This window comes from Hippopotamus amphibius, chromosome 6, assembly GCF_030028045.1.
Source record: "Hippopotamus amphibius kiboko isolate mHipAmp2 chromosome 6, mHipAmp2.hap2, whole genome shotgun sequence".
In the NCBI taxonomy this organism is placed as follows: domain Eukaryota; kingdom Metazoa; phylum Chordata; class Mammalia; order Artiodactyla; family Hippopotamidae; genus Hippopotamus; species Hippopotamus amphibius.
Genome location: NC_080191.1, coordinates 105,228,343 through 105,516,700, shown reverse-complemented (window position 1 = coordinate 105,516,700; position 288,358 = coordinate 105,228,343). Strand labels below are relative to the sequence as shown.

The 288,358-nt window shown below is 39.1% G+C and overlaps 1 protein-coding gene, 1 long non-coding RNA gene and 1 other non-coding gene across 6 annotated transcripts; 2 read left to right on the top strand and 1 right to left on the bottom strand.

Annotated features, from left to right (window-relative positions):
• Positions 1–39,412: 39,412 nt before the first annotated feature.
• LOC130856265 (U6 spliceosomal RNA) lies at positions 39,413–39,519 on the top strand. Its single transcript, XR_009054543.1, has one exon. It is a non-coding gene; the product is annotated as a U6 spliceosomal RNA (small nuclear RNA).
• A 104,601-nt stretch (positions 39,520–144,120) lies between these two features.
• Positions 144,121–160,180, bottom strand: LOC130855932 (uncharacterized). Its single transcript, XR_009054395.1, has 3 exons — positions 160,039–160,180; positions 146,190–146,252; positions 144,121–144,191 (listed from the first exon to the last, which is right to left on the bottom strand). It is a non-coding gene; the product is annotated as an uncharacterized LOC130855932 (long non-coding RNA).
• A 20,258-nt stretch (positions 160,181–180,438) lies between these two features.
• SATB1 (SATB homeobox 1) lies at positions 180,439–259,061 on the top strand. 4 transcript variants are annotated; one of them, XM_057739513.1, is made up of 13 exons: positions 180,439–182,114; positions 183,831–183,921; positions 184,777–185,011; positions 188,708–188,884; positions 189,657–189,783; positions 190,544–190,667; positions 208,761–208,872; positions 211,477–211,931; positions 219,720–219,932; positions 227,812–227,967; positions 254,567–254,770; positions 255,355–255,450; positions 257,145–259,061. In XM_057739513.1, the coding sequence occupies exons 3-13, from the start codon at positions 184,801–184,803 to the stop codon at positions 257,646–257,648; spliced, it is 2,379 nt and encodes a 792-aa protein (XP_057595496.1). In that variant the 5' UTR covers positions 180,439–182,114; positions 183,831–183,921; positions 184,777–184,800; the 3' UTR covers positions 257,649–259,061. The 4 variants fall into 4 exon arrangements, with proteins under 4 accessions (XP_057595496.1, XP_057595494.1, XP_057595497.1 ...); XM_057739511.1 differs by lacking the exon at positions 183,831–183,921; XM_057739514.1 differs by lacking the exons at positions 183,831–183,921; positions 255,355–255,450.
• The last annotated feature ends 29,297 nt before the right edge of the window (positions 259,062–288,358 follow it).

The following is a 288,358-nucleotide window of genomic DNA, read 5'->3' as shown; positions in this document are numbered from 1 at the left end:
AAATCTCATTTCCCCTGCCAACAAGAAACATTAAGTGGACCAAGTGATATTAGAATGTAAAACTCAGAAGGAGAATTCTCTGCAAGCTGGATCATTCTGTGTAGATAGGATTATTCTTTGGGGAAAATGCTTGGCCTGGAGCCACTGAGGGAGCTTGACAAGGCTCCTCAATGCCATGTGTGTAAGCAGGAGTTTATATGACCAAAATGAAAACAGGGAGAGATTTATGAAGGAGTGTGATGTCACAGAAGGGTTCCAAAGATTTGATGGAAGAAGATTTTGTTCAGGGTGATAGAGAGGAGTAAGTGTGTGTTGGAGGGTGGAGCTTTTTATAGGCTGAATTTATGCAAAAGGGTATGAAGTTTCTCTTCCTAGAACTAAGAGAACCCTATCCTTTTCCCCAAGTAGCTTTCTGTTCAAGCCCAAGCTTGTTAGAAGAGTGTTATCTAGGGGTCCTGACTCACTGATGTGCTGTACGATTTAGGGTGTGTTGCAAGTAATTTGCTATTAATGCCACTTAGAGTATGGCAATGTGAGGTTGGTTCATTGTTTAAATACATATATACTAGAGCAGATTCAAAGTCATTGTAAGAATTAAGTCTAGATACAACTACATCTAAGGCTTGGGATTAAAGACAGCATAGGACATGACCAAAAGAATACACAACTTTAGCCTAGACCTCTTACTCTGTACATCACATCAGGAAAAGGTTAGGAACTTTTCACCTAGTTCTAGTAGATGCTATACACATTCTTGAAGGTCCCCATCTTTAATTTATCCTTAAGAGAAACTGATTCTTTTCCTACTTAAGGGGTACAGTTGGTCATACCTTGAACAATCCTAGAGGTATCACTATATCAAAAGCCAGTCCAATAATTAATACCAATAAGGACTGAATATAAAGCATAGAAAAAATTAATAGCTGTACCTGTGATAGGTAAACTCCACAAAGTTTCAAAAGTTGACTTCTCATTCACACAAAAGCCCAAGGCTGGAATTCAGCTGGCCTTCCCCTCTGTATTCAGAGTTCTAGGTTCCTTCCAACTTGGGGCCCCACTGTCTTCAATACAAGGTTCTACAGAAGGGGAAAGAGAAAGCGAAAAAGGCACACCCATCCTTAACCACATCAGCCAGAAGTGACACTATCATTTCCATTTCTATTCCATTCATAAGAACCAGTCACGTGGCCACAACTAAATGCAAAGTGGCCTGGGAAATACAGACTCTGTCCAGAAAACAATCAGAGACAACTCTACACTGTGGATGGAGAACACAAGGATCTGTGAGCCTCTCCCCATTGCTGCCATTTAGGAAAAGAAGTCTCTGAATGCTAAAGAAGGTGAGGAAGCTGGACACTCCTTTTCTTAGCTTTCCTGAAAATCATAGGGCAATAGTAAAGTTTGAATCAATCACACAGACCCCATCAGCATTCTGAATCTGGAATTGGCAGATCAAGGAAGAAGAAACAAGGGAATTATTTCTGGCCACAGTAGCAGTGGCAGCAGCTAGAGTCCATCACTGACGATGTCAGAGGGGGAAGCTGTGGCAGCCCTCACTCAGCTGTGCATTCACAATGCTGGGTCACAGGAACTATTTGGGCTGTGCTTCTGACTGCATGGAAGCCCTTAGTATGTGCCTGCTGGAAAAACATAGCTATCTCACCTTCTCAGAAATTCTATGAGCTGCCCAATTTTCTACCAAGAAATTCCTTTTCTGCTTACATCAGTAAGAGTCAGTTTCTGTTGCTTGCAGCTCAGAATCCTGACTGACATAATAATACATGATGCTATTCTGGGTGGAACGGTGTGGGGAGATGGAACATTAAAATAATGATATTGGTTTTATTAGGCCCCTCTTCAGATGCCAGCAAGTGAACATCCAATTAAAAGAAGCTCCAAAAACATTTCAAGAAGTTGGCAGCTCATTGTTGGAGCAAGTGCCAAGTATTCCAAGGTGATTATATTGAGGGAGATGGTGTTGCTTGGATAGACATATAAAAGGGAACACATGGTGATAATTTTTTAAATCATACATGGCACATAATGATGGAAAGTTTATCCTGCACAAATGAGGCATATTAGATTAATGGTTTATGAGCGCTCAGCAAATGTAATCAGTATATGTACATATGGCTTTATAAATGTTCAGATTTATATATTATTGCCTTTTCCTATTTTATATGTATTGCCTTTACAAATAACTAAGGCTACGTGTCTGCAAAAAGTACCAAGCACTCACAGAATGTTCCTCAATCTTTTTCATTTTTAGCTAGTGTGTAATAAATAATCCATCTGCTGACAATGAGATAAAGTGTCATCTCTTCCTTGAAGACCCCTTCCTTCCTTGCTTCCTTGCTTCTTTCCTTCCTTCCTTCCTTTCTTTCCTTCCTTTACTTTTTTTTTTTTTTTTGACTTAAAACATCACTCACATACCGATCTTTTCCTAAGAGTTAAAATGGTCAGGAGGTCCAAAGTTTTATTTGAAATTCATCCCCACCCTTACCCAGTATGTGACCTTGGGCAAGTCATTTATCTATTCTGACTTCAGATGCCCCCTCTAAAGAGAAAAAGATAAAGGACAAGTTCACGGGAAGGGTACATAGTTAGATGCAGGTTATTATCAAGATTTCACTTTGTTTTGTTTGAAGCTTGTGCAAGTACTGCTTACATACTTTAAATAATTAATTAACCAACTGCATAACTAAATCAAACTGAGCCACACAAAGACCAATTATAAGAATGTATAATGAACTAAGCATCCTGATTTATCAAATTCTGTGTACCCGAGCCCTCCCTACGTAAGAAACCAATGCAAAATGTTGTCAGGTAACCAAGTTAAATAAATGACCCGTCCTCTTGGGAAAACTGAAGAATCATTGGCTTAGAAAGTGAATTCACTAAACAGAGTTCCCATGTCTACTATTTACAGTAGATGTACATTGAGAGAGTCCATTTTCTATCCCAGATCTAAAGAGATCAATGGAGCACAAAGGTAGTGACTACAAATGCGTCTGCTCAGTTCAGAAACGCATCACCCATTGTAAAACAAATGTTATTTAGAGGCTTCAATTTACTATCTGGAACAGAAATAGAATGGATGGTGTTAATTGAAGTGTCTGAGTTGTCATTTTATGAATATTTCAGTTCCATTATAAATTACTCACTTGTTCAGATATGTCAGCTTTCTTCCCCCCACTCTTCCAACCCTAGAGCATCTCTAGTCTAGTAAATAATTAAAGGGTTATCAGAAAAAGTCAAAAGGAATTTGACATGAGAATATCTCATGATGGATAGTGTTAAAGGGAGGCACAAATAACGTGTCTCTTAATTAGCTACTGCTAGAGGAGTCACCTGCCAGGGCCTGTCAGTGAACACTCGGTCTCAGCCCGCTCCCCACTTGTGATGCCATTACACTCAGAGCCACCATCTCAATTCTCATGTGATGGAAGGCTTGGTTTGGAAGGCCACTTGCTTCAACTGTGTGGACCTCTGGCTTCTACCCTCCTAGGTCTTCAAGACTTGGTCCAAAGACCATGCCACTTATGAAAATGTGTAGCTATTAACCCTGCTAATCCCAATTTGCCACTCCAGTCCTGCCCTGAGGCCTGCTGAGCTAAAACAAGCCAGCAAAAAACTAAATAATGATTATTCCAGATGTCAACAAAGGTGGCAAAAAACAAAGGAGAACAATGACGGGAAAAATTCAGCCCAATGGAAAAGAACCCTGAGAGAAAAACCAACCAGTGATGGCTGAGAGAACTCAACGGGAAGCTCTTTTTTGGTCACAATTGAGAACATTCATAAATGAGTGCTCCTAAAATAAAATTTTAAAATAAAAGTTTAAAAAAAGCATTCAAATAAATAAAGTAAAAATATGTTCTTAATAAATAAATCTGCATTAATAAAAGCAAAAGGCTGGAAAGAATACTGTGTCAGCTCTGATATACAACTGTTATACCGCAGACAGCTTGAATTATTTTGCTTAAGATATTTCTTAATAAGATGTCCTTTGGTCTCATTCTGGTGCCGTAGGAAAATAGCTTAAGCAAGAGTTGTACATATATTAGTATAAGCCAATGGTTTCTCATATCATTTAAGAGCAACATGTTTGTACATTGTTCAGGATTTGGATGTTATTACAGTACTTCTAATGGCAATTTCAGTTTTCTCTTTAACTTTTTTCTTTTTATCTTGTATTTAAAGTTCTACTTTTCCCTTTTTTCCTCCAGTCATATGTTTCTTTCAAGCTGTATTGAGATTCTATTGACGTACAACATATGTAAGTTTAAGGTGTACCATGTGATGATTTGATACACCTATATGTTGCAAAATGATTAGGACAGTAAGGTTAGTTAGACGTGCCCGCCCGCTCCCCCCGCCCCGGCTCCTCCTCCTCTTCTTGCCGCGGTAGTTGGACTCAGCATCCCTGTGCGGTGCACGCTGCATGGCTTTTGCACGGAGACCCCAGCGGGCTCTGGCAAGAGGGTGGCAGCTGCTGCCCGAGAAGTGGTCGCGGACCAGGTAGTTGAAGTATTCTTGATGACACCAAGGAAAATCGGTCACAATTTGAAAAGATAAGCAAAAATTTGATTTCCAAACACTACAGGAAAAGAAGTAAAAATGCATCTAGTGCGAATTTTTGTGAATGAAAAAAATAATAAGTTTAGTTAATACCTCCATCCTCTCACATAATTACCATTGTGTATATGTGGTGATAACATTTAAAATCTACTCTCTTAACTTTCAAGTATACAATACAGTATTGTTCATTAGAGTCCCCATGCTGTACATTAGATGCCCAGGGCTCATTCGTCTTGCAGCTGGGAGCTTGTACCCTTTAACAAACATCTCCCCATTTCCCCCACCCCTCCACTCCTGGCAACCACCACTCTACTCCCTGTTTAGACGACTCCACGTATAAGTGAAAACATACAGTGTCTGTCTTTCTCTGTCTGGCTCATTTCACCTGGTATGATGCCTTCACGTTCCATCCACGTTGTTGCAAAAGGCAGGACTCCCTTCTTTTCCATGGCTGAGTAATATTTTGTTGTATATATATACACATATCAGTTTCTTTATCCATTCATCTGTTGATGGACACAGACTACTTTCCATTCTCTTGTGGGATTCAGTGACTGAGAAAGGATCAACTCAGTCTGACAAGAAGTTTGAGTAACAAGGGGAATCTGAGTTGGCACCAACACCCCAGTGCAAATAGATTAAAAAGCAACCATATCTACCCACGTGGACTCACCCAGGGCTGCTCCTTGTCTGTCTGTGACGTCCTAGAAGTCAAGTTCCATGGAGGCTTTAACACACTCTCCTCTCTGCAGTCACATTCCCTTTCAAAGGCTGTTATCAAGCACAGAGCAAAGAGCATTAATGCTCTTTTCCCCTGTGCTTGGTCCAATTAGACAGTATTGCTCCAAACAGTAAATGCTCATAAAAATAAGAAACATATTAGATAGGAAGGTTATTATTGCCCTGTGGCCTGGAAATTGGATTGGTTCACATATGTTTCCAGTAGAATCTTTAATTAAGAAGCCTTTCCTATCAATGTGCTTTAGCAATTACCTGTATTGATGATGGGCCATTATTTTCCTGGCGAGGTAATAGAGAATCTCACTGGGGTGTCTTAACAAGTCACTTCTAGGATACTTTCTGCCTTTTGAATTTTTTTTCTGTGACAGATTTACCTAAATGACTTGGTACTTATCAACTCCTTTGTTAAATAAGAATGAATTGGAGCATATACTTGAAAAATATTTAAGGATAAATATAGTTGGGCTAAAGACTTGTAGGCCTTAAGAACTCAGTGGAGTCATTCATTCATTCAACCATTTAGCAGAAAAATACTGAGGGGCCTAATAAGCATCAGTCATGGTGCTTAGATGTTGTTTTTTTGTTGTTTGTTTTATAAATTTATTTATTTATTTATTTATTTATTTATTGGCTGCATTGGGTCTTCGTTGGTGCACACGGGCTTTCTCTACTTGCAGAGAGTGGGGGCTACTCTTCATTATGATGCACGGGCTCCTCATTGCAGTGGCTTCTCTTGTCGTGGAGTTTGGGCTCTAGGCTCGTAGACTTCAGTAGTTGCAGCACATGGGCTCAATAGTTGTGGCACACAGGCTTAGTTGCTCTATGGCATGTGGGATCTTCCTGGGGCAGGGCTCGAACCCGTGCCCCCTGCATTGGCAGACAGATTCTTAACCATTGCACCACCTAGGAAGTCCCTGGATGTTGCTGATGATAAGATGGGTTGTCTGCCAATGTTGGACTTCAAAGTTAAGGTGGCAGATATGTGCCTGCTTGCATGGGACCCAGCTTGAGACTAAAAAATAATAATAATATTAAAAACTCATTTTTAGTAGATGCGCTAAGCAGTTTAGGGTCTGGCTGTGTCACCATGGCAATAGAAAAGGGGCCAGGCATGTACAGGTGACGTCTGCCAAGCAGCCTGAAGTACAGGAGCTTTTGCTGTCCCTCAGGAGTAGCCATAGGACTAAGGGTGTGCACATGCTACCAAATCAGCAAGAGAGGACCACTGTGCTCTGACTATGCCGAGACAGAGAGAAGAACCCAGAGCCTACCAGGGGCAGCCTTCAGCAGTAGATGCCAGCAGGATGGAACCAGGTCATTATCCCAGAAAAAGCATCAGATACCCAAACACAGGCCAAAGAATCTATTTCCTCACCACCATGAGAAGGCAGTAAGTCTCTGTCCCACAACCACCTGTTCTGTTGTGGGTAAGATGGTTTGGGGTTCTGAGGATTGGAGGAGAGTTTGTAAAAACACCATCTCCATTAGACCAGGTTACTTGGCAAAAATGTCCAGGGTAGGGATTAAAGATAACCCCCCCCCAAACTGATATTTGGTAGATGGGGGCTCATGAGAAAGATCTCATAAGTAACAGGGAAATGTTAAAAGCTGCGTTTCCTTTGCACTCAAGATGAAAGTCAGTCTGAGTGTTTTTGTGACCCAGCTTCCTTTGCCTTTTGTACCCCCAGCAGTTGTAAAAGCAAATATCATTTGCCTTGAAAATGGGTAGGTACAGGAAAGCAGGATGTCCCATACCCAGTGCTTTGGGGACAGCCAAATAGGGGAATCTCTCTCTGCTTAAATTCCAAACCTCTTCCACAATTTATTTACATTATTTTTCATTTTTATAATTTGCACACCTTTCGAAGTTTGCTGCCTAGTGAAGAACTGAATAAACATGTTTTAAAATATTGTCTCTTGCCCCATTCACACCAGCACCCATGGGACTGTAGAATTTTTTCTTCTGACATTTGAAGGCATTAAAACAGCTCCAGGGCTGAAGGAAACATTTTCCTTGTAATGTTTGAAAAGTTTAGTTACCAAGGAGACAGAGGCCATAGAGACCAGGTAAGAAAGCTTCTGCAGTATACTCACTTGGTTATTCAGTAAAGGGGCAGGAAAGCAAGGGATGATTGGAGGAAGAAACAGAGTTTCCCAGCATTTTATTCCTAGAGTCTCTTTTCTTCTGTAATTAGAGGAAACCCAAACTTCAGAAATGGTCATGTTTTTTGAGAAGATTGCAATTTAGTCTCTATACCACCTTGACTCACTATCACCAGGTTGAAATGCAAGCATTATCCTCAGAAGAGCTACTTTCCAGAGAAGAAGGGGTCTAAGAGTAGCAAGTTTTATATGATGACAGGATAAATGACAGCCACCCAACAAGACACTTTACTTTTAAGGAAGGACATGAAAATTATCTCTCTGTAGTGGAGCTAGGAAAGATGTGAAGAGCTAGGAAAGACATGAAGAAAATACAATTCTGACATAGAAAGAAAAAGAGGTTGAGGAGTGGGTGGAACAAAAATACCAGAATAGTTCAAGTTTTTCTAAGTACATCCATCAAATCTTGCTTGTACGTACTGAGTGGCTTCTGCTTGCTCACGTTCTTTTCATTCTACCATCAAAGAGTTGGTTAGAGTATGTGAAGGTGCAGGAAATCCCCCTAGAAAGCACCCCACGCTGCTCCTAGCTGACTTCTTTTTGGTATTGGAGAAAAAAGAGGGTTGCAAAGAGCTGAGAGAAGATTCACCGTCAGGCAACATTCTCAATTAGCCTAAAGCTTACACATACTTTACTATGGGATGAACAAGACTGGATCTTTTATCTAATGAATTCTAAACTGCGGTAATGAAGTAGATAGAATTTTGCATATTCTAACAGGCTGTTTTCTGTATCAACCATTAACAGAGCCATACTGCTTCACCCTGTACAACTGAACTTAACACATCAAGTTTTGAAGGCAGAAGAGACTCCTCATCTTATCTGGCCTGCCTGAAATCTACTCTCTCAACACAGTGAGTACTTTAAATTCAAGAAAACCAAAATGCCAAACTCACAAGAAAGGAGAATTCTACCTCCTGGCCACAGATTCATCTAACCAGAAGCCAGAAATTGTTGTTTTCATAACATATAAACTTTTGTCCATTTCTTTTCTTTGGACTCCAGTTTTCTTAGATGGTTAGCAAAGAATCGTTTTAATAACTGGATCATGAAGAGATTTGAGGTCACGCAACTATACTTATCAGAGGAAAATGAATTATACAATTTGAACAAAACTTACTGAATACTAGTTTCAGTCCCTTTTTAAGATAAAAATTTCGGCCACAATTCATAGGCATGCCATTACCTTTTTTTTTTTTTTTGCCACAACATGCAGCATGTGGGATCTCAGTTCCCAGACCAGGGAGAGACCCTGTGTCCCCTGCATTGGGAGTGTGGAGTCTTAATCACTGGACAGCCAGGGAAGTCCCAGAATGCCATTATTTTTTAAATCAAACAGTTAAGCAGTAGAACCTGTGGTTGATATAATATATATTTTCTTGCCTGTGTTGTCCTCATAATTATTTAGTTAATTAGAGTTCCAAAAGACATGGGTTTTGGGGTTCCGAGGGTACAGTTGGTTTTCTTGAAAATCTGTGCTCACGAGGGAATTGTGAGTACAGTCGACACAAGGAAATCCTTGGATTTTTTCTACCAAGAATTAATGAAGCAGCAATAAGGAAATAAGTTTATAGTCATAGTAGACACAAAAAAAATCAATTAAGTAATGAGTAATTGATAAATATATATAAAAAACAATGCAGTTTTGCACCATGTTATTTTAGCTATTATATTGCAAGGTTGTTTTGAAAAATTTTGAATGTACTAATTTTTTTAAGAATTTTATCCTATATCATTAGCCTACAAACATGTCAATATGCTTTTCCGTGAGACAAATAAGTTACTAATGACATTTTCAGAAAGATCTAGGATATGAAAACAACCATGTTTATTCCAATTCCCATAGGGAAAGAGCCACAGGAAGAAGGTAAAATGACCCATAAAAGGCCGTGAAAAGACTAAAACAATGACATTATTTTATACTTTGCATTAGGAATTAATATGGAGTAATATTTTTCCAATAGAATAATTCCAGAAGGATGCTATTCAAGCAAAAGTTTGGGTTAAGTGGGTACCTGAAACAATTTTAATATTTTAACATCTGAGCTTCTGACTCTCCTGAAGGTTCTGTGGTCATCAGAATTTAGGCTTTTTTGCCCAAGATGCTGGCCCAATATCAGGGCTCCCATAACAAGTCAGGATTCCTTTTTACACAACATTCCATTTCCCTCATATAGATCAGAATTTTTCAATTAAACTCCTATTTAATTTTTCTCTTCCCTTTAGAATACTAAATGGGATATTGTTTTCTGATTCTTCTTAATTGTTCTCCTTTTTCTGATCCAAATCAATTGAAACATCATAACAGCTTCAAAATTAATTACACAATTTCCCCTCTGCTCAGATAGATATGTACACATCTCAGAGTGTGATGACTGCATTCACATTACTAATTACTCACGAAGGCCTTTGATGACTGTGTGTCTGCACTGGCCCAAGTGAAATAGCCCACCTTTAGTTACGAGTTGCTTTGTTTGGAAAAAAAAAAAAAAGCGTGATGGAAAGGTTTTGACAATTTGGGTTTTCTGTGACTGAACAGAATCTATGCAGCTTTTTACCTTACTGGCTCAATTTGTGCTTTTTTATTTATTTTTCTTTAACTCTACTTTCTCTACTTTGCATAAAGAGAAGCCAAACATTTAACTCTAGAGAGCAACTTTTGTCTGGAAGGGAGAGCTAAACAATTTCCATCCAATCAGAGAGGTAAGATCTACCTTTCAATAGCCCTAAAAATCTATAATAAGGGAAAACTAGAGTCACTAGAAATTACTCCAAAAACCCCTCTTCAAATTGTTTCACTACCCCGCCCCCCAAATAGGAAGTGCAAAATCCATGAAAAATGAACTTTAAAGAGAAAACATTTTGCAGCACTTGGATCAATTTGAAACTTTTTGCTGATTTGTTTGAGTGAGAGAGAATGTGGTTATCTAATAAACAAAGGAGAAAGAATATTTTGAGAACTGTTTTAGAGACAAGTCATCCTTTTTCATTGCCCCTAAAGTAAGTATCACAGGACTGCCTCAGAAGGCTGGACAGCTTGTACCCTACAGAAGACCAATGGGAACTATATATAGAGGTCTATACACACAAGTCACCCTGTGGGGTTGTGTATATGGTGCCCAAATATTTGTCCAAATGAGGTTTGGGGGAGTTTTTTAATCATTTTTTTCATAAGGACTTTATTATTTTATGAGTCAAAAATTAACCCCCCCCCAGGGGAAAAATTATTTGTAGCGCCCATACTATCAAGTTCCAGGTACTCTATAAATATTTGTTGAGAGAATAAATGATTGAGCTACTATAGCTTTGATTTTCCTTTTTTTAGCCTTTTCTCCTACTCTTGCAAACGTTTTCTAACAAAGCACCTGAACATAAAATGTAGTGAGAAAAAGTAATAAAATCAGAAGACATTTTTGCAATATGTGATGTAAAAAGACTCCTCTTCATTTTGAAATCTGAATTCTTTCTCAATTGAAAGTCCTTTTTTGTGTGGAGGGGAACAAGAGTCCCTGGCAAACTAGAACACATGGTATTGATCAGTTGTTGACTAATTATAAATTTAGTTAAGTCCCAAAGAACTCCCAAGCCAACTGGAAGGACTATTTTAGTCTTTGAACAAATTCCTACCCCACTATGCTCAAACCAGAAGCTCTATAATGTTCCTCTGGTGCTATCAGCTCATTAAGACATTTTCTAATAACTGGGACATCATTTCCCAATTCCAATCAAGAAGATACTTTAATTGTAAATATGCTTCAGAAAAGCAACATGAATTTACATTTATACTTCCAATAGCTGATATTTGATTGTTCCCTAAGAATCTTGCATAAAAAATAAGAGGGAGAGAAAATAAGGCCATAGGTGCCTATATGAGGAGATGGATGAAAAGAAGGAAAGAGAAGTTTCACAAAAAAATGAGTCTGGAACATTAAAAATAGCCTTCTTTGCAGACTGTATTTTTCCTACATTCAGTCTTTGTATCAAAGAACAAACTGAAACCTGAAATAAGGCCATACACACACCAAGAAAAAATAAAATAAACAAGTTTAATTAGAAATGAACCATTGGTATTCTACCTCTGCCAAGTATTTGGGTGGTTTCCCATAGTACACAGCTGTATCATTGCTATGAAATTGCTAAGTGTAGAAGGAAAGCACCATTATCCATCCCACAATTACACACTCCTTTACAATTCTCCCCAAAATGGGTACAAATATCTTTTGGGTGTAATGACCTTCTCATTCTTCATCAGTCCTATAATTCTTCAGCCTCCAAAATAAACATTTGTACTCACTCCTGAAACTTACTGATCAGCCAAGGAAAAGAATTAATTAAAACTAGTCCAATAGATTGTCAGTAAACAATATGGTTCATAAGCCTGGGATAGAAAATCTATTCATAACAATGGATGGCTAAGTCATAAAAACTTTGTTTTTGTTGTTGTCATTGCCTTAAACTTGTATTTTGGACGATGATTGAGGAAACTCAATAAAACAAAGAGTAATTGAAAGCTTTCACCAACTCAGAAGGACTTTCCAGTTTCACCTCTACATATTTTACATGACTTTGTTATAGTTCATGCTTCAAATAACAGGGTTTCAATATCTTAAGAACCCATGATGGGAACAGATACCCTAATATGAGTGTCTCCTGATTTCTTCTTCTTCAAAGTGTGGACTATGAACCAAGAACTTCTGTGTACTTGGAAGCTTGTTGAAAATGCAGATTCCCTGGGCCACACCCCATTGTTGATCAATCTAAGTTTTATCGAGCAGAATAAAGAACAGCTAAAATCAAAGTTGTGCCCAAAAGGAAGTGGAAAAGGAGCAGCTGTTGGGGGAAAGAATATGCAAAGGCCATGGTGGAAAGTTTCCAACTCGGAAGCCCTTCAGGGTCTCTCATGGTCCTAAAGCAGAGTTCTAAGCTAGGGTCATGGCTTCTTCTGTTTGGTTTAGCTGTTTGTTTTGTTTGTTTGTTTGTTTGTTTGTTTTTAACTCTTTATTTTGTATTGGACTATAGTTGATTAGCAATGTTGTATTAGTTTCAGATGTCCAGTAAAGTGATTCGGTTACACATATACATGTATCTATTCTTTTTCAAATTCTTTTCCCATATAGGTTGTTAAATAATATTGAGCAGAATTCCCTGTGCTGTACAGTAAGTCCTTGTGTGGAGTTCCCCAGTGATGTCCAGTGGTTAGGACTCCGTAGTTTCACTGCCGAGGATGCAGGTTCAATCCCTGGTCATGGAACTAACATACCACAAGCTGAGCTGTGTGGCCAAAAAAAAAAAGAAAAGTTTGTTTTTATTTAGATACCTTGACCTACCCCAGCTAGACTTTTGACCCCAGGAGGCAAATGATGAAGGCCACAGAAGAAATCCAAAAACCTTTAGTGTGGCCAGCTTCAGAGAAACCTATCACAGGAATAGAAGGAAGGTGAGTTCCCAGGAAGAAAAAAGAAAAAAATTTAAGTGCTAAGATGGAAGCAAAAAGGATTTTCATTAGAAGATTCATGTTGCATAATAGGTGCTCAATGAATAGTCTCTAATATTCCATTTTCCAGCAATAACATCACACTTCCTGAAAGAAAAGAGGCTAAAAAAAAATAAATTTCCATCTATTAAGTGTCTACTATGTTCTAAACACTGTACCGGATATTTTTCATTCTTTTTAAAAATTCTATTTATTTATAAAAGTGCCTACATTGACTGTTCTTGCCTGTATGAACTCCAGTGTACCGCCTGCTGTATTCCTTTGACCAGAATGGGGCAGGTCAGCCCCTCTGTGGGGTACCTGGCGTGCCTGCCCCCGCGGCTTTGTCCTGATCACTGCAGCTACATCTTTCATGTTTATATAATTTCTTATCCGTAACACTCTCCACTTCTAGTGCTAATCATGTGTATTAAAATAAAATAGCAAATATGCTGAGAGAACACACTACAAAATGATACTTGTAATATCAAGCACTTTCCAAAGTGTATAATATTTGCATTAGGTCATCAAATATATTCCCTACTGTGGAAGAGAGCTTTTGTTCTCTGCTTTCCCCTAACATGCTTCATCTTTCACAAGTGAAAATATCCTTATCTCTACTAAGCCATTCTTACGTAATCTTCTCCTTGCATCTGTTACTATTCATAGGGGAAAATAATATCACTCTATATGAACAGAGATAAATCCTAAGCAAAATACAGTGCAACTGCGTTTGTCCGGATCAGTGGTCCCTTTAAACATGCGGGTGCAAGCCTACAAATTCCTTCATTGTTTACAGGTCCAAAACTAGGATTCCTTCTAGAATCTGGATGCTCAAAATTGCAAATTAAAAGGCATGCTCTGAGTCTAGCTGGATGTCTTCCACCATGCTACTTTAAAGAATATATTAAAGAGAAGGGAAAGGCAGGTGGTACATTTTTAACTGGCAGCTGAACATTTGCTTGGCTTAAAGCCAAATGAAATAACATAATCCTAACTGACTGGTACACTTTTCCCTGATCCCTTTAAATTCCTCTTTCTCAAATTCTTTGTGACATTTAAATATCCTTAGAATTAATCAATGTTATAAAACAATGAGATGGTTATGAATGAAGACAGCAGCAATAATCCTAATAAGATGGCGACCTCTTCCTGGGTGTTTAGGACGTTCTCTGACTTTACATGAATCATCACCTATTCTCACGAAAACTCTGGAAGAGATATAATATTACTCCCACTGTATAGATGAAGAAACTGAGGCTGAGCGACATAAAATGACTTGCCCAAGATCCCAGAGATAACTAAAGGGAAGACAAGATTGGAACTCAATGTTGTCTGTCTGTCTGTTTTGCTCCAAAGCCGATGTTCTCTTTACCTTGGTCCCCAAGAATCATGTTATCTACAGCCCCTTTCCTTATTTCTATATCTCTATAGAGCTCTACCTCAAACTTTGCCAGGTTTTCTTGCTGGGAAGAAACGCCCATGAGAATACCACTGGGGAATGACTATTTCCCACTCCGCCGGGCACAGGCAGGCTCCCACGTGGTTGGTGTTGTCAGTGTTAAATAATAACAGTTCAAACCCACTAATGATCAAGCAGGAAGTGCCTCCCTTTTTATACTTTTTAAGGACTTCATAAGGTTCTTTTCTGTTCATTGTTTAATCACAAATTTCAGTTATTGCTATTTACATGCTCTTTTTCAACTTTTGAATACAGACTTATTTCTATTTTGCCAAGCGTTCGGAAACACCAAATTAGAAACAAGCCTATTGTCTTCCACACAATTTCTGCACTGTGAAGAATGAAAAACGCCACCAGAGTGCCTGTGAGCCTAAGAGGGGAAGAGAAAGAAAAGGAAAGAATCCATGTTACGTTGTCTAAAGAACTTAGACAACGTAGATCAAGTGCTTCGAAGGTCCACAGCCGCTCTTTCCATGTCGGAAAACATCCCCCATGCCACCTGAACCGTGCTAACAGACAAACCAAGGTAGAAAATCCAGGGGAGGCAAGGGGGTCATTGAATGACATAAAACTGGCAGGCTTTTGTGCAGGGGTAAGTGAGTGACTTGCTCTTTAAAGGAATAAACAGATGTCTTCACTCAGTCTCCAGCAGTGAGATTAAAATACAAAACTTTCACCTTTCCCTGGAGAATTAAGAGGACGATAAGTACATGAAGTCTGAGCTTGGTGTTGTCACTATTTTATGCTAAACCATCTGTACAAACACTGTCACAGCAAGCATTGGACAGGCCTTCTGCCTGAAGACATTTGAACCGGAAGTTCACCTCCAGGGAGTTGAATTCTTATTTTTTTTAATTTTTATTTTTTAATTGAGGTATAGTTGATATACAATGTTTTAGGTGTACAACAAAGTGATTCAGGTTTCCATATGCCTATATAGCTATTATTTTTAGACTCTTTTTCCATTATAGGTTATTATTACAAGGTATTGAATATAGTTTGCTGTGCTGTACAGTAGGTCCTTGTTATTTATCTATTTTATATACAGTAGTGTGTCTGTTAATCCCAAATTCCAAATTTGTCCCTCTCCCTGAAGTTGAATTCTTGAACCGTCACCCAAACTAAGAAATGTATGTCCTGGACTTCCTAGGTGGCGCAGTGGTAAAGAATCCACCTGCTAATGCAGGGGACACGGGTTCGAGCCCTGCCCTGGGAAGATTCCACATGCCACGGAGCAGCTAAGCCTGAGTGCCACAACTATTGAGCCTGTGTTCTAGAGCCCATGAGCCATAACTATTGAGCCCATGTGCCATAGCTATTGAAGCCCACGTGCCTAGGGTCCGTGCTCCACATGTGCAGCAATGAAGACCCAACCCAGCCAATAAATAAATAAAATAAATATATAAATTTATTTTAAAAAAATGTATGTCCTTCTCACAAAACCTTTCTGACGTTCTGGGAAATTCAAACATGAGGATGACAGAGAATTTCCTGGTGGTACAGTGGATAGGACTCTGCACTTTCACCGTGGAAGGCCTGGGTTCAATCCCTGCTTGAGGAACTAAGATCCTGCAAGCCACCTGGCAAAAAAAAAAAAAAAAAAAAAAAAATTATTTAGTCCCAATAGCTACTAATTATACAAACGTTGCTACTGTTTACAATGAGTTAGGTACTCAGGGTATGAGAAGCCTTAAAAGAAAGCCTGAGGAAGTCCAACAGAAAGAATTGAATACATATTGCCAAAGGGGATTCCGTTTATTTCTGAGGATGCCTTCGAGCTCTTAAATTTAGCAATATCCAAGGAGTAAATGGATCATTAGATGAATAAGAAGGGAGTAGAAGATATGAATCAGAAGCTTACAACCTTCCAGGCCCTCTGACAGATTTGATTTGGCTTATACAATGCTTCTTAACATTTTATATATATTTTTCCCACAGTTAAAAGATAGAAAATTCAAGCTAACATGCAGATTAGACTTCCTTTAAATAACAGAAGATCTGGAAAAGTGAGCACACGAATCCACAGGGCAGTAAGCAGCTGGGCTGAGAACAGGTTGTTGCTCACCTCCCCCCCCCCCCCCCACCCCGTTGTAGAAAGGGCCCCTGTTCTTCAGTTTTTCACAGCTCCCTGCAACCAGCACCAACCTGGTTGATTTATTTCCAAGATCTGTCTGGCTCCTGTGAGCATTTAAGCATTTAGAACCTTTGTTGCTAGCATTAGTGAGGGAATACGAGTGGTGTGTGTCAGAGAACTCTTCGACTTAAAGATTTTAGGATATTTATTTGTAAATGAACACAGTGATTGACTAAAAAGTTCCCATATTCAGAGTTAAACGACATGGCTTTGATTCTACTTCTACCCTTAATTAGCTGAGTGCTCTGCAGCAAATTATTTTAACCTCTTGGACTTGGATTTCTTTATTGGTAAAACAAAGGTATTGTGTTACCTTCAGGGTCCCTTGCAGGTCTAGAAGACTGTGTCTCTTATGTGGCTAAACCATAAGAACCAGGGGTCAACTTGGGGCCTAAGTCACCTCTTACTATCCTAAGGACACCTCGTACATGCTGAGAGAAAAATGATTTTAACTTCCCCTGAATAGTAAAATTCTAAGGAAAAGGAGTACAGAAGTCATAGTTCCTTTAGAATACCACCGAAAAATGGAGATGTAATTCGCTCCTATCCAATCTCCTTGAAGAGAGAATTTAATATACAAATAATAACAATTCTGTATGACAGAGATCCACCTATTAGGGGCTGAATTGTCCCCACCCCACCCCCAAAAAAAGATATAAGTCCAACCCCCCGTGTCTCAGAATGATCTAATTTGGAAATTGGGTATGTACAGAGGTAATTAAGTTAAAGTGAGGTCTAGTGGGCCCTAATCCAATATGACTGGTGTCCTTATAAAAAAAAGGGGAAATTTGGACACAGGCAGACACACAGATGTAAAGAAACAGATGTATAGAAACATGGAGAACACCATCTACAGGCCGAGGAATGTCCAAAGCTGTTAGAAGCTAAGAGAGAGACATTGAACAAATTCTCTCTCACAGCCCTCAGAAGGAACCAACCCTGCCTTGAGCTTGGATTTTCAGCTTCCAGGACTATCAGACAGTAAATTTCCATGTAAGCCATCCAGTTTGTGGAACAGGCATACCTCAGAGATATTGCAGTTCAGTTCCAGACCACTGCAATAAAGCGAGTCACACAAATTTTTTGTTTCCCAGTGCATATAAGAGTTATGTTTACACTATACTGTAGTCTAAGTTTGCAATAGCATTATATCTAAAAAAAAATTTACATACCTTAATTAAAAAATTTTTATTGCTAAAAATGCTAACCCTCATCTGAGCCTTCAGTGAGTCATAATCTTTTTGCAATAGTAACATCAAAGATTCACTGATCACAGATCCTCATCAAAAATATAATAACAAAAGAGTTTAAAATATTATGAGAGAGTGACACAGAGATACAAAGTGATAAAATGCTGTTGGAAAAATGACACCAATAGACTTGCTCAACATAGGGTTGCCACAAACTTTCGATTTAAAAAAACATGCAATATCTGCAAAGAGAAATAAAGTGAATCACAATGAAACGAGGTATGCTTGTACTTTGTTATAGTAGCCCTAACAAACTAATATACCACTTTATAGCCATTTATCCCCAGCTGACAAGGGACATAGCTGTTCCTGGAGGGAAAAAAAGACCCAGAAAAAAACAAAAAGAAAAGAAATAGCATCCTTGTGACCTCTGCAGGAACATAATGCAGACCATCTTGGCTTTTCCAATTGTTTATCTCCATGTTATGAACAAGGGCTGGCATGTACTGGTTCTTACTAACTCTTGTGAATCTTGTAACATCTTAAACTGGACCCAAGACCAGCTACATAATCTGCAGGACCCAGAGCAAAATGAAGATGCAGGGTCTTTAGTCAGAAACATATTAAAAATTTCAGGATGGTGGTAGGAAGGCATTGAACCACGCATGGAGCACGATGTGATACACGAGTTGCATACCCAGGAAGCCGGTCCTAACTGGCTCCCTTCAGACATTTGAGAAAGCCACGAGCATCTTCACTCCCCTTTCTTTGCTGGGTAATTCTGGAATGTATCTTGCCTCTTTGTAGAGCATTTTTGACTTACCCATGGTTGATTAAGTCCAAGTTTTCTAGCAAACTATCATCTCTTTCCACAAATGCATTTATTTGCCGAATGTGCTGAATCCATTCAATGTCCCAGATACTGTGCTAGCACCTAAAAAAGTCACATGGGACCTAGTCTGAAATCGTGTATAATTTAGGGCAGAAATAACTGCAACGTAAGGAAGTGTGTGATTAGTAAGATAAAGGAAACGTAAGAATGCACTCTAGACATTCAAAGAGGAAGGGTTTACTTCCAGATAGGTTGATCTTAGGAGAGGCAATATGGGGTGGACCCTTAAAAGAATGGATTGGATTTTGTTAGGCATTTATGAAGACAATCCAGGTGGAACTGGTATACACAAAAACACAGAGATGGTACACAAAGAAATACATTTGAGGAATATGGGCATTTTGGTGTAAGTGGAAACATTGTGGAGCCATCTGGGGGTAAACCCAGAAAAATAGGGTAGGAGTAGATCAGGATGCCTTTTCCTGTCTAGGTGGCGAAAGCTGAATAATTAAACTTCACATTAATTTTATGTCTGACAATAGATGACACCATGCTTGCAGACGTATGTAAATCTATCCTACCAAATATTGTTAAACGTTAGTAACTATCTTATTCCCATGGGAAGAAACTTCATAAAAAACCTTGCGCCCTCCTAAAACAGAGGAAATCCCACCATCTTTGGGTTCTTCTGAGAAGCTGATACCCACCTTTATATCAGGACATGTCATGCTAGGTTGCAGTTATTTGGTTACGAGTCCATCTTCCCCACCAGACTATGAGTTCCTCAAATTCAGAGCCTTGTAATCCTTTCTACTCCTACATCTGGCAAAAAGCCGAGTACGTGGTAAGTGTTTAGTAAATATTTGTTAAATGACTAAACAGGGATTGCTGCTATATGGAGTCGCCTCCATCTAAACAGTCCCCTTCTATCTGCCCATAAGTGAAGGGTATTAAATAAGAAATTGGAATGAAAAAGGCTCTCATCCAGCTCTAGCTCTGAACAATAGCTAATTGTTCTACTTTCAGGTATATTCTGTTTCCCATACCCGTGATGCTTTGCCTTCTGGTCTGGTTCATCATCCTTCAGTGTCCTTGGCCTCCTGGTACCTGGTTGCTGGGTTACATGGTATCATTGTTTTCCTCCACTTGGCAATGGCCAGTCACCCCTATGGAGATGAAGATGAGGGACTCCAGGTATGTTTAGCTAGATCAAGGGCAGCCTTAGTGTGAATGTAACATCCTTTTCCTGTACAAAATGACCCCCTGATGTTCAGTTCAAGATTCAACTTTGGAAAGCCGTGAGCTTGAAAGGTAATATGCTACAGAGACGATCTGATCTCACCCTACTGCCTCAGGAGTTCCACTGCTGGGTAACTCTAAAAAGTCATTTTAATGTGTCCTCCTGCCATCCTTGTTTGTGGTGTCTTTTTATTTATTTTTTCTGAGAGAGCATTTGATGGCACTTTCACCTCAGAGCTCGCTTCAGGTGTGGAAGTAGGGAGAAAATTCCTCCGCTGGATGGCTTTGTTGTTTGGTTTTTGAATGGAAGGCTCTGTAACATAGAGTGTTAACCGTCTATTTTGATGAAAACTGCCTGCAACACAGGCTGGTCGGTAGGGGATTTTTAGATGGTGTCATGATGTGAGACACTTACCGTGACATCCGGGGACCCAGCGGTGTTCCCACAGCTGCATCCTGGGCCTTACTCCACTTACAAGGAACAATTTTAAATCACTTTGATTTTAAAGCAATTTGAAATCAGGGTGCACATCAGAACACAGTTTTATCATTTTAAAAAATGTGTACGGTGTAGCCCCTGAGTTCAGCAGTCGAGGGAGGAAAAGATACATCTTTGGAAAGATAGTGGAATAGACTTGAAATGAAGAGGGAAGTCTCCGGCTCGCTGGTTCTGGAGCCTAGCAAGGAGCTTACCTTACCTTCCAGGGTTCAGCATCCTCATCAGTAGAACAAGACAATAAAAAATGGCCACCTCACAGACAGTTCAACAAAACAGCACTCCTAACAAATGACTTGATGCTAAGCACGTATTAATTACTCAAATTATTATCATAATTAGCATTGGCTGTAGAGTCTGGCATCTTAAGGGGTTTGAATTCAATCGTATGCCTTGGGCATAACTTCTCTTTGCCTCAGTTTCCGCATCTATCAAATTGGATAGAACATCCTTTTAGGACTGGTGTGAGTACGAAATGAGTGGATATCTACGTAAAGCATTTGGCAGAGTGTCTGGCATGTAGGAAGCACTCAATAAATGTAAATTATTGTTATTATTACTGTTGCTGCTAAGGTCCTTCGAAGGGAAGGGTCAGTGTTCTCTGGGAAAAGGAAGGTAGCCCATTGTTGCCATTTTGAGGATTTTTCTGAAGACCAGGAAGCAAAGAGCTGACAACAGAGGTACAAAACTCCAAAAAATGTTATATTCCTTAAAAAAAAAAAAAAAAAGAAAAACTTTATCTTGAAACAATTTCACATTTATAGAAGATTTGCAAATATAGAGTTGCCATATATACCTTCCACCCAGCTTCCCCTAATGTTAGCATTTACATAACTATGGTACAATGATCTAAAGTAAGAAATTAACACCGGTACAATACCATTAACCACATTACAGACTTTATGCCGATTTCACCAGTTTTCCACTAATGTCCTTTTTTCCTTTCCAAGGTCCAATCCCAGATCTACATTGTACTAAACATTGTGTCTCCTTTGGATTGTCCCTAGATTTCAGTTTGTCTGATACTTTCTCATGATTGACTGGGATGATGAAATTTAGGGAAGGATACCACAGAGGTGGGGTGCCTCCACGGTGCATCAGATCAGAAGGCGCCTGATATCAAAATGCTTTGTTACTGGTGATGCAGTAGCTAGGTGCAGCCCTCACTCAAGGGGAGAAAAAATAATTCCCACCTTGTGGAGGGTGATGTATCAAAGAATTCATGGGCATATAATGACAACCAGCACAGTAATTAATACCTACTTTGAGGAGAAGTAATTTGTAGTGATGCTAAAGTTTCTTCTTAAACTTTTGCCCACTAAATTTTAGCGTTCATCAGTATATCTTGCCTGCAGCAACTTTTACTATAATGTTCTAATGGTAATTTTCTATGTCCCTCATTCTGTCTATATTAATTGGAATTTCTCTGAAAAGAAGTGACCTATCTTATTTATTTATATAAGCATGAATTCACCAGTGTGTATTTTATCCTCTGGGCTATAATTCAGTACTATTTTTTTTTCTCAAATTGTTATAGCATTTGTCATTGGGAAATTTTTTAAGTTGCTGGTTCCTTTCAACGTTCCTTTCCTCACTTTCCTACTTTTTGAAACCACAAGATGCTCTGGTCTCATATTTTTCCCTGCCCTCAGCCTTTTCTTCAAGGAGACCTGATTCCTTCTATTGGAAAATGGTATTTAGAAACCAAGTTCTGGGTACTAAATAGGGTGTCACTGCTACGAGGCCTGCTCAGGTGATAAACACATGTATACTAACCAATGAATACCCATACACACGTATATGCATCCAAATTTATTTTCATAACTATATACATATTAAAATAAACATAAGTTCGTACTGATATCCTTGAATCTCATCTAGAACCACAGAGTTCATTCCAGCCTCCCCCCTGATAATTTATAAACTTCTTTCTGGCAATGAGAAAACTGGCATTTGTTTTCTACAATATATGTATTTATTTGTTCAATCCTAGTTTCAGAATTGCTAAACCACACCCCTTTGAGAAACAAATTTGTCAACTAGAGTAAATAGTTTATGCACAGGGCTTCCTAGGTGGCTCGGTGGTTGAGAATCCGCCTGCCAATGCAGGGGACACGGGTTCGATCCCTGCTCCAGGAAGATCCCACATGCCGCGGAGCAACTAAACCCGTGCGCCACAACAATTGAGCCTGCACTTTAGAGCCCGTGAGCCACAACTATTGAGCTCATGCGCCGCAACTACTGAAGCCCATGCGCCTAGAGCCCATGATCCGCAACAAGAGAAGCCATGGCAATGAGGAGCCCGCACACCATGACAAAGAGTAGCCCCCACCACCGCAACTAAAGAATGCCCACGCACAGTAAAAAAAGACCCAACACAGCCAATAAAATAAATAAATTAATTTAAAAAAAATAGTTTATGCACAGCTTTGGTCTTCAGGCTTGTAGCATCTAGTTAAAACATTGTTTTTCAAAGTTACGTAGGTCAACTCCTTTCTTTCCCCATCACTTTTAGTAATTATATCATGTATTTATTTTTCACAGTCTGTATTCTTTCTTGACTTCCTGGCTATTTTATTCAATTTGCGTAAGTAAAACTTGTTCTTTATGATGTCCATTTATATGAATTTTGACAAATGCATAGAATCATATATCTACCATGATGATACCTTTCAAAACATCACTCCCCGCCACTGATCTCCTTTGGGTCAACCCCTCCCCCACTTCCCCACCACTGATCTGCTTTCTGTTTCTATAATCTTTCCTTTTCCAGAATGTCATGTAATAGAATCACACAACAGGTAGACTCTTACATCTGGCTTCTTTCATTTAAGAAAATGCATTTAAAATTTGCTCATGCTGTTGCATGAATTAATAGTTGGCTCCTTTTTATTGCTAAGTAGTATGACATTTTATGGGGGCACACAGCTTGTCTATCCATTCTCCTGTTGCAGGACATCTGGGGTGTTTCCAGTTTTCAGTAATTATATATAAAGTTTTTATAAATGTTCACATATATGTTTTCGTGTGATTATAAGTTTTCAGTTCACTTGATGAAATACCTGAAAGTAGGATTGCTAAATCATTTGGCACATGCATGTTTAACTTTATAAGAAGCTGCCAAACTGCTTTCCAAAGAGACTGTACCATTTTGCACTCCACTGGAACTAGAGAGCCCATTGCACTGCATCCTTATCTGCATTTGGTTTTCTTTTGTTTTGTTTTATCTAGTTTAATGTAATGGTATCCCATTATGATCTTAATTTGCATGTCCTTAAAAACTAACTTTGATATTGAACATGTTACCATATGCTTATTTGCCTTCTATGTATCCCCTTTGATAAAGAGTCAGTTCAGATTTTGCCTATTTTTTAAATGGGTTGTTCATTTTTGTATTGTTGAGTTATAAGATTTTTTATATATTCTGGTTGTAAGTGTATTTATTTATTAATTTATTTGTTTATTTATTTATTGTCTGTGTTGGGTCTTCATTGCTGCACGTGGGCTTTCTCTAGTTGCAGCAAGCAGGGGCTACTGTTCGCTGCAGTGTGAGGGCTTCTTATTGTGGTGGCTTCTCTTGTTGTGGCTCATCGGCTCTAGAGTGCAGGCTCAGTAATTGTGGTGCACGGGCTTAGCTGCTCAGCACCATGTGGGATCTTCCCAGACCAGGGATCGAACCCATGTCCCCTGCATTGACAGGCAGATTCTTAACCACTGCACCACCAGGGAAGTCCCCAGCTGTAAATGTCTTATAAAATACGTATTTTTCAAATGTTTTACCCCGTTCTCTGGCCTTTCTTTCCATTCTGTTACCAAATGCAAGTTCATGTGCCTGACGCACACTGAGGTCAAACAAACTGAAACATTGGGGTTTGGAGCTGAGAGAGGTGTATTGCAGGGCCAAGCAAGGAGAACAGGTGGCTTGTGCTCAAAAAACCCCCAAGCTCCCCAACTGTTTCCAGGGAAAAGTTTTTATAGGCAAAATTTGGGGTGACAGCCTCAGAGTGCATGACTTTCTTCTGATTGGTTGGTGATGAGATAACAGGGCCGTGTTCCAGGAATCTTGTGCTCAGCCTGAAGTTACCAACCTGCACCTGAGTGGGTGCCTTTGTTCTGCAGGAAGAACTCAAAGATAGCATTATGTATTTTCCTTGAAGAGGAAACAGAACCCTGCCCCATGGCTGCAGTGTTGCTTCTTGACTGCTCCTCCTCTGTTTCTTTCTTTCTTTTTCTTTTATTAATTAATTTATTTATTTATTGGCTGCATTGGGTCTTCATTGCTGCATGCAGGCTTTCTCTAGTTGCAGTGAAGGGGGGGCTACTTTGCATTGCATTATGCGGGCTTCTCAGTGCAGTGGCTTCTCTTGTCGTGGAGCATGGGCTCTAGGCTTGCAGGCTTCAGTAGTTGTGGCACATGGGCTCAGCAGTTGTGGCTCATAGGCTCTAGAGTGCAGGTTCAGTAGCTGTGGCACAGGGTTTAGTTGCTCCATGGCATGTGAGATCTTCCCAAATCAAGGATCAAGCTCATGTCCCCTGCATTGGCAGGTGGAGTCTTAACCCCTGTGCCACCAGGGAAGTCACTGCTCCTCCTCTGTTTCTGCAATTCCCTCACTTCCCTGATTAGTAACTGTTTGAATCTGCTCTTTGGTATTCAGGAGGGTTTAGGAGCCTGAAACCTTTATCCTGCAAATAAGAAACCAGGGACTTTGTACTCAGGAGAGCCCCACAGGGTCCTGCTCGATTTTAGTAACAGGGTCATTCACAGAGTAAAAGTTTGTAATTTTGATAAAGTTCAATTTGTCAAATTTTTTAGATTGTGCTTTTGATTTCTTCACTAAAAAACTCTCTGCCAAACCTAAGGTCACATCAGTTTTCTTCTAGCAGTTTCATGGTTTTATATCTTACATTTAAGTCAATGATCCATTTTTGAATTGTTTTTGTATAATGTTGGAAGTATGTGTCAAGCTTCCTTTTACTTTATTTTTGCATGTGAATATCAAGTTTTTTCCTCACCATTTGTTGAAAACAAGATGGTCTTCTCTCCATTAAATTGCCTTTGCATATTTGTATAAAAATGTGTTGACTATATTTATGTGATTATATCTCTGAGAGTCCTATTTAGTTTTCTGGGATGGTGTGTGTCTTTTTGCCAATAGCACACTCTCTGTGACACATCCGAGTCTGGTTCTGATGACTGCCTTGTCACTTCAGAGTGTTTTAACTTGCCTTTGCATGTGTCTTGTAATTTTTGTTGAAAGTTGCTCATCTAGCATAGAACAGTAAATACCGAGGTAAATATTCTTTCTGCTTGGAGACGAGCCCAGCTTTCCTTCTGTGAGGCATTTAGTGTTAGAGGTTTGTGTGACCTATTCAGGAACTTCATTCTTGCTGTGGTTATTCTCATCCCACCTCAGGCTCCATTACCTTCTCTTCAGGCTGGGGCTGGCAGCCAGAGGTTATTTTCTCAGTGTCCACTTCCTTCTTGGATTTGGGTCTGCCCTCAAAGAAAATCTGACTCTTGCAGCTCCCCCACATTTAACCTGGTGTTGAAGGGTGGAAGATAGAGGGCATTTTCTGATGCTCTGATTAATCCTTAATTCCAGGCAGACCCAGTGTCCCTCACTCTGGTGGGGGTGGGGAGAAAAGAGGCTTTACAAAGTCCCCTGCCCCTCCCCCAACTGTCCGCTGGACCCAGAGTGCATACATGCCCCTCTCCCAGAGGTAGAGGGGTTTTTCTCTTCTCTTCCTTCAGTTGCCAGGAGTGCTCACCAGCACAGTAAGGCACCACTTGCGGCTGCTGTGCCTGAGATTAAGGCTTTTGTTCTTTAGGGAGATGGTTCTGGGGAAAGTTTCTGCTGTGGGTGCTCCTCCCCTCTCTCAGACAATCCCACAAAAGAAGCTTTGAACAACAGAGCAATGGAAACATTGCAAAGGTTTTCAGTAGAGGACTAACGACAAGATCAAGTTCACATTTTAGAAACACACGGAGACTGGTTTGGAGTGGGGCAGGATGTGAAAAGGCCAGTTACAAAACTCTTGAAATAGTACAATATAGCAAGGTAAGAGGAAAATCAATTATCTCTAGAGCTGGTATCAAACTTTCTCTTAGGGAGGGAACTGTCTCTGTTTAGGAAAACCCCTTGACAAGTCATTTAGTTGTAAAAAGATAGACCTTCAGAAAAGAAGAATAAAACAAAAGCTCAGCTGAATTTCTCTATGGAATAAAATGAAGGAAATTTGAACTCATTTTGCTGAAATTGACAAGAATGGGAAAGAGAGGCAGGAAAGCAGATCAACACAGTGATTACAGAGCACCTTGTAAGTAACTGAGAAAAGTGAAATAGCTGGGAGAGGGGATTGTCTAAATCAGGGGTCCCCAACCCCTGGGCCGCAGGTGGGTACCAGTCCACGGCCTGTTAGGAACCGGGCCACACAGCAGGAGGTGAGCAGTGGGCGAGCAAGGGAAGCTTCATCTTCTTCTCTCCATCACTGGCATTACCACCTGAATCCCTAGTGCCAAAAAGTTGGGGACCGCTGATCTAAATGACATTTGTGTGTAAGGATTTCTAAAATGCTAACATAAAGTGATTGGTTTCTGTGATGTAAATGCTTTCTATTGTCCTGAATCTTCAATAAAGTCAGCCAATATACAATAAAGGGAGTGTTCTAGGGAATTGTGATTGGGGTGGGGTATGGGGAGTCTAGGTGGAGCCTGCTTGTATTAAGTGCCTAACAAGGGTGGTCAAGAAGGAGTGCCAGAGAAGCACCTAAAATAGCAGATTCAGGGAAAGTAAGAATTCCACACCTGACACAAGCACAAAAGTTGAAGCTTCCAAAAGTAGGCTCTGGACTTTTCACATACCAAAGATTTGGGTATTTGAGACAGGGTGATCTCAGCTAACCCTTCAGCTCATAGCCAGACATGCATTCCCATGGCCAGGAGTAGGGTAACACTCAGGGATGGAGTATATAAGCAGTGCATCTGTTGTGTATATTATCTAATTTAAAATATTTCTTAAAACATATATATTTATTATGTATATATACTTTCATAAAGGCACAGCAAACTGAGTGTGTCAAAAGAAGCTGCTTTGGTCTCCAACTTCTACTATCAAGAGAAAACAACAGTTAGGTCAATGTATTCAAACCACTTGGAATTATTTAAGAAAGTCATTGTGTAACTGCAAAAGAGAAAATACAGTTGAGGTTACTGTCAGAGAACGCTACTGTGGGAGAAGATAATATATAATTATGAATTATGTTTAAAATGGCATCAGTCTACTCCAGAAGGAAAATTGGGCATTTTCGCGAGGACCTGGATGAAAGCAGAGGTGGGCAATGGGAAAATCCGGGTGGACTGGAATGATGGCGATGCTTGGAACCACTGCTCCCAATATGAGTCTTACAAAGACACTTAAGTCCTACTGCACGTAACATATCGCTTGCAAAAGGCAAATTGGGCATAAAATGCCAATTATTTTGCACCTGAGACACAAAAGCAAGACATATTACAAACAAGTGTATTTTGGGAGATTCTTTCAAAACAGTTAATCACTAACTTTGGCTCCTAGTCTGTTGTATGAACTTCAGTACCAAACAAGAGGCAGTTGGAGTTGCTGTCAACAACAGAAGCACTGCATAAGAAAGTCAAAATTTTAAAAGAAAACCTCCTGTACATTTGTATTGTAGGAATATATCTTATAAACAAGAGAGAAAATGTCACTAAAAACTCAAGGTATTATTCTTGGAAATATTCACGTTCACATTGTCTTGTTTTTTGTGTTTTTTTTTTTCTTTTTGTCTCTAAAATATCTCATGCCCTTTACTGAAACTAACATAGAGAATTATACTCCCCTGAATTCCCTTGAATTTGGTCTGCAATAGGGATACAACACCGGTATCAATCCAAGTACATTGGAAAGTGAGCGTTTTTTAAATTAATCCTGATTGACAATATTCTTTAGTGTCTGTGTTGATTTGGTTCCCTCAGAAGCAAACCCTGACATGAGGGCTTGAGTGCAAGAAGCATATTTGCAGCATGATCCCAGGAAACTCCAGTAAGGGAATGGGGAAGTGAGATAAAAAGGAGGTAGAAGCCAATAAAGCGTGCATTATCAAGGAGATAATCACTGTGGACATGATTATCTGTCCACAGGAAGTCCCCATGCTCCTGGAGAGCCCTGGGAGCTAGCATAGAGCACACATCAGGGTTATCCCAAATGAGGGGTCCGGGAGGTCAGATGTACCTCTGCCAGCTCCGTGTGTGTGTGTGTGTGTGTGTGTGTGTGTGTGTGTGTGTGTGTGTGTGTTGAGAGATGCCTCTAGGGACTTTACCTGCAATTTGCCCTGTGGCTGGGCCACCCATCCTCCAGGGACCAGAAGGGCCCTTTGGAGAGAGTTGAAAGTGCTTGCCTAAGCAGCTTTGGGAGCTCACGGAGGTAAATACTGAGAGGATGTATGTAGGGCACCCACAGCACCCATGATGTCGCTCGAGCATCACTCACAAATGAATCACGGAAGTGTGGAATGACGTGGAGGTCCAAATAATAAGGCATCAAGTCCTTTCTACAGGTGGTTCTGATGCCGTCTACCTGGTATAGGCCTCCATGCTTTTGTAGCAAGCACCTTATATCCTTTTAGGAAGGGAGAAAAGGAAGACATAAATGTATTGCTGGTGTTCCCAGCTGAGCCCACATGAAATTCATGCAGTTGTGTCAGGAAATGAGGGAAGGAGAGTGTGGAATGGTAGTGACGTCTGATACAATGTGCAGCAGAAATGAGAAGTTGCAGAAACAAAGTTGATATTGTGGAGTCTGCCTCCAGCCTGGCCCGAAGGACTCATGCCCTGTTTGGCAGTTATATGGGAAATGGTGCCACCGTGGGAAGGGGAGGCTTCTTGGCTTTTCTGGCAAGAGCACGGCGTGGTCCTGAGGCTGTGAGGACTGCTGGGAAGCGATCACTTTGACAGGCAGGCTTGCAGAGCTGAGATCTGGGGGCAATCCCCTCAGTGCAAGCATCGGTAATCTGGAAGAGGGGACCAAGCACCAGCCTCTGTGACCAGAGCGAGGCACCCCTCCGAAACGGCTTCACGGGTGACATGCCACCGAGGGGGTAGATTTTAACATGTGAGAGTGTAATAGGGAAGAACCTTTTGTAGTCTCTTACAAGTTCATCACAAAAGGGATGTTGTCTACAAGCTTAAATTATACATAATGGCCCACCTCTGGGAACCCTGCTTCCCAGGTAATGAGCATTAAGCTAAAACACCTTTGTTTACTCACAGGAAACATCCTGACCAGGCCCACCTGTGAATGACTGCAGGGAGGAAGAAATGAACACATTCCCTCTGGAGGCTGATGGGAACCAGGAAGTGTTTGATTTTATTTGCTCCCCTATTAGTATAAAAGGTGCCTGAATTCTAACTCAGGTAAGACGGTTCTTTGGGGGAAGGAGCCCACCACCTTCTTGGTTAGCTGGCTTTCTGAATAAAGTTGTTATTCCTTGCCCCAATAACTCATCTCTTGATTATTGGCATATTGTGTGGCAAGCTGTGTGAGCTTAAGACTCTTAACAGGAGAAATATTCATGGACACCAGAGATACTGTCAACCACTCTTGGAAATAACTAGAGAAGCCTTGGAGAGGTGGTGGCATTACACTGGAGCTGGGTAGAGAAATGGGCAGGGCACCACCATGGAGTGAGGAACAGACAAGGCTCAGGTGTTGGTTGTGGGCTGTGGTGGGACTTCACGATGGGTCAGAGTTGGAGTGAAGTTCATGGATGAGAGAATGAGAGTGAGAAACCCAGTGGGGCTCTGGAATGGCTGTGGAGCAAGGATTTACTCCTTCAACAGATGTTGATTGAACTTTTAATACTTGTCAGACATTATTCCACACACTGGGGATACATCCCAAGAGATAGAAAGTTCTTGTTCTTGCAGAGCTTACAGTTTAACACAGCAATAGTACTATATGTGCATGCTACTGGGCAACTTTTTCTACAGTTTGAAAACACCTTTTTATTATCAAACAATACTTATCTTTTAAAGTTATTCTCTTAGAATCAGGAAATGGGAATGGGGATTTTGCATGTAGGAATGCTTAAGGATGAAAGTTTTTGTGTCAAAATTTAAGATACACGTCTCCATTCGTCTAAGCTGTTCTTGGTAATGGAATTCTTCGGCATGTGATACAACGCTGCCCAATGTAACTTAAAGAGGAGTGTGCTAAAGAGCTTCTGAAAAATAAGTTTTCCTCTTGACAAAAAGACACTGAAGGAAAAATGTCCACTCTTCTGTCACTACATATGGTTGTGTGAGAACATGGAGTCTAGGACCACAGAGACCATCTTATTTCTATGAGGAAACAAACTGAAGGGAAATGCCAAGAAGCTGTGGATGGAGAATGGACAGAGAGAAAGAACCTGGGTCATTAGCATCATCTTTGGGCCACTGATTTAATATATTCTGGAACTGCTCTTATTTTGGAGCGTATAAATTCTTCTCACTGTTTAATCCACATTTAATGGCATATTCTGTTACTTGCAGCCAAACGCATGCTATCTGGTGGACCCAGTAAATTTACCAAAGAGTCAGTCATCTTTTAACATTGGTACCTAATGTTCAAAACTGCCCTGGCTTATATCACTGAAAACAGGTGTTGTTTTTTGACCTGAAGTAAATTCTGTTTATATCAATGTATTCCATAGACTGATTTTACTTGCTCTGTTCTCATTCCTCTTGAAATAGAAGCCTTACAGTTTTTTCCATAGAGCTAAAAAAGTATAGGTTGGATACACAAAATATGCCAACTGGTATGCTTTGAATACTGCAGAAAAAAATAGTACTCAAGCCCAACCATTATAGTAAACAGCTATCAGAATTCCCTGTGGGGAATTTGCCTTTTGTAGTAATTTGTTTAGTATTCAGGATGCATCATCCTTCATCATACACTTTTAAGGTACAGAGAATACCCTTTACATGTATCTGCCATGCCTCTCCTACATGGTTGCCCCACCAGCCCCTTACTCCACAGGAAAAAAAATATCTGCCAGAATCACTTAATATAGGAAGCATCACGAGGCAGTAAGAAAACTTCCAATTGTACCCTGACATAACCTCTTTTACACTGTCTTTATATTCTCACAAATCAAAACAGGTGAACACTTAACACCCCCTTTGGAAAGTTATATTTAAAAAAAAAAGAAAAGAAAGAACCAGTTTCTCTCACTGTCAGATCTTCTGTTATATCATGAAGACCTTTCAAGACTTCTCCAATATAAACTATGTCAGGAGAAATCTCAAAATATATCATATGATCTGAATTGCAGATGACAAATGGCCTGGGTTTCCCATCATTCCAATGTTGTCAATTTGGCCTTCCTCCTCATTGACTCAGGACAGACAGTGGGACTCCAGACTCAGGCCTGCATTAAGTATCACATCCAGTAAATGAATTTATTTCCTTTACCAATATCATTGCATCAGGGAGACTTGGGGGAAACACTGGCTTGGAAGAACATTCCTGGTAGCTGCAAGTAGTTCCATTTCCTTCCTGTAGTCCCAATAAAGATGAAAGAAAGAAGAAGAAAGAAAGAAAGAAAGAAAGAAAGAAAGAAAGAAAGAAAGAAAGAAAGAAAGAAAGAAAGAAAGAAAGAAAGAAAGAAAAAGAAAGAAAGAGAAAAAAAGAAAAGGAGGGAGGGAGAAAGATACAATGAAGACAGGAATACGACATCATCCGTTTTAGAATTCCCCTCCACATTTCACACCAATTCACCACATGATAAAAATCCAACACTTACTCAAAAGAGTGGGACAGTGTGGCGCCAACAAGCCCTCCACTTCCACCTGCACACCTTTCTCAGAACCACAAAGTTCACAGATGATACCCAGGGAGTTGTCTCTGATACCGGGTGCCAGCCCCCCTGACCCAATTTATTCCCTTCCTGAAAGCTTCCTTCCTCAGATGTGGCAATCACACCTCCTCACCTTCCTCCTCCAAGAGCTTTGTAACTTTCCCGATTTCTTTTCCCCTGCTTAAATCATCCAAAACCTGCTACCGCGTCATAGTACCTCGTGGAAGAACAGATGCAGTCGGGTGCACCTGGGGACAGATGCGGTCTGGACTCCGGGCCCCCATCAATTATCACCCCCCTTACACTCACCCTCCCCTCTGTCACATTACCACCTGTGCTTCGTGCGTTCCTGAGATTCCTTGGGAAAAAAATGCAGTGAGTGGCATTCGGGAAGCTCTCTGATTCCGGCATTGTGTAGAGTCCTCTCTTCTATCCCTCTCTTTCAACGTGCTAATTGTAAATGCAGATACAAAGAAATGCCTCCAGAAAGCACAGGCTTCAAGCTCAACTCAGACAAAGGTGTAGTTGCTGCCAGGACTCAAACACTCTCGGATTTCAGTCTGAGGCACGCCTTGGAAATGACTGCAGGCTCACAATTCCCCTAGTCTTCAAGGGCAGAATTGGCCCAAGCAGGAGGCCACCACTCTGTCTGAGGACCACCCAGCCGTGTGAGGTTTTCCAATATATTACAATTATTGAAACACCTGTGCGAAATAACCTGCTCCAGGATGAAGTGGTCCGGAATCTCTGAAATTACTCATTTCTTAACTAGGTGGGCTTATTGATTGCATCTTTCGATCTGCAGGAGAAAAAGGAGGCAAAGCCAGGTTCAGAACGTCTTGGAGTTTTTTTTCTCACCTGCATTGCAAGGCATGATACATCTGCCTTGAAACTCTTCTTCTCCTGAGATGCTGGTGAAAACCCACCCAGATTTAAATGGCACTAAAAAGGCAACCGTAGACAGCCTGAAGAAGCCAGTCCAGGGATGAGAAGGTGCAGTTTATTTGGATTGAGATCAGAGTGAAAGAATTTCCTACTAACATCAGATGCTTTGGGGAAAGATAATTTAGGGAGGAACCATGCAGGAATGACAGAAATGCCGTTTTAAGTGAATAAATTCCCTCCTGCTTCTCAAGATGTACTGAGTGCCCGTGTCATATGCTTCGTTTATTTTAAAGCAGCTGGTCACTTAAATCGAAAATCACACAGATGGATGAAAAGTTCTCACAGGATTAGGAAATGTCTTTAAAAGATCCATGGCCACATGGGCTCTGTGGCCATCAGCAAGGCTAGGACTTCAGCCTCTTTGCCCACGAGCTCACAGACTCCTATGGTCCAAGCAGATGCCTGGCTCTAGCAGTGTTTTTGCTTCCTTCAAATGCAATTTCTTCTTTGATCAGGGTTTCTTTCCTAAATAGTAGGGCTCAGTTCAGGTATGGGCAGGTGATACAGGAACTGATGGAGAGAAGCTATACCCAGGTTCTAAGGAAATTCAATTCTTGTTTAATCTCTGAAAGTTCTTGAAGCACGAAAAGGCGCTAGATCCACTTCACCCCAGGGTTCTTCCTGCAAGGACTCTGATATGGTTCTGAGACCAGCTAGAGTTGCACCCACACTTGAACTTCTTAAGCATCCCTGGTGTTAGAATCAGACCAGACCAAGCCAGACGGAGCCCGTAAAGGCAACCCTTGACTCATTGCCATGTCAACACAACCTAGAAAAATACAAGTGGATGCCATTAATGCTTTAGAAATCTTCTCTCAAGCAACCTCTAACGTTTCATCAGAGCTCATGTGTTCCAAGAAATATGCTAAGGCATTTTATATAAAATATCTCGTTTATTCCTCACAGCAAGTTGGCAGAAGCCACTATTGGTTTCCCCATTTTATAAATGAAGAAGCTGAAATATAGGGTGTGTAATTTTCCCAAGGTCACAGAGCTAGTAAATACTAGAACCAGAAGTGGTCCAACACATTCTAACTCCAAAGCCTTTACTCTTTTAACTACTACATGATTCACCTGAAAGAAAAATAGTCACCTGTTTAACCATATGAAAAATATTAGCAATGTAAAGGAGAATAACAGTGAGAGAATCGTTTCTTTCTCAGACTAGAAAATATTTGCAATAATCCGATCTGAGCAGGCCTGGGGGCTGGGGTTGGGCTCTCACTGCTGCCAAGGCTATATATAGGTATGAATTTTCTGGAAGGCAATTTGGCAATAATATCAAATGATTGGGGATTTCACCTACTACTCCAAATCAACAAATTTATTCCCAAGGATTTATCTTAAGGCCACAGTCCAGACAAGCGGGAAAAGATGAAAACACAAACGATTTCATCATAGCATTGTTTGCAATGGAATGAGAAATAACCACAATGTTCAGTAATAGGGAATTGGCTAAACAAACTCTGGTATATCTATATATTGGAACACTTGCAGTTACCCAAACCTGTGATTTAAATGTGTATTAAATGGTATGGAAATGTGTTGAAGGTATATGGTTAAATAGATACAAAGCTATAGGCATAATAAAATCTCATTTTTTGGAAAGTTAACACACACGCACTGGGAGCTTTCATGAAAAGCATTTCTTATTCCCATTATTTTAACTTTGATTATCTTTGGCTTGTGGAATTGTGTGTAAGTTTTTATTTTTCATTTTCTGTGGATTAATAATATATTATTTGTGTAATCAAAACTTTCTAAAAAAAAGCTATTAGTTGTGATAATGAGATTAAATTGATCATATAGATCAGCAAATCTCAACCGCATTGTATAGGCAGATAAAGATGTGAGATCAGTTATGAAATGTCAACATTTTCTCATTACACGTAGTACTGAACTAACATTAGTAGGTTCTTTGTGAATTCAGAATTATCCCTTTAATAATGACCACTTTACTCCCTTGGGTTCCACATGAGTAGAGGTACAAGGAAGGGGTTAGAATTCCCACTACCCTGGGGACCCGAATACCATCCACAGCTGATGTGATCCAATGGGTAGCCATTTCCACCTGACAAACTGACAGCGTCTGGCCTTGGCCAGGGTGGTGGTCACAGTCTGGCTAACGACCATTCGTCCTGTGGCCCCTGCAGAAAACAGGAGTTGAGAGCAAAAGCCACAGACTACTCAGATTATTTCCAAACTATAATGTTGAAAGTCTAACACTGTCCAAAATATTTCATACTTAATATCAAATCACACCATACCCACAAATTAGAGGATTCTGACCATAACCCTCTTCCTCGTTTTGCCTCTTTCTTCATCCACTCTTACAAGGATGCATGTCCAAGTTTTGGGGGCATCAACCAGCCTTCCTCTGTTCCACCTGCTTAGGCTCCAGTTTCCGCCATTCTTCTCAAAAAAATGTACAGTTTGGCCAGAGGAGTCCGAAAGAAATTACTCAGCTGAATATTTTGCCAATGTGGCAAAGATCAAAGCACATGCTCGATGAAAGATAGGTTGCTGGATTCAAAAACAAGCACTATGTGGCTTTAAACCATCCTGCAACCCACACACTTTTGCTGTTGTTTATTGCTTCATCCAACAAATGTGTTAACTGATAGTCAAAAGCACACTCTTTGACAAGATTGAATATGCTGACAATACGAGAGCCCAAGTGAGTAATTGTTTCCACCACTTACAATAGGATTAAGCATTTATCAGATAAGGAAAATACTGCCATTGAGTTGGGAGCAGGGGTGATGGTTCAAATATAAAATATTTGGAATATGTTTCCCTATCTGATAAACATCTCAACCTATTTCTTTGCTATTATATCAATTTTATCTCTGCAGAAGTCACAGGATTCTGCTTTTAAACACCATGCAGATATATTTACCTTTGTTTGCGTACAAATAACTATACACGTATATGTGTACTGTGTACGTATTTGAGTGCATATAAGAGTACATTTCATAACATGCTATAATTCACACCAAAGTTAATCCTGAAGTGATTTTGCATAGCAAACCATGTTTTAATCACTTCACTAAAAATATCTAGTGAGCACTTTGTATGTGCAAGTTCTTGCACTAAGTGCTAGCAAGGGATACAAAAATGAATAATAAGTTCAATATACGTGCTCTCAAGGAGCTTACCATTTTTCAGGTAGTTGGAAAGACAAGTAAACAAACAACTATTAGGTAAACTTAGCCAAGTGGCAATCACAGAGGTGTAAAGAAAGTATTATAGATATTTCAAACATTATGTATAGATACACATGTAAAGGTGGGTATTGATCAAGGATTGTCCAACTTTTTCCATAAAGAGCCAGATAGTAAGTAAATTAAGTTTTGTGGGCCATAGTCACTGCCACTGCTATTGGACTCTGTCACTGTAGCTAAAAGTATCCATAAGCAACACGCAAATCAATGGGTGTGGCTGCTTTCCAATAAGACTTTATTTATGGGGACTTCGCTGGTGGCGAAGTGCTTAAAAATCCGCCTGCCAATGCAGGTAACTTGGGTTCAAGCCCTGGTCTGGGGAGATCCCACATGCTGTGCAGCAACTAAACCCATGAGCCACAACTACTGAGCCTGTGCTCTAAAGCCTGAGAGCCACAACCATTGAGCACATGTGCCACAACTACTGAAGCTTGCTCGGCTAGAGCCTGTGCTCCACAACAAGAGAAGCCACTGCAATGAGAAGCCCACACAAGGCAATGAAGAGTAGCACCCACTCTCTGCAAGTAGAGAAAGCCCATGCACAGCAACAAATAAATAAACAAATAAACAAATAAATTAAATAAATAAAAATAAATTTATAAAAAATCTTCATAAAAAAAGACTTTATGCACATTGAAATTTGAATTTCATATAATCATCACATTCTTGCAAAATATTCTTTTTCTTTTTACTGCCTTGTTCAACCTTTTTAAAATATGGCAACCATTCTTAGTTCATATGCTATGAAAAGAGGAGATGTGCTAGGTATAGTTTTCTGCTTCCTGATGTAGATAGAGACATAGCTAAAGAAATGGAGATCACAACCAACTAGGATGTGAAAGAAAGAATTCTGGAAAAAGCTTCATGGAGAACATAGCTCTCAATGTGTACCATGAAGAAGGGGGATGTCTGGAAGAGATGGTAGTGAATGCCAAAAACTTGGCCTCTGTGTACCAGTGCTGAATCAAATCTTGGAGACAAAGTTTTGGGTGAAGTAGAAAAGAATAGCTTTATTGATTTGCCAGGCAAAGGGGGCAGCAGGCTTATTCCCTCAAAAACTCTGTGTTCCAACCCAGGGGGGATTTAGTGAGGATTTTTAAAGCAGTGGTTCAAGAGCAGGATTGCTGATAAGGATCAGGGTGTGTGCAGCTTCTGCAGTCCTTTAATCTGGCCTCAGTGGGTCTCCTGATGAACTTCTGTTGTTCTGGAGGTTATCAAACTGTGACCTTCTCTCTGGAATGAAGAATGCTTCACCAAGCAGTTAACATCTTCCATTTGTTGGGAGTGTTAATTCTGCAGAAGAGCTCAAAGTTGTGGTTCTGTGTATCCCTTGCGGTGGAATCAGGACCCTGCCCCAAGGCTGCACTATTGTTTCTTGGCTGCTCCTCCGTTGTCTCTGCATCCCCTCCCTTCCCTGATCAACAACTGTTTGAACCTGCCCTTTGGAACTCAGGGAAGGTCATGGAGGCTGAAGTCTATTTCCTATAAACAAGAAGTGGGGGACAGAAAGGCTTCTGTGCCCAGGAGCCCCACAGGGTCCTCCTGGGTTTCAGGAGGAGGATGGGCAAGGTAATGATAAATGGGAGAGCAAAAGTAACTGAGGTCAGTACAATGCCAGGCTAAGGAGTTTGATGGTGGCATGGAGGAATCCATAGCTAAGGAACAGGTCTTGAAAAGTCAGGAACATATTTTAAATCAGGGTTTTCCACTTACAGCCCATCTTCTCTAAGCTGCAGGCCATCAATATCCTACCATGAAAAACTGAGATAACTTCAGATCGGTGTGGGGTGTGGAGCATTACCTCCCAGCAATATATTTTTGGATGCTATGAAAATCTGGGCTCAGATGGCTGTGTTCATCCTATATGTCTTGGCAGAGAACAGCTTAAGGACCTCTCTACCAACAACTTCCAAACTCAAAAGTTTAATGTCTCATGTTAGTCAAACCCCCTGCATAACTGACTTCTGAACTTCGTTCTTGCCTTACTTCTTTATCTGCCTGTAAAATGTAAGTCTGGATCTCAGAAGGATGTTTGGACTTCACGTGCAGTTTGAGAATCAGTAGCCTACAGAGCACCGCTATCCAATAGAACATTCTGCAATGAGGAAATTGTCCTATATCTGTGCTGTCCACTATGGGAGCCACTAGCCCATTTGGCTAGTGAATACTTGGAATGTGTCTAGTGTGACTGAGGAACTATTATAAATGTTAAATTTATTTTATTTTGATTTGAGTAACCATATGTGGGTAGTGGTTACCCTATAGGACAGTGCAGGTATAGGTGATAATTGCAGCTAGGGAGTGTGTGAAACATTCAGTGGGTAACAATCATCAGAAAATCTACACACAGTAAATTCTGGAGAGGGTGCGGAGAAAAGGGACCCTCCTGCACTGCTGGTGGGAATGTAAATTGGTACAGCCACTATGGAGAACAGTATGGAGGCTCCTTAAAAAACTAAAAATACAACTACCATATGATCCAGTCATCCCACTCCTGGGCATATACCCAGAGAAAACTATACTTTGAAAAGACACATGCAGCCCGATGTTCATTGAGGCACGATTTACAATAGCCAGGTCATAGAAGCAACCTAAATGTCCATCAGCAGATGAATGGATAAAAAAGATGTGGTACATATATACAATGGAATATTACTCACCCATAAAAAGGAATGAAATTGGGACATCTGTAGAGACATGGATGGACCTAGAGACTGTCATACAGAATGAAGTAAGTCAGAAAAAGAAAAACAAATATCATATATTAACACATACATGCAGAATCCAGAAAAATGGTACAGATCCTCTGGTGTGCAAAGCAGAAATAGAGACACAGATGTGGATAACAAACATATGGACACCAAGGAAGGAAAGCGGTGGCAGGGGGAGGAGGTGGGGAATGGGAGGTCAAGATTGCCTGAGATACATTACTAATAAAAAAAAAAATACCAAATTGTACACTTTAAATATATGCAGTCTATTGTATGTCAATTATATCTCAATAAAAGTTCTTATATATATATGCAGTTTATTGTATGTCAGTTGTATCTCAGTAAAAGTCCTTAAAAAAATAAAAAGAGTGCTCGCTTCGGCAGCACATATACTAAAATTGGAACCATACAGAGAAGATTAGCATGGCCCCTGCGCAAGGATGACACGCAAATTCGTGAAGCGTTCCATATTTTTCTGATTGTCCAATAAACTTATAGAACGGCAAAAAAATAAAAATAAAAATAAAATAAAAAGAAAAAAATTTAAAAACAAACAAACAAAAAACAATTCAGTGGGTAACATGAAGAACACATCCAGAATCCCAGAAAGAGGTGGAATTTTAGGGTGGGAGGAGACAGAAGAGCCATTAAAGGGAGCACAAAAGGAAGTAGTAGAAAAACTACTAAACTCCCAAAAAATAGCTTAAGAAAATGTAAGGAGCAAAAAAGTTTTAGCAGAGAAGAGTGGTCATCAGTTTCAGCAGAGGTGTAACAAACATGAGGAAACACAAAGACAAAGACATTTTCACAGACTATGGATGTTAGGTGACCACTAAGGATTTTCTGATACCTACAGGAGTGTGACTGGGACAGGATCAAATTGCAATGGGTTTAAGAATGAGTGGTGGGAGTTTAGGATTAGGAGATTCTAACTATTTTATAGAATGGATGAACAATAAGGTCCTACTGTATATAGCACAGGGAACTATGTTCAATATCTTGTGATAAACCATAATGGAAAAGAATATGAAAAAGAATGTGTGTGTGTATATACATATATGTATGTATATGTATAACTGAATCACCTTGCTGTACAGCAGAAATTAACACAGCATTGTAAAAAATACTTCAGTAAAATAAATTTTTTAAAAAAGAATGAACTGGTGACTAAAATTAAAATAATAACAATAACAGCAACAACAACCAAGGCGTCAGGCACCAGAACTATTTTAGAAAGAAAATAAACAAAAAGACATTCTTCTCACAATGGTGTGTGGCTTGACTCAGAGTGATTGGAAAGACCAAACTGGGAAAGACACTGAAATGACTGTATTTCCTGAATCCCAGGATGCCTTCGATTCTAAGGGGCTCCATCAATATAATAGCTTTCTTCAGAGAGGACAGGAGAAACCACCACTTAATACACACATACCAATTCTAATAGCCAGACTTCTAGGCTCAAGAGAATGTAGTATACACAAAGGTAAAAGGTTTATCTTTAAAATGTATTACTTTTTTCTACTGGAAGAAGACACTTCAGCTCTGTGGATAGACTCCAGTCGATATTATCCCAGATTCTCAGAGAATTCTGGCTAAACATTCTTGGCCAAATGGTAACCAGAGTGGGAAATGTATGAAAGTTACCACCAGAGATTATGATATTAGGACAAGAACAGGGATGAGCAGAGAGATAGGTGGACTTGGATTCCAAAGAGAGTAGAGACAGTGTTACTCTGTCACGGGCCTCAATTAAAAAGATGGGACCAGCCTAAGAATCAAAAGCACCCTGAGCATATGCGCCTGGGAGAGACCACAAGCTTAGGTGAACTCCAGCTTCAGGTAAAGCCACTCTTTTAAAAAAAACTCATTTTATTTATTTTACTTATTTATTTTTTGGCTGCTTTGGGTCTTTGTTGCTGCACGCAGGCTTTCTCTAGTTGTGGCGAGCAGGAGCTACTCTTCATTGTGATGCACGGGCTTCTCATTGCAGTGGCTTGTCTTCTTGCAGAGCATGGGCTCCAGGTGCTGGGGCTTCAACAGTTGCAGCGCTCAGGCTCAGTAGTTGTGGTGCATGGGCTTTGTTGCTCCGCAGCATGCAGGATCTTCCTGGACCAGGGATCGAACCCGTGTCCCCCTGCATTGGCAGGAGGATTCTTAACCACTGCGCCACCAGGGAAGTCCCAGGTAAAGCCACTTTCGAGCTCTGGGGTCACAGGGTCTTCACCGGAAGTGCTGCCAACATCGTTTGGTAGTCAGAGGAGACATGAGCACTTTCAACTCTCCCATCACCATCCCACTCTTGCCATGGCTGGGCTTCCAGTCTAGAGGCCAAGAATGAGCCTTTTCCTTTACCTCCATCTGTGCAATTGACATCATCATGGCAGCCAGCTCACCTCCTCTGCCTTTATATACACACTGAGAAATAGTTACTTTTATTAAAGAGCATCGAATCCTAGAACTAGAAAAGACATCATAAATTGCAAACTAGTGGATATAGGATGGATAAACAACAAGGTCCTACCGTAGAGCACAGTAAACTGTATTCAATATCCTGTGATAAACCATAATGGAAAAGACTATGAAAAAGAACGTACATATACATATAGCTGAATTGCTTTGCTGTACAGCAGAAATTAACACAACATCGTAAATCAACTGTACTTCAATTTTAAAAAGTTTTTTAAAAAAACAAAGAAAGAAAAGACATCATAAACCACTCTCAATTCAATATTGTCTTCAAACAGGTATTTGTTTTTCCTGTCCCCAAGAGATGATTATTTATTTTCTTCTTGCAGATCCCTAGGGACAGAGATGTGACATTCTGCCTTGTTTGTTTGTTGCATTTCATCCAGATGTTGCTTCTCCTGAACAGAGACCTGTACATTTGTGGCAAAATGCACCAACTTCGATGCCGGAGCTTTTGTTTCAATGTGGGCTATATTTGAATAAACACGTCTGGGTCACTAAGTTCCTCCCAACAAATGTCTTAACATCTTCCCGTTTCTTTCTCCCATTTGTTCAATTCATTTCAAAAATAATAATTGTTGTTCTTTGCCCTTTGGTCCAGTTTGTTACTCCGTCTTGTATTTTTTTTTAATTAGGGAAATTTAGTGCAACATGTTATGCCGCTGATTCTAAATGTCGACAGTAAAGCTCTCCAAACTCATGATTTCTGTGACAAATGTAACTATGTCTCATTGCCGAGTCACAGAGGCACAAGCATTAACATTTTATGCTATATGACAAAATACTGCACTTTTGGAAAGGGCCGGAATTAATGTTACTATGACAACTCCAAATTTCTGACTTTTAGGCGTGTAAAATTTCAAGGATACGTTGCATTACAACACAGGGTTGTTTATAAAATTTCGCCTGAGCACTCAGATATTTATTACAAGTCTTCACTGAGCCCCATAGGAAGCAACCCCCCCACTGCCCCCGCTTACAATACACATCAGTGAAATAGATGGGAGTGTATATGTGGTTGCGAAATATTATGAAATCAATTAAAATCTTATTTCTTTTCGTAGCGGCTATACTTATAAACACATACATACAGTATGCAGCCGCGGATAAAAATACAAATAACACATAAAGAGAAAACATATAAAACCTCATAAATATACAGTATCCTGCCTTATCAATATTCATTTATGCATATCTCGGCACTCACGCATTAATAAAAGCACATATATTGGATTTGAATGTGTGAGGAATGGGTAGGGAAGCTGTAACTGAGATCTTCAAGCTCTCCTCTTCATGGAGAAGGATTACATTATCTCTCTCAGCCTATTATGTTTTCTGAAATTTCCAAATGTATGTTTTGGCCTCTTCAACTTTAGTCTTTTGCATTTAAGTAATGAGAAAGTTAAGTACCATAAGTGGATCACTCAAGGGCATTACAAAGAATGTTTTGATCTGTTTAAAGCCTTTCGTTTCAGAGCAAAGGCCTGGTTTACTGTGACCTTAGTGAATTCAAACCATTTTGTTTCACTAACAAGTGAAGCATATATTTCAATAGAATTAATGTATATCTAGCCTCTCAAAAAACTCCATTTCAGGGGCCAGGGATGGGGGGAGCTTCTTTCTAAACCCCCTCAGACATTTTTAAGAAAGCATCTCACACACTGCTATACATAAAATAGATAAACAACAAGGACCTACTGTATAGCACAGGGACCTATACTCAGTATCTTGTAATCACCTATAATGGAAAAGGATCTATAGATGTATACGTATATACATGTGTATAACTAAATTATGTTGCTGTGCACTTGAAACCAACACAACATTGTAAAGTAACTATATTTCAATTTAAAAAAAAAGAAAGCATCTCAAGCATAATGCCAATTGATAAAAACTGGAGAAGTATGTGGGCCTGCCGCTCTATTTTATTTCTGTTAATAATCAGTGGTGCAAATACAGTTTTCTTCAGAAACTCAAAGAGCTGAGACCTTTTGTGAGAGATCTGTGATTTTTCTCAACTGAGGCTCACCTGTTTCCCCATGGGATACAGGGCACAGGGCCCTGCTCTCTTTTTATTTGGTAACTTAAAGCTGAGGCCAAACCCACCTCTGAGAGGAGCTTATTTACTGTTTTCTGGGCCTTCATGTCCCTTAGGCATCTTCCTTTTCTATGGCTTTTGTTGTTCCTTTGGCAATGGTCCTACTAAAGGCCAGTTGTTTTATGGAAGCAGGGTGGATAATTAGCAAGTTAATTCATTAGCGTTATCCTCCTATTATTGGACCAATCATCTGTGTAAGCAAGATGTCCTTAGTTTATAAAAGACATTTGTGCCCATGAGTGAATAACTGAGAACCTGTTTTTCTAGAAAGAGTTTAGAAAGACATTTCACACGGAGTTCCTTTGTGTTCTTACTGAAAACAACTGGAAGAATGTAACAGGGGCCCGAGGCAGCTTCGGGACCAGGAGCCACGAGGTCTACCACAAGACGTATAATCAAGTCTCAGAAATGGAGCCTTGATTTAATAATAGCTCGCATTTATTGAGTTCTTACTGAAAGCAAGGTGCTATTGGAAGTACTTTTCAGTTCCATGCTTCAATCCTCACAAAAATCCCATAAGAATAAGGCAATGACACAACAGACTGAGGGACTTGTTCATGTTCACACAACGAGAAAGCAACAGAGCCAGGATTTGAATCCAGGCCGCCTGGCTCCAGACCATGCTCACCCGTTTTTCTTGACTTAATTTTATCCGACCTCTGAAGGAGAGTCAGCGTTTTGGGCGTACAGTTTTGGACCCTCTCGAGGCACCTCTCTTACCATCTGCGTCTGAGGATGTGATAGGTTTCCTATAAGTGGAAGCTTCAAAGCAGTTCCTCTCTATTCAGACGATTTGCCTCTTGCCTGTCTGATATCCAAATGTGTCATTGCCCTTAAGTCAGTGAGAGAAGGAAAGACCAAACTTATACTTTAATTGTTCAGTTTTCTCTTTATTATTGTATAGGCTTTTTTTCTTATTATTAAAGTAATAATGTCTTATTACTGAAAATGTTTTAAACACCGAAACAATCACTCTTAATAGATATGCCCTGCTCATGACCACGCCTGGTAGGAATGCCATAGTAATTAGCCCTTTAACAGATTTTTCATGTATATTTTCCATATTTTTGGTCACAATGTATATAGTAATTGCTCATAATATTTGATGCCATTGCACTAATATGCCAAAGACTAAGTTTCATATGCATCTTGCTTATTTACTTTATATCATAAATCTCATGCCATTTATTTATTACCAGGTCAGTGGCTTTCTGATATTTGATCATGTGTAATATCTAATGTGTTTACAGGTAAACATTTGTGTTTTCCACTTTTAACTATTATAGATAACACTGAAATGAACATCTTTGTGTGTTTCAGATTATTTCTAACACGGATAAGGTACACTTCCAGATGTGGGATTACTATGGCAATGACCTTACGCTTTAAAAGGCTCTTTCTGGTGGTTATTGCTAAATTGCTTGCTAGAATCTACTATGCAGTTCTCACAAGAAGCCTGAAACATTTAGTGAAGCTACCGTTGTTTGGGGAGGTTAAGTCAAGAGATGTGTCAGCCCTGTGACCAAATTAAACCATCAGAAAGCTCCGTGTTCGAAACTCATGAACGCCAGCTCCTCAGAATGGCCGTCCCAAAGTCATATGTCAAGAAGATGGCCTTGGCTTTGACTGAGGGCCATCAAGGCCACATCTGTGTGGGCAAAACCAGTGCCAGAAACTTTGTTTCCGGAGTTGGTCATGATCCCTTAAATAAGAGTAAGCAAACTTTGTTCTGTCTCATTCACTGGCACACATCTGTCTTTTCCCTTTTTTCAAAAAATATATAGCTCCATTTTGCCTGGGCAGTCAAGAAACCTAAAACTTAAGTAAATGTCCTATGGTAGCCTATAAGTACAAACTTTTCATGAGCAAAATATTCGCCCACCATTCTGCCCCAATCTGGCATTCCAATCACACCTCCTATTATTGCTGTAAGCAAACTCTCTGCCCTGGACAATTTAAGTCCCACATTTTGATGACTCTTCCCTTGTCTTCAACATCCTCATTACATGCACAGTGGCCTTATTGAAACACCTTATTTGAGTCGTACGTGTTATTCTGTTTTCTTTACTTGCCTTTTATGTCCAACTTGGTGACTGGGACATAGGCCCCCACAGGGTCTCTCTCTCTCCTGTCCTCATCCTGAAGGAATTCTTAGAGGAGAGGGTTTCATATCATAGGTTTATGTAGTAGTCTCTATGGGATCTATTGTGTATTCCCCAGGGAAATATAGTGAGATTAGAAGAATCCATTATTACCCCCTGATAAACTTTAAGGACTTGAAGTACTATCATAGTAACCTCTAATAAAGGCAGAGTCACCTAAGCTTGGAAGTCATTCTCCTGCACAATAGAAAATAAACTGCTAAACATAAACTGCTAAACAGACCCTGCTCTCATTGTTAGGACTACCGCCTAATGTAAGATCTCAGCTAGAATCTCCTGAGTGGTTCGCAAAACACAGATGTTGACTCAGTGCCCGTTATGTATACCAAACCTCTCTCTGAGAAAAGGGGACACTTCTGAAAACCCCCTTTCAGTTTGGTTAGGGTTTAGAAATTTCATTCTGTACCCCTGCCCCAGGGACCCTTTCTCGGCAGCACTACTTCAACCAAAATAAGTATGTTTTGTAGAAGCATCTTTGGAGAGCGCTTGTGTTCTTTGGAAAGCCGTTCTTTTTCAACATGGAAGCTCAACAAATGAGCTCATGACCCTTGGTAGCCCCTGATTATTCCCACTCAAGTTTCCAGAATTACTTGAGAAGTGTTCAGTAGGTGAACCCCTCCCTTTGTAAAGTCAGCATTTGATTTGTATGCCTCAGTCAGGAGTAGAGTCGTAAAATGTGACTGAACAAGGCACTTGAGGAAAGAAATTCAGGGTCAATGTTCACGTTAACCTGGCAAAGGAATCATTTCACTGAGGAAAGCCACCAGGTGATGAGTAGGTGGGAGGCAATTCAATTTTCTGTCTGGAGAAGTCTTCAGCTCTCAGGAGGGTGAGGGAAGGAAAACAAACTTGTTGATCCAAGAGGCTCTTTAAATCTCTCCTGTCTTGAGTGTGGAAATGCCCAAAACTAGCCATTGAGATAAGATAAGCCAGCTTCAAAACAGGCAGTGATAGCTTCCCCTAACTCCATCCCAAACCTGCAGCAGAGAAAATGCAGACAGCATCCTCCAGCTCCTAGAGACTGGGAAGGAACTAATGGAGCCATATATTCAGCACATTGACTGGTCCATTGATTTTTTTTCCCCATTTTTAAGCACCCTTTTCTTTGGTCCTGTGCTAGAGATGTTTTAAGGACTTAAACAAGACTTATGCCAATGGCCCCCAGGGAGCCAACAAAGTAACTTTCTCTGTTGTCACAAGTGCAGCTGCACAGGTGAATCCTCTCCAGAAGAAACTGCAGAATTTGGGATCCAAAAAAGCTACTCAACCTATCAAATTAAGAACCCCAACTGGGAGAGGAGGTAAGGAAAACCTAAGTGGTCAGCCTAGACGGTTGGGCTAAGAGGTTATGAAGAAAGAGAGTTGCTCAGGTCGCCCTGCTAATAAAAGTTGAAGGATTCTTATCTCAGCCTCAGGGGACCAATCCCAGAAGTTCTGGCACCACAAATTCCTTAATCCATTAGTATCCAAACTCTACTGTGTTTGAGAATCAACTGCAACATTGTTTAAGGTGCAGATCCTTGGACCTACTCTCATCAAGCCTGATTCAGTAGGAAAAGCGCGTCGTGCGTCGTAAGAAGCAGATTCCTAAGGGAAGGGGATCTTTGGATTCAACTTCTCCAACTCTGCAAACAAGTTGAGAGAAAAACTTTGGCGACTGCTGTAGATTAACTGAAAAGGTATAAAATGGATGTCATTAAATATTTGGAAGGTTGATAATTACCCCTTAATTGTTGGCCATTCATCCTCCTACACACAGTACTCTAGAGAGCCTCTGGCCAACCCTTGAGTAACAGAAATACACAAAGATTGGTATTAATTAGAAACTTTTGATTGCAAGTATCAGAAACTGACTTACTGATCTAAGTCAACCCAAGCAAACCAATGAGGCTACAATGGTGTCCCATGGAGTTTGATGACCTGAGATGTGGAACCAGAAATTCATTAACACTGTGCCTCTCTCCTTTCTGCTAATCTCTCTCTCTTTCTCCCTCTCCCCTCACCCCCTCAAACATTCCTTACTTGCTTTTCCACATACAAGGCAGGACATGGGTTCCCCAAGCAACCCAGTTAACACATGAGAGCTCTACACACTGAGACTAAATTGCAATTCTAACTTGGGGTTGGTTGCTACCTATAGTACAATCAGTATGGATCCAAAATCATCTAGAGGTCAGAAGCCCACAGGAAGAGTGGAGAGTAATCTTGAATAGGGAGTGTTCATGAATTTAAAGTTTCCATCATACTCTTTCTGGGCTTTCCATTTATCTCAAATCCTCACACTCCAGATAGAGATATCTCATAACTAATCATACAGAATGTAGGCTTTATAGCAAGAAACCAATGGTTCACACATGATCCTTCCTTAGAAGGAAAATAAAATATATGGACAGGAGTTAGTCTCAGCCCTGGGTCCACTCAAGGCATAATTGTCAAATGGATGAAAAGTAACTGATTCCTTTTATCTTCCCTTTCCAGGTCTTTATACTCCACCCATGTCTACATGCTCCCCATCCTCTTCAGTAGAGTAACATTATTTAATCATTTGCACCCAAAGTGCGTGGGTTAAGTTGATCTGTTCCTTACTCCAGGGGGAAAGATAAACACAATAAGCTTAAAAACACCCATTTGAATGACAGAACATTAATTTCATTTACCCTGAAGGGATCTCTTTCCTGGAGAACTGGGCATGTGAGTTAGTCCTTATGATAGGATTTTGCTGCCTCTCACATTTGAGCAATAGATCAAATCAAAATGGACAGACTATAATCAGGAGTCCTGATCTCAAAAGCAGATGTATTCTCAGAGATATCTTTTGGCACTTCATGACCTATTTGCCTGTATCAGGAGAATTTTCTGTTTTTAAATATTTAAACAGGGTGAAAGAGTTCATTTCAGCCTCAGCGACAGGCAAACCCCAAGGTACCCTTCTGCAGCTTGAACAGAATTTTCTTTCTGAAAAAAATTCATCCTCCAAAGGTTGAAGGTGGAGGTGTGTGCATGCATGGGGGGAGGGGGAGGGTTAGGTGGAGTTTGATCACAACTTAGCAAACGCTGACATTCTTTACAAATTCCATCATCTAGTGCTTGAGGGCATTTTCACCCACCCAGGTGTTCTCTACTGGCAGCTAGTTGGAGGGGTGTGTGTGTGTGTCTGTGTGTCTGTGTGTCTGTGTGTGTGTGTGTGTATGTAGGTTTTAATCAAGACACAAACTTCTTCACTTGAAATTTTATTTCTTTCTGGATTTAATTTGTGCATTTGGAGAAAGAATTACAAATAAGCATCTGGTCTCTTGAAGACAGACACTCACCAAGCCACCCATCAGACATCCGAGCCAGTTTCAAATGTGTCTCCCTGTGAGTCCAACAAGTACAACCTTACACTTTCGGCCAAGGTGTGGCTCTTCTTTAAGAGGGGAAGAGCTCATGCCAGTAAAATCTAATAGGACAGGAAGCAGCAATTTGTTTCCACTCCTCAGTCTACCCTTTAGGAACTCACACTTGGGGGTCAGGGGAGGATACGGTCCCTCTACACTGGGCCACCTGCTGGTTATGTAGAGAACAACAGCCAGAGGTATAGATCCTGGGTGACACAATGAAACTTAGGGTGGGGGGGACACTCTTGGGAAGTGTGTGGTAGTGATCCTGTGACACCCCTGAAGGGATGTAAGCAATTGCACAACGGAGCTTGCTTCTGCTGCTGTTTGTCTTCTGTAACACCTCTTCAGGGAAATGGTATTATTGTAGTGATTCAGAGAGGAATGGAGAGCCAGAAAAAATGAGTCAGAATGGCCATCATCAAAAAATCTTCAAGCAATAAATGCTGGAAAGGGTGTGGAGAAAAGGGAAACTTCCCACACTGTTGGTGGAAATATAAATTGATACAGCCATGATGGAGAACAGTATGGAGGTTCCTTAAAAAACTAAGAATAGAACTACCATATGATCTAGCCATCCCACTCCTGGGCATAAACCTGGAGAAAACCGTAATTTGAAAAGACACATTCACCCCAATGTTCATTGCAGCACTATTTACAGTAGCCAGGACATGGAAGCAACCTAAATGTCCATCAACAGAGGAATGGATAAAGAAGATGTGGTACATATACCCAATGGAATACCACTCAGCCATAAAAAAGAATGAAGTAATGCCATTTGCAGCAACATGGATGGACCTAGAGATTGTCATACTGAGTGAAATAAGTCAGACGGAGAAAGACAAACATAGGATATCGCTTATAGGTGAAATCTAAAAAAAGGGTACAAATGCACTTACCTACAAAACAGATATAGAGTTACAGATCTAGAAAACAAACTTACGGATACCAGGGGGTAAGGATGGGGTGGGGGAGGGATAAATTGGGAGTTTGGGATTGACATAGACACACGACTGTATATAAAATAGATGACTAATAAGGACCTACTGTATAGCACAGGGAACTCTACTCAATACTCTGTAATGGCCTATATGGGAAAAGAATCTAAAAAAGAGTGGATATATGTATATGTATAACTGATTCACCTTGCTGCACCCCTGAAACTAACACAACATTATAAATCAACTATACTCCAATAAAAGTTAAAAATAAAAAAAAATAAAATATAGCAGTTAGGCCAGCAAAAAAAAAAAAAAAAAGTCAATCCTCACTCCACTTGTGGCTGGCCACATAACCCAGAACAAGTTATTCAGCCTTTTGAGCCTCTGAAAAATGAGAATAATGGTACCTACCTCACATGGTTGTTGCCAGAATTCAATGAGATAATACATGATGCACAGAGTGTCTGACACAAAGAACGTGCTCCAAATGTTTACGTGGATAACAAGCAAACACACTGCTATCACAGTTGGGGAAACTCTCACTGTTTCTGCTTTGAAATGAGAGCCATGCTTTTCTTGGGTGGTCAAAGACCCGAGGACAGAGTTGCCTTTTGAGAAAAGAGGAAGAATCTTTATAGAAGTGCTGTGAAGTCAGTGTATTCTTTTACCATGGTCAAATAGTCAAGTAGAAGTGACATTTAGCTTGTCTCCACTCACAAGGAAGAGGTCCACTGGGCATTGAAGTGGATTCTGAAAAGTCCCTTCCTTCTCTGTCTTCATTGTGCCATATTTGACCAAACTAGGTGCCACGAAGCCTTAGGAGTTATTAGTCAGAGCAAACAGACATACTGACCAGTTCCAGCAGCTTAATTTGACCTCCATTCACATGAAAGTTGGGAGCTTTTGGTGACGGTCACATGACCATTCCATTTATCTCATTTAATCCTCACAACAAACATATGAGGTGAGTACCATTCTCATACACGCAGAGAGATTCCTTCTAAATCCCAGCTCACCCAAATCCAGTGACAGAAAACTCTCTTTCCCATTTCCTGTCTGTGTTCTTCCTTTCTTTTTATTCTAAAATCAAGTGACTCCTTCTTAAGTACGGATCTTCTGCGTAAATCTTAGAGTGTTGCCCATACCACAGACCCTCTGCCTCTGCCAAAATACCGTGGACAATCTGTTGTGGGGGAAAAAATTATAGAAAAAGGCTATCCAAACCCAATACACTTCAATTTTGAGTGATTTTTTTTCTGGGCAGTAACTCAATAGGAAAGACCTAAATAAAATAGAATTATGTAGAGGATGAAATCTCACATTATTCATGGAAAACACCAGATACTCAGCTAGATGCTTTTCTTTCCATGTCTCAGGCTAACTCACTGGAAGAAGGACTTAGAAAGGTGGATTCAATGCACAGAAAGGGCCACAGTCCCAGGTTATGCAGTAAGACTATTACTTCCCTTATTTATTCAGAATACAGGTGAGATGGCATGGAAATTAGAGTTAAGGAATCCAAAGAATACCCAACTGTAGGGATGTCCATACTTTAAGTTTAATGACAGAAGGTATGTTTTTGACCTTCTTCCATCATGTTATGCAGGATAAGGTAACAGGAGTCTGGAAAAGGCTGATGGTTTTCCATCTCTTCTAAGGTGTTCGCTGTATTTTGTTGATTGTATTGTATTTTGAGAGGTGCTACATGAGCAGGAATTATGTTTAATATCGTAGGATCTTATCACTGTGCCATCCTTCACCATTGGAAAATTCCTTTTAAGTGGGTTGTTCGGTTTGAACTTCCCAACAATAAAATGAATTCCACAGATTATTATTAGAATTCGAATTTGACAAATGAGGTTCCAAGAGATTAAGTGACTTGCTCAAGTACATTCTGCTAGTAAATATTCAGGCCAAGATAAAAAGATGGTGTTGCTGGGAGCTTAAATGGGATGCCAAGGAGACTTTGGAAATTGCTCCCCTGCAAATCTTTTAGAAACAAGGTGTTTTCTTTTCTGAATAAAGCATTTTGATAGGCAGTCCTGATGAGAGGTTAGGAAAGAGACCAGAAGACCGCTGCTAAGTATCCTGCTAGCCCTGTAATCGGGTCAGTTTCTTGCTCTCTAAATGGAAGGGCAGGGAGGATAATAATTAAGCTTAGGCCTCCGTGCTTCCTTTCTTTTGAGCTCTTCAGCCAGACAGGAAGGAACCACCCCTCTGCAGGGTATGGCTCTCCTTTCAAGTCCCTTAACTCTCTAGACTTTGATTTGGGGGGAAAGACAAATGTCTTTAGGAAACCTCAGGAATTTGCACCCCGAAACGTGTAGTCAGGGCTGCTTTTTATAGAGCCGGATGTCATCATTTTAGAAAACTTTCCGAACAAATCAAGTTGCTGCTCTTCTGCATAAAATTGAAGTTAAGGCACCGTCAAAGTCTCTAGTCAGCAACATCTGCAAGTTTAGCGGGAGAGTCTGAAGGCAGAGCACGAACAGACATGTGAACACTCCCTCCCTCTGTCCCCGCCTCCTCCCAGCCTCCCACCTGCAATAGACTGTAGTCATATCTCCCAGAGGAAATATGCTATTACTGATAATATGATCACTGAAACACTGGGAGTGGTTAGATACCGAGCTCTAGCAGTGGGTTAATAAAAGGCCTAATGAAGAACAAAAAATCCTGCCAGTCGCTGTAAAAAAATATTGCCCTCGGGAAATTATAAATCAGACACCATAGTGTGAAGTTAAAAATATACATATATATATATACACATTGCACTGGCTCGCTGTTAAATGCAGGAGTGGGCAGGCTGGTGACGAAACAAATATGTCACTGGCTGCCCTTGAAGTTCCAGTCCACCTCATATGGTGCAGTTAAACGCCTCTGCAGCGCAAAGCCAAAACCACACTTACTCAGCCTTGTCAGATCACGGGGCACCGTGCAGCAGAAACAGGATGCCTGGTCCACAAATTAGTGCTAATTCCCAGAGGCTCACTCGCCTTTTCTCTTTTTCTTTTTCTCGATTTTTCACTTGTTTGTTTACCTAATTCCACCACATTCATCTCAATAGACTTTAAATGCTGCCTCTGGATAGAGACCTGTGTTTAGGGTTTTCTTAATAGGTCCACCCTGAGCTTGTCTAGAAAGAACCCAGTGGAAATTCGTTTTATAGTCAGATGGCATTAAGAACTCAGTGCAATCTGACCAATAGAGGAAATATGAGAAACAAACCAAGGTAGCAGCCCTGACTAGCAGCCTACCCTACCTTCCACCTAAACTGTCAGGGATCTAGGAAAGGGGTCGCCCTTTCTAAGGCTGGGAACACTCACAGAGCTTGCCTCACGAGCCTGGCGGCAGCCTGATGAGAACCCTCTAAGCAGCTGCAGCTCTAACTCTTGGCTTTGTCCCTTCTCTGGGTCACTCTTGCTCATGACCTTCTTCTTACCCTCTGCCAGTTCTTCCCCCCAGGGGCAACGTCTGCCGGCTTTTCACCTGGTTGATTGGATGCCAACTGTTGACACACAGAGATAGGCACATCTAGAGAGGACTCAGGGGGCCAAGCAGGGCTGTGGGGTCAACACCAAGGAGGAGCCCTCCACTTGCCCCTCCCCAGTTCCACACATCTACCCGCCAAAGCTGGTTATCTCTCCCTGGAAGAAGTGCGGAGACACTGAAATGTGTCAAGAACTCCTTTCCATTTTTCAGGGTGTGAGGACAAATGGGAACATCTAGGATACCCCTCTTCTTCTTTCAGGAATTCCAAAAAGGCGATTCCAGAAACATGAGAAAGCTCTATTAAAGAAACCTCCAGCTCCCTTAAGGAATGGAAAGGCAAACCTCCAGCAGATAATACAGGGCAATAACTCAAATGTGAGGAACATCTGGACCTTCATCCTAAATCCTCTTTCCTGAAATTTACATTTTCCTGGAGATTGCTGAAACATTAGAGCAGTAGCTACCATTGCCCTGGTTGCAGAGGGTCCTTTGTCCCTAAATATGGATTCATATTTCTTTTTTTTTTAACTGAGAAGAGGTGAGGATATGTAAACCAAACTTTCCCAAGGATTCAGGAATGGGATAAAAAAAAAAAAAAACCAGGAAAATAGACATTAAAAGGAATATACACTTTAATAATCTGATTCATAGATTACAGCTTTATAAAGCTGTCTGATGGAGCATTGGTTTCCAAATGCCACAGCAGATCTCTGATGGGGTTTTCATTGGTGCACAGTGCAGCAAAACGCAAAAGAACAAAATGCAGTGGAGCTTTCATACGACATATTAAAAATATATATAGGATATATAATATCACATGCTATATAATATATATGGTAAATTATACTTATTTTATTTATTCTGAGATTGTGTCTTCCCTCTTCTTATTTCATAAATAGTCCTCTTTTAATAGCAGATTTTACTTGCTTTTTTGGTGTCCTTATTTGGTAAAATAAAAAGTTGTCATTCTGTGTCTCACTTTTTAAATTTTACTGGTCCTGGAAATCCAAAAATTTGGAATCCACCACAACAAAGTGGTACCTCCTTGCCTTGCTCTCTGTCTGCCTTAACACAACAGAGGCTACCTTTCCCCCATCACTGTAGAACCAGTCACCCAAACATAACCAGAGGTCTTAAACTACAGGCCCAAGGCAACAAAGTTCTCCCTCAAAATGTAGGAATTGCCTTTCACTCCAGCCTCAAAGTACCAACCTCAAATTTTTATTCTGAGGTCCTTCCTCTTTGCATCCAGCTTGGAGGGAGAATTGGTTCCTAAAGGGTCCTGCTAAGGTGATGTCTACCACATGTAGACAAAAATGAGACCAGTGGCTCTCTTGTGTTTGCATTACTCCCATCTTGAGCCAAGCCAAAAACCCACTTTTCCTTCCATATATGTTAAGCAATGGTATTGTATGTATTTGGTCATACACATTACCAAAGAGGGAGCTTTGTCATGGTGCCAGATGTGTGGCCACTAGACTTATTTTTCAATAAAGTCCTTGACAAAATTTAGTTCTTTAGTCATTTTAGTTCATGAATTCCAAATTCTAAAAGGTATTACTCAAAACCGACTGAACAACCCAACCAAGCTGAATTAACTAACACTCGACTTAGTAAGTTATGCTTAAATAGCTCTTAGTCACATGCAAAATAAAGGCTATGAAAAGGTATGTTGTTCACTCCTAATTTCTAAGTATTAAAGAAATGACAAGTATCCAAAGGAGATCCTTGATGGGCAATCAGCGGACCACAAGCCATCCTTTCATAATCAGCACTTTTTGCAACCCTAAGCTACAGATGAACGAGCCATGCCTATGGACCACAATGTTGGCTTGATAGATTCTTTCTGGGTTTATTTTCTGGGCTTTGTGATTCCTGAGTTTTTAGTTTAGTTATTTTTTCACATGTTCCTGCTGCGCTGGGAGATCTTAAAGAAGAGCCTCAGTCTACAGTTGAATTAGGAATACTGAGCGATATCATAGGATAAGCTTCAAGTCCACATCTGGATTTGGAGTTAGGGATGAGATGGAGCAGAGGTTGTGCCAGGATGTGGTTTCCCAAAGAAAAAGGCATCCTGGGAATAGAGAGAAAAGATGAAGGACCTCCCAATGGAAGGTTTTTCCTCTTGGCCAATTTTAGAGAAGTGGGGCCTTAGTTTACTGAAGATAGCACCAAATGCTGTTAGGTAGTCAAAAAGATAAGGATAGAAAAATCAGTCTTTGAAATTGGTCCATGAAGCTTCCTGGTGGTCTTAGCCAAAACAACTGTGGTGGAGCGGCAAGGGTGGGAGCCATTCTGGGTTTTGTTAAAGAGTGAATTCAATGAAAATGTGGAAGTAGCTTTTGCAGACCAATCTTGGGAAGCCAACCTATGAAAATGTATAGGGAAATGGGGCAGTAGCAGGAGGAGTGACAGGGCAGAGGACATGTAGAGAATGGAGATAAGATGACATGTTTGTATTATGGGAAAAATCATTTAGAAAGAGAAAGATTGATGATGTAAGAGGCAGAGAGAACGGCCAAATGAGCAAAGATCTTAACAAAGGGAGAAAGGATGATCTCAGGAGTATGTACGGAGGTACCAACACTTGAAAGAAGGGATATGCACTTCATTTTAATAGTAAGAAAGAAGAGGGTAAGCACTGCTGCAGATGGATTTGAACCACCCATTTTGGTGATTGAAAAAACAACAGAGTTCTCTGTCCTATGGTTTCTACTTTCATAATGACACTAAGTTATAAGTTGAAATAAGAGGGAAAGAAGTGAGAGTAGGATAGATTTTTTAAAATGGCGTTGACTTTTTTTTTAATGCAGAATTGTTGAACAGTGAGTATTAAGAAGCCATTTGAGGTATTGACATCTTGATTTTTTTTTCCCTCAGCTATGTTGTATTCCTTCATGTGTAGCTATGTTGTATTCCTTCATGTACAGATATGGAAAAGGCAAGAAAAGTTGAACCAAAGCTGGAAGTTTACAAAACTTATACAACAGAGGGAGATAGGACAAAAGCATTGGGATATTTGTAAGGCAGAACTTTGCATCACAGGTCTAACCTAGAAATGAAGGGAAGTGATAGCAGACATGCACTCAAGGATTTTGAATAAGCAATGAGATCAATGGATTGAGTGTCATGGAGTGGAAAACACCAGAATAATGAGACACTGTGGTCAAAGAAAGAGATGTATGTATCTGAGATCTTGGAGTGGATGGAAAGGACAAGGTCACTTCAAAGAGAACAAAAGGAACTGAAAAACCAAGTTCCCAAGAATGATGAAAGGAGTATAGAAGTATAGAAGGAAATGAAGATCCTGAGACTAAAATTTAATTTAATGAAAGACAAGAAGGCTAGGAGGAAGTCTGTAAACAATGAGAAGATGATGACCTATCTAGACCTGAGCCTCAAAGCTACGGGGGTTGCAGAGGAAGGAGGGGACCCCTGGTCTAAAAGCAGCCTGGTACGGTGGAGGACAATTATGTCTTCTGGTCCTGATACACAGGAAGAAACCTCTCCAAGAAAGAGGGCTGCTAAGGAGTGAAGTCTTCAGAGCACAGTCAGATGTCAATCCAAGCGGTGAAGTGGACATTTATCAGAGAGTGTGGGTCTCTAGGGTGGGTCTTCTCTCACGGGGAGAGTGTCAGGATTTGCAGGTGAGGAGAGAATAATGTGTGGAGCCAGTTGTCCAGTGATGCGAGTTCAAAGAATAGGGAAGCAGAAGAGGACAAGCAGAATTGTGAGGTGTGATGCAGTGCTCCCAGGTTCTGCTTTTTCTATGAACATAGCTACAATTATGAGCATTATTGAGTATCTGCAATGAGATATGCATTATACATGCATTATCTCATTTAAACTTCATAATGATCTATAAGCGAGTTGCCTCATTGCCCATTTTACAAAGGATGAAAGAAATTAGGACTTGGATAGGCCATGTAACTTGCCCCCAAACACACAGTTTTAAAAGAATGTTACAGATCGTTTAACATTTAGTAACAGATGCATTACTGAAGAAGTTGATCATCATTTGAATTTTTGTTAATCAAGCCACAGTTGTAATGCACTAAAAGAGTTTGGATTTCTGGGAATACTCTTAACGAGTCCTTTGTCAATGCAAAAATAACTTCCCCAAATGGATGCCTCCTCGGGAATAGGTTGACCAATCCCAATTTTCTTGAAGCAAGATAATTTTTATTAAAAGGTGGTGATACATAGTATTCTAGATCAGAAATGATCAAAGCATTTTACAGACAATAGTGGCCTCTCTGATTTAAAAAATAAAAATGACCCAATAAGGTCAGTGGCAAAAGCAAGCATTACGCCAAGGCATTATGACTCTACTCACTATAAAACATGGCAAATCCTTACTCATTAGCAGAGCTTAATTTTCCAAGGGATGTATTTCAAATGAGGATGTGCTATAAGTAGAAAACAATACATACGGGTTCATTAGTCTTGCTCTTTTAAAGATAAATGCTGTATGTGGGATAAATGCTGTGAGCAAAAAATTATAAGCAGGTTCCCATATGCTAGATATCTATTTCCACAGCTCCAATCATCATGGTTTCTGGGCACTTTGACAGATAGATGAGGCTAATTCAGGCAACGCAGTACATTCAGAAGAGTAGGTGAAAATCCTCTTTCTCCTTAGCTCCTGCCTCAAAAAACAATAATTCATCAGAAAGTGAGAAGAAGAAAAGATTTTCTGGAATGGAAACCTAAGAGAAAAGCCACACAGAAGGGGCAAGTTTCAACCTTTTGGTTACAAGCAATATGTAGATCAAGATGTTTAGGAACGCATCCTAAGTAAATAGTCTTAAGTGGGGAAAATGTTGTATGCTAATCATCATAGCCTTACATAAGGAAAAAATTCAAAAGTAAGTAAGAAAGAAAAATGTTCGAAAGTAGGAGATATTGTCAAGTAATTCATAGTGTCTGTTTCTCTGAATATTATGTAACTGTTAAAGTGTTCATAAAACTGTAAAATTATTTGGGAAAATTCTTATGTGACAAAAGTAGTAATCTGTTCAACGTAATATGTCAAATGTTAAATAAAGAATATGATTACAACTGTGAAAACGAAAAACACAAAACATAGAAAAAAGTTGGGTTTAGGTATTGAGAAGAATAGTCATTTCTTTTTGTTCTTTTAACTTTTCTGCATTTTCAAATTTCTATTAAATAAAATGTCTTATTTTAAAATATAAATGATAATGTCATGGTCTGGTGGTTTAATAGCTGGAAATTCTACCAGTGATCATTACACCTTAAATATTAGTCAGTATGTGTTTCCACTATGTGTATTATTATTGTCTAACCCTGCGGTATTTTTTAATCATCTTTAATCAAGTTTTCTTGATTTTACATACCTTTAAGTACACTAAAGTGTGGACAGTTGATGAATTTTGACAGGCATTCCCATATAACCACACCACAGTCAAGACAAAGAACATGTCCAACCATCTAAAAAGTTTCCCTGTGTGCATTCCCAGGCAAATCCTCCCTTACTCTTGGAGGTAACCACTGATATGTTTTCTACCACTACAGATTAATCTTTCCTGTTCCACAATTTCACATAAGTGTAATCATACAGTTTGCACTCTTTTGTAACTGTCTCTTTCGGCTCTGCATAATGTTTCAAGGTTAATCCATGTTGTCACAACTGTTGTTGCAAGTATATCAGCTGTTTATTTTTTTTTTATTGTTATGTACATATATACGATATGTATGAATATACCACACCTTTTTATCCATTCACTCCTTGGTGGTCATTTGAGTTGTTTCAATTTAGGGATACTATAAACATTTCAAATCTTTCTGTGAACATGTTTTCATTTCTCTTGGGTAAATACCTGCCAGTGGAATTCCTGGGTTGTATGGTAAATGTATGTTAACTTCATAAAAGTTAAACCAAATTTCCACATGGTTTTCAAAGTGGTTTTAAGCATAAACCTTCTAGGAGAAAATCTTTTCAACCTTAGAATATGCAAAAAAATTCTGAGATAGGACACAAAAAGCACAAACATTAAAATAAAATTTCTTATACGTAAGACTTCATCAAAATTAAAATTTTCTGTTCTTTTAAAGGCAGCACTAAGGAAATGAAAAGGCAAGCAACAGACTGGGAGAAAATATTTACAATACATATATGTGAAAAAGGACTTGCATCAGAATGTATAAATAACTTTTACAACTCAATGATAAGAACTCAAACACCCAATGAAAACATGGGCAAAAGATCTGAACAGACATTTCTACAAAGAAGATAAACAGATGGCAAAAAAAAAAAAAAAGCACATGAATAAATGTTCAATATCATTAGTCATCAGGGAAATGCAAATTAAAGCCATGATAAGATGCCATTACACTTCTACCAGAATGTCTAAAATTACAACGATTGACAATACCAAATGTTGGTGAGGATGTGGAGCAACTGGAACTCTCAGACACTGTGTTTTTTAGTGGTATGATTGATCTCACATTGGCATCTTAAACAAGTAACAGATCATTCCCTTGGGTCAGGCCTGAGATTTAATTAATGTTCATATTTGTTCACTATTTCATTATGCCCTGACCTTGCTGATTTCCATGGTGGAATTACTGTACATAGCATCACTCAATATCAAACACTGTCTGCATCAGAAAAGAAACAATTACTACTGGCTTGATAACTTATTTTAGGATATCACCTCTAAAACACTACCTCTTACATTTAATATCTCATTCCAACTTTGTTCATTTTAAATTTTTATAAATTATTTAAGAGATCATACTGCATCTCCTTCTTACCCTGTAAATCTTGTAATGTCTTTGGCCAAAAGGAATAAAAATTCAGGCCAGAAACAATTAGCAAATTCTCGAGTTATCTTTCAGTTTGTACATCAGTTTCAGAAGCCAAGTTCCCCTTTGACTCAAGTCAAGCTTTATGGAGTCAATTAGAATGTTAACTGTGCTAAGTTGTGAGTTTGAACTGTGAGACTGGGAAAATTCAAAGATAGTTTCATTTACTCTAGACTTTTAATTTCCTATCATCTTCTCACAATCTGTAATAAAATAGTTCTGTGGTCTTTCTGAAGTGAACACAGGATCACTCTTGAATTTTACTAATTGCCCTTCTCTACAAGTCTCATTTGCTCTTTTTTGTGTGTTATTCTGATTTTCCAAACCCCAAATCAGATATTTTAGAGGCAGCTGGGAGGCAAACAATCTGAGATATGTTGTTTCTTTGCCAGAATAATGAAATTTCCACAATATTTTGATGAGCTATGGAAATAATAGAACAGATATTTTAAATCCAATTTTTCTAAGACCCCAGATCATATATTAACTGGAGCTATAGCCATACCAAATGTTCTCATCACACCAGAGCACAAATATATTTTGATAATATACTACTGAGACCTCCAAGTTTAGACACCACATGTTTCTGATGGTTTTATAAATTTTCTGTGGATTCTGTCCTCCACAACTTACTGGCCCCTTTTCAGTACCAATATTGATGGGTTTTACTTCATTATTCATTTCTTCCTAAGTTTCTCTAAAATGTTGACACATACAGATTAAATCAGATGGCAGGATTATTCATGGTACAGCCTGTACCTTTTTAGAGATGCATATTTAATGAATTAAGAAAAAAATAATAGCATTCTGCAGGAAAAGCAAAAAATGCAAGATCAAAACTCCAGCTAAACTCTTTAAGCCATTATGAGTGACCTCTAAACCACAAACAATGCTAAAGTTCTTGGGAAAACTTTGTTTCCCTGGCACTCACAACGCATATTAACTCAGAAGCAGAACTCTGCCAAAAATGTAAACCAGTCACTGTTTATCAATATGAAAATAAAATTAGCACATGAGCAAAAGGGAAAACACATCCTTGGTGTCAACCTTTCTGTGAACTTCTCTATGGTGATTACAGTTGTGTTTGCTGATTTTTGCAGAGGTGCGATGGACAAAGGAAAGTACACCTGGGGTGAAAGGTGCAGCTGTTTGTGGTTGCAAGCTGCAACTATGCCAGGTACAACTGTGTTCATTGTTCATGATTCCTGATTTACAGAGCCTCTCAAAGTCACTGCAAAAGGAGTAAGATTTGCAGAGGTCCCTAATTCTGGCTGCACATAAACTCACTAGAGTGTTTACAAAAACAAACAAACAGACAAACAACCCACCCTCCAATGCCTGACTCCTTCTCCAGGCTCACTAAATAAGAACCTCCAGGCTTGCGCCTTGGATATCAATCAGCATTCCCTAATAACCCCTGATAATGTACAGTTAGGTCTGAAAAACTCTATATTAAAACAAACTTTAGCAGTTGTGTCCAACTCAGTCTTCTAAGATGACAGAGGTGGTAGGGACAGGATGGAAGGTCATGGAGCTAGTTCCAATCGCTCAAAAAGTCCAAGAGAAAACACACATGCAACCTATAACATGCGGGGTGGAGAGGGGTTGTTTGTTTTTTGTTTGTTTATTTGTGTTATGTCTGTAATTATATTGGCTCAATATTGTGTCATGAAAGAAAAATTAATTCATTTGAGGAATAGGAAATGAAGATATGAAGTATTACATAAGAAAGCATGTTTTCAGTAGACAAATATCTTCAACCATAGGCTCCATTTGGGAAAAACCAAAAAGAGGATCTCTTGTAGCTCTGCCTTTTGCGTATATAGCATCCATTCTCCTTTTGAAAACAGTACTCTAACTGGGTGGCGGGCGGGGGGCAGTGCGCAGGGGAAGAGTCCTCTCCTAGAGTCAGCCTGAGTCTAACTGAGCCTACCACCTGGTCCTAGGATAAGCACGTGATCCAGACCAGGACGATTCCAATATCACCTCCCCTCAGCCAGAGGGATGGTCCAGGTCCTTGATGATGACCCTAGTCAGGCTATTAGAGCAATAAGGTATCAGCCCTGAGCCTTTTCTAGAGGGATACGAAGGAGCCTCCAGAACCACTGTGAGAGAAAAGTCTGTGTTAACATGAGGGCGTTGCAGAAGAAAGCAGAGAGTAGCAAGGAAGACAGAACTGTACCAGTTGGCATAACCGGGTCCCTGAGATCCAGTCAAATCAGCAAGATCTTGAGCTTGTCAGTTATGTGAGTAAATACATTTAATTTTATTAAATTCATTCATTCATTCATTTGTAAAAGTCAATATAAATAAATTTTCTGTTACCAGCAGCCAAGCAAGTGTGACGAATGCAAGAGCCTCATCCCTGAAACTGTGAGGAACAGTAAGAAATCTGGAGATGTCTCACCAGCCCACAGGCAGTTTTTGTTGGTTTGTTTGTTTTATTAGGCCAACTAAAGCTTTAATTTCCTAGAATCAGAACCTCAAGGAAAGTTTTCTAGTCAATCACTCAATCCATGAACAAGTACTCAATGAGATCCCCATCTGGACCTGTCACTCTAATAGGCATGATAAGAAAGTGAAAGTAAGGTGAAGGCCTGGTCCCTGCCTTCAGGAAGCTTACAATCTACTCAGAGAGACAAAGCAAATACATTAGAAATAACTTGGGGAAGAAAATCATGTAAACTTCAGTGGAAAGAAGCATTAATTAGCATGCCCTAAGTGCTTTCTGTGAGCCAAATGTCATGTGAAGTGTTATAAATGGTACAACCACTGCCTTCAAGGAGCATATTATCAAGAACATAAAACACAGATTGCAGAGATGATCTCAGTGCATCACAAAGCAAAGTGATGTAATTCAACAACAAAAATGATACCTTAGAACTAAGGTCATGAGAGGCGTGGGAATTACTTGACTAATTTCCTCTAAAAGCTCAGAGTCTTCTACTGTGACTCCCAAGTGACACCAACTTCAATCTCAGAGGCTAATCTCACCTAAATGTTGAATGTCTAGGGTCTGAGGTCTTCTCCAAACTCCACCACAGCTCCTATGACTTCTCTGTTGGAACATGCTGTCCTCTAAAAAAATAAAACCACCTCCGTTGTTCCCCAATTCCCCATCACTCACCAACTTTTCATCCACCTCCAATTCCATGTCATCCTTCAACTTTCCCTCTTTCTCTAGCTCTCTCCCAGCCTCTCCAAATCCCCAAGCTGTTTCCAGCTCAGTGTCCAGAGCTATCCAAGTGCACTGTAATAGAGTTCTCTTACTAAAGACAGAAAGGAGGTGATGGAAGGATGGACTCAAGGGGACAGAAATTGGATCCACGTTGATACAAACCTCCATTTTGTTTCTTTTTCCTCTGGTTCTCTTCTTCCCTTCAACATCCAAATCCAGACTCCTCTGGAAACAAACTACTATTTTTTTTCATAAAGTGCCCATTCTTTTTATATATATATAGTTATTTTATTTTATTTTTTTATTTATTGGCTGCATTGGATCTTCATTGCTGCCTTTGGGCTTTCTCTAGTTGCAGCGTGGTGGGGCTACTCCTCGTTGTGGTGCACAGGTTGTGATGGCTTCTCTTTTGCAGAGCACGGGCTCTAGACACACAGGCTTCAGTTGTTGCAGCACGCAGGCTCAGTAGTTGTGGTTGGCAGGCTCTAGAGTGCATGCTCAGTAGTTGTGGCGCTCGGAATTAGTTGCTCCACAGCATATGGGATCTTCCCAGACCAGGGATCGAACCCATGACCCTTGCATTGGCAGGCAGATTCTTAACCACTGCGCCACCGGGGAAGTCCCAAATCAAACTACTAAGTAAAGAGTTCCTTTTGTACTTTAAAAGAGGAGTTTGTTAATGCAAAGGACTCCCCAGTATGTGTGTCTCTATGTGTGTGTGTGTGCGCGCACGCATGTGTGTTGAGGGTTGATACTTCAGAGCTTTGGAAGAGGGAAGAGGTCAGGAGAGGTTGAAAAAATAAAAATCACCAAATAAGAATTCTCATTTACTGTATATAAGCCTGTATCATTTCTTCATAGGGTGATAAATTAGATTAGTACTGCAAATATTCACATACCAAGAACATGAAGAATGCCTCAGTAACCAAATAAGAGAAAAATCCAAGAATTAAAATTTCTCTAGTGCCTATTTTGCTACCTTACTACCTCAATTTTCCCTTTGAATTCTCCCTAACCTTTCTGTTAAGTCATGGAGTGCATGAAGCACTGAAAGGGGAAATTACACAAATTGACTACCCAGAACTCTTATTTTTAAATAAAAAGTTGACATTTAATTGAATGAAGGAATAATAATGTTAAAATATTAGCCAGCCTGATCTCACCCACGCACCCCAAGTGGTCTCTCACCAAGTCTCTAGCTTACCCACTGTTCACCCAGCTAGACTATTTCCATCTAATTGTTTCAGAGAGGGGACGTGACAGTAGAAAACAAAAAAAGGGAGTGGCTTCTTGGCTTTTGGATTCAGAAGTCTAAACAGTGAAACAGAGGAATAGAAAGGAGTCACAATCCAGGAAAATCCTGAGGATGAAATATCATGACACAGTACACGGCTTTCCCTAAGTCCTCACGGACGATTCAGAAAACAAAGTTCTCTGAATGTCCCAGAAGTAGGAGCAAAGGAAATGCAATGGGGGCAACAGACTTCAGTGCCCTCCCAAGTGAGGGTCACTTTCCATGCTGCTAGGCTAAGCCCAGGGCAGAGGACAAAAATCCCTGAGAAGTTGGTGAAATCTAGGTTGAACCAAAGGTGGGAAAAGCTGATAGGAAGAGCACACGGAGGCAGGTAGAACTTTGGACCATAAGCAGCATTTCCCACTCTGCAGTGCCGTGGAGGAGAAGGAGGATGATTGACTTTGGTCAACTGTGGCTCAGAGGGAGCAGGAGAACCACAGGACCTGTGATTGTGCACACTGGAAGAAGGCATGTCTCCATGGCAACCTGTGTAGACTGACAGCTGAGATCCAGATGAGACACAGAATGTCATAGCCATTGTGGACAGAGATCACTGAGGATTGGATAAGGCAATGGATGCCTTCAAAAGCATCTAAATGGGCAAAGGACGTGGAGGACCAGATTCTACCTGCCCCCTGCCCATGCCTAGTCACCCACAGTGCAAGATCTTTAACACTAAATCATTTATAAAGGCAGATGCAATATCTGCTAAGCTCTTAAAAAAAACTGACATATTTAAGTAATCAAAACCTATTATCCAGCTGCATAATAATGTTCAAGTAACTGTTTCTAATGCAAAAACTTCTCTTTCATACGAATGATCACAAAATTCTGAGAGTGATCTCTTTCTAAAATGAAGCTGATCAAAATTTTACAACTGCCAAATATGATCAACAGTCACTGCGTAACCGCAGAGTAATGAAAGCTGAAACAGTCACACCTCACCCCCTTGAAAGCAGACGTGACTGCAATATTTGCAAGCCAACAGGCACTGAAGCTATTGCTTCAAACAAGCTCAATAATAGTGCCACTTTCCATGTTCCCAGAGCGATGAGTGGGTGGCTTAGGGACAGAGCAGAGTAAACCTCTGTGCTTTTATGCTGGGAGTAAATGAAAAAGTATTTATAATGTCACTCATTTGATGCCTCCACATTCATGTACATTTACATCATATTATGGTATGCTGCTTTTAAATGCCTTGTACATTTCTAGGGTCTAGGCTTTGTGTCATCAACAAAGCTGTTGAGGAGAGGCATTGAGCCAAATCCAATGGATGCCTCTTTATTTCAGATCTTTCTCCTGTATTTGACATTATTAACTCTTAAATCTCTCTTTGCCCTTTGCTTCTTGACTTGGCGCATTGATCACTCAATAAATAGTTATGGACCACCATGTGGAAGGTACCATCCTAAGTCCTGGGAATACTTCTATAAGGAAGGACAAGATTCTGGCTCTCATTGAGCCAACATTCCAGGGCAGGGGAAAAAACAAGCAATGAAAAAAAGAAATATATGAATGACATGACGTCAGACCATGATGTGTGTTTTTATTTAGGATTATCAGGAAAGACTTCTCTGAAGCGGTGATTTATGAGCTGAGACTTCAATGATTGGGATGAATCAGACTTGCAAATATCTGGGGGGAAAGCGAGTAACAAGTGCAAAGGCTCAGAGACAGGATGAACCAAGCCTCATGGCAAGAACACTAGTATGTCTTAGGCTGAGGAGGATTTACAGGGTTTCAGGTGTACAGCAAAGTGATTCAGTTATATATACGCACACACAAATATGTATGTATACCTATACATACACGCCTATATATTCTCTTTCCAATTATTTTCCATTATGGGTTATTACAAGATTTTTCATTTTTTATAATTTTTATAACAGTATAGTTGATTTACAATGTTGCGTTACTTTCAGGTGTACAGCAAAGTGAATTGGTTATACATATATGCATATCCACTCTTTTTTAGATTCTTTTCCCATGTAGGTTATTACACAGTATTGAGTTCCCTGTGCTATACAGAGTCCGTGTTCTTTATTTTATATATAGTAATATGTGTCCACTTTGATATAGCTGGGAAATGTAAACTCAACAGATCCTAAACTGGACTCTTCACTCTCCTCCACAAGCCTAACCCTAGACCCCTCCTATGTTTCCAATTTATTCTGTGATGATTATACTTTCAGTCACTAATGCCAGAATCTAGGAGTCAATTTAGATTCTTCTCATCCCCCGCATCCAATCAACTAACAGATACTCCCAACTTCATATCTCTCAAATATTTCCCCAAATGCATTCCTTTCTCTACATTTTTATAACCTCTGTTCAAGTTAGGTCCCATTACCTTTCACTAGACCATTGTAACAGCCTTCTAAGTAGCTTCCTTACTTCCAGTTTTACTGTCTCTGAATCCCCTCTACACACTAATGTCAGGGAGACTCTCTAAAAACCATTCTCTGCCCAGAACACCATTCCCTTGCTGAAACCCTTTCAACGAGTCCCCATTTCTGGCAAAACGTCCAAGCATCCTACAATGCACACAAGGTTGTCAGTGATGCGTCTCTACTCGTTTTTCCAGCATAATCCCACAATCACTCTGCCTTACCCTTTGTGTTTTAACAGGAACAGATTTCCTGCATTTCCTCACTCCCCATGCTGCCTACTCTCTCCCTGGAATTATCCCTAAAAATTCTCTTCTTTTCATACCACCGTACCCAATCCATCAGGAAATCCTATCAACTCTATCTTGGAATTTAGTTAGAATCTCACCACTTTGCACCATCTTCACTGCAATCAACCTGTTCCAGAAATTCACTGCCTCTCACCTGGATTAATGCGACAGTCTCCTGTGTCCCTGCTTCTACCCTTGTTCTCTGTAGTCTATTCTTTCCAAGAAGCCAGAGTAATACTTTTTAAATGTCAGTCCTATCATATCCTTTATCCATTGTTTTCCCATTCTGTTTAAGTATAATCTAGATTCTTTACAATGGTTCATAATGTCTTCACATGATGTGCTACCCCAAACTCATCACTTCTAGCTCTCACCTGCTCTCACCGTCCCCTTTCCTCACTGGCCTCTCTACTCTTCCTTGGCCAGGCCAAGCCTGCCCTTGCTCATGGCTTTTTCACATGCTGTTCCACCTACCTTGAAATCTCTTCCACTCCATATCCACGTGGCTACTCTCTGACTTCGAGGTGAAGGTGACAGCCCTACATAAACTAAAACACCAACCTCCCCATGACTCCCCATGGCCCATACTCTGCTTTATTTTCTCCTTAATACCTTTATTTCTCCTTTACCAACACCATTCTATATTTAAGGAAGATTGGTTTCTTTAATCACCTGTCTTCCTCACTAGAATAGAAACTGTATGATGACAGAGATTACTTTCTGCCTTGTGCATCTTCGGCCCTCTGCATCTGTAATGGTACCTAGACCACAGAGCTGCTCGATAAAGATTCCTTGAATGAATGAGTGAATCTCCATGTTAACTTGGCTGCCATTCCGAAAGTCAAAGTCATTCATGCATTTTTCCCAGGAACAGGAGCTACTAAAGAACTCAAAGAGAATAAAGACGTAAATTGAGTTTCTAATTCGTTTGCTTTTAAATCAGTTTTACTGATGTACAAGAGACATACACTAAAATACACTCGTTTTAAGTGTACATTTTGATGAATTTGGGCTAATTTATTAAACCATGCAATCACTACCACAATGACAACATACAGACATTTTCATCATCCCAGAAAGTTCTGTCACCTCCTTCCCAATCAACCCCATCAACACCTCTAGCCCCAGGCAACCACTCGTCTGCCCTCTGTCCATTTAAATTAGGTTTGTCTTTTGTAGTCTCCTATATATGAAGTCATTCAGTAGGTAATTGCTTAGATCCAATTACCTTTGCACAATCTAATCTTTTTGAGATTCATCCGTACTGTTGCTTATATCAAAATTTCATTCCTTTTTATTGCTGAGTAGTATTCCATTTTATGGATATACCATAATTTGTTTACCCTTTCATCATTGGATGGACATTTGGCTTATTTTCAATTTGGGATAATTGTGAAGAAAGCTGCCATGGACATTAGCATACAAGTCTTGGGTAGCAACTCTTTTCATTTCTCTTGGACAAATATTTAGAAGTGGAAATGTTGGGTCATATGGTAAGTTTATGTTTAATTTAATAAGAAACTGCCAGACTGTTTTCCAATATGATTGAACCATTTTGCATTCCCACCAGCAAAGTATTAGAATTCCAGTTGCTTTGCATCCTTGCCAACACTTGGTATTGTCATTCTTTTTCATTTATGTCAGTCTGTTTCTTACATTTCAGGGCAGACTAATGTCTTGATAACTAGGGCAGAGTTTGGGAATACTCAAGCCTTGTGGAATAACAAGAACCAATCTGCAACTTGAGGACACTGGGAGTGGAGAGAAGGGGAAGCTGGGAGAAAGTGAGAGAGTAGCAGTGACTTACATACACTACCAAATGTAAAATAGATAGCTAGTGGGAAGCTGCTGCATAGCACAGGGAGATCAACTCGATGATGGGTGATGACCTAGAGGACTGGGATAGGGAGGGTGGGAGGGAGGCTCAAGGGGGAGGGGACATGGGGATATATGTAATACATGTCACTGATTCACGTTGTTGTACAGCAGAAACTAATACAACATTGTAAAGCAATTATACTCCAATAAAGATTTGAAGGGGAAAAAAAGGATGATATATACAACAGAATATTACTCAGCCAATAAAGATGAAAATCCTGCCATTTGCAACAACATGAGTGAACCTGGAGGATATTATGATAAGCAAAGTAAGCCAGACAGAAAAAGACAAATACTGCATGATCTAACTTACATGTGGAATATAAAAAAGTCAAACTCATGGAAACAAAGAGTGGAGGGGTGGTTGCCAGAGGTTGGGGGTGGGGGAAATGGGGAAGATGTTAGTCAAAGGGTACAAATTTTCAGTTATAAGATGAACAAGTTTGGGGAGCTGAAGTACAACATGGTGACCATAGTTAACAATACTGTACAGTTGGTAGTGTAAATATGTCTATGTTACATGAAGTTGCTGTATAACAAAGGGAGATCAACTTGATGATGGGTGGGTGATGCCTTAGAGGGCCAGGAAGGGGTGGGGAGGGAGTCACAGGAGCAAGGGGATATAGGGATATATGTATAAATACAGCTGATTCGCTTTGGTGTACCTCAAAAACTGGTACAAGAGAGTAAAGCAAATATATTCCAATAAAGAGCTTAAAAAAAAATTCTGTATTGTATACTTGAAGTTTGCTGAGTGTTTAATTAGCTTGATTATGGAAATCATTTCACAATTTGTCCATATATGAAATTACCACATTGTACACCTTAAACATATAAATTTGTATTTGTTAATTATATCTCAATAAAATGGGAAAAAAATTTTAAAAGAAGAAGCACTCTGCAGATATATTTTCGCAGGCAACTTAGTGAAACCCTACATAGTGGAACCTGGTCAAGATTTTCTGAGCCCCAGGAGCTGAAAGATGGCAACAAAGCTGAAAAGGTGTTAGGATTCAGAAGAAGGATACAAAGGATGAGAATACAACAAGAAATCATGGTTGGGCAACAAGCTTTAGGAGGGGAAATAGAGGGCTAGGTTCTTGCAAGCCTGTGGGCACATTTTTATCAACCAATCAAAATATAACCTTGTTTTAGGTATGTTTCTGTTGAAAGACACCTTATTTAATATATGTTATTGATTCATTACCATTGAACTCATGGCCAACTGCACTATGACTCTTACCTAATAAAACATATCTGAAACACAGAATTTTCTTCACAAGACACATCATAGCCTTCTTGATCTTAGGGACACTAGATAGCACTTCAGGGCTTCGGGCACGGTGTTTAGGGGCCATTTTAAACAGCAAAATCACCAAAAGCACAAACTTGCAAAAAACATGGCACTAAATCAACCATGAAAAGGGTACGTGTTCACAGTAAGAGAGCTGAAACAAGAAAGCAGAGTGTTGCCTTGTTCAGCCTTCGCTGGGAATGTGCACATCCGGTGACAAGAAACTGTATGTCCACAATTGATTGACCATGAAAGTGTCACAAGTACTGATTTGGGGGTTACAGGTAAATTTTAGCAAGTAGGCAGATTTGCACAGCAGAATCCACAAATAACAAGCATAGGCTGTGTGTGTGTGTGTGTGTGTGTGTGTACACAGTGAACAGTACACTTCATGAAGACATGAATATTGCTGATGTGACTTTGGTAAGAAAATTAGCTCTCTGTGGATCCTCAACATACACTGAATGATCATTCATTTTTGATCCAACATTAATAGATCAAAGGAATGTATTCAAAGCTCCATTTCTCTCCAGGGGTGTTAATAAGTTATAATCATTTAACTGCAGACATTCTCTAGACTAAAGTGCTTTGCATTGGTGATGCTAAACTTTGTGAAATAAAAGTTTTATCCAAAAATACTAATATCCCAGAGTTTGAAAACCAATCACCCCTAGTTTGCCTGGCTTAGAACCCTTATTGCTCAGGGTTGGGTCTTTGAGACCATTACTCATGGAACCTCAGAATTTAGATCTTGGTGAGCTCATACTTAATTAGCAAGCTAATTTTCCCTTTCACTTTCTAGTCCCTCTTCAACCCCTTCTAGAAGAAGCCAACACAAGTCTTTCTATATTTTAAAGAAACTGATGTCACCTTATACCAAATGTAGATTGCTCTTTCCACAGTTTCAATACTTTTTCTTATTGGCCATTCATTTGCTTATTTTTAAAAATCATTTAAGAAATGATGATCCTCAGGGGGTGAAGGGGAAGCTGAGAGGAAGCGAGAGAGTAGCACAGACATATATATACTACCAACTGTAAAATAGATAGTCAGTGGGAAGTTGTTGTATAACAAAGGGAGTCCAACTCGAGGATGGAAGATGCCTTAGAGGACTGGGGCGGGGAGGGTGGGGAGGACTCGAGGGGGGGGGGAGTCAAGGAAGGGAGGGAATATGGGGATATGTGTATAAAAACAGATGATTGAACTTGGTGTACCCCCCAAAAAATAATAAATAAATAAATTTTAAAAAAAGAAAAATAAATAAATAAATAAAAATGCAGAAAGTCAAAAAAAAAAAAAAGAAAAGAAATGATGATCCAGTAACTTTTATGTCCTAGATCACCATCATGCTCTATGTGGGAATCTGTCATCTACTTAAATGCCACTCAGTCAGCTCTCTGCTGGGTCTAATAATCTTGATTCATATTTCCCAAAACTTCAATCATCTTCATGTTTATCTTCATTTATCTTCTTTCTTGTTCTAAAGATCTTCTTTTGGTTCAAAAGCCCAGAATGGAATCCAAAAATATCCGATCAATGCAGGTAAAACCAAGGAAGAACAACAAGAATCTTGGGGGACTTCCCTTGTGGTGCAGTGGTTAAGAACCCACCTGCCAACGCAGGGAACACGGGTTTGACCCCTGGTCCGGGAAGAACGCACATGCCACAGAGCAACTAAGCCCGTGTGCCACAACTACTGAGCCTGTGCTCTAGAGCCCACAAGCCACAATTACTGAGCCCACATGCCACAACTACTAAAGCCTACTTGCCTAGAGCCCGTGCTCCGCAACAAGAGAAACCATCACAATGAGAAGCCTGCACACCTCAACGAACTGTAGCCCCCACTCGCCGCAACTAGAGAAAGCCTGTGTGCAGTAATGAAGACCCAATACAACCAAAAAAAATAAAATATCTTGGGATTTGAAGGAGAGAAAGTTTAAGTTTTCCTAATTATAAAATGAATGGACTTTATTGTCCCAAAGTATTTAAAATAGTAAACGTCTAATCTCAACATCCAGAGATAATGCTCCTTATAATTTGTTGTCTTTCTCGCCTTTACATATTGTTCTAAATAGCTTAAATTGACAATATATGCATTTTATTGCCTTTCCCCCGTCCCATAGTTTACATTCTTTATAAACATGAGGGTGAGTCAAAAATTATCCACGCTCTGGCTGTAGAATTTATTTTAATTAATTTTTGGAAAAGACAACTACATCAACGAGGTTATCCATGACAGACTTAGATTTTGAAAAGTTTGTGCGAGATGGGTACTGAAACAACTCATGGAAGAGCATAAATAGAAGCGTTTGGATATCTGCAAACAAAATTTGGACCAATACTCTAAGGAAGGTGAAAGTTTCTTAAAGGGAATCATTACTGGTGAGAAGACATGGATTCATCACTACGAGCCTGAGAGTAAATGGCAGAGTGTGGAATGGAAACATTCCCAGTCACCGACCAAGAAAAAGTTCAAAAGTCAACCATCAGCTGGAAAATTGATGCTTATAGTTTTCTGGGATTCTCAAGGGCCAGTATTGGAACATTATCAGGAAAAGGGTTCAACAATCAACAGTGCTTTTACAGTGAGATGCTTATTGAAGAACTGAAGCCTAACCTTCAGATTAAATACAGAGGACTGCTATCCAAGGGCATTGTGATCCTGCATGACAACACACATCCACACACTTCTGCCCGTACTGTCGACACTCTGCAAAAACTTCGTTTTGAGGTGTTAAAGCATCCTCCCTGTAGTCCTGATCTTGCTCCATTGGACTTTCACCTGTTTGGTCCCCTGAAAGCAGCCCTATGAGGATGAAGATTCACTTCCGATGAAGAAGTGAAGACAGCAATGCATTCGTGCTCGCAGCTCAGCCTAAAATATTTTTTAATGAGGGAATACAAAAGCTTGTTGACAGATGGACAAACTGTACTGAAAAGCAAGGAGATTATGTTGAAAAAATGATGTATTTGTCTTTTCTAAAAGTTAATTAAAATAAGTTCTACAGCCACAAAAAAAAAAAAAATCTACAGCCAGAGTGCGGATAATTTTTGACTCACCCTCGTATAATATTCTTTTGTATAATGACATCATAATTTAATTAGTCATTCCCATGCTGTTAGACAAATAGCTTCCTTGTAATTAAATAACATTGCAAGGGATTAGTTTGCTATCCAAGTGAAGTCTTGGTCATTTTTGACATGGTTAAATATGACCCATTATTTCTGATTGGAATACACAGTGTTAAATTTATTCCTGGAGAATATAATACTCTGTGGTTTTTTACTTCCATTTGTGTTTATCAAGGTCACTTCATATTTATTCCTACTAAAGATGTGACTTTAGCAATGGAAATTTAAGTGGCTTGATTATAAATAAGTGACACTTGAACAGAAAATATATAGAAGGACATCTCTGCTATAAACAAATCAAACAAAAATATTCTTTTAAAAATAAAAAAGTTAGAACTTTCAGGTTTAACATAAATAAGTCGTAGAGATGTAATGTACAGCATGGTGATCTATGGTCAATAAAACTTTGAAGGTTGCCAAGAGAGTAAGTTTTAAAGTTCTCATCACAAGAAAAAATAAGTTTGTTGTAACTTTATATGGTAAAGGATGGCAACTAGACTTATTGAGGTAATCATTTTGCAGTACATGCAAATATTGAATCTTTACCTTGTATGCCTGAAAGTAATATAATGTTATACGTCAATTATACCTCAATTTTTTAAAAGAAAAATAAATAAATAAATAAATAAATAAATAAGCCAACAAACAAATAACTAAAAACAAAAATAATGTTAGAATAATGCCAAAAATGAGCATGGAGCTTGTATCTGCTGGAGTTCAAGGCTGGAAAGATGATAGCATGGCCTATTTGGGGCAGTCCATTTCACAATAAATTACATATTTTGTATCATGCATGGTAACTAAAAGAAATTAGAGCTTTTATTATTCAGAACTTGTGAAACAAGATCCCCTTTTTTAAATGTAAGCACTTACTTTATAATATTAATCATTCTAGTCTCACCACTTAATATTTATTGAGTCCCCCACTCACCCCAGGGAACATGGCAATGTACCAATTTATTTTGTATTCGCTGAAAATAGCAATTAAAATGTCCAGAGAATTTTTATTTTAAAGAAACTTGTTAACCTCCTACTAATAGTTAAAAGGTGATCTCTTTACATCCCCAAGGTGAAGAAATCAATAGAATCTCAAGTATTATCACCTATGAGGAGTGGAATTCACTTGCACCGTGATTATCTGCTATATTATATGGTAAGAACAGGAGTAAGAAAGTAGCTAAGTGTAGCTTAGCTGTGGGTAGCCTCTCTCTTTCTCTCGCTCTCTCTCTCTCACTCTTTCAGTTGTGGGTATGGAGTGAGAGGAAGCATGTGTTCTAGGAAACAATTTATGGGTTAAGATACAGGCATAAGAAATAGACCTCAGGAGAAGGGAGTCCAAACTGGGATGTTAAAAACTATGTACATGTGGAGGATTTCACATGGAAATAAATCCCATCCACAATTATTCAGAATTTGCACAGGGTGGGATTGCACATCTGTGCCTCCTTGATGTGGGATGTGGTCATGTGACCTGCACAGGCCAAGGAAACATAGGATGTGCATTGCTTCCAGGTGGCAGCTTGAAGAACCAAGGCAGGATTTGCCATGATGGTACCTTCTTTACACTGATCGTGGATTCACATTTTGAGATCTGAGCTTCATCTACCTGGGTTCCTGATTTACTATAAGGAGAAAAGTCCCATTGCTAATTTGTCTTGGAAATGTCATACGCACGGGAAGTACATTTGTATTGTTCTAAGCCCCTGAGGTTTTAGACTTGTTACTGTAGTATAACCCCAACTTATTCTGAGAGCCACCCTTGTGAAAAAATTCTCCAGTAAGGAAACAAAATGTTTCTTGTTCTCAGAATAACTTCATTTGCAAAAACCAAGTAGAACCCGGGTGGAGACTGGGGTCTTGTGACTGAATTAATTCTTCAAAGCATATGGAACTGGTAATATTTGAAATTCACCCCTATCAGACACAGAAGACTTGCTGAGTATCCCTTACTCTATGACGTAAAATCCCCTTCTTAATTCATTTTAATTTTTCCTTTTTTTCATATTCGTTCACTCCACAAACATTTATTTGTTACGTAATATGAATAAATCACTTCATGAACATCTTCAAAGATAACATGAACCTTATATTTGAGGACTTTCTCACCTAAGGATGGGAATAAAAGATTTCCAGATATTAGGGCATAAAATAGTAAGTGAACTTCCCTCCCATAAATCAATACTTTGGAAACAATTATTTAATTTGCTGTATAGACTTCAGGATTTTTATGTACATAAAAAGTGTTTATTTTTAAAGGGACATGGACTCGATGTGGTTTTCTGGAACCTGAATTATTCACATTTCCAGAGCATCTTTCCATATGATTACACATAGACCAACCTCATTATTTTTTATGTTAACTCTTTTCTTAATTGAAGTATAGTTAATTTACAATGTTGTATTAGTTTCAAGTGTACAACAAAGTGATTCAGTTATACATATATATATATATATATATTCTTTTTCATATTCTTTTCCATTATAGGTTATTACAAGATATTGAAAATAGTTCCCTGTGCTATGTAGCAGGACCTTGTTGTTCACCTATTTTATATATAGTAGTGTATATATGTTAATCCCAAAGTCCTAATTTATTCCTCCCCACCAGCATCCCTTTTGGTAACCATAAGTTTGTTTTCTATGTCTATTCTATTTTGTAAATAAATTCATTTGTATCATGTTTTAGATTCCACATATAAGTAGTATCTTATGATATTTGTCTTTTTCTGACATCTCATTCAGTATAATAATCTCTAGGTCCGTTCATGTTGCTGCAAATGACATTACTTCATTCTTTTTCATGGCTGAGTAATATTCCATTATATATTTATGTATGTATACAAATTGCAGATGCTGCAATAGTTGCAGCATACATTTTTCCAGACTCATATCCAGAAGAAAAGAGTTTATATTCCCAGAAGCTCACAAACGAGTCCCAGGATTGACTCTGATTAGGCCAGCTTGCAGCTCATAACAACCCTGACCAACCACTGTGGCTCAAGGAACTGGACAGGCTGCTTGACCAGGTTTCTGTCTTAGACTCCAGTCACGGTGATGAAGTGCCCACCCAAAGCATGTGATCTGAGTGAGAGTGAAGGATATTAATTTTACACACAAAAAAGGAAGAATAAATATTTTTGGCCAAAAAATAATTAACGTCCACTCTAGCCCCTGCCTCCCTCTCTAGACCACTATTAGCCCTGCTCACATATTATCACTCTTAACAGTCACTCATGTATCCTTTTACAAATTTTCGACGCATATACAAGAAGTTCACAAATGGGATCACACCATAAACTTTTTTTTGTTATGCTACATTTCATTAGTAATCTATCCTAGACTCTCCATATGAGCCCACAGAAATCTGCTTCATGCTTTTCAATGACTACATAATATTCCATTATAAGTGTGTACCATAATTCATTTAACTAATCCTCTATTTATGGACAATCGATTTGGGGGCTAGTTTTATCATAACAAATAATGTTCCACTGAACATACTTGTACATAAATCTAACACACTTGTTCAAGTTTACCTCTAGATTAAAGTTCTAGACATAAAATTACTAGGTCAAAGAGGATATGCATTTAAAATGTTAATAGAGATATTCAAAAATACAAAGAAAGGTAAAGGTTGAATCTCTTTGTACTCCTATGCATAGCATATGAGAATGCCTGAGTTTCATTGTACCTTTGTACCTTTGGTCCAAGCAATGACTAAAAAGCAGTATTTTAATTTTATTTTACTATGTCATACCTTTACAGGCCACATGAATGCCATTATCTGTGAATTGCCTTCTTCCATGCTCATTTTTCTTCTGGGTGCTGAATTTCTCTTATTTAGTTCTTAGTATGTTAAGAAAGCTAGCATCTATTCTGCTATGTTACACATTTTTTTAGTCTTTGACTCTCTACTTTTCTACAGTATGTTTGTCACATCAAAACGCTTTCAACTTTTTACACACTTGAATGTGTCAGTCTCTTTCCCTTGCAGTTTCTGGGTTTTTCATGTTACTTAGAAATCACTTTAAATGCATACAAACCTCACTCATGGTTTCTTCTGTTCCTGCCACTTTTTGGTTTAGGTCATTGAGCCATCTGAAGTTCTTGTTCGTCTTGGGATATGGTAGTCCTTAATCACTTGTTTCTCTCTTCTTCCAGATACATGGTGGAGGGCATGTACACAGTTCATGCTGGATTGGACTATGAAAATAATCCTAGGTGATCATTTGTGAGTCAAAGTGGCACAAGTCACTGCAGGTCAAACCATGTAATTGCCAAGGCGAAGCCTCACATTTCCCCCCAGTATGCAATTGGGCTAGTTTGATGTAGTGGCACTTCTACTATCTTGAGTCTTTGAGTGAATACAACCCACAGAGGTTCCCAGGCAACCATGAGTGAAAATAGACTTTTGTGGCATCAAGCCACTACTAGTTGGTTGCTTTTAAACTGCAATATAACCGACCCTATTCCAACTGACACAGGAGATCAAGTATTATTTTTGCATTTTTGTTTAATAGACACTCATTTGTCCAGAATGGTCCATCTTGTCTCTCAGGCACAGTTTTACAGCAGATGGTGTCAGTTCCTCTCCCACGTCACCTCCCTGTTAGCATTTGTTTGCACTTGCTCCAACTCTCAGGTCCCAGCCCTGGCAGGTTTTGCTGGGGTGTCCTCTCACTGATGGAACTCACTTTGCCACCTGTTCAACAAATTGTAAGTTTCTGGAATTATGCCTCCAGGAGCAGTGCTCAAGCAATATATGAGGAATGTTGGAGGATAACAACTATAGCTTCCTTACCCCTTGGGTGAGTTAACTATAAAGTTGAATAACTTATGTGGGCTTCCCGCACTTCTCCAGTGGGATTATACTTTATAACACTGCTCAGTATTTATCAGATTACAATTTTGGTAACCCCATTCTCGTAACAATCCAGGATGTCCACCCCCACAAAGAAGACAGAGTGGAGGGAACATGACATCAGCCATTAGAGCTTAATGTGAATTAAGACCTGGAAGCTTTCAAGTCTCAGAAGATAGAATTGATTTCCAAAAATGTAGTAAGTCAGTCAATTATTCCATGCTTATTCACATTAAGTGTTTATATTTAACTTTTCTGTGGTTAAATCTACTTGAAATCCTATTTGAAATTCTTTTTTGACAAGGATCTCTCAACCTGAAACTGAATTGGTCGGATTTTAGTAAAAGGTATACTATATAAGTTAAGAATAACTATGCTACTATGGAGAACAGTATGGAAGTTCCTTAGAAAACTAAAAATAGAGGTACCATATGATCCAGCAATCCCACTCCTGGGCATATATGTGGAAAAGATGAAAACTCAAATTTGAAAAGCTACAGGCACCCTAATGTTCATAGCAGCACTATGTGTAAAGCCAAGACATTGAAACAACCTGTGTCCATTTACAGATGAATGGATAAAGAAGATGTGGTATATACATACAATGGAATACTATTCAGCCATATAAAAGAATGAAATAATGCCATTTGCAGCAACATGGACGCACTTAGAGATGATCATACTAAGTGAATTAAGTCAGACAGAGAAAGACACATATCATATGATATCACTTATATGTGGAATCTAAAAAAATGATACAAACGAACTTCTGTACAAAACAGAAACAAGCTCACAGACACAGAGAACAAACTTATGATTACCATGGGGAAAGACGGGTGGGAGGAGGGGTAAATTAGGAGTTTGGGATTAACTGATGCACAGTACTATACACATCAATAAAAATAAACAAGGTCCTACTGTATAGCACAGGGAACTATATTCAATACTTTGTAATAATCTATAATAGAAAATAACCTATAATGGAAAACAATACATATATTCATTTACAGATTCTTATCTATATATTATATATATAGACATATATATACACGGGTGAGGAGTATAACTGAATCACTTTGCTGTATATCAGGAAAAAAAAGAACAACTAGTATATGTGTTACCAGAAAAGCACAGATATCATTCAGAAATAATATAGTAATTCTTGAGGTGATGTTAATTAAATTAAATTTTAATATATTTTTGTTGGTGTTAAGTTCAAGTGAGAATACATTTTTGGAATGAAAGAGAATATGGTGGTATCCAAAGGACTGAATATTTATTTATCTCAGTTAATTCAAAGCTCATCTTGTGTCTCCCATGAGAGGGCATTTCAAGAATGTAGAGGTCTGAGATGTGAAGTTAATACCTTTCCACTATGAATTAATCAGCATCCTCAGAGTTGAACAGGAGTCACATGAGAAAGTTCAGGCTTTACTGAAGTAAGGCAGCAGGAAACCAACAAACTAAAGCCTCTATAATCTATCACCAGACTGAAAACCAAAAACCAAAACACTATTTCAAAATATAGTTTTTAATGTTTTGTCATAAGCCAATATTGCTCTGTGTTACAGAAAAGGAGGTTTAAGGAACTCAGAGAGAAAAACTCACTTGTGCAGTTTACATGAGATTATGGCTGTGGGAGGAATTTTTCCACTACTAGCAAAGCCAGGAAAAAAAACTTTGTTTTGTTTTCTGTTTTTTGCAGAATTTGCAGAAACAATAACTTTAAATCAGCCCTCCCGATCTACCACAGGCTCTGGGTAATTATCCCCAATAGGTCCCTTTAGTGAGTCAGTTTCTATTTTTTTCTTCAAAAGTAGTTTCTTTTTGACATTTTTATGCAGTCTTTCTGTTTGCTACAATAACAGAAGTCTCCTATTACAAAAGCATCAACAACTGTCAGGGATTTTGTTTCTCCAGAGCACACACAGCTCTCAAGCCTTCTGACACAGTGGCTAACAGGGCAATCTGAGTTGCGAATTTCATGCAGATTCCTCTTTTTTTTAGCAGATTAATGAAACTAAAGTTGAGACTGGCCCACTGCTCTATTTAATTGTTAAACACAGATGCTGCATACCTGAAACCTTTTTGTGAGTTTCGTGAAATATTCTTTTCTTCTTTATTCTGATCTTAAAGAACCTGGTGGAAGTCAAAAAGAAAAAATCAAATAATGAGAACTGTCTCTGGCCAGGATGGAGAGAAAGGAACAGATTTACTCTCCCACCTAAAACAACCAAAAATTAGACAAAAATATATGAAGCAATTGTTTTCAAGACATTGGATCTTCAAGTGATAAAAGACACTGCTCCCTGAGATATGAGAGAACAACCCAAGTGAACCCTATGTTGCTCCATCTTGCTACCTTACAAGAGTTTCCAGGCCACATCTAGACAGGGAGAGCCCAGGTGCAGTGCAGCCAACTCCTTGAGTTGAGGAGAGCAAGGCAGCTATAGCTCACAGGACAGAGTACCAGAGAGTAAAGAGGTGCACAGGGAAAGTACTGCAGATACCTACAGAGTGTCCCCCTTGAATACTGAGCTGAGTATAGATCAGTGCGTGCATGTGAGGGAATTACCTGGGGCCAGGGAAAGAATCACCCAAAAGGATTAGAGGTACCAGTGCCCAGTGAACACTCAGAAGTAAGAATCTTGCCTGTATCCATCAGGCAGACTGGAAACCTGAAGATTTACACGGCATTGAGTGCAATACACAGAAGCATCTTTCGTCAGTGGGGAGTAATTAGCCCATGAGTAAACACGACAATGGTTCTGCCTAACAGTTATTAAAAACAAGACCAGAAAGGACCAAACTATTTCCAAGTAACTTAGCTGTGTCCCAGAATAAAGCTCAAGAGTATTTATAGACACACAAAAATATTCAACATCCCACAAGGTATAATTTACAATGTCTGGCATTCAATCAAAAAGTTCCAGACACACAAAGAAACAGGAAAATATGATCCATAATGAGGAGATAAATCAATCAATTGAATCTGATTAAGAACTAACCACAGATGTTAGAGTTAGCAGAGAAGGATATTAAAATGGTTATTATAACGGTATTCCATATGTTCAAAAAGTTAAGCAAAAACATGGAAGATATGAAAAAAGATCCAAATCAAACTTCTAGTGGCAAAAACTACAGTGTGTGAAGTACAAAATACACTTTCTAAGATTAACAGTATATTAGACATTGTGAGAGAAAAGATTAGTGAACTTGAAGGCATAGCAATAGAAACAATCCAAAATGAAACACAGAGATCTTTTAAAAATTGAACAGAGTGTTGGTAAGGCGTGGGACAATTTCAAGCAGCCTAATATATGAAGTCACAATGGGGAGAGAGGCAAAAAAAAAAGAATTGAAGAAATTATGGTTGAAAATTTTCCAAATTTACTAAGAACTATAAACACATGAAGCTGAGAAGCTACAGAAACATAAAGAAAATGATACCAAGGCATAGCAAATCAAACCAATTAAAGCCAGTGATAAACAAAAAACCCTAAAAGCAATCAGAGAAAAAGATATGTACAGAGGAACAAACAAAACAATAACAGGAAATTTCTTGTTGCAAACAATGCAAGAGAGAAAAAAACAATGGAGCAATATCTTTACAATATTAAAAGGAAAAAATCTATTGTTCTAGAATTCTATACTTAGTGAAAATGTCTCAAAAAATGAAAGCAAGATGAAGAGGTTTTTAGATATATCAAAACTGAAAGAATTAATCAACTTCTTGAGAAGATCAGTAAAATTGATAAATCTCTACACTAATCAGGGGAAAGGGGGAAATATAAATTGTCAGTATCAGAATGAGGACAGTGATATCACTAGAGACTTTACAAATATCAAAATGATACTATATATACAAATTTATACCAATAAACTCTGCAAGTTAAAGGTAATGGAGAAATTTCTTGAAAGATACAAACCATCAAACCTCACTCAAGAAAAATCTAGATAGCATAAACAGCCCTCCATCTATTAAAGAAGTTAACTTTGTAGTTTAGAAACTTCCCACAAAGAAATACTGAGGCACAAATGGCTTCACTGGAATATTCTACCAAAGATTTAAGGAAGAAATAACATCAATTCTACACAAATACTTCCACACTTAGGAGAAAATACTCCCCAACTTAGTCTATGAAGCCAGAATTGCTCTGATATCAAAAACAGATAAAGACATTACAAGAAAAAAGTTGCAGACCAATATCCCTCATGATCATAAATAAAATTTTCTTACTGAAATTTAAGAAAATTAAAACTGACACTATGTAAAAAGAAAACACATCATGAACAAGTGTGCAAGGTTGTGCAAAGTTGGTTTAACAGTAGAAAATTCCCAATGAGAGTTATAATAATAAAGAAACAAACAAAATAAAGAAAAATTATATTAACACCTCAATAGATGCAGAAGAAAGCATTTGACAAATTTCAAAGTACATTCCAGATAAAAACTCTTAGAAAGCTAGAAATACAACGGAACTTTCTCTATTTTATACAGGTTCTCTATGAAAATACAGCCAAAAACTGAAATATAGCTCTACCTAAGATCAGGAACAAAGCAGGATGTCATTCTCACCACTTCTCTTCAATATTGTATTGAAATTTCTTGTCAATGCAATAAAGCAAGGAAAAAAAATAAAAGGCATCCAGATTGGAAAGTCAGAAATAAAACTGTCTTTATTTAGAAACAACATAATTGTTTATGTATAATCTCCACCGGAATCTGCAAAAAAACCTACTAGAAGTGAGTTTAATAAATGTTTCAGGATAAAAATTCACTATATAAAAATCAATAGTATTTTTATATATTAACAATAATCAGAAGTTTAAATTTTAAAGAAACTATGCCAGAGGAAGGAACTCTTCCAAACTCATTCTATAAGGTCAGCATTATCTTGATATCAAAACCAAACAAAACACTACAAAAAAAAAAAAGAGAGAGAATTTTAGGCAAATGTCCCTGATGAACACAGATGCAAAAATCCTCAACAATATATTAGCAAGCCAAATTCAACAATATATTAAAAGGATCATATACCATGATCAAGTGGGATTTATTGCAGGGTTGCAAGTGTGGTTCAAAATCTGCAAATCAATCAATATGATACACCATATTAACAAAATTAAGGATTAAAATTATATGATTATCTTAGTCGATGCAGAAAAGCTTTTACCAAAATTCAACTTTCATTTATGATAAAAATTCTCAGCAAAGTGGGAATTTGGGGAAAATAAACTCAACATAAAAGGCCCTCTATGACAAACCCACAGTTAACATTATACTCAACAGTGAAAAGCTGAAAGCATTTCCTCTAAGATCAGAAACCAGAAAAGGATGTACACTCTCACCACTTGTATTCAACATATTATTGGAAATCCTAGCCATAAAATGAGAGAGAGAGAGAGAGAGAGAGAGAGAGAAGAAGGAGAAGAAAGAAAGAAAGAAAGAAAGAAAGAAAGAAAGAAAGAAAGAAAGAAAGAAAGAAAGAAAGGAAGGAAGGAAGAAAGAAAGAAAGGAAGAAAAAGAAGGAAAGGAAGGAAGGAAGGAAGGAAGGAAGGAAGGAAGGAAGGAAGGAAGCAGGCAGGGAGGGAGGGAGGGAGGAAGGGAAGAAAGGAAAGAAAAGAAAGAAACAAAAGGAATCCACATTGGAAAGGAAGGAGAAAAACCGTCACTGTCTGCAGATGGCATGACACTATATATATAGAAAACCATAAAGACTCCACCAAAAAAACCTCTTAGATTTAACAAATGAACTCAGTAAAGTTTCAGGATACAAAATTAACATACAGAAATCTTTTGCATTTCTATACAATAATAATGATCTATCAGAAAGAAAAATTTTAAAAATAATCCAGTTACAATTGCATTAAAAAGAATAAAATACCTAGGAATGAATTTGACCAAGGAGGTGAAAGTCCTATACTCTGGAAACTATAAGAATTTGATTAAAGAAATTGAAGACAACACAAATAAATGGAAAGATATACTGTGTTCATGGATTGGAAGAAGTAGTATTGTTACAATTCCCATAAAACCCAAAACAATCTACAGATTCAATGCAATCCCTATCAAAATCCCAACAGCATTTTTCACAAAACCAGAAGCGATAATCCTAAAATTAGTATGGAACCACAAAAGACCCCAAATAGCCAAAGCAATCTTGAGCTGGAGGTATGATGCTCCCTGATTTCAAACTATATCACAAAGCTGCAGTAATCAAAACACTATGGTACTGGCACAAAAACAGACACATAGCTCAATGGAACAGAAAAGAGATCTCAGAAATAAACTCACACTTATATGTTCAATTAATTAAGAGAGGCAAGAATATACAATGGGGTAAGACAACCTGTTCAATAAATGGTGTTGTGAGAACTAGACAGTTACATGTAAAAGAATCAAACTGGACCACTTTCTTATACCATGTACAAAAATAGACTCAAAATGGATTAAAGAATTAAATATAAGACCTGAAATCATAAAACTCCTAGAAAAAAAACATAGGCAGTAAGCTGATTGACATTGGTCTCAGCAATATTTTTTGGATATGTCTCCTCAGGCAAGGCGACAAAAGCAAAAATAAATAAATGGGACTACATCAAACTAAAGAGCTTTTGCACAGCAAAGCAAACCATCAACAAAATGAAAATGCAACCTACTGAATGGGTAATATTATTTACAACAATATATTTGATAAGTGGTTAATATCCAAATTATATAAATAAATCATAGAACTCAATATCAAAAAAAGCCAAACAATCCAGTTAAAAATGGACAGAGAACCTAAATAGATATTTCTCCAAAGAAGACATACAGATGACCAACAGACACATGAAAATGTGTTCAGCATCACTAATCATGAGGGAAATGTAAATCAAAACCACAGTGAAGTATCACCTAACACTGTCAGAATGACTATTATCAAAAAATCTACAAATAACAAATTTTGGTGAGGATGGGGAGAAAAGGGAACCCTCAGGCACCGTTGGTGGGAATGCAAATTGGTGCAGCCAAGACCGAAAACTGTATGGAGGATTGTCAAAAAAAATAAAAATAGAACTACCATATGATCCAACAATCCCACTTCTGGCTATTTCCCCAAATATAAAACAAAAACACTAATTCAAAAGGTAGGTGCACCTTTTTGTTCATTACAGCATCATTTACAATAGTCAAAATATTGAAGAAACCTATATCCACTGATAGATGAATCGATAAAGAAGATGTATGTATATATACATATATATAATGGAGTATTAATCAGCCGTAAAAAGAGTGAAATCTTGCCATTTGTGACAACATGGGTGGATCCAGAGGTTACTCTGCTAAGTGAAATAAGTCAGACAAAGATAAATACCACATGATCTCACTTATGTGTGGAACCTAAAAAACAAAATAAATGATCAAATAAAACAGAAACAGACACATAGAAACAGAACAAACTTGTGGTTGCTGGGAGGGGGCAGGGGGAGTGAAATAGGTGAAGGGGATTAAGAGGTAGGAACTTCCAGCTATAAAATAAATAACTCACAGAGATGTAATATACAGCATAAGGAATGTAGTCAATACTACCCTATTTTGTATGGTGACAGTTACTAGATTTATTGTAATCATTTCATAATTTATTTAAATACTGAATCACTATGTGTGGACCTAAAACTAAAGTAATATGTCAACTATCCAGCCGTTGTAAAAAAGAGAGAGACATCTTAGTTTAGTTTAGTTTCCTGCCTTCATAGGAAGGGAAACTAAATGAACAACTGGCTGCTTAATGGCAATAATAAAAAGCAAAGAGATTGTGAAATAACACCTTCAGAGACAGAGAATACTGGGAACATAGAACTGAATATACAGCCAAACTATCTTCACAAATAAAGGTTATGTAAAAATATCACCAGACTCATGAGCACAAGCATTTCTATTTTCCCCCAATTGATATTTATTCTGATTCTAAGAACATCCCAATAATTTGTTTTAATATGTTAAAGATAACTTTAAAAAGTGTATGGAAGAACAAAAGTTCAAAGAAAAGCTGAATAAATTGGAGTTAAAGAAATGAAAGGCAAAGAAATGAAACAAGGTGTGGTGACAATCAGGTGACAAAATATTTTAAGATATACAAATTTAAGATGTAATGAATAAAAAAAAATAATACTAGGAAAATAAGCTTCCTCTCTGGGAAAAAACGGATCCCTACTGCATATCATATACAAAATCAATACAAATGAATTACAGACTGAATTATAGATGATGATATTTCAAAAGTTTTTGAAAAAAATATAAGAGAATATCTTTAACATCAGGGTAGGTATGGATTTTGTCAACAAGACACAAAAATAATAAACTAAAGGAAAAAGCCAAAATTCTATTGCAATAAAATTAAGAATGTCTATTTTTCTAAGTATAGCATAATGGAAGAGCCAAAATAAACCACAACTGGAGAGAAAATATCTGCCCCATACATATTACTGACAATAGATATTTACAATCTATTACTGACAAAAGGTGTTGTAATGGACTGAATGTTTGTGTCCTCCCAAAATTCATATGTTGAAATCCTAACCCCCAATGGATGGTATTAGGAAGTGGGACCTTTGGGGGATAATTAGGTCATGAGGGTGGAGCCCTCATGAATGGGATTAGTGTGTTTATAAGAAGAAACTAGAAAGAGATCTCTCTCTCAGCCATGTGATGATTCAAGGATAAGATAGGTGTGTGCAAACCAGGAAAAGTGACCTCCCCAAAGACTAGATCTGCTAGAACCCAAATCGTGGATTTCCTGGCATCCAGAACAGTGAGAAATAAATGTTTGCTGTTTAAGAAAAAAAAAAAAAACAGAGTGAAGTAAGCCAGAAAGAGAAAAACAAATACCGTATGCTAACACATATATATGGAATCTAGAAAAATGGTACTGATGAACCTAATGGCAGGGTAGGAATAGAGATGCAGATGTAGAGAATGGACTTGACATCGGCGGGGAGGGGAAGCTGGGACATAGTCAGAGAGTAGCATTGACATATACACACTACCAAATGTAAAATAGATGGCTAGTGGGAAGCTACTACAGAGCACAGGGAGATCAGCTTAATGCTTTGTGAAGACCTAGAGGGTGGGATAGGGAGTTTGGGAGGGAGGCTCAAGAGGGAGGGGATATGGGGATATATGTATACATGTGGCTGATTCACTTTGTTGTACAGCAGAAACTGACACAATACTATAAAGCAATGATACGCCAATAAAGATTTTAAAAATGACATTAAGAAATATGTAATAATTAGGAATAAATCTGACAAAAGACATGAAGGAACTGTGCACTGAAAACTACAAAACGTGACTGGGAACAATTAAAGGTGTAAATAAGTGGTGAGAGATACTGTGTTCAACAACCAGAAGACTCAATAATGTTAAGAAATCCACTCTCCCCAAAACAATCTATAGATTTTAAACAACCCCAATTAAAACCCTAGCAGGCTTTTCTGTAGAAATTGACTGACTGATTCTGAAATTGATACAGAAATCCAAAGAACCTAGAATAGCCACAGTGGTGTGGAAAGGGATGATCAATTTAGAAAACGAACACTTATGAAGCTGCAATATTAAAGGCAGTTTGGTGTTGGTGTGAAGACAGACAAACAGATGAGTGGAACAGGATGGAGTCTAGATATAGACCAACAAAGATACAGACAAATGATTTTGACAAAGTTTCAAAGGCAATTCAGTCGAGAAAAAGTGGTCTTTTCAATAAATGGTGCTGGAATAACTGAATATATATATAGGTTTTTTTTTAAATAAATTTATTTATTTTTGGCTGCATTGGGTTCTCGTTGCTGCACGCGGGCTTTCTCTAGTTGCAGCGAGTGGGAGCTAATCTTCATTGCGGTGCGCAGGCTTCTCATTGTGGTGGCTTCTCTTGTTGCGGAGCACAGGTTCTAGGTGCCCAGGCTTCAGTAGTTGTGGCATGTGGGCTCAGTAGCTGTGGCCCGTGGGCTCTAGAGCACAACCTCAATAGTTGTGGCGCATGGACTTAGTTGCTCCACGGCATGTGGGATCTCCCCGGACCAGGGCTTGAATCCGTGTCCCCTGCATTGGCAGGGGATTCTTAACCATTGCACCACCAGGGAAGTCCCTATATATTGTTTTAATGGTACAAGATATGGATCATCTACATATACATATATAGAGACTTTTCAGTAGACTTGAAAAGACACTTCACCAAAGATGATATTTGCATAGCAAATAAACACATGAAAAGATCCTCAACAGCATTAAATTAAAACCACAATGAACAAAACAGACCTATTAGAATGGATAGAATTTTTTTCTTTTTTTTTTTAAGATTTTCTGTATCTGTTATTACCAAGGATTTGGGAGCAACTGAATTCTCAAACATGCTGGTGGGAAGGAATGTAAAAGGGTTCAACTCCTTTGGAAAAAAACATTTGATTATTTTGTCTTGTTTTGGTTTTGGGGCCACAATGTGTGGCAGGTGAGATCTTAGTAACCCAACCAGGGATCAAGCACACGCCCCCAGCACTGGAAGTATAGGCTCTTAACCACTGGACCACCAGGGAAGTCCCTGATAGTTTCCTTAAAAAGTGAAATATATACCTATGTATAATCCGGGCAATCCACTTCCAGATATTTACCCAAAAAATTAAAGTACATGTCAGAACAAAGACTAGTACACAAATGTTCATAGCAAATTTATCCATATTAGCCCAAAACTAGAAAAAGCACAAATGTTCAGCACAGAAAAAAGGGCAAAGAAACTGTGATATAGTAATACCATGGAACCCTACTCAGCCAGAAAAACACATGAAATATTGATACACCCAATGACACAGGTGAATCTCAAAATAATTATACTGAGTGAAACAAGCCACACACTGCCCACCCCCCTCAAAAAAATACATACTGTTGGATTCTACTTGTCTACGTTTCCAGAAAACACAAACTAACCTATCGTGACAAAAAACAGACTAGTGGGAGACTGGGGCTGGGAGGGGGTCATGAGGAGAGACAGGAGGAAGAGATTACAAAGATGTATGAGGAAACTTTGGGTGTGATGCCTGTTGGCATTATCTTGATTATGTTGACAGTTTCATGGGTGTAAACGTATGTCAGAACTTACGGAACAGTACACCTTAAAAATATGCACTGCTTTTTTATGGCGATTATTCTTTAATAAAGCTGATAAAATTTTTAAACATAAAAAAAGTAGACTAGATCTTTCCTTTTATGCAGGATCCAGAAGCCCTTCAAGGAAGATTTGAGATGAAAACTATGGTGGCCCTGCAAAGAGTCATCGGGCTGCAATCTTCGGAGGTAAGAGGATTCGCCTAAATGTTGAAGCAATTTCTTTTTACCTAAAGCTTGAATAGACCAAGGTCAGATCCGAGTGTTTGAGGCCTAAAGAATGTTAATTTGAGGATGTTGATTTAAGAAAAGAAATATAAAATTAAAAATATGAAATTATTTTCAGAAGTGGTTATCAATACAGAGTAAGAAACCAGAAAATCTTTCTAACTTTAAAAAGCTGACACACACCTCCAATTGCACAAAATTCAAAAAGTGATGTATATATTTATTAATTCACCACTTACACTTCTTAATACTTTTTTGTGCAAAATCTTTGTTCATCTCTTTTATGACAATTTTATAACATTGTCTATAAAAAGATAATTGTTTCCTGTATAGATATGCATGTAGCGTGTCATACACGCAGCATTATTTATTATATTCTTTCATATTGATAAGAACTGAATCCTCCACTGACAATTTTACATTTCTAGTAATTGGAAGACTCCCATTTCTATAGACTCGCTTCTGTTTCTATACATTCCTCCTCACTAGCTACATATTTTCAGTGCTGGACAGCTTAGCACCCATTCAGTTCGTGATAAAATCTCTGACCACGTGGGTTCTTGTCTCAATGCTGGGTACGTTGGCCCAGTTGAAGGAATGAGTATTTCAGGAAGGCAGTCCTACGCTGGGATGGCTAACAATACCTTAACTAAGTATGGAGTGTCCGTGGCTCACATAAATACATCCCAATTGAACTAATTGCAACCACTAGAATTTCCATAGTCACTCCAATGCTACCCAACCCAAGTATATATAACGGGGCAGAGAGCATTCAAGGGGAGAAAGGACAATTGTCTTAACCACTTTCTATTAAAATATCCAGCTCTTGAAAATTTTGGAAAATCCTGTTACTATATGAACACATCAATAGACTCCCTCCCACAGCCCCAGAAGGGCCCTGCAAGTAAGGGATCTTGCAGCTTAAAATCGTTAGTTTCCCAGTGGAATGACCTTTGAAATGAGCCTCTGTTTCTTTCTCCACCTTCTTATTTTCTCTCTACTGTTTGCTCTCTCCCTCACAGCCATTCCCCAGCTTCTTTCAGTTTCTCAATTTAGAAGGTAATGATAGGCATTTGGCTTTACATGTGATCCGTATAACACCTTGAGAATTATAGCTTCGGATCCTTACACATATAGGGGAAGTTACCATCGCAACACCTTCAGCAAAATGAGCGGTAATCAAGACAGAGAGAAATACACTTTACTTAAGATATGTTAATATATTGCTTCAGATGAGAAACCAATATGTACACAAATTTTTTTTAATTAAGTGTATGTAGGACTTCCCTGGAGGTCCAGTGGTTACGACTCCACTCTTCCACTGCAGGGGGTACAGGTTCTATTCCTAGTCGGGGAACTAAGATCCTGCATGCCATGCAGCATGGCAAAAAAAAAAAAAAAAAAAATTAAGCATATGTAAAGAATTTGAGAATTTTGCTCCTCAAACATAAACCCAGACCCCAGTTTTTATTATTCCTATGGAATTAAAACTCAGATTAATTGGAATTATCAGAGAATGGCATCATTTAATTAATTTTTTTCTGCCTAACTTAAAATCCTTAACTAAACATCCTTTGTTTTCATTCTGTATTATTCAGAATCTTTGTAAATTTTAAGTGGACTTTTCTCAGTAAGAATACCTGAATGTAATTTAATTTGATTAATTAGGTTGCTGAGTTGCTTCAGAAATGTGATCCACACCAGAGTGCCTGTGTCACTTACAACTCCTTGTGGTAAAAGTAGCACAAAACCTATAGTGGCTAAAACTACAAATGGTAGTTTGAGTGAGTGTTTGTAATTATTCCAGGAGCACAGCTTACTTCAGGTAACGCTTGATCCAGGAGTTCAGTGGTTGAATTCCCTCTGTCTCTGACAGCTGTCTTTTGTCCCGATGGCTTCAGACTTAGATCCTACATAATAGTGACCCCAGCAGAGCCATGTTCTCTCCTGTAGGTAAGAAAATGCTGCCACAATTTGAGAACTCACTCTCTTATACAATATAGTTAAAGAAGGGAGATACTCATTTCCAGAAGACCAGCAAACATCTCATTTTTTTTAAAGCCAAACTTTCTTTTTTTTTAATTAATTAATTAATTAATTTATTTATTTATTGGCTGTGTTGGGTCTTCACTGCTGCACATAGGCTTTCTCTAGTTGCAGCAAGCAGGGGCTACTCTTCGTTGTGGTGCGCAGGCTCCTCATTGCCATGGCTTCTCTTGTTGTGGAGCACGGGCTCTAGATGCGCAGGCTTCAGTAGCTGCAGCACATGGGCTCAACAGTTGTGGCTCACGGGCTCTAGAGCACAGGCTCAATAGTTGTAGCTCACGGGCTTAATTGCTCCGTGGCATGTGGAATCTTCCAGACCAGGGATTGAACCCATGTCCCCTGCATTGGCAGGTGGATTCTTAACCACTGCACCACCCAGGAAGTCCAAACATCTCATTCTATTTCACTGGCTCTGAATAGTACCTACTCATTTCTGAAGCAGGCAATATGTCAGGGGAAATGGTGAAGAGGAATAGAATATAGAGCTTGGCTCACATCAACCTAAGCTCACTTCTAAGGCAGGTGTGGGGGTCAGTTCTGCAAAAACCAAATGGCTGTGGTGTGTTGTGTGGGACAGGCAGTGAGGGTAGATGTTCCAGAGGAAAATAATGGTAAGGGAGAGTGGATATCAGGGACGCAACCAAGAAATAAATGTCCACCACCACATCTGTGAAATGATGAGCCTTTGAAGTCAGGCAATCTGGAGATCTAGTTCCATCAGATTCCCTCAGATTCCATCATTTATTATGTATAGAACCTCATGCAAGTTGACTTTTTTAAGGCAATTACCTCTTCTATAAAATAGTGAAAATGATACCTAGCCCCCCAAGATTATTATGAACGCTACATAAGGTAATATACATACAGTGAATGACAGGGTCTGATCCACAGTAGGAGCTCAGTAATAACTGTCACCCTTGTACAAATTCTTCAGTCCTACGTACGAATGGCTGCTATTAAACTGGAAGGCAGGGGAATTCTCTTTTATGGAGAACAAATTGCCACCCTGGCTAGAGGAAGAACAGCCGTGGACTTCAGGAGGGCAATTGACTTTTCACCATTGACTTCACCCAATGTGTAGAAAATCCCCTTGCAAGCCTCTATTGAGAGGTATTTTAGGATAGAAATAGTCCTGAGGTCCCAAATCCAAGTTGGAACTCATTTCCCAGAGAAATAAGGATCTGAATGGCCATCAGGTTCTTACACTAGCTCAGAAGTATCCATGTAAGTCCACAGTGTAGCTAAAAACTAGGACCTTCAAAGGTATATTGGGTGTGATTGCAATGGATTCTTCCCCAAAACATACATCAGAGTTTCTACGGGGAATATATATTCATAAGTGATTTCTAAATGAATTTTTAATACAGGCCCCACTATAAAATAGTGGGCAGTTTAGCCTGCAGCAAACACAGCATTGAGTATATATATTTTTTTTCACATTTAAGAAATCTAATCTAAATGGAGTCATCTTACACAGAAAATCCCCGGGGAAGGGAGCTGTGGATGGACAGAGAACATCAAAATGACAGATTATTCAAAGATACGTCACAGTTCCCAAGGTCCATCTCCTCTGCTGTCCAAACAGTCAGTGGCTCCAGACCACAATGCAGCATCAACAAATGTTCTATGTTCTTTCTCTGTACTTCTTTGTAAAACGCTCTTTTCCATGTATGTAATAACATTTGTGATCTCTGGAGGAGAAAGGACAAAAGTGAAAAAAAGAGTTCTCATTGAGAAGAAAATTACCAGACCACACCAGTATGTATCCCTTCCCCAGCACAAACAATGGGATAATTTCTGATGGGCCATCCTCAGCTCCAGTGAAGTTCACTGTTTTTTTATTTTTGGTTTTTGTTTTTTCAATTCACAGCTCCCACTCTGTGGAAGGTTGTAGGTGTGAAGCAGCTGTGTTCAAGGTAACATCTCATACATTTGCACAGTGTGGCAGGCTGGGCTTACATCCTTCTATTTTCCCTTTTCTTTTTTTTTTTTTTTTTTTTCTTTTTTTTCCCTTCTCATTTGACTTTATAGGACTTCACTCTACTACTCAATAGCTATTATGGCAAGAGAGCACTTCCTTTAATTCAACATAAAATCCTCCTGCTATAATAGCAAGGAGGTTTCTTTCCTCTTCTACTCTGTTGATATTTGAGCACAGCTGATCAATCTATTCTGCATTAAAACCTTGCGTGAACTGGAAGATATTATCAGATTTCTTCCCTTCTCCTGTTCATAGAATTATCCCCACTCATTTGCTGTAACAGTTTTTGCTTACAAATCATTTTATCAACTGTTTTTCTTATTTAACCTATCCTCAATTTCCCCACCCCTTCCTGAAGTGAATCTCTCACTTTGGTTATGGAATAAAACCAAAAGGAATATTGAAAAATAATAAAAGGAGAGAAAAGTAAGTAATATAGTAAGAGGAGAGGGAACACCCCTGGTGGCACAGTGGTTAAGAATCCGCCTGCCAATGGAGGGGACATGGACAGTGCAGGGGACATCTTCCCTGGTCCGGGAAGATCCCACGTGCCGCAGAGCAACTAAGCCCATGAGCCTCAACTACTGAGCCTGCGCTCTAGAGCCCACAAGAGGAAATAACTGAAGCCTGCGCTCCTAGAGCCTGAGCTCTGCAACAAGAGAATCCACTGCAATGGTGAGAAGCCTGCGCCCTGCAATGAAGAGTAGCCCCCACTCATCACAACTAGAGAAAGCCCGCATGCAGCAACGAAGACCTAATGCACCCAATACATACATACATACATCTTTAAAAATATATATGTATTATATATATATACATAAGATAAGAGGAGAGGAATAAGAAATATAATTAGTGACCAAAGAGGAATATAATAGGAGGAAAGAAAAGTAACTGTGGACTTCGTCTTTAGATAGACCAGGAGTTGAGTCTTGGCTCTGTCACTGACCTTTTGGGAACATTCTTACAAATAACTTAACACTTCAGTTCCTTAGTATGCAAAACTGAGATAATTCACAGGGGTATTGTGAGAACTAAATATTCTACTACATGAAGAAGAAGCTTTCCTGGCACCAAAAGTCTCATTAAATGTTTATGGTGATGTGACAGGCACTGCAATTACCCCATCCAGATCCCCTTCAATTCCTTGGACCCTTTCTGTGCATTTCTTCCTGCTTCTTGGTTTTTACTTCCAATGGCCCCACTCATGACTCTCCTTGGGAAGATGAGTCCAGGGCTGTTGGAGCAGAAGTACCTGGGAATCTACATGGCCCTGGGGTGGGCCTCCACAGTGACTGGTGATATAAGTGTATGGAGGCCCAGCCTCCTCCCGGGTGCCTTGTGGCGGAAAATCAGCTCCCACCCAGGCGCCCTTGAACGATGAGGCTAAGCATTCCACAATGGGACTTGGCCTGACGCTCACATGTGGCTTGGCTTCTTCCCTTTTCCTGTCCTGATACCCATCTGCTCCATCACTGATTTCTCCTGGGAGCGCTATCTCAATAAATCAGCTATATGCAAATCCTCACCTCAGGACCCACTTCTGGGTTCCTGCCTTAAGACAATTACCAATGCAATGATCATTCTCACTTCCTCACAGTGTTCAGATACCTCATTTGAAGAAGCATCATACTGATTTTCGCTCAGGTGAGCCAATATTCTGAAAAAAATTCCCAAAGAGGGCCACTTCCTTAACTCATTACATTATAACAAACTGTGGTGCAATATGAATTATTTAGTGACTTGCCAGAAGAAAGGGAGGCTTTGAGCAGGTGGCATGGACATTTCCAGAATAATTCACAATAATTCATTCATTAGAAATCACCTTGCCATTCCTCACCTTGTTTCTTTACTACTGAGCCTACGAGAAATAAAACACTTCCCAGCCTGTGGTCATGGTTCTGCTCTGTGTTAAGAAACTATGGTTTCCACGTGTCTAATCTCCTCCCCTCCCTTGCAAAAGAAACTAAGGGCCTTGAGAAGCTGGAACAAGACCTCTTATCCGAGTCACTCTGGGGAAGGAGACACGAGAATCAAACAGCTGAGAGCAAGCACAGACGTGCACTGAAGTTAGAGTGGGAGGCGGGGAGCCTGAGGTCTTACAGAGATGGGCTCAGGGCGAGAGCAATGAGGGACACTCAAAAACCATCCCATGTGATTGCCAACCAGGCCCTTGGGTCATTGTGTCTGAGGTGTGGGAGCGTGTCAGCCTGACTTAAAAGTGGAGATGCAGAGATTTAGAGCTGAAGACCACGGAGGGTGGGAGCTTATTGCATCTCACTGTCAAGCCATCACTCCTGAAGGGAGCATTTAAGGGACTTCAAATAAATTAATTTACTCCTCCCGTGGGTCATCTCTGATCTTTGTTTCACCTTCCCCATTGCACCCAACTCCTGGATTGGTCAGAAATTACTCAATAAATCTGCTGCCCCTAATTTAAGTGGAAATCAGATAACTGATAGGAAGCAGTGCGTTTCGGGCTCCCTCCGCCCTCCAGGGCAGGACTACACCTGTCCTAGACTACATGAGCTTTGTGACAGCTTTCTCTTAAGAGGCTGTATTTCATTTTAGCTGAGGCTGCCAAAAATGCAATCCCAAATATGCAAAGCAGTGCGATCCTTATTTTTCATGTGCATTTGCCTTTCCTTAATCTTATGGGGCAAAGGTTCACAGTTTTTTGATTTTAAAATTAATCTGATCATGTAGAGAACAAACATATCGACACCAAGTGGGGAAAGCGGCTGGGGGGGGAGAGAGTTGGGGGGGGTGAATTGGGAGATTGGGATTACCATATATACATTACTACTAAGAAAAAAATATCAAATTGTGCACTTTAAATATATGCAGTTTATTGTATGTCAATTACATCTCAATAAAAGTTCTAAAAAAGAAAAATTAATCTGATCACTCCCTTCCATCTTTCTCCCCCTTTCCACTTAGGCTGAGTTCGAGGCTTTCTAAAAATCAAAGGGATATGCTTTTGTTTTAGCCAAGATTACCCTCTACTCATGTAGCATAATTAGACTTCCTACCAAATCCACTCACACAACTGCAACTCCATTCATTTTTCTAAACTGGGTTTTTACATTTAAACTGATAACTATAGAGAGAATTTTTAACCAGCTACGTTAGACCAGTTTTGGTTTTTTTCCAAAAGATGAGGCATCACTATTTATTTTTCCCTAGCTGTTGCTCTTGCCAAGGCCACGGCACGATGAATACGTTGAGAAAGCAAAGCGCGTGCACATACACGCACACACACAAATTTTCTACAAGGCCTCTGTTCCCGTTGTCATGGTTTCTATTGAAGCCTAGTACCTATGGTAATCCTATTTGGATGATGTTCTAGTTTTTGTTTGTTTGCTCGTTTGTTTGTTTTAAATATCATATCATTTCCATACTTTAGATTATAGGCTGGTTCTGGGAAGGAATTTAGAATTCTCTTCCTCAACATCTTGTGCTCTCACCCCAGCCTGCTTTGAACAAGTGGTTTACATCCAAACCCATTACCTTACTTAATCCATAGAGGTTGATGAGGTGTCTTGGGTTGTTTAGACCTTGAGCCCAACAGAATTAAGTTCTTCTCAAAGTTACCGATGACAAATTAGGAGTTCGAGATTTACAGATACACACTACTACATACAAAATAGGTAAGCAACGAGGGCCTACTATACAGCACTGCCAATTATATTCAATATCTCGTAATAACTTATAATAGAAAAGAATCTGAAAATATATATATATGTATATATATATTAAGCTGAATCACTTTGCTGTACACCAGAAACTAACACAACATTGTAAGTCAACCATACTTCAATTTTAAAAAATTGTTTAATTACTGGTGAATTCTGTATTGTTAAATGCAATGGCTACATCCCAATCAACGATTCTCATCTTATTAGACCTTTCAGCAATATTTGAAATAACTGATCACCCTTTCTGCTTTAAAACATGCTCTTCACTTGGCTTCCAGGAACTCATACTCTTTTTGACCCCTCCTTCTCAGCTTCATAGACTAATATCTTCTTATCTCTCTGAGCCCCCAGTTTCAATCCATAGACCCCTTCTCTAGGACCTAAGTGACCTAAGTGATCTCATCCCATCTCATGGTTTTAAACCATCTGTCTACTGATGATCCCCAAATTTCTCTCTCCAACTTGGAACATTATCTCATCTCCAGACTCATATATCCAAGTGCTTACTTGGTAACTCCGCTTGGATATCTAATAGACACATACCTCTTAACACGTTCCAAGTAAGGATCTTTACACACACGCACACACACACACACACACACCCTCCTCCTCCAATCTTCCCCATCTTAACTGAACCTCCGTTCAATCTGTTCATTCAATACCTGTTTACATCCATATCCCGAGGGAGTCAATAACTCTACTCTTACTCTAAGAGCCGTCATCAAAGCCTATTGTCTCTACCTTCAAAATATACCCATAAACTGACCGCTTACCATCCCAGTTACCACCACCCTGATCCAGTGGTGTCCGGATAATTCTAGTAGTGTTTTAACTGACCTCCCTCTCTTTGCCTTTGCCCTTCACCTGTCTATTCTCAGTCAGTGTAACATCCAGAGCCATCCTGTTAAAAGGTAAATATGATCATCTGCACAAAACCCTCCACTGGCTTCTGCACAAAACCCTCCACTGGCTTCCCATGGGACTCAAAGCAAAAGCCAAGGTGCTTTCTATCATTTACAGAGTCCTACACATGGTCTGGTCTTCCTCACCTCTGTGATATCACCTCCTATAAGTCTCTCCCCCTCATTTATTTCATTGTAGTAATCTCAGCCTCTTTTCTTTTCCCCATAAAAACGCCAGGTATGCCCCAGCCTTTGCACTTGCTGTTCTCTCTGCCTGGATTACTCATCCTCGGGGTATCTATTATACGTGGCTAGTTGTCCCACTTTCTTCAGGTCTTTGCTTAAAACCACCTTCTTGGGACTTCCCTGGTGGCACAGTGGTTAAGAATCCACCTGCCAATGCAGGGGACACAGGTTCAATCCCTGGTCCAGGAAGATCCCACATGCCCTGGAGCAACTAAGCCCATGCGCGACAACTACTGAGCTGGCATGCCACAACTACTGAAGCCTCCTAGCTGCAACTACTGAAGCCCATGCACTTAGAGCCCATGCTCCGCAACAAGAGAAGCCACTGCACTGAGAAGCCCAAGCACCACAAAGAAGAGTGGTCCCCACTTGTCACAACTAGAGAAAGCCCACACAGCAACAAAGACCCAATGCACCCAAATATAAATTAAAAAAACAAACAAACAAAAGAACACTTTCTCGGTGAGGCTACCCTTACCTCTCTGTCTAAAACTCTTCCTTCCCCCTTTAATTTATTATTAGTATGTCATTTACTTTACTTATATATATTTCTATGTATATATACACTCACTCACTGAAATGTAAGACCCATAAAGGCAGAAGTTTTTCCTATTTGGTTCATTACTGAATCCCCAGGTCCCAGCACCGGAAGTACAGCAGTACGTAATGCATATTGGTTGAATGAATGAATAATGCTTAATATACACAGAGAGAGTTTTATCTAACCCATCTCAATTATCCAAATCAAAAGAAGATAGAGGAAGAGTTGCCCTGGGAATGGATACAAGAATGGTCACCAGAGACCACGCCCAATCATTACTAAAGCAATACAAGATGTCAGACAAAAACTCATGACTTTCCAACTTTACAGGCTGCCACTTGCATTAGTCATTGGATGCATCTGGTTGGGGAGAAATGGACTTCACTCAGCTCGTTCAGCATGTTAGGCTGCTAAGCACTTCCCTGGTACTAGATTACCTACTGAAGCTTTACCAAACCCTCAACTTTTTTCCATGCAGTGGGGCTAGCAAATCTACTATCCAGTAGTGACAATTTTATAGGACTACATCCCTGGGCCCTTCTTTGAGGTGTTTGTCAACATGAAGTTTCTTGACCTCGATATATCAGAGAATTACCTGGAGTTTCATTGAAAAATGGAGTTTTCATAAATTGATGAAAAGACAGGTGCCCCAGTGTGGCCATTCAAATCCTTGTGTCTGATTCTCCCGCCCTTTGTTTTCCTGGTTTCTAACATTTACCTCTTTGCAAAAATTTTCTTGCTTCTCTTTTGTTGTCATTATTTTTTAAATTTGAAGGTACATGGCAGGCATTCTACACAGCTCACCTGAAAGCAGCAGAAAATTAGTCAGGGAGTGAAAAAGTACCTGCAATTTTATTCCTCATTGGAGACCCATTTGGACAACTTTTCAGAATTGTGGTTAGTCTTCCAATTTTGTTTGTTTGTTTGTTTGTTTGTCTTTCTGCATCTCAGATTCTATCATAACTAAAACTGGGGGGCTTCCTTTCCCATATTGTCTCACCTGCAGGCATGAAGTTACCTACAGGCATGCATGTGCATTAGCTGTTCATTTGGGGATCGGGGATATTACTATTAGGGTGTGGAAGATTTGTTCCATACAGGGAATTATGTAGCATCTTCAGGGAATCTGAGACCTAGAAAACAGCAGTCCTTTTCAAGGAAGACCATGTTACCAGGGAGCCCAGTTATCTATCAATGTACCGCAAAAATTAAACCGTCTCTTATAACAGCAGTGGAAGCACTGTGGGCAATGAATTCTTAGGGGGTGGCAAAACAGATGAAATCTAGTCATCACATTTTACAACAGATCTGCTGCTTGATAAAGTACCACTGGAGAGCAGGCTGTTAGCAATAAGGCCATTTCTAAGAATAAAATGAGAGTTTGTAAAAGATCCGTTTGAATTATTAACTCCAAAAAAGTGGGCTGGAGAAGAAAATGGTTGTGGGTATCACTGGCTTTTCCCCTCACGTGTATGATTAGAACAAAGGGAGGCACAGAAGAGCAGGGGAAAGAAGGGAAAGCAAATTTCCCTCCGACATAAGGAGGCACATTTTCACGCAGTGCCTCGTCAGTACATGGAGAGGCCACCTACCAGGTAAAGAAAAACACTGCGGCCATTGTGAGAGCAAGCAGATGCCGAGGCAGGGGAAAACCACGCTCGTTTTTACCCAATGCTGTTTCTTTTTTCGCTTACAAAAGCATTCCTTTAATACCAAGTGGACACCTCTAGCCTGGACTTTATTCTGCACCCTGTGAGTTTCCCCTTCCTGCTCCAGACACCCCAATCCAGATTCCGTTTAAAATGTAAGACATTCAGAAGTTACAGGGAAACAGCCAAGATGACCATTACACTCTTTCTCTTGTTCTGACGTTACAGACGGAGGATGAATCGACCTGGAGAGAAGGTGTTCGTGTTTTCCTATTCAGTATTTTTCACCACATTAAAGATGAGATGTGTAATCTTTCATCCAAAGAGAAGCAGAGAAACATGTTCACAGGTCACAGTGGCCAACGCTCTCCTTTGATTTTATGATCATGTTTCTTCCATGTTGTATGGAGACAAACAGACACATCCTGACTCCAGAAAATAAGGTGCTTTGGTATCCAGTCCAGTGACGGAAAAAAAGAGCCACACCCTCACTGATACTGAAGGTCCTGGGAGGTAACTGGGTCTTTTCCTCTTCGGGAAGTTGCTCTCAGGACCCTTCCACCCTTTCCTTTTCAAACCCTTTGAGTAGAAAATTCCAAAATCTTCTTTAAAGAATGTACAACAGGACCCTTCAGAACGTGTAGGTCCTATCAATGGCAAATATTGCCGATAAGTAATGTCAGTGTTTCCCATTTCCTTCATTGTTTAAGACGCATGACTTTCTCATATAAAGCAAGTGAGTGGAAGATAAGTTGAATAATATCTAAGACTATTAGGACTTAATTGTCTTTCTATTTAAAAGGTGGGGGGAATAGAGTTTACATCTCAAATATTGCAGATATGATAAGGGCACTTCAAGAAAGACAGTATAAGATCCAAGATAAGGGGAAAAAGTGCTCTGGACAAGCTCAGTCTAAATATCCGGAGGATGAAAGGCATAGGCTCAAAGGTTACTAAATCTCCACAGATAAAGAGACTTGTTTACCGTATTTTGGAATAACAGGGCTAAAGTACTTGAAGGAGGTAATTTGGAGTTGAATTATTGCAATTGTTTGCGTTGGGTTGGGGGGGTTTTTTTACATGAATTTTTCATACCACAGGGTGAATATAGATTTAGAAAGCAGTTCTTTTTCTGACGTATATAAGGTCCCAAGAAGATTTGAGATCGTTTTATTTGTATTTATTTATTTTGTTTTAGGCATTCTTCTAAGCACTTTTTAAATATTAATTTATGAAGCCCCACTTGGTGTTCAGTAAGGCAAGTATTCTTATTATCATCATTTTTCAGATAGCAACTGAGGCTCAGAGAGGGTAAGTCAGTCTCGACATCACACAGACGATAGGTGGTAGAGTCTGGCCCCAGGGCCTGTGCTCACAACTATTCTATCACCTCTCATTCAATCACACGTTCAATAAATGTTCAGCAAGCACCTCGGGGGGAAAGAGACTGTGCTCAGGTAAGTTAATTAATGTCCTTTCTTCAAAATGTCTACAGTGAAGAAGAGAGATGAGACACGAACACAAAGGCCTACATCCTAAAGAGGCATGTGACAAACGACCTAACAGACACCTGGAATACAAGAAGGAACTCTGTGATCCCTACAAGTGGTCCAAGGAAAGCGGGACATCGCAGAAGCAACAGGAGGAAGACTTAGGTGGAAGAGACCAACAGTCGCATTAGGGATCATTAGAAAGGAAGCCTACAGTAAATACCATACCAATGTTGAGAAAAGAGAGCTCTCCATGGGAGAAAAATCAATTCTTACAAAATGCTGGGGTTTTGCCAATTTCAATGTGCTGTTGACTTAGTGAGGCCAGAGCTCTTGGAGCAAAAGTTGGCTCTTGTCTTTTTCCCCACTTGGATAGTAAGGAAACTGACCAAGTATTTGCACACTTTAAGAATAAAATTTAGCTACAACACACCCATGAGAAGGACTAAAATAGTTTTTAAACGAAGAAGACCGGACAATACTGACAATGCCAAGTGTTGCCAAAAATAAGGGGCAAATGAGACTCTCACAAATGGAAGGTGGAAGTGTGAAATGGTATAACCTCTTTGGAAAAAGGTTGAACCATTTCTTATAAAACTCAATATATACCTATTCTACAACTCAGCAATTCTATCCCTAGGTATTTACCCAAAAGAAATAAAGACAGATATCCACAAAGAGTTTGTACAAGAAATACAACATAGTTGAATCTCAAAAACATTATGCCTGAGTAAAAGTAGCCAGACACAAAAGACTATAAGCTCTCTGATTCCATTTATATGAAAGTCTAGATTTGGAAAAACAATTATGAGGTGTTCAAATCAGAACAATGATTTGCCCTGGGAAAGTCAGTGTGGTTATTACTCGAAGGAACATGAGGGACTTTCCTGGTTGATGGTGATGTTCTATGTCTTGATAGGAGCTTGGATGGCACAGATATATACAGTTGTTAAAACTCAGTAAGATTTATATATTCCATTGCAGATAAATTTTACCCTGAAAGACAATAAAAGAAGTCTAAAAGATATTGAATTCTAGTTAAAGATCTTCATGATGTAATATTTAGAAGTAAAATGTCCTGACGTTTGCTACTTACTTTAAAATGTATCAAAAAATAAGATGGACTGATGGATGGACAAATAGATAATGTTACATATCTATTTATCCATCCATAATTTAATATAGCAAATATATTAAATTTTTAAAATTATAGAATCTAGCTATAGATCTATGAGTGTTTACTGTAATAGTCTCTCAACTTTTCTATATGTTTGAAATTTTTCATAATGAAATGTTGGGAAAATACAACTCAAGAATATACTAATACGTATCTATTTTTAAAAGAAGTTTGAAGATTTGAATTACCTACAAATTAAAGGTAAAGTACTTTGCAATGAGGAAAGCTTAGGTTTTTATTTTATTAAGTACCCTCCTTTCTTGAAGTGTGGTGTAGAAGGAAATCATCAGAGAAGTAACACCATTAACTACAGAGCAAGACTGAAGGATCCCCGTTTCATGACACAAGACACATGTCTTATGTGTTTTAGAAATAATTTGACTATAGACTTCAAGTGGACTTTTAATTTTAAAAACACTGGAGTGGATAAACCAAGGATATTGGAATATAAATACAGTCTCTGACAACTGATGGGAATATATTGTATAGCACAGGGAACTCTACATAATGCGCTGTGGTAACCTAAATGGGAAGGAAGTCCAAAAGGGAGGGGATATCTCTATGTGTATACATGTATGGCTGATTCATTCTGTGTGCAGTGGAGGATAACACAGCATGGTAAAGCAACCATACTCCAATAAGATTAATTTTTTTTAAAGTTGAGAGAAATACAGTCTCCGGACACCTGAAAATTTGTTAAAGCTATTTTTTGCTAGTTGTGCAGAAAATTTAGAAAAGCTCATAAAGCTTTGCACAGTGAAGAAGAAGCCACCCATGATCCTATTCTCCCACCAAAAGAAACTCACTTAATATTTTGAGAAACTTATTTCCAATGATTTCTCTTTCCATATTGTTAACAGACATCAAATGGCGAATATTTCAGTATAATATAAAAACGTTTCACGTGAATAAAAACTTTTTCATAAATGATGTTAAAGACCACATAATGTTCTTTTAAGTGAATATGTTGTATTTTATTATGGAACTATGGGCGTATATGTTGTCTTATTTTATTTTGCCATAATAATGTTGGGAAAACGTCTGAGTGAAAAGCTCTTTACATGTTGATTGTTTTTAGGGCAGAGAATTTCTGGAAAGGTGCATTTAACAGGGCATGTTAGTCAGTCTATGGGTTACGAATCTTCCCCGTGGACTTGTGACAAAGTGTCCTTATTGCCACAGACAATTAAATGATAGTAAATGTAGGATGAACCTCGTCCAAAGGTAGGTCAGCATCCCAGCAGCCCGCGGAAAGAGAATTGTGAACGGTCTACACCTGCAGTTCATGCAAACACAGACTTACGCGCTGGACAGGGGGTGGGGTGGGGAGAAGCAGACGATGAACTCAGCTTGAAATGTTCCTTTCTAATCCAGCAAGCAGTGAAACATAACCCAGCACTGGAAGGAACACCAGAAAGTGAGGGAACAGTTGTTTTTCTCACAGCGTGAGGTTCTGCTTGACCCCCTCCCAGCTTGAGGACCTCCTCCCTGGACAGAGCAGCCTCTGTACCATCAAAGGAGGAAGAAACTATATTATGGCAACAAGAGGATGCAGTAACCACAGTGTCTCCGAAGCCATCTTTTACGAAGTGGACGTAAGATGGTCAGGTTTTCCGTTTCACAGCAGCGAAAGGTGAGAAGCGTGGACAGACCCTCAGAAGTGGAGATTCATAGCAAAAGAACTTAAACTCGAGGTAACCTATAGGCAAGAGGACCTGGTGCAAGGTAAGAAAAGATTAGTATCTCTCTGGTTCTCTGCCACAGCCAATGACTCAGAGCTAGGAGGGTAGTGGAGCCAGCAGGCACCAGCTGGAGAGAGCTGAAGGGTAAGTATTCAGGAATTTTGCAAACTGGTTTGGTAACTTGAAACTGACCATGATGGGAGTATTTACAGCATGGAAATCAGCAAATGCTACATATCACAGCTTTTCCCCCAGCCCCCTGGAAATCTGATTTACCATCTCACCATAGCTCAAATCCAAAACTCCTTTTCTGATTTCTCTCCCAAATTCCAGACCCATTGTTGCAAACTGCATTCAGAACATTCCTACAAAATTCATCAGGTTCAAAAAAGAACTCATCATATTGTCTCCCAGGTATGATCTTACTATTGTTAACAATTTATCATCTTAACATCAAAACTCAAAACCTCACAGTCATATTGAACACGCTGCTCAATGACGACAAGAAGATTAACGGGGAAAAAAGAAGAAGGAGAATTATTTGAGTGGCATTAATTTCTTAACACATCACGTCAGCTCTTGTGATAAGCTCTTTACAAACATTCTCACAACATCTCTTGAAAGAAGTTATTATTGCAATTCTGTGAAGGGAAAACTGAAGTTCAGGGAAGTTATGTTACTCCCCCAAACTGTCACAGCTAATAAGTTTCAGAACTATGATTTGAATCTAAGAGCCTTCTGAGTACAAAATCCACTCAAACCCACGTGCCATATTTCTAACCCATCAGTTGCTAAATTCAGCCCCTTTGGCTTTTTTTCATTGTTTATATGGAAGTATTATTTACATACCATAAAATGCACAAATCTTAAACGTACATTCACTGTGTTGACAAATATATACACTTGTGTCAACTCACACTCCTATCAAAATACATTTCCATTACTCCCAAAACTTTCCTCCTTCCTTATTCCAGAGAGTAACCACTGCTTCGATTTATTTCATCATAAATGAGTTTTGTTTGTTATAGAACTTCATACACTAAAATCATAAAGCATGTAATCTTTTGTGGAAGGTTTCTTTAGCTCAGCAGTTTGAGAATTATCCATATATATTTATCTATATCCGTATTTTCGTGTTCTTTTTCTTGTAATATGTCATAGTATGGATAAATCAGTGTTTTTTTATCCATTCTTTTGTTAATAGACATATGAATGACTGGCTATTATGTTCAAGGATGCTATGAACATTCTTTTTTAACTTATTTATTTATTTTATTTTTGGCTGCATTGGGTTCTCGTTGTTATGCATGGGCTTTCTCTGGTTGTGGAAAGCCAGGGCTACTCTTTGTTGCAGTACACAGGCTTCTCATTGTGGTGGCTTCTCTTGTTGCAGAGCATGGGCTCCAGGCACATGGGCTTCAGTAGTTGTGGCTCGTGGACTCAGTAGTTGTGGCACACAGGCTTAGTTGCTCCACAGCATGTGCATTCTTCCTGCACCAGGGCTCAAACCTGTGTCCCCTGCATTGGCAGGTGGACTCTTAACCACTGCACCACCAGGGAAGACCTATGAACATTCTTATACAAATCTTTTTGTTGATATATGAGTTCATTTCTTTGGGGGTAAAACCTAAAATTTTAAAAGCTAACCCATAGGTTAGGTGTATTTTTACCTATATGAGAAACTGTGAGACTGATTTCCAAAGCAATTTTATCATTTTATATTCTGACTAGCAGTATATGATGATTCTAGCTGGTCCACATTTTTGTCAACACTTAGTATTGTCAGTCTTTTTAAGTTTAGTCATCCAATGAGTGTGTGGTGATAATGCTTTAATTTGCATTCCCCTGATGACATTTCCTTAATGACTTATAATGTAGATCTGGAGATCAAAGCAGGATTACCAGGAATATATCTTCATGACTTTAGGTAGGCAAAAATTCCTTTGACAGGACCCACTAACTCTAAAAGAAAAAAGTGTATTACATATATAATATATATATAATATATAATATATATATGACTTCATCAAAATTAAAACCTTACGAAAATGAATAAACAAGAAGCCACATTCTGGAATAAATATATACATACAGAGGACTTAAACTATATAAACAACTCTTTCAACTCAAAATTTTTTTAAAAACTCAATGGAGGGGCTTCCTAGGTAGCGTAGTGGTTAAGAATCCACTTGCCAATGCAGGGTTCAATCCCTGCTCCAGGATGATCCCACATGCCACGGAGCAACTAAGCCCATGTGCCAGAGCTATTGAGCCTGTGCTTTAGAGCCTGTGAGCCACAACTATTGAGCCCATGTGCTGCAACTACTGAAGCCCACGCACCTAGAGCCCGTGCTCTGCAACAAGAGAAGCCACAGCAATAGGGAGCCTGCGCACCACAACAAAGAGTAGCCGCCAATCACTGCAACTAAAGTAAGCCCGTGCACAGCAAAAAAAGACCCAACACAGCCAATAAAATAAATTAATTAATTAATTTAAAAAACTCAATGGGAAATTATGGGCAAAAGACCTACAGGCACTTCACACAGGAAAATATGCAGTGGCTAAAAAGCACATAAGAAGGTTTCTCATGACACTTTTCGATGAGCCAATTGTTCTGTATTTTGTACTACAGTTTGCGTAAGTATAACTCCCAGCCCGAACTGTAAACCACTCGAAAGGAGAATGAATATTTGAGGCATCTTTGTACCCCCAGGGTATATATACAAGTGGAGACAGAATAGGCTTACGAATATTCTTCAGTGGTTGACCAAATGATTTAACAGTCTATCTTAAGTCATTTTAGCTGACTATTAATATTATAAGCAAATGAAGCAGTAATATTAGAGCAGTGCCAAGAGAGAAGAAATAAAACAGATTGCAAGAAGACTAAGCCTAAGAAGAGGAAAAAAGTATTTCCCACAGACAGATGAAATGACATTTCAAGGGTTAGTGTAAAATATAAGAGGAAATAGGGTTAATAGAATAAAACGACACGGATAATGTGAAACAAAGCTTTCCAAAAATAAGACACCTACTCTTTTGCATGGGCAACCCATCTCTGTGTGGGTAATTTTGCATCTATGAAAGCCCAGGGGAAGCTATCAGACCAAAACAGGAAGCTGTGCATGTGCTCTCAGGCGGAAGTCTCCAAGACATGCCTCTTGTGTACTCTGATGTGCATCCTGCTTGCCTGAAAACTCAGATTCCTTGTCAAAAAAAATAGACCCAGAAAATGCACAGGGCACCATTACTGCATTACGATAGTGTTTTCAGATTCTGGTAACATTTCAGAATTTCCAGCATGCCATAATTTTAACTCCTATGGGGTATGTCCTCCCTGAAATGAAATGTGTTCACTGGGCCACTTGTAACTGCCTGTGTGAAACTGGCTCTTCTCCACGATTCATGAACTATTGTTCAATAGTTACAGTAACCCTGAAAAGAATTTTCTAGAAGTAGAGGCTTGCTCGAATCATAGTCACAATTATTTTAAAATAATAATGCCCTCTCTGTTCCAGATGATGACCTCAAAAACCAGTTCTTTTCAGGAAAAAAAAATTCCAATGATCTTTCTGGTCCAGATTTCAAACTAATTTGCATAAATCATTCAGTACCCATGTATTTTTTTTCCTTTCCTGATCAGCACTTTGACGTGTGTAGAAATTCTGACCAATAGGAGCAATTTTCATGACTCTTCCTTTTTGAGATTCTCAGGAGGCAAAAAAAAGGAAAGTTACTGAATAAATTAAATTACGTTTCATGACTAGCTTAGTAAACAAGAGGATTAGAGGGACACTCTGGGTGGGGTTCATACAGGTCCTGGGAAAAGAAGGAAAAACAGAAGTTTGTGGTTTTTTGATTTTTTTTTAAAAGAGGGAAGTGTTAAGGGATTCAGAAGACCCTAAAATATGACATTCCAGAATTATAAATTGTGTGTGTGTGTGTGTGTTTATGGATGTGGAGAAAGAAGGTGTATGAGAGTCAGAGAAAAGAAATCCTTAAGTGAAAATTATAGTTTTGCCAGAAAAACCTTGGAATAAACATATTTATCTCTATTCAAGCAAAACACACCCAGATAATTAGCAGAACCCCATAAATAATAGGACCTCGCCCAAGATACCACTTCAGAAGCATTATTCTCCAATTGAATAGAGCCATCTAAAACACACACACATACACACACACACACACACACACACACACACTTTAACACCAGACCTGACACCACAGTAATAAACATAGGGAAGGAGAAAGTGGAAAATAGCAAAACGACAGAATCCTCTTAAACATATAGGGAGGACATACTTAACAACCTTCAAACCACTCTCTTGATGTCTCACTTCTTTTTCAAGTTTTCTCAATGAAAAGCTAAAAAGAAAAGAAAGTACTGGTGACCAAGGGTTGGGAAAGAACAAAAAGAAAGTAGTTTGAAAATCCTAGAATGACATCAAGGTAAAGGCAAATTCATTCCAGTTATTCCATTCTTTGTCCTTCTGAGTTATAAATAGACCGAGGATGCATGTTCAAGGCTCCTCAGCTCTCTCCCTCTCTCAGGGCAACATTGACTGCTATTTTTCAACAAATTTGATGCCTTTTTATTAAAGGTATATGTGTTTCATTTCTTAGATGTGTCATATTTTTTAAATGCTCAAGGAGAGCCTATTATGTAAAAGATCTATAACATATATAGATCTAAGTCCCAGTTTTGGCATTTCGAACTCCTCTAAAGTGCAGCCTATCAGAATGGTACTCCATCTCAGACCCACTGAATGGTGCTGCTACACCCGAATGTCATTTTTGTATTTTAATTCAGATCCTTCTTGTGACTACCTATCTGTTTCTAAGTTGAATTTTGCTGGGTAGTTTAAAGCATTTACATCCTTTCGCTTCTCTTCTTTAAGATGCTTAGTTTAGCATCTAACATTTTCCCAGCAGGGTTTTCTTCCCGCATAATTCTTTGGCACTCCAGGCAGCAGGCTCTGAAACAGTTGTTGGGCTTTCTGCAGCTCCCAAACTTTCCCAAGGAATACAGGCAACTTGGGAGCCTCCTGAAGGATTTGGTGCCTGGGGTAATGTGTGCTGTTTGTTTAGTGAATTAGCACCTCAGAAAAAGATGTAAAGAAGGTTTTCCTGATGGCATGGAGAGCAGAGGCAGGAAGCCTAGTTAATGTGCTTCGGTACTATTTGGTACTCCATCAGCACTAGCCACATTTTCAACTCTGGCTTGAAATTGATAACCCTGATCTTTCTAGCCAGTGTTGACGCTGTTTGAAGTTATGATTTAGGAGATTTCAGTTGGAATCCATGATCCACGTGGTTTATTTGGTCATGGAAGATTCTAATGCCTGTCTTGTTCCTTTGTGCTCTTGCAGGGACATGGAGCAAGTTTTTTAGGGACCTCATTTCTGAAGTAGGTTTTTTTTAATTTTGTGCTGTGGCAATAAATCTATAATGACTATTTTAAGATCTAAATACATGAAACATAAGTGGTGAAAAAGACACCTGCATTAAGGTAGTACCAGTAATAACTACCAGCTACGTGATGCCAACCAGGCCGCAGTCACAAGACTAAGCTATTTACATACAGCGAATCTTTATAATAGGCTATAACTTAGGTATTATTATTATATATATTTTACAGATAAAGAAACGGAGCATTTATATTGCTGAAAGTATATTGCCTTGACTCCAAAGCCCAGGTTTTTGACCAATATACTATAATGCTGCTTTTTGTAATACATTTAAGTACACTTTGAAAAGGTATCACACTCTGTGTTGGGTGATAGTATCATGGCTCTTGGAGAAGAGTCTTAATGTCACACTATTCTTATTACTACTCTCTAAAGGAAGAAATGCCTTAAAGTGGTTTAAATGGTACAGCCATTCTTGTGAGTGATTTAAGTGAGGCCAGTTAGACCTTTTGGAATCAGGTGCAGGAATACTTCAAAACTAGTGTTTTACAATTTCGAGAACTCAAGATATGGGCCAGTGTCCTCAGAAGCTGCTGTTACGCACTCCTGAGTATGGAGAAGGAAAAACCTTGGCAAAAAAATAACAAATAGAACAACTACTTCCAGACTGGTGATGGTCTAAGATGCCTACATTTTTCTGCTGTGGTTGCAAAGAAAACATTTGCATTCCAAGAGCACTTCAAAACGAGTTTAGTTATCTGCCCCTTGGAAGATACATACATGTTAAAGTCTCTGTGATTTTGTGTCTGGAATGCTGCAAGTGAAAGACATCTGTTTCCATCATCCATCGCTGTTATTTTGAAGTGAGATATCGATTGAAGGTCAAAGGTCAAGACTCCAGCAGCAGAAACCTCAAGCAATGTGTTTAGTATTTCTATAACACCTCTCCAGATTGTACAGATACGACATTTCATAGGTCAAGGGTTATGGTACCCTGATATATCTCTATGGAAGAAATATTATATGTCAGTGTTCTCTGAAATAGAAATACACATCACTGTTGAGACACGAGACTGCTTTTGCTAATAAGTTGATAATTTGGGCAGCCATAGACAATGCAAGTTATCAATAATTGCTTTATTAGGCAAAGAGATTTCAGCAATACCTCTGCAGTAAAATATTGCTTTCATGACATCAATCTTTTATTTTTTATTTCTTTATTTTTTATTGTAGTTGATTTACAATGTTGTGTTAGCTTCTGGTATACAGCAAAGTGATTCAGTTATACATATATCATATATATGTGTATATTATATGTATTCTTTTTCAGATTCTTTTCCATTGTGGGTTATTACAAGATATTGAATTGAATACAGTTCCCTGTGCTATGCAATAGGTCCTCATTATTTATCTATTTTATATATGTATATCTGCTAATCTCAAATTTCTAATTTATCTCCTGCTCTTCCCCTTTGGTAACCATAAGTTTGTTTTATATTCATGACATCAGTCCTTTAGCTGAAAACAGGAATTAAACTATTGTTGAGGCAACTAAAGTGATCTTAATTATAGCTGTGTATTTGGTCTCATCCATAGATTGGGAGAACTACTTTGTTCATCTCAATGGATTCTCGAATTGCAAGAATTTCCTCTTTTTCTCTCTCACTCTCTCTTTGTCACATCATCATCCCCAAATACAGGCTTGCAAATCAAAATGAACATGACATGGTGGGACATTATGTTTAATTTGTGGGAAAAAATGTAGGATGAAAGCAGTGTATAACACAGACCAGATCCTGAGCTCATCCACGCAGTTGCTCATCTAAGGCTCATAGAGCTACTGATACTTTGGGTTGTCGCAAACAACAAGCAGCAAAAATGCTACAATAGAAACGATTAAAAGGATTGGAAGGATGGTCTTCGAAAATTTTGCTCAATAAAATGTTTAAAAATATGAGCCAAAATAGCAAAGAAAGTAAAACAAGGCCGAAAAATGTATAACAATTACGTCATTTAAATTTAATGTTTACTCATATACTCAACATCACAAAAGAAATTGCTCATTTTATAAGCCATTATTAAATATGCAGTTAATAAAATAAAATAAAATAAAAGTCCACAGGCCTAAGATGATGTAGTAAATATCTATTAACTCATTCAAATATCTACCCCATCTACTGCGCTTTGGAGCCAGCACAATTACAGACAGCCTCTGTCACTTGCAAGGGATGTCAATACATCCTTCTTGATAAGGTAAGATACCTGTGATCACACACCTTCAGGAGAGAGCAGATGGGGTGTGTTTGGGTGAGAAAGGTGACTAAGCCAATTTGGGCACCATCCAAGCCAAAAGTCGCTCAAGAACTGGAATTGGAATATAAACAGAGCTAGGCTGCATAACTGAATTCCATCCCTTTCCGATTTTTTAATTCTTATGAAAAAAAAACAAGAGGAGAAGCTGTCCCCGGGCCTTTCTTTCAGCACTTCTATTTCCTTTACCCTAAGGAAGTCTAATTTATCGTATACAATTCTAACTTGTTTTGTGTCATTGCCAATTTATCCCATTTTGTTTTAAATTGTATTCTGCTTTGTTTGGGAGGGGAAACCTTGAAAATTTCAACCTCCCCAAGGACAGTGTGATGGAGAATCCATGGTAGGTTGTGTAACTCCTATCAGCCTCTGTCTAGAGATACAGTTTGAAAGATCATAGGGTTTTGTGTAAATTATTATTCCTCAGTTAATTAGACAAGGGCTTTGACCAAGTAACGCATACTTAGCCTTTAAAACAATGTGGGAACGTCCTTAAAATGTGTCTGACAGAAATAGCTAAAACATCGTGTGTGTGTCTCTGTGTGTGTGTGTGTGTGTGTGTGTGTCTGTGTGTGTGTCCATGCGCACACACACACCTGCACGGGCACACGTGCGTCCACGTCCCTTAAGTTTGGGTTAGAAACTAGAAGGAAGGTTGGAAATTAAAAATAATAAGCAAGTCTTGAAAGTCTAAGTACTGTTTTCAGCTTGAATCTTAAAGAAGAGTCTGAGTGGTTCATATTCTATCGAAAATGGTTTGTTCATAAATAATGAATGTTAGAAAGGCAGAATGCCGAAAGTCCCTTTACATCCGAAAGGAAATTTATGATCCCTTCAAAATTTTAAATCATTTCAGGCTGTGTGAAAAGAATACCTTTAGGTATTACCCTTGACCTAAGTTCTGCTCTGCACACTTGCTAGAATTATATTCCATATCAGGCAGAGTTAATCAACCTCAGCATGACTGATACTTTGGACCTGATAATTCTTTGTTGTCAGGGGCCGTCCTGTGAATCATAGGACATTTAGCAACATTTTTGACCTCTACCCACTCGATTCTAATAGCAGTCCCACCATCAGTTGTAAGGACCAAAAATGTCTCCAGATATTGCCAAATGTGCCTTGTGAAAGATAGGGTCAGAATCACCCCAGTTGAGAACCTCTGATAGAAGAATAGCTATGTAGTGGGTGTGGCCGGAAGTGGGGTGGGGGGGTGGGGGGATCCGGTCTTACTAAAGAAACTAACGTAAGACAATTTCACCATTTAATTTGGTATTGTGCATTGAAAAACATGGGCGCAACAGCTGGCATTCCCTAGGAGAGGCTGGGTGTATTTCGCTTCCCTTCGAATCTGGCCTTGCCTCGTAAAGAGCTTTGACAAAAAAGAAAGTGCATGTGTGGCATTATGTGACATCTCAAGCTAGGTCTTGCAGCTTCCAATTTACTGTCTTATAGTGCTGCCCTGGGACCACCATGTGAGCAAGCCAGGCTAGCCTCCCGGAAGATGAAAGGCCACGTGAAAGAAAACAAGTTTCTCTGACAGGAAAGACCAAATGCCCAACATATGAATGGAGCCCTTGGCCGTTGCAGGCCAGCTGATCCTCAAGCTAGTTCAGCCTCATAAGTGAACCTGGGTGAAACCAGCAGAGGAAATAACCAGCCTAATTCTAGAATCAAGGGAAATAAGGAATCATTCTTGCTTTTAGTCTCTAAGTTGCGAGGTGGTTTTCGATGCAGCAAGGACTAACATGGTACCCAATGCATGCTGCTACCAAGAGGCTCCCACGTGAAAGATGGTGGATCAGATCCAGAGAAGTGAATGACTTCCGGTTAGAGTCGTGAAGACCTGGTTCCTGGTGACCTCAGAGACGTCACACAGCTTCTCCAGAACACACATGTGGATTAGATACTAACTTTTCAGAACTTCATTCAATTAGGAAAAAGTGTATTTATACAGTATCGACAATGTACAAAGTACACAAGGGGAGGAGAGGGGAAGCTAACATTTTCTACCTGTTTTAAAGTAGGTTAAAACAATCTTGACTATTATTGTGAAAAGAGGTAAAACATGATGCTCTGGAACAAATAAAAATATATACATTAAACAAAGAATGATTGGGGGGGGGGGCTTGTACTGATCACTCATCAACTTGGCTAGGTTGGCAGGATTTTCCCAGAATCGCCTTCCGCTTGTAGTTCTAGATGGAAGTTGACCAGAAGAGAAACTTTCACGAGGTTTTTGAAAGGTGTAGGGGCAGCTGTAGCCGTCATGCCCTGAAGGTTTGCATAGATGCAGTGAGAGACAGATGCAGAGAAGCCAATGGATTCCGCCATGTCCCTGCTTCATCCCCCACCCTGCATCCAGCTCTTCTTCCCAACTGCTGGTCCTGCTGAATGACAGCTACCCCAAGCTGGACTCTCTCCTGGCTCTCCTTAGTAATGTGGACATGCATCTGGACGTGCTTAGCTTCCAGATTTTCCTGTAAGCTATCCCTGGTCCTCTCGTACAGTGTATCAGAAGGTCTGACTGGTGGTTTCTGTCTGATCCTTCAACTCTTCCTTTTGGATTTCTCTCCAACTTTTCCCCATTTGTGTAACATCTTCCTATAATAGATTCTTTACATCATGATAATCATAGTGGTTTGACTTCCCAATGGAACCCTGGAACATAGGATAACAAAACAATTCAGAAAGATGAAATGCTAAGAATAAATTTTGCTCTGGCATTTTCTATGGGATCACACTTAATTTTGAGAATCCCAGTTTGTTTGACTTCCTGGCATCAGTGATGCTGGAAAATGTCCCTATGTTGTCACGTACACACAATCTCCTCATTCTTTACCTAGTCATGAAGAAGCAGAGGATAGAAGAAAACATTAAAACCACTCCTGCTCCTTAGTTGTTCCAGTTATAAATCCAGGAGGACACAAGAGGTAGCAAAAGGGATTAATACACTGTCTAAAGAGATAAAGATCTCATGGGCAAAAAACTATTAAGGAACAGTAATCAGAGCATTTTTTAAAATCAGAAGTAGAAAAAAATAACGGGTATTTAGTGATATGAGATAATGTTTATGGCATTTGAAGGGAGATGTCTCAGAAATAATTCAAATATGTTTCAGTGCCTGTCATAAATACCAAAATTCCAAAAGAAAAATCTGTAGGCAAATGTAACCTTGAGAGGTATAAATCAGTAAAGAATAAAAAATTTTCTGTAAGAGAAACTGAAATGTGTCAGGGAGAAATAAATGCTACGAGCTCCATGTTTAGCAAAATTGAGTGTTGGACTGTGAAAAGCATTGTACGTGCAAAAAGTTACGATGTTCACGGTATATTCCATAACGGTTTGAAGGAATTTTGAAACTATAAAAATTATAAAATAAGGCTGCAAGACTAGAATTCTGAACTGTAGATAATTTTTTAAGCTCAGTGGATCAAGTCAAACATATGCTACTTGTTTTCGCTTATGTTTGGCTCTAAATGCTTAACTCTGGGCCAAATTGAATAGAAGATCCACACAGACTCTAAGGGGCATCAGATATCACCTAGGGGCTTGCTGAATATATGCCCTCTGGGCCCACATCCAGAGATCCTGATTCGAGAGATCCTGAGTGGAATTAGGAAATTTCTACTTTTTGAAATATTCCAGGTGATTCTGACCTAGACAGTCTAAGATCATACCTTGAAAAACAGTTATCTGGACCCAATAGAATGAGTTCCCAGGCTCTGTGCTGAGTATACCAAGTGAAAACATCTAAATGTTATTTTTTAAGTATAAAAATACCGTATCATGTCCAATATATGATACTTTGTTGAAGAAAACATACAATTTGCTTTGTTACCAAGTAAGATGCGTGAAGCTCATTATTTGTGTGTGTGTGTGTGTGTGTGTGTGTGAACTTCCTGCACTGATGCTCCTAAGGCTGTTGGCAGCTCTGTCTCAGATGAAAAGGCATGATGGTCTCACATTTGCTAGCAGACCCAAGAAGGTGGCCCCAGACCAAAGCAGAATTTTTCCCCCATTAGAGGACTGCTTATTACACAGAAATGTTTAAAATTACTCATGTGAATGTATTGATCAAGAAAAATCTATGTTTTCTTTTGAACAAAGTATATTTAGGAAAATTAAGGACAACTTTAGCTCACTATAAAAAGTTTACTTTTGGCAAAAGGGGAAAACATTGAAACATCCAGCCTTCAAAAATGGCAAAGGAGTTCACATTTTGTATTTAAGAATTTTGTGATAATTCGGATGTGGAACGGATCTCAATTATCCTCACGTAGCACCTAATTTTTCCTATTTTTCCATGAGTGGAATTGTCATTGTATTTGACAAGGACGAGCGTTTCAAACGTTCTCTCTTGCATCTTTGCTTTGTAGACTTCCTTCTCTCTGTCTGAAATGCCTTCCCTGTACCATCTTCACTTAACTAAATCCTGTTCCAGAGACTCAGCTCAACTCTACCTCCCCCAGGGGCTTTCCTTGAAATGCACCCCCATCCCCAACCCCTTACCCTCCTACACAGTCTCAATGCTGGTGTTTCCCTCCATCACTGCCCTGTGACTCTGAGGTCTGCAATGCCTTTGCCTCCACCAACAACCTGTGAGTTCGATGCGACCGAAAGCCTCATCCTATTTGTTTGTATGTACCTATTTCTGAGCAAATAGTAAGGGTTAATAAATCTGCATAATAAGTGGATTTTAAACATTGAATTTACTAGCATTTGGTAAATCCTAATGAAACATAACATTGGTGCCTGAGTGTTAGTTGCATGTATACAAAAAGCCAGGAGGTCATTCCTTGCAAGATGTGTAAGTACATCAAAAGAAGCAGACATAATAACATATTGCACACCCACAGTCGCAAACAGGGATATGGACACTTAACTAAAAGAGTAGTGTGACCTATGACCTGCTATGATAACTGCTACAAAGTGTGATCAGAATTTCTTTTCCCCATTCCACTGCAAAATACACACACACACACTCAAAGGCAATGAAGTTTCTTGACCCTTTTGTTTGCTCTAACACCTAGCACAGAGCTGAGCAAACATTGATGTTCTTATTTCCTTTGCTCTTATTAATAGGAACAGTTTAGTTCTATTCTTTGAGATAAGTGTACAGATTCTCCTAAGCAAAAATAAGAAAACAAATAAGTACTTGATTTTCAAAGAAAAGGCATGAAATATTTCCTTCTATTGATTTATTTATTTAAAATACAAGTTTATCAGTTAATTAGTATTGTTTATTTTGGAACAATTTTACATTTGTTTTTACTGTTCAAAACTTTTAAAAAGTGCAGATTGCTTATTTGTTTTGTATTCTTTTCTCCCACTGCATGTTGAGCTGTGCAAGCCCAAACAACTGTGATTAAGAAAATGTTTTGCTTTTAATCAATTAAATTTAAAAGTTGGCATACAGAAGCTCATAGCTCCTTAAGAGAATAACTAAATAAAGAAGCAGTAGTTTAATATTTAGACAGTGAGACAATAATCAGAAAATAATAAAAACAGACCTCTTTAAATGGATAAAAGTGACAATCCTATATAATGCATAGGGTTTATTCCAATAACTTCCAAGATTAATATCTCATGAATGAGTGAGTGCAATTCACCTTATTCAGTGCAATCAGATTGAACCTGCTGTCTTGACTATAAAGCTCTCATCACAGAGGCAAACAAATATTGTTCAGGTAGGAAGATGAACACACGTGGGAAAGGAAATGTACATATTTCAAATGAAAAACTGTTCCTCGAATTAAAAAAAATAGAGTTCAAATACTTTAAACCCTACATTCACCCTAAATTCTTAATCTTTGTTCTTAATTCTCAATCTTCTATCTTAATTCTTAATTTTATATCAAAAATATATTTTTATCAATACAAATATTCCAGAGAATTCTGTACATTGTATTTTAGAAACCATTTTTATCTCACAGTTTATTCACTTAGAGATATGCAGCTGGAGAAACTCATTTTTACAAAAATATCTTAACAAAATATCTGGTAAAACTGGGTTTATTTTACAGTCAAAATTTTGAATTTGAGAACTCTGCCATAAATTTTACATTAGGAAAATTTTTTCTTTTTTCCCAGTTTCGTCAAGATATAATTGATACACAGCATTGTATAAGTTTAAGGTGTATACTATAATGATTTGACTGACAATATATTGTGAAATGTTTGCCACAATAAATTTAGTTATCCATCATCCATATAGATTAAAAAAAAAAAGAAAAAAAATGTTCTTGCAATAAGAACTTTTAGGATTTACTCTCTTAACAACTTTCAAATATACCATACAGCAGTGTTAACTACAGTAAGTCCCCTACTAACGAACCTTCAAGTTACGAACTTTCAAAGATGAGAACGTGCGTTCACATGTCGAATCACATGTTAGTTCACGTGTCTGGTGTGTATTGTCACACGTGTCCATCCTCTACAAGTGGTTGTGCTTTTGTGTACTTTAATATACAGTACACCAGTACAGTATCTTTATTTCAAACCCGGGATGTCCAGAAGCAAGCGTAAAAGCAGTAGTGATATAGCCGGTACTGCTAAGAAGCGCCAAGCGATAACGATAGAAACAAAAGTGAAAATAATTGAGAGAATGGAGCCAGGCAAAAAGATACCTTGCCCTCTGTCTCCTATTGCTGATAATCCTTCAGCTCTACCATCTCCCACCTCCAGTCAGTAACTCTTCTTGTCTGTTCACTTGATGCCTGCCTTTGTATGCCAGCTGTTTTACTGTACAACTGCACTTTTCAAGGTACTGTAAGATTAAAAACATTTTCTTTATTTTTTGTGTTTGTTTTTTAATGTATTATTTACGTGAAAAGTATTATACGCCTATTACAGTACAGTACTATATAGCCGACTGTGTTAGTTGGGTAACTAGACTAACTTTGTTAGACTTACAAACAAATTGGATTTATGAACGCATTCTTAGAACAAAGCTCGTTCATATGTAGGGGACTTACTATAGTCACTGCGCTGAACATTACATCCCCAGCTCCCACTTCTGGTAACCACAAGTCTGATCTCTTTTCTATGAGTTTATTTGTTTAGATTCCACATATAAGTGAGATCACACAGTGTTTGTCTTTCTCTGACTTGCTTCACTTAACATAATACCCTCAAGTTCCATCTGCATTGTTGTAAATGGCAGAATTTCCTTCTTTTTAATGCCTGAATAATATTTCATTGTCTATGTAGTCCATAGCAGGGAACTTTTGAAAGAAACAATTGAAAGACATTTTCATAATACATTGTTGTGTATCCACCCACATAACTGATCCACTGCATTTATACTACTAACTCATCCATTTAAATTTCAACACCTGCTCCACATCTGTTTTGCCAGGATGACTTCAGTGCTTCGCCATGCATAGGACTATGAGTAGAGCAAGTATTTTTATTACTTTTATTACTACACTTTTATTAAATTTTCCCAGTGCCCGCCTTTCTAGTCAGAGAAATGTGACCCTGACTATAAATTCTACTACTATAGTAATGGGGTCATTCTTGAATTTTACTTAGGTCGAGTTCTTCCAGGGGACATGGTGTTCTTCAACTACCCAGCACATATTTGGGAAAGAACTTTAAAATTCACCTTGGAATGTAGGGATGAATTGACTCACCCTTTCAATATCACATCTGGCTATTTGAGTTCACAATTTGATCGTGATTCCTCACCACTAATACTCAAGTACCCACACGATCCTGATACAGCTTCATCTTCTAGCAGCCCCTGATCCATCCATTACACATGAAATATGTGATCTGAGTCCATGCAACATATTAAAGTAAAGTTATAGAAATTTACTGGCACACAGTGTGAATGAGAAAGAGGCAACAAAGCATTACAAAATACAAAAAGGTGGCCATTGTGGTTGTTGGTTGATGGTATAGCTGTTTACATGGGAGCTCATGCAATTTTTGAATAAAAGTGCATATAGAGAAAGTATTGGGTCAGGTGTATTAGGCTCCTCTTCCTGTCTTTGACGTCAGTGCAAAAGTTCAGGTGCCAATGACTTTTCTGGATGACACCAATCATCTTTTAAATGACTTTCCGTTTCCCACCCTGCCATTTCCCTTTCATCCTCCATAATATGGACAAAAACACCTTCCTAAAAACTTTAATCCCTTACTAGCTCCCTACTGCATATAAAATAAAGTCCTCACTTCTTCGGAACATATACAGAAAAAAGGCTTAAGGATGCGGCCCCAACTTGTTCAGACCACCCCTCTCTCCTCTGTCTCTCGCCTTTTCCTGTGTGCCCCAGAGGGAGACACTTGGTGTCGGGGGTGGTTATGGTAGTGACCTGACCAGGAGCTCCATGCATCTGCTTCGTCCATCCAGTGACAAACATGGAGCTGGACACGTACTGGACGCCAAAAAACAGAGTCCAGATTCAACATGCTTGATGAAGACTTTTAACTTCCTTGGTATTCCAAATCACATCACAGGCAGGAAGAATGAAGGCAGAAATCTGTCCACGGCAGCACTGGAAACACGGGAAGAATGCAAACAGCAAATGATCTCAGGCGGGAATTTGAGGACAATGTCAACAATGGCCAATAAAATCCAATAAGGCTGAGGAATCTATGACCTAATATATGGTGAGGTTTTTTTTTAAATTAATTTATTTATTTTTAATTTTTTTTTATATATTGGCTGCATTGGGTCTTCGTTGCTCCGTTCAGACTTTCTGTAATTGTGAAGAGTAGGGGCTACTCTTCATTGCAGTGCACGGGCTTCTTACTGCAGTGGCTTCTTTTGTTGCAGAGCATGGGCTCTAGGTGCCCAGGCTTCAGTAGTTGAGGTGCTTGGGCTCAATAGTTGTGGCTCACGGGCTCTAAAGCGCAGCCTCAGTAGTTGTGGCTCACCAGCCTAGTTGCTCCATGGCATGTGGGATCCTCCCAGGCCAGGGCTCGAACCCATGTCCCTTGCATTGGCGGGTGGAGTCCTAATCACTGCACCACCAGAGAAAGCCCCCAATATATGCTTTTTAAAAGGCTTCTACGAAGTTTCAGGATTTCCAATTATTTAGGAAAATCTATTTTTTAGCAAGGACACAATTGATGAACAAATTAGTGACCTAGAAGATCAAGCAGAGCAATTCTCACATAATGAGCTGAAAAGATAAAGCTATGGAAGGCATGAGGAAACTACTAGGAGAAATAAAGGATAGATTCAGAAGTTTCAGTTTCTATTTAGTAGGGATTCCAATTCCAGGGAATGAAGAAGATGCAGGGTTGGAGTAATTCAAACATAATAGAAGAAAATTTCCCTGAGCTGGAAAAAAAAGAAAAGATGCAAATCTTTTGCTTGAAAGGGTTGAATACTGCCAAGCTGGAAAGTTCTCAACCTAGTGAAAATTCAGCTTCAAAGATAAAGAGAAAACCGTAACACTGACATTACAGAAATATGAACAGTCCCCTTAAGCTTCAAAGGAGTGGATTTAGACTGAGAATGCAGATGTGTCATCCACAAATCTGGATGCTAGAATGGAAAAATTTCCTCTCATGTTCTGAGATTAAATTATATTGAACCTAGAATTCCAGCTCCAACAAAATTATGAATCAAGTGTAAGAGCAAAGGAAAATGCTTTAGAGGCATAGGAATACTTGGACAGCTTAAAATCCATAAGCTCTTCCTGTAAGAATTACTCAATGCAGTACTCAAACAAAGCAAAAAATAATGTACATCATAAAGAGAAAAGCATAGGATAAAAGAAAAAGTAGCAAAAAAGACAGCACTTAAACTCTTGATTTAATTTAAATAATCATTATTAAGCAACTAAGACATCTAGGAAAATTATATAATTCTTATGCTCTAGAAATGCCTAAACTCGTAAGTAAAATAACAAAGCAAAATTTTAAAAACGGCAAATGGAAATACATAGAATAAGAGGATATTATATTATATATTCCTTTTTAACAATATTTGGGTAAATCTAGAAATCTAGATTCTAAGACCCTACTTCCTAGATTCCAGTGGGTCCATAATCTTGGATCTTAAAAGAAGTTATATCTTTATATCCATTCACCTCTAACTGAAATTTAGCTTGACCTTCAGTTACGAACCTAGGCAATAAACATAGTGATATTCGCCTCACCTGTGACTGTTGTCTGTACACACCACGGAAATGTTTATATCACTTTTCAGTTGGTGTGGGTATGTGAAAATATCATTAACGACAGTCATTAGATCAGCTGTAGATTGCACATAATGTCCAAGTTCCTGTCCTCAGATGCTCCTGCAAATGGGCTGACCACCCCCCTCCCACACCACCCCCCTCCCCAGGCAGGGCAAAGGTACCTATCCATTTGGTGACTCCATCACCCATTTTACTCTCTCTAATATTCTTATCTACCTCTGTTCATCAATAGTCGAAAGGGGGTGAGCTTTTCCCCTCACTTGGTGAAGTTTCATAAAACTGGACAGTTGAAATGAGAATGTTTAAACTCTCCATAAGGCAGGATGGTGTCTTGTGAAACTGATAACTGGTGAGCTACCAGTATAAGCCTTGCAAGTTCAAACACATTGCAGGATGGAAATAACTGCCGAAGTATTATTTAAAGTAACTTATTAGTAGTCACAGATTGTGCAGTGATACAGGCCATGCATGTTACAAGTTCTGAAGAGCAACAAAGGTTCTTTTCTTTATTTGGATTCCGTTTTCATTCCCATTTTGTACACCGTTATGAAGTAAAGGCAAGCCGCACAGTATATTATACAAGCAGGTTTTGTGCATTTTTTTATTCCATGAAAATATTGTGCATATTGAGAATAACATAGTGAAACATCATAAACATAATCAGGGAAAAAAAACCCACACACATTATTTGTAGGAAGGCACGGAAAGTCATGTGACTCCACTCACAATAAAAGTCAAATTCCAGGAAGAATGGTTTTTCAAATGATTTTAAGAAGTGGTCCATAGATTTCAGCCACTGCCAAAGGGGTTCAAGGCATTTAAAAAAAAACAAAATGCAAAGGCTTCCTGATCTAGATAGAGAAAATGTTTTCTAAGAAGATAAAAATTACCAAAATAAACTCAAGAAGTTGGGGGAGGGGTATGGAATAGACCAATAATTATAGGAAAACCTGAAGGGTAAGGAATGATCAAAGATTTACATATACACCTCTCATCACCCTTACCACTATCGAAGATTTGTGCCTAAATGCTGCTACCAAACTTGCAAGGAATGGATCATTTTCCTCTCTCTATATATATATTTATATAGCAGTGTGCATCTGTTAATTTCTAATTCCTGATTTCTTTCTCCCCCTGCCTCACTATCCCCTTTGATAACCATAAGTTTGTTTTCTATGTTTGTGAGTCTATTTCTATTTTGTAAATAAGTTCATTTATATTATTTTTTATTAGATTCCACATATAAGTGATATCATATGGTATTTGTCTTTCTCTGTCTAACTTACTTCACTAAGTATAAGAATCTCCAGGTCCATCCATGTTGCTGCAAATGGCATTAGTTCATTCTTTTTTATGGCTGAGTAATATTCCATTGTGTATATATACCACCTCTTCTTTATCCATTCATCTGTCAATGGACATTTAGGTTGCTTCCATGTCTTGGGTGTCGTAAATAGTGCTGCTATGAACATTGCAGTGCACGTGTCTATTGGGATTGTAGGATCATATGGCAAGAACTCAGAAAAAGGAAAAAACAAACAAAACAAAGTACCGTAATTCATTCTATAAATCAAGTAAAATAACCCTGATGTTAAGACTATGAAAAGGATGTATACAAATGAAAACCATCAAAGCAATATTACTTATAAATATGTACAAAATTCCTAAGGCATTAAGAGTTACAGTTTAGCAGATAGGAGAAAAAAAAGAAAGAGAATCTAATGAAATAATAACTAGTTAAGCTGGAAAAGAGGAGCAGTGAAGAGCAGAGAAAAATAGGTCAATAATCTAATCTATTCCTGCTGTTGGAATAGAAAGGCCCAGTTGAGAAGAGCTGATGAGGAAGATTATTACATATTTATATTACGGGATACTCTGCAGCAACTTCAGACAATGAAGTAGTTATATGTGCACTAAAAAGTAAAACTCCCCTAAGATACAGTGTTGAATATGCAGAATAAAATCAACATGTGTGTGTGTGTGTGTGTGTGTGTGTGTGTGTGTGTTCTGCCAAATGATGCCATTGCAAGGAAAAGGGCTCACAAGTTTTTATTTATTTATTTTTTACTTTCCAATGGTTTGATATTTCTATGCCTAGTATGCATTTTAATTTTTAAAATATTTTTTAAAAAGTTATTTCCATGTTGGAAAAAAATGGTGTGTGTAAGTCCATCATGTAGAGACACTGCTGTTCATATTTCTGTTTGTTTTTATCCAATATTTTTTGATGCAAATATCTTTTTTTTATGGAAGGGAATCGCATTGCGTGTACTGTTTTTAATCAGCTTTTCCCACCTTTTCATAGCATTAAATATTTCCCTAGTATCATTTTTAAGGGCTAAATAAAGCCTTGTTGTTAAATATTTATGCTTCATTCAGTTCTTGTTTCTATCAAAAACACTTCCATAAAAATCTTGTAGTTACAATTTTGCAAACATCGATGACTATTTTCTTAGCATGAATCCCCCAAAGTAAAAATGCTGGGTTTAAAGGTCTTAATGCAAAGTTCTGAGGTATTCAATAGCCATGGCCAAACTGCCTTCCAGAAAGATTTTAAAAATTTACACTCTCACCAACAGCATATGACAGTGTCTCTTTCTATGCCATTTTGCCAGCACTGAGAATATAATTTTTTTCATCTAGTTTTTAATACACGGCCCTTAAAACTAGATTTGTCATGAAATTAAGGATTCTTGCATCCTAACTCTATATTAAATTATATTTTCAAACTCAAATACCAAAGCAGTAATGACCTCAAAGCAGCTTGATTGTGAGACATGGAAATGAAGACAACATTTACTTGCCTCTTACAGACTTTTTCCCTAAGCTTCCCTTCTTTGGCTATGTGTTACACTAAAAGATTGAGGATTAGGTTTTGAGAGTCTGCTTTTAACAGCCTCCAATGAGTAAAATTATTAAAATTTAAATATAACTTTAAAAACCGTGCATTGGACCTTTGTGCTATTGAAGAAGGTCAAGTTCAAGCCCCTTATTTAAAAAGACCTCTCCCTGAGAGATCACAGAAGGAAGTCTATTAACATTACATCTTTCTCCTTTCTTTTCCTCTTTGTTCACTTTAAAACAAGGCTGATCCTGACTGAAAGCTAAAATTGCAGAAAACTGTCATGACTTATGCTATATTGATACGGCATCAAATTAGAGTGTGCTTCTGCTGAAATCACTGTACACAATCACTAGTGAAAATCCTTGATGAATTATCCATCTAAACAAAGCCTAGCTATTCTGTTTTCTAAACAATCCTGGAAAGGGCCCATTAAAGATTGCCAACTTGGGCGTTTTGTGTTTTTATTTTCAAACAAGAAATTTAGAGTTTGGTATATGTGGAGTTTGGTTACTAAACATTCTCTTGTTCCTATAAGAGACAGTGATGAGTTTTCAAACAGAAATGCTGTTTGAAATGCTTTGACACTAAACTTTGAGACTGTGAAATGGTTTGAAATTTTAAAATTATTTCTTTTGGAAAGAAAAAGAAGATATTTGCTTGCTCTAGACATGCAAGTAAAATGATAATCTGTGGAAAAAAAGTTGAAGATGATGGTTGCAAATGATTTTATTGTGTAGATGCAGCCATGTTCTTCAATTAATTATAATGACAGTGGTAGGTTTTACTGTTCATTCACCTATAAAAATTGCAAAAATGCTACAATGCTGAAAAAATAGTTGAAGGAGATCAAAGCCAATCAAAAACAATTGAAACTTCTGTTGTCTTAGCAGTTATCAAAGGAAATCACACAGCTCTCGAGACATCTGATACTTATTTATTTCATTAAAAACCATACAGTTGAAGTCAAAAAAAAAAAAAAAAGAAAGAAAAAAAATAACAAGATAGCACAATAAACACGATTTTTCTCTGTAGCTTCACGCAGGACCTTTTCAAACACTTGGTCCTACATATCTTATTTACAAAATAATTACAAACCCTAAAACTTAAATTTTCGCTTTGTATACTACTTACCTGGCCACAGACCTATTTCTTTCATTGCCAAGCTTCAATGACAAAAGGTCCACACTGACCATGTCAATTTCATTTATCCCCAGATCAATGTTTTGTAATATATCAGCTCAGTCAAAATATTAAGTTCGTCGTTTCAGATGAGTCACCACATAAGAATAATGCCACGTGACAACGGAGGTGCTAGACCATATGGAAATTTACAAAAAAGATGTGCTGAAACTTCGTTACACGTTTCCTGGAACCCCTCACCTACTTCAAGGTTGTAAAGGAGGTCAAATGTGGGACATGAAAGAGGAATTTTGAGGGGAATAACTCTGAAGAGAACTCTTGAGTCCAGCTCACAAGGGGGAGGGAGAGACCCCACCACTACCCACTACCCCAAACCTAATGAGAGGGGCTTCACTGAGAGCCTTTAGGCTGTTTCTTTATATGTGTTCTTTGCAGTTGGGGGACCCAGAGCACCTTTGCTGAACTCCTTTAGGGGAAAGCTAAAGGATCTGGGGATGGCCAGTGGGAGGGCCATTGCTGGTCTGGGAGATAACGTCACTTCCTACTGACAATAGGTAAAAGGTGCATAAACCCCAGAGTAGGTGATCAGACTGGAATAATTCAAACTTCTTCCCAAGAGGACCCCAGAGAGAGTCCGGCAGACTGACAGAGAACCAGGGATGGTTTTGGGGGGGATGGGAGGGTGGGATGCTGCCAAAGGAAACCTACCCCATCAAGGGGGTTGCAGTCAGAGAAGTCCAGCAGAGGAAACTCTAAAAATCTTCCCAAGTGTCTGAGAGAGAAAGTGTCAGTGGTAAACATCTGCCAGGCATAGATATGGTCCCGCCAGCTTGGAATGGTACCCGTTAAGTAAGTTTCCTGCCTCTCTTCTCTTTCTGCCTCTCTGCCCCAACCCCTTGTGGCTCATAAACTAAGATTAGTCATCTGAAGGAAGAGGAGAGGGAAAGAAAGAGTTAACTTTCAGTTCAGTTGGATTCACATCAGAACTGGGTACTCTACTTTCTGAGATAAGATTGTGGCTACAGGTGACCAGAGGACTTGTGCTTACATGAGAAGGACCAGAAGAGTGGAGAAGCCTCTCCAGGTTTCCAACCACGACCAAGCTGGTTTAAAGGACATGAGCAAAACAAACATAGATTGTTTATTGTAATTTCATCCTGTGAGCCCTAAATGCACCATTGCTCTTAGAAACCACTTTCTCCAAAATTGTCAATAATCTTTAAAACCAATGTAACATAGTGAGAAAATAAATGGACCTGTAACATGAGATCTGAAATCAAATTCTGAATTCACAGCTAAATAGCTGAGTGGCCTTGGCGACCTCATTTAACCTCTCTGACTTCATTTTTTTCATCTATAAATGTAAGAGGTTAGAATAGTTAATCTCTAAAATTCATTCCTGTTTTTTTTTTTAATTGAAGTATAGTTGATTTACAGTGTCATGTTACTTTCAGGTGTAAAGCAAAGTGATTCAGATCTATCTATCATCTGTCTGTCTATCTACCCATCCATCCATCTTCCTTTTTCTTATCCATCCATTCATCCATCCATCCATCCATCCATCCATCCATCCATCCATCCATCCTTCTTTTTCTATCATCTATCTATCTATCTATCTATCTATCTATCTATCTATCTATCTATCTATCTATCTATCTATCATCTATCTATCATCATCATCTATCTATCTACTTTTTCATATTCTTTTCCCCTATAGATTATTACAAAATGTTGAGGAGGGATAAATTAGGAGGTTGTAATTAACATATACACACTACTATATATAAAATAGATAACCAAATAAGGTGTACTGTATAGCACAGGCAACTAGACTCTTTCCTGTTTTTAATGCTGTTTGTCATGGTTTGGATTCTTCCTGAGACAAGAATTCTAGTGCAGCCTAAGAGGTAATCCCGAGAAACTTAGCAGAGAAGCAGGACAAGGAGAAGGCAAGGAAGTCAATAAAATGTGTGTTATCAAGCCAGTTACCACTGTAGGCACCAGGAGTTCAATCCCACTGAGGCACCCAGGGAGGCAGTGTAGACCAGCACTGGCCAGTAGATGTATGAAGCACACCAAACAGGCAGTTTTAAATTTTCTAGTAGCCACATTTTAAAAAGTAAAAATAAAAAAGATAAAATTAATTTTAACAATTTAATCTACCTATTAAATCCAAAATGTGACATTTCAACATGTAAAAGTTATTATTGAGATATTAAATTTTTTTCCTACATCTTTGAAATCAATTTTATACTTATAGGACTACTGGATTTGGACACTAAAGTTTCAACCTGATGTGTATTTAGAGTTTGTAAAATTTACAATTGTAAAGTAGATTTATGTAGTCAAATTTTTCCAAATATAAAGTTCTTCCAATAACCGAAGTTATTTTCTACTTTTTTAAAATTAGTTATCTATTTTATACATATTAGCTTACATATGTCAATCCCAATTTCCAAATTCATCCCACCACCCCCTCCTCTGGCTTTCCCCGCTTGATGTCAATAACATTTTTTCTCTACATCTGTGTCTCTATTTCTACCTTGCCATTTTTCTACATTCCACATACATGTGTTAATACATGATATTTGTTTTTCTTTTTCTGAGTTACTTCACTCTGTATGATAGTCTCTAGGTCCATCCACATCTCTACAAATGACCCAATCTCCTTCCTTTTTATGACTGAGTAATATTCCATTGTATATATGTACCACATCTTCTGTATCCATTCATCTGTCATTGGACATTTAGGTTGCCTCCATGACCTGGCTATTGTAAATTGTGCTGCAATGAACATTTGGGTGGAGGTGTCTTTTTGAATTATGGTTTTCTCTGGGTATATGCCCAGGAGGGGGATTGCTGGGCCATATGGTAATTCTGTTTTTTGTTTTTTAAGGAGTCTCCATACTGTTCTCCATAGTGGCTGTATCAATTTAAATTAATGAAAATCTAATTAAATTGAAAATTCAGTTCCTCTGTCACACTAGTCACATTCTGAATGCTCAGTAGCCACATGTGGCTAGTGGCTGCTGCATTGGACAGTGTGCCCCAGAGTTATTCTATGCAAGGGGCACAGAGGCTGGGGCATTGATCCTCTTCATGGACCATCATTGGCTAATGGCTGTTTCTGGGGCCATTGACAGCTGTGTACATGAGCGAGCTTGCTTACCACCAGAACAAAGCTTTTTGCAGAGAGGTGCAGGTGCTCACAGTAAAAAGTCTTCTGCAGGTGGAGGTGAATGTCAAGGGGATGTGAGCAGAGCACTGACGGCGTGTGCTGATGGTGTATGACCGCCATCTTGCCATGTATTGTCACTTGTTTGAAGTCTTTTCTTGATCGCTGGGAAGGATGTGACAAATCAACTTTTTGTTTCAAATATCACCCACAGTCAACTCTTTCCTTCCATTGCCACTGGTGGTGGCCTGTGTCCGAGGCCTTGCCTTCCCTAGTATATTTCCCATGTTTAGGGCAACTCCCCTCAGCTTATTTGCTATCATTCAGGCATGAAGGCAGGTACTGCCATATTTAGGGGCCTATGGTATTTCTCATATTGCCTTGTCCACCTTAGTCTCTAAAAACGAATCTGATTTTAAGTAGAAAGAAATTAGCCTCCAACTTCTTATTCTAAGACTTGACATTTAAATCTCTCTATACTTTGTTCAGTCAAGAGCTTAACCATGAAACCCTTGTTGCCATGAGACCCATTCAAACTTGCACCATAGTTTGAATGCCTGATTCTTTGGTCTCTTCGTCCAAACTCCAGCTTGGCTAATGTCTCTATTTCCTAATCTCAGGCTGTGCCCTATCTGCTCACTCCATAGGCCTCTGGATGGCTCATGGCTCTGTCTTCTTCCCTCTTTATTCCTCAGTGTTTTTTGGTCTCTGTTATCCAGTGCTTTCTGGGTTGTGTGAGGCTCAGCCTTGTGGACACCACGTTTTGCCTGCCAGACTGAATCTCATCCCGTCGCCTCCTTCCTGGCCTATGCCACCTACCTGGCAGCATCTTATTCCAGGTCCCTGCCTCCACCACCCTATCCCACACCACTGCACTTAACCAAGTCACAAATGTCACAAAATGGAACAGTATCTGCCTTCAAACCTAAATTAATATATGTAAATTATTATCACTCCTCTTTCTTTCTAATCTATTCTGCATTATGAAGTCTGACTCATTTCTTGAAATCCTATACTTGACATGACAAAATTTGCTAAAGAAAACCCATGACTGTCCTACATGGACCAGGTGTCAGGGAGACGTGAGAAGTATATGACAATGTTCCTGACTTTAAGTTGTTTACAAGCAAATTTGAGAGGAAATATTAATAAGCATGAGAGAGTTAGCAAATAGTGTAGAACAGGGATTGGCAAACTTCACCTGTAAAGGGCCAGAAAATAAATATTTCAGCCATTGTGGGATGTGTGTTTTTTGTTGCAACTACTCAACTCTGGCATAGCATAAAAGCAGCTACAGAAAACACATGGGGATGGCTGTGTTCTAATAAAACATTATTGGATACTGAAAGGGACACTAAATTTTGAATTTCATATGATTTTTCCCTATTATGAAATATTATTGGTTTTTTGTTTTTTCCAATCATTTAAAAATATGAAGTAAAAATATAAACACCATTTTTAGCTTGCAGACCATACATAAACAGGCAGTGGGCAGGATGTGTTTAGCAGCCGTAGTTTCCCAACTCAAGGTATAAAACACAATTAAGAATTAAGTTGGGTGCCTCAGATCCAATGATATACAAGTTTAAGGAACAGAAGGAAACATTGAGATCCCTTTATCAGAAAGTCAAAACTTAAAGTGAATCTAGAAGGTAGTAAAATAATTTGGATGATGGAAAGGAGAAACAGGATATTCAGTCAGCAATAGCATAATCCAAGAGAGATGAGTTGAGTGTGGTACATCAGCGATTAATGAGGTAATGCTAAAAAGGTCCTTATTATCCACCAACTGCTGGGTATCTGTTGATTATGTACACTTGGCCATAAAGTTGAATAGATAAAATGTAAGCATTGCTTCTTCTTCCTGTTCTATCCTTGTAGAACTGCTTTCAGAAAAACTTCTTCTAGCCTCCACAACTCATATACTCTCTCAAATTTTTCTTCTCGGTACTTCTTTGATCTTTATTCTGGATAATTTCCTCAGATCTATTTTCTAGTATCTAGTTCTTATTCTCAATAGTGTCTAATCTACTCTGGAACACTTCCACTGAAATTGTAATAGACTGATATTTGGCTCTCTGTCATTTTAAGAATTCCATTTTTTAAAACTTCCTAATGTTTATAATGACCTCTCCTTGAGTACAGTATTATAACTTCATTTTTCTCTTTTAAATTATACTTACTTTATAGCATAGTTTAGATTGTTTTATTTTCTTTAGGTTTTAGGGTATAGATTTTCTTGTTTGTTGCTCATGACACTTTGTTTCTCTGGGCAGGGTATAGTTTCTGATAGTAAATGCACATTCAGTGGCGTTTTTGCCTGAGAGACCTTTATGAAAGTGTCCCTACAAAGTGGTTTTGCATGTACCCCTGTGAAGCCCATAGGGGTTTTACCCATTCCATAACATTATCTATGTTAATTTCTTAGCTATACCATGTGAATAATATAAATTTAAATCCCACAACCCCAAAGAATACAGGCTTGAGTTTGACACCTTATGAGTAATTATTTTCCCATTCATAGCCCTGAGCATAATACATGTTTCCTTGACACCTCCCTAAGGCTAGTGGTTAGAGTTTTCTAGCCCCTCCAGCTCCTTACCTGGCATAAGCCTAAACCTTCATCTCCTGTCCCAGGAACGGCATTATGACTTCAGCCCCTGCTGTAAGTCCGTGGGTCTCACATGTCCGTGGATCATTGCTTTCTGTTCCATCATGGTAGACTACCTTTCCATTTGAGTTTACCTATGTATTTCACACATTTAAAAAGTTATATTTTGTCTAACATTTCTGTACTTGGGGGACAAAGGGAGCCTTACCATGCACTATCATCAGACAAATTCTCCAGAAGACCCAGTGGTTTTGTGTTTAAGGTAAGGACATAAAAACACGTGAGGGCCAAGAGGATGAAGATTTTAAATGTGGACAGGAAGAGTGCAAAGTTTCTAAAAAAGGAAAATAAGATCCTTCAGGGGGCACAGAGGACTGAGAGTTCTCTTGGGTATATATATGTTTTATTTGTTTTTTAATTGTTTATTTTGAAATAATTTTATATTTACAGAAGACATGCAAAGATAGTACAGTTGCTGTATACCCTTCACCCAGCATCCCCTAATGTTAGCATCTTACATAATGATGGTACAATGATCAAAAGTAAGAAATTAACATTGATACAATACCATTAACTAAATTACAGACTTTATTCAGATTTCATGTTTTCCACCAATGTTCCTTTTCTGCTCCAAGGTCCAATCCAGGATCTACATTGTAGTAGATTTTGTGTCTCCTTCATCACCTCCAATCTGGGACAGTCCCTCAGTTTTTCATTGTGTTTCACAACCTTGACACTTGATGAGTACTAGTCAGGTATTTTGTAAAATGTCCCTCCATTTGCCCTTGTTTGGTGGTTTCTCATGATCAGATTAATGTTGTACACTAATGGAAATAATACCACAGACCTGGGGGCACTTCCAAGTACAGCATATTAAGGTTTTATATCATATTACTGGTGATATTAACCTTGATCACTTGGTTAAGGTGGTATCTACTGTGTTTGTACAAGGGTGAGTCAAAAATTATCCGCACTCCAGTTATATTAAAACTTCTGTTGGCTGCACTGTCTTATCAGTGCTTTCCATTCAAAGCTACTGTCTCCCCGGTCACTGCTGTGCAGGTGTGAACATGTTACATCAGTTCATTTTTAACTGTGGTGTGAGCAAAAATGGATGCCCCACTTGTGATTTGCACAAAAGAAGAGTAGCATGCAGTGATTCATTTTTTGTGGTCTGAGGGTGTGCATGTCTGCACATTTCTGCTCACACTGTCCACAATGCAAAAACTTCATTTTGATATGTGAAAGCATCCTCCCTATGGTCCTGATCTTGCTCCACTGGACTTTCACCTGTTTGATCCCCTGAAAGCAACCCTACAAGGATGAAGATTCACTTCTGATGAAGTGAAGACAGTGGTGAATTTGCGGCTCGCCGCTCAGCCTAAAACATTTTTTAATGAGAGAATATGAAAGCTTATTGACAGATGGACAAAGTATATTGAAAAGCAAGGAGATTATGCAGAAAAATGATGAATTTGTGTTTTCTAAAAGTTAATTAAAATGAATTCTACAGCCAGAGTGCAGAAAATTTTTGACTTACCCTTGTAGTTTCTATAAAGTAATTCTTTTTCCCTTTGTAAACAATAAATATTTGAGTAACAATATTTTGAGGCGATGCAAATATCCATTTTCTCCTTAAACTTCTGCCCACTCATTTTAGCATACATAGGTAGATCCTGCCCTCAGCAATTTTTACTAATGTTCTAGCAGTTAGTGATGCTTTGCTATTTCCTTCTTTCCTTTTACACTTATCAACTGGAATTCTTCTGTAAGGAGGAGTTATCCTTTCTCTATCATTTACTTATTCAATCATGTACTTACGTCAGTATGGACTTCTGAGTATTTATTTCATTGTTTCATAATCCAATATTTTGTTACTGAAATGGTTCCAACTTTGGCCATTGAGAGCAATTTCAGGTTGGCACCTGTGTCTTTTCAAAATGTCCCTGTCCTTAGTACTTCCTTACCTTTTGGTACTACAAGATTCTCCAGGGTCATCTGTGTCATCCCTGCCCCAGCCTTAGAATCAATCACTTCTCCAAGGACCTGGATAGATGTTTTAAATCACAGGAGTGGGTAGTTTAGAAACCTCCACTTTCATCTGGGGGAAGAGAATAAAGTCAGAAAAGAAGCTGGGAGGTACTTGGGGAAGTCCAGCATTCAGGGCTTGAGTAGAGAAGATTCTGTCAGAGAAGTGAGAGTAAACTCAGAGCTGAATGTCAGAGAAGCCACAAAAAGACACCCCCATAGAGTATCCTACCTGATCCTGTCACCTTATCTCACTATTTCCTCTTCCAGACACATAGCTTTATCGCCCTGGGTGAATCAAATCCTCAACTCTGAGGAACAGCAGTAAACACAACCACAACTAACGAATTAAGCCAATGGACTTTAACCCTTCATCCCTCTAATTGAAATGTTTTCCCCTTCTCTTTCAACCCAAATCCCACTCATCTTTCCAAAGCAGGGCAAGCTGCACCTTTTCAGCCTATGTTTACCATTTGCTTTATACAAATACCATGTCTCTTTTCAGTCAATTGATGTTTGGATTATATTCTTTAAAGAAATTTTTCTATTTGTTTCATATTACTTGTTCCCCCAAAATACTGTAGCTCCTTTAGGTCAGAGGCCAGATCTCACATCTCTGGTATCTGACAGTATCTAAATACCTAATAAGCATTTAATAAATACATGTCATTTCAACACTCATATTAATAAATCAATCACTATGTTGAGTCATCAAAGAAATAGTTGAGCACTGGGAAATTTCCAAGAGCTATCTTATCTATGCAGGAATGTTAAAAACTACTCCTTAAAGATGCAAAGTTAGAATAGCTATGTGAATTGCTTATGGCTTTGATGATATTCCAAGAAAATGTAACCCTGAGTCAGGGCAATTCTTATTTTTCAGCTATTAATAAAGCGAGTACTTTATATGACCCTTTCTTGCTCTGTTTTATAAAAATTGTTTGATCTATATCCATTTTTTTAAAATCAAGTACCTGTTACAGAATTACTAATATATAAAAGCTATCAAATTTTCAAAGGACAAATGGGAATGTATTAATATAATTCATTGATTTTTTAAAAGATAAATATTATTGTTTTTCATATTAAAAATAGTACTTACTGTTGAAAAAAATCAAGAAAATATAGATAAGAAAAAATAAAATAATCTCATAATCCTAACACCCAGGAACAGATACCGTTAACATTTTTTCTAGCTTTATTGAGATATAATTGACCTGTTAAGATTTCATAACATATCATATATATACATGTGTATGTGATCCTTTACACAAATTACTTTGTAACTTACATTTTTCACTTAATATTTCCTCTTTTTCACAGCATTAAGTATTTTCTACACTATTTCCCTTGTGATAGTGAATGGAACTTTATAGATTGGATGTATTACTATTTATTAAACTCGTCTGTACGCTTTGACATGAGGTGCTTCCAATTTTCCCCCAATATATGCCACAATGCACATTCTTATACTTAAATGTGAACACATCCATATTTTCTTAGCACAAATTTCTAAAAGTGAGTTTCTCTGTGTGAATGGCTATATACAGTTTAAGGTGTTTTTGTTTTTGTTTAGAAGACCATTGCCCTCCTGTTGTGCCAATTTACTCTCTCAATCAGCAGTAGTTAAAGCAACTATCAAATAAGACATCATCTCATATTTCTAAAGGAAACTTGCTCCCTTCTTAAGAGTCTCGCAAAAGCTGATGAAATAAAGCTACATTTTCTTCTTTCTAGTATGGGAGTGCCCTTTTTCCTGCAACTTTGATTGATTTTTTAATACTTTGCTTCCTGCTATAAAAAATGCACAACAACACGCATTATTGAGTGTGAGTTGCAAAGAAAATACAAGGTCATCTGAAGTAAAGAAGTTCAAGGGAGTGTGGCAACAGCAGGAAGAACAAAAATGAAATTTATTAATTTGGCTCCTATTTGTAAATCTCTTTATTAGTAATTAAAAATTCTTCTTTAAGTCGGTTTTCTTGCTTTCTTTGGTATTATCAGTATATTTGCATAAAAGATAATATTTTGCACTTTCATTTCATATTCACCAGTTTTTCTTATAAAAAAGAATCTGGATCAGCCAGCAGTTATATGTACACAAACAATTGAGGGATAGTTGTCCATTTAAAATAAGTTTCCCAGTAGAAATGTGATCATTGGTTCTCTATTTGTACTTATTTACACACTGCACAAAGACCATCAGGGCCATGAAAAAGGGAAACACAAATCTGTTAACCTCACAGTTCTGCTTGAACTTCAAATTTGGTTTCATGAATTATTCTTTCCTGTTTGGGACATAAGTCTTTGTTGCTAAAACACATATCAGATTTATTTCATGTGCATTAAGATGACAATTCAATAATTTCCAATTACTAATGTTTATGCCAAGAGAAAAAATGAACATAAGTCCTTAAAGAAAAAAGTAGCTGATATATACACTTCCCCATTTCTACAGCTAAACACCTGAAGAGCAATGTAGCTTAAGTTGCTTTCAAAAATTTGCACAGTTTTCAAAAACAGTCTGCTTTTTTTCCCCTTCAAAGATCTGAAAGGCAGAGGATGAAGTCAACCTACATTTTTTTTTCTACTTGGCTAACATCAATCCATCATGGGCGACTAAATCTCTACAAGTTTGCTTTAACTTGAAAAGGCCTTTAAACTAATACTGTATTCTTGAAGTATTCTTAAACTAATACTGAATTCTTAAAGTATAAAGGAGATGAAGTTGGCGTCTAGGAAAAAAGAAACACTCTATTGATCCCCAAAGAGACATGAAGAAAGCCAAGGATCACAAAAGCAGTCTGTTTGGCAGTGGCAATAGTGCAAGAAAGAGCCATTAGTCCTAAATAGAACTGTGCCCACCAGAATGCAGGAATCTGCACATAGGATCTCCTTTTGCTGTTTGCAATATTAATTTATAGTTTCTGCAAATTGGATAATATATATTGGTAAGACAAGCAACGTGGCTTCTTAAACAAAGACGTAGTGGTTAAAAGAACTGATAAGTGATTAGCAAAGTCAGTTCCACTTCTGGCAAGTACATCACAATGTTTATAAATCACATATGAGATTGCCAGAGTGCCTGCAGGACGACTGAGCGAATCTTCTAGAAAAATGCCTCACAGTTTAAATGCTAGGAGAGTGACTCTGTAAATGCATGTTACACCTTGGAAGCTCTTAATAATGTGGGGGTAAAAACATGCACACATGCATGCAAAACGCTTTACTCTCCTTGTAATGTTCCAAATTCTAAAAATGTATGTTTTTTAACTGGCGTGAGTTTTCTCTATGATACTGGCAAATTACCTGTTTTCCTAGCTTAAATTTTTGGAAGAGCTTTTTTGTAGACTGAGTGTGCACTGAAAAAATGATACATTATTTCCCAGAAACCATAATCATTAGAAACTTTTGGAGGAGGAAAGAGATTTGTGTAAATTGGCACTTTACAGCTGAGTACTTTTGAGAGCTTTAGTTCCTCCTTAATAGAAAATGTTGAATTTCTTCTTTCTAGTGAAAGGCTATAACTAGGTACAATGACTCTTATTTGGCGCTTCAAATTAAACTTCAAAAATAGCTTCACTAATATCCGGTGAATGCTGGGATTGTCCATCTTTCACTCCATCTCAGTGTGTGTAATGATGTCATATTTTGATTCATGTGTTTCTTCTTTGCTTCACTTGTTTTATTTCTGGTCTTGCACAGGTACTGTGCATTTCACATGTGTCTTTAAGCCTCTGGCCAGTAAGCACTCTCCTGATGCTTCCTGTGCCAAGGGAAGAAAGAGAGACCCCAGAAAGAGCCCTGACTCATGCTACTGGGAGACCAGCAGCAAGGCATCATCTGGGAATTTACATTAATCTACTTTTTATGTCCATGACCTCCTTCATTGTCTGACTTTCAGGGAATGGGGATTACTTTTGTTACAGCAAGACTGTAAAGAAAAAGAGAAAGAGTTAATGTTCAGCCTACAACATCCAAAATAAAATGTTTTATTGTGCTAAGGATGAAAGACTTGAAAGCTAAGCTTTATTAAGAGAAGATTTTCTGCTAGCCCTGTCTTTCCCCCTTTTATCATATCATGAAGCAGGTGACTGCAGATTGTAAATTTTTTCCACAGAATAGAAACGATCTCTATTCCACCTATGACCTAGACTGTGAAGTTTTCCCTTCATTGGTATTATTTGGAAATAATTGTATATGTACAGAAGAGCTGCAAACATGGTACAGAAAATTCTTACCCTTCTGCCAGCTCCACATAATGATTGAAATTAAGAAATTGTCATTGACACCATACTCAGACATTATTTGGATTTCCCCAGTTTTTCTACCAATTTTCTTTCTTTTCTAGGGTCCAGTCCATGATATCACATTGAATCTAGTCCCCTCCAAGCTCTGATCATTTTTTGGTCTTTCCTTGACTTTCATGATCTCTACAGTTTTGAAAGAATGGGGTAGATATTTTGTAGAATGTCCCTCGATCTGAGTTTATCTAATGTTTTCTCACAATAAGACTAAATGTATATGTTTTGGGGGAAGAATACCAGAAAGGTGACGTTAGGCCATGAATGGTATCCTTAATGTATAAGGATAAGATGTGGAGGAAATAAAAAGCCAGAAGTTTGCTCCTTCTGGTCCCAAGAGATGGTAGGGAGAGAGGAGAGACAGAAGTAGGGTAAATAGATAAGATGCTAATAGGGATCTAGTTTTCAGTATCTCTTCCACACACAATTTTATGGGCTAATTTTCAGGGCAAGGGCAGCTTTGTAACATCTAGATAGGTATAGTGTGAGCAGAGGCCATTGGGTTGGTGGGTCACTTTCCCAGATTTAGGCTCTAGGCAGTGATGTGCTGGTAAATGTTTAATAACTGGCCTTGGGGTTAGGGGTAAGGGTGGAGGTGTGGCAGGGTGCAGCCCTGATTTATAATGTTTGTTCATTTCCAAGGTGTAAATACTCCTGCCTTGGGCAATTTGAAACTATCAACATAACATTACTGAACAGAATTGCGAAGAACTGCGTGGTAGGTAATTCACTGTTACATAGTATTTCCACCACACACCTATAACAAATATAGATAATAGTAAAATCCTGTAAATTAAACAGGAAGTGATGATTCTGAGTATCAATTACCTTGGCTTTTAATATAATTTGTTTAAAGGTATGTTTATATTATTTAATCTGTAATAATGGCTCTGTTTAACAGGTGGAGTGCAAAATTCCTGGAAAATTAAGTTGCAAGCTCCCTCCAGCATGTCCCTGCTTCTAGAGGATTCTGAGCATTTGGTCCAGCACCACACCACACGTGGCTCAGAAGCAATGATGCAGAGGTGGCTGCAGAAGGTGTATAGAACTTAGAAAGCAACCCTGTCTCCTCGTGGCTTTTGTGTGGGAAGCAAGGGTCTCCGGAGTTTCCCACATCTCCAGTGGGGAGTTTTCCACATCTCCAGTGAGACTGTTGGTGGACTAGTGAGGTCTAGAGACAGGGAAAGGGGCCACAAGTTGGGGTGAGGGGAGGTGTGGAACTTTGATACAAGCGGAAATGTTCAAGGTTATGGCAACAGAAGTGGCTGGCACACATCATCCCGAAAGACTGGTGGAATCTAGTCTCATTTCAGTGATCCCAATTCCAGGGAGAAGATGAATCCAGCCCTTCTAGAGAGGAGATTTAGAATCTTCAGAGAACAATGCATAATCCAAGGGTGCCACAAGGATACAAAAAGACTCCCCTCATATACCCAGATGCTATCTTGGGGAAAAGAAAGATGAGGGAGGAAGAGAATTTGAGAGACTGAGTCATCCAAAATAATGTTACTCAAAATCTGGTCCACGGACAGTGCCGGTCCACTAACTATTACTGATCTGAGGTGAGATAAATACAAGTGAGTTCATGTTTAGAAACTTTGATCATAAATTGACATTGCCTTGACATTCTAGCATGTGATCAGTGTATAGGGCTTGTTGAACAAGATATAGACCAGTTCAGTTGTGTTGAACTGGCATGGTCAGGTGCTTGTGGCACAAGCTGCATCCTAGTCCTACACAGGAAGACCATGTATTGGATCCATAATCCATTGGAAAAATCAATCAATTTGAGAAGCATTCATCTCAAAGGGGATGGTTCTGAAATCACCACCTTTGGATGGGAAGAAAATGCTGAGTAGTTTGAATGAGAGGTTGTCAGAGTGTGTTCCTTGGACCAACAATAGCAGTGTCATCCTGGAACTCCTTGGAAATGCAAATTCTAAGTCCCCACCCAATGTACTGAATCAGAAACCCTGGGGGTGGGCCCAGCAATCTGTGTTTTAACAAGCCCTCTAGGTGATTCTGCCGCACATCTGCATTTAAGAGCCACTGGTTAGAATGTTTTAAGTGAAAGAATTATGTTCAAGCTGGAGGAAAATGAAACACGATTAAGTGCAAATTATCCCTGCTAGAATGCAGAGCTGGAGCCCATGGAAAAGATCAGACCAGGGAGAGGAAAAAGGAAGAAAACTCAAGTTTCTTTGCATATGGGAATGATACGCAAATACTAAAGCCGGACTACTTTTAGTGGGTGATAATTTTTGGTCTTTCTCTATGAGCTTACCTATAGGGCTGTGGTTCCACATTTCCAAGCATCACTCATTTCCCAGCCCACTGCAGTCTGTTTTTACCAAAAAGGGTCACAGTAATGGGAAAAGAAGAGTGTTTTCTTCAGCTTTGCTCTCACCACACAATTGCTGGATTTCTGGCTTCCCTCACATTCCCTACAATTACCATTATTAATAGCTCAGGAGGCCCTCTTGGCTGCTTTGTGTCCTCTCTGCTGTCTATTCCAGGTACCCCTAGCATCTCAACTTCTCTGATGCTTCTGTTCCTGCCCAGGTAAGATTAATATGGTTTTGGCTTAGAATCTGGCTGACCTGGACAGAAGCCATATCACAGCCAAGAAATTCCCTCTGCTTTCCACCAGTGCTACATTGTCTTACTAGGGAGATGCCACGTGGGGCTCACAGAATCTTCTAAGGCCATCTTTCTCAAATCGATGTGCATGCAAATCACCCAGGGCTCTTGTTCTGGGACAGGTCTGATCCTGCAGGTCTACGGTGAGCCTGAGGAGCTGCATCTCTAACAAGCTCCCAGGTGATGCTGCTGTTGCATCTGCAGACAATTATTCTGAGAAACAGGTTTAGAGGAGTGGTTTTTCTGCTTTCACCATGTCTTGAACACAGGTGAGGGAGTGTCGTCACAGTGTGACCAGCTGTCCTGGTTTGACAGGGATTGTCCTGACCACTACATGTCCTGGGATAACCCACAGTCCTGGGCAAACCTGATGACTGGTCATCCTAGCAGCCTCAAAACCATTCCGAACAGCTCTCGTTCTGCTTCTCCCCAACTCCCTCCCATCCGACCCTTGGAGTTTTGCTTCTTGGCTTTTAAGATAAATGTTTTCCCTTGAGGCTCTTCATTTCTCCTCCATGTAATGCCCTCTCCTTTGGCAGACCTGTCTCTGCCAGCCCTGAAGACAGAACTGCATTTGTACCCTGTGTATTTAGTTAGCCTAGACTTAGGAAGAGGTGCCTGTTTAACTTGGTTTGGAAGGTTCCATGTTAATGTTTCCCCACAGTTGGTCAGAACTAAGAGGCCTCTCTGAGATTGGCTGGGTCCATATCTGACAGTTCTCTCCTCTGCTTTCACATAAACATTCTCATCCCTCCTAGTCTCTGCAGATCAAGCAGGTTTGCCCAGTGCCTGAGAGCAAGGCCTATCTTGCTTTGCTTCTTAGGTGATGAGATGGATGTTATCTGCAATTAGGAAATACCAAAATCTTCAACTCTGAGGCTTGGCAAATACATGTTTTCCAGTATTTCCAATTGTTCTTTCTATGTTGAAGGCATGAATTCTTTTAGGCACAACTTCATGATTCATCATCGTAGAAATACAGCTCTGATTATGTCCGTCCGTAGCTAACCACCTTCATTAACACTGAATTTCCCGCAGAAGCATTTCCAAACTCCCCATGTTAGAACAAATAGTGGTGCTCAAAACTTTAGGATGCATCAGAATGACCTAGAGGGATTGCTAAAACACACCTTGCTGGCCCTGCCTCTGAGTTTCAGATTCTGTTGGCCTGGGTGGCAGCCCAGAAATGTGCATTTCTAACAAGTTTCCAGGTAATTTGGATTTTGCTGGTTCACAGACCCCACTCCAAGAACCACCAGCCTAGCGGACCCACTCCATCCAGCCACAGACTGCTTTCCTAACACCCAGCTATAGTGCATGTTTTCAAAGGTAGCCCTGTTCATACTATATCCTCCTCTGTGCCTTTGATTTGTTTCATTTGTGTATTCACTCATTCATTGTCTCAGTCTGCTCAGGATGCTATAACAGAATACCAGAGACTGGGGGGCTTAAACAACAGACATTCATTTCTCATGGGTCTGGAGGCTGGAAGTCCAAGATCAAGGTGCCAGTAGGTTTGGTTCTTGGTGAGGACATTCTTGTTGGCTTGTCGATGGCCACTTTTTCACTGTATTCTTGTGTCTCTTCTGCTGCTTCTAAGAGCCTCCCCCTTCATGACCTCATCTAAACCTAATTACCCCCAAAGGCCCCCACCTCCTAATACCACTACATGGAGGGTTGGGATTTCACCATATGAATTTGCGGGGGATATACATTCGGTCCAAAACACGCATGGATTCATTCATTCAATCAATGGTTCATTACTTCATCAAACTTCCCCCCACTATCAGCTTTACTGAGATATAACTGACCAAAATTGTAAATATTTAAGGTTTACAATATGATTTTTTTGATAAACTTCATCAAACACTTTTTTTTAGCATTTTCAAATTTATTTATTTTTAAAACTTTTCCATCAAACATTTTTTAAAGACCAACACGACTGGCCCTGTCCAGTACCCTCACAAAATTTATGGTATAAGAGAAAATTTACCCTTTTACAGGGTGCTTCATGGTTTCCAAAGAGCTTCCACACTCAAGCTCCCATTAGATCTTCTCCAGAGCCCTGAAAGACCAATGGGCACAGATCATTGTACACATTCCACAGGTGAAGAAATTGAAGGGGGAGGGGTTCATCCAAAGTAATGCCAGCTCAGGTCTTCCCAGTCCCAGGCCAACATTCTTTCCACTCAATTCCACAACTTCAGTGTTGGCTCATGGTATCCCCTCCATCCCTGCTATCCAAATTGTACCCCTTCTTTAAAGCCCAATCCAACACCACCTCCTCCATGAAGCCCTCCCTGATAACCCTAGTTAAAATAATTTCTCCTTCTAGAAAACTCTAATTCAAAAAGATACATGCACCCCTATGTTCACAGCAGCACTATTTACAACAGCCAAGACATGGAAACAGCCTAAATGTCCATCGACAGAGGAATGGATAAAGAAGATACGGTACATATATACAATGGAATATTAGCCATAGGAGGAATGAAATAATGCCATTTGCGGCAACATGGATGGACTTAGAGATGATCATATTAAGTGAAGTCAGACAGAGAAAGACAAATGTCATATGATATCGCTTATATATGGAATCTGTAAAAAATGATACAAATGAACTTATTTACAAAACAGAAACAGACTCACAGACATAAAAAACAAACTTATGGTTACCAAAGGGGATAGGGGAGGGGAGGAATAAATTAGGAGGTTGGATTAACATATATACACTACTATAAAATAGATAATCAACAAGGACCTACTGTACAGCACAGGGAACTACATTCAATACCCTGTAATAACCTATAATGGAAAAGAATATGAAAAAGAGTATGTATGTATATGTATAATTGAGTCACTTTGCTGTATACCTGAAACTAACACAACATTGTAAATCAACTATACTTCAATTAAAAAATAATAATTTCTCCTTCTCATAGTGATAGTACTTTATTTTGTCTCTCTACTGGCATTTAAAAATATATATAACCTTTGCTTTCTAGACCCCAATCTCCTGGAGAATAGGATTAATACCTCACTCTCCTTTTTGTCTCCCAAAGCAGTAAGTTCTTATCTTACAGCAGATGCTCATTAAAGTACTGAGAAATGAATAAAGGAATGAAGGTTGGAGCGATGAAAATTTCACTTATTTTCTGAGTCAATAGTTATATTCATAAGATAATCAATGAAGAACATACTTGAAAACAGCTGTGTATTATCTCCATCAACAGGGATGAGGAGGACTAGCATTAATTGATTGCTGGATGCCAGGTGATTTACGTTATGACATTTTGCTCTCATAACCTAATGGATAAAAACCATTGTTCCTATTTTCAAGTGGAGATACTGAAGCCCAGGATTGTTTAGGAATTTTCCCCAAGTTCAGACACTGATGGCCTGTTAGAGAGGGGACCACTCCCAATTCCATTTTATCTTATGTGGTAACATGAACACATGAAATCACCTCCAATTATACTATAACAATAAGAAATTGTCCAGCATTTATCTGCATAAGAAACTAGTTCAAAATATAGTAATAATCTTGAGATCACCTTCTAGTAACATAGTCTCTCACCATATTATTGACTTGTCTTTGATGCACCATTTGCTGGGTGAATTCTTTGATCCGTTTCTTCAGAAGAGGAAAGGAATTTCACTACTACCATTTCTATTCCTCTTTTCTTGCTCTTCATGTGGCCAGTTATCACTAATTGTGAAATGCTGCCTTCTGACTTAGTAAATCTGTCTTAACAAGTGGTATTATGTTCTAATGGAACACGACTACTAGAAAAGGGAGTGTGAAAAGTTTGGGGTAAATCCTGGAACAAACTGGGGGTGGCGGTGGATAAACCTAGAGATGCTTCATGAATCACCCCCAAAGGAATAATAACTTTAGCAAACAGGAAAAACTCAGACATTAAAACAATATGTTAGACATTTACCATTTTATAGAGCTGAGAATTATTAGGGAGTTTAACCAAAGGACATTATTAATGAATGTCATAAGGCCTGGAGAGAGGCAGGTAAGAGACAGATGGTATTCAGGGGACAGCTACCTCACCTAGGAGGGTTCACGCGTGGGTTCTGCAGCTGAAGTCTTAGAAGAGCAGAGGCCAGCAACATCCTGAAAACCAAATAGACACATCAAAAGTGACTGTTCTTCCAAATTCATAAAATACAAATTTGCATCCATTCCTCTTACAGGTACTGCAATATTTTACCTGGTAAACATTTGTCAGGATAATTGGCAGGGGTTATTATAAGGTCTTATCATTTCATTAGCCATTAAGACAGCTAACAATAAATCCTGGCATCTTAACAGTCGTTTGGTTTCTTTGTTTTGTTTTTTATGCTGTTTTTGCTTTTTATTTCAGTGAAACTGTTTCAAGTCATAAAGAAATTCTACCAAAATCTTCCACACTTTTTGGATCTGTCAGGTGGAATAAAGTTTCAAAGCATATCTTCAGGCCTCCTGGGGTGTTCAATTCAAAAAAATCAAGTCACAACAAATGTCTGTTTCTTAAACAGCTTTTTATTGTCAGATCAGGGAGCTGGAAAAAAGTCACGCATCTAGAGACGGGTGAAAATTGGGGAAGTAGATAAATATTTTCTCTAATTCAGGGCTGGTGAAATTAATGTAATATTGGCTTCAATGGGCAGTTTCAATTGCTCATGTACATGTCCTCAGAGATATGACACAAGCAGAGACTGAGCTTCTTGAAAATAAAAAACACAGACATTTGATTTCTGTCAATGCTTCTTGGAAAGAATTCAGAAGTGTCCCTTCAACCAATAGTAGGTAGGTTTCTAGAAATCTCTGCATTGGGAAATTCATAGTAAGGACAAAGTATAATCTATATACAGAAATGAAACTTGTTGCTAATGGGTGTGCTATCCAAGCACCAGTTAGAGGGAAATGTCATTTTGTCTGGTCACTAAGGAGCTGTAAAGCAATGAAGTTTGTTTGTAAAATAACAATAACAATACTAGAGGATACTTACATATTTAAGTTCCACACAGTGTTCTAAATACATTTAAAGCATATTTAATCCTCCCAATCGCCCAGTGAGGTAGATACTAATATTATCCTCATTTTGCAGGATAAACTTAGAAATTAAAGTTCAACAACTTGCCCACGGTTACACACCAAAAAGTGACATAGGCAGCCGGGCTCCAGAGCCAGGCTCTTATCCAATAAACTCTATAAGTGTTTTACATTTAAATCATGGTAAATATTTTTGAATATAAAGAACACATATTATTGAAAATTTGAGAACGTGAGAATGGAAGAAAAGAAATGGAAGAATAGTGCTACTAACCTCACATAATTGGACTTTATAATTTCTTCTTTTCAATAATTCCTTATTGTTTCCTTTCCATCTTATCTTTTGCATGGACTATGTTTTACTTTTATCTTCCACAGTTATTTATAAAACAAATATTTTGTTTCCCATTCAATTCGTACATATACGAAATTGTTCGCAACTATCCTTAAGTACATTCTTACCTAATGATTTAAAAAGAAAGCAAAACTTTTAACGCTTCTTTTGTTTTCTCCATCTTCTCTTTCCACACTGTGATCCTTAGTTACAGACTCTTCATTTAAAAATTTTAGAACCACTTTCTCAGAATTATCTTATTGAAAACATTGCTTCCTTAGTAAAAAAAAAATAATCTAGCCATCAGCATTGATTCTTAACTCACCTCAATATTCACTATACTTCATTCATTTATTACTTTGTCTTTACCTTCAATGCTTAGTTAGAACTAATTTTTTTCCCTGAAATTTCCTATTCTTGAATTTTTATACTGTCTTACCTCATAGTGATCTGGAAGTTATCTCATCACAATTTTTACAGAAAATCCTTGAAGTTGTTATATTTTCTGATACTTTGCAGATTTTAAAATGTTCTTTTATTTTTTTTTTACACATAAGCCAATAATTGCGTAGGCATAAAACTTGCAGAATCAAACCTGTTTCTCCTAAAATTGTGTAGAAACTGCCCCATGGTCTTAAAAAAGTTCCTATTCTATATAAGAAATATGAAGGCAATCTATGAGTGTGTATATATATATTTTTTTTTCTTAGATACTTGCAGGAATTTTGTTTGCTCTAGAAATTTAAAAATTTGCCAGCCTATGACCAGACATTTATCTCTATTACTTAATTTTGCCCAAAAGAAATCTTACACTGTCACTACAGCTTTTAAATATAGAAAGTTTTCTTCTGTTATATCTTTGATTTTTATTTCTGATCCACCTGCTCTATTTCAGGGGAACACCCATTATTTTATTCACAAATTCAAGAAATATTTACCAAATACTAATAATATATACTGTGTGTTAAGCACTCTGTTAGGGGTAGGGTTACAATAAGATGTTTATTGCTCTCAAGGAGCTTACACTCTAAGTTAGAGCTCCATAATTTGCCCAATTTCCTTTTAACTTTTATTAACTTATGCTTTTAACTTTTATTCATTTTCTTTGGATGCTTAGACTAGTTATGAAGTTTTTTCTTCTGTATCCCTCATTTCTACTTCTGCAAAATAGAAATTTCACCTACTGAATATTTTACTTAGTCACAATCTATTCTTATTTTTACCTATTATTGTTTAATTAAAAACAATACAGTCTGTCCTGCTATATTGTTATAATTGCATTCCTCAGAAGCCTCATATTATCAAAAAGTTATTATAAAAGCAATTATTTCAAGGAGAAAAGGGGCTAAGGGCCAAATAGTTTCAAATGCACAATAATAAGATAATTTTTTACTACAGTAATTTCAATAATAAATGTGCTTTTGTATCTGTTTTTAACTCAAATTACAACTAATAAATTTTTCTTTCAAAATCAGTAAATATAGTTCTCAACATTACTGACCAAGTAATGTTAGACTTACAATGTAAAGTAAGACTACATTTTAGACAAGGAGTTTCTAGGACCGTGAAATAAGTTATATTACAGTTTGCAACTAACCAAGGTAAGGAAAGGACTATAACACCAACTGAGCAACCAGCCATTCAAGCAAATCTATTCCAACTGTTTTTATGGAATAATTTTGCTTCCACATGTGTAACTCTAATTCTAAATAGGCCATCATGTTAAAACTAACAATAGCCAGTAAAATGCAAATGATATACCTTAATTTATCAGTGGTGTTATCTCCAATTCCATCTATAGAGGAAAAGCTCCCATGCCTTCAATACTTCCAAGAAATTCCCTTTTTTTATAAGCTTACAGAGTCAGCTTCTAGCACTTACAAAGAAAGCAAAGGAGAAAACAAAAAAAAAAGAACAAAGGAGAATATTTTGTGATGCTCATATATTTCAAGTCATTGGTGCACAAGGCCCAAGAAGACATCAAAGGGAAGTCCTATGTTTGACCATTAAAATGCAGAAATGCAATTCTGCCTAGGAGTAACTTCTACTTTGCTAGCATAGGCAACTCCCAAGATGTGTCAGGGTCAGCAACACAGAAGGCCACAGAAACATGCTACAGTATGAATGTGACAAAATAGACCCTTCATTCCTTCTAATATCTGGAATATGCTTATTTCTCATTTTTATTGTCAATGCATATCTTTTACACATGGTTTTAAAGCCTTTAAAAAAGAAATTTGGTAGAAGAGTGTACTCATATATTGCAACTCATTTGGTGTATCAGCAGAAGTCCCCTAAATTGGAATCTTAAAATATGCATATTGGCATGAAAAAAATCAGCTTAAAAACAGTTTTGTTAAATGTCTGTTTTTCTAATCCAATGAATGATTTAAAAAATTAACTTCATTGTTTTTTAATTTACCATCTGTTAACTCAATAAATATGAGTTCTTAAAGTTAACCTAATTGTCTTGAAATTTGCTGTTTTTGAAGCTGATTAAAGTTATTTAAATTAATTTTATTGTATATCCAGACTAGAACAAAGCATGTCTGCATTTGCATAGATCTTGGCTAATAATTCACAAATAAATTTGCCCATTTTAAAAATGGACTAATTTTGTTCATAGTCCTTAATATATATCAGTCAACTTGTAGAAATGCAGAAATGCTGAGGTTAGATAACTGAAGAGATAGTATATCAATACACCAAAGCTTGTAGCCATTAAAAACTGACCAAGTACACAATTTTCATCAAAACTGTCTCTTGTCCAATAAAGAGGAAACATGGAGTGAATATCAACTAGAATGCAATTTTTCACCCTACATTCTCATAGATAAAAGGAGCTGCTATATTTCTTTAAATGTTGTCCTTTCTCTGGTCAGTTTATTGGATTAAGGGTGGTCATAGACCCAAGTGGACCAATCAGACTCTTCCTTGAGAATTGTGAAAGACAGAAAGACAGTCCTGGATGGCTTCATTGGAACATCCATGGCTCAAGAACAACCTGCAACCATGTTCTGCTATGTAATTGAGGAGAATAGCAGCTGGACAGCCATAGGAAGAAAGACAAAGAAGAGATAGGGAGAAAAAAGATTGACTGGGTTCCCTCTAGCACTTCAGTACTTCTGTTCCGGAGGCCCCACTGCACCCCTGACTTTGGATTCCATGAAAAGCCCCAGTGTGCTTTTTCCTTTTTTGCTTAAGCTCAGAGTCAGCTTCTGTCACTTACAAGTCAAAACAACATGAACTAATGCATGAGAGAGGAAATCCTCCTAATGGCAATGATTGTTTAATCATGGATTCCCAGGCTTCATTCCTCTCCCTCTTTCCCTTAGAAATGAGGAGAAATTTTTTATTTTAACATGTAATTTATCTATTTTTTTCTTTTACCATTACTGCTTTCATGGATTCTCTAAGAAACCTTTGTCTATCTTCAACTTATGTTTTAAAACATAAAACTCTAAAAGCTTTAGGGTTTTAGCTTCCACATTTATAGCTATAATCCATTACTAATGAACTGTTGTGTATGATGTGAGGTAGGGATCAAGGGCTTTTTGTTTGTTTGTTTGTTTTCTCTATGGATGTCTGGTCATTCTAGCACCATGTGTTGAAAATACTTTCTTTGGTACATTGGGTTGCTTTGGAGGAGATGAAAATGGGGAGGGAGGGCATGGAGAGGCCATCTGAAACCAATGACAATACTAAAATGAAGGGGTAGACATTTTATTTTACTAATCTTACTAATAAGTTTAAGAAAACATAGTAGCTTCTTCACTTAACAAAAGAATGAGCTGGTAGTCCATTCATTAGACTGCACTTTTTCCATGAACTTGCACATAATGCACCTAAAACACATCTGATGACCAACAGTTAACTCAGTTTTCTGTTCTATGCTGTAGCCAGCTTACCCCTTTACACTGTTTGTATAAAGGGCATCCATTTATGCTCCAATCATTAACTGAGATCTAGACTAGAACTGTATCCATTAGACAGAAGAGACTATATTTGCCCAAGAATATGAAAGAAAGCCAAATTGAAAACCAAGTCAAAGTAGGATATAACTGCTGGTCCTGCTTGTCTGTTTGTCTGTCCCACTTCTTTGCACCATCATTGGAGCTATTCTTGTCCTCTCAATTGCCTAAACCAACTTCCAAGTTATCTCATGAAGATCCTAGAATAACAATATTATTGTGTTTGAGATGACTTCAAAGCGTGAATGATTCTCAAAATTCATCCTCAATTTGCAAGTCACAGGTGAGCTGCATATAAATCATCTTCATGACGCACACAGAAAATGCTTAATATTGGCCAAATACACTGGGGTAAACGGATGAGGCAACTGGCTCAGGGACTCTCATCATCCTAAGCCTTTCCCAGGCCCTGCTGGGTCACCTAGAAGGTTGAAGGCCTCAATATCTTGGCACAATGGTCATCCATTTGTAACAGAGCAGTTGGCCCCTTCTCATCTAAATACTTCTAAAAAATGTACAACAGTGGATGGAAACCTACAGTTTGGGCTAATAAGCACCCATTTTCCCTATTTCTAGAAAATTATCCCCAATGTATCTTGGAGAACTCCCAGACTATCTGATTTGGGTAGGGTGGCTACACTCTCAAATCCAAGGTGGGCGTTTGACCCAAGGCTGGTGAGTCAAAGAACTGCAGCCCTGACCAGGGTGATGAGTGCAGGTCTGGATACAGGATGCAAATTGATCCAGTCACAACCAGGTGTAATTCTTCAGCTGGAAACTTTGAGAAAGAGGACTGCTCTTTATGCTGGTGTTTCTATGTCAGAAGAATGGAAGCCTGGAGGGATGACCATACTCTAGTAAAGAGACAACCAGAGAGAGTATAAAGTGAAAACAGAACAAAGAGATAGTTGGGACATTATTTGAGCAGCTAGACCTAATTATACCTAAAGCAGTCCTTACCCTGTATTTTCCAATTTATGTGAGTGTGTGTGAGAATATGTATGTAGCAGGGAGAATAAACAGTGAAACAAAACCTTGTTTTTTGAGCTGGATTTCTGCCCTTTACAGCCCAAGATTCTTAAATTCACGTGGATTGCTGGATCCCAGGTCATTTCTACTGAATCTGATTTTTACGGACATGGAGCTGAGGAATCTGCATTGTAAATAAACATTCTATTTAATTCCAAAACACACTAATGTTTGCGATCTACTGTCCTAATTTTATAGATTAGGAAACTGAGACTAATAAAGACCAGGTGTCTTTCCCAAGATCATTCAATAGCACATATTTATTCCAGGTACATGGGATGGTTGGGTGGGAAGACGTCAACAAAGTAGCAGATCAGTTACAGAATCAGAAGTAGGATTCAGTTCTGCTCTTGTCTTCCTGGTGACTTGATCTTCCCTAGCTTCTGCTATAATACCTTTCTTCCGTACTTCAACATATTTTTCATCTAAAATGTGAACATTGACTAATGGCAGAGATTCTACATTTGGGCAGCCTTCACAGCATATAAAAATAGAAGGTACTTTAACAATCTTAGGTAAATGTTACCAGTGCGGCTGATCTGGAATTTGCAAACATTTCCATCAAAGCGCTAGAGGAGAAGGTGCAAAAGAATGAAGTAAATGCAGTCCCCATGCAGCTCCCCCCACCCTACTTCCAAGACTCAAAGACTCTTGTTTTTGTTAAAAATGCATGCAAAATATTGCAGTCAATTCCAGTGCATGTATAATTGGTTTAATAGAAAAAGAATTTCTTCCAAAATCTTTAAGTAAAAAATAAGTATTCCAGAAATAGAGGCCATCATTATTCTCCGTCTTTGTGTGCCCCTGGCAAGCAGCAAGTCACCCAGGAGGGACTTGCTTCTAGCCCTCTTACATTCCAGTCAATGCATTTTCTATTCTTGTTTAGATCCCAGGATTTCTTTTCTACCAGAATCATAATGACAACAACAACATTAACAAAAGAAGCAACTGTTAGCCTTTACTGAGTGCTAGCTGTGTAAAACACTGGGCCTTTACTCTCTAGAGGAGGTGGGTACAATTATTATCCCCACCTTAAGGATGAGGAAGGTGAGACAGAAAATTAGGAGACTTGCTCAAGGTCATACAGGTAGCTGAACCAGGATTAGAATCCAGGCAGTCAGACACCCAAGGCTGCTTTGCCTATATCTATTAATTTACTCTGAAGTTCACTTAAAATATTATGATTTGCTCACACTCCTCCTTTGTCTTCAAAACTCGGGGAACATATAAAAAGGGTGAATTTTATTGTAGAGAAATTATACCTCAAGAAAGTTGAGTAAACAAAAAAAACACGACAATTTGTAAAGTGAGTTGTTGAGAATTTAAAGATTTGATTGTGCAGTGAATTGAGTGGCTTTGAAAAGCTGGATGTGCCCATGGGAACAGAACCTACAAGAAACCAATCACACATCTTATGAATGAATACCCAGTGTTTCTAAAGTTTTATAGGAGTTTATGGGAGAGTGTGGGGTGTTCTTGCAGACTGCTGACTGTGGAATGGCAGGCAAGTATGGTTTCAAAGCAGGAAAAGAGCTGGGAAAAATAAGCGTTCAGTACACTCATTTTTCTTATTAGAAAAATTAACATCATTGAGACACTCTTAGGCACATGGTTATAGGACAGACTGAGTCATAATATACTCTGATGGATAGTAATAAAGAATTTGGCTTTCACTAGAAAGAAATAAGCTATACAAATGGGTCTCTGTAGTTTCACAGAGCCCAAGAGTACAGTTGTAGGGTCTGGTACAAGATCCATCTGTTTAGCTGGCATTCCTTAATCAGGTGAAAGGATCAGGAAGTTTAGTCCCAGACAATAGATATTCTGATGCCTGCTGATCTCTGTGTCCTGCACTGAATGATTTATGCGTTTAAAAAAAAAAACAATAATATTTATCAGAGAGTGATACAGAAAAATTACATTTGATCAAGGAAAGATCCTTGTGCACCCATGTTGCTGCAAATGGAATTATTTCATTCTTTTTTATGGCTGAGTAATATTCCATTGTATATATGTACCACATCTTCTTCATCCATTCATCTGCCAATGGAAATTAAGTGAAGTAAATTAAGAGAGAGAAAGACAGACAAATATCACATGATATCACTCATATGTGGAATTTAATTTTAAAAAATAATATAAACAAACTTATTTACAGAACAGAAACAGACACAGATTTTGAAAACAAACATGGTTACCAAAGGGGAAACGTGGTGGGGGGATAAATCAGGAGTTTGGGATTAACATATGCATACTACTATATAAAAAATAGATAACCAACAAGGACCTACTGCATAGCACAGGGAACTCTACTCAATATTCTGCAATAACCTATATGGGAAATGAATCTGAAAAAGAGTGAATACATGTGTATGTATAACTGGTTCACTTTGCTGTACACCTGAAACTAACACAATATTGTAAATCAACTATACTCCAATAAATTTTTTTTTAATTTTATTTATTTATTTATTATTTTTTGGGGGGTACACCAAGTTCAATCATCTGTTTTTATACACATATCCCTGTATTCCCTCCCTTCCTTGACTTCCCCCCACCTCGAGTCCCCCCCACCCTCCCCACCCCAGTCCTCTAAGGCATCTTCCATCCTCGAGTTGGACTCCCTTTGTTATATAACAACAATAAATTTTTTTAAAAGTCATTAAAAAGAAAGATCATTGTGCTCTTGAAAAATAAAGTCTCACAAAGGAAGCATATAACATAAGGAGTACTCAAAATACGTGCCCCCCCCTTCTAAAACTTTAGTTTTCTTCTCTTTCATTCATTAGCTCTGCAAATATTTATTGGGTACCCCCTATATACATGGAAAGTCGTGTCCTATAGAATGGGCAGTGGTATCAAGGGCTTTGCATCATTGCTCAGATGATTATGGAGTATTAACTAGACCCTCCTGGCTCCAGGATTTTCCTGTCCATTCTGCCATGGGAGTGATCTTTCTAAAGAAATCTGATGCTGTTATCCCATCCTTAGAAGCTTGAATGACTCCATCTCATGCAGTAGGATACATGTGATTAGGGAGGTCCTTAAGCTGATTTTGACCTGTAGACATGTCTCCCCCCACATGTTCTTTAAAATGTGGATAAGTACTCAACATTTAATATTTCAATTTTTCATAGAAATCTGAATCAGTAGCTTCTCTTTAAAAGCTGGAAGAGCTGACCTTCAGCACCATTGGCACTGACCATCCCATTTAGGCAGAGAATCTCTTCTACTTGCGCCAGTCCCTACCAATGCTTATGATCTCAACTCCGTCTGCTTTGTTCATTTTCGATCATGCTTGGACCAAGGTAGACATAAGAGTTTGCAATCCCTTGATGGATGGGATAACGTCTAAACTCTATAGAGTATATCTTCAAGGCCCTTCACAATTTAAAGCTCTTTGGTTTCATCTTTTGCAAAGACCCCATGTTCCAGCCACGGAATTCTCTGTAGTTCCCTAAATGACAAGCTTTGTCATCCTCAGCACCCAGACTCATGCTGGACTCCTGCTGGAGTGTTATTTATTTGCTTCTACCCAAGTGTTCCCGTAGCACTTTGTGCCTGTATTAGCACTGCAATTCTAAAAGAATTCAAAATTCTGTCTGTCTAGTTGGAAAATGTGTTTCTTGAGAAGGAGGACTCTATCCACCTCCATATCCCCAATCCTTAGTAGGGGGTCAGACATATAGTAGGTACACAATGAATGTTTACTGAATGAACAAAGCATGAATGAATACTTCCAAGAGGATTTTTTATTTGCGTCACAAGATTGTGACATTTAAAATAAGGGAAGTAATGACCCCCAGATCAAATTTCAAAGTTTGATAATGATCGTGACATCTTCAGATAACAGTTCTTAAAAGTTCCTGTTCACTGTACCCTGTCCAGGAAAACAAGCATGAAGAGTGACTTAAAATTGATGGGGCACCATATTTTTTGGAGGGGTGGGGGGGAGGGGTAGATTGTAGTGCTGCATTGAGAGAGCAGATGGTGAAAGGAATCACAGCACGTCTTCCTTTAACCTGGTGGTCTCTCTGGCAGCGTTAACCCCAAGGAGTGGACCATCTGGGCCACAGAGTGGCAGGAAGAACTCATTTAGGGAGGTGATCACGTGGACACGCGTCACTATGAACACAGCAGCTTTCAGTGCTGTGTGCCGTACCTCTCCCCGATGGGGCGCGAGGCAGGCTGCTCTATTTGGCCTTCTTGTGATGACTCCATGGAGTCATGTCATCAGTCCTGGACGACAAGCTGCAGGCCCAAATGGGTGTGTTACTTCTGGCCGCAGCATTTAAATACCAGCACGAGACTTTCCAGAGTGATCTTTATTTTTACCATAGCAACATGAAACATTCAAGGTGGCAATGGTACCATCAGCCTGGGACCCTGAATGAGGAGACATGGAACGGACCAGCTGACCTGCAGTGGACTTGCTGGATGACCAAGACCTATGCCATTATAGGTCACTGCAGACTGGAATTATTTGTTATTCTGGCATAGCATAGCCCATGCTGACTAAAACAATGGATGGTGCTCTTTTTTGCTGCAAGTGGCAGAAGTAAGACTAATGGCTGGAAGTTTTAGGAAGACTGATTCTGTACAATCTAAGAAAAAGATGTACAAAGTGTACAAAGATGGAATGAACTACTTAGGGTATTATTCACAGAACACACACTGAACTCTACTCTGTGGTAAGTATTCTGTTGATAAAATCCTTGCCTCTATGGAGGTAAGTGGTGAGTTCCCCTTCACTCAGGATGTTTGTAGTGATGGCCCCTGAAGTTTTGACTCCACAAATTAACTTTAAAAATACCTTCCAACCTGGAACTTCAGGATGTCTATTTCCTCTGGTCTAAAAAAGAAAAAAAAATCTATTTTTAAAAAAATATTCTTTTGACTCAAACCACTGAGTTGTCTTTTCACATTTTAATGTCATTTTCCCAGCAAATAACTTCCTTGCAGGCCCATAATGTTTTATTCTTCCTTTGCATCTTTCTCATACTATTTAGTAGGCAATATTTTGTCTGTTCTTCTAGGAAAACAATCAGTTTTTGACACTATTATTATTGACCAATTGATATGTTTCGGATTTACTTGTCTTTCAACCATTTAAATTAGGTTAGGACTTCTTAAAAAAAAAATCTAGGAGCACAAATGTATTACTCTAAAACTTTCAGGCAAAATGATTTTTCCTTCTGAAAAAAAAAAAAAAGCCTTAGACTTGTACTATTAAATTTGTGGCCAATTACAATATTTCATTAACTTCTTAATCCAGTAAGTATTTAATGTATTCCTACTATGCGCCAGGGGGCAAGGTTTACATAAGAGTTTATCAAGACATGTTATTTCATGCACTGTACCCATCATTACATAATTCTATATTACAATAGTGCCTGTGAGTTCTCTGTATAAGACCATTTGCAAGAGGAAAGCAAATTCAAAGAACTGGGGCAAAATGTTCCCTTGATTTAATGCAGAGGACCTTATCATACCTTAAATTCTGGGGGCTTGGTTGATAACTTGGGGGAGTGGGTGAGTACATAAGAGTGTGTAAGGGAGATAAACAATCCTTTTTTTTTAATATTTCAATTTCTGTTAAGCTTCATTTCAGGCTTTCAGAATTGGGGAATCAGCTCCCTGCTACAAGAAATTGCTAATAAGCAGTAATTAAAGACTGAGAATTTATTCTTTCCATTCCAAACCTGATGTCATTCCCAGATGGAGATACTGGTACTAGTTAGGCAATTCAGCATTTTGGTAAATAAAGGCAGGAAGATTTGGTGCCTCTTGGACCCTGTGGAGGCAGAAAGTGGTCCAGGAATGAAAACTTGTGTTTTATTTTGTTTTGCTCATTGCAATCATTTACATCTTTTTGCTTTGCCTTAGAACCAGGAGTTGAGGTGGGCACATGTGTCTTAAAAAAACGAGGGACTAGTTCTCTAAAAGAATGCTAATTCATAAACTTTCTACATTCTTATGTTTTTGGAATTGGACTCTGCATAAAATAACAATCAACTTAAAAAGACGGGTAAATTCCAGTGAATCCAATACCCACTGATAGAAAAAAGGGGGGGGGGGCGCATATCAGAAGCCAGGGTGAATGCAGGCGGTACTCTCCTTTATTTAGAAAAACCACACAAAAATACAGCACAGTTGATGTGCTGTTACCAGGACTTGAAAGGAGAATCAACCACTGTGTGAAAGATAAAATAAGACGGCACGGATATCAGGATTTTCCCAGCGTGCTTTATTCATAGACATCTGACAGAAGAGGACCTAACAGAGCTTTGAGGAAAAACTGAATTCTCAAGCCCACAGCCACTTTCCAGGAACTTCACTGCAAACAGTGCTCTGCGCTGGCGGGATGGAGATTTTAGCAGTCTCCCTCCTGCTCCCATAGTTTCCTGCTCTCTAACTACAATTATTTATGGGGGCTTAATGAGAGAGCGAGCCTTGTGTGAAAGGAACTCAAGAAAGTGCAGCTTCTAAAAATACACCAAGGCGCCTCTACAGTCCTTATTGTTATAAACTGACGTTTTGTAGTTCAAGCCATGCACTTAACAACCACACACACACACACACAGCAAGAGAGAAAGTAAAGACCATGTTTTTTTTTTTTCTGCCATTCTCTTAACTTTGAGTAAACAGTAGTAATTTTCTATTGTCATACTTAGTGAGAATTCCCCAAAGACAACACAACACAAAAGACCTGTTAGCTCCCTTAGAGCTGGGGGTAAGAATGGCAGGAAAAGCAAGCAAAGTTAACCGAGTCCCAGTTTCTCCTTAGCCTGGGGTCCTGAATCTCCAGTCACCCACATCTTGCAGAGGTGTTTGGAGTTTCAGTCCCCTTTTGGAAAGGTTCGCTCGCCCCTTCTCCTCTCAGAGGCATCTGTCATTTCATCCTCCTCACTTGCCCTTTTCGCTTCCCGCTTTTTGGAGTAACTAGACCTCAGTTTAGGCGTCTTTTGCCAATGGGTTGAAAAGAAGTACGGCTGCCAACGCAAGGATAGTAAATAAATGAACAGGGGCGCGGCGTGGGGGTCTGCAAGAGGGCCCCCTCCTCCTCCTCCTTCCACCACGTGCTCCGCTGATGGGGTGCAGCGCTCCTGGATGGGGTGCTGAGAGGGGCGAGGGTGGGGTGAAGGGCGCTGAGCCGAGCAGGTTAGAAGGGAAAGAGGCCCTCTAGGAAAGATCGTCTCGACCGAACACCGACAAGAGAAAAAACCGGCCCACATGCCCCTAGTGGGGAGCGATCCACCCCAAGCAGGCCGGCTTGGGTGCTGGGGGGGGGGGGGGGGGGTGCGTCGGGGCCTCTCACCTGACTTCCTCCTCCGCTGGCACAGCTACAATCACCCCCTTCCCCCCACCCCCAAAAAGCCCAGCCAAACAACGAACAACAAGAGGAAGCCGCAGGCGGCAGGAGGAGGGGTGCGCGCGCTGGGGGCCCGGGAGAGGTGAGGGGGCAGGGTTGGCGGGCGTCAAGGACCGCGCCGCGCACCGCCGCGCGCTACCCCCAGGCGCCCACACTTACCCTCGCGGCCGAGGGTCGGGTCTCCGGCGCCGACTGCCGCGCGCGCCCCTAGCCCGCCCGCACCGCTCCGGCCCGCAGCCCCCCACAGCCCGGCCGGCGCGCGGGGAGGGAGCCTGGGAGCGGCGCGCGGCGGCGGCGGCGGTGGTGGCGGCTCGGGCTCGGCTCGGCTCGGGCTCCAGCGCGCCCCGTGTCGCCGGCGGCCGCCGAGGCTCCACCGCCAGGGGGAGAAGCCGGGGCGGGTGCTGGGGAGGCGGGCCGGGCCCTCGCCGCCCAGCCGACCAAGCCCGCGCCGCACAAGCTTCTCGCGGCGGCCCGGGGACCGCCGAGCCTGCGGGCGCAGCGTGCCCGGCCCGGGAGCTGCGGCTGGATGCGCGCCCGGGCGGCTGCGGGCTCCCGCGGGGGGCGCCCCGGCCGCCCCGGTGCGCCTCCAGACTGCGGGCGCCGCGGCTGCCGAGCCGAGAGCGGCTCCCGCCGGTCCCTTCCCCCTCCCGCCCCCTCCGCCGCCGCCCCCTCCCCCTCCCCCCCCGTTAACATCTCCTCCCTCCCCCCCCCTTCCTTCCCTCGGCCCCGCGCGCTAGCTCGCTCGCTCCTCGCCTCGCTCTCCCCTTTAAACGCCCACTTCGGATGGGAAAAGAAGACAACTTGAAGTCAAGTTGCAATTAACTTCCGCGGCTGCCGCAGCTCCGGCGGCGGCGGCGGCACCAGAGGCAGAAGCCGCCGCCTCGGAAGTCCGACGCCGGCGCGCCCGCCCGGGGAGCCGCGCCTGGTCTCGGGCCGCTCTCGACAGCCACCGCCGCCCCCAACGCCCATGCCTGAGTGAGTTCTGCTCCTTCGCCTCTCTCTCTCTTTTTCTCCCCCCCCCACTCTTGCCCTTTTATCTCTGTCTCTCTTTTTTTTGCGGAATCGATCCAAACTTCACCGTAGCACCCACCCGCGGGGCCGCTCGTTGGGGCGGCTCGGCTCCCCTCTCGTGGGCGCCCGGCCGCCGGGGTCTTCCGAGCCCCTTCTCTGGCTCGCGGCCGGATCCGGAGGGGTGGCCGGGAGAGCACCCGGGACGGGGGACTCGAAGATGCCATTCGTTCCCTCTCGGGGTGTGGACACGCTCACACACACCTGCCCGACAGACCCCGGCTGAACAAACTCCTTCAGGTCATCAGTAAGACCCCTCTGGGAAGAGAAAAGGGGAGTCGAAAAGACCGAAGGAAGCCCAAGGGGAAAAGGAGAACGTCTCTGTGCGCCCCGCAGCCGGGCTGGCAGAAAGGTGCCCGGCGGAGTAGGCTGGGGAGTGGAAACGTTCCCCCCCGCCGGCTCGCGAGTAAGCTCAGCATCCTTCCCCGGTCCATCCGCACCTTCCTCCGCCCCCCGCCGGCGCGGCTGGTTGGGAGCGGTGGCGGAGAGGCGCCTGGGAAGTTTGTGGCAACTTCTCCATCCCGGGAGCCACTCGGGCGCGGGGACGCTCAAGTTGGAGCCGGGAGTTTGAAAGCGGCGGCACTGAGCGTTTCGAGCCCTCGCCGGTTGTAGTGAGGTCGGTCCTGAAGGCGCTCCTGGAGTGAATGTGGGTTTGGAGTTGGGCTGGAGGCAGGAAGAGGTGCTGCCCTCTTTGCAGGGAACGAGACATCACAGGTGCGGCCTCGGGGTCCGCACCGTGTCTCCCTCCTGCGGCCCCGACCCGAGCGTGGCGGCCTTCTCCAAGCGCTCCACTACCGAGGCTCCGGGGGCGGCGGAGCGTGGGTTTGGGCAACCACGATGAGAGGGACAAAGCAGGCAGGTGGCAGGTCCGGGGAGTGACACGCGCGTGCCGGGGAAATCCACTGAGCTGGACTCTTGGGGTGACCCCAGAAGACGGAGAGGGGCTTAGGGCTCTTGCTGGAGATTTTGACCCCGACCTCCATTAGAGCGTAGCAAATTTCACTCACAAGTGTCAACCACAAGATCGCCTCTCAAAGTGCCCTGGTTGGCAACATTGACCTCTGCGCTCTTCCTCGGCGAACTTTCTCAGCAGCATTCCGGATTTCCAGGCAAATGCTGTTAGACTTGGACTCCACACGGTCGTAAAGAGACAGAGAAAAGCGAAAGACGTCTTGTGCTCAGGCGAGAACCTTTCTGCCCCGACTGGCTGGGGTTCCATCCTGAGAGGCCAGGGAACCTGACTTTCCCAAGAGAACAGAAGAGGGGGTAAGAATGAGTAAAACGCGACTGCTGAGTGTCAGGATTCGTCCTAAGCAGCCCCTGAAATCTACAGTGTTTGTGCTGCTGACAGAGTAACTCATCCCGTTGAAACTTTATTGCAATTTACACCCAATCTAAAGTGGATTTTTCTGAGATGTCAGAAATTAAGATTTATTCTGTAGTCAGATGTAGCTGGGGGAAAAAAAAGTAAGGCTGGAGAAAGCTAAGGCTGAGGTGTGGGCTTGAAAAACCTTTAATCTGCTGTGTGGTACTTGTGCTATGATTAACATCAGTCCTTTATTTCTATTGCATATTATTTTAGTAGAACAGTAGTACACTCATATACTGGCTGCTCCAGTCTGCTGGCAAACATTAGCATTCAGGCTTACATTTTTGACAAATGTGCAGACAGGAATAGCATGAATAGGCATCTTAAATATTAACAACCTAAGCATCTGTTGTGAAACAAATTTAATATATTTACTCTGTTTTTCTCACATTGTTAGAAAAGGTTATAATAAGTGCATAATTTCAACTTTAGTTAGCAGAAGTAACTGGCTGTATCTTTCACTACCTCTCCAAGTGTTTAACACAATCACCAGACATAAATACTTTAATTAACTTGGTTAGGCATGTTATTAAACACACTTCAGACAATGTGTATACCGTATAAAATGGAACAGTAGCAAAATATGTATCCTATTTGTGCACATTTTAAATGACTATGCATTTTATAAATATACCAGGCATGCTTATTCTTCATCTCCATTTGACACTTATTACTTCATATTTTTCCTAATGGAAACAATATTTTAAATGTAGAGTTGTTCAGTCATATGTAATACATAATATGTAAACAGTAGCTATAAAATACAAAGCATTGTTAAATTTGACTATGGCTACACGTAACAAGATTATACAGGAGAAATAAAAATCACTGCTCAATTTTGTATTCCTTTCTGAATAATGAATACAAATGATGGATGAAAAAAGAACAAATAGGGATTTCCCTGCTAAAGTACTAGTGCCTTAAAATTTGTGTGTGTGTGGCAGGGGGGTATGGCAGGGGCAGTGGGGGATGAGGGGAAGAAGCAGGAAAAAAAAAAAAAAAAAAAGATCAGCAGGGAAAGAAGACTTAAAGAACTTCCAAAAGTCTGAAGAGTTATTTCCAGAATCAATGCATTCTTCATTTTCCCACAAGCTGAAATATGTAATAAATAATAGTTCTTTGTATGTAAAAGTATTCCAAAGGAATGCCTTTTGTTCGGTTGTTATAATAAATTAATATATTCTTTGGTTGATAATCTGCAAAAGTAGTTCTTTTGTCTCTCAGCATCTTAAACAACAAAATGAATATTGGTTTATTTCTGCAGAGAAGTCTGTTGCCAGCTATATGAACCTGCGATTGAATAAGATGATGTGCTGAGTGATGGTTAAGCAAGTCTGCATTAAATTAGCAAAGACTGAAATATCTGGGGGAGATTTTCAATGATTTTTTTTCATGTGACAGGTTGCAGGTTGTAAATTAGGCCTAAAAGGTCAGGTGACAGGCACCTGTTCCTCATTATTGTTAAAACCTTTTGGTTACAAACACTGTTAAGCTAAACACAACATGGATATACAGCAGGGACTCTCTAAAGCACTCTGGTGGTTTTTCATCTGCTCTGTAAATTTCCAAAAGGGCCATACACAGATATGCCCTTTACACAAACACATCTTTTCTTCCAAGATGTGTTGTCTCAGATGACTCTTGTATCATATTCGTACTTGGGACTGATGAAGTATATAAAATAAATGCATATGACCAAATCAGTCTTCAGACTGTCTGGACCTGTTGTAGTCAAATGCAAAAACATTCTTTTTTGAAACCCCTCTTTTTCCTTTACAGTCCAGTGATTAATGATGAGAATTAGTTCAGGCTTTAAGTAGAAACCCTCCCAAATTGCCTTTTATACTTTTTAGATAAGGTGAGTTCCTATTTTACGTGATGCCAGGAGATATTTTGCTTGGTGATTTAAATGATGCCAGGAGATATTTTGCTTGGTGTTTAAGGAGAACGTGAGTTGCTCTGTTCCATCACAGCTTTGTGATATATAGAAAATGGGAAGAAAACCACCTTTTACATGAATGCTGTTAGGAAGGGTATCATCATTTGCTCTTCAAACTTGCCACTTCTCTCAGGGGAGTTCAGTAATATTTTGATTAGAATTAAGGAATGTGATTGGATTTTTATGAATGGTTTACCTTTAGATATTTCAGAGCACAGAGTGAGCATACGTATTGAACAGACCTAAGCAGCACAAGGTTGCAGAATATGAAAGGTGCCAGTTGCTTTTAATTAGCAAAGGAGGAAGATTTTGAGTAAATTCGGTAACTGTGATGATTAAATTCTCTGTTGAAATATATTCTTTGTCTCTTTGGCTTTGTATAGTTTCTGCTTGTTATATTAAGTAGTCATTTTTTAGCGTTTGTGATCAGATTACAGAACAGTCATCCTTCTTGCTTTTCCAATTGATTCGGTTTTCAAACTCCAAAACTCTGGGATGCTTTTAACAAATTGGTTTACATTTTGACAGAACAGAGTTAGGTTAATTAATAGATCAGGCACGAAAAATCCTCCACGGTAGGGTGTATTTTCTGGTAAAATGAAAGTTATATTTCAGCACGATGAGCATCAGGCTTCAGTAATCTGTTCCTCGTGTGGAATGAACACTTCCTACTTCGAGCTAGCAGGCACCTACTGTTTATTTACGCTGCATTAAACTGACAGCTCAGCAATCAGAGGAAAAATATTACTTACCTTCCTGAAGTAAATACCAGTTTATAGGTTAGTGCACGTATTTATATTCCTGTCACCACTAAATAACGGCTCTGTCTCCATTTTAATATCTACCTGTACTATAATCCAGGGCTTTAGACTCTTCCTGGTTGGGGGTAGGGGTCGAGAGGAGTTTTCTTATCATTTCCCGTGGCTAAACTTTAAAAAAGAGTCATTTCATCTTCTCGTTTTTGTCCTGCGAGATTCAGTTGAAAGAAATATTATACACTTTACATACTTCAACTGTAACATCCAAATCCCCAAAGAATCCACATGCCACTTAAAATAGTCATCTTAGAGCAAACTCAGAACAAATATGTTCAAACACATTCAAGTGTACGTTTGCTAAATTAAACTCGCTGCAAAGTTCCGAAGAGATAACTTCAAGTATTTGACTTCTTAGATAATAACTTTGATGAAGTGTCTTCTCTTCCAAGCCTTACATGGAATGCTTCAGTTTTTAATGGAGATCTGCAAATATGATTATAAAGTGGGGCACACTGATTGATTGATTGATTGATTAATACTGTTAACTTTCCTCTGAAAATATTCTTGCCTCCTTTGCCTTTTTGTTTAATCTGCCAACCTTAGATTTCAACTTTTTTGCAATACTAAATGCATTTGTTTTTTTTCTTTTTAAGTTGAAAGCCCATTCTCTTTGGCGACCCCTAGAAACATCAAAATACTGTTAAAGTTGAATTCCAAAACTTACAATTAACTTGAGAAAATGCTCGTTTTCGAGTGCATTCTGTAAGTAGCCCTTACACTCATGCTGTACACACAGTTGTCAATCTCTAATCACATATTCCATTGACATCACAGCAGAATGTGGTCTTAACACAGCATATAAATCATATGTGTTACACAAGGTTCTTCTCCTTCTCTCCCAAAGAAAAAGTGTCTACTATGGTAATTTATATATCGTTCCTAAGTGCTATTCTCAATGGTAAGTCTATTTCAACTTGATGTCTTCATAGAGTGTGATCAACACATTAACACACATTATTTAGTACTTTTGAACTTATGCCAGCAATACCTTTTGCTGTTTATTTTTTAAAGTCTTTTTTAAGATCAGATATTTCATTTCAGAGTAAATAGATACAGATTGTGTGTATATATATTCAGGGTGAGATTTAGTAGCATAGCATTTCTCCAGCATACTGGCCTATTTTTATTCTTTCAAGTTATCCTGTATTACTTCCACAGTTGTTGCTGTCTGAAGGTTTGTAAATAGAAATTCTCATCACCTCTTTCAGTGGACTTTCAAGGATGTAATTTAGTTTATGCGGTGATCCAGTTTAGTTATGAGAGATGAAAATTAGTTAACCAGTACCCCAGCATTTATGTCCCTAGGTTCAGCTGAAATTTATTCAGTCCAGTCATTTGATATTTGGTAGTGAAGTGTCTTGTAATCAAACATTAAGAGTTGCTTCAGTTTCCAGTGGAGAAACGATCTTACTAGATAAAACATTTAACTGTGCAATATTTTATTACACTCATCACTCATTTGAGAGCCCGCTTATTGTGGCATGAATTTTTGCTGCACCTCGGGGGTGCAGGTCCCCCAAATGAAGCTGAAATGCTTGCAGAAGAAGCAGATGTCAGGCTGCACCTGGTCCTGCCTTTGCTAGGATGTCTGTGGACCTGCATTTCCCCCCGCCCCTTCCTCAGCACCCCTTCCCCCAGGTGTGCAGGAAATGGAGGGCGTTGTACCGGGTGAAGTGGGTGGACTCTACCCAGAGCTATGACCTGATTTGTGACGTACCCTCAGAACTGCAGTAATGGTCCAGCTGCTTCACAGGCAACTGGTAACCACCTCATTTGGGGATGCTTCTGCCTTGCTAGCAGTGCCAGAGACAACCTCGTCATTGTCACCTCATCAAGGACTACTTCTTGAGAGCTCTCCTGTAGAGCTAGATTCTGAGAGCAGCCTCTGATATTTGGAGGGTAAGTGCCAGAAAAGTTCTTATTAGTACCATATGGGGAATCAGGGCTACAGCCACAGGGAGAGACCAGCATTTAGCGTCCAGGGAGGTCTCTGTGCTGGGATGTTGCTTTTTTCTCAGCGAGAGAGGATGTGGGACCAGATTCCAACAGAAATTCTGCAGTGTGAATTCTACTCTGGGTGGTGAAATGTCGTGGTAGAAAGCTCCCAGGAGAAATTACTAGAGCTTCTTTCTTTGAGATATTTAAAGAAAAGATATCAGTAGTAATCTGTGAGAGGGGGAACTCTTTAGATGCAGTTTTCCAGGAAGCTGGGCATATAGCAGAGTTGATTGCAAGAGGTTCTTTTCTAGTCTTACTCAATGGTTTCTGATATGCCGTTAAGAGCATGCAACTGACAGTTTGGCCTTTTAATGTATATAATGTTAAGGACTTTAAGGTAAAAGAGGTTTCCTGTTATAAATATTTTATCGCAATAATTATTTTAAATAAAATAGAACCAGTATATGCAGATATCTTTTGAAATGGAGATAGTCTTGAATATAGTGTATCCATAATTAGCTGTTTGATGTTGAATGCAATTGAGTTTCCCTGATCCAGTGAACCAGACAATGGAAATCATTGGGGATTAACAACAGGGCTATGTGATGATTCTTGATATAGCAGACCTTTCTTTCCTTGTTCGCTGATAAAAGTATTTTATCAGCAAATAAAGCACTCAATTCAAATGCTTACAGTTTTAAATTTGAAAAGCACATCTAGAATTGATACAATAATCCAAGTGTTTCTCGTTGTATTTTCACCAGCTGAAATGATACCTAGATGTTCTGTCTAATAGTAGACATGTCTCCAGGCTGTGAGAGAAAGGGACAATATTTTAATAACTATGCTTTAAAATTTTTTTCTTAGAGGTGGGCTCTTTGGGGGGTGGTTTAAGAGGACTCAAAAACAATTTAGAACATTATCTTAAAAGTTTAAAAATGACAGCCTTACTTTGTAAGGAGTCATTGTATTTTAATAATACTGTACACTTATTAGTGTTATTGGAGCAGTAGACAGTTAATTACAGCCTTTTCTGAGACATGTTAACTGTATATTAACAGTCATGTTAAAAAAGAATGATGTATACTCTTACATACAAGCTGCTGCTTGCTAGACTCTTTTCAAAATAGTCTTTTAGAATGTATGGAGTCTGATTTTGAGTCCAGAATTATCAGAATGTTTTCTACTAAAGCAACTTAATTTTAAAACTTTTCACTGGGCTGTAAGATTTTCAGTTGTGTTCCTGGTTTTTTTTGTTTCCTTTCTTTCTCTTTCTTTCTTTCTTTCTTTCTTTCTTTCTTTCTTTCTTTCTTTCTTTTCTTTCTTTCTTTCTTTCTTTCTTTCTTTCTTCCTTCCTTCCTTCCTTCCTTCCTTCCTTCCTTCCTTCCTTCCTTCCTTCCTTCCTTCCTTTCTTTTCTTTCTTTCTTTCTTTTAATTAGCAGTGCCTTGATTGCTTTTGCCAGTGGCTTTAGAAATCAGTGTCCCTCAGCAGTTTTAGCCTTCCCACATTGTATTTTGAGATGCCTATATTTTTGTTTTGTGATGACTTGGGCCAACAGAAGTCCTTAAAAGCTTGCTGAGTTGATTTAGCACCTCTTAGTACTACTCTTTGTGGAATCATTTTAGTCACTGTTTCTTGAGCCAAGCTATGTTTTCTTACAATTCTCTATAACCTGATATTTAAGATACATTTGAGCAATTGATCACAGCAGTAGTTCTAAGACTATTTTATTTTCCAAATCTAAAGCCTGGGTTTTTGCTTTGGCTTCTGGCATGGCAACACAACGGGTGACTGAAACTAGTGAGGTTTAAAGCTGGACTGAGCCTGCCTTAGAGGAGTCTATCTAATTGATTAACTATTTGAACTCCCATGGTTAATCTGGACATGTTGACCTTGTAACCTTATAATACAGCACTTAAAAATGCTCTAGGATTTCCACTTTATGAATTCTTAGGTGCTGCCCTTATTTATTTTTACAAGGTATTCAACTACCAAAAAATAAATAAATTCAGTGTAAGGTACATATCTGTGTTGCAGAAAATAGTAGAAACTTCACAGTTAGCATTCTGTCTTGTGTGGAGAGCACTTATTAAAGATTTGCTAAATTAATAATAAAATAGTGAATTTAGCTTGTGCTGATCTGGTTTAATGCAAAAACACTTTTCTCTCTCATTTTCTGTTTTTACTGGGGTTATCTGCACACTTAATCTACACATGCCCGTGTTCTGGATGATTGAGTGTTTTTCTTCTCTATGCACTCTGTCATTTCTGGACAGTAGCACTGGGGTTTGTTTTATCCTCACTGACCTTGAGAATGAGGTGAAGTCTCACTGTTTTAGGTTCATGGTGTTTTGGTGTTCAGTTGTGCTAACAACCTGTGCTGGCATCAGCCCAGAGCACTCCCCAGAGGTCCTTGCAGTTAGGCTAGCAGGTGATGGTTTTTCTGATATTCTGGGGCCAAAATTATCATGCACTAAGTGGCCCAAGTCTGATTGACCTCTGTCTGTTCTTTCCTACAGCAGTGAGTTTTTTTCAGGACCCCAATGGGTAAATATCAGCCATGATTAATTGCATAAGTAGATATTTTTTTATTGTGGCTATATCCATTATTTTAAAATGTTTTGAGATTTAGCGTAGTTATATTAATGAAGATTTCACTCCATTCCTTAAAAATAATGCTAGCATTGCAGTAGGGTCGTGTTAGGTGCATGTAAAACATTCTGAAAAGTTCCAGCCATTCTATGAAAGTTGTCTTAAAAAGGACACTTCCTCTTTAAATTTATTTTCATGTGCGGGGCTCTTTGCAAGACAAAGCTATTTAGTTACACAAAGAAAAGTGTTCCTGAAGCAGTACACTGCTGTGTGACCTATTCCATTATCATGCACATTCTGTCTCTTTAAAAACAGTCTCCTCTATTTGCCCTATTAATTGTTGATATGTTGCCATCCACGAGACAAAAATTAGAGCTGTAATTAAATAATCATGTGATGCTCCTTAGTGCCAGTGAGAGCAAACTCATTTTTCCAGGCCCTGATGGTCACTGATTATTGTATTACTACTGGCTTGCTTTATTTTTTTTAATGATTCTCTATCTGTAGATTACCTAACTACTGTCCTTCTTTGCAAAATTAAAGAAAATAGAGAACATTCAGCCAGTTAATTGGCTGGAGGTCCTCAGGGATGCAAGGTAGACATACCTTTTTCTGCTTTTGGTCACCTGGTAGGTTCTTTGGGGAGGCTACATCAGTGGTGTGGTTGCTTGCCATTTAATTTACACTGGTGTTTTGGCTGGGATGGAGGCATATGGGGAATGCCAGGAGAATTACAAAAGGAGTCGGGTATTAAAATTCAGAAATGATTAAAATTGAAATAAAAGGATGCTGCTTCTTTGCCAGTACTCTGGCAGTCATAATGACACATAGAGATTAGTTTCCACCTTCATCTTTTCCTTCTTTTTCATTTCCTCTTGTTTATTGTTGACACATTTTCCTTATGTCTGTCTCCCATCTCTGTATCTTTTTGCACCATTATGCATTCCTAGTTCTCCCTCGTTCCTTAAGCATGGAGAAGCCTACTTAACCTTATTATAACAATAACAGAATAGGTTATTAATATTTAATATGCACATGATTAAAATTTCTCTCCCTTAAACATAGGTCAGCTGTATTATTATTAACCGGCATGTAATTTTTCATTTAAAATATTCTTATTCTGCCCTTGCTGTTTCTGAAATGTAGTCTACTTCACTGGTGATTTAATACAGAATGTTTAGAAAAGTGTGGTCGGCTAGTGAGTAAAGAACTTACCAGTCATGGATAATCAATTATGCATGAATTCAGATATAACAGATGGAATCTGGTGAGTTAAAGTTTCTCTTTGCCTTAGTGTTTTTTTTTTAATTTGTTTGTTTGACACCTGTCTCATATATAGATAAACATCTAATGTAGCATGTGAGACATGTCCTTATATCTCTATATTCTCTTTAAAGTGAACCTGATTCTTTTTAAATTGAATTTAGGGGCAGAGAATATTTTGTGTGTATGTGGTCTTAAAGGTGATCAGATTCTTTCCCATCACTTTGTAGGTACAGAACCGGGTGCTGCTTGGCTTATGAAGGGTAACTCTTCTAGCTGGTAGAGGAAGAAGCAAGACCTGAATCTAGGGTTCCTATGTTTTTTCCACTTCTTTTCCCACTACGTCATTTATCCTTTTTTGTAGGAGTTGCTTAATGATAGTGCACTATTACACTACCTCTGGGTTTTAAAGAATTTCTGATGAAACCTGTGGTTGACTAGTTTTAAGTCGTGTGACATTCTCTTGTATGAGATGCAGATAGTATCCGTGAATGTATACATCATGTTATGCTATATGTATATTATATGCACGTTTATTCATACTAAGTTGTTGGCCAAACAGCTGGGTTTTCCAAATCTATTGAGAATGCCTCAAGATTTGGTTTATACCTGAAACTACACCATATGCCAGCCACAAAGATGCCTTTACGCTAGCTTGCAGTGTTGTAAATTCTTAGTGACAAAACCCCTTTGTGCAAAGTGAACTAAAAAGTTATTTTTGAGAGTCTTGTTACCTCCACAGAGAGATAAGTTTAATTTTCACTAAATATGATATGAATGTGTAGTATTTTTTTCAGTTGCAGAAGTAATAGAACAGTGGGTATTGTCCATCTTTAAAGCAGTTACAGTCTCAAAACAGTTACAAGCTGGTCCCCATCAAAAATTTTCATAAATATGCTGTTTGTTTCTCTTCCAAGTGTATTTATATATAGATAAAAAAATACAAATGAAAATAGTCTTTACAGAATAAATAAAAATAAATGATTAAAAAATAGCCTGAAGGCTCACTAGTTCTGTTTTTAAAGTCATACTGCAGCATTATTTATCAACTTTTTGCTTCATATCAGCTGGAAATTTGCATGTGTATTTATAGTCCATGTTAGTTATCTAATGAATTAAATTCCACAATAAACACTAATAAAGAAAGCGACACCTGCATAATAGGTAACTGGATATGCTCTAGCTGCAGTTATGCTGTGAAGCTGATTTTTAGTATTTTATTTAGGCTTTTATACCCAATAAATACATAATTTTAATTTGGCTTTACTATGTAATCATATTCCTTAGTCATGCATCAGAAAAACACGTATATGTAGGAATGAACTTCAATGAGATACAATTTATATATGAATTTCCAATACATTAAAAAAAAACTCCATCATTAATATAAAAGTCACTAATATAAAATCAGTAAGAATAGATGATAGGAGACAGAATATCAGACAATATACTCTAAAAAGATGATATTGCAAATTATTGCATGCAGGAATAAATACTTGTAATTACTATCACAAAAAAGTGACTGATAAAAATAAATGTGAAAGCCTTTGGGACTTTTTATAACAAAAAATATATTCTATTAATAAATAGAATCTAGAATCTTTATATAGAGACAGTTTGCAAATTATTACATTGATTACATTTATACAGCTCTTATACCTCTGTGGCTGGACTGCGTGAAAGCGTCCTGCAGATGTTCCCCTGGGACGGTCTACTGTTTCATGAGTATAGCTAATTTTTACTCATTTGAAAAATATCCAAAAAGAATGTTTGGATATTTGAACGCTGGATATTTGGAATGTTTGGTTTTTCTCTGTCCTTTTTCTTCTTTGGCTAAGATACAAGAATGTAGAAGAAAATCTGAAAAGAGAACCGTTTTCTTGCATCAGAGGACCATCAAATAACCTGCTTTGGGTGAGATCTCGGTCTCTCATTGCCAATCCATGTTAATTATCTTTGGGTCAGGTAATCATCATGTGAATTAATTATTCAGCATAGACTGGACTGCGGCTGTTGGTGGGTAAGGACAAAGCAGCAGAGGGTCCGCGTGGAGGAGGCAGTTGTCAGTGTGTTGTAGCTCGTTGTTTTTCTGCGAGGTACGATATTTCCATGATAATATGTCTGCCAGTCTTAGGAATAGATGAAAGATTGTTTTGCTTTAGTTTTGTTGTTCTTAAATTTTTTTAATTGGGGTAAAAGATATATTCCATGACATATGCCATTTGGACAATTTGTAAGCGGACAATTCAGTGGCCTTAATTACATTCACACTGCTGTGCGCCCAGTGCTACAGTCTCTTCCGAATCTTTGTCATCATCCCAAAGAGAATGTGCTTTAGTTTTGAATTAAACTTCTCCTTTGCTTCAGCAAACTTCAAACATTATAGGGGTATTTAATCAATTGTCCAGGTGTGTTGCACTTGTTTCTGGTGATGGCTTTTCTCCCCAGTGAACAACCTGTCCACTGCTTTGTGGCGATGGGCATGGCGGTACGATATCAGATGTTGCCCTTGGCTGGTACTCTCCCCCCAAAACAATCTGGACCCGGACTGAGGTCTGTTGTAACCTCAATCTGTTTTTCCCTTCAAGTAAGCCAAGAAAGATTAGAATAGCATTCACATCACTAAGAAGATTTGGTTGATATGTCTTGGCTAAACGTCGATTGGGAAAGGTACCTATTTGACTTCATTGGAATTAAAATCCCCCGAGCTTCCCGAGAGTACCACACAGCAGCTAGGTGCCCTGCTGCTGGTTCTTGGACACAAACAACATGAACACTTCAGTTCTGCTTAAGTGCATGAACTAAGTCTACAAATGAGTTGAACAGTAGGGAATCCCACTCAAGGTTGAAATTTTCTGGGAGAAAAATCCTGCTCAACTATGTTGGGGGAAAAAAAAAAAAGAGAAAAACCGGGATGGTTCTGGCTCCAGTAAATAATAGACTGGGTTTTGGAACTTTACTTCCACATGTAATTTTGTGGTTAGTCGCTTATGTCTGTGATGATAAATCATATACTTGCACAGGATTTCTGGCACCCCCCTAAATCTCACGCAAGTGCCCAAATGCTAATTTATCATGGTTCCTCAAACAGCAGACTTTTATTCATCAAATCAATGGTCTAATAGCTTGCCCCCTACCTTTTTTTTTGTTTGAAACAAGCAGCTTGCCTGCACATATATTTTTTAAATTTGAGGGTGAGTGCTGGTTCCTAGAACTTTTCCAAGTGACCCCAGGATCTTCATTTCACTTGAGGATGTCCTAGCAGGTATATTTGATTTTCTGTCTCCAAAACATTACCTAATCCAATAGATGCCAAACTTGGCTGTACACTGGAATCGCCTTGGGAACTCTAAACCACTGCACGCCTGGCTCCTACCCTTGGCAGTGGGGTGCAGCCTGGACATCTGGGTTGTTGAAGTGGCTCTCAGGTGATATTAACATGCAGCAGATTTGAGGAGCCACCGAACTAACTTCTGATCTTGCACCTGGCTTTACTGCCTAAGATTGCAAGAATCTTTCTAAGATCTTTACCAGCACTCACTCATAAGAACAGTTCTTGGATTCCTTTCCCTGAGATGGCAGGCACTGTGAGAGACTCCTGGAATACAGACAGGAGTCCACCCTCAAGATGTGGATAGACTTGCAGTTGGGAGGGGAAGACATGTAAATAGGAAATGCCACACTGAAGGACAGGGGATGGGATGGGGCATTGAGAAGGAAGTAGTTAATAGCTGGGGGAGGCTTTGGACAGAAGAGGTGCAGTCAAGCTCCATATTAAAGGATGTGGCAGAAGGGAGTTCCCCTGGTGAGAAGGGGGAGGGCAGGCACTCTAGAAGAAATGGGGAAAAGATAAGGCAACCTGAAACTCTTAAGTAATTTGGAGGTGATAGCTACATAGATACGTGGAGGTCTCGATCGCATTTCTATTGGAACCTGGCCCCCTCCTTACTCAATTTTGGAGCTAGGTCTGGATAGAGATACCAATTTTGATGGAATTATCACCATTGTGCCTTGTCAAGGTTATAATCCACACTGACATCTGTGGAAGGAAAGGTAGCTTTTTAAAAAAAGTTGTCCAATAAATTCTTGCTTTCAAAAAGGTAATATTTCTGGGTAAAAGGCCCTGATATCCCATCAGGTTCTAGAAGCCAACTATAATGGCTGTTTATTTCCCTTGGCCCACTCTCCCCAAACTAGCTTAAGCATTAGCCTTTCTTTGCTTAGCTTTAATAATGACCTTTGTCTATTAAAACCATAATCCAAATTACCAGTGGGTATTTACATCCACCTTAAAGTAATTAGGAAACAACTTTTGATCACTCTTAGTCTGGCTATAACTGAAACTCCACATATTAGGGAAAAAAACAAAACCAAAAAATCTTGGGCCCCATATTTAGAGTTCGTTACTACTTGTCCTTTATTGCTCCTAAATCAAGCCTTTTGCTCTGATTTTCTGCAGTCCACCATTATTTGTTTGGTATTTGGATGCCCTCCTGGTTTGAGAAGGTATCTTACATTAAGGCTTCCAAAAAAGCCATTTCTAATGGCAACTATGCTTATTTAATGTGGGGGTGGGAGAGAGGGCTGGGAGGGGTTCTGTGGTTTTCAGCTTCACCTGTTGAGCTACTGAAATGTTCATGGAAAGCAGCATTTGGGGCAAATGCATATTATTCCAAATGTACTCTAGGACCCTTTCACATACAGACATGTCTAGAAAGTTGTCTTAAATTTGTGTGTGGCGGTTCCCAAGTCTCTTTCTATGCAACTTTACAGATCTATGGGCTCATTTAAAATGGAAAATGACTTCAATTTGGACATCATTAGAATGTCTGAAAGCAATTCAGCACCTCTAAGACTCCTCCTGGCTGGGTCCTGGATTTACTTAGTTGTCTTTTATGGAAGTTCTCCAGATAAGTGCTGTCCGATGGAACTTTCTGCGATGGTGGAAATGTTCTATAATCTACACTGTCCCATAGGACAGCCACTAGTCATATGGGGCTACTGAACACTTGATATGTGACTGAGGAACTAAATTGTAAATGTTACTTAATTTCGATTAATTCACATTTCAATGATACAGCCACTTTCCCCTCTGTTAACTCCATCTCACTTCCACAGTCTCTAAAAGGAATTGTCATTGCAATTAGCAGTGGAATCTGGTTGCAAGTGACACTGTGAGCTTTTGGCTCTCATTTATTTATTCAGAATGTAAATATTGCAAGGATGCTGTACGAATCCCTGGTAATACAGCAGTGAGCAAGGCACAGCCACTGCTCTCATAGGGATTACAGTCTAGTATGGGAGATATTCAGTAAGCCAGTGATTATCCAAATTGTTCATTGATGATAACTGTGACAAAGGAGAAGTGCCAGAGGCTATGAGGGTGTAAAATGGGGACCAGACCTTCTTGTAAGATTAGTCAGAAAGTTTAATCAAGAGTTCTGTTTATTCACTAAACAAGAAAAGCGAGAGGCAGCTTCCTTTCCCCAAGTTCAAGGCTAGGTCAGGCTGGCTGCAGGACCCAGGGCTGTCAGAGTAGGGCAGCTACCATGTGCCATGCCATGACCTCCAGAGATGTGGGGTCTGTCTGATTCAGCTGCATACACACACACACACTGCAAACTTCTGAACTTGATCAAATAGATCCTCTCCCAAGCTATGCAGTTGTGATGATGTCAGTCACAGATAAGATGTGAGAAGAAGGGTGCGAATGTTTACAGGATATTGCATTTCCTCTCCAATATATGTTTTGACAAAGTTGTTTGGGCTCCAGACCCAGTTTTTTTTTTCCTCGCTGCTCTTACAAATTTGTATTTGGTCCATTCAAGAAACGATGTGGAAATCAGTCCTGACATCCCAGACAGACAAAATGAGACACATGACAGCAGAACATATGGCTCAAAGAGACATCCTTATATGGCCAACACAGACCATATTCCCAGAAATTCATATATGGAAAACACCACCTGCAGCTAAAGCCAAAAAACAAAGAGTTGACGCGACAAAAAGAGCAATATGCCACGTAAAATGCGCTGCTTTAAGAGTGTGGAGAGATAGCCAACAGTATTTGAATTTAAAAAGATGAAAAGAAAAAAAAAAGCCACCATGTCCTTAGAAAGTGCTATGGTGGTAAGCACTGCTTTGCTAACACAGTCACTGGCAGAGTTGCCATATCTTAAAAGCGTTCAGATTCTAAATGCTTTCTCTGTTTATTACAAATGTATGTGCTATTCAGAACTCTGAATGTGTTTTAATGCTTTCGGATATCTGCCTGCATATTTGTCTTAATATGCTGCCATCTGAAACATGCACTAGTCCTTTTATTATTATTTTTTTTTAAATCTTGTATATCTGTGACAGTATTTTATCTCTTGCTACCTTTGTGTAGCCAGTCTGAATGCCTTCTCCTGTGATAAAAGTGGATGCACTCTTGTTTTAACTGTACACCCACATGTTAAATAGTTCATGTATTTGACTTGCAATATTTCACGTTCCTGAGGTTGTCTTATTTTCAGAGCTAGATTTATAAAGTTTATTCTGCTTTAACTTTTTTCGATACTTGCTTGCATCTTTATTGCTAAATTTCAGATGCCTATGTAGAATAAAATTGATGCCCCCGCCCCCATCATGATAGTTTATTTTCACATATGCCCGGAAAGGTGGTATTGGGTTGGCCAAAAAGTTCATTCGGGTTTTTCTGTAACACCTTTTGGACGAGCCCAAACGAACTTTTTGGCCAAGCGAATATTTTTCCTAATTGCCTTTCTTTTCTTCTTCCTTATTTTATAGTGAGTATTCTAAAGGGGTAGATTATATATAGGAAGTTCATTGGTGTACTATTATCACTTGGAGGATATAAACTTCTGTGCCATTTCACTTATGTCATTTCTTACATAGTTCTGAAATAAAGGTTTTATATGTGATTAATAGATTAATTGTACTATATATATATATATTTTAAAGCCCTTATTAGAAGTCTTTATCCTCATTTATTCTGTTTATCATTTTCTAAGGCCATGTCCATCCTTATTACACATTTTTATGTTTTGTGTTTGAAAATTAGCTTGTAATTCTTGGATAAAAGGTGCTGTTCAAATTTAAAGACATTTTAATCCCCACATCATTAGAGGGCTAAGGCAATCAGGAAGCTTTTTGTCTTATTTGTGTAAATAATGGGATAACCATCATTTACAATATTTTATGCCAGTGTGTCTTAACGTTGATATTTTCAGTAACTCTTTTTTAGTCTTCTTTTCTTTGCTCAAATTATGTTTTGCTCAACAGCTTTCTTTATTTTTTTTAAACATTCGACTTGAGTTGCATTTGCATGGATAAGTGACTTTTTGTAGTCCACTATACTTGTTCTCTATTTTTAAATTTTCTATTGTTTGTAAATTTGTACACTGTGATGTTAGAATGCACTGTCCCTGCTGAAAATCAGGCAGGTTTCAGGGAAACATGTCAGGCATCACCAGTTTGAAGCAACTATAAATTTACATCTTAGAAATTTCTAATTTAACCTATCATATTGCAAAAATCGTTATTATAAAGATAATTGAGTATTATCCATGTTTTCCTTTTGAATATCAAACATTAAAAAAAATACGTTTACCTACTTCCATCCACAATACCAACTCTGACACCAGTGCTACGTTTTGCCATGTTTATGTATTTTCTTATTGATTGTATTTCTTATACTTTAATTAAAATACCCTCCTCCATACTTTCCCACATTTCAACTTTTGAAAATATGGTATCGTTTGAGCTTTTTAGTAAAGACTGCTTTATATTTATTTTGTTTTTGATGCTGTGTTTTGTGTTTTATCATCACATTCTTTCCTGTGCTGTAGGCTTGGGTTTCTGCGTGCCAAGATTCACTCTTGGCTTCCTCGATTTTGACTAACCTTTCTGGTTTTGTGGGTGAAACGTGGGTGCCATTAGAGTGATATATTTTCATTGTGTTTCTCCTAAACTTGTCCTCCCCAGGAGGCCATTATTTCCTATACTTTATCTTCTGCTTTACCTTCTGCTTTTCTTAGATTTCTAATGTACACAGAGTCTAAGAGTGTATTGGTAGCTTTAAAGAGCTTCATTTGCATATTTTCCTCTTATCTCCGTACTTGTGCTAACTTGTTGCTTTTTTATGTGTAACAAAATGTTTATCTGACTGATTTTTCTCTTTTCCCTCCTAGTGTATTCTGAAAAATAATTCTTATAACATTTTTGTTTTTGTTTAATGATTAACTGCCTACAAGGTTCTAACATGTTAGCACTAAAACCTAAGCGATAAACGCATCTCTATTTGGGGCGAGCCTGTAATGTTCTTCATTTTTATAGGAACTATATTTAATAGATTATCTAAATAAGAGGATCATACTTATGTGCTAATGACCATTTATCTACCTGGGTAATTCACCTTAGATTACAGAAGTATTTATTGCTACGACATTGGTACTTACCCACCCCAACTTTCCTGTCTTTCACCAGAGGTAAATTAAGAATGGTGGCATCTTTTCCTTTGTGATAACTAACTAGACAGGTCTCTTTCAAGTGACCCAAATTTTGTTTAACTCGGCCACCGTGGGCCACATATTTCTTCCTCCAACGTGTTCTCAGGCTCAGAAGTGAGGGAATTTTGAATCTACCTCTGACTAGCACAGAAAGGATCTTACTCATCTTTTTGGATCCTTGGCTCTTAATAGTTTAGGATTCCGCCTCCTTTGAGGATAAATATTCGCCAGAACCTTTTCAGGGATCCTGGCCTTTATTTCTCTGCAGAGGCTTGTGCACCCTCCGCGCTTCTCGGGAGGGCCGGACCTCCCGATGGTCCCCCTCGGCCACTTCCTTGAAGTCCCCCCGCCTGGGTGCTCGGCGCCCGTCACCTGCCCGCCCGGGCCCCTCTCCCGCGGGCCGGTGCGCCCTCCCCGCCTCGCCCGTCCCCCGGGTGCCCGCCCGCGACGCTCCCGACGTATTTCTTTCGGTGGCTTTTGTGGCGCGCGGGTGGGTGGTTAGTTTCGCGCGGCCCTCGCCCCCTCCTCCCCATCACTTCCCCCCCCCCGCCCCCCGCCGGCCCTGCCCCTCCTCCCGCCCCGCACCCGCGCACACCTGCCCCCGCCGCCCGCACGCCGCGCCGCCCTCCCTCCCTCCCCGCGCGCCCGGCGGCCGCGGCCCGGGCAGCCCCCGCCTCCTCCCCGCGCGCCCTCCCCGCGCGCCCGGCGGCCGGCGCCGGCCCGCGCGCGGCGCCCTGTTATTCTGGGTATTGTGTGTAATAAACGTCGGGCCGCCTCACTCTAATCAAGCTCATTACAAATTCTTGCGCGCCCGAGGCCGGAAACCGTGCGCTCCCCCCTCCCCGCACTCATTCACTAGTTTCTTGTCTCGCTGCTTTTTAACTCGCCGCCCCCGCCCCCTCCCCCAATCCCGGCCCTCCAGCCCGGGTTTTAATCCCCATCCCTTTTCCGCCTGCTCCGTGCACCCTGCCCCCCCCCCCGCCTTCCTCCTCCTCCGCTCCGCACCCCTTCCTCCTCCTCTCCCGCCCCCTCCGCCGCCGCTGCCGCCGCCGCCACTCGCTCGCTCGCTCCCGCTCCCCGGACGCGGCGGCGGAGCCGGGCCCCGCTGGGGAAGGGCTCGGGGCGGCGGCGGGCGGCCCGGAGGAGGCTGCGTGCTCGGGGCTGGGGCTGCGAGCGGGGTGACTGTGTATTAAAATGAGGAGGAGGAAGAAGAGGCAGCCACAGCGGCGGCGGCGGCGGCAGCAGCAGCAGCGGCGGCAGCAGCGGCGCGGAGGGCTGCAGCCCGGGCGGACGCGCGGAGCCGAGCGGGGCGCGGCGGCGGCCACCGCGGCCGGGAGGAGCCGCCTCCGAATTTGATGGGGGCAGCGCCGGCGGCGAGGGGCACAGCGGAGCGGCCCCGGCCGGGCACCGGCGCCCGCCCGCACGCACACGCACCGCCGCGCGCGCGCCGCTCCCGGGGCCACCCGGCGACCGCCGGCCTCGTCGCCACGGCCGCGGCCGCCCTCTAGCCCGCCCGGGGACCCGGGCGACTCCGGGGGGGGGGCGCCTCCCACCCCCCCGCCCCCGCTTTCTGGAAACTCCTGCTCAGTTTTGTCGGGGTTTCTGGCTTCCTGCTCCCCCAAGTCCCAGTGCCATTGTGGGGCTCGTTGTTTACCTCGGACTCCGGCTGAGTGAGAGCTCGGCGACTTTTTGGGGGAGGGGGCGGGGAGTCGGTGGCGGCCGAGGCGGCTGGGGTGCCTTCCGATCCCCCCCCCCAGCCCTCTTTCTCTGCCTCACTCTCTCGGCTCCCTAGACGCTCGCAGCCCCGCGTCCATGGGCAGGGAGGGGGTCCTGGGGGCTGTCGTCAGCGAGGGCCGACTCCAAAGTGGCATTTTAGTGCCTTGCCGGGGCTTTTTCCGCGACCTCCTGCCCCCCACCCTCGCGGCCCCCCGGTCGATGCCCCGATTGGGGGCGCGAGGCAGTGGGAAGAAAGTTTAAGGTTTGTTAATATCAGGCGCAATTGTTGGGGAGGGGGCGGGGGCGATCGGCGGGGAGGTGAGCCGGCCTCCCCCGCCCTGTGTTCTCCGGGGTGGCTGGAGAATAATATTGCAAGTGACAGCCAGAAGTAGACTTTCTGTCCTCACACCGAAGAGCCCCAGCCAGCAGGAGGGAGGGAGGGAAGCGAGGGGACCTTTCTTGCCTTTCTGGAGACCTTGTCCGCACTGATTTTTTGTTTGTTTTTTGTTTTTTTCTTTTCAAGAGAATTCCCAGTTTCCACCTCGCCTCCCCAGCACCGCCACAGTGTACTTGCTCTTAACGGGTTTTGCTTTGTTTTTACGATTTCCCCCCGCAACGAATCACTTGTCAGATCAATTTTATCTTCTCCCTCCTCCCACTCTCCCCTCCTCCCCCATCGAAAACCCCGTTCTCTGAGGTTAGACATTTTACAAACCATATATGTTGTTTTTCGAATTGTGATTTTTTTTTTTTTTAACCCCTCTCTCCCATGGCTACTCTTCCAGACGTTTATCTGCCCTTCCCCCGCTTAGGGGGGCGGGGGTAAGGGAAGAGAAAATAATACAATTTCAGGGGAAGTCGCCTTCAGGTCTGCTGCTTTTCTTTCTTTCTTTTTTTTTTTTTTAATTAAAAAAAAAAAAGGACATAGAAAACATCATTCTTGAACTTCTCTTCAAGAACCCGGGCTGCAAAGGAAATCTCCTTTGTTTTTGTTATTTATATGCTGTCAAGTTTTGAAGTGGTGAGTTTCAGGTCGGTTTTGCTAATTTCACTCAGTAAAACTGCAGTGTTTCTGTTTCTAGATAGTACTTTGCTTCTTTGTCTCTTTAAAAGGTCACAGTGAAAGCTTGGCCTGGATCGTGCCGGCCATATGGAATGGATAAGGGCACCATCTCTTAAAATGTGGTTATGGGGTTCTGTGGGGGCGAGGGAGGCCATCCAGCGCGGAACTCGTTGAAAAGGCTCCCACACTGCAAAAAATAGGTTCTTGAAACCGGAATTTCGGGCTTTGCTTTTTCTTTTTAAAGGAAGTAATTGCTGTGTCTGAGTTCACTGTTTAATTCGTTAGTTATCATATATGGACTTCGTTTATGGACAGGGAAATGGGGTTTTGAGAAAGTAGCCTGTTTTCAATGTGCCAGCCAGACGTTACAGTAAAATGGGTTTTTTAAATGTGTGACTCAAAAGAAACTCTTTAGCCTGGCATCTGTTGAGACCGTAGTTAGTTCCCGTGCTGTCAGTCCAGCAGGCCCCAAGGAGCTTGCTCTTTGCAATTCCAAACTCAGGTCTGGTGAACTTTAGCCTTGGGCATAGAGTTTAAATGAGTAAATTGGGTGTTTTATGTGCATGTAATTTTGCTTTATAATGTAAAGCTTTTTACAAGATGACTGAGTGTTTAATAGCTGCTTGTAGGTGGGTATTCATTCGAAGGACAATTTTGCATGACCTGTATGATGTTTTGATTGTCAGTACATTAACTAAATTATCATCTATCACTTTACAGTTTATAATGCTGTTAAGCCTCCTGACTACTTAATATGTTTTGTAGCATGAACTTTGATGCTGTCTTCTACCCCCCCCCCTTTTTTTCCCTCTTAAATTGCCCCACGGGTTAAGTATTTTCAAACCATGTGTTTTAAAATTCATCTTCTGCTTTAGGGTAAGGCAGCCAATTTCAGGAAAAGCAGCTCTGTGTTATAACCCACATGATGCCTTATAAAGAGTGTTTTGAATAAGTTAATAATCACCACTAATTTTGGCTTTAGACTACAGTTTAATATAATGGAAAAGGGTGATCTTGATAAAAAGTGGTTAAAAGAGGCACATTTATTGTTAATGAACCTCATAACCAAAAACAGATGGGACCTCGATCAACGGGAAACCTTTGGTCTCAGTGTGCCACCCCGGAGTACAAGGATAAATAGCCATTCTTTCTCTAACTTTATAGTTCTTCAACTGTCATTCTTAAGGTTGCTTTTAAACCTAGAGGTGATCATTGCTCCCCCCTCCCAGTCACCTATTCCCATGATTATAAGGGACAAAGTAATCTACAGTTAAACAGAGGGAAGAAAATGCTTGCAGAAAGGCTCTGCTAATAATGCAAGCTGGCTTTCAATTCTGGATCTGAATAGCTTTTTCGGTATAAATATATATATTTATATTTAAGTGCAAGATACGTCAGATTACCAGACAGCTGGAGGAAAGTGATAATTATCCTATTCTCTCTGGTTTTTCTAAATGTGATCCCCTCTCCCTTAGTAGGGGTGAACTTGATACTTCAAGTACCATGAAAGTTCATAAAATAATTCTACTCACCTGTTCTTAACAATGCTAGTTAAAACTGTATTTGAGAAGTGACTTTGATAATGTACTAATTACTTATTATTATAAACAGTATGAAAATTGATGTCCAGTGTATAATTCAACTGAAAATAATTATCTGTTATTTTTCCTGGAGGTAATTGAGATGTTGACTTCATTGCATGCTGAGATTATTTTTGAACACTGGCACTTGTGTTTTACCAAAATTATCAATATTTTTTTTCAAAGTGAGTTTAGCACTTCAATCTAATGTATGTATTACAAAATATTTTCCAAATTTTTGCGATTTAAATTAACACCATTCTATTACTAAAGGACCCCTAAATATTAACTCTTGAGAGATGTGAGGTGTAATAGTTCAGTACCGGGGCTATTTGAAGAAATCCTCCACTTCTGTCTATTTGCTTAGGGGTGGAATGATCCAATCCCATGTTTGAGCCAAGACTTAACGAAATCTTTAAAGCAGGTCATGTAACTCTTGATACTTGGATATAGAAAACTTTTTCTGCAAATTAACTGTAAAGCCAAAAGAGTTTAAAAAGCAGATGTTTGCTACCTTCTTTTGAGGTGGTATATATGTATATTTTTTTCTTCATAAGCATTAAACTGTATATAAAAATATAAGCAAAGACATCAGATCTAACATTTTGGACTGTGATCATCTTTCCATCTTTGAAGTATTGTTATTATGTTTCTAATTTTTAAACATTGGGACTACATAAATACAATTTGTTATGTTCTCTTTAGCTATGTTGGTAGTAATTCTTGTTCTAAAAGTAAGCCCGTTTCCCCCCCCACTTAGTTTTGCTGGTAGGTGACAAATTACCTTTTTGTTCATGTGTGTTGGTACAATTTCCACAAATTATTCTGTTAACTTGAATGCAAATATAATGCTGTGATCTAGAAATAGAGTAGCCTCTCCATTATATGTCTAGTTAAGCAATCTTATAGATACATTATATTTGTGGAGAGAAATATCCAGAGATAAAACATTTACATGGTGTTATATACAGAGAGAGAGAGAGAGATGTGGAGACCCCCACCCAATTATAACATGTCTTCTTCTTTTTAAATTCTGGCAGGTGATCTTTAGAGAGTAACTGAGTATGGATCATTTGAACGAGGCAACTCAGGGGAAAGAACATTCAGAAATGTCTAATAATGTGAGCGATCCGAAGGGTCCACCAGCCAAGATTGCCCGCCTGGAGCAGAACGGGAGTCCGCTAGGAAGAGGAAGGCTTGGGAGCACAGGTGCAAAAATGCAGGGAGTGCCTTTAAAACACTCGGGCCATCTGATGAAAAGCAACCTTAGAAAAGGTAAATATTTTCAAGCCAAATCCTGGAAAGCTGCGAGCCCTGTGTCCACCCAAGGCCACTTGGTGTGGGGGTGGAGAGGCAGAACCTGACTCTGTATATTTTTTGCCCTCGATTTTCTTTCTGATCTGACATGAGTTACATTTTTGGCTGTAGTATCAGTCACGTTTGAAAGTGTAGGGTCTGTGTGTGAGCAGAGTGCCTTACTCTACTATAGACTGGAGCCCTTGGACGTTGTGGATGATAAAGACTGAATTAAATATGATGGTCTCAGTTACACAAGGCTTCCATTGATAAGATGTTGTTGTAGTAGAGCATATAGAGGTGGCTATTGCCGAAACTAACCCTGATTAAGACTAAGACGTTTACATTGTTTGAGGACAGACCTGACTTTTTCATAGGATTACTAGTTGTAAGGCAGTTTCACAGATAATGGAAGTCTTCTGCGATACGATGTAAAAGTTTTGTGATGTCTTTTTTTTTTTTTTTGTAGTTTGTTTTCTTCAGAGCAAATTCATTATTTAGTAGTGAAAACCTGATGATTCTAGTGTTTCCCTTTTGCTGTAATTGGGTATTGTTGATAAAAGAAGGGCAGATTTACACAAGTTTTTAAGGAGTGGGTATGTAACTGTGATTCCTTTCTACTAATTTTATGTTACATTGGTGAAGTTTAACAACTTTGACTGCGTTCAGCATTGTTGTTTCTATAAAGTAGTGCCTATCTTGGGCGTAATGTGTGGGCCTTAGAGGGTCTTTATTTGTCTCTGAATAACTGTGTATAGGATTCAGATTTTCCTTACATTTGCTAAAGCAAAGGATGAAAATGCCATCTTGTAGCCACCAAGAATATTAAGTAGATAAAGTTAGCAGGCAGAGGAATTTCATTGTGTTTGATGCATAACATTTATCATACAATCATTTATTTTTTCCTTGGTTTGGCGAAAACAAAGAATATATTGATCCTGAAATGAACAGACACAGCAGTCCGTATTGTTAGATCTTTATCTATTAAAAATGGAAAAACAGCACTTCAGCAAATTCTTTGGCCTCGCCTCATGATTACCCTATTTATTGATTGTTTGCCAAGAATGTATGCATCTTAAGAAAGCCAGGGTAAGAGCATTAAAAATATAATTTATTATGGCTTTTCAAACAGAGTGCATTAATATTGTACTGCGCAGCACTGGGGCTCTATAAAAAAGACTTTCTGACGCCTGCAAACATATAAGTTCCATAAATTCCTAAATAGGAGATTTCAGCTGTCTCTGGTATTATGTGATATTTGCACAGCAAACTTTAATGCCAGGACAGTTTTAGACAGGGATTCTACAGACTTCACTGCTCCTTATGGCAGACGTGCTGTTTACACAGGCTCATAAACCTTCAGCAAAAGCTTCTAAGACTGCCTCCAGGTTTAAATCATGCGGTATTTTTAGCAGTCAGCAGTGACCAGTGCACTCCCCTTTCCATGCAGGAAGGTTATGAAGTTGCTGGGAGTTGGAAGCCTCACCAGATACTCGCACAAATAATCAGACAGTTCAGAGAAAGCTCCTGTTCAGCTTGACTCCCAGTATCAGGAGGACAGTGTGACAGTTTGCTGGAAGATTTAGCAGCTAGATTGGGAATTAAAGGCTACTGTTGTCACTTTATCCATAGCCACCTTAATGATCTTACAGGGTCCCTCTAAATAAAGTCCAAAACAACTCTCATATATTTCAAGTTGGAAAAACCTGCAGTTATTTCGTAGGTCTCAGGAGCAGCAAAGAGCAGAACAGGTCTGTATCATTCTATAAGAGGAAAAATCAATGCATATGTTTTTGTTGTATCAGTAACCCAGCTCTTTGAAGACCTCAGGACAGGGGGAGGAGAAACCAAAGTACAGTAATTTCACTTCCTGCTCAAGTGCTTTTTTTTTTTTTTTTTTTAAGCATTGCATTCGTAGTGACATTTTAAAAATGTAGTTTAATTGTAGAAGTTTCTCTGCTTACTTCAAGCAGCAAAATTCCTACAGCCTTTTGGTGGTGATGGTAGTATTTTTTTTTTTTTAAATCTTCTTTTGCATGTGCAGGGTTTCTGTTTGACAGGTGCTAGATAAAAAGTGTGGCCGGGATGAGAAAGCATACCTTAAGAAAAGGGGTTGGAGGTTTTTGTTTATTTGTTTAGGAGGCTTTGCCAAAGTACCTTCCAGCCAAGGAAGAAATCACCAGTTTGCATATTGCTGTTTTTGCTGTGGTCTCCCCCAGTCTCCTCCTGATCTCTGACGGGTTCTCTCTCTGGTATAAAACAGCCGAATGAGTGACAAGAATATTGGCAAGCTCTGCGGCTTGTTTTTCATGCCTAGCCTGTTGGGTCCCTGCAAATGAGTTTGTGAGCCTTTCTAAGTAAACCTAAAGGGGTTTATTTGTCAGAGCTAGAATCTCTTGTGAACAGTTCACTGAAGCTGTGGTGTAGATGCACACGTAGAAAAATGTGGCTGCTTTTACTGCCGGCTTTGTTCAGCAGAAACAAGCAAGGAGAGCGTTTTTAAAGGGCATCTCTGGTGTCAGGAGGAAATTCTGATTTTCAGCTCTGCTTGGCAGGCACTCGACACCTTCAGAAGTTGGTTGGATTCTGTGAGTCCAGAGGGCAGAGCTTATAGGGGCATTAATGTTATAGGACTAATTGGGGATCCTGGGTGCCCTGTTAAAGTAACCCTTGTCATCATTTATGCTAAAGATGCTACCCTCCTGGCAGTTTGCCACAGTACAGTTCAGATGCATCTGCTTTTAACCCTTTTCCGTATATCACTGGAAGTCTGACAGTGCGCTGTGTAAACACCTCGAGTACTACAGCATTCCGTGATTTCTGTTTCTAGAAGCCTCTTTGCTAACAGTGGTGTGGCCTGTGTTTATTAATCATCTGGCTACTGAGTTATTACATGGGATTATAGAGAACATATCAAGTCTGATGAGGCCAGTTTCCTTTCCTCTCATTTTTACCTCATACACTCTAGCAAAGATTGTCCATTTTATAGACATATGGTTACCGTGATATCTTTTTAGTCAGGTAGATTAAATGAGTAACCATCAAAATAAATCGTATTCATCTACAGTATGCACATACTGGAATCATGTATTTTGAGCATCTGTTTGGTTAAGTTTTGTGTTTCTTCTATGGACTCATTAAGGTCAAGATCTTAAAAAAGGAGGAAAGCGCTAATAATCTTATAATCAAAGATAATTTGTTTGGATACAGATAGGGAAAGTTTAATATTAACAAAAGCGTGTAGGAAGCATGACGGTAGGTTCTTCCAAAGACAAGCGTAGTGAGTTACGTTTGCACACCGGGTACCACTCGCAGCAGATCAGACGAGACACTTACTCATCTCCCGTCAGCCTTATGATTTGATCAAAAAGGTAATTCTACATTAATTGATTTGGGGAAATGCACTGTTAAAATTAAAGCAGAGCCCAAGTTACCTTAGGGCCAAGTTCACATTCTATTTCAATATTTCTCTTACAACTTAAAAAAAATAAAAATAAAAGCAGGTGTGTGTGTGTGTGCGCGCGTGCGCGCCTGGATCCCTGTGTGTCTGGGAAACAGTCGCCCCTTCTCTCACTGTGGTGAAGATTTCTTTCCATGGCTTCGTTTTTCCTCCCCCCAGACTGTATTTCTGAAGATTACTGGTTTGCATCTCTTTTTCCTCTGTCTCCTTGATAGGAACCATGCTACCGGTTTTCTGTGTGGTGGAACATTATGAAAACGCCATTGAGTACGATTGCAAGGAGGAGCACGCAGAGTTTGTGTTGGTGAGGAAAGATATGCTTTTCAACCAGCTGATAGAAATGGCCTTGCTGTCTCTGGGTTATTCGCATAGCTCTGCTGCCCAGGCCAAAGGTAAATAATGCAGACGTGGGGTTGGAAAAATTGCTTGGCATCCTTTGTTTACCTTGCAGAGAAAGCAACCGAATACTTTCATTCAAAGGACTGTAGCCTGTGTGTTACATGGGTTCCTTCTAGACTGTGGCTTTAAAAAATTGGCTTAATTCAGTTTGGTTTAGTTAACACACATTTTGCTCATGTGGAATGTCGAGGTAGATTTTTTTTTTTTAAATTACTTCAGCTGAATCATTAGTATGCTTATTGACCTTAATAATCTGCTCCACTGAGGACCCACAAGGAAGTGAGGAGCGTATTTGAGCAGATGGACTGTTGAGAGTCAATTTGCATTTATGACTGAATATCTAGTTCTGTTTCTTTTATTCTGTTTCTGATGGTTTTATGGGCTGTAAAGTATTTTTCAATGCTGATTCCCATTGCAGTAGAGAATCTTATCTAAATCGTAAAGCCATTTAGAACTGGTTCAGCTATGTCTTATTAGAACTTCCTGTAAGTTAGGAAAATGTGGCCTCTGCCTAGGTTTTATTGATGGGGTTTTATTTCCAAAATAATAAACAACCCCACCGTCATTTACATAATTTCACAATTTGGAAAGCTAAGCTGTGAATATTTTCATTGACCTGCCTTTTAGAGGGAAGAAAATCATTCAAACAGAAATAACAGTATCGCTTGCGGTGGGGGCAATGGAAGAAAAAAAAAAAAGCCTTCTACTAGATATGTTATCTGAAGGGTAAAATATTTAGTGACATATTCTCTTTATCTGGATTAGGACTAATCCAAGTTGGAAAGTGGAATCCAGTACCACTGTCTTATGTGACAGATGCCCCTGATGCTACGGTAGCAGATATGCTTCAAGACGTGTATCATGTGGTCACATTGAAAATTCAGTTACACAGGTGAGTCAGGACAACAGTTCTAGGGCAGAACATGCTACTTACCTGATCATTTGAAATAAAGCATCTCTGGTCCACCTTCAGTTGTGATTCACTCAGTGTTTCAGAACAGTGAACCAGAATCGATTTTGTTACCTTACCCTTTCTGCTTTATTTTCCTGACTTCAATCTATGATGTAAAAGCAGCTTTCCCCCCAAATGTGTCGATCTGCGCAGGTTATCAAAAGACAAGACTTTTTATATGTAGTCAATTAAATGATGCATTACAAGAAGGCATTTTACATAAAGTTTACTTAAGAGAAAAATATTTTTGCATATCATGAACAGTGCCATCTGTGTACATTTTGTGAAAGAATGCCTGATTCACTCTTGCCGCGCTCGTCTTTATTTATATATATATTTTTTTACCGTGTTAATTCGTATGAACGGAGTCTTGAAAGGAAAACGGTTCCCACGTTCATGTTTTTCATGATGGCTCTTGAGAAAGCAGTACACCTTAAATTGTCTTCCCAAGCGCATCAGTGCAGGAAGGTAGAAGTAACATGAAAAAATAGCCACCACAGGCAGCTGATGTATAATTCATGCATCGATACAGCAGATGTGTTGTATAAAGTAATTAACTAATCGGAACAATCAGGAGACCGAGAGCAATCGCCAGATGCATCTGTTTGATGCGCAAAATGAAATCTGTCTGTCTTAAAGGAATGTTCTGCAGCGGATGCAATCTTGTCATAATCCCCCTTCTAATCTGTGTCTCCAATAGTTGCCCCAAACTAGAAGACCTGCCTCCCGAACAGTGGTCGCACACCACCGTGAGGAACGCACTGAAGGACTTACTGAAGGATATGAATCAGAGTTCCTTGGCCAAGGAGTGCCCCCTCTCCCAGGTACTTGGCATCGCTTGTCCTAAGTGATAAGACGTCGTGGGCAGCCCTCGTTGGCGGTGTGATGGGGTGCCATAGTCTAAAGCAGCCGGTTCCGGAAGCAGGAATCTCCCCAAAATGCAAAGTGACGTGACCACTGGTGACTTTCAAAAATACGCCCGACTCATTCAAAACAGAGCCTTTACACCTTTTTCTCCCTTGGGGAAAACAGCAGAGCTCTACACCAGCTTGTTTGTAGATTCCTCCTCTGAGTGCTCTGAGCTTGGAAGCTGCATTGTCCTGAGAGCCCTTATTTGAGGGAATAAAGGTGGTATAACTTCCAGCAACCCCTGGGGAAGTGGGAAAGGTATTGGAAGTGTTAATGTCCAAAACGTCACCATGCTACCTGAATAAATGAGTGTGGCTTTTGGATACTTTTGTTCATTACCAAAAAAAGAAGAAATAGCATGTAGTTAAAGAAAAAATTTAAATAAAAACAGAAAACAGAAATCTCCTCCCTGTAACTACCGGTTAAGTAGTTATTATTCATCAGGATTTTGTCACCAGTTTTGTGGCATTGGTTTACCCCCCATCCATCCCTTTTTGTTTGTTTGTTTGCTGGTTAAGTGGGATCATATGTTTTCCCCTGAGATGCCTGTCATACCATCAGGGACTTTTGGAATGAAACAAAGACTTGTTATTATTGTTCTTGAGTTTTTAGGATGAATTTTGGTAGAGGGGCAATTAAAACTCTACTGAGAGATTGCCTCTGTTGCTAAATGTAAAACCAGACATCACTTCTGATGGTGCAGAGCTGACTTCACATAAAAAAGAGAAGGTGCTGTGAACCTGCTCTTCATGATTGCTTGTGTGTGGTCACAATGCAAATGTGTCATAATGCCACCCCTTCGTGTCCACAACAATGAAGGTGTTGCCACTTTAGAGAATACTTGAAGTGCTGGTCTCACTAGATTTTTTCCAAATTTTTGAAGTTTTTCTTTCAATGCAAGTTTAAAATGTAAGTCTGAATGCTAGTCTGTCAGTCATTTGAACTTGAACTGTGTGGCTGCTGGAAACATTTCTGCAATTGAGGTATTCTCGAAATGTGTTTCTAAGGCGATGGCCGTGAAGATACATGGGTACTTTAGGAAGGAAGCATGTGGACTTTCGTGCTGCTGTTTCCTGGAAACTCCATGCTTTTCAGGTTTGCTGTGTTACAGTTCGTCAGCTTTACTTTGATATTTGTTAGCAGTTAGAGGAATGAAGCAAATGAGTTAAGTTTATAATTAATGGTGGCTTTTTATATTCTTTTAAGGAAAGCTGTAGCCGCAGGTAAAATATTCTCTGGTGTTAAGTGTCCGTTTCTTGAAAATCAGAGCAAAGTCTTTTTGTCATTTTAGCTGATATCCTTCTATTCTCTCTCTCACCCTTGGAGTAGAGAGGATGTGAATTTATAACCATCGAATAGAAGTAATTTAAATTAATTAAACACAGTTAAATCAATAGGATGATATAATGAAACAGGTGACTCCTACCTCCGGGACTTTGGGTTTTGCAGACAACTCCAGATAATCTGTCATTTGGTTTCTAGCATTTGAAAATTTGAAATGTCCTAGAAATAAAGGTTCATTTGTTTGTTTTTTAACACAGCATTAAAATATCTGTAAACACCCAGTATAGGAGTCTCATGTATCTTCATGTGACTAAATGTCCCATTGATTTGAGACGTAAATTCAGGCAAAAATTTAAGGCATTTGCTCTGAGCTGGAGAAGAGGATGCTAGCAGAAGTATTTATTGATACAGGCAGTGAGAACTAATTGTTAAATGACATTCAGTCAATGGACTCCACCTCACTATAGCTTATAAATACCAATTGTGAGTTTACTTAATGGTATCATGGGAAATGAATTGAATACAGACAATTATAACATTAAACAGAATTGACGAAATGAGATTCGGGACTCAGTTTTGAAGTCAAACATGGGTGAATGTCTGTAGAGAGGCCTCGAGAGGAACATGTGGGCCTGTGTAGCTGGGGACTCCACTGTCATCCTCAAGTGATTTAAACTGGGCTGTAACTTCAAGATCAGCTGTCATTACAATCTTCCTTTCTTTAAAAAAGAAAGAAAAGAAAAGATACACATCATTCAGCCGTGACAGCAAATATTTGAAATTAATTTAATATTTAATATTATGAAAAAGTGCAGCTTGTTCTCTAAATGAGGGGGTTATTTTATATTCTGCTGCATCATCTTCTATTTCTTTCTCTAGAATGAATTCATGAATCTGATACTCAATTCGGAATGTTTTAATTTTGAACTATTTTCTACTTCTTTATTTTCTCTTCTGTCAGAAGTTATTAGTTAGAGGAAACGCAGGCAGTCTAAGGCCTCAGCCCCAAATATATGCTGAGCTTGATAAAAAACAAAAAAACAAACAAACAAAAAAACTGCTCTTTTTTTCCTCCCTGGTGAGATTTGGTGACGAAGATGCTATGGTGAAAAATGCCTAGCAAATAAATACGGCCTCAGTCTTGTACAAAATGGGCCCTAACCCCAAGAAATGCTACTGCTGAAGACTTGTTCCCCCCCTCCGTGGAGTTTTGATTCATTCACTGAGAACTTGTAGCATACAATTCAGTATGCCCCGTTTTGCTGTACATTAAGGGTTTGCTTTTGTTTACTATGGTAAAATACTCCAGTCTTGAATATGGCTGTCGGGTCCCTTATTGATATACTGAGCAGAATGTCCACCCTGTGGCCAAGTCGATTCCCTTTGCTGAGTAGAGGCCAGGAGTGGGGGGGGAGGGCAGCCCGAGGAATTTGCCTGCGGTGTCGGACAGGCCTGCCCTCCAGCACTCCCGGGAGGATTGTCCCACACTTGCAAAGAGCAAGTCTAGTTTGCACCTGGAATCTTAGAACTAGAAGGTGTTATCCTTCCCGGACTCCTCTTTGGAGCCAGTGTCCCTAGAGACTAAAATCAAAATGCTAGTTGGTGAGTGACCCGAAAGTGCTTTCTCCATGAGAAGTTTTAAAGCGTTGATTTTAAAATGAAGACTTAGGTTTAGCTGCCGTGTTTTCTTGGGTAATCTTTGCAAGGTTTTCTCTAGCTGCAGAAATTCCATAAGTGTACCTGTGGTTTGATTTATAATTCGGACCTGTGTTTCTGTGACTGCTCTCCTCTCATAAATCTGCCCAAATAGATTGACATCCATTTATTAAGGTTTTTGTACCATGTGTTTGTTTATTTTTGTAAACCGTTCTAAGGCATAAGAAACCCTTAGCTCATTATAGATCTGAGGTTGGGTGTTTTGTTATTACTCTTGCTTTTTTCAGTGGATGTGGTTAGATAAGGTGGGTGTTGTATTCTGACCTGCAAGTAAAAAGGAGAGAATAAAATCTGACGTGGGGACAAGAAAGCTTGTGGTCATGGAAACTTGGAGAGTATGGATTTGGAAGGTAAAGTGGATTTGAAAAAGTAAATATTTTGATTTACAATAAAACGTTTTATTTTGATTTTAGTTTTCCCTGAAGTTTTGGAAATTGAACTTAAACACTAGGTAAATATATATATATATTCAATACAAGGATAGATTCATTTTGTTAAAAGTATCATAAGTAAAAGGTCAGTTATTACTTCTGCCAGACTAGTGTCTTCCTTCGAAAAATGTTTAGGTCACATATTCCTAAGGGATTTTAATCTGATATGTGGGCATTTTTACTGCTCCCTCCCCACCACACACACACACACACGCACACTTGAGTACACACACACAATCATGCTCACACATCACCACTTTCATATTTTTAAGGTACTGGTTCTTTGTTTCATTTCTCACCTTGGAGAAGTAGCTCCAAGCCCAAGTCCTCCATAAAGTGAGAATTGTCATTTTTATTTTCAAGTAACAAAACCTATATAAAAAGGATTTAGATCCAAACATTCCATTTGGAAGTAATATGGAGAAAAATGATTGTTTGGTTTTCCTTTTTCTGACAGCATCTAGGGATGTAGAATGTGTTAGGCTTTTAATTGGGTACTGGCAGAACAGGTGAAAAGAAATTGTCCTGCCTTCCTGAAGCTTAGCGTTTAACTGTGCCCATTTCTCTGAAACTTGACAGTTACTTCCGTAGACATTAATCAGCCCCCATGTTCAGCTGATTTTCAGTCAGTATTATACAAAGCACCAATTTAAAAAAATCCCTATCCATTAGCATATATATATATATTTAACTGTGCTTTCTATTTTTTTTTCCCATAATTTTTGGACCAAAATGACATTTCTGAAAAAATTTCAGTAAACATTAATAATAACATTCTATCCAGAGACTATCCAACCTCAATATTCATACATTGTATTTCACTTGAGAGTCTAACCTGTGAAATTTATTCACAGTCACATATTTATTCATTCAAAAATATGTATCGACAGTCTGCTGTGTGACAAGCATTCTATTTTCTATGGAGTAATAAGGGTGACACATCTTAGTAGTTGAAATAATAGTAACTTTCATTTAGTACTTTTGCAATATCAAGAGTGTGTCTTTCATCCTAAGTGGTAGATGTTTTTATATCCCCATTTTCAGGTAAGGAAACTGAACCATGGAGTGTTTAAGCAAGTCCCATGGTCACAGAGCAGGTGAAACAGAGGGGTGAGAATTCATACCCAGATCCTGTGAGCTTAGTCAAGTATTCTTGGATGGATGGATGCATGGGTGGATGGATGGATGCATGGATGGATGCATGGATGGATGGAAGGAAGGAAAGACAGAGGACTTTTTAAAAAACCTTTCTCCAACTAATTTGATGTTTTATAAAATACATTTCTCTGAAGTATTGATAACTACTTATAGTTTTCCAATTGTATTTATTCTCACTGGTGAAAATTCTCTTTAACATATGTTTTGTTTTTGTATCTCTGATTTTGTCATTCTTACACTGACTCGCTTTAAAAATACCATCAAACCGCTAATTTAGAGCATGCGGGGGTGATTTAGACCACAGAGGCCAACTTGGGTTGATCTGGTATTTGGGAGGTTCCAAGAGGTTTGACTGTAAGGGCACTGTGGCAGTCACTTCTCCCCGTCCTCAAGTCCTGTCTGGGTCAGTAGGTGTAATTGAGCTAATAGCCCTTTGTCTTGACCCCCAAGAAGGTGTTAGGTATTTGCATGGGAAACAGTAGGCAATTTCTGAAGTCAATTGAAAATATAGACCTTAGTCATTCACTGGCTTGATACGCTGAACAAGGATAGAACTGGCAGCTCTGTTGAAGAATAAAGTTTCCTGTTTGAGACATGCTTGTAGCATTTTGTACCTGCCCCCTCCTAGCGTAGTGTTGTAGATCTGTTTTAAATCTTGTCGTTAAATAGCATATATTTTGAGGAAAAGCTCCATGTAGGAGCTTTCTTTCCTCTTTGAAATGACAAAACTCTCCCCAGTTTTCACCCGACTGCCCATGGGAATCCGAGGTTATGAATATCTGCCTTGCCAGGCACTGAAGTACTTGATACTAATTGGATTTTATTACCACTTTCAGCAATTGTATTAATGGCGAGACCTATAAAGGAAATGGTAAACCAGTCTTATATGGGCAGTTGTGTGAACTGCAGAACATACACCAAATCATTTTTTTCTGTCTCCTTTTTTGAACCACTTATTACTTCACTCTAGTACCTCTTTCAAATGAGACAGGGAGGTCCCTGTTCTGTGTGAATAATGTAATACTTAGCACCTACGATAGACTTGTCCTCCAAATTGCGAGTTTTCCTTTTTGCATCTCATCCGTCAGGCTCATTTTTAGGCAGTTTAGATACATAATGGTTTTCCTGATATTAGTTCCCTGTAACCTTTCAAAAAAGCCAAACGTAATAAAGCATCTAACTTCAAATGGATTGATCTCAAATATTTTATGGTCACTGTCTTTTCACAATAGTAAAACATAAAAAGAGTTTAAGCCATGCCAATTTAGAGAGTGCTTTAACAGTGTGTGATCACTTCATTTTCACTTAATAGATTTTTACCTATGCTTTGTTTTAGATCTGAACAGGTTCCCTTTGACCTCAAAATCACTAATGCAAGGAAAATTACCATATCATGAGTGCATTTCCCCCCCCCCTTTTTTTTTTTGCAGAATAATAAATACTGCCAAGGCTTAGGAGTAGACATGGCCTGAGAGAAAGCCTATTAAATGCTATTTTCTATTTTTTTTTTAAGTTAACCAAATCATGCTAATCAATCAGATTTTTTTGCTCAAACAGAGCTAGTTTTAAAGTGCTTTTGCAGTGTCTTTTGTCAAAATGACTACTTAAATTTCAAGTTGGGCTTTATCTGGATTTGCTTTTTAAACCTGTTTTATTTCATGTCAGATTTGGGCCCCAAACAAACTCATAAACAAACAGGAAACCCTAAATTCAGAATAATCAAAACAAACATATTACGTGCACCCAATTTTTTTCCTCTTTCTTTTGAAACTGCTTGATTGTAAGGTGCTCTGAGTATTAAAAAAAAAAATAAGAGAGCCTTTAACATAACAGGAGAGAGCGTCAGCTGGGCTCTTCATTGCCAATTGAAGTAAGGAACGCTCTGTCTATTGGGACTTTTAAATCTAGACTTAAAAGTTATTTGTTCTGTTTAGCATTTTTAAAATGGTTCTTTTAGGAATTGTATGTGCTTCAGTTTTAATTTTAACTCATAATGATTGTAAAGCACCCTGGGATCCTTGCATGAAGGGTGCTACAAAAATGTAAGACTGTATTGGGTTCTAATATGCAGTATTATTATGGGGTGCTGGAGTTTCATTATGGACGATTCAGAAGGCTGTAGAATTCCTCATTGTAGAGAAGGTGGCTGACTTCCTTTGAGTCATTTTCCTTTCTCTCATTCTTTCTCTAAAACTTCATCCTGTTCAGTCATTATCTTTTTATTTCTCCTTGTCAAAAAACTATTCTCTTATATGGCAATATTTTCCCATAAAAATGCTAATCTAATTTAGTTTACTCAAGAGGTTCAAGAGGCAAACCAGATGATGTGTTGAAAGTTAGGAACGATTAAAGCTTTAATTGTTAGCATCATTTGAGATCACATTCTTATCTAGATGACAAGACAGGGCGTTTCATCATTGGGTACCACCCGACCATCCTAGGCTTGTCCCATTTTACTGTCAATCCAGCATTTTATTCCTACGCAGTTGAAAAACGTGGAACAAACCAAAACAAGTATTACCTTTACGAAGCGTCAAAATCAATATTTCCCAAAATGTATTGACTCTCCTCGGTTATGTTAACATAGGGCAGAGCTTGATCTCATTTTCTTTTTATTTCTTAATGGAATTATCTTTTGAAGTGGTACGTTTCATCAGAACTGCTCTTTGCTGTCACCTAATTTGTGAGCTAATAGCATTCATTCCATAAGAGTGAAGAATGTGAGCTCTGTCCTTACCGCTCTGAATTCAGGCAAGCGACTCTCCACGCCTCAATTTTTTAATCTATAAATAGCAAGATAATAGTACCAATTTTTCAGATTGTTAGGAGAATTACATGAGGTAATACTTGTAAAGCATTTGGAGCAGCGCTCAGTTCAGAAGTACAGTATAACACTTAGTTTTCTACAGCATGGGGATTGAGAGTTTGAAATCACACTTGTGGGTCTAAGAAACTTCATTCCTACATAGACGATTTTGATACAAGCATGACTCTTTTATGGAAAAAACTAGGAACTTTTCATTTGTGAAAAAATTAAAGGGCTGTTTTATAACTCCTTCTCACCTTTAAGGAATGCTTTTAGCACTGTCCTTACAATCATCATAAATTTCCCATGTATCTTAACGTGGAAGTAGGGGAAGACTCAAGCATTATGATTTTAACGAGCACATTTGAAAGTTAAGCAGATATGATAGCTTAGAAGGGACAAGGGAAATAGATGCCTCGCGGGGACTGTCCTCTGGATGTGAGTTTTTCCCAGTGTCCTTTCAGCTGCCCTCCCAGCACTCCGTACATCCAAGGCTCTGGTCCCGCCCGCCCGTAGCACTTTCCACATTGTCCTGTGATTATCTGTGGGCTGCCTCGGTTCTGCGCGTGTGTGAGCTGTAATTGATGGTCACAGAGGGACTAGGTTTACTCATCCTCACGTTCAGAGATCTGGTACACAGTAGGGTCTCAGGCATATTTGTCAGACCGAAACAGCCTCTTAGAATTTTCATCATGTTTATTTTGTGAACCAACAAATTTATGTCAGTAGTTTTATTCGTAGTATTTTATGTGTAGCCTTATCTGTAATATCCTGCTTTACAAAATACTTTTCCTGTTTCACTTAATTCTGAATTTTTAATTTACCTTACCAAGAGCAAATTACTTCTGCATTTTCATCTAAGAAAACCTACTGATTTTCCAAGCTGTCCCATATGTTTGCTTATACCGTAATGTTCTTGACTATATGTACAAAACTTTCTCTGTTTATAAACAGAACAATAGTCTTGGGAGGTACAAGGGACCCAGAGAATCTAAAAACTGCTATAAAAGACCTAAGTAGGGACTTCCCTGGTAGTCCAGTGGTTGGGACTTCGCCTTCCAGCGCAAGGGGTGTGGGTTCAATCCCTGGTCAGGGAGCTAAGATCCCACATGCCTCACAGCAAAAAAAAACCCCAAAACATAGAAAACAGAAGCAACATTTAACAAATTCAATTAAGACTTTAAAAAAAAAAAAGGTCCACATCCAAAAAAACAAATCTAAAACACAAAAATTTTTTAAAATAAAAAGACCTAATTATGCATCACTGTTAAGCACAATCTTCAACATATTTCCATGCACATTTAAAATTTTTCTTTTATGATCAACCGTGTATTTCAGCACAGCTGATAGTTTTCATTTTGTCTCAATTGTGTTATATTTGAGATCCATGCTTTTTTACTATTAGTCTATTTCTCATATTTAAAAAAATATATAAAGAGGGGAATGCCAATAGCGGAATCAAATGATTGATAGGGTAAGATGCTGACACTGCCAAGATAGAAATGCTAGCAGTTATTATCACCCCGTGTTAGCTCACAATGTCCCTTGCTCAGCTGAGGTTCCACAGTCTGTATTTGGCATCCGTTTGGGGCTATAAACATATAATGTGCAAAAGTCAGCTGTGTGAAGGTCCAGAATCACCTGAATTTAGAGAGAGCTGCAAGTGGAGATAAGTGTTGAGCTGTTCCAGAAGAGGCCTTGGGGGCTTGGTTTGTCCACCTTTCTGCAGGAGCACCGGCTCAGCTGGAGCTCACGCCCCTGGTGGTGGTGGACGGAGCTCCTTACTTCATGATGGGCAGTCCGTCCAGCACATTTTTTACCATTTCGCCGTAACTTCCAAAGCGGTGATTACCACTACATGGCATTTTCCTAAACTGTGAAGCATTTTCATAATATTGATGGAAATGAGCTGGGTTCATGTGATTTTTCTCTATGACCTCATCCAGAGGTGACATTGGTTTGTATTTCTTTAGTAGACATGGGAAATCTTGACTAACAACTAATAAAACACAGAAATCAAAGACATGATTTAGCCCTCAGTCTCCTGTGAGATCTTGGCTCAGATCTGAGTGGGATCCACGGACCATGCAGGGGGCTCCCAAGGGTTTGTGCAAACACAGAAGTTCCAAGCCTCTTTTGGGGGGTATGTATGTGGGGAGAGCTTTCATCAATTTCATGAGACGCCTGAAGGTTTTGGCCCCACAAAAAGCTAAAAACCAGTCTTACTTTTCCCCCCAATTTTTAGGCAGTGTGCCTTAAAAATCTAATAGCGTTCATACAAGGAAGGAAGGAATATAAAATCTGTGAAGAGTTATAGAGTCTGATTCTAGTATTTACTTTTGGAAAAATGGATTGTTCAAGCTACTTTAGTTCTTTTTTTCACTCTGTGAAAATGCTTTATTTAGGACCTCTGGAATTTAATACAAATTTGGTATTTTTTCCTATTATTTCTAAGTACAGATATGAGAAATTTTAATCTCTGTAGAGAATAGGAGATTTAACCACACAAGGGCCATCAGAGAAAGAAGCAGCAAGCATTCCAAGTGCTCAAGATGTAGAATCTTAGGAAACAATTTTTGCTATCAAATCCAATAAGAGTCATTAGATTTAGATTTATCTAATGAAAAACTTGTGAAAATTCTATTTGGAGTAGCATAATGTTTAAGTAAATAATAGTATATTTTTAATAATCATGGTATAAGCAAGATACAAAGGGACTTCAACCTTCCTAAAAAAATAAAACTGTAGTTGGGGATGTCTGCATGGTGAGTGGATGTTATGTGTTACAATTGCATCTTCTTTAGTCACTAAAGAAGACCCTATAGGTCCTATGTTTGGGAATATATACAGATCCCATAGAATCTTCAAGCTGTTAGAAGGGACCTTGCAGATCATCTAGTTCATTTCCCTTCATGTTGCACGTGAACAGGCCTAAGCCTCTGTGTGCAGTCAGTTTGAAATGTTACATGCAGTTAGGAATAATACACTTTTCAGCAAATATTTTCTAATTTAAGCTCTTTACTAACATATTCAATTTGTTTGAATAGGAAGGTTTCAGTAGAGTAAGAAAGATCTAGACGGATACTTACACAAAAAGACAGAATAGAGAATCTGGTCAGAAGATATTATCTGGGCCTTCTGTAAAATTAATTATGCGGAAAAGCCATATGAACTGTGAACCAGCATTTCCTTTAAAAATTATGAATTGGCTATTTAAATCATTTAATAAAATCTCTGTGCTTTGAAACGATCACAGTTTCATCTTTAGGAAATGTAGTAAGAAAATTAAAACAGAATTGTCCGGGTTTTCTTCTGTGCTTCCCTACATGTTCCTTTGGAGCTTTGTACCGAGTTTCTATTTTTAGCACGATACGAGGGTGACTTGGGTGAAGATGCCCTTTTCAGGCACTGGGATTGATCAGGATGGCAGGAGCCATAACTATGACAACTGGAGTTTAAGTAAAATTTAGAAGTGATTAGTCTCTTCTCAACAAATTGAGATGCCGAATATGCCCCAGTTGTATCTCCCAAGAGAATAGCTTAGAAAGCAGTAGAGGATCCAGAGGGAAAGATTTGGGGAACGTAAGCTAACATCACAAACAGAATACGACACTTAGAAATCCTTTTGTTTGCTTCCCATAAATTGAAGCCCGATTTCCTTCCTCCCCCTCCTCCCCCAGTACCAGATGGGGACTACCTGTGAATTTGCAACAAATTTGTTCCATGTTACCATCTCCTGTGATGCCTTTTAGAGCTTGTTTGTAGTAGTTGATGTCCTTTGGGATGAAAAGAAAACCCCATTTACCGAGAATCCCTGTTAAAACTGTATTTGAACATGGAGTTGATTCCACTTGATCTGAAGTTAAAGTTTGACCTTTAAGTTTCCCACACACATCTAAAAACCTGCTGTGAAAATTCAGGCCATAGGCAGACAGGACCTGGAGAAAGGGGAGGGCCAGCCGAGTGTGTGACGTTACACTTCCCAAAAAATAAAAAGGTAAAAGAATAGAGAGCCAGCAGTTTGACAGATTGTTCAGTAAATGCTCATTTTATTGAAAATTATAAAAAGGTGCTTAATGTCTCTGTACCATTAATACAATACATAAAAAGGTTACTGTCAAGATTAGTGTTCCAGCCCTGAAAATTAACTGCAGGGCTTTATAAAGCATCATTCTGTGTCGTCTGAGAAGTTAAAGGTTTCTGTATATACATCCTGCAAGTGCAGACATTTATTTCAGAAAACAATTATTTTAGACTTTATGCCAAAGACATTAGCAGTGATGTGCTTTCCTTTAAGACATGGATGTACCAGATATATATTACAGACAAGGTGGAACCATGAAAAATCGCCTTGCAGAATTAAACCTGTGCAAGATGATTTCCCTTGCTGCCTCTAGAGTATTCTGATTCAAAACATACATTCCTTCCTACAGAAGAAGATATTCAGATTCCTTAGTTGAAATTAATTAGCATTCAGAAACCAGATAGCATGTTTTTGGGTATTCATGAGATCTCTGTTTGAAAAAAAATGTTTTTAACTTGTAGAAATGTGTTGCAACACACAGATGGGAAGAAAAAGGGGAAAAAAAATCTCTTTAGCAAGCACTGTGTGTAAAAGGAATATTACATTTTGCACGCTCCTGATTGCTCTGTGTAAACAGTTTTTGACATCTGTCTTTATAGTTTTCGAGGAGAGGAAGACTTTGTTAAAAGAATCATTTTTATACAGCAGTCCCCATTTCAGTCCTGCTTTACCTGTATTATGAAAGCAGATGGTCTGCATGTCTTTTGAATATTTATAACTATCAAAAACAATCTCTTGCTATTCACCCTTAGGCTTATGAGATGTCAGGACTGTTCTGGTTGAAAAAAATCATCTTGGGTGTTTACAGAAAGAGGATTACATTAAGCTGAAATGACTATACATTTTCCAGTTTAATATTTGTCCATCAGCTGTTTAATCGTATTTAGATAATTGTGTAAATAAGATGTTGTAGCTTTTGCCCTCTCTGCTGATGGAGCCTGAAAGCTTTAAACGTGGGTGAACCACCATTTTGTAGAGGCTCTGACGGCCTCCTCCCACCTCAGTGAAACCATCCGCAAGTCTTTAGTAAGTTTTGATCATGATATCACAGTCCTGTTTAAAAAAAAAAAAAAAAAAAAAAATTGTGCACAGAAAGCCTGTGTGGCGATCACAAGGATGCAAGGGAGCTGCTGGCTTCCGGTACAGGCTGCGTAGTTCATGAGAGTATATTGTAATATGCAAATAGGGTCCAGCACTCCAATTACCCTTTAAAGATGGCATGGTTTTCTCTGGTTTTCTCTTTCTTCTCCATGGGCACGCAGCGCTTCGAGGGTATTTTGGAAAACTTTTGGTACAGTGGGGGTTAACTGTTTTTTTTGACTGGAAGCTGAGCAATCAGAGATAACAGATTTTGCTGTGGTTGGTTGATTTGGCAGAAAAGCATGAACAGTTTTGGTTTAAATGATTGAATAACCTGATTAGCATTGTTTGGGGGTGGGTTTTTTTGTTGTTGTTAAAGGCACAACAAAGCAATTTTAAGGGTAATCAGATCCCTGCCTTTCCCTGGTTGGTGAACCTTTTTTCCAGAAGGCCTCACCTCTCCCCAAACCTCTTCCTTGGTTGCTAAGATGACCAAAGAGAAAAATAAGACTCTCTTCCTTCGGTTTCTAAATGTGTTACAAATACATACCTACAGTGTATGTCCTATTCTAGCAGGGGCTTGAAAGGATAGGATATTTTGAAAAATTGTATAACCTCCACCAATGCCTTGTGGGTTTGGGGGGTTGTTTTTTGTTTTTCAAATTCAGAGACCTGCAGTATTTGAGAGCAAAGGTTCAGAATGTTCTAACCATATCGAAGGCAGGCTGTAGAAAAATTCCACCCTTACCTTTTCACAATTAGAAAGGTTATAAATAATGTATTTGGCTGAAAAGGAAGCTCAGCCTGTGGCAGATGGTATCATTCTAGAGAACCCGGGTATCTGTGAAGATGGCATTCTTTCAGATCGGAACTCGAGCAGACTCTCCGAAAGAGCCGGAGCTCCTCATAGGGTGCAGACATGTGCTTCATGGATCTTAGAAAAGCTTACAACTTGGCTCCTAGGATGAGAATATTGTGTCACACTGGGGTTAGGAGACCCACAGCCAATTTCTGCCGACTTCCAAATTACATTTCCTGATACTGGAAGCTTGCGCCTCTTCCTGGTTCTGTGTTCCAGGGTAGCGTTTGAACTTAGGATTTAAACCAAAGGAGGTTTATCAGCCTGGTTATTTTAGGCCCTGAACGTGGATGCTTTACACAGACTGGCCACTACATAGGAAGACTTGCCAGGCAAGTCGTGCCCTTTTCCCAGTGCTCTGGAGAAGCTCGTATAAATAGACACCCAGAGATCTGAGAGAACGCAAGCACCGAGCTCTGTGACTTCCGAGACATCTGTGTGGAAGTAGCTTCAGAAACCTGGGAAGGGATCTCTTGCAAATTGAAGAACAAAGGTTCTTCAGACCCTTTGAGTTCGAGCTTGACAGCTAAAAGTGATGGATTGAAAAGATTCCTGTGACAATTAACCTGCCATTACCTTTGACCTTTAAGAAAACAAAGAGAGAGGTGGCCTGCAGTCATGACTTATTTCAGTGACCTTTTATTGATCACCATATATGTGCCCGGCCCTGTGATGAGTGCAGGCTGTATGGAGATAAGCCCCAAGCCTCACTGCCTAGTAGGAAATAAACAGCTTGACAAGTGCCACAGTGGTGCTGTGCGCAGGAGGTCTGGGCAGCCTGGAAGGGCCTTGTAGGAGTTCCCATGAAATTGTATCCTAGGTGAGTAGCTATTACCTGAAGATATGAGAGAGCATGGATCAAACGAGTCAGAGGAGTGGTGCTGTTTTCTTGGTGTCAGCTACCACCTGGTAGCTGCAGGCCAGCTTCGGAAGATACCACCAGATTGAAATATTGAAAGAAATGGAAATGCTCTTTTTCATGGATGTTTTCCCTTGTTATCCCTTGACCCGACTTCTCATTGAATCATTTAATTTGTATCCTCTTTGTTCTTCATAAGAAAATTTCTTTGACTTAACGTACATTGTTTGAAAATGGTATCTAAGACTCGTTATCTAAAGCAGTCTTTTGACTGACCTGAAATGTGATCATATAATAAAAGCCAATGAGAAGGGAGGTGGAGGGTTGTCACAGTAATTAACTTCTCTTAAGTCCATACTGGGTATGTTCCAGGCTCTGTGCTAATTGCATCACATTCATTACTTTATTGTCTGTTCAAGTGGAGATCGTATGTCTCTTCAAGTCAGTAATTTTCTAGTGGCTTGTCCAGTGCTGGGCACACAGTAGGAGTTCCATAGATATATGCTGGATGAAAAAAAAAAAATGCCTGTATGTGTGGATTCTCAGAACAGCCCCATGAGGTGACTGCTGCCGTCATTTCTGTTTTGTTCGGGGAATTGTCATAGTGGTCGATTAATCTGACCGAGGTCACACTACCAGTGTGTGACACATATCAGACTTGAATGCAGGTTTAGCTGATTCTGCTTCATCAAATGAACATTTAGTGCGTATTTAATACACGCCAGGCATTTGGGCTGGAAAGTAATGCAGAGCCCCAGACCTGCATGGACTCACAGCTTAGTGAGTAATCTTTTCAGTTAGTAATCTTTTTAAACCAGTATCTCCTTTTGATTGACAGAAGAATCCCAAACCTCCCTCCTTAGAAAAGTGGATCTTTGTCTGCCTGCGCACTGTCCATCCCCACCCTGTAGGAAAATGTTATCAGTCTTGATTCTCCATTCTTTGTATTATCAAACAGGAGGTGTTTCTTTATGATTTTCCAAATTTAAGGAACACAACTGAGTGGGATCTTTCACATATACCATGTGCCCCACAAGATTCTGAAATCTCTCTTTCCTGCCCTTGAAACTCATAGACCTAGTCAGATGTCATGCCTAAGCCTTCAATAGCGATTTCACCACAAAGAAAAAAAAAAGTCTCAGGCAGTGTCTGTCCGAGCAATTTAGTGGTACAGATGACTGCATATTGTTCCAATAAAATAGAGGTGACCCCAGGTTACCCGAATCATGGACTATTTCCCAGCCCCCTAAAAGCACAGGAAGATAGAGAATCTAGAAAGTTGCTTTGGCATGCGTCATAACCTGTGGATTAGCCTTTTGATTTCTGTCTCGCTTAGGCTAATATTTACATTAATCAGAGTTTCCCTAAGCACACACCACTTGACAGAGTAGAAAGCATCCAGAAAGTCACTTAAGGACAGAGCCTACCAATTTAGGGTTAAACGAGGGCAGGGGAAGCTTTGACAGACACGCACATATGCATATTATTTCCCACATATGGGTAATAATGAACTTCATAGCACTATTGCATATGGGCTGTAGTTGTATAAAAATATTTCAGATGTTTTTTTCGTTTTCCCACACACTGTATATTTTTCTCCCCCCCCCCCCATGTATTTTCCACTGTTGGTCTACTGAATCACGTTACATTGAAACGATCTGTTAATAGGTCTCTTCCTTCTTGTAGGCGGAGGCTGTGTCTTATCTGCCTTTGTATCCCTAGTTCCCACCAGGCACGTAGTAGGTGCGCAGCTAAGAACAAATCTCATAGACAGAACTATTGGCAAAATCAGGTAGCCTGGACATTTGTCAAAAACTTCAGCAACATTTAGGTATTTCATACCTTTCTAAAAACTAAGACATAAGCCACATCTAAAATTTATATGTACTGTGATATTAACATTTAAGAATCTCCCGCCGTGTCTAAGTTGAAGAGTAATAATCTTTTTAAAAATTGGGCCAAAGGAGAAGAACATGGGCTTTCACCCATTTGCAGAATCACAGTGATCCATCAGCCATCTCTGTAGTTTTATTAGCATCTGACTTGATTGATCCATCATTACAGTAGAGTAAGTGTGATTGAAGCTGACGGATTGTTAACTGGATCAGGTAATCTTCTGGCTCTGGTGTTTTGGCAACCTTGCTAAGTATCCTTTTGTACCCTGGACTGAGGGACGCTCTTAGTCTGGATTAATGGTACAGTATCACAGGCACATTAAGAATGTCTTTTTAGAGACATGAAATGTGAAAATGACTATCAAGTAGAAAGTGTCAGAAAAAGAAAGATGTCATAGTGTGTCTTAGGAAAGATAGCCATGTTTTACATCAATAATGTAACTGCAGTATCCTTCGTTGGAAGTTCTTCAGAGATCCCGGATTTGCATGTTACAAAATTAACACTGATGACGGATGTGAGGAGAATCAATGATAATCAAAAGGGCTGTCTACGTTAGAAGATAATGATGTAAAAATACTTTTGTTCCCAAACTGGCTTTTCTGGTTGTTCCCCACCTCCCAAACAATGCTGCCTTCTGTAAACCGTTTCACCATAGTCCAACTGAAGCCTGAAATGTAAGTTCTCATGTTTCTCTGCATAGAAGTGGAGGACAGATTGGTGCTGCAAAGTCTAATTATTCCTGCAATACAGCTGGAAATTAATTTAGCCACTACTAGAGAAAATGAGTATTGTGGTTAAAGATAACTGTGCTCAAATCACTGAAATGACCAGAACCGAAATTTGCCAGGAAGACAATATTCTTCTTTGTCGAAAATGAGTTAAAAACAAAAAAACAAAAAACTAGTAATACATCAAAATCATTGTCTCTCTTCCTTTTTTTGTATTAAACTGTTGACTCCATTTTCCAAGCTTTTGTTAGAAGCAGGGTGAAGACAAGTGACAAAATAGGTCGTTTTCTTTTTTGTGGTGTCCTTGAGAAATGAGTCATCATGAAATGCGTATATTTAAAAATGTTACGGTTAGCTTGAAATTCAGAACCCAAGCTTTACTGTATACAAAGCTAGCAATAAGATTGCAGCATGATTTTTTCTTCTGATAGAGGATCTTTGTGAATAGTTTGTTTCTTCTTAAATATGGTCAGTTAGCCTTGGAACAGTGTTAATTTACCTCCAGTTGAAACTCAAACACTGTGAGTGGAAAGTGTAAAGGGTGTTTCCCAAACTTTTGTGTGCATGCACATCCCGGGGGTCTGATGAAGATGCAGGTGCTGATTGCCTAGGTCCAGGGTAGGGCCCAACATTCTGCATTCCTAATAAGCTTCCAGATGATCCTGTTATCATGGTCCCTGGCCATCCTGGGAGTTGCGGGGATGGAGACTTTAGTCACCAAACCACAAAGTGGCATTTCTTTATGAATTACAATCAGAAAGTCGTCTCTGGGTATTTGGATTTATTGAGGTGGGTGGAAGTTTGTCAGCCCCGGAATAGATGTGTATTATCTATACATTCTAGCATGTATGGTGGGGGTCCTATACATACTAGAGCAAAAGTCTGTGGGTGTGATCGCTTTATACCAGTCTTGGTGGAGTGTTGCTTTCTACTTAAGCATTTGACGATCTACGTTGAAGAAGTCATGGCTTTAGGCTACGGTGTGAAACAAAAATGTATCGGTACTCAGTTGATGCAAAGAAAATACAGTTTCCACAATTGAAATCATGTCTGTGTTCTGTCTTGTGCCACTGTGTATTACAACTGTTTCCCCCCCTCTTCACACAGAGTATGATTTCTTCCATTGTGAACAGCACTTACTATGCAAATGTCTCAGCAGCAAAATGTCAAGAATTTGGAAGGTGGTACAAACATTTCAAGAAGACAAAAGATATGATGGGTAAGCAGAAAACCGTCGCAGCGGTGGCCACATACCATTACCTGTCATTGGGGGGTTTATCCAAGTCACATGTAAAGCCAGGTCTTGTGATTGCCCAATTAGAGGCCAATTTAGAATGTTTCTTGGAGGGTGGGGAGTGGGTCTGAGTATAATGAGATAATTAAATTCAATAAATGTTTGTGTTTAAATCAGCCCAACTGACTTGGTTGTCAGACATTCAGGAGATGGAGGCGAGGTGGCGGGGAGCTGTCATGTTTTAACATCTCAGTGAAGAGCTAACCAGGCCTTGAATAGCTAATATTGGCTGTGGGTTCTCTCAGAGATAAATCATGCTTTTATGTGTCTTTTTTTTTTTTTTTTTTTTTTTGGTTTGGTTTGAGAGCAAAGGAAAGTGCCAGTTTTTACACCCAGTATTTAAGGATATTCAGTTGTATTTATAGTCTCCACAGTTGAGATCAAGTGATGTTTAGAGCTGTCATCTCCAGCCCCCTGGATAGGCTCTTTGCTTTACCACCTGCAACCAAAGAACCATTGCATCATTTCTAGGCTCTCAGCGACATGGCATCCTATCTTAACATGTAACTTTAGCTCAATGTTTGTTACGCAAGAAATACATTAAAATTATCTGCAGTGTGAAATGACAGATAAAAGTTGTGTGTTGTACCTGAGCGTTTAGATTATGCCACTTCTCCCTGTTGAGTTTGTTAGTGTTCATGAAAGCAAACACCGTGATTAAGGTTAATGTTTTAATTTCTATTAAGGTTTTCTTTCACATACTTGTACCTTCCAAATAAAATGTTTTAAAATAATACAAGAATGGGATGTTTAATATGCATAGCATTGTGTTGTGTTTTAAGTCTTTCTGTGTACTTCCGTTACATTCATTTAATAAAACAATCATAACTTCTCCTTAAGATTTTGAGGCAAGAGAACCTGAATTTTGAGCCGGTTTTAGCTTTTAATATTTGAAGCAAAACCATCCATCTACCAAAACAGATTCTTTGCCGTTTATAGCTTAGAGCTGTAATGAAGACAATGCATCATTTTTTTGGAATAATTGCTTGAGTTACTATTCCCTCTGAGTGGCTCACTTGGGCTGATATCACTGGTAGGAATGGAAGGTTTCTTCTCCAACTCTTAGTTATGTTTTGCATATATCAGCGATGATAGCAATATAAATTCCTCTAAATATAAAGCCTGAATATTTAATAAAAAGAGAAATGATGATTAAAATCAACCCAGAGTCCACACATGGGAAGCATGGTGTACTATTTATTTATTTACTTGTTTACTTATTTATTTATTTATTGGCCACACTGCACAGCTTGTGGGATCTCAGTTCCCCAACCAGGGCCTGAAGCCTGGCCCACAGCAGGGAAAGTGCGGGGTCTTAAGCACTGGACCTCCAGGAAATTCCCATGGTGTGCTGTTGAGAAAGACTCGCCCGCTGACCATCCTCAGCCTTTCAGGTCAAGAGCATTGAAGCAGTCTCTTTCTTGTAGCGGCAAAGCATTTGACACACTTACTGCACACTCTCACCCAATCTACACGCGGGATCTAGCCAAGGGAGGAACATTCGTCCTGGGTGGGTGGTAATAAATTGCAAAATGGTGACAGTAACACCGCTGCACCAGAGCGACTCCCCCACCGCTTCCTTGAAAGATTGTCCTTAGCATCTGGTGATGGCCATAGCTTCTTCAAGAAGCGTTTGGGTCTTAGCAACACTGGGTATGCTGGCTTGCAATACGATAGTCATTTGCTTCATTCTAAGAAATATTTGCAGATATACCTGCCATCTAACATGATAGAATTAAGCGAAACAGGACATATAAAATACTCAGCTCAGGGTTGAATATGCATTCAGTTATCATTACTTATCATTATGACTGCTTTTATGATTTATTATACTGATTACTTTTTTATATTCGCAGCTAGGTTAAAATTGAACTTGTCACATTTATATACTCTTTTTTCTTTTAAACCTATTTTGCCTAGAGTAGTAACAGTTAACGATATATTATGTGAAAATACTTGGATATTTCTTTTTTCTACAGTTGCATATGATCTTTTCCTAGCTCCACTCACTCTTTCTGGTTGCCATTAAACAGTGTTCTTTTAGAAACTTTTTTTTGGTGTTGGGGGGGTGGGGCACACCATGTAGCTTGAGGGATCTTCGTTCCCCAAGTAGAAATCGAGTCGAGGTTCTCAGCAGTGAAAGCACCAAGTCCTAACCTCTGGACCACCAGGGAATTCCCTAGAAGCTATTTTAAAATAAACGTTGCTTTATAAGCCTTCTTGCAGTAAGAAGAAAGAATGAATCATCGTTTGACCCCCAAACTATTTACATAGAATTTGAAAAGAGTTGATTTCAGGCCTTAAATCTAAACTGCGTGATAAAATTAGAAGGTGTCATCCCCCTTTCAGAGTTTGTGCCATGGTACAGAAGACGAAAGTAAGAACAGCCAGTTGCTTCCATCTTGAGATGTTCTTAGTTTCCTGGGACCTTGGGTGTGCCCTGGGCCTCCTGTCTGCATTTAGGAAATGATCAGAGAGCCTTGCCAATGCAGATTCGCTTAACGTGATTTTCCTTTTCGTCCACTTCAGTGGAAATGGATAGTCTCTCCGAACTGTCGCAGCAAGGTGCCAACCACGTCAGCTTTGGCCAGCAGCCGGTCCCAGGGAACACCGCGGAGCAGCCCCCGTCCCCCGCGCAGCTCTCTCACGGCAGCCAGCCCTCTGTCCGGACCCCTCTTCCCAACCTGCACCCTGGGCTCGTGTCCACGCCCATCAGTCCTCAATTGGTCAACCAGCAGCTGGTGATGGCTCAGCTGCTGAACCAGCAGTATGCAGTGAACAGACTTCTAGCCCAGCAGTCCTTAAACCAACAGTACTTGAACCACCCTCCCCCTGTCAGTAGATCCATGAATAAGCCTTTGGAGCAACAGGTTTCCACCAACACAGAGGTGTCTTCCGAAATCTACCAGTGGGTACGTGATGAACTGAAACGGGCAGGAATCTCCCAGGCAGTATTTGCACGTGTGGCTTTTAACAGAACTCAGGTCAGTTTTGTTTTATTGGTAAATGGTTCCTCTCTCTCTTTTTCTGTGCCTTCTTCACTCCCATCTGTACTAACGTTTATGCTTTGACTCTGGACTCACATTTTCTCCTTCTCGCCCTGTCATCGTATTGTCTGTACCTGGCGGTGCCTACATTTTTATCACGTCTCTTCTTATCATAAACCTCTTCTACCAAGAGAAAACTGTGTACAGATTGATCCTGATTTAGTGGCCTTGAAAGAACAAATATCGAAAATGTCTCTAACTGACATTACCTATGCTTTTATATAGTGGAATCGTAGACTGTTAGCAGCGGATTGAAAAAGGTTTCAGGACTCGGTCAAGGCCGTTGGTGGGACTCCAGGCTTCTAGCTAACTATCTACTTTTCCTAGACTGGGGATCAGCAGACCTCTTCTGTAATAGGCCAGATAGTAAATATTTTAGCCTTTTGAGGGCTATAGCAGCCATAGCTGGAAATGCATGGATTCTGATATGGTGTTTAAATAGAACTGTTTACAAAATAGGCCCCTGGGTAGGCTTGGCCTTGGAGGCCTTAGCTTGAGACCTTCTCACTGAGATTTGCATATACCCCTTGTATCCATACCTTTGTCCTCCTGGGCAAATTCCTGTGAAGATATTATCAGCAGGGAAGATGTTTAGCTTAGCAGGATGTGGAGAAAGGGTGATATACATGGAGAAGCCCTAAGATAAAAACATTTGAAAAGCCCTAAACAAATTGATTCCATTAAACAGTGAATGAGAGGATTTTTTAAAAATTTCTTCTTTTGGAAACTAGTATGATGTGTATGTGGTGTTTATTTTTGGTCCAGGCACAAACATCCCCCCTCCTCCCCCACCCCCACCTCCCCGCCCACCCCCGGCCGCAAAAAAAATAAAAAATAAAAACCCCAAAGAATGTGTAACTTTGATTAGAATGAGGACATTATGTCCTTTTTAACTTTCTTGTTTTGCCACTGTTCTTTTGTCAGTTTTTTTTTTTTTTTTGGCCTGACTCATACTTTCCTTTCATATTTAAGTTATTTTATTACATGATTATAAGAATAAAATCCCGGTACAAAAATATCTAGTATTAATTCCTTGCTGGCAGAGTTTCCATACCTAGGAGAATCCCAGCTGTGACTTATTTTTGGCTTGCCTTCACTGGATTGAAAGTTAGGAGGCCTTACAAAGCCTTTAACTCAGTGTTTGTTTTCAGTTTCTTTAACTGTTTTTTGTACATCATTTGTCTGTGTTTAAAAGGGTGGTTGCAAAGTTATCTCTCAGGTTAAAATTGTGTGGTTTTACCTCGTTCTGTGAATATACTTTACAACTTAAAAATATGTTCATTATTAGCTGGTAAATTTAATATGATACCCCTATTCAGTTGGAGGGTCATCATTTAAAAAGAAAATAAAACGAATGGATGAAAGAATCAAGTCAACCTTCTAGCTACTCCTGTTTCTGGCAGCATCCTTTATTTTTCAAATAGCAGTAACTACCAATAGTTGGGCAAAAACCAGGCAGGTCTCTGCATAAAAGTTCAATCATGCTTGTTGAACTGAATTGAAAGCCCACAAAGACAGCATTGACATGGACACAAGCGACTCACAGATTCAGTGGTAAGCATTTTGGAAATTGAGCAAATTGTTATTTCTTAAAGGACCAAGGAAAGTGTGTTTTATATGGTAAAGAGAGTCCCGCTGAAGGAGAAAAGGGTGAGGTCACCACCTATCAGTGCGTTTTTTCTTCTCTGGGGCTGTAATGTCCCAGGCATCACCCTGGAGAGTGACCATTTGTTCTCCTTGGGTTTTCACGTGGACAGATTCCACAGATATCAATAGGATTTGTTACTGGAAAAAAGGCCGAGTTCTCTCTAGTTTATACCCTACCAGACTCTTCAAAAAGATAGTTATCTCTGTGGTTAACATCGAAAACAGTGACTTAATGTTTTCGAGGGAGAGAGGAGAATGAAACCCGGGTACAGCTTGGTATCCATGTCTTTATTAATAATAGCCAGTTGAGAAAGAGTCATTACCAAAAAATTGTCTGGCGCCCCAGGTGACAGAGGGGTTTGGTTTTAAACCTTTATATTGGTAAAATTGGGACTCCTCCTCCATCGAAGTGGATGTTGGGCCATGTTTGAAGCTGTCTGATTAATGAGAGTCATTTTCTATGTATGTTTAAGTGTTCACTTTTGGGGAATTTGCTTTGGAACACGCAAGCATGCATGTCTTTTCAGTGGTCATACTGAAATGCCACACGCAAGCACGCGTACACACACAGCTGCATTTATTTTAATGATTACACATTCATATGCGTGCATGTAGTGTGTTTATTTCAAAGTGTATGCATTTCAATAAAAGCAGGTGCAGCGTGAGAGTGTATGGTGTGAGTGTGGAGGACGAAAATACACATGCTAATACATATGTATAGAGCAGGAGCTCTGCAGAGTTAAACCGCACAGACACATTTGTGTGCACTTATTACAGTGTGCAATTCCAGCTCCAGGTTTCAAAAAAAAATTAATGTAAAATATGTACATACAAATGCAAAGTTCTATGATGTGATTGGATAAAGACACCGGCACCCTATAAACAGTACGTTAAAACATTCATATACTAGATAATGCTGTTGTGAGTTAATATTTTAGCCACTGACAGCTGTGTGTAACTTGAAAATCCTGGATCTCATGGTTTTAACCCTTCATTGGAGAATTTTCTCATCCTCTTAATTGGGTCTCCTCAATAAAACATACCCCTCCCTTAAGATGTTCATGTGTCACTATTTTTTTTAAAAAGTCTAAAAATGAAACAAAAAGATTTTTTAAAAAAAGGCTACCTTTTCTGTAAGTTTGTGTTGAAATTTATATAATTCCTTATTTTAAAGACTTTTCCCCCTTCTGAATGGATGGGCATATGTTCTTTAATTGCTACAGAAGATACCAGCTTTTAGCATCTGTCATTCATTCAGTTATGCCTACTTGATGTCTTTTTAATGGAAACCCATGGCTAAAATGAATTGCCGAAGCTTCTAGATTTATACTTTTCAATTCACTGCTCTGTATTATTACTATTTAAACGTCATGGTAGAAGAAAATATATTCTTTAGTGGCCTCCCCCTTTTTTTAAATAAAACCCAGAGTTTAACTCTGATCCCATTCTGTGGCTTTTCCCCTTTTTTCTCCCCCCTCCTCTTGTCTTTGGCACACTTTATTTTCCAGTAAAATAAAGAATGAAGATGGATTATTCAAAACTGATAACAGTAATGGGCCATCATGTAATGTTTTATTGAATTTGAGTTCTGTAAATTATGTGGTGGAGAGAAATTTGCCTCCTTAAGTATAACAGAAATTGCTACTGTGTTCCTATAATTCTTCACAGTGTAATTTAAGAAAAGTCCACTCTCCATATCACTATTGAATAAAAGGTAAAAAGGTGCTATTACCCCAACGTGACAGCTCTCGTTTGGCCTCCCAAACGACAGAGATAAATGTGTCTGCTTATAACTTGCTTGGCCTCAGTCCAGGGTAGGAGGTGGAGTTTGAAAGTCGTCTTTCACCTGGACGTGTGATTAAAAATTCAGCAAACAAGAGGCAGGTAGCCTTGAAGAATATTCTACATGTTTTATTTGTAGGGGGAGGTTTCATCAGATCATATTTTCCTTCTGAGGGCTTTGAAGTTCCACGAAGCTGATAAAAATCTATTTGAATCAGTGATTATGTTCAAAGAGGAGACAAACGGGAGGCCAGACAGGCTTTTTGTTCAGATTGGCAGTTGCTTTCACTTATCTGCTGTTTTAAAGAATTCATAATTAGCTTTTGGAAGTACTGATAATATTTATTGAAGGTTTTTCTTTTTTTTCCAATTACTAATGAATTTTACTTGTGAACTCTTTCTGGAATGTAAAAAAGGTTTAGGAATTCATCAGCAAGTTCACCCTTTAATTGAAAACATTAGAATTCTCACAACCACTATGGAATGACGATGCAGGATAATTTTATGTGTTCATGTATAGAGCACATATTGAATGATTTGAAGATGCGAAGTGCAATGACAGGCCGCTTCTCATTTCCCATTAAGTTGATATCCTTGAGGTGCTGATAACTTACTACATAACATTCAAAATCGCAAGTTCTTTTTGGAAACAAGAATGACTAATGATTTTGTTTAATTTCGTTCAACAAATTTATTGAGCACCTATGGGGCATCGAAGTGGTATATTTTAGTCCTGGTATTTCAGCAGTAGCAAGTATGGTACATGATGACCTTGACATATTTTTTTTTAACATGAAGAAATGACCTTGATCTAACCTGGCAAGTCTTAACTGGATTTTTAAACATGGGAAATGGGAAACAAGGACCACATACATCTTGAATCCATAAATGCAGCTACTCGAGTAACAGCAACCCAAACAGGACCAAAACGTGCACTCCCATATCCAGATTCTAATGGCAGTCATTTCTCATCCAGAATTTTCTCAAGTGACATCATTTTTTTAAAAAAGTAATTAACACATTCTAGTCAAAACATTTTCTAATAATATTTTCAAACATTTCCACCAGGGGGCACTCCCCTCATTGAAAGCCTGGGCCAAAAAAAAAAAAAGAAAAGAAAAAAAACAAACCCCAGAGGTTTGTAAAACACCTGAGACTGTCTACACTGGCTGCTTTTGAGCTCTGTGAGTGTCCCAGGATTTGAGCTACCAGTCTAGACCTTCAGCACATCCCAGGCAGAAAACCTGCACTTGCTCTAGTTAGAATAATTAAGTGGAAATAAAATGCTTTGCCCCGAAAACATTTCGTATGCTCAAATGGTACATTATGCCAACCTCAAAATATAGGTAGAGAAATTTCTCATTTCTCTCGCAAGTGACCTGCTATCTGTTACCTTAAGCCATACAGGAATGACTCAGTCTCATGTTAGCAAGACTTGATATCATTATGTATTTTTTTCATGTGTTGGCTTTCTCACTGTAGTTCTCTGCTGTCTCGAGAAACATTTCTAATGGAAAGAGATGACATTTTGTTATTTGAGATCTCTGAATGTCTAATTTCAAATTTCCCAAATATAATAACATTCTAAATGTTTATAGGATCTCTTTTGACCTAAAGTGTTTTTATTGAAATATAGTTGATTTACAATGTTATGTTAGTTTCAGGTGTATAGGACAGTGATTCAGTTTTATATATATTCTTATATATATATATATAATATATATATATTTTTTCATTCTTTTTCCTTATAGGTTATTACAAAATACTGAGTAGAGTTCCTTGTGCTGTACAGTAGGTCCTTGTTGATTATTTTATATATAGTAGTGTGTGTATGTGTTAATCTCAAATTACCAATTGATCCCTCCCCCAGGCTCTTTCCCCTTTACTAACTGTAACTTTGTTCTCTATGTCTGTGAGTCTATTTCAGTTTTGTAAATAAGTTCATTTGTATCATTTTTTTAGATTCCACATATAAGCGATAGCATATGATACTTGTCTTTCTCTAACTTACTTCACTTAGTACGATAATCTCTAGGTCCATCCATGTTGCTGCAAATTTTTTTTTTTAATTACTGAGCAGTTAGTGCAGATAAACATCTTACAGAGTGCCACGTAACTATTCACTGAAGGCTCACCTTGAGTAAATTCTTTTTTTTTAAGAATTTTTATTGAGATACAATTGACATACAGTAATAAACTGCAGATATTTAAAGTGTACAATTTGATTTTTTTTTGACATTTTTTTTCTTATTAGTAATGTATATATGGCATTCCCAATTCTATTACCATTTAGAATTTTCCCATGGGGAGCATATCTTGTTAAGTTTCTGTCACCCATTTGTAATTTTTTCCTTCTATGATCTGAACACATGTAATCCATTTAGTAAATATTTATCAAACACTTATATGGCAGGCATTGTGCTGGGATGACAAAAAAAGAATATTACATTATTCTACTCGAGGAATTTATAACATTGTATTTATGTGTACTGTACTATCACCTTCTGTATCGTTGATATATTGCTTTGCCAAGTACATCTTTTAATATCTTAAAAAAAATTTTATCTGCATTTACTGGGGAAGAGTGGAGAGCAAGGACTATTTTTTTAAACTATTTTGAAACGTTTCTGAGACCTGTATTTTTTGGTTTCAACATGACACATCAAAAACACAGTCAATCTAATTAGTTGGCCTTGTGCAAATTAAATAGCTGGGTGACTGACTGCCTGTTTGACTGAATTTTAGTTAAATTGACTGGATGTTTTGCTCTTGTATAAACACAGTTGCAGCATTACTTAGCATTAAGAATGAAAGGACAAGTACCCTTCATTCTTCAGTCACATTTCTTAGGGTGAAACTGACTTGTAGACCAAGTGAGAAACTAAAATGTCCTCTTAAACCCCCTGAGCCTATCGGAGGTTCTTTTTTAATAGCAGCCTATAGATCAATTTTAAAGTGGACAGTGCTTTTATATTGTCAGTACCCAACTGTTATCTTGGGGCAATCAGCTATATTTTCCTTGAGGTACTGGGAGCAAAACTAGGTTTGCGCTTCTAGGAAACCATGAAAAAACCCCAATGTTATATAACTTTTGGGCTGGGTTGTTTAGACATGAGCTTTCCCTTCACCAAATGTACCCTGTCACCATTTCTACAGGGTTATTAGAAAGTGAAATTCGCAAATTGTATCGAGATCTTGACAACATTTTATTCTCAGGCATATTGTGATAAACTGAAATGTAGAAAGCAAACGCCTTGGCATCCCAGGCATTATTTCATGTAGAAGATTGAAGAAGTAAGGGCTGCTCAGCCCTTATCAAATGTGCAGAAATTGTTTCTAATCCTGTATTTCACATAATCCCTTAAACAAAATTGTGGAAAACCACCCATTTTTTTAAAGCTAAAGCATCCTTCCAAAAATTAAAGAAGTGGTTGACAGTGCTCTGTTATTTGGGGAGGGACACCATAGAGTTTACTAACGGTTTGTGAATTTCTTCTAGCACTAATAAAAATCTTTATTCTTCAAGAAGTGTGATTATTTGAGAATTTAATATTCTTTTTCTTGGCATGCTACAATGGGTTTTTGCAATGTGGAAAAGGGGTTATGTATTTCAAATTTAAAGGATAGTTTCTGAAGTTCAGAATTTCAACCTGTTACTCAGAGGTATTATAGAGCAAGCTTGGGGTAGTCAGTATACAGTTCCTTGAGTGGTAAATAGAAAGAATCACTTGTCATTGACTCCAGTAATTTGAAAACCAAGGAATAACGTAAAATATCGCTTGTGAAAACAGCATAAATCTTGGATGATGCTTTAGTAATAATTCTTTTTCCTAGTATGTTGCAGTTCATTTTCGAGTATTTTCTTTGCAACGCCTGCTTCTCTTGCAATGGCTTTGTATCTTTACATATTGGGCTGTTGGCATTCCACTGCCTTTGTCTAGGCAGCTCGAGAACTATACAGTTCAATGCTGTTGTATTATGAGCATTTCATTTATTCTTAACTTGCCTCAGTCCTCTCTCTGTGAAAGATTTCATGGCAAGTTAAGCTTCTCAAAGGAAGGAGACCAATTAGGCAGTTGCAGTTTATGTTATATGTAAAGCAGACGCTTAATAAAATTAAGAATACAATTGAGGCTCTCTTCTCTACCACTTCAATTGTAACTAATATATTCTTATGTGGAATTAATGCTTCTGACGGTTCATTTTCTGAGCAGAGTGGAGAAGAAAAGGGAAGAATCACCACGGGCTGGGCAGAGCACGGGCACAAGCTCACCCTGTGCCTTTCGTTCCCTGCAGGGCTTGCTTTCAGAGATCCTCCGAAAGGAAGAGGACCCCAAGACTGCATCCCAGTCTTTGCTGGTAAACCTTCGGGCTATGCAGAATTTCTTGCAGTTACCGGAAGCTGAGAGAGATCGAATTTACCAGGATGAAAGGGAAAGGAGCTTGAATGCAGCCTCAGCCATGGGTCCTGCCCCCCTGATAAGCACACCGCCTAGCCGCCCTCCCCAGGTGAAGTCTCTTTTCCCTCCTCACCCTTCTGCTGTTTGTTTTTGTTTAAAAAAAAAAAAAAAGGCTAAGGAAGAATCTCAACAAGGCATTAGAAAGATGGATAGGGATATTTTTTTTAAAAAATAGTAATTCATAGAGTTGCTTGAGGGGCATTTGGTCCGAACTCACTAATTCTGATATAAAAAACAGAAGCTGTTTTTAGAGGGAAAAAAATTTCCTTTGTGTTGCTTTATTTGGAGGGTTCTTTGTGGCTGAAAAGTAGTCTTTAAATGGGACATTTGGCTCAATTACTATTAAGTAAAAAAGTATTTTAAACTCAGTAGGAAAAAAGTAATGAAGTCCATTTTATCCCTGTGCATTTTAGAACCACCATGTGAATAGTAAATAAATAAAAATAAATAAGTAATTCCATTTGTATTTATGCTTTCCGATACGAACTGCAGCTGGTACCAATTACACATCATCTCGTTTGTAATCTTTCATAATTAAGTTTAATACAATCCTTAAAGGCATCTTTAAATGGGGCTGATAAAGAATGCCATCCGTATTCCCAGAAATGGGCACATTTTCTATTTTCCAAATTTTTGCAATTTTTAGAAAAGTCACCTTCCAGGTAATTTTGTATATGCACATCTGCATTGGCATTTTTTTTTTAAATCAAGTTTAACAGGCAGCCTCATAACTATTATAAGAATTCAAGAAGTTAATTTTCAGTAAAAACTATTAAATACAAGTCTGAGAGTGGATTAGACGAAAAATCCACAAGCAGATATATTTCTTATACATTTCATTTGTGACCTGTGCAACTCCTGAAAATAAAGTCAGCTAAAACTACATGAAGAGTGTATATGGAATGCAAACTTGAAGTATTTATGTAACATAATGTCATAATGAAATTGGCTCTTAATGTTAATTTCATCAGTAGTAAAAAAAATTATCATCCATTTCCAAGTATAGAAATAGAGAAAAGGCTCATTCAGCACTAAAAATGAAACTGCCACAGGTACTCCAAAAATAAGAGAAAGAGACATAATATACAGCCACTTGTGGAGGGTCTTAAACTGCATGTTATAATGTAAAATGATTATTGTTTAGAAACATCACAAAAGTCCATTTTCTCCATTTTAGTCAATGAAAATCAATTTGGTCTTGATATCTGTAGGAGCAGACAAGGAAGGAAGGCATTGCTGTAATTGTAAGAAAGACATGTTTCTCTAGCAAAAAAGAATGGCACCCAAATACATGCATACGTATCCATCTGCTTACAGACACACACACACACACGCACACACACACACACACACACACACACACACACACACACGTGTATTGTGAATTTGATCTGTCAAGCCTTCTATACAGTATTTGTTGCCAAAAAGAATGAGGAACTCTTTATATACATATATGACTTTTGTAAGAGTCATTAAATAAAAAATACTGTACTTTGGACTTGATTGAACACTCTGCGGTGTTTGGAGTTAATATATGTACCATCATTAGTTAATTCTGCTACTGCAGGCATCATTGGAAGGCCTCTGGGCAGAGTTATTTTACTTCTCACTTAATCTGCAATACTCACAAAAGAAAGGCTTACTTAACACCAGTGTGAATTTAAGCGTTGAGCTACTTCTTTTTTTTTTTTTTAATCTATCCAAATATTTGACTTAGTAGTTCCTTAATATAGCTTTTGTTTTCTAATTTTTCTAGGATTTTAATGCTTTTATTTGTTTTTCAAATGTGATTCTGCTCTCCTTACTCATCAAGTTGTTTTTTTGCCAAAGTTACATTAATTCTTAATTGTGACATGTATTTTTGTATACTATTAAGATACTCTTGGGTTGCTTTCCTGTATGTGTGTCTAAAGACTGTATCTGCTGATAAGTTGGGATAGAAAATATAATTTATTCTGGCCTGAATTAGTGATGAACTGGTTGAGCCACCCTCAGCTGTATGTGTTTGTTCTCAAGGGGGAGTCGAGACCAAGCCTTTAGCTGGGATATTTAGCCAATGATGAATGTGAAGCTCTTTCAAAGAAAAAAGTTTCTGTTCATACAATATTATTGGCCATCTAACCGCATTTGGAAATGATTATCTGATATGTGTGAATAGTTTTATATCACTGCTTCATATAAATCTTCGCAGTATCTTACGTGCCTCAGTGAGAATCCCATTGCATTCCATAATTTTATCATAACAGAGCTCACAACCAGTTTGTTCACCTTTTGCCCTTTGACAATGATCCACTGAATTAAATTTTAGGGACTTTTTAATGTATAAAATGTATTATCAATGTAAAATGAGTACTTAGGATTTGGGAAAACGGATTATTGAGCAGTTGAGTTAGTACTGTTTTGCAGCAATTGAAATTCAGTGCTTAAACAAGCCAGTATACCACACGTAAGCTTTTCATTTGCTTATTTACAAGTGACTAAAATGGAAGGGGGGAAAGCGATGAAACCACAGATACAGAAAAGGACTGCCGAATTTTGTCTTTTTACATTTTCTATTTGGCCAGAGAGGAGTCTGTGTGAAATGACTGTGTATTTCATTCCCCCGCCCCACCCCTCAAATGAAGATATTCGAAACCTTTTTTGAGACTAGTCTTTGGCTGGGGTTGGACCTGAACAGGATTTCTTTTTAAAGAAATGCTTGGTGAAGGCAGAGGTCCCTTGTGACTCACGGAAGACCCAGGGCACTTTTAGGCCTAAGAGACTGGATTCTCTTCCAGTTTCTTCTCTGGAGAGTTTAGGTCATACGCAAGATGATGGGGATGTGCCTGGGTGCTGCCAGACCAAGGACCTAAACCATTGAGGAGCTCAGATTACAAATCATCTTTAAGAAGGGACTTCCTTCAGGCCCCGGGTTACCTTCCCAGGGAAATCCTAGACCAGCCTCAGGAAGCTCTTGGCCGGCTTTGCCTAGGTGAGATGCCCTCTGTGCACTCCTGTCCCTCAGGCCAGACCTGCTGGAGTTGAAAGCATATTTTCACAATGTACATGCTCTAATTCAAGAAATACAAATAATTGGAACATTAGAAACACTGTTTCTAAAACAGTGTTTTAGACAATGTGTAGAGTTTTCTAAGCCCCTTCTTGTACATGAATACATGGAATCCTTATACCACCAACCTTTTGGTAGGAGAAAAATGAGAAAAATCAAAATCTTAGTTTTCAAGTCCCCTGTTCAGTCTGATGCTCTTTCCCTGACCTCAAGCCCACGTCCTCGGAAGACAGACATTTTAGGAGAAAATGAAACACGGGGACTCGCCTTTCTGTGTGTCAGAGAGGTTGAGAAGGTTTATTGTTAGGTAAGAAAGAGGAACACATATGAGAATATTCTTCTCATAGAATACGTTGAATATTTGACAGATGATGCACTCTGGAAGACTTTAGACAGTTGGGCATTTCTGAAATTGTAGAGCAAAAAGCCCTTTGCAAACTTTGGTAGCAAGAGTATCTGGGAGAAACCAATCCTTCCAAAGCTCCATGGCCTTAAAGATTTCTTTTCCATCACTTAGCAAATTTTCTAGATGAGTTTACAAGATGAATTTTATTAATGGTAATTAATTATTATTTTCTGGAAGTTGTCTTCCACCAAGCATATCCATTTTAAGTTGATGGTTTCTGTTCAGGTGTGCACTTACTGTGGATTTGTTTGTGTGTTTTAAGATGTGTGACATCTGGAGTTAAATTAGCAATTTCTGTCTTCATAAGGACTGTTTGAAAGCCTATAATTATCAAGTTATAACTTTTACATGAATTATATAATTATTCCTCCCTTTTTTTTAACATCTCTTTATGGAATTCTTCAGTTTCTTCTGAAGATGTCATACTTTATAACAGTGTTTTAGAAAATGTATAGAGTTTTTGTAGAAGCGACATATGATTAATCTGGTAGCTGCACCCTTCTGTCTCTTTACAACAAATTCTTCTATAATATAATGAAACATGTGTTAAGTTATGGGCAGGAACTTCACACTTGATAGAAGTTCTATGTGTTGTAAATCCCTTGACCAGCTTTATTTTAACATCACGTATATGCTTGGAAAATGCTTCTCGTTAATGGTCACCTTTTAAAAGTTAGAGGACTTTTGAAAGTCCAGATTTGGAAAATAACTAATACTGTTTCTACAAAAGGAAGAAAAGTGTAAAAAGATAGAACCACGATACTCAAAACAGTGTTAATACATAAAAATTTGAAAATGGGAACTGTTTTCTGTCACCGATAGGAATTCCTCACAATAGCACGTCTTACATAATGTTACTAAGAAAAGATTTATAGTTTGCCTAACTTGAAAAATAAATTCAGACTGGATTTTTTAAACTAATGATAAAACCATTCCCTACTAAAAATTAGACATTCCTGTGCTAGATTTTGCAAAGGGCCACCAAAAAGCAGGTGCAGCACATCTTAAAAAGTAAGAATTTTTCCAAATAAAGAAGTCCTATATAACATCTTACCCTCAGTGTATTGCAGTGATTTCTGAGATAAGCATTGGTGTTAGACTTAAGTTCAGTCCTCAGCCTTGCCCCTTGGACAAATTACTTAACCTCTTTGTTAGTTTTCTCGATTTAAAAATGGGGCAATAATGTGATATTACCTACTCAGGGCTATTATGCAGGTTATTGTACATTAACACAATGCCCAGCTCATAATAAACAACTAATAAATGTTAGTCTCTCTTATTATCATAATTATTATTAAAACTACATCAAACTTTGTGTGTGTGTGTGCACGCCCTCACACACATGTGCAGTATGTGCTTGCAGGCAATTCCACCTGCATCAAGGAAGAGCACAGACACCAAAGAGGACCCCAGTAGGGTCCATTCTGTGTACCACGTTTGTAGTACGTATGTAGTATGTATAGTTCATTTTATAGTATGGGTTGATGAATTCAGCAGTGTATAAAGGAGCAAAAAAGAATTTTCATGGAAAATGTGTGTTCCACTGCACAATTTTAATGAAATAAAAAGCAAACCCTAGTGCTACGCCCTGTCCCCACGTGGGAGGGTAAATAGCAGAAGCTCCAATTCTTAACTACTTCCCCGGCGCCGCCGTAATGATGGAGTGGTACACGCTACCTTGATAAAAGCTATTCGGAAAGCAACTGCATTTATTTTACCTCCTGTGCTATTTGCGGAGAAGAGCTGAAGAGTAGTTTGTTTTGCCTGGAATGAACTACTTTATGAATTTTAATGTGTGATATAATATTAAAAGCTAAACCAGGATTAAAGAAGGTTTTTTTGTGCTAAGCTAAAATAGTACTTAGTAGAGTGAGGTATAAAAGATTTTTGTTTCCATTTTTACCTGGGGAAAAATTTCAGCTTTCATATTTTTGAAAAGCTGTCCAAGTCAGTTCCCCTTAAGCAATAGCTTGTGTTTTGGAAAAAATGTGATTCCAGAATTCTAATAGCTTATCTCTGATAAGATGCATATCTGAGCCAACAAGATGGTAAAGAAGAGCTTTCCTAAATATTTTTTAAATGAGTATTACAGTTTCTTAATATTTTTAAAAGTTGTGCTCACTTTTTTAAATGTGTTTCTTGCGTACTTCTTTTCCACTTTTGATTTTGTTGGCTACTAGGAAACAGTTATTTGATGTTTTTTTAATTTTTTTTTTTTTATGATTTAAAATGTTTGCTTTCTGGTTCAAGTTGTAATTGCCCTATTAAAAAAAAATTAAACCAAAGAAATTTTAGGAACAAAATCACAGGGTTGAAACAAATGATTATAGCCCACCTCGAAGATAAATTCTTAAACATCATTTTTACAAAAGAATGAAAATTATTTTCAAAACACACTGAAACGTCAAGTTTCCAAAGCCTGCCCTCTTAACTATTACTAAGCAGATCGCTACCAAGGAACTATGTCTTCCAGTGCCCTGGACTTCATGCCTCCATTTCCATAACATCCAACGTTCAAAGCGATTGAAATGGCTTTTCTTTTCTCTTTCATTTAAGCAGTGAGAAAAATAGGTATTAAAAGGGACCCCATGGGGTGATCAAATCTATCCTTCTGCCTCAAAGCAAGACCACCCCAGAGCAAAGTTGCGAATCTCACCAAAGCAACTTTGTAGGCAGTTTATGGTAATGCGTTAACTCTTCTGGCTCCTAAAGTGGTGTTTAGCAGATTATTGCTTCAAAGCCCGGTGTCTGTGCCTAGTGGCCCCCAGTCCTTAAGATGCCTCCGTGAGTGAGTGCCCTTGCTTGCTGGAGTCACAGGGCTGGCAGGGGAAGGCTGGAAATCTGCTCTTGCCGTTTCTGGCTGCGGATAATGCTTTAGCAGAGGCCAGTGAGGCCAGCTGGTGGGTCCCTTGTCCTGCCTCACCTTCCGTGTCCTCCCTGGGGGCTTGTGGTCCAGCCACTTCCCAGCATTATCCTTTCTCAGCTCCCAAGGGTAGTGTCCAGGTGGGAGAGTCTAGCTGCATCCTCCAGAGGTGAGTTATTTTGCTGACTGGCTACAAGTTAGAAGGAGCTGGAGGCACGTTTTAAAGACAACTCATCTTTGCTCTCTAAGCTTAGGGAATTAAATGGCTTAGGATGACCTCTGCCCCCATTTTGATGGGGTGAAATAAACATTAGAAGACTTGACTAGACTTCCTAGTCAAGGAAGGTATGTCATTTAGTGCCCCCAAATCATTTGTTTATCTTGAAATGAGCTTCATTTTCTGTTGTTCGTAGTGGAGGAGAGAAATGGTCCAAGATGGTAAATTTCTAGAGAATGAAAACCTGGGTTCTGTAAAGGACCCTAAGAAATGTGGTCCTTGGTGACGCATTTTGCCGGGAGAAACATGGTTCTGCATCTGTGGAACTTTTCATTTACGTTTTCATCAGTTTCCCAGTGAAAAGCAGCTAGATGGTTCATATGTGAATTTCCCAGGCTGGTTCCCATAAGTGCATATTAAAGATCAAATTTTTATTCTAAGGATTTGGAGTTTTACAGATTGTTTTCAGGTTTTGAAGATTAATCATGGTATCAATAAATTTTGAGGTTGATTTTCCCCCTAAATTTTGCGGCATTTTTCTGTTGATACCTGCTTATCATTATTACCAAAGGTATTGATACTAATTTCTCACTCGAGATTATACACTTTGAATATATTTGTAAAGTTATGGATTATATATTTTGTGTAACTTGCAGTCATGTTTTATTAAATATTGTGAAACATTTTCTTATTGTCTGGTTCCACAAGTCAGAAGGAAATAGTTATATACAAGGGTGCCAGGAAATGATGAAATAATTATACAGAACAGCTTGGACATGCACGTGTGAAAGGCAACCAGCCTTTATGATAATTGAGCAAGGCACTCTACCTGTTTCATGGATGGATAGAAGATTTAAATATGCAGCTCTGCAAATGGCTTTGTTATGGAAGATTTTTTAAATGAAACATACGAGGAAGAGGCATTTAAAAATAAGTCTAAAATTAAAAAGGCCATAGTATGTAATAACTATTAGTGATGCAATTGTCTATTAGGCATCAGGTACCCAGCGAAGATACAGCACTGTGCATTATGATTTTAATTGTGAATTTCCTTTGTTAGGATTGCAGTGGAAGGTAATTGGGACACAATTAGTTTAGGGTTTTCAAGTCTTTGAAACTATCCTGTTTTCCAGAAAACTTACTTTATGGCATTGTAATTCCTGGTTGTCATCTGGCAGTTGCTGTCATATTACAGATGCAATTACCTGTGACAATATGACTTCCTTAACTTAAGCAATCTGATCTCCAGCTAATAACTAATGTTGAATGACCGCACTGTTGATCACCTTGATCATAAAAGGAGCGACAATGTCCAGTTTGGATGCCGAGCCTGAGAAGCTTCAAAACAATTTGGCCAATGGAAAATGACAGGCATGTTCAAAATGTTTCGTAGGTGAAAACAGCTACTATTGCCACTGAGAGGAATGGGAAACCAGAGAACAATACCATGAACATTAATGCTTCCATTTACGATGAGATTCAGCAGGAAATGAAGCGCGCTAAAGTTTCCCAAGCTCTGTTTGCAAAGGTGGCAGCAACCAAAAGCCAGGTAAGAGCCTCTGTTAGGCATGGAGAATGTCTATCTGCGATGCCGGTGAAAGTTCGTTCAAAGGAGTGTCTATTTGCAATTTGAACTTGCATCCCTGAGCCGTCGCGGTTTCCAGGATTATGGACAGAGCTTTGTGATGTAACAGAGTGTTCAGATTCAGGGAATAGACACTCAGTTGTGTTTCCTCCAGCAGCCACTGTCCAGACCACAGATTTCTCAGTAAATCCCTGAGTCAGAAGAGTACTGTAACGTATAGGAGATTTCTCCATCTGGTATTTTGTAATGGAACAAATAACTTGAATTATTGTTATTTCATTAGTACTTAGCTGACCTTGATTTCCATCCTAAAATACTATGAACATCGTAGTCTTTTTCTGTTCCACTTCAGGCATCTACAGCTGTTAAGTACGCTTATTAAGAAAAACTGACACACATATCTTTGCATATTAATGATTTTAGTTTATATGTATGTATACATATCTATGACAGATTTAATTACAATTAGAAAAACTGTCTAAATCTTTTAGACAATATATATGATATGTATGACACACTATATATATGACACACAAGTTTAATTGCAATTAGAAAAATTATCTAAATCTTTTGAATTATAAAAGAATAGAATGGAATTGGAAAAGTTACAAATCCCTACAAGACATAACAAAGGATAGATAATGCAGTCTTTTATCATATGATTGTCATATAATAATAATTTATGTTCATCAAAAGTAGAGTCATCTACATGAACAAACTCACAGTTATCTACAAACCCCCGTTCAAAGCCAGGAATACTTTTTAAAGGACAAAAAGAACACTAAAGTCTCTTCCCCGTTGCAGAAAGATTTGATAACACTATCAAAGTGAGATTGAGAGGCAAACAAGGAAATTTTAAACAAATGTATTTCATTATCATTAATGAACTCTCCTCTTATAAAACGGCCTGGCTGCTGTCAGTCTCTGAAACAAATTATATGATCCTGAGAGTATTTACAATGTGATGTATTTACAATACAATACTTTCATTATTAGCTTTTTCTGAAATTTTATTCTAGCAACATTCATCGTGGTCCTTGATGGGAGTTTTGCTTGAGAAAAGGTTGTTCTTGTTTAAGTTATAGGCTGGCTGAAATACTTAAGGGATATCTTGGAAATGTTATATAAAAATGATTAAACTCAAGCTGTGGACTGTAAAAATTATAGCTTTATAGGCCACATGCCTGCCTACCCTTCAATCACTGTCAAAGTGATAATTTCTACAATAATATGTTTCTTTTATTGTGAGATTCTAAACATCAAGTGCTGTTTAAACATTAAACTGAATTGTTTATGTTAGTGCCGTACTCGGCGTGTCATACATCAGGCCACCGTAATCTCTCATGGAATGTAAAATTCTGTCATGAATCATGGCTTGTATATCGGAAATTACTGTAATTTTGATTGGAAATTACAGGGCTCTTGAAATGTTTCTAATTATGATAGAATGTTAGAGCCGCTTCAAACCTGTGTGCTTCTTCAGATGTCTTCATTTACATGCCAAGACTAGGCGTTAAGGAGAAATGTCCTGCTCGCACGCGGCCCCTCACCCACCCACCCACCCTGCACCTTCTTGTTTTGGCTGTTTAGTCTAATTAGGATGAGGATCTCATATCTCAACACAGTTTATCCTGCCTTTCTTTCTGATTCTGCATCTCTTCTGACCTTTCCAATTAAATGATCAGGAAAACAGACTGTCTTCCTCCAAGGCCAAACACTTTCCCCACATCTCCCAAAGAGAGAAACAGGGAAGCTAAACATGCATTGTTGTGAGAAGGGGCAGCCTTAAAACCAACAAACAAAAACAAATATTAAAACTTTTTGGTACATTGGCATCTGTTGTATAATCACCACCACCCTCGCTTTCCTTTCTGATGAGAGCCTAGCTCCTCTGGCTGGCAGCGTTTTTGCTACCTTCATTCTTTCCTTCTTTTAAATGATAGCCCCAATTCTCCCCACCTGGGCTGAGTTTCTGCTTTTGGAGCTATTCAGACCGTGGTAGCAGTGGGTTGATCATGTCATGCGAGTGACGTCCTAGAGGGGTTTTAAACATCTTTCCTGTTTGGACCCCTGTCCCACGGAGCTCCCTGTGAGTCACTTTCAGTGATGTCAGTTGGCAGCGTCTGTGTATCTGCCATGACGGTGTGTTCCCCAGAACCCCAGAGCTGCTAGCACATCTCCTCCTTACTGGTTGAAAGAGAATCCAAGGGGCCAATCGCAGACTGGTGGGATCCAGCAGACTGTTAATTTTCCTTCCCTCGCATGGTAATGCCTAACTACTAATTTACTGGAACTTCATTAAAAAGCATTTTTGTAGCTTTCTCTTAGTCGCTCAGTTTAGATGTTAGCACCGTCCTCTTTATGAAAATCTAAAGATTGATGATTACAGAAAAATAAGACAGTCCAAAAGCTGTATGTATCCCTAAGGAGGAGGTCTGAGTTAACAAGGGCAGGTAGTCGTCGACTTAAGTTCTGTCCTCCTGCCATGATTTTTGTGAAGGGAATAGAAAAACTAGAAAACAAACCAGACCAAACCAACCAAAATCTTCAAATCAGACTGACCTTTTTCATGGTCGGAATTCTTAACTTGTGCACAAGATATTTATGCTTTGGATGTAGTTAAGGAGTCTTCTCAGCATGAGACAGAGGTCCCTGCGAATGAAACACGTGTACAGAGGGAAGAGCTGCAGCCACTTTTATCTCAACTGGTCCAGCCCCATCTGCTTCTGTATCTCACCCTGATTCTCTGTGTTGGCTTAACATTCATCACTCTTTTGGAACTAGACCCTGTCGCGCACTGTATATTACCTGCATTTAGTTCTCAGTAACCCTGTGAGATGTAACATGGATTCCCTTATTTTACACATGAGGGTCACTTGACTAAAAAGTAGGAGAGCCAACCCCAGATTCTCTGCATCTCTATTTTTGGGTCTCCTCAGGGTTCCAGGCAGCATCAGGACCGAAGGAAAGAGAAGTTAGGGATGCTGGACTAATTGATAGTGCGAATGGTGGGGACTTTCTTTTCTTCATTGATGTATTCATGGGATATGGGTTCTTGCCAACATAGGGTCCTCAGGACCCAAGTTTTTTCATGCCTGTTTGGGGCTGGGGTGTAGGGAAGGGTATGTGGTAGAGGACTCAAGGGAGGCTGTGGTCCAGGCTGAATCACTGGTGTTATAGTACAGGCAAACGATTTAACCTTTTTGAGCCCAAGATTTCTTTTAACATGGGAGGAGGTCCTACACTGTTGCATATGCAGAAGAGCTTTTAGAGTTACAGCACTGTAACACAAGTAGATAACATCTTATAACCTGCTCAGTGAAAGACTCAGACCTCCACACAGCGTGAATTATTTATTATCTATGTATCTCAAATACCGTTCATTTTACAAGGTAAAGCTTTAGGTAGATCCCCTGAATGGCAGGGAGCAGAATTATTTTAAAAACATAGTACAGCCCCAGAAAGTGGTGGAACCAGACACATGTGATGGTCTGCAGTGACTAATGCACAAAGTATTTTCAAGAACAGAAACCAGTTCTGCAGATCCCACCATTTCACATGTATTATATTATCTCTTCTCTTCAATGAGTAATAGAAATGAGATTGTTTTTAACGTTAATAGAAATGTCTGGATAAAATATGCAAGTGCAAACTGAAGGTAGGCTACTTTTTGTGCTTGGGTAGGAAAGCAGGCTAATGCAAACTTTAAAAAGATGATATGCTTTAAACATAATGTGAATAGCTACAAATGAATACACTTTATATTCTGGGTATTCAAATAAGCAGCCGTTTTTTCCAAGTGAATCATATTGGAATTTTATCAAACATTTAGTCTGATAACATTCAAATAATTATGAGAGCAGAATTTGCTAATTTTACTGTTTTAAAAAAAATAGTTGATTTGGGTAATAACCATTACAGTATCAAGGTTCAGTTACTGTTCAGTGGTTATAGTGTTTTCATATGGGAGATGGAAATGGAATTTTTTCCTTAATGGTGGCAGATGTTGGAATCTAATTTTACTCCACGGCAAACCCCCTGAGAGCTCTGAGACTTAAGGTGTATGTCCAGCAAGGGGACATTAGCAGCACCGTCGGCCTTGCCTTGTACATCGAATTGTTACATTGATTTTCATGTTTGCGGAGGTGGAGCCTGCGGATACAGTAATACAGTCAGAGGAAAGGGCTTTTATAGAGCGGCTGCATCCCCACTGGGCGTTTAGAAAATGATTTCTCTCTAGTGCTTTATTGAACAGGGTATTTCTTTTAGGTACAGCAACTAGATGATGGAAATTCTATTTGACTAAACATGCTTTCAGTAGACTGTTTTGCAGTCTCTACCTACCGGTCCTGTAGTTCCTGGACTCTTTGGCTGCAACAATTTCAACTGATTGATAGGTGTGGGTTTTCACACTAGAAAAAGAATTTCTGCCTCTGTGAAGATAGCATGACCAGTAGAAGAGACCAAATAATTCAAAGCCTTTTGCTTTCTTCCATCTACTTTTCAGACACTTTTTTCATTGAGATTCAAGACCCCTAGGATGGGAGAGAGAAAGGAGAGTGAAGGAGAAAGAAGAAAGCTTTAGTGCTCTTTGGGCTTATAGGTGGGGGGAAAAGAAGAGCATCTTCAGATTTGGAAATTCTTAAATGGTGGTTGGAGTGTCTTAAAGATGAGTAAGACATGATGTCACACATCATTGGAGGTAGAAATAGGGCTAAGAATGTCATTTTCATTGCTGGTTATAGGAACCTACAGTGATAAAATCCAGGAGAAAAAAAAAATCACGGCACCATGACTGCATTCTGTACTCTAGCATGTCAGTGAAGGCATCTTTTATTTTGTTAGAATCAAATTACACTTCACGGAAACTACGCCTTGAAGCCCTGTGCTGATTCATTCTTTTGGAATGCTCCCGTAACAGACTTTGCTGCAACACGATTTCACCTGTGTAGCCTCCAATTTCAGATCCACAGGAGGCCCCTGCAGATTTGCAAGTCACGGTTCCAGTTATTTCTGGTGCCACGTGCTTTTCTAGCAGCCTGCGGGAAGATCTTTACATTGTGTCCTCAGAGCCCTGTCTCTTGGGCTAACAGAGTTGCCTTCAGCCGGCATCTAAGGAGAGAGCTGCCTCTTCATACATTCTCCATCAGTGTCTTATTTTATTTTACTTTATTCATTTATTTATTTATTTATTTATTTATTTATTTATTTATTTATTTTTATGGTGGGGAGGAGACCCTGGGGGGATACAGGTTAGGTTTCTCTAAATCAGTTTCCTTGAAGAGGCCAGAGGAATATTTGAAGGGAGAAGAGAAGTAAAACATCCCAGCGTGTAGCATCTCAGGTCCTGCCCATGTTCAGGTTAACCCACATTTGGGGAAGCCCAGGTGCTGCCTTCTTGATAAGGACGTGAGTCCCATCCATCTCCCATTTAAGCTATTGTGCACTGGGAACCATCTCGAAACATCCCTTCTGTCTAAATATTGGGAATCCATATTGGATTTCATTTTCAACAGTGTAACCTATCTTTATGTCTCTAGCTGATTGCTAAACAGGACTTTTGAAATTAGTGGCTTTAAAATATATAAACATTGACATAATCAAGCAGTTTAAAAGTACATGATTGTATATTATGTGATGTTTTAAGACCTAAATTTGTGAATCTGAATGTGAGCCCTTTTCACATTTGTGCATTATAAGAACAGGTATATATTTTAATTAATCTAGGGTTTGATCAGGGAGGTTCAGAATCATTAAATAGAACACTTACTTGCCAGTTATATTTTTGGCTAAAAAAATCACATAAAGGGCTGCTTTTCTCATAGACACTTGATGTTATCTATTTCAACAAGTCGAACCCCAAATTTTTGGTTCTCTTATTGCCACCTTCAAATCATTTAAAAATTTCTTCTCCTCTAAAATTTAAAATTCAGTAACTGGAGTCATGTAAATACATCTTCCTTATTCTCCCATTTAATAAGTTCACTGTAACAAGTATAGTCATAACTCATTAAGCCCAGTTTCTCCATCTTTCAAAAAATGCCAGAATAAAATTTTAGTCAAGATTTGAAAAGAAGCCATTTGTGAATATTGAGCCAACTCTCTAAAGAGGACCATCACATGAGGAGATTCAGGGAAGGTGACCACAGGAGTGGTCCACTTTGAAGCAGGCCAGGATAATGTATTCTAAAGCAGGAGTATACCAGGTACCATATTTGTAGAATCTGCTTTAATCTAAGGCCGCCTATTGTCCTAAAATGTAGAATAAGTTGAAAAGTGTGGAATCAGAATATCCTACGAAAATTCCTCTTTTTGGAAGCCCTTCTATAATCAGCTTTGACAGTTGAAGAGTTAAAGTTCTTTAGGACAGGATCCGGTATCTACAAAACGGGAGGAGGGAAGAGACCAAACCGGTGGGGTTTTAACTGTTAGTAAGAATGAATTTCAAAACGAATGTCATTCTGTTCAGTTTCACACATAATTATAACACCGGTATTGTTCCTTCACAAACTACCAAGTGAAAAGACAAAGTGTTTTCTCAGAAATCTCAACAGTTGTCTTTTATGGTTTGGGTAGTAAAGGTAGGTTTTATTTTAGCTGTATCTTCTTTTTCCCTCATATGAGAAATGAAAGTAAAGGCCCTGTGAAATGAATGAGCTATGAAAATGCATTTATGCAAAATGACAATAGAAAAATAGCTCTGGAAGCAAGTGCACAGTTAAAATTTCACATCAATGAAAGGTACTAAAAGAGGGATGGAAGAACTTACGTTGGTGATAGGAATCTGATGTAGGATCTTTCAGCCCTGCCAAGAGAGACCTACAGTACCTTAAAAAGTAACCTTTGAGATTATTCATTTTTATAACTATAGTCGTTATGCTTTTATACATGCAGTTCTTTTGCCTGACAAAATGACACAACTAAATCATAGATGACCTGTTTAAATATATAAAAAATATATATATTTATACATATAATATATGTATATTTTAAATATATGTATAACATGTATTTTAGACATTAATAGAAATATAGCCATTTTATAATTTATCAGTAAATACCTTGTATTTATGCTTGTATTTGTATAAGCTGCAGTCTGCTGGTGGCATCACCATACAATCACTAAGCTGATGAAGTTGTCCTTTTTCTGAGACTTAGTCTACTTCTGTTGTCTGGTCGTAGAGAATCTATTCTCCTTTGATTCCTTGATCCAACCATGCCACTGGCCTTTTGTGTATTATTAGTATTATTATTTTAACAGTCCCCTTTTGAAACCTGTATGCTTCAGGAATTGGGTTGAAACACACTGTTCCATAAACTGCCGGCCTCCTCGGCCGCCTCGGTGCCTCTGATTCTGTAAATCAGATCATAGGCAGCATGCTGTCGTATAATAAGGTGTCTGATCCTTATTACCAGTTTGTTGATGTACAGACTCCTTCAAATTGACCATTGCAACACATGGTTTCCCCTGAAACTAGCTGTGATAATTAGCGTGGTTCTAATGAGACAGAATGTCACTGATCTTGTGCTGAACTGTCGAGTCTCGACGCTGCGGATGGGAACTGTCAGAGCCTGCCATCTGTGACAGCGCTTGGCATATTCCGGTGGCAAGGTAGAGCGTGCTCAGTAGACTAGTTTCAAACAAATGGCCCTTTTCTTGACGAGGGCTCTGCATTCTGTTCAACTCAAGAATGTGTGCCCCAACTTCGGGCCACGCCAAAACCCATTTTGAGATCCAAAGGCGAAGAAATATTTAAACCTCTGTGATATGGTACAAAATAGAGGACTCTTTCGTGTAGCAGGTAAATTTTAAATGACATTCCTTCCCTTGGGCCTTTTTTTTTTTTTTTTTTTTTGCCTCTCCCAATGGCCTCATCTACTCAGTAAGGCCGTCGTGGAAGATCCTTTCCCCCAATTTTCAAATTGCCTTGTTTAAAAGAGATTTGTTGGAGACGTGGGCTGGCTCATCGTGATGAAGCAGTCGGATTTAGCAGAGAGAGAGGGGAAATGAAAGAAATAGTTGCAAGTGTGTCTAGGAATACACAAGTTGAACAGCAGAATGAAAATGGACAAGACAGTTAGATGTATAGGCTCCAGAGAAAAGTGGAGATCTTTTTTTTTTTTTGCTAGAGTACAAGTCCAGTGCTGCTTATCATTCCAAAATATGCTTTGTTGCTTTTTATTTCCTCCTCTCTGGCAGACCACACAGGGCTTGTTCTGAAGAACATTTTCACTAATCTGATCAGGCAGCCAAATACGCCGGGAAAACTGCTTTAATGATCCCACTAATTACCTCAAGTCAATATGAACTGTATTATTAGACTGAGGGAAAATATTCCATTAGGTCTCCCCCTTGGGAGTTCCTCCGCTTTGTGATGTCACCGAAGCCTTCACCCTCTCGCTTGTAATTAATTTTATTTACACACGCAGGCACGCACAAGGTCACACCTGCACAACCGGCGCTGGCCAGGGAGCTTGTGGCACTCGGGCTTAATCAGATCTGTCATAATTACCATTCTGCATGTCTCTGACACACGCTGTGAAATATTTCAATTTAACTGCCGCTACCAGCACAACCAGATGTAGTGCGAGTGTGGCTGCATTGGAAATATTATTCCTCAGGATAAACTCTCTCTTCCTCCTCTTTTCCTCCTCCCCCCCACCCCCCTTTACAGCTAATGTAGCACAGAAGCTGATGGATCCTGTAAATCTTGAATGCAGCGCTAGATTGATAACAGGCGATTAGACAGTTTAACCACAAACAGCTTGTTCATTTTTCACAAATGAAAACCACATGTGGTGTAACTAAAATTTCAGGCCCTTTTTTTTTTTTTTTTTTTTTTTAAAGAGTTGGGGTCTGTATGTGTGTGCATTGGAGATGTGCTTAAATAAAAATAAAATGCAATGGAAGGAAGTGTCTAGAAAAATGGAGAAGTTGCCTAGTTTTTTTCCAGGTGATTTTATCAAAGCCATCATCAAAGTGCATGTTTTTTTGCCAAAACTCAAATGGGAAAAAGATGGTACTCTTCATTTCTTCTGCATGATTTCTTTTTTCTTTTTCTTTTTTGGTTGGGAGGGATAATATCCTTATAGTCTCTGCCTTTTTTATTTTGTCAGTGTTAAACCTTTTATTTAAACATAAATTCTGAAAGAATTTCTACAGTGGGCAGGTGCAGTGTTTTAAAGGACAGTTTCCCCTTATTTTTGTGACGTTGTTAATTTAGGCATGATGAGTCATATCCCAAAACAAAAACGGACCCAACCAGAAAATGTATTTCCTAGAGAGGTGTGTTGATTTGCAGAGTCAGTTTGAAAGGTAGAGTTGAAAACCATCGAATTCTGTTGCTGTAGAAACAGTGGAGGTAACATGGCAGAAAGTACAGGCACAGGGTGACCAGATGAGACCAAAATTATCACCAGTCTCAGAAGAATCCAGCCATAAGAAAATTAAAGTATCGGAGCCGTAAGAAGGCAGATAAGCTGGTGGAAAACTAAAATTAAAGCGAGGAGAAAGGAATAGGATCAGTGGTGATTTAGAATTGTACCTCTAGAGAAGGTGCGCAACAATCCGCTTTAGAGAACATGTAAAACATAGACTGAGCTAGTTAAATGTCTTTTAATGCCAAATAAAATACACTCTTTATCTTCATTTTTGTTTTACTACTCCAGTTATGAGCCTCGTTTGGAATCTTCCTAAAATTCTGTGGTGATTCCTATTATCTCACTGATAAGAGGTGCAATTTCCCACAGGATGGTGGATTTTTCCCCTTTGTTTCCTTTCTTTAACCATTTTTCCCCTCTTCCTATTTTCTCATGTTAAAAAAAACAAAAAACAAACAAAAAGAACAACTTGCCAATCTTTTGCTGTTTGCTTTGTGTCTGGTCCATAATACCGTCCAACTTCAAAATCTAGCATTTTTCTGCCTATTCATACTTTGTTCTGGCCTGAATATCACTCTACAGGAAAACAAAGTATTTTCCTTTTAGTTAGAACCCCTCTTCCATCTCAGCTGCTAAGTAGGTCACATAATACCAGATCATTAGGTCAGCTTCTTCAGTCTTAATCTACTTTTATAATCATTTTGCAAGATACAGTTTTTGTGGAAGATTTGATTCAAGCCTCACACCACCTGTCACATCACTGATTCCTGTTGCATACAGATACAACCTCAGAATCCTTCGTAACACAGAAGTGAAAGCACCTGTTGCTAATCATTGAGATTCCCCCCACCCCCCACCATGGCTGCTGTCACGTGTATTTTAGGATTCCCAAGAAGGGGTTTGCTATATATATATATAGCATAGTTGTATGGGGATGAGTCCAAGAAATAAGAAAAGTGGAGGTAAAAAAATTACAGTTTTTGACTTCATTGCTCCTTGCTCTCGCTTTAACGACCCTGAAGATTGTGCATAGCTACTTCAAGGTAGGTTAGCCAGCATGCAAATTGAATCACATTTTGCAGTCATTGGTAAAACTTGCCACTGAAAGGAAACTTGCCTTGTTTCTTTGCAAGTGAAAGATTTCATTTATAACCTGAAAAATCATCTCTGGCTTTCCACGACATTTATAACCTGAAAAATCATCTCTGGCTTTCGACGTTTGCAAACTTTAGTTTTCATACATTAGGATTTCTTTGTGTCTAAGCACACCTGTGGATACAAAAGGGAAGCGGAAAGAGAACACCCCCCCCCCCCAGCAAAAAAAAAAGAAAAAAAGAATTGCTGTTTAGTGATGCTGAGGTATGTGTGAAGTTTGGGAATATTGCATATTTTGAGTATGAGGGAAGAGCATGCCTTTCAATTAAATTTAATGAGACTACAAGAATCCCATTATTCAAGGGAAATACTGTAATTTTCTTTACGGACTCTGCTAGGTCCCTGTCTGACGAAAGGACAGTTATGTATCTGTTAGTAAGTCCCGGTCGAAGATCTGGTAGAAAAGGAGTTTTTAAACTTGATCCTGCCTTTCAGCTCAGTCCACCTTCTTCAGCTGCTGTGCAGTCACTCTTCTCCACTGCCCTCAGATCCTCAGGAAAATGTACAGGAAGGAGAATTAGTTTCTTTGAATACTTCCTGCTATTTTCTTTTGGCCCCACTGTCTGCATTTTTCCTCAGTGTTGTTGAAGTCATCCATATCGTCTATTAGTGTAGCTCACATTTTTATTCCAAGCTGAAAGGAAGGGGAGGGCATGGTTCCTGATTATCTACATCAGAAATAGGATTGGTCTGCAAAGTCACACGTGGTTTATATGACAACTTGTACATAAACGTCATCTTTCCAAGAAGGCATTGAGGACTGCAAAGAGCGGTGGTCCCAGTTTCCCATCTGCCATGTTGTGGAGCCCCCAGGCAAGTTGCTTGACCTTTCAGGCTTCTAATTTCCCCTGTGAAATATGTTGAGTCAGACTGTTTCATGTCCCGGGCAGTTGCAGGTTCTGTGAGTTTGTTGCTGAAACAGGTGCACAAATGTAAAAAGGATGCTATGTTGATTGAAGGTCCTGCCGACAGGTGTCTTAGTCTGGGGATGGGTCACAGGGGGGCAAAGTTTGGAATAATGGAAGGGCTTGGTTTGTGGGGACACACTGCTATTTTGAGGTCTGTAGCCCAAAAGGATTATTTATGAGTGGCATATATTGAGGAGAACTGATTGTTTGGAATCCAGGGTATGAACTCCATGTTATATAGTGTGAGATGAGCTCAAGATTGATGTGATGTCATCTGAGACTTGTTTCTTGAAAACTGGAAGATCCCCCTCCCCCTCCCCCCGCTACCTCCTTATCAGGGACGTAGCAGAGTGAGGACAATATAGAGAGGAGGTGAGCTTCATTCAGCTTGGGGTGGGCTTGGCTTAACGATGTGGTGGGGTAGTGGTTGCCAACACAGTATAACTTAGAGATTGCTAAAGAGTTCCCTCCTTTAACATGTCTTTTTTGGGTTTTTTCACTGATGCCTTAAAGTCCACCTTTAATTTCTCATTTGGGGGGGTTGATAAAAGTTCTTCAGGGCAGGATATCACATCAAAGAGGAAAAAAGAGACTCAGTCCATGAGAAATCACAGGTTTGCAAGAGGTTTGTGAAATGGGGAGTAAATCAGCAGAAGGAGGCAGGGAATGATGCGAGGGAATGTCTTGAAGCCCATATTTGCAAGTTTGCCACTTGGTACCTGTAGCAAGCATTTTCATAGCCACCGCTGAGTGCCCATCCCCAAATGTCTCCTTTAAATGTTTACCTGTTTTTTACTTCTTGTACCAACACTAGGCTACTTGTTAGGGCATTACTTGGCTGGTTCATTGATGGTGTATTTGGTGGTTTGAATGAAATGCAGGTTAGGTAAAAATAAATTACTTTCAATATGGTCAAGGAAGTGAAGGCTGTAAGTAAAATATACATTCACCAACAGACAAATGCTATTAGGAAATCCAGCTCAGTCCATGCCAAGCTGTTACTGTCTAAATTGCCTTCTTTCTTCCTGGCTTGCAATTAATTTTTGCTTGTGTGTTTGGAGATTGGGGGAAGGGTAATAGCCTAATGGGTAATGATTTTATTTTAGTATTTTGATTAAAGAGACTAAATAACTTGGACCCTGGGTAACCATAAGGACTAAAGCCTTATCCATCAAGCTTAATTTCTAGGCAGAAAGTTGTGTTTATATTTTTGGATAAATTTAGCATTGTGTTAATTTATAACATAAAGTGATGAGATGTTTATGTGCTCATCTTCTACCCATTCCCACCTCCTTTCCAATCGTTCCTACTTTTCTTTTCTTTCTTTAATCCTTTGACTAGCTTCCTTCTGCCCTGTTCTCAGATTTTAAAGGCGTATCCTATATAACCATTTGCTCTTTGAAGAGGTGAGGAGAGCAAAGACCAACCCTTATTTGATTTGCAAACCTCCTTCCCTCTACCCCCACCCGCCTCCAACAGCCTGCCTCTGCCTTAATTCCGTTCCTTTCCCTGCCTGCATCCTGTGTCTGCCCTGCTGCTTTATCTCTTCTATTTGGGAAACCCAGGTGTCTTTGGGAAAAAAATTGTTAGTGTTCCTCTCCTGGCAGATAGACATTTCTCAGAGGATACTCTGCTAATCTTGCTTGCCTTTATAGTTATTGGGATGGTATGATGTTAACTAAGCCAGAGTGTGGATGCTTTCTTTATTCAGAGGTTGTAAACCCATTCACTGAGTTTGTAAGAGGACCAGGGAAAAACGGTGAGGTATATATATGTGCTAGTGCAATTGTCAGTCAAGAAATTTCAAGCTGTAAAACTACTGTTTTATGAATGAAGGTTCCTCCAGAAGTGAAATACATAAATGGGATAAAAGTCTTCCCCCATTTTGATTGACTTGAGGATCGGGTGAGGGCAGGGTGTTTTCATCAACACCCTGCACACACACACACACACACACACACACACACACACCCAGGGCACTGCGGAAACAGCCCTGGTAGAAACCCAGGACACAGTCTGGGAACCATTAACTAGTGATTAACTGTTTCCCTCCAACCATCTCTAAGAGGCATAGTCCTTTAGGGGCAAAAAACAAACAAGCAAAAAAACACGATAAGGAAATCTGTTCCAAGAACTCATAAATACCAAAGTTTTCTAATCTACTAGGAGCTTATATAAGATAGTTTTGGAATCATGTTTGAAGTATATCTATGTATACGGACACATGTATGTTGGAGGGCACACCCTCTTCAGGAGTTCTTAAATCTCTGTCCCACCTTCCCCTAGAGGGTCTGTGCATGAACTTGGATGGGATAAAAAAAACTTTATTTTCACTAATGTCTTACTGAAATTTGACATCTTAATTATCAATATAGGCAAGAGTCACAGTAGTATCAGCAATAATCTATGAATTTGTCACCAGTAAAAATCACAAATATTTTCATATCACATTTTTATTGCAGATCTCTCAAGATACTATTTTTGCTTATCGCTCCAAAATTACAGTAGTTTTTAGATCTCTTCCTAGAGCTCACTATTTGGTTCATTAATAAAGAAGCAGATATATTCCTATATGATACAATTTGGATGACTATTTCAGTACAGTTGGTTTTCTTTGTAATTTTATGCATTTTATTTCGCGCACATAAAAACATTGTTCTGAAAACAGTGGGCTTTACCAGACTGCCAGAAGGGTCCATGGCACGAAAGAGATGAGACCCATGATTAGATAAATTGTGTGTTGGAAGAAAAATTTATATATTTTTTTTAACACATTAGCTGAGGAGTTCTTGAATTTGCCTGGGAAAGATTTGTTATTTGTTTATTACTTTTTCGGATGCTTACTTTTCAAGTGCCCTTCACGCCCAAGCATGTAGGCAGTGGTTAAGATCATTGCAATGACATTCAAACAACAACAAAAACCTTACAGGCAACCTTGTCTCCAAAATTCCGATGCTCATATAATAGTGCTGGAATCTGGGGAGAGAGTACCTTTGCCCTTAGGCTAGAAACTCTTTGCCAGTTAAACTACACCTTTGCTATCAGCTTATACCTGAAGTTCAGGCTGTTCAGTAAGTGCTGGGAGAAATGATTCCCTCATGTCTGTCCCCACATCTCTTAGCCTCACAGTAGGTGGCACATAGATGTCACTTCGTAGTTATTTGTGGAAGGTTGGAATGATTCAGGAGAAAATCCATCGCCTTACAATTTTGCTCTCACAAAAGTGGGCATATTCCTAAGGTAGTCCCAGTGGGAGAAGTGGGGGGACCCTGTGCTCAGACAGAAGAGGGCCAGACTCCACCCCTGTCCTTCTGCCCCGGCCCCTCTCCAGACTTGCTCTCCCCAGAGTAACGCAGGACCAGGGGTTGTGAGGCGTGACTGCCGGCCTGTGGTGGCCCCAGCCTCCCTTGTCTCCTTTCATTGGTACATTTCTAACCTGGCCATTATCACTGGGACCCCCATGATGCTTCTAGAAATATTTATGCTTTCTTTTTTTAAAGCCACTTGTAGATTCCAGAATTTGAGTCCCTCCGTTAAGTCAGTTTGCATAATGGATAAAACGATATGGTTTTTGGCCACAAAATGGGTGTTACTTTATCAGCAGAATCATAAGCCACTTGGGAGCGTGTAATGACCCTGCCCGCTTGATTGTTCCTCCAAGATATGAGTCCCATAACTTTTACAAGCGCGAATTGCCTTCCCCTGGTTTTAAAAATTCTTTTGTTATCTCTCCTGGAATATCATAGAGGGAAGATTTAAATTTTTAATTCCCAGCCCCTAAATATGCATAATGGGAAGTATAGCTCATTTGACTCCTCAAATGATATCTGGGATGTTGAAAAGTTTTATATAAATCAATTAAAAATGCAATGGCAGAACTATTTGTTTAAATTAACCTGACAATAGATTATTTTTGTAAGCAAACAAACCAGTGTATCGAGTGCATCGTCACCTAACAGTTATTCATTTTATAGGCTCATATTTTTACAGTTTTTTTTTTTTTGGCACAAGGCATATATAGATATTCAACAGCCTTTTTTCTTAGTGATCGTGATTTTGAAGAGAAAAAATACATATTGTAAATTTTTAATAGTGACTTAAGAATACAACGTGATAAGAAATTTGCTTCCTAATATTTATAAGAGCATATATGTATTGGGGTTGACAGATTTGGAAAAGGGTGAGTTTCCCAGGAAGCTTCTACTTTAAGCAGTCTAGCGCATTTGCCTTTAACGGAAGCCTTTAGCAGTGCTTCTCTGCCTCCGAAACCCACTAGGCTGACCTTGTTTTGACTCTTATTCCGTTGAAATGCAGCATTCTTGTGAATGTGCATTGTGAACATTGCTGCAACACACAGCGCTCTCGGGAACTGTAGAGGCGTATACAGCTTTTTGCCACTACTTAAAAGCCCCCGACTGCCATTTTTCTATTTTCCTTTGATCCCGCAACTTGCTGCCACTTCAGTGTTGCAGGGAATCTTTTCCTATATTTTTCCACTCATTCACTGACATGTGAGCCTCAGGGCATCTCCAGGCCCCTTGGGTGAAGGCAAGTGAAGAGTATGCCACGGAGGGAGCTCTTTGTGTTGACATTTATTTGTGATAAATGTAACTCAGATAATGCAGATAGGGGCGTGTATTGAAATAAACCCAGCAGCCTTCGTTCATGGGAGAAATGCTTAGGGCCTGAACCAGAGCAGTAGGAATGGAAAAGAAGGATCAAATTCAAGAGACCTTCTGAAGGAGCAGAATTGACAGGAATTCATGATTGTTCGCTTATGGAGGAAGCAGACAAGAAAAATCAGATTTTTAAATGGAAGCTGTTTGCTATTTTTTTTAATTAAAAAGTAGTACTAGCCAATCTAGAAAAAAAATTTAATGCAAGCACAAAGGAGGGAAGAATATAAAAAATACCCATAATCCCAATTAACTAGAGATAGCCTGACTTATGTTCTTTATATACACACATGTGTATGTATATATACATGTACATACACATATATACGTATGTATACATGTACATACACATATACATGTATGTATACATGTATACGTACATAAGTGTGTGTGCTTATATATGACTTTCATTCATATGCTATACCCACCTTTTAATTCCCTATTGAGGGATGTTTAAGTTGTATTCAACTTTTGCTATCACAAATAATACTAGTGTAAACATTATTATATATAGTTAAATATTTGTATACATCTTAACTATTTCCTTAGGATTAATTCTCAGACGTAGAATTATTGGGTCAAAAAAGGCATTTGTGTTTTAAAGGCAATTGCTAGTCATTTTCTACATTCAGCATTTCCACGTTGTGCTTCAGAAAGATGGCACCAGTTTATACTTTGAGTACCAGCCTTTCAGCCCAGGTGACTGGGTGAGCAGTGATGCTGTTAATTGAGCTAAACTATATAGGAGGAGCCTCATGTTGGGAGGAAGATAGTGGGTTCAGGCTGGGGTGTAGTAACTGAATTATTTTCGTTAACTCCCTACGTGCTCACATTCCTTTGGATCATCTTTGTGATAACGACAACAGTAATATCATAACAGCTGACCTCCATTGTACTGTCACTGCGTGCCAAGCCTCGTGTATGAGTTTTCTCACTAATTCTTACAACCCTAGACATTACCCCCATTTTATAGAGGAGAAAATGGAGGTCTAGAGAACTCAAGGAACTTGACCAAGGTCACAGGGCAAGTCAGTAGTAGAACAGGTGTTAAAATGAAAACCCAGGCTTTCTTAACAAATAGATCTTCGAGGAGATGAAGTCACGGTAATTACCATATTCAAGAAAATATGGTAAAAAGCAGTGGCAAAAGAATGGTAAGCATAGTGGATTCCAAAGCAACTGGTCTACCTATTTTTCCTAGCGCATCGCTTATTCATCTATTTTTTTCATTACTCTTCTCACTCTAAATACTGCGCATTCTTCAAAGCCAAGCCAGCATGACTCTCCATCAACACAGACTTCTTTGACCACCCCAGCCCATCTCTTCTTTCTCACCTCTTGGTTCCCAGTGGATGTCAGCCCGTCATTGACCTTCACTGCGTACCACTTTGCTCTAATACTTGTTTTTGAATGCTGCCTCTTCCCAAATATGCTATGAGCCATTTAAGGCAAATGCTTTTGGTTAAGTTCATCGGACCTTTTCGTAGTCATCATGAGCCAGGCACTGGGCTAAACGTATCCTATTTCATTTGTACCAGCCGCAGCCTTGTGAGATGGATACCATTATTACCTGCACTTTGTAGAAGAGGATCTGGGGCTCAGAGAGGTAATTTGCTCAAGGTCGCATACATAAATGCCTATACAGGATGTAACCCTTAAGTGGTATGCTGAGTAACTGGAAGGGGAGTTATTATTTGGATGGGCAGAAAAAGAGGGGAGGGCTCTCCTGTTTGAGAGAACAGTATGGGGAATGGGTGTAGAATGTGGGGAAATTGGTAACAGCTAATAAACGATCTGATGAATTAGGACCTGAGTGTGATTGGAGGAACCTTCAGTGCAGCTCTAGGGAGGGTGACCTTTTTCTCTCTCTTGGGAAGCTATAAAGGTCATTTTGAGCAGTAGATTAACTTTGGGTAGTTTGAGAGCAAAGACCGGAGCAGTAATCATCATCCCAGCCCCCCTTTCTGAGGGCATCTCGTAAGAGGACTAAGGGGATTTGAGAAAGCTTCATTAAACCTGAGTGTTCACCCATCAGGAAGTTCCACAGGCCAAGTCAAACATCGTATTTACTTGCTTTTTGTAGGAACCACAGCTCCCTATGATAACCCTGTTCTCTCATTCTTCCCCAAAGCTCCAGTCCTCATGGGTATGTGCTTTCTCCCCTAAGTTAAGGGAGGAAAAGCGATGATTACTTAAAGGCTTTTTTTGTTCAGAAATTAAGAGAATTGTCCACTGGACGTAATTAAAAAGAATGTTTGGTGCCTAAGAGCACATTCCAGGAAAGACAAGTCAGTGGTGGGCAGAATGAAAAGGAGCAGACAGTTCTTTATGGTAGAAACAGAGGCCAAAATTGATGCAAATATTACAGCATGAACCTTGGGGGTATGGTGTTTTCTGTCTTTTAATGACACTTGCTATGAAGAGTGAGGAGAGAAGAAAAACTTAAGTAAGATTTTTTCTTTAACCAAACGTGGGGGTTTTTTGTTTTTGTTTTTGTTTTATTTTTTAAATTGATGTATAGCTAATTTCCAATGTTGTGTTAGTTTCAAGTGTACAGCAAAGTGATTCAGTTTTATGTCCATATATCTATTCTTTTTTCAGGTTGTTTTCCATTACAGGTTTCCATTATAGGTTATTACAAGATATTAAGTATAGTTCCCTGTGCTATATAGTAGGTCCTTATTGGTTATTTTATATATAGTAATGTATGTTCATCCAGAACTTCTAATTTATCCGTCCCCTCCCTTAAGTAAGACAGAGAGTATAAATGTTAAACAAGAGCCAAACCATATCACTGAAACTTACATAATGTCAAAATACATCTTAGATTGAGAGGGAAAAACATAAATTGTTTTTCAAAGTCTGTATTCAAGTATTGGACATGTAAGCCAGATTTTTATTTATTTCATTTAAACTGTGGAGAAACCATCCTGAAAGTAGGTTTGAAGTCTATGAAAAATTAATCTTTAAATTAGATATCTTCCAAATCAACTTTTTTAAAAATAAAGTGAAGATTTTCTTTGAAAATTCCGTTTCAATCGCATTGAGATGATCTTCTTGCCAGCTAGTTTAATATGTTGTCTAGAATTTCATAGTTTTATCTTCAGTCCTCCTGTGTCTCCTTCTCAGATTCTTCTTGAAAATATTCTTTAAAACTTTCCTGACAGTCTTTTTAAGTGAGAATCATTTTTATGTTTTTATCTACTCTGGCCAAACTATCATATGATAATCTTGTTATGAACCAAACAATCTATAGGAAAAGAAAAAACCACCATCTTTATGCTTTCCCCCAAGTCAGTGGCTTTGAGAAGGTAAAAAAGAAGTGAACAGTCAAACCACAGAAAACAGATGATTTCCTTTTTTTTTTTTTTTTGCTTGATTAAATTTTAAGCAAAATTGAAAAATAAAAATCATTTACCAGTGATTCTGAATATTTCTTCTAAACTCACTAAATTTTAATGTGAGCTTCCCCTAAATTGTAGAAGCATTTCTTTTCGCTAATGCCAAACCTCCAGAAACTCTGCTAGATGCATTTAACCTTTTAAAGACAAAGTGGCAAAAATTTACTCAAGTGAGAAATTTATGGATAGCCATCTTATGTCCTAATATTACCGCAGTATGGGAACCCACAGATTTTTGGCTAAGGTATTGAGTCCCTTAAACTGTAGAGTCTGGAGAGAGTTTAAAACAGTAACAGTTTAGAAGTTTAAAATAGTAATAATTTTAAAAAGTAGTATGATTATTCTTTTTTCCTAGCAAAAATACAAACATCAGAAACCACATCTTGAAAATACATATATTGGGGGACACACACATGTACATATATTCTATTTAAATATGTTTCTTTTTAAAACTCATCTTCGAACAAAGCGGCTGTAATGTGCTACTTTCGAATGGAAAATGCATGTGCTGCTGTGTCTCTGTTCAAATTTATTTCCCATGTTTTCTTGAATCCGACCAATGTTAACTTAGCAGGAAAAAGTTACTTTGAAATTCTCTTCACTTTACACAAAGTAGATATTAGTAAACTGGGGAGGAAGATTCATGTGTTTCCTGCTAATTCCATAGAGAACATGTATCTTTATTAATGTTAATGGTGGGGGCCTCTCATTATGTTATGGAATAATCTGCTTTACCAAAGGTTTTTCTCCTCAAGAACTTCATAACATTTAAAGGTTAATATGTTAGGTAAAGAACAATATCTTAAGATAAGTGTTTTTATTACGGGACATGATGGGATGGTTTTTATTAAATTACATGATGATTTGAATGGGGAGGAAGAAGTGCATCGCTTCTTTGCCCTCAACTTTAATGCCTTTAATCAAATAATGACCTTCTGGAAAATAGTTAATTTTCAGCATTTGGAAAGATCAATACCACTTTGCCACCAAAAAATGGCCCAGACGATGAAATTTGATGTATTTAAAGTATCATTTCACCCTTTTAACCTAGTAAATAATTGAAAATGCTTTCAGTATTGCTTTGCCACTGTTTTGTTTCTCACTGTTCAAAGTGTTACGATTGTTCTCGAAGGAAAGGTTAGAAGTGGGTGTGTGTGAAGGAAGGATGCAGGCCTCACACCTAGAAGTGGGACTGTACCCCCATCAGGCCTTGTGTGTCTCTGCATTAGGGGCCCGGAAGAAGCAATATGTTTTAGTACTATATTTGAGGTGGAGTGTGTGTAAAGCATAACAAGTGTGAAAATGGAACCCTTCTGGAGCGTTCAAGGGGTGGTTTAAAACATCATTAGTCACTTTGCATCTTTTGTGATGTCTTTAAACCTTTATGGTTAGGGTAAGAGATTCAGTAGCTCTGACAATTAGAACCCTTCCCCCCGACCGCCCCCCGCCCCAGCTTACAGAACATTGATATGAAATTACCCTCCAGCGCAGACAGCTTTGTAAATAAAAAAAAAAATTGCCCTCTATTAGCATGTTTGTGGGCAGATTAAAAACTGTCTTCATTAGCATAAGTAACACTTACAGATTCTTTTAAAAGTAGAAAATTATTTGCTGAATGATAAATTGCTAGCTCTGTAGTTAGTTGTTGTTGAAAATGTACTCATTCAAAATGCCTGGTGTAGTCTAGTCTACAATACTGACATTTTTTTGTGTGAGAAGTACTGTTTAATGGATTATGTACTTAATCCTGTTCCTACTACTTGCTAAAATGTAATTCATGCTTTCCACTAAAATGTTTGTATCAAATACCTCCCTATTTAGATTGATTTCTTTTAATATCATATATTATTATACTATATGCCCCAGAGATTGGAACAAAATACTCCTGCAAATAACACATAAAAGATGAGGGTGAGGGTGGGGGAATAAATAGAGACTATAAAATGTTTTGCTTTTTAGAACTCAAATTACCCATTCTGTTTTTTTAAATGTATTTTTCCTTCTTGTGGCGAGAATTATTTGTCATTTTCTTTCTCTTTTTATAGCTCTTGGGTTTAAAATGTATATGTACATAATGATAATATATACATTATCTGTATATTGTATTAAGTGACTGTTTTTTCTCAGAGAACACTGAAGTCTCTTTTCCCCTGAAGACTCGTGTTACGTGCTCATGGCTCTGTCACAGACCAGGCCTTGTAAGGGTTCTCTTTTTACGTGTGTGAGGCTTCCTAGCTACAGTCAATTCAGTCGTGAAAGGAGGTTGCTTTCTTGACTCAGTTAAAAATCACTGTGCACCCCTTATCCGTGAAAATAGTAGAAGCAAACTGAATTAGCTGCTCTAAAAAGAGTGGAGTGGAAATCAGAGATTGAGTTTGGGTGGAAATTAGCAGCTGAGAGATGAAGGTGCCAGGATTTTTATTTCAATGTGGTACAACAAGATTCTGTCGGTAAAGCACATCATTAGAATACTGAGTTTAGAACTGCTAATTTTTCCTTTAAAATGAGCATACAGTCGAGTGTTTCATGGACCATGATAAATTGCCATTGTGTTGTCATTGAGTTTGTTTTGCTTTTTTTCAGCACTGGTTTGGCAGTCGTTCTGCATTTCCTCTTTTCCTTTTTCTCCCCCTCCGATCTTCCAGGTCTTTCAGAGATTCCCTAACCAAAACCAGTCCAGAGAATGTTACTGATTTCATGCCGTCAGAGGCTTAGCATCTTCTGCACCATTTTCTTGCTTACGATGGCAAGGCACTTACAGATGGTTCTTGGTTCCTATAAAGTACATAACAGTATTTCCTTTGTGGCAGATGGATTTAAGACTTTTAGTTCTCAATAAGTGTAGGTTTACAATACATAACTTTACAGGATTTGTGTTGTATATAACAGGTTTGAACATATTATCTCAGAATTCATCTGCATGGCATTTTCAGCTTGTTCAGGGTCCATGCCAGTTTTTTTAAATAATAGGGGGAGTGCTGTGATTGATAGCAACAGCTCAAGGCGTGATTTTGAATAGAAACAAAGGGTTTAGAACAGAAGGTGTCAAATTAAACTTTGTCAGTTTGAAAAGTAGGAACATCCTGAAAGTTTTCCTAATTTATTTACATGTGGCTACTGTTTATATTTTGCCCTCTTTATATGCAGTGTAATGTTGCTTGGCAAATTTACTACATTAAAGTTTAGGTTGTTCCTTGTGCCATTTTAGTTTTCTGAGAATAGCTCCGTCTCATTATTTTAAGGCTGTTCGTCTCCTGTCTTTTCTACAGTTCCGAACAGTTGTGATCTAATTTAATTGTCAGAGCAGTTCCCTACCCCCGCCTATGGTCTTACGATATTTCAAGTCCCAGAGACCTGGCTTACAACGTAATTATGTTCACATTTTGCAACCAAGTGGTGCATTTTACTCACCTCCTCCACTCAGTAAATCTATACATGTATCCTTTAGAAAACCAACATAGTACTTAGGGAAATTACTAGTTTTATTTGTCCCATATTCCCAATATTCTGACATACTGTCTTCCTAAGTTTATTTGCTCTAACAATATCGCTTATGGAAAAGTGACCTCGGGAAAGGTATTGGGGAATTAGAAAGCGTTTGGCATTCTTCGTCACTTTCTGCAAAGCATGGATCAGATTACTGTCATCATTAATAGAGTCTCGATCGATCGGATTGGAGGGAGTCAGAATATTCCGAGGTATGTAAATAGTATTATAATAAATTAATCTTCTTTTTGCCAGTGTAAATTGGGAACGAGCCAGTTGATTTCTCTGCTGACAAAGAACTAGCCTGTCAGAATATCTGTTTTCCATTATTTGTTGAGAGCCACGCACATCAAGAAAAGCACACCGCCCCTCCCCCCATTTTTGTTTTTTTGGAATACCCTTGTAGAACTAACAGTTCCCAGCTGCACCGTTAAATATTTTTCTAAGAAGCATCTGATTTCAGTCTCTTAAAATCATCGTGTCTCATGAAAGGCTAGCGGAGACATGCTTCCGATTTAGAATTCATCACATTATTTTTAGATAAGGAATTAGAAGTATTATTTAAGGGCAGAGGTTAATAGCAAACTACTGGAAATGTTATGTTAGTCATGGGCAATTAATAAAAATAAGAATCCATCTTGTAAGTCTAGAGACACAGAAGTGACAATATGCGCAAAATATTTGTTGAATGAGTCAGGGCTCTTTCTCTGAAATATTTGTGAAACCAGCATGAGTGTGATTGTTTAGGAATTAGCTATCATTATTAGCCATTTTAAAAGAACTAATGATTTTCTTTTCCAAAGAACATCTGTGATCCACATGTTTTTTTTTTTTTTCCACATATATCCAAGTGCTAACTGATCTCTGTGTTACTTTAAAAAGTTTCTAAAAGGATTCGAAAAATTATGGAAGTTCTTCAGCTTTCTTTGAGAAGATTTTCTTACATGAATCGTTCTTAATTTAACTTTTGGGAATTTTTAGTTACAAGCATTTATTTCTAAAAAAAAAAAAGATTTAGATGCTCAATGTTAAGCACTTATTGCAAATAGTATAATTCTAGCTAAGTAAAGAAAAATGTTCTGTTCTGCTCTTGATGAACCTTCTAACATCACTTGAAAGGTAAATAAAATTGTAGTGATTTGCTGTGTTTAGGCATGGGGGCCTGTCATTGTCATAGCTAAAGAATGGAGACAAGGGTGGGGGAAGGTCATCTTTTCTTTTTTTGCCTCTGCTTTTTTTTTTTTCTTTCTGACATACAATAAACTGCATATATTTGAAGTGTACAATTTGATTTTTTTTTTCTTATTAGTAATGTACATATGGCAATCCCAATCTCCCAGTTCATCCGGTGGGGGGGTAATATTAACCATAGTTAATATTCAGGCCTTCAGGAAGATAGATCTAAAACCTGCCCTGCATCAGAACAGAGGTAAAGTATAAAGAAATAGCTCAGATGTCAGAAAATATAAAATATTCTCATGGCTTAATCCAGATAGCAAATATTTGTCAGTGAGACCTAAATAAACATCTCCGGGGCACCACATGCAAGTGGGTCTCGAATATGTCAGATACTCAAATACAGTTTTGTAGTTAATGTTCTATTCACATAAATAGAGCTAAAATGTGACACAGCATCATATGATTCTGCACAGAAGCATAGAACTGCCGTTTAGAAGCAAAGCATGTTCAATGACACTGTCATCACAATTATTTTTAGTTTTTATTGAGCTAATATTCTTTCAGGTAAATCTTCAGTTTACTGCCTATTCTCTTAGCCTGGAATTATGCATTCAGTAGCATCAAATGAGTGCATGATTGTATGCCTGTCCCTAGGTAATTATTTGTTTAATTAAATGACATGTTGAATGGAGAAGGCCTCTTAGTTAGGGTTAAGGTTAGTAGATGTCATGAGGTTTAGCAGCTGTCACCCTTGGTTGGGTAGTACATGGGCCTTGGTAAGCTAGTGTATCAGTCTCCATCTTTTCTTTTAAAATTTCTCAAATAGGCCATTTCAGGGAGAATAGGCCTTGCTTCTTCCCACTGTATATTACAGTTAGAAGAGAATTTCTCCAGTGGTTCAGTTGGAGAAGAAGGAAGGGAAAGTCTTAACCATTTTCTGATGTCACCCAAAAGGAACCAAAGGGAAAAAAAAAGGCAACTCCCCTTGGCCAGTTCTAAAACTCAGATACTAAACTGTACTCTTTCCATTCCCATCCAACTAATTGAATTTACTTAGAATTTCCAAGAAACCCCTTTGTCTTAGGTCAAGTTCCCTAAAGCAGAGGCTAAGATAAGGAATCAGAGGCTTAAAATTTGGTGAGGGATCTGGCAGGAGTTCAGGAGGACAAGAAAGAGGAAGAGGTTCAGTAAGCATGTGGTGTCAGGTGAAGTCTGTATTGATCGGGAGAGACAGTAAGGAGATTGGGGATGGCATCTCTGGCCATCTCTAGAGAGTGAAGGGTGGAGTGGGCCATCACGGTGGGGCTAGAGGACGGGTCAGCCAGTCACCGGCCACCCCGGGGTGAAGGGGCCAGTGAGGAGGCAGGGTAAGCCTCAGGGCGCCTGCAGGCGAGATGGCTCCGAGACATTTCTCCAGAAAAGAGCGACGGTGAACTGATGGCAGGCAGCACGGCAGCTGGGGCTGGTTGCCTGGGCTGGTGAAGGGGACGTGAGTGGGACCTCCTCCCTCTTACTCTCCACCCCGTTGCTTAGTGTCCAGCCAAGAAGAAGAAGGTCTGAGATGATGAGAGAGCGGTGAGACAGTGTCCTCTGTTGGCTACTCAGTTCTTGACTGAGAATCAAAAACTGGGCCTTAGGAGGCATCAGAGAGGTTCCGGTTTTGGCATTCAGTGGACATTTCCTTCTCTCTCAGCCCAGGAGGTCTATTAAAATGCTTGCTTGATGAACCATATGTGTATACGGCAGCAGGCAGGTGTCTTTCTGGAAAGTTCTGTCTTGGAGAATTCTTCTAATGCTCATTCTAAACATAATGCCGTACCTTGGACAACATTCTTACTCACACAACTGCACATGCCCTTTCTCTCCCTTTCCTACACACACACACACACACACACACACACACACACACACACACACACATTCACGGAGATGCCTTTGTAATACAAAAATTATAAACGTAGGGAATCCTTTTAGGAAAACAAATTATTCTAAAACCCTGTCCTAGCCCTTCTTAAATATCTTCAGATCCTCAGATGGCCCCTCATCAGACAAGAAGCACACTCAGCCTTGCTTTTTGCCTCTGATACATTCTGCAGAGTCCACGGTGGATGGGTCTTGCCCTTGGAGTCTGAAAAATAGCACCCGCCTTTAAGATGCAAATCTGAACGTGTATTAGAAACAGTGCCCGCGGCATTAATAGCCATAGCTATTCTCTCTTAACAGGTTAAAAAAAAAATTTTAAGCGAATTGGAGTGTTTTTAGCTTGTGAAAAATGTTAACTTCATACGGTCCTTCCTTTTCAGCTCCTAATGGAAAATGTCAGCCTCCCCCCACCCCCCACTGGCCTGAACTGACCTGTTATGCCCTTGTCTCTAAGGGGTGGCTGTGTGAGCTGTTACGTTGGAAAGAAGATCCTTCTCCAGAAAACAGGACCCTGTGGGAGAACCTGTCCATGATCCGAAGGTTCCTCAGCCTCCCTCAGCCCGAACGCGATGCCATTTACGAACAGGAGAGCAACGCGGTGCATCACCATGGCGACCGGCCGCCCCACATCATCCACGTGCCCGCAGAGCAGATTCAGGTTCGTTTACCTTGGCCAATGCAATATAACACTCGGTAAACAGAGGTTTAAACTTAGCAGGGAAGTGAGCGTTTCTCTCCTTCCCGCCAGTCTAAACATAGGCTTTTGAGCAAGAGATAACAGTACACTGCCATCTCGCTCAGGGAGAGAAAAGGGATGTGAACGCATGTTTCTTGGGACTTGTGTATTGTGTTCCCCTCCCCTCCCCCAAAGCGGCAGGACCACCCCTTCTACACTTCTTATTTGGCAAGTCTGTCTTTGTTAGAATTGGGTTGCTTTGTTGCGTGAGAGCTGAAGAATTTTGTTGTCGCTTTTGAAAAATCAAAATTTTTTAAACGCCACCTATTTTTTACTGAATACCAATACTGACCCCGAGGAAAGGCATGGCTGCTGTTTCTGTAGAGGAAGTTTATAGGATCACAATTGTATACCGTGGATTCTGTCCAAAAGAGAGGAGGGGAGGGAAACCAAACTGGCTTCTGACTTCCGACTCCCTGGCCCAGCCTTCACTTTGTAGCTCTATCCCCACAGCCTCAAGGGAGCACAGGTTAGAGGTGAGTCATGTCTGTCTGTCTTTCCTTCAGAGCCCCTCTCCCACCACCCTTGGGAAAGGAGAGTCTGGAGGCGTTTTCTTGCCAGGCCTGCTGACCGCCACACCGTGGCGCGGTGCTGCTCCGCAGGTGAGCGGGCACAAGTTACCTGTACCAGCAAGAGAGGGACACGCAAAGGGGGTGGCGCCCAGACCTGCTCCCTTGGTCAGGATGCTCGACCTTGCAAAGGCCATGCTAACCGTGGCATTGGCCAAAGACCACTGTGCCGGCAGAGTCAGCCCCGGGCTCAACTTGTCACATCCTGGGACCTGTCTCTACTCAGGGACCTGTCTCCACTCGTCCACTGAGTGGATCCCTTAAGTTCATCCCCAGTCAATTTAGATTGGGAAGGTCTGGGCCCACGTAGTTGTTGGCCTCCGTTGTTTAGGAAGTGTGTTGAAATTGAACGTGAGCCGTACAAATTATTTCTGTTAAATCTGAGGGGATGCTTTTAGCTTCAGGGAAAATGCCACTGCCTTCCAGAGTCCTAAAATTCTATACTCTCTTTGTTGAATCACCTACATCTTATTTCTTGGTACTGTTATTCTTGGGGGTGGGGGTGGGGGTGGGGGACGCACACACACACTAATAGGGTTATCCATCCACGAAGAAAAAAATCCTTGAATGTATATTAAAGACATATTGAAATAGAGAACCCCTTAGGATATCAAGCACTAAAATAATCTTGAAAGTCTGCAAAATTTACTGTTTAGCAAAAACCAAAAAAAGATGTCTGGTAAGTTAAAAAAAAATAGTACTGGTTTGAAAATGTAAATTGTTTTTAATAAAATTGCATCTTGGGATTAAGGACATGCTTAGGGCACAGTACAAATATTCTAATATTTTGGGCTTCCTCAGGTTGATTTGCTTTGCTGATAAGAATCTTGGATGTAGAGTGTATATATTATGTGCATGTGTCACACGTTTGTTATGTATAATTGTGTATGGAAATGACAGCACATATACAGATACTAATTAGGAAAAAGTGTCTGTATACACTAAATTTAAATCCTAATCACATCTGAGTTTAGTATCGACAAAACAATTTGCTAGCCAGTTTGTGGGATGGATGGAACCTTTATTTTGCGGTAAGAAAAAAATTTGCAGTGTCAGCCCAGTGCAATTTGGTAAGCAATCTGTGTGTTAGGTTGAAATTGTCTAGTAGGAAATTCACAAACTTGAGACTGTCAAAAACCCTTTGGATTCACAAAGGCTAATGCTGCAGAAAAGCAGAAGCTTACCCATTTTATTTGGAACGTAAGTAAGACTTCTGTATGCTTGCTCCACGTTTTAGCCATCCAGTGAAATGGGACACACGTTTCCTTCCCAGCGTCTCCATAGCTCGCCTTTCGAAAATGCCTTTGAAATTCTTACTTCTCAATCTACATTTAAAATCTGTTAATTACGGACATCATAGTTTGCTTTGCCGTCTTCACCTGTGATGAGTATCCCGGTGAAGTGTATGGCTGACATTTTCAGAGCACTGAGTTCCAGGGGTGAGTTAGCCCGACCTCTGACAAGGAAGCCCAGGAGCCCCCCCTGTCCCCCAAGCCCTCTTAATTCCTCCCTTCCTGGTGGTCATTCTGACTTTCTTCCTAGTGCTGTGGGCCATTTAGCTGGCCTGCCTTTCTGCCCAGAATCCGCATCCTGGTCCGGGTGCAGGCCGGTGCATGTAGGACGCCGAACCACGTGCTCGCTCGTTCGGAGGCCGCCTTTGCCCCGAGAGAGGCCCCTGCGTGGCAGCGAAGCGCACCGCTGACCCTGTGCTTGTTTCTTCCCCGCAGCAACCGCAGGCGCAGGCGCAGCCGCAGCCGGCGCCGCCCCCCGCACAGGCGCAGGCGCAGCAGCCCCCGAGTGGGCCCCGGCTCCCGCCGCGGCAGCCCACCGTGGCCGCGCCCGCGGAGGTGGAGGACGAGAGCCGGCAGAAGGCGCGGCCGCGGACCAAGATCTCGGTGGAGGCGCTGGGCATCCTGCAGAGCTTCATCCAAGACGTGGGCCTGTATCCGGACGAGGAGGCCATCCAGACTCTGTCCGCCCAGCTGGACCTGCCCAAGTACACCATCATCAAGTTTTTTCAGAACCAGCGGTACTATCTCAAGCATCACGGCAAGCTGAAGGACAACTCGGGCCTGGAGGTGGACGTGGCCGAGTACAAGGAGGAGGAGTTGCTTAAGGATTTGGAGGAGAGTGTCCAAGACAAAAATGCTAACACCCTTTTCTCGGTGAAACTAGAAGACGAGCTGGCGGTGGAAGGGAACACAGACATTAACGCCGACGTCAAAGACTGAGATGAAAGTCGTCTTTTTCTCCATCAGCATCCCTGATATTGACTAACGCACGGAAAGTCCACCCTGTACTCGCTCAGCAAACCTTGTCCATTGTTTGGCCAATGAATCTTCAGAAACTTGCACAAACAGGAAAGTCGAGAAAGGATGATACAGACTGCACTAAATGTTTTACTCTCTTTTACAAACTGCTTGGCAGCCCCAGGTGAAGCATCGGATTGTTTGGTATTAAAAATGAAAGTTTGTGTTCACGGAACACACCCGAGTGTGTACCCCGTAAGCATGATACCAGTGATTTTTTTTTTTAATTATTATGATTCTGGAGCCTCAAACAAGGATTATAACTTCTGTGATTATGATTTCCTTCCTTTAATTATTTCTGTAACACTTCACACTGATCTTTGGAAACTCGCCCCTTGTTTTAAAAAAAAAGAAAAAAAAGTTTGTTACTCTATTGTATGTTACAAAAGAACTATAGACTGTGGAATGCAGTTTAAAGATGACATATGCCAACAAATGCCTTGTATTATATGGCACTGCCGTAATTCAAATTTGTTTTTATTTTGGAAATAAAAGTTCACTGTAATTGTTTTTTTCATTCTCATTGTTACATGATTTTTTAAAAAATGAAAAGAAAATGTGAAACACAATTTAGTCCTCATTATTTATTTGTAGATCCTGCAGCATCATGTTGTAATTAATTTTTTGGAAGTTTCCGTTAAATGTAATATTGCTTCTCTTGTTACCATACTGATTCTTTTCTATTTATAAATGTATTTTGATGGGCAGTAAAACAAAGTGTCTTAAAAGTTTTAAATAGATAAAATGTGCTTTACACAGTTGCCTATAAAAAGTGCTCTATGTTATCCAAGCAATTCATACTATAAGCTTCACTCTTATTGTTGTATGCAATTTTTACGATCATGCAAATAAGCTTAGGTAAATAAAACTAATAGATCACCTTAGAAGATTATGCAATTAATGTGAAAATAATTGATGTTTGCAATGTGTCTTCCTTTGGTTTACAATCAATTTTAAAGCTACATCTGTATAAAATTTCTGTATAAAGGTGTTATTTCTTTTTTATGAGTTTATGGCTATGAAAACACCAGCTATTTTGTTACAGCTGGATGTTTTTATAAGTGTATCACAATTTTCTTTATGCAGAAATGTTCTGATTAGGAGTGGTTATTGACTGTAACTACACAATTAAAATTGTTTGTATGGTATGACATGGTAGGGTTTGTCTGCTTATGTGAAGTAACTTAGAGTCCAAGACGGCCCTCTCAGTTAGATGCATGTTAATACTTTCTTGATGATATTTTACAGAAAAAGAGCAATTGAAAAGTCACTTGAAACACTGTAAATTTAAATCACAAACACATGCTCATTTTTTAAGTTTAACAGTGAAGATGATAACCTGCTTTTGGTTAACATTTTACTTAATAAACAGATAGGCTGATGGTCAAAACACTCACCAACAAAGACATCAATTCAGTCTCTAGCAGATATGTGCTTAGAATTGATTCATCTGCATTTATTTACTTCACAGTACTTCCATCATGGCAGCACTATTTTTTAAGCTGATGTATAAATATTTTTAAAGACCATTCATAGTAACATAAGTAGGGGGAAAAATGGACCTTCTGTATAAAAACTCCTTGGTAAGCAATGTATTTTTTTTAAGTTGTAAATGGAATATAAGTTCATAACTCTGAGCTCACTTGGTTGTGTATGTCATAATTATACGAATTCCATGAAGAAAATAAGAATAACACACCTAGAACTGAAACACACGCTTCAAAATTCTTGCAGCATAAAACTCAGTAAACTCCAGGATGTGAAGTGAAGTGTTGCTAACGGTCATGGAAAGCATTGGGGCCGGTTTTTGATTATTTTTTTCCCACACGTTCACTTTACCTTTGCTGCTGCTTTTAAAGTTTTCCTACCTGTTAGCGGTGTCTGAGTTCCCTTGGTTCTGAAATCACCAACTCTCTTCCAGCCCCATTTTTTCCCTGGGCCCTGATGAGCTCATTGGCGGGTAACTGAACTGCTTTAATGCTGAACTTAAGAAAATGGGATCACTGAAAACTCCCAGTTCGGCTTTCAAAGTTACTATTTACTTTTGAAGCACAGCTGAACTACTTCGAAGGCAGCTGGTTGGCTGTAAACTTAAAATTACATTGGAAAAGTTTTCAGTCCTTTTCATTAAATGAGAGAATAACTTAAACATTTCTTGCTTATTACTAGGGTTCAGAAAGTCATTTAAGCAAAAGAGGTTTAAGTTAAAATAGAAACTAGATCCTATGTATTAAAAAATAAAATAATTAATATGCCATGAAGCTTAAAGAAAAACAACCTATCTTATTTTTCTCTGAGTTTAAAGGGAAAACCTAGAGCAGAGGCTAGTTTGGTTTTTTGGTTTTTTTTTTTTTTACACCAGCACAACACCTAATATAAGGTGTCAGCGATTTAATACCTTTTTTAGAAGGAGAATTTGGGTTGCAGATAAGATTTTCTCATTCCCAGTAACCTCCTAATTTCTTTGGAAATAACATTTTTGATGAATTGATGAGTGTGGATAAGAAATCAGCCTGACGATACTAATAAAATTCTCACTTAGACCCTTTAACTCAAGCAGCATGATCTTGCTAACATGATGTTTTAAACTCAGAAGGAAAAAGCACATGTCTGTAAACAATGATTGTCATGATGGAGGGAGCAAAATTGTTTTCCAGGAAGGCGGCACATTTTGCAAGAGGTTTGTCTGAGTAACACTCCACGTTGCTCCCCCAATGTCATATATTGCTCATATGGGTCCCAGTGTTGCCAGCGGTTATGGCAAAATTCCTTGAACAAACTTCGTTGTGTCCAAGTATTTCAGAAACTTTTAAAAGCTGGGCATGACATAGCGCTTCGTGCGGTTAAGACCTTAGCAGAGTCAGGTAGTTTACGGGTAATATTCAACCTCGTGCATCTGAATCTCATGGATTCCTTCCCTCAGCACTTTGCCACTAATTTGTATTACACTCTGTGGCCATATAATACTTGCACATTATGCAAAAAATAATGTTGATAGTATCTCCTTGACACACAATATGCAGAGTTGACACATAACCTTTGAAAACCGAGGTAACTAATATGTGTGCCCTAGTTGTGTGGCACTTGGTTACAAAGCCTGTACATATTATATATAAAATGTGTATCAATTAACATTTAGTCCTAAGGAATTCTGAGCTTAAAAGAAGTGGTTTTTTTCTGCATTAGTGATATCTATATCTAACTGTGCTTATCTAAAATATATAGCTTGAGTAGAAAACATTTTCTAATGGTTCAAGATTGAGTGAAAATGACAATCTCATACATTCCATTATTCAATTCTGCCCTATTCCATATTGTTATTATTGGCTGATATTAAGGTCCTTGATTGTCACGATATTGTCAATAAAAGGTATTCTGAACTGCCTGGTGATATTTTCAAAAAGAGCAATTAAAATGTGTATACCCTATTATATAGCCATCGGAAAATTGGACTCTTGTGTTAAAGCAAGTCAGAAATTTGCATGATAGCGTGGAGACCCCATGGAGGTCCAAAAATATTAATCCTATCTAAATTATCAGAAGGTACCGATACTATAGTTAACCTTACAAATAAATATTTTTTACTTTTAAAGGGAGTGTATCATGGATTCAGCATTTCTTCTGAAGCAATCCATTTAATGTAAATACTAAATGCACATCTTTCGACAAAGGCTAAACTACATCTGTTAACGCACATTTTTTATAAAATTTGAAGTACCCTCATTTAAGAAATGTGACAGAAGATATATGTCCAGTATACTATTGTTAACCAGTACCACATGTGAAATAAAAATAGTTTGGAATTCGTTTCAATGATAAACAACGTTTTTAAGCCTTCCTTATGTAGGTCATATGAATTTCCAAATTGAATTTTATCTAAATAATTCTACAAAAATTCCATTTTCGTTTCTTGCCCTGTATCATGGTTGTGTATTGTCACCTTCTTCTGTCAACTATTTCAACTGCTAATACCCTTATTGTGATCAGAAGCACATGACGAGGGCCCTGTTCTCTCTGATGCTCATTGATGAGGTGGCTGGTAAGGAAAAACAGTAGAGCAGAACATTAGTTTTGTTGCCTTGCAAAGTAAATTTACATTGAAACTCTAAAGTCACATATCTTGCACTGTGTTACACATTATTTCTTTACTCTTTGTTGCATTTTTTTTTTTTACTGTTATTGAGAATTTGCTTTTTACAGTATTCAAATAAGTTTTCATTGACAGTGACAGTCTCTGATTCATGCTCGTATGCTCCCCAGAGAAAGGATGTCCCAAGGGCTGCTCTGGTTTTCCACTCACAGAAGAACCAACAGTATCTGTTAAATGAGAATGTTGAGAAAGTTCGCATATGTAAATGTGCTCATGAACTCACTGAGTCTGTGGCAATGTGATGCAAAAGAAGCATTTGTCCAAACCGGTCCAACTGCATCTTTCACCTACTCCACCTTTGTTTCCGGTTTTAATTTTCAAATATTTGTTCTACCAGACCTCATACAAAGGCTTCCTACCTTCTTGAGCCCGCTCCCTAGCATTGCCCTCAAATATGCTTAAAATGCTACTAGCAGCAACATTGGTAGAATATACTGCCACATTGTCTCCATTCCACTATGAGTACTTAAGGCAGTCACAAGGGAGGGGAAACTCAAACAGGGTAACTAATTTGTTCAGCTGTTAAATGGCCATATTTGTTTCAAACCCAACTCATGTCTACAAATTTCTGTCTCTGTTTTCTCTTCACTAAGAGCTTTTTCAAATGCAGAAAACATGGAAAAAATTAAACACAATTCAATATTTTCAGAACAGTGTTACTAATATGAAAAAATCCATTCCTAAGTAATTGAAATCAAGTGTATGAAATATTAACCCCAAAACTCTGCTGTAAAATCCATATACACTAATTTTTTAAACATACATTTTAGTATAGGAATTTCCAAATACACACAAAAAAGTAGAGAGAACAGTATTTATAATGTACCCCCAAGGATTCATCACCCAGTTCAACCATTGTAACATTTTTCCATGAGTAAATACTTTGCAAAACTTGTTAAAATTTTGATGAAACTTATGAAAATATCCAAACTATTCGATGGTTTTTGCTCATAATGGTGTGACATCACCTCGCTTTAGCAAAGTGATGAATTTTCTGGTTTCTAAAGAAAATATTAAAATGAAGTTTTTCTCGGAGCTCTCTGAGAATTTTCAAAAAGCCAATTTTAGAAAGAGAACCTTTGAGAATTCCACAAATATTTGTAACATAAAAAAAGAGACAAACCAGCCGCTCTTTATTTATAAACAATACGTGCTTTCATATCATTGTTGAAACTAAAGTACATAATTTTCAGTTATGCATAATAAAATATGTAATTAAGCAACATTCCATGGTGGATTAAAGAATTAAAAGCTTCAGGTGCAGAAAAGAATTTGTTGGCATTTTCTTTTTCAAGGTGGTATTTTGAGGTGTTACTTTTCATTTTCCTTTGACATCTTCTACACAAATAAATAGACAGAAACAGGTGAGAAGCAAAGAAACAAAGAATTGGCTCTACCACAATGGACCTGAAAAAGAGTGAGGTAGAGCATTTGCAACGTGCCCATGAAGGCAAAATTAAAAAGGACAGAAATCTTAGCCTGGGGAGAAAAAAAAATCTCTAAATAGGGGCATGTGCTTCAAGAAATAGAGGTAACATACAAAGTTAACTGCATTTGGTAATTCCTATATTTCAAGCTACATTAAATTAATTCACACTCCAATTGGTCCAGTCCAGTAAACTTATTTTTCAAATGAAGAACTGAATCTAATTAATAATTCTATGCTAGGAACACTGAAGTTCATAGAGGCGTTTGCCATGTACCCTATTTTTAAAAAAGGGTAATACATCAAATAAAATCAAACCACTCAAATGTCAGAATCTGTCAAGATGATTCTGAAAATAAATTATTCTACTGAACATCTAAGAAAGCAATAATATGGAGGTGAAACTCTGCATCTAGCATCAGTAGAATTTTCTACCTAGTATCGGCAGTTTTTCATGCAATGCTTTAACTACAGTTACAGTCAACCATATGTGAACAAGTAAATTCAATATCATGTTTATATTACTCAAAGAAATATGCACTTGTGAGCAAATAAATGCATGAATGAGATCAGACCATTTAGAAGAAGTACTGGGGGTATGGTATGGAATGAGACAATATCCCATGGACAATCCTCTTGGTGGTGGGTTTTTTTAATTAATATATTTTTGATTGAAGTATAGTTGATTTACAGTGTTGTGTTAATTTCTGCTGTACAGCAAAGTGATTCAGCTATATATATATATGCATTCTTTTATATATATATTCTTTTCCATTATGGTTTATCATAGGATATTGAATATAGTTCCCTGTGCAATTCAGTAGGACATTATTGTTTATCCATTCTAGATATAAAAGCTTACATCTGCTAACCCCAAGCCCCGACTCCATCCCTCCCCAACCCGCTCCCCCTTGGCAACCACCAGTCCATTCCCTATGTCCGTGAGTCTGTTCCTTGGTGGTGCATTTTAAATTGACAGTTGTACAGAGGATTTGTTAGCCTTTAACATCTCATGGTCTAGCTGAAATATGGCATTGTTGTATTTGTTTGTGTGGTGTTTGTTTTGGCTGCATTGGGTCTTTGTTGCTGCACACTGGCTTTCCTAGCTGTGACAAGTGGCAGCCACTCTACTCCTCGTTGCAGTGTACAGGCCTCTCAGTACAGTGGCTTCTGTTGTTGCAGAGCACAGGCTCCAGGCACACAGGCTTCAGTAGTTGCAGCTCTCGGGCTCAATAGTTGTGGCTCGTGGACTCTAGAGGGCAGGCTCAGTAGTTGTGGCACATGGGCTTATTTGCTCCGCGGCATGTGGGATCTTTCCAGACCAGGGATGGAACCTGTGTCCCCTGCCTTGGCAGACAGATTCTCAACCACTGCACCACTAGGGAAGTCCCTGTTTGTTTGTTTTTTTATATCCCATCTTATTTCAAAAAGAATTTGCTAAGACTCTCATATATACCACAATGCCGTAGGATGAAAAAGAAAAAAGAGAACAAAATTAATCCAAAATTTGGATAGAAAATAGCACAAAATGAAAGGTATGTCTGACACACAGAAATGCATATCATGAGAGCCTATACCATTTACAAGAGTGGGCTACTCAAATTTTAACAACTTTACTGAGGTAAAATTGATATACAATAAACTATACAAATGTGAAGTGTACAATTTGATGTTTTGACATATATGTCAAATACAAACAGGACACAGACACACAAACACACACAACTGAGAACATAACACATCCAGCACTCTAGTAGTTTCCTTGTGCCCTGTGGTAGTATTCCCTGCCTCCCACCCTTCCCATCCTCATCAGTCACAGTCCCCATGAAACCACTCATTTGCTTTCTGTCACTATAGATCAGCTTGCATATTCTAGAATTTTATACAAATAGAATAATTCAGAATGCACTCATTTTTTTTTCTGGCTTCTTTCACTAACCATGATTATTTTGATTCATCCATGTTCATTCCATTTATTATTGCGAAATATAACCTTTGTGGCTATAGTGCAGTTTGTTTATTCGTTAAGCATTTGATGGATATTTGGGTTACTTCCAGTTTGGGGCTGTTACAGATAAAGATGCTGTGAGCATTTACATGCATGCCTTTGTGTAGACATATTTCATTTCTCTCAGGTAAATTCCTAGGAGTAAAGTAACTTCTCATAACATAGGTATCAGTTTAACTTTATAAGCAACTGACAAACTGTTTTCCAAAAGACTTGTACTGTTTTACATTCCCAGCAGCAGTGCATGAGCATTCCTGTGGCTTCACATTCTTGTCATCACATGATATGGTCAGTATTTTTAATTTTAAACATTCTTAGAGGTGTGTTGTGATATCTCATCATGATTGTAAATCGCATTTCTGTAATGAACTGCATTTCTCTGAGTTCTTTTCATGTGATTTCATACGATTTCATATCCATTTATCTTCCTTTAAAAAGCACCTGTTCTTTTACCCATTTTTATCTGGTTCTTTGTTTTCTTATTATTGAGTTTTGAGAGTCTTTTATATATTATGGTTACAAGTCATTTGTCAGATATATGATTTGCAAGTATTTCCTGTCAGTCTATGGCTTATATTTTCATTCTCTTACCAGTGTCCTTTAAACAACAGAAACAAATTCTTGATTTTGGTGACGTCTAATTTAACAATTTTTTTTTCTTTTAAAGGTCTTCCTTTCAGTGTTGTATGTAAGTAATATTTGCCTAATTCAAGGTCACAAAATTTTCTCCTATCTTTTCTTTTAGAAGCTTTGTAGTTTTAGGATTTACATTTTTTTAACTTATTTATGCTTCAATCATTGTATTTATTTTTTTAATTAATTATTTTTTGTTGGTTGTGTTGGGTCTTTTGTTGCTGCACACTGGCTTTGTCTAGTTGCAGTGAGCAGGGCCTACTCTTCATTGTGGTGCGCAGGCTCCTCATTGTGGTGGCTTCTCTTGTTGCAGAGCACAGGCTTTAGGCGTGTGGGCTTCAATAGTTGTGGCACATGGGCTCAATAGTTGCGACTCACAGACTCTAGAGCACAGGCTCAGTAGTTGTGGCATATGGGCTTAGTCGCTCTGCAGCATGTGGTATCTTCCTGGGGCAGGGGTTGAACTCATGTCCCCTGCATTGACAGGCAGATTCTTAACCACTGTGCCACCAGGGAAGTCTAGGATTTACATTTAAGTCCATGATCCGTTTTGAATTAATTTTGATATATGATACAAAGTATCAATGTATGCATCAAAACTATTCTTTCTTTTCTTTTTTAAGAGATATATTTCCAATTGCAACAGTACCATTTATTGAAAAGACTACTCTTTCTCCATTGAATTGCCTTTGCATCTTTGTCAAAAATCAATGGACCATATATGTGTGTGTCACTTCTGGACTTTCTATTTCGTTTTGTTGCTCTGTCAACTTTTCATCAAGACCACATTGTCTTGATTACTATAGCTCTATAACAGTCTACAGGTAATCTACATCTTCTAACTTCATTCTTCTTCAAAGTCATTTTGATGATTCTCTGTCTTTTCGTTTTCCTATGAATTTTAGGTTCAGTTTGTGAATTTCTACAAAAACTCATATGCTGGCTTGCTGGATTCTGATTGGGATTGCTTTAACTCTATAGATCATTTGGAGAAGAACTGACGTTGTAACAACACTGACTCTTCAGACCTGTTAACAGGATACAGCTCTTCATTTATGCAGGTCTTCTTTTGTTTCTCTCAGCCATGTTCATTGTTTTTACCATACAGTTCTTGCACATTTGTCAGATTTAGCCCTAAATAATTTTGTATTTTTTATTCCATTACATATGATGTTTTTTAAAATTTTGACTTCCAATTATTTATCCCTAGTATAGAGACACAATTGATTTTTTGTATATTGATCTTTTATCCTGCAACTTAGCCTAAACTCACTTCATAGCTTTGTTGTGGATTCTGTCAGATTTTCTACACAGATCATAATATTGCCTACAAATAAAGACAGTAGTAGCTGTAGTTTTTGCCTTGGCATTCACTGCTTTATCCTTACTTGCCACAAGCATGACAGCTTCAGCACCCAACTCCTGAGTAAGTTGTCAGGCTATGCCACAAAATTCTATGTGACCAGAGTGAAGTTGAAATGTGAAAAGAGTAGGAGGAGGACTGTGCAAAAAAAATAAATAAATAAAACCATGAAAGGAAGAAAAGAAGAGAGCGTAGGAAAAGGAAGAGGGACATAGAAAGAGGAGGGTGAGATATTGGGGCGGAAATAGGAAGACTTTGGCTGGTAAGTGAGATTATTCAAAGAGGAAACCTATCTTCTGCATATTTCCATGTTATGGGTAGAAAGAAAATCAGGAACCACATGGCAAACTGACTTCTTTTAGTGATTCTAGAAACACTGCCTATTTTTAAGTTTGGTGCTTCTAATAAGTACCCTAATTTTGTATAAAGAAAATATTTATATATATATAAATATATAAATATATATATATATAATATCAGAGGAGATCAAACAACAGAATCAATGCCCTAGTGACTGACAAACTATGACCCGTGGGTCAAGTTTGTCCTGCTACCTGTATTGTAAATAAAGTTTTGGGATTTTTTTGTTTGTCTAAAGATTTATTTTATTATTTATTTATGTATTTATTTTTGATGCTTTGGGCCTTCGTTCTGTGCATGGGCTTTCTCTATTTGTGGTGAGTGGGGGCTACTCTTCATTGTAGTGTGAGGGCTTCTCATTGTGGTGGCTTCTCTTGTGGGGGAGCACAGGCTCCAGGCGTGTGGCCTTCAGTAGTTGCAGCATGTGGGCTCAGTAGTTGTGGCTCAAGGGCTGCAGAGCCCAGGCTCAGTAGTTGTGGTGCATGGGCTCAGTTGCTCCATGGCATGTGGGATCTTCCCGGACCAGGGCTCAAACCTGTGTCCCCTGCATTGGCAGGTGGATTCTTAACCACTGTGCCGCCAGGGAAGCCCCGAAGATCAAGTTTTATTGGAACACAGTCAGACACATTCTTTTATGTATTATCTATGGCTGCTTCTGTGCTACAGCAGTACAATTAGAGTGGTTGGGAAAGAGACCACATGGTTCCCAAGTCCGAAATATTTACTCTCTGGTCCTTTACAGACAATGTTTCTCAACCTCTACCCTAGGTCATTAAGCTGCACCTAGGTTTGCAAAAGTAGAGAATTAAAGCAACTTTCTGAATAACTTGTGTCAGAACAAAATAATCATTTTAGTACTTTTCAGAAAAGTTGGAGCGTATATTAACTAGAAAACTCTTTTGTTCTCAATTCCCCGTTTTGTGTGATATGTATGAAGAACCTAATTCTTTCCTTCTACTAATTATCTCACTGGGCTACATAAGAGCACAAGACCAGAGATCCTACACCCCGTTACTCACCAAAAGCTGTTCTATAAATTTAGAAAATTATTGACTAGAAATTTCACCCCTTCTTGATAAACTCAAGACGTGTTAATATTCTTGGCAAAATTGTTTTTGCACTAATTGCTGTATCCATCTGCTCTGTGAGATTGATTAGACTGTGAGAGCATTTGCTCTCTCCTCCAGTCCATGCTTCCTGGCCCCGCAGAAAGCTAGATCTAATTTCCATTCTGAGAAGGACACACCCTTGACAACCCTATGCTTTTCCTTTGGGGATCTGAGGTTCAGTTGGCACTGCACTTGGCTGGATGGCCCTTCGGGAAATCATTCTGTCTAGAGAGACTTCTGTTGAAGAAAACCAACACAACAGGGGTTTAAACAATTTCCTCTTACATAGAGAACCTCCCCTAGTTCAGAAAGGCTCCTGTATTTCTATAGACCCAGTGGTTGGGTACCAGGTCCTGGAGAAATGTTCTACTCACCACTGGAGAACACAGGAGGAACAAAGGGCCCTGCTCTCATCCCTCGTAACACTTGTACTCATAAAACCTGCTGAGATTGAGTAATGCTGCCAGTGTGTCTACGGGAAAGAAGCCTCAGGTCCAAATCTGTCTGGATTGGGCTCAATATTTCATTTATTTATTGCTAAAAAATAGACCTATTACAACAGCCTCCAGGTAAAAAGAAATGAGGAAAATCTTAAACACTTATCCAAAAATAGCAACAAGCTCCTGCCATTACAGTGCTCCTCATGGACCTTATTGCAATACCATATTGGACATTTATCCCAGAACTTGCTTATATGAGGCACAATGTCTTATGATGAAACAAGCAACTTGATTTCACAGATCGTGTGAAAAGATACCTTTCTCTGCAAAGCCACAGAATAAATCTGAAGAGATTTCATTTATGAAATGAATTTCATTTATGAAATACTCATTTATGAGTATAAAATAACCATTGCCAGAGAGGGAAACTAGAGCAGGAGTTTCTACCCGCTTGTCTCTCTGTGGGTTATGTAAAATCAAGTTTCCATTGGACCACAGTGAGTTGAGAAAAATGGGAAAAAAAAAAAAGTAAAAGTTTTTATAATGCTATATTTATACATTTTAAAAGACTGCAACTTCTGAAATGCTTTGTTCTTACCTGGTGGGAAAACATCTCTTCGGTGAAAAAAAATGGTGATAAATTATGAGAGGACCCACTTGTTTTTTACTGTCTTTGGTTTTACCATCTTTGTGTCATGCAATGAATAGAAAGCAATCTTATTGAGACCAAGTTTAAAAATCTTTCATTTTTTTGTTTTGTTTTACATACCCATGAAATCCAAAACCTAAGCACCTTTGAATTTAATCAGAAGTTCTCAAATCTTTTGGTCTCAGGACTTCTTTATACTTGTAAAAATTGAGACTTCCACTTCCACGAAAATAGAGTAGACATACATTTTCTTATCCCTCCTGCTAAGTACAACTAAAACCCCTGGACATTATATATAAAACAAACACTGAAAGACTCCAAAAGATGGCAAGAAGGCAGGCCAGTTAGGGACCTCGGGAGCCAAGGAACAACGTAGTGATAAGTTCCTCAAGTTTCCTTTTTGCCTCATACATCCCAAACTTGGAGTTGAAGAAACCAGCAAACCAGAAATGCCCATGGACACAAACAAAAGAAATCTCCGAAAGCCTGCTTTCTCTGGACAAAGGAAAAGAAAAGGCTCAGCCTGGCAAGACAGAAAACTTTTAGGCAATAACTGCCCTACTCCAGCCATACACCACAGAAAACACTATGCCCTTCCCCTACCCAGGCCAACAAAGCTGAGTGGAGAGCCTAGATTGCTACTCTCAAGCAACTGTAACAAGTGGGGTGGTGTCCAAGGAGGTCAAGAGGACGGTCAAGAATTTCATCACTGTCCAATGGTGACAAAACCATCCCATACCCCAAAGTGGAATCATGGAGGCCACTTGAGGAACAATAAAAAGGTACTCCTACTTCTCCCAGCCAAGGAGAAATCCCTGGAGTCCTACTAGGTAGCTGGAACTCCCACTCCTCGATGAGGAGAATGCCTCCAGATATCAATAACAGCCAAGTGGGGAGGCTGTCTTAGCGCATTCTCTCCAGTTAATGTTCTATGTGTCATGTTTTCTTTTTATGAAACTACATTTTAAAATCTATCCAACAAATATGTATTGAATAACTACTGTTTTATTTTGGATTCCCATGAAAGCAGACCCTAGGACTTAGACTTGGTTTCCAGCAGTGTATTTGGAAGAAGAGTGAAGGAGCTGTCAAAATGAGACAGGGAAGGGAAAAACCCAGTGAAGGGTGTGTTAACCAGTGGATTACAAGGAGGCTAACTAGGGCTGAGTCCCATTAGAGACTCAGAGGAACCATGTAGAATGAAGCTCAGAACTGTCCCCCGAGGGATGGGAAGGCTGAGATAGTTATCTGCTGATTTCTGCCTCTCACCAGTGCCAAGTTGCTTCTGGGTCTGTTCAATGTCCATCACTATGGTAGTTATTCTTAACATAATTTTATTGACAAAGTGTTTTCAAAGACAGCAGGAAATCCCAGGACTACTAGTGATGTAATTGGGGTGGAACAGACTAACTGGGCATATTCCAGGTCACTACTTACCTGGCAACAGTAATAAGCCACTTATTGATTACAACCATGGCTTTCATAAAGCGGTCCAGAGAGGAATGCCCTGGGTGCTTTAGGAGAGTCATTCACAGTGACATTTAAGAGCAATGGACTGGGATAACCCAGACCCTGAAGTGAGATTCTGTTAACAGGGAAAGTATGGTACACTGGAGAAACATTTTTTTTTTATTCTTGAAAACTCCATATTAGAGGCTACTAATTTGCATGTTAAAGATGTCATTCTGTCTTCCAGGACACCTTATGACTTGTGAAAAATAAGTCATGAATAGAAAAGCCTGCAATGAGGAAAATATTACCATAAGGTAGAGAAAAATTTCTCCCTAGGAAATCTCAAATCTTTATTTCTGAGAAGGTTTCATGGTTGCCTAATTGTTTTTAAAATTTTATCCATACATGAAGCTCCCTTTCTACTGGAAAAAGTGGATAAGATAAGGGCAGGGTGGAATGGGAATTCTATTCACCAACCAAAGAACATTATCCACATAACTCCCAAAACAATAGGCTTCTAGTATTTGAAATGTTTCTTTCAAATTTTTCAACTGATTATAAATATACAAAAAAAAGTTCACTTTTGTTACAAACGTATGCTGGAAAAGCATCTTTACCAGTGGTAGTGAAGCATCACATGACCTGATTTTAGTCTATTCCAGTAAACATTTGTTTCACTGGAATAGAAATTGCTGATTAGATGACAAGTCAAAAAACTAAGGAGAGCTCAATTTGAGAAAATCAAAATTATACAACATACATCTTCAGACATAATGGAATTAAACTAGAAACTGGTAACAGAAAGATAATAGGAAAATCTCCAAACAAACACTAACAAATTAAACAATATAATTCTAAATAATCCATGGGTCAATGAGGAAGTATCAAAGTATATTAGAAAATATTATGGAGTGAACAAAAATTCAAAACAACATGTCAAAACTTGTAGAAGCAGCTAAAGCAATGCTTGGAAGGGAATTTATAGCATGAATGCTTATATTATAAAAGAAAGTCTCAAAGAAATAGCTTGAGTTACCACCTTTAGAAACAAACAAACAAAAAAAAAACAAAAAAAGAGAGAGAGAGAGAAATAAACCCGACTGAGTAGAAGGAAGAAAATAATAAGAAGCAGAAATCAAAACAGAAAAGCAGGGAGGAAGAAAGATGATGGTGAAGTAGAAGAACATGAAATGCATCCCTCTCCACAGAGGCATCAGAAATACATCAAAAGATGCAATAATCCCCACAGAGAAGCAGCTGGACACCAGCAGACGACCTCAGACACCAGAAAGGACTGCAAAGATCCCGAGATAACTGGTATTTGTTTGACTCAACACTCTGCCATTAGTCTGGGGCTTGGACAGTCTTCTTTAAACCCCTTTATTGCAGGGACAAGCAACCTCTGAATCTGGACTACTCCATCAGAAGTCAAGTAGGAGGCTCTGGGGAGGGAGCACTGAATCCAGGATGTTTGACTACTAGGGAGTCCTCACACACAGGGAAAATTAACTGCAGAGAACTCTCATGGAGCCCTGTATCTGAGTCTAAGACCCGGCTTCGTCCAACTCTCTGCAACTGCCAGTGCTGGACACTTCACACCAAACTACAAACAAGACAGGAACACAAACCCACCCATCAGCACACAGAATACCTAAAGCCATATTAACCTCACAGATATCCTAAAACACACAACCTGACATGGGCCTGCTCATCAGAGAGAAAAGACACAAAGCCACACACTGGAAAGCAGACACCAGACCCCCCCACCAGGAAGCCTACTCAAGACACTGGATAAACCCCACCACAGGGGCAGAGGGCAGAAACAAGAGGAATGACTACTAGGCAGCATAGGGAAAGGAGACAGCAAATCCTATAAATTAGACAAAAGGAGAAAACAAAGAAACACCATTCAGGCAAAGGAGCAGGAAAAAAAACCACAAGAGCAAATAAATGAGGAGGAAATAGGAAAACTGCCTGAAAAAGAATTCAGAGTAATGATAGTAAAGATGATCCAAAATCTCAACAACAAAATAGAGAAAATACAAGAAACAGTTAATAAGGACTCGGAAGAACTAAAGAGCAAACAAACAGTAATGGACAACAAAATAACCGAAATTAAAAATACTCTACATGGTATAAACATCAGAATAACTGAGGCAAAAGAATGAATTAGTGAGTTGGAAGATAGAATGGGGGAAATAACTGCCACAGAGCAGGAAAGAGAAAAAAATATTTTAAAAAATGGAAGACAGTCTCAGAGATCTTGGTGATAACATTAAGCCCACCAACATTCAAATCATAGGCATCCCAGAAGAGGAAGAAAAAAAGAAATGGTCTGAGAAAATATTTGAAGAGGTTATAGTGAAAAACTTCCCCAGCATGGGAAAGGAAATAATTAATCAAGTCCGAGAAGCACAGAGAGTCCCATACAGAATAAACCCAAGGAGAAATACACCAAGGCACATATTAATCAAACTAATGAAAATTAAACACAAAGAAAAACTATTAAAAGCAGCAAGAGAAAATCAACAAATAACATATAAGGGAAAACCTATAAGGATAACAGTGGATCTTTCTACAGAAACTCTGCAGGCCAGAAGGGAATGGTAGGATATACTGAAAGTCCTGAAAGAGAAAAAACTATAGCCAATAATACTCTACCCAGCAAGAATCTCATTCAGATTTGAGGGAGAAATCAAAAGCTTTCCAGACAAGCAAAAGTTAAGAGAATTCAGCACCACCAAACCAGCCTTACAACAAGTGCTAAAGGAACTTTTTAAAGCAGGAAACACAAGAGAAGGAAAAGACCTACAAAAACAAACCCAAAACAATGAAGAAAATGGTAACTGGAACACACATGTCAATAATCACCTTAAATGTAAATGGATTAAATGCTCCAACCAAAAGACACAGATTGGCTGAATGGATGCAAAAATAAGACCCTTATATATGCTGCCTACAAGAAACCCACTTCAGACTAAGGGACACATATAGACTGAAAGTAAAGGTATGGAAAAAGATATTCCATGCAAATGGAAGTCAAAAGAAAGCTGGAGTAGCAATACTCATATCAGACAAATTAGACTTTAAAGACTATTTCAAGACACAAGGAAGGACACTGCATAATGATCAAGGGATCAATCCAAGAAAAACATATAACAGTTGTAAATATCTATGCCCCCAACATAGGAGCACCTCAATACATAAGGCAAATGCTAACAGCCACAAAAGGGGAAATTGATAGTAACAAAATAATAGTAGGAGCCTTTAACACCCCACTTACACCAATGGACAGATCATCCACACAGAAGATAAATAAGGACACACATGCTTTCAATGACGCATTAGACCATCTTGACTTAATTGATATTTATAGGACATTCCATCCAAAAACTACAGAATACACTTTCTTCTCAAGGGCACATGGAACATTTTCGAGGATAGATCACATTTTGGGTCACAAATCAAGCCTCAGTAAATTCAAGAAAATTGAAATTATATCAAGCATCTTCTCTGACCACAATGCCATGAGACTAGATATCAATTACAGGAAAAAAACTGCAAAAAATACAAGCACATGGAGGCTAAACAATACGCTATTAAACAACCAAGAAATCACTAAAGAAATCAAAGAGGAAATCAAAAAATATCTAGAAACAAATGACAATGAAAACACAACAACCCAAAACCTGTGGCATGCAGCAAAAGCAGTTCTAAGAGGGAAGTTTATAGCAATACAGTCCTACCTTAAGAAATAAGAAAAATATTGAATAAACAACCTAACCTTACACCTAAAACAATTAGAGAAAGAAGAACAAAAAACCCCAAAGTGAGCAGAAGGAAAGAAATCATAAAGATCAGGTCAGAAATAAATAAAAAAGGAATGAAGGAAACAACAGCAAAGATTGATAAAACTAAAAGCTGGTTCTTTGAGAAGATTAACAAAATTGATAAACCATTAGCCAGACTCATCAAGAAAAAAAGGGAGAAGATGCAAATCAACAGAATTAGAAATGAAAAAGAAGTAACAACTGACACTGCAGAAATACAAAAGATCATGAGAGACTACTACAAGCAACTATATGCCAATAAATTGGATAACCTGGAAGAAATGGATAAATTCTTAGAAAAGTAAAATCTTGCAAGACTGAACCAGGAAGAAATAGAAAATATGCACAGACTAATCACAAACACAGAAATTGAGACTGTGATTAAAAATCTCCCAACAAACAAAAGCCCAGGGCCATATAGCTTCACAGGCTAATTCTATCAAACATTTAGAGGAGAGCTAACACCTATCCTTCTCAAACTCTTCCAAAATATAGCAGAAGGAGGAACACTCTCAAACTCATTCTACGAGGCCACCGTCACCCTGATTCCAAAACCAGGCAAAGATGTCACAAAAAAAGAAAATTACAGGCCAATATCATTGATGAATATAGATGCAAATATCCTCAACAAAATACTAGCAAACAGAATCCAACAGCACATTAAAAAGATCATACACCATGATCAAGTGGGGTTTATCCCTGGAATGCAAGGATTCTTCAATATATGCAAATCAATCAATGTGATACATCATATCAACAAACTGAAGGATCAAAACCATGTGAAAATCTCAATAGATGCAGAAAAAGCTTTTGACAAAATTCAACATCCATTTATGATAAAAACTCTCCAGAAAATGGGCATAGAAGAAAGTTACCTCAACATAATCAAAGCCATATGTGAGAAACCAAAGCCAACATCGTTCTCAATGGAGAAAAACTGAAAGAATTCCCTCTAAGAACAGGAACAAGACAAGGGTGTCCACTCTCATCATTATCATTCAGCATAGTTTTGCAAGTTTTAGCCACAGCAATCAGGGAAGAAAATGAAATAAAAGGAATCCAAATTGGAAAAGAATTAAAATTGTCACTCTTTACAGATGACATGATATTAAACATAGAAAACCCTAAAGATTCTACTAGAAATCTGCTAGCACTAATTGATGAAGTTAGTAAAGTAGCAGGATACAAAATTAATGCACAGAAATCTCTTGCATTCCTATACATTAACAATGAAAAAGCAGAAAAAGAAATTAAGGAAACTCTCTCATTTACCATTGCAACAAAAAGAGTAAAATACCTAGGAATAAACCTGCCTACAGAGGCAAAAGACCTGTGTGCAGGAAACTATAAGACACTGATGAAAGAAATCAAAGATGATACAAACAGATGGAGGGACATACCATGTTCTTGGATTGGAAGAATCAACATTGTGAAAATGACTATACTACCCAAAGCAATGTACAGATTCAACGCAATCCCCATCAAATTACCAATGGCATTTTTCACAGCACTGGAACAAGAAATCTTACAATTTGTGTGGAAACACAAAAGACCCTGAAGAGCCAAAGTAATTTTGAGAAAGAAAGACAGAGTTGGTGGAATCAGGCTTCCTGACTTCAAACTATACTACAAGGCCACAGTGATCAAGACAGTATGGTACTGGCACAGAAATATAGATCAATGGAACAGAATAGAGAACCCAGAAGTAAACTGAAGCACATATGGGCACCTTATCTTTGACAAAGGAGGCAAGAATATACGATGGAAAAAAGCCAGCCTCTTCAATAATTGGTGCCGGGAAAATTGGACAGCAACATGTAAAAGAATGAAATTAGAACACTTCCCAGCACCATACACAAAAATAAACTCAAAATGGATTAAAGACCTAAATGTAAGGCCAGACACTATAAAACTCCTTGAGGAAAATATAGGCAGAACACTCTATGACATCCATCAAAGCAAGATCCTTTTTGACCCACCTCCTAGAATAATGGAAAAGAAATCAAGAATAAACAAATGGGACCTAATGAAACTTAAAAGCTTTTCCACAGTGAAAGAAACCACAAACAAGACAAGAAGGCAACCCTCAGAACGGGAGAAAATACTTGCCAACGAAGCAATGGACAAAGGATTAATCTCCAAAATATACAAGCAGCTCATGCAGCTTAATACCAAAAAAGCAAATAACCCAATCCACAAAAAGGCATAAGACCTAAATAGACATTTCTCCAAAGAAGACATACAGATGGCCAACAAACCCATGAAAAGATGCTCAACATCACTCATCATCAGAGAAATGCAAGTCAAAGCCCCAAGGAGGTATCACCTCACACTGGTCAGAATGACCATCATCACAAAATCTAGAAACCACAAATGTTGGAGAGGGTGTGGAGAAAAGGGAACTCTCCTGCACTGTTGGTGGGAATGTAAGTTGGTACAGCCACTATGGAAAAGAGTTTTGAGGTTCCTTAAAAAACTAAAAATAGAACTACCATATGATCCAATAATCCCACTACTGGGTATATACCCAGAGAAAACCATAATCCAAAAAGAAACATGTACCATAATGTTCATTGCAGCACTATTTACAATAGCCAGGACATGAAAGCAACCAAAATGTCCATCAACAGATGAATGGATAAAGAAGATGTGGCACATATATGCAATGGAATATTACTCAGCCATAAAAAGGAATGAAACTGAACTATATGTCATGAGGTGGATAGACCTAGAGTCTGTCATACAGAGTGAAGTAAGCCAGAAAGAGAAAAACAAATAGTGTATGCTAACTCATATATACGGAATCTAAAAAAAAAAAAAAAAAAAAATGGTACTGATGAGCCCAGTGACAGGGCAAGAATAAGGATGCAGATGCAGAGAATGGACTGGAGGACATGGGGTTGGGGGGGGCAGGGGGTGAAAGGGAAGCTGGGACGAAGTGAGAGAGCAACATAGACATATATACACTATCAACTGTAAAATAGATAGCTAGTGGCAAGTTGGTGTATAACAAAGGGAAATCAACTCAATGATGGGTGATGCCTTAGAGGGCCAGGACAGGGAGGGTGGGAGGGAGTCACGGGAGGGAGGGGATAGTGGGATATATGTATAAATACAGCTGATTCACTTTGGTGTACCTCAAAAGCTGGTACAAAAGTGTAAAGCAATTATACTCCAATAAAGAGTTAAAAAAAAAAAGGATAACGTGTAGCATAAACACAATGGGTTACATGAAACCTATATAATAAACAATGCTTACTATTTGTAAGAAAAAAAAACAGCAAAGCAATAGACAGAATAAATAAAACCAAAAACTGATTCTTTGAATCTTTGAAAATATCAATAAATTTTTTTTAAGTCTAGCAAGAGCAACAAAGAAAAAAAAAAGACACAAATCACAAATGTCAGGAATAAAGGAGATGACATAACTACAGACACAGCAGGTAAAAGGATAACAAGGAAGTACTATGAACAACTCTATGCACAAAAATTCTACAACCAAGATGAAATGGACCAATTCCTCAAAACTGACAATCTGCTAAATCTCACCCATGATGAAATAAATAACCTAAATAGCCCTATAATTATCAAAGAAAGTGAATTCAGAGTTTAAAAAATCTATAAAAGGAAATCTACAGGCCCAGTTGATTTCACTGGTAAATTCTACCAAGCATTTAAGGAAGAAATAATACTAAATTTACACAATCACTTCCACAAAATAGAAGAGGGGGAGATACTTCTCAACTCATTTTGCAAGCCTAGCATTCATTATCTCATACAAAACCAAGACACTGAAAGAAAACTACACACAAATATCTCCCAAGAACATGGACCAAAAAATCCTCAAAAAAGTAGCAAATTAAGCCCAACATTATGTAAAAAGAATAAAGTATGATGAACAAGCAGAGTTTATCCAGAGATTGCAAAACTGCTTCCATATGTGGGAATCAATCAACCACATTAACAATGTAAAGAGGAGACCCACATGATCTTATCAATATGCAGAACAAAACTGACAAAATCCTACTCTTAGCAAACTAGGAATAGAAAGTAACTTCCTCAATTTGATAAAGGGCATTTATCAAAAAATCTAAAACTAACATATTTTTTAATATTGAAAGGATGAATGCTTTCCTCCCACTGTCAGGAAAAGGCAAGAATGTCCTTTCTCATCACCCTTATTTTTCGCAATAAGGCAAGAAAAAGAAATAAAAGCCATAGAATTTATAAAGAGAGAGATTAAACTGTCCCTGCTCGCAAATAGCATGATTTTTCAATGTAGAAAATTCCAAGGAATCTACCAAAAAACTTCTAGAAATAATAAGTGAGTTTAGCAAGGCCACAAGAACTAAGGTGAACAAACAAAAACACAATTTCTATAAACAAGCAATGCAATATTGGAAACAAATTTTAGAAAGCAAGATCATTTACAACAGTGTTAAACAGATGAGATGATCTGGGGCTTTCTCTGGGCCAGTATGGTCAGACCCAATCTGAACAGAAGACATTCACAGGATAAACTTCTGCTTTGCTTCCTTTTTCCTGTTTTCAGACAGGCCTATTCCTGTTCTTTGAACTAAGACACCTTTTGGGGGAGCTGAGAAAACTCAGTGAATAATGTGAAACAGAAGAAACAAAGACTTATAGAGCCTTAACTGGCATCTTAAAAGCTGGTACCAACTGGGCCAGCTATCTCACTCCTAGATATTCACTCAAGAGAAATGAAAGCATATATCTACATAAAGACCTGTGCACAAACGTTCACAGCTGTTTTATCCATAATAGTCCTAGGCTTTAAACAACCTAAATGGCTGTCAATTGGTGAATGGATAAAACAATTTGTGGCATCCATTCTATGGAATACTACTCAGCAATAGCAAGGAATGAACTACTAATATATACTACAGGGTGAATAAATTGCAAAAACATTGTACTGAATGAAAGGAGCCTGACACAAAAGAGTGTATACTGTTTGGTTCCATTTATATGTAATTCTACAACAGGGAAAAATCAAGCTGCAAGTGACAGAAAGCAGATTAGAGTTTACCTGAGGCAGCGGGCTGGAGGAGATTCAGTATGGTGGGGCATGAGGAATGAAGGAGGTGTTCTATCAATTGTGCCAGTAGGTAGCTAGATTTGTCAAAACTTACTGAAACTGATCTACTTCAAATGAGTGCTTTTTAACTTAGGTGAATTATACCTTATTACTGTTGATTAAAAAGAAAAAGGACAACAACTTTACTGTCTTCTGCCAACCTTAGAATTTTCTTCCTTCCTTTCTTTCTCTTTTTCTCTTTTTCTTTCTTTCTTTCTTTCTTTCTTTCTTTCTTTCTTTCTTTCTTTCTTTCTTTCTTTCTTTCTTTCTTTCTTTCTTTCTTTCTCTCTCTCTTTCTCTCTTTCTCTCTTTCTCCCTTTCTTTCTTTCTTTCTTTCTTTCTTTCTTTCTTTCTTTCTTTCTTTCTTTCTTTCTTTCATCCTCCTTCCTCCCTTCCTTCTTTCCTTCCTTCCTCCTTTCCACCCTTCTCTCTCTCTTTCTTTTCTTTTTCATTTTTTTCAACTCAAAAGCTCTCCAGCTGCAGGTGGTTCCACTCATCTTGCGATAATAAAGAAAGCAATATCTCCTGGTCAGCATCCTGGAATATGAACAGGGTCTGACAACATGCTGCAACTATTTGGAGTCACATGTGATGAAACCATATGCAGTCAACTGGTTGAAGGCATAAATCAGATCACATTCATGTATTTCTAAAAACGGGTTCAAGTTCAGTATAAAAAAATGGTGGAGAAATTCCCTGCACTCACACTGCTGACAGAAGGCAAAGCTCTTAATGTCCAAAGACTGCAAGGGAAGAGAAATGTTTTGGAGGCAAAGGTAATTATTGCCATTGGTAACTATGCTGATAGAAAAAACTAAGAAAGATGTAACTTCCTCTTAATATCAGATTTGGCCTCACCACCAGGATGAAAGGAAATGAGAGGGGGAATTTCTGTCCTGGGACACTAGGGCCATAAAGCTCTTGCTTTATATAGATCCAATGTTTGAGATCTAATTTCTATCTTAACATGAATTTTATTTAAATTAATGAAGAGTTATTCCTTGAGAGAGGACTTTTCCACAGGACAACCCATGAAAGAGCTAAAACGTCAATCAAAGAAATTTCTTGACATTGTTGAAAACAGAGATTTAACTAATGTAAACTTTTTCCATTTCTCAACAAATTTTCTTTGAAGGAACAATCTAAACCCTATCTCTCTATCTAAAGTTCACTAAGCAGAGAGGCACCAGTAAGATTGTATGAGCACATCCAGGTGAGTACATGAATCAACTTGGCCTTGGCAGACAGGATTGATTATGAATACGGGTCGTGATGATAAGGTCAGGAGTGTTCTTTTCTAGTTCAGTGGACAAAGCCCCATAGTGGTTGAATGGTTCTGCCAAACATCCCAAGGAATTTGGTACAAGTGCAAGGATACATACAAGTGTGTGTGTGTAATGGTCTCTTGCTCCCACAGGCTAATGACTACTTCTCGAAGCAACAGTCACTGAAATGTGACTGGAAATGCCCATTTATTTATGTCAGCTACACCCCACTAAAGAACAGCCAAAATTGAATAATCAAAGAATGACCTAAAAATGACAGAATGACACTAACAGATGACATTAGCAGAATGACACTATTTCCTAGACAAAGAGAGAAGAATTTCATTTCTGTGCAAAAATTATTTTTTAATTATAAAAACATATTGACAAAAAAGGGAATTTTGAAAGATAAAAGCCTAATGTTATTGCCCTAATAGGACTGTTTTCAGTTTTGTGCATTTCCTTACTATCGGTCCATAAGGATGAAGATTTTTCCTTTATTAAAGTCTTAGCTTACTTATAATTTTGTCTTATGCTTTTGTCACTTAGCAATAATTTTCATGAAGCCTAGAAATATTATTTTTAAAGGATTTTCTTAGCTGAAAACAGGCATATGGATTATTTAATCTAGCTTTTCCTAAAGTGCTTTATCTGGATTTTAATAGGTGGTAACCTGAAAAAGGATTCCATGAGTAAAGAAGTTGTCTAACTCGTAATAATGGCCACATAGACTTGAGAAATGGCTGCTGCTATGATGTATTTTTAAACCTGTTTGGATTATAAGACCCTTTTGAAAAGGAGCATCTCCTAGGATTTGTGTTTCCCATAATTTGTTCTTTACAAAACATTATTTAAATCAATTTCTCTATCAGGAAACTGGGGCCTAGAGACATTAAGACTCAACATTATGCAGTTAATCTGTGACAGAATCCAGACCAGAATTTATAGATAAGTTTCCAGAAATAAAACTTCAACCACAACGTCCTTGGCCATGTTGGCTAAAATACTCCCACACTGCCACCAAAGCTTCTCAGTTATTGACAAGTCCATGAATAGAGTCTGTATCATGATGTCCTTCTGTTGGGTCATTGGTATAAATGGAAGCTCTCCTTTTCACCTTAGGACAAAAGGAGGTGTTGAAGTCTGAGGGGTAGATATTGATGGAGTGCCCCTGGGGCCCCAGAACCGAGCAAATTGTTCACAAGTCCTGCACGCTGGGAAACAAAAGAATGTTGTTGAGAAATTACACCAGGAAATTTCTGAGCAAAAAGTTTCATTTTTTGCTGTTATTTCTAAATGTCCTAAAGTAAAACTATTAAAAATTTCTGCACTAGACCATAATTCACAAGGAAAGGAACTGTCTTGGTGAAAGAACAGCTTTGTCTTAGTCCTGTAATGCTTTAATTTTGATTCTGAGATTCTACATAATACTCGGTCTGCTTGCCAGAATTGATTGATGAAATCCCACTATATTATGAAAGAATGTATTCCTGGCATCACATAGAGTTCTTTATTAAACATTCTATTAGCTCATGTACTAAAGTTATTTGAAGGCTACTCTATTAGTAATATCTTAGTTCAAAGCACTGCTCCCTAAATCATATGGTTAAGGTTATTGCTGCTAGTTAAAAAAAAAAAAAGCAAAAAAGCATCCCCACCCTCATTGTCAGGATGACAGTTGACATTCCCAAGGTACATGTCTTTTTGTTAAGGTATTTCTTTTCGCTAAGGCCGGATCCCCTTGTAATGTTAATATAACCAAGAACTCCTCGGTTTGTAGAGGCAAGTGAATTTTCAAGAACCCAAAGTTCTTGATTTTGCCCTGTTTGCCCAGGCTGGAACCTGCTTCCACTTTCAAAATCTCCTCTGAGTATTTCTGGGAGTTCCCAAAGGATTGATCTTTACCTGGCAGATACCGGTACACCAGTGATTTATAGCAAGCATCTGGTCTAATTGGCTGTTGTCAAGTTAAGTATTTTGCATTGACAGCCATGTATGTGCTGACAAACTAGGCAGTGTCCCCTGGACAACTATGTCTCAAATGTCACTCCTGCCAAGGTGAGTGGAGAGCACTGTGAAAAAGTCTGCCTTCTACACTCCCAGAGCTGCTAGTCTTTGATGTGTCATAGCAGACTGTGCTATGGCTCTTGCCCTAAGTCCATGCCATGCTGTCACCTACACCTAAAGCAGACTTGCTTCTGCCCAGAGCTTCACCAAGTCCCTCATGAAAGTACATGAAGATCCAATTGCTGCCCTCAGACACTTCACCCTAACCGATCCACTCCCAGATCCGAGTGCTGGGTGAGTCAAATGCTTCATTACCTCTCTCAGAGCGCCATCCTCTCTCTGCATTTTCTGGACTCTAACCTCAACCTAATTCTTCCTTCTCAACTAGTCACAAAGTGAAGATGCCCTTGAATTTCAGTGACTGCCACCTGAGACTCGTGGTGCCTTGGGAGCGAGTGCTGTTCTCACCAGTTGCTACGGGGATCCCAAGTCAAATCAGAAAAATACCCCTTTACACTTATTAAAAAGCATCAGCCCTTGGAGGGATAAACGTGCATGTTGGTGTATATAAAAAGACTTGAATAAGTAACGAGGGAGAGTGTGGAGGGGTGGGAAGGCTGGGATGAAGCCATCTGGAGCATTTATATTGAAATAGCTGTTTCTTGGAGATTTAATGAAAGCGTTGCCTGTTGACAACCTAGACTGTTCTACGTTTACTGAGAAATGACTACCTTTTTAATTCCACAAGGGAAAAAAATGCATTGGTATCTTTTAATTTTATTTTAAATGGCAGGAATTTAAGTAATAGGATAATGCCTTCAGACTTAGGGCTGTCATGAAAATTTGACGTTTGATATTTCCAGTTTTAAAACAGTGGAGTCTATAAAAGAATGGAAACCCTGAGGGTTGACAGCCACGGTCAGTGGCAAACTTGAATGATGTAGGTCAAATTCTATTCCAGAAATTTCTTTTAAACAATCAGATATGATGCAGTCTTTCAAACAAGTTATAAAGTTTCCATCAGGGGAGCTGGACTATTTCCAAGATTAAAAAAGTGGTGAGACTTCCCCAGTGGCACAGTGATTAAAATTCTCCTGCCAATGCAGGAGACATGGATTCAAGCCCTGGTCCGGGAAGATCCCACATGCAGAGGAGCAACTAAGCTCGTATGCCACAATTACTGAGCCTGTGCTCTAAAGCCCAGGAGCCACAACGACTAAAGCCCGAGTGCCTAGAGCCCATGCTCCACAACAAGAGAAGCCACCACAACGAGAAGCCCACGCACCGCAATGGCATGTAGCCCCTGTCGCCGCAACTAGAGAAAGCCCGCGAGCAGCAACAAAGACCCAATGCAGCCAAAAATAAATAAATAAATAAATTTATTAAAAAAAGGTAATAATCCACAGCTGATTTCACATGTTCAATCAATGTATCCACATAACTGTGACATCTACATTGACTTTTGCTCTGATGTTTTGAAGTTACCATGCTAAAAGAAATACACAAAAAGTTAAAACACGGCCATGTAATACAGTAACTAACTTTAATTTTTATTGGGAATTTTCTTCAGTATAAAGCATATATGTGATTGCAGCTGTAAAACATATTGTTTTATGAGTAACAATAATATGTCTCTGGTTTGATTTGGATGCCAACTCCAGTAAACCTTTATAAAGAGGACAAGGGCTTATCAGTGTGGGTTAAGAGCAAGTGAGGGTGGGACTTCCCTGGCAGTCCAGTGGTTGAGACTTTGTGCTTCCAATGCAGGGGGCATGGGTTCAATTCCTGATAGGGGAACTAAGATCCCACATGCTGAAAAAATAAATAAATTTAAAAAACGTTAAGAGCAAGTGAAGGTGCGGGAAGTATCACAGAGGCTCCATCCACAAGGCATGGTGGTTGGATGGATGTGGCTGACCATGAAGAGAGCTAAGTTAACATCATTTCTGGTCTGTGTATCTGCCTGGTTTGCTCTTGCCTTGGAGGCAAGGTGGGCGGTACTGCCATTTGCCAAGGTAGGCCACCTGTGGTATCGTGGGTGTGAAATGACTTCACATCCACTTGTTTATGGCAAAAATGAAATTGTGAAGTTTTTTTTTTTCACCATCCAAAAACAAAAGACACATAAGCCTAGATGTAGCAGCGAGAGTGGTGCTACATCTTTTATCAGGGGTGTTCCCTTCAGTGGCTCCATTTCTCCCAGATCCCTGAATCGATCCAGTGTTCTAGTGTGGTCCCCTCTCTCATTCAGTGTGGAATCGTTGTTATCTAATGATTTTGTGTTTGATCCCATACTGCCCATTTGAATTTCTTTCCGATCAGGTTTCTTATTTGATTTCTGGTTCCGATCAATGAGAAGAAAACTGCTATCATCATATCAGTGACTGCTCTGGCTTCCAGAAGCATTGCTTAGATTCACCTGAAGGATGTTATTTCCACTCTTCTTTCTCCAGTGGCTTCCGCAGTTCCTTATATCCCCAGACTGTGTCTAATACAAGTCCTGCTGCTCAAACTTCTTTTTCTGATCGGTTCCCTTTCATAGCACCTGTGACTGCCCAGCAGCCGTCAGGAGCTCAGCTGCTGGGGGCCACTGCTGGGGGCTTGGGGATAAGAACATATAAAGAAGCAACTGTGGAAGAGAATTGTTAGCCTGAAAACACCCAGAGACTGTGAGAATTCTCCCAGGATATTGGGTCTGGGCGAGGTGATTTTGGCTGCTCTAAATAGCTCTCCAAAGACCTTGGGGCATTAGCTCCTGCGTGGACAAGTGGTGCGAACTATGCAGTGGCTGGAGGATAAGCTCATCTTGCGGGCCACCACTGGAGCCGTCTTCCCTAGCAACGTGCTGTAGCAACAGGGACTTTCAATTTCACCCCCAGCTGGACGTCAGCTCCTGATTGGCTAAGCTGACTCTCCTGAGAACCAACCTAAGGAAAGTTACACCTCAATTAAATTTGGGCTTTATTCCTGTCCTCTCCCCATTTGCCTGGAGCAATCGTAATTAATCTATCATTGGTTTGGAGCATGTTATTTCTTTATTGGTTTATTAAGTAAGAGACATTATCCTGTATACTACTGGCTTGTGAAATTCTTACAATTCTCACAGTCAACCTGTGTTAAATAAAATATTGGCAAAGACAGTCTCAGTCTCCGAGCATAATTTTTCCCCGAACAAAACACAACCCCAAAGAGGAAGATCATGTGGGAGGAAGCTGAGGAATGTGGTTCTGGACATCATGAATTTAAGATGTCATAGGTCCAGTAGGCAGTGATATAAGTGCATCTGGACTGCAAGAGAAGTCAGTTGATAGAGATTTGTGGGGACCATCAGCAGAATTAGGAGTTGAGATATTGAGCAAGGATATGAGAGCATACTGATAAAGAGAAGAAGAAGTCTAACAGAAGAGCCTTGAAGAAGTCAGAGATTTCAGAATCAGGGTGAGAAAGCAAACCCTGAGAGAAGGAAGAATGTTCTAGAAGCAGGAGAAAAATGAGAACATGGTGTGAGAGCAGCGGACAGAGATTTCAAGAACAAAGAGTGGGTTTTGGTGTTTTGACCCTTAAGCATCTGGTTTCCCAGTGCCTTTCCCTTCGTGGTGAGTGGTGTGGGTCAGAGGAATTGCCTGTTTTCTATCAGGAACCCAAAGGGGCTGGGTCCATCCTCTTCCTGACCTGGGCAGATACAGATCTAAGTGGGCCAGTGGGGGCAATCTCTTCCATGACTTACGATTTTTTAAAAATTTATTTTATTGAAGTATTCTTGATTTACAATGTTGTATTAGTTTCTGGTGTACAGCAAAGTGATTCAGATATATATATGTGTGTGTGTGTATATATATATATTCTTTTTCATATTCTTTTCCATTTTGGTTTATCACAGGATATTGAATATAGTTCCCTGTGCTATACAGTAGGACCTTGTTATTTACTAATTCTACATACAATAGTTTGCATCTGCTAGTCCCAAACTCCCAATCCATCCTTCACCCACCCACCTTCCCCCTTGGCAGCCACAAGTCTGTCCTCTCTGTCTGTGAGTCTGTTTCTGTTTTGTAGATATGTTCATTTGTGTCATATTTTACTTTCCACATATAAGTGATATCATATGATAATTGTCTTTCTCTTTCTGACTTATTTCACTTAGTATGATAATCTCTAGGTTCATCCATGTTGCTGCAAATGGTATTATTTCATTCTTTTTTATGGCTGAGTATTCCATTGTGTATATGTACCACATCTTCTTTATCTGTTTATCTGTCAATGGACATTTAGGTTGCTTCCATGTCTTGTCTATTGTGAATAGTGCTACTATGAACTTAGGGGTGCATGTATTTTTTCAAATTAGAATTTTGTCTGGATATTTGCCCAGGAGTGGGATTGCTGGATCATGTGGCAACTCTATTTTTAGTTCTTTGAGGAACCTCCATACTGTTTTCCATAGTCCTTTGCCAATTTACGTTTCCATCAACAGTGTAGGAGGGTTCCCTTTCCTCCACACCCTCTCCAAGATTTATTATTTGAAGACTTTTTGATGATGGCCATTCTGACTGGTGTGAGGTGGTACCTCACTGTAGTTTTGATTTGCCTTTCTCTAATAATTAGTGATGTTGGGCATCTTCTCATGTGCCTGTTGGCCATCTGTATGTCTTCTGTGGAGAAATGCATGACTTACAATTTTTAATGTGGACAGCAAGAAAGCAGGGAACAGTCAGAGTTAACTCACCATGATGGTGGTGTGGACAACTCTGGACCTGGTGTGTGAACTTAGTGGTCATTCTTTTACCCAGTTCTTTTGTCCCTCCTGATCATCCAATTTCCGATTCATTTTTCCAATAAATTCACTTT

What these genes read in the sequence shown, in the direction of transcription:
- SATB1 (XM_057739511.1), top strand. Translation starts at nt 184,801, where the DNA reads ATGGATCATTTGAACGAGGCAACTCAGGGGAAAGAACATTCAGAAATG. An exon ending in GAAAAGCAACCTTAGAAAAG is followed by an intron (nt 185,012 to 188,707) that starts GTAAATATTTTC and finishes TCTCCTTGATAG; the next exon opens with GAACCATGCTACCGGTTTTC. An exon ending in CTCTGCTGCCCAGGCCAAAG is followed by an intron (nt 188,885 to 189,656) that starts GTAAATAATGCA and finishes TATCTGGATTAG; the next exon opens with GACTAATCCAAGTTGGAAAG.